Source organism: Apus apus, chromosome 2, assembly GCF_020740795.1.
Source record: "Apus apus isolate bApuApu2 chromosome 2, bApuApu2.pri.cur, whole genome shotgun sequence".
In the NCBI taxonomy this organism is placed as follows: domain Eukaryota; kingdom Metazoa; phylum Chordata; class Aves; order Apodiformes; family Apodidae; genus Apus; species Apus apus.
Window position 1 is genome coordinate 103,549,701 of NC_067283.1, and position 288,358 is coordinate 103,838,058.

At 40.1% G+C, this 288,358-nt stretch overlaps 5 protein-coding genes and 2 long non-coding RNA genes across 17 annotated transcripts; 3 read left to right on the forward strand and 4 right to left on the reverse strand.

Moving 5' to 3' along the window:
* The first annotated feature begins 11,293 nt into the window (after positions 1–11,293).
* PPP4R1 (protein phosphatase 4 regulatory subunit 1) lies at positions 11,294–72,565 on the forward strand. Of its 6 annotated transcripts, none has more exons than XM_051610647.1 (20): positions 11,294–11,449; positions 11,805–11,849; positions 25,064–25,199; positions 33,879–33,985; positions 42,201–42,343; positions 43,493–43,639; positions 45,222–45,329; positions 46,079–46,144; positions 48,411–48,569; positions 49,670–49,800; positions 51,130–51,647; positions 59,247–59,422; positions 63,059–63,154; positions 64,440–64,625; positions 66,101–66,262; positions 66,726–66,826; positions 68,305–68,425; positions 68,524–68,658; positions 69,675–69,816; positions 71,481–72,565. In XM_051610647.1, the coding sequence occupies exons 1-20, from the start codon at positions 11,443–11,445 to the stop codon at positions 71,642–71,644; spliced, it is 2,850 nt and encodes a 949-aa protein (XP_051466607.1). In that variant the 5' UTR covers positions 11,294–11,442; the 3' UTR covers positions 71,645–72,565. The 6 variants fall into 6 exon arrangements, with proteins under 6 accessions (XP_051466607.1, XP_051466608.1, XP_051466609.1 ...); XM_051610648.1 differs by having other exon boundaries at positions 25,115–25,199; XM_051610649.1 differs by lacking the exon at positions 48,411–48,569.
* A 6,110-nt stretch (positions 72,566–78,675) lies between these two features.
* RALBP1 (ralA binding protein 1) lies at positions 78,676–113,128 on the reverse strand. 3 transcript variants are annotated; one of them, XM_051610653.1, is made up of 10 exons: positions 112,993–113,128; positions 93,923–94,216; positions 86,637–87,095; positions 84,761–85,110; positions 83,267–83,428; positions 82,782–82,913; positions 82,166–82,273; positions 81,296–81,417; positions 80,784–80,907; positions 78,676–80,523 (listed from the first exon to the last, which is right to left on the reverse strand). In XM_051610653.1, the coding sequence occupies exons 2-10, from the start codon at positions 94,164–94,166 to the stop codon at positions 80,260–80,262; spliced, it is 1,965 nt and encodes a 654-aa protein (XP_051466613.1). In that variant the 5' UTR covers positions 94,167–94,216; positions 112,993–113,128; the 3' UTR covers positions 78,676–80,259. The 3 variants fall into 3 exon arrangements, with proteins under 3 accessions (XP_051466613.1, XP_051466614.1, XP_051466616.1); XM_051610654.1 differs by lacking the exon at positions 112,993–113,128 and adding an exon at positions 112,586–112,823; XM_051610656.1 differs by lacking the exon at positions 112,993–113,128 and adding an exon at positions 112,428–112,484.
* A 291-nt stretch (positions 113,129–113,419) lies between these two features.
* On the forward strand, positions 113,420–134,266 carry LOC127380968 (uncharacterized). 3 transcript variants are annotated; one of them, XR_007888618.1, is made up of 5 exons: positions 113,420–114,007; positions 114,519–114,645; positions 116,637–116,709; positions 117,270–117,384; positions 126,920–134,266. It is a non-coding gene; the product is annotated as an uncharacterized LOC127380968 (long non-coding RNA). The 3 variants fall into 3 exon arrangements; XR_007888620.1 differs by lacking the exon at positions 117,270–117,384; XR_007888619.1 differs by lacking the exons at positions 113,420–114,007; positions 114,519–114,645; positions 116,637–116,709; positions 117,270–117,384 and adding an exon at positions 119,504–125,375.
* On the reverse strand, positions 119,174–141,120 carry TWSG1 (twisted gastrulation BMP signaling modulator 1). The gene is made up of 5 exons (XM_051610659.1): positions 141,038–141,120; positions 138,810–138,975; positions 131,365–131,464; positions 127,021–127,287; positions 119,174–119,508 (listed from the first exon to the last, which is right to left on the reverse strand). Exons 2-5 carry the CDS (start codon positions 138,930–138,932, stop codon positions 119,327–119,329), a joined length of 672 nt encoding a protein of 223 aa, XP_051466619.1. The 5' UTR covers positions 138,933–138,975; positions 141,038–141,120; the 3' UTR covers positions 119,174–119,326.
* A 2,262-nt stretch (positions 141,121–143,382) lies between these two features.
* On the reverse strand, positions 143,383–208,121 carry ANKRD12 (ankyrin repeat domain 12). The gene is made up of 12 exons (XM_051609552.1): positions 208,030–208,121; positions 186,455–186,592; positions 178,465–178,612; positions 168,067–168,213; positions 166,874–167,074; positions 162,792–162,934; positions 161,129–161,276; positions 155,604–160,276; positions 148,913–149,011; positions 147,908–148,051; positions 144,915–145,010; positions 143,383–144,646 (listed from the first exon to the last, which is right to left on the reverse strand). The coding sequence occupies exons 2-12, from the start codon at positions 186,539–186,541 to the stop codon at positions 144,461–144,463; spliced, it is 6,072 nt and encodes a 2,023-aa protein (XP_051465512.1). The 5' UTR covers positions 186,542–186,592; positions 208,030–208,121; the 3' UTR covers positions 143,383–144,460.
* A 492-nt stretch (positions 208,122–208,613) lies between these two features.
* LOC127380656 (uncharacterized) lies at positions 208,614–216,159 on the forward strand. Of its 2 annotated transcripts, XR_007888549.1 has the most exons (3): positions 208,614–211,940; positions 214,005–214,085; positions 215,551–216,159. It is a non-coding gene; the product is annotated as an uncharacterized LOC127380656 (long non-coding RNA). The 2 variants fall into 2 exon arrangements; XR_007888548.1 differs by lacking the exon at positions 215,551–216,159 and having other exon boundaries at positions 214,005–214,612.
* Positions 215,146–228,300, reverse strand: NDUFV2 (NADH:ubiquinone oxidoreductase core subunit V2). Its single transcript, XM_051609986.1, has 8 exons — positions 228,146–228,300; positions 226,067–226,132; positions 221,249–221,311; positions 221,045–221,161; positions 219,459–219,627; positions 217,133–217,242; positions 216,154–216,230; positions 215,146–215,301 (listed from the first exon to the last, which is right to left on the reverse strand). The coding sequence occupies exons 1-8, from the start codon at positions 228,185–228,187 to the stop codon at positions 215,208–215,210; spliced, it is 738 nt and encodes a 245-aa protein (XP_051465946.1). The 5' UTR covers positions 228,188–228,300; the 3' UTR covers positions 215,146–215,207.
* Positions 228,301–288,358: the final 60,058 nt, after the last annotated feature.

Below are 288,358 nucleotides of genomic sequence, written 5' to 3' on the forward strand. Positions count from 1 at the left end.
AAATATCTTGGTTGAACTCTTTAACTCTTGGTTGAATTCTGAGTTCCAGATAGTCCAGCTGAAGGCAAATAAATCCTTTCAATCAGTTGGCTGGAACGGAGATGTCCTTACCCCCTGGTTCCAGTGGTCATACAGTTAGTATCAAAGGAGGAGCTTAGCCCCTGAACAATTTGGACTTTGTTCGAGCTGCTGTCATTTCCGGAACGTCTGGACATGTGAGTTGACTGTAAGCCCTCTTTTAAAAAGAACTCATATGAAGTGCACATCGATAGGAACATCCCCTTTGGCTCCTACTCAGAGAGTGGGAGCAGTAGGGCAACTGGCTGACCTAGGTGGTAGCGCTTGCTTGTGGCTGCAGAACAAACAGCAGCCTGGCAAGGAAAGAAATCACACCTCTGGAAATAACAGAGGACCTGGGGAGCTGAGTCCCGAATGGTTTGCATAGAGGATGCAGAAAAACTGAACTCCTGGCTGGCTTTATCCTGCAGGAAGGGGAGGTAAAGCAGCGCTGTGGGAGTTCAAAGGCTTATATCCAAATGCAGAGCTGCCTGAGGGTGTTATCCCATAGCAACAGCAGGTCCATTATGTCTTACTTATCCTGCCACAGGAGTGAGGATATGCACATCTCTTTGAGGGGACATCTATTCTACACCTGCTCTTGGACTGGTCACTCAAAAAAATAAGCTCAAACTGAGGAGTGGTTGTTTTGGTTTTGCTAGAAAAAGTAAAATAGGCAAGGAATCAGGCTCAATGTACATATGCTGCATTAGAGGCATTTAAGGAGCTACAGGTGGAAGAAGAAAGGATGCAGAGATTTTTGAGGATAAGAACAAATAAAGCCTATCTTAAAGCAAGACGTGCTGCTCCCAGCTGTATCTTTATGAGAGCTCTATCTCTGGATGAAAGAAAGTCACTCTAACATCTTGGTTTTTTTCAAGATAAGCCAAATTTTCACTGTCTCTCCTCTAACTTATGCTGGCATGCTGTATGCTACATGCTTTTCTACCTTTGCTTACGAAATGATATCATGAGGTAACTAATGCATATAAACTAGAGCTTTCCAAGAGAAAGAATTTTCCTTTATTTTCAAGTTCCTAGTATCCTGAAATTTTGTTTTCTAACCATTTTGAGAGCTGTACAGATTAACTTCTAATGGGCAGGTGAAGGACACCACAGCAAGCACAGCCTTCTATTTCATCTGTTACTTGCTGAGGCAAGTTACAAACTAAAATCTTCCCTGTACATTTAATCTAATTTAAATCTTGAAGTACATTGAGTGAAAGGATGTAATATATTATTTAAAGCTAATCCATTAACCTATGGGTTAATAGCACTTGTACCTTTAAAAAAATACAGTTGGCAGGAAATTTTGATAACTAATTAGGATCTGTGGAATATTAATTCTTTATGCACAGGTCTTGAAAAACAGCAGACTACCTTTCAATGTCAAAGGTAGAAAGCGCTCTGAAAATAAGATATCTGCAGTGTTTGCTATGCTGAGCCATTTCCAGCACAAGCGCCAGAGTTGGAGTCTTTCTTTTAGCTCCTGTTAGCAGGAGAGTACACTGTGTCCCACCTGTCCCTGTTTTGTGGGAATATGAGTCTTGCAACTCCCTCTCCTCCATACAACTCTTCTCTGTGAAACAGAGTACCCACAGTCTTCCTTTTGCTAGTTTTCTTTTTATTCCAGAAAGCTCTGCTGCCTCATAAATGCATGGATTTCGCCAAAAAGGCAGTTAGAACCACTGTAATAACATCATTTAGCCACTGAACCATACCAAGGCATTAAAATGTGGCACTGGTACCATTAATCGAGGAGAAAGCCTATCTCCTCTGGCCCCCTGATGTGCAGTGCACGTGCACTGCATGGTACAGCACCTGCTGAGCCATCCCCCATGTCTGCCCAAAAGCAGAGGTGTTCTGCTGATCAGACCACAATGCCCCTCAGAGCTGAGAGGCTGGGGGAAAGCACAGCTGAGCTTCAAAGGGGGTTATGCCCTCCAAGTGCATCAAAGTGGAGAAAGCAGGGATAAGGGCAAACTACTCTTTTCCTATTGACTAGGAAGCAGCATAAAAAAGAGATATAATTATTGATCAGGAGCCAAAGCAAAATCAAGTATAATACAATGAAACTGATGGTTTATACATGTAACAGCTTGCTTTTTGATAATTGAACTCAGGACAACATTATCACTCATACCAGTGTGAAACTCTCACGGGACTCAGTTTCTCAGTGTTAGGGCTCCTTGTTCTCTATATGAGTGGCTTCTTAGTCTCAGAAACAAAGTCAACGCCATGGTTTTCAAAATGCTGCCTGGAAAGAGATGTGAACAGGAAGAGTGCAGAGAGTGAGGTATATGCATACAAATGTGCAATCACAACAAACCCAGCTCAGCAGGCTTATGGATGCTCAATTAGTAGCAAAATTGTACTTAAATAAAAATGTTGCAGCCACTCTGTTAGACAACAGATAGAATTTTCTTCTGTATTGGAGCTATAGACAGTGTCACCTTAAATCAATATTCTTTTTATTAATTTTATTAATTTTTCTGCCTTTTACTTCCAACAAGTCTGACTGTAGTCTCACTGCTGATGGCATACCTAAGGGTGAATGATGCAGCTTTCTCAGTTTGCTCTGATATTTTTGCTGGGGTCCACTGGAATAAATGACACTTGGAAATATATTGAGGTTCTTATGGGCTAAATCCACCTTTATTCAGAAAGAAGATTTTCTTTATGCTGTGCTTGACAAACATATTCCACTAAATAATTACCTTGATCCCACTCACATTCCAATAACACTGTGCATACTTTGTCTGACTTCCTTTATGAATCACCCAATAAAACACACCCAGTTTAAGATATTATTGGCAATGCTACAGTCTATGTACATTATATCTCTTTTTAAATAAAATCCTTTGAACCTGAAATGTTGCCAGTGCTTGAATCCAAGAAGTCAAAATGCAGTAATGTAAATCTTCTTAATATACATGACACTTTTGAGCTGTTCCCAAAGCTAAAAAATACTACAGTCTACATGTATACCACAACCAGGCACCCAGTAGTTGGAGCCCTATATGAAAACAAACAAGCAAACAAATAAATAATAAAAAAGGCAATTTATATATCAAGTAAAGAAAACTGGTCTGGAAATTATTGAGACAATGAGCCTAGCCAGAAGTAGCTTTAGGATTCTAATTGCTTTGCCATACCTTAGATAATTTAATTAAACAAAGGAACTATTTTTGGACCAGGCAGCTCTTTATACTTTTGATATTTGCTATAACAAACCATCTGGCCCTATATACTGTCAGATTTAATAACTCATACCATTTTCCTCAGAGACTATACTTGGATTTTTATGTTCATTTGTATTGCCTCTAATTTTGTATACATTTATTTCAGATAAAACACTTAGCTCTTTGGATTCCCTCCCAGCTCAACAGCTGAAAAGCTCTAGGTAGAAACTGCCACATTTCAAGAACCATTGCTCAGTTGTCCTCCTTGGGGATTGTTTTTCTCTGTTATATAATCCTTCCTCATAGTCTGTAGATTCCACACATTTTCTAACACTGTAAATAGCACACACATTGAGTCTTTTAAACATTCTCAGCCTCCACTTTTAGGGGAACAACAATTTTTATTTCAATCATTTCTTCAGTGAATGGACCTCTGCTATATTTTGCATCTATTTGACTGGTTCCAAATGTCATGTCACTGTCTGCCCATAGGTCTGTGGGCTCAATGCTACATGAACTGTAATCACATAGTTGCTGATTGAATTGGACCTTAAGCAGTATGAGTTCACATCTGCCCTCAAAAGACAGTACAAATACAGACATCTAAAGACTGACCTCTCCAAAGGTTTAAAATACACGTGTAACTGACCCTAAAATTCAGTGTGCTTCCCACAAGAGCCAGGGTTATCTAAACAAAGAGTTATTAGGATGCCACCCTTTGACTTTACCCCTCCAATTGTTTGGGACTGACAGGTCCCAGCAATCTCACAGCATGTCCCAAAGCAAATACTCTCCCAAAGTACATCCCACTGGCACCTACTACCCTTCAGATCAGCAAAAAAAAGAGCTTAGCTGCCTGCATAGGCATGTGCCCAGTGCTCCCTTACTAAATGGATTACACTGTTGTCTGATTAAGGTGGCCAAGTAGACTTCCAGCCAACTAGTATTCACATGGGTTGTGAAACAGTGTTACTCTTTAATCTGACCTAAACCCAGTTCAAAGGGTTTGTAGAGACGTTGCCAGACCCCACTTCTGCCAGAGCTTGGGTTTTGTTTATTTTACTTTGGAAATATGCAATGTCAGTATAAGAAAACAGCAAGGAGGTTCAAAAACTGTCAATGAGAACAGAATTAAAAGTGCTGTACACAGCAACTTGCTGAGAGATGTTGGGTATGGAGGAGCAAGAGGGTGGGGAGAGCTGGTGCCATAGTAAGAAGAGAAAGGATCATAGGAAGGGACCAGTTGGAAGGATGTAAAACTGATGTGGGAAGACAATTGCCAAAAGGCAAAGCAGGTTTTAGAGTAGTGGTAATTCTGTCCCATTTGTCCTTCTAATATGTGTTCTGGGATCTGAATAACTCATGTCTGATTCAGAGGAAGAAGAGTGTGGGCTGATTGTACATGTCAATATGTAATCAGACCTAGAGCAATGCAAATTTAAACTCGGTAGACCAGGAAATGAAGTACTGGATAAATGCAGATGTGTTACTCTGAAAATCAGGTCAGGTATTGCCAGGTAGGGACTGGCTGGGTGGGGAAGGGAGACAGTGTGGGCTGAGGAAAAGCTGGGAAGCCTGGCTGGCTCAAGGGCAAGTCTAATAAGGAGGCAGGGTCTGGGCTGGCATAAAACTGAATGTGGGCACATTAGGAACCCAGCATTAGGGTCATTGCTACCTGTCATATATGTAATAGCATTAGATAGCAAAAAATAGCACATAGTTCTTCCTTTGGCTGTGTTTTATTTTATGCTTCTCTTTAACATCTTCATTGATGACTTGGATGAAGGGATAGAGGGCACCCTCAGTAAGTTTGCAGATGACACTAAGCTGGGTGGAAGTGTTGATCTGCTGGAGGGCAGGGAGGCTTTGCAGAGGGATCTAGAGGGGCTCGACCATTGGGCCAAGGCCAATGGCATGAGTTTCAATAAGGCCAAATGTCAGGTCCCGCACTTTGGCCACAACAACCTTCAGCAGCACTACAGGCTTGGGGAGAGTGGCTGGAAAGCTGCCCAGCAGAGAGGGACCTGGGGGTGCTGGTTGACAGGTGTCTGAACATGAGCCAGCAGTGTGCCCAGGTGGACAAGAAGGCCAACAGCATCTTGGCCTGCATCAGGAATAGAGTGGCTAGCAGGAGTAAAGAAGTGATACTGCCCCTGTACTCACCTTGGTGAGGCCTCACCTCAAGCACTGTGTGCAGTTTTGGGCACCACAGTATAGGAAGGACATTGAGTTGCTGGAGAGGGTGCAGAGAAGGGCATCTGGGCTGATTACGGATCTGGAGAACAGATCAGGGGAGGCTGAGGGAGCTGGGGCTGTTCAGCCTGGAGAAGAGGAGGCTGAGGGGAGACTTCATTGCTGCCTACAACTGCCTGAGAGGAGGCTGTGGTGAGGAGGGTTTTGGCCTCTCCTCCCTAGTGACTAGAGATAGGACAAGAGGAATGGGGTCAAGTTGTGACAGGGAAGGTTCAGATTGGATATTAGGAAAAATTTCTACACTGAATGAGTGGTGAGGCATTGGAACAGGCTGCCCAGGGAGGTGATGGAGGCACCGTCCCTGGAGGTGTTAAAAAAATGGGTAGACGTGATGTTTCGGGAGATGGTTTAGTGGTTAGGGGTTGTAGGATGGATGGTTGGACCTGATGATCTTGAAGGTCTTTTCCAACCTTGATGATTCTATGATTCTATTCACTGCTTTCCATCTCAGGCCTCAAGCAGTATCAGGCACATCACTTTGCTTCTTTTGTTCTCTGATTCTTTATCTGTAAGACAAGAATAACAACATTTAGTTCCTTTCAAAATTATTTGGAGATCCAGGATGAAGGGTAGGCAGATATTGGTATCTACTACTATACCATCGCAGCTGGTGGTATATGTGATTGTTGTAATTTCTTAAAATAGCCAAAATTCAGAATTTTTTCTTATCTCTGCTAAAAAAAAATAAATATATATATATATCAACAGGCAATTCAGTGAGGAAAAGATTCAGTTGCTTCTAGTTGCCTAATCTTCTTTCATTCTGGTATGTTGGTGAGACACAAACCTCTGAGAACCAGGAAATCCAGAGTGAAGGTACATTGGTGTAACCTTAACTCTGCCTTGTTTGATCAGTGATTCAGTCTTTCTGCAGCATACATGTGCATGACAAATGACTCCTGAAGCATCTCAGAGCTTTGCACAGATCTTTAGAAGGAAAATCTGTGTCCAGGCAAGTACTATGAAATGAGGAATCCTGTACCTACGCCGCACTTATACACTGAGACCCAACTCCCTGAAACAGCATCTGCTAGATGAATTTTTTGTCCCCTTTCACAGTGAGCTTAATCACCTATTGAATTAGATACATAGACTTTCACATGCCTGCTGTAAAGATCACAAACCACCACCACGCAGTGTCTATAGGCAAAGGAGTTGCGGATGTCACCAGTCGCAGTGGCCTTATTTGCAAAATGAGGGATCAAGACCTGTCTCCTGATTTATATGCCTCTCTGCCTTTTGCCCACTCAGCTACCATCTTCATGCCACTGGCACAATAGATTTCCTTGCAAATTAACACCAAGGGCGATTGCAAGCTCCAGGTGCAGCCATGCTGATGCATTAAGAATGTACCTCAGGTGGATATTTCCTAGTTTTCAGAGGTTCAAGCATAACTTGAACTTGCCACTGAGTTTGTTGCTGTCCTGGAATGACATGAGGAACCCACAAGGCAAATTTAGCTTTGTATTAACCAGGTTATTTGTCAGCAAATTTAGGTGTTAATTGATTCATGGTTGGCATACTAACGTGCTTATCATCCTTCTGTGAGGCCTTCACTGGAAGCAGTGGAAGCTGGACTCTGACGTTAAGGTTGGCAGGTAGCCACCAGCTCAAGCTCTTACTCAGGAAACAGAAAATTAAATAAAACTGAGTGGTGCACAGTCAAAAACTTTCACAACCACAAGGGATGGATCAAAAAAATCCCCCAGTTTTTTTATCAGAGGGGAAAAAACACAAACAGGAATAGGGAGGAGGAAGGGGAGGACAGAAGGAAGGAAAAGGGAAAGGAGAAGAGAGAAGAAAGGAAAGGTTTTATGATGAACATGACTTTTTAGCAGAAATGCTTTACTATATTTTCAGATACAGTATTTCAAATCAATCGTGTCCCAGGCTTCAGCCATCAGGTTTTCATGGTTTTCATATCAGGTACTCATACCACGTATTTCATAGGCACCCCTGTGCTTACTTGTGTACGTGTATCTTAATGCATATATTTAGTCATGGGCCAATTTTGGTTAAGCCCTCTCATAAAGAAGAAAAGGATGGTCTAAAAAGTAGAGTGTACTGTTTAACCATAAAGCACAACATATGCGTGCAGACAGAATCCTGGGGGTGGACAAGAAAACTATGAGTCAGTATTACTCAAGAGATAAGCAGTTGCTTGGTGCACCAGCAGTCTAACCCCAATACATTTTTTGCTAGGCTTTACAGGAAAAGAGATTTTTGCAGAGGAATCCGAAGGAGCATAGTGAGATGGCTGTGCAGATATTTATGGGAAGCTCTTCCCACACACAAAGGGTAGCCTGGGAGAAGTGCAAAGCTAGTTAATACATGAACCTTGAAAGCTGGTATTGTTCCCTAATCAGACTCCTTCACAGCAAATGTGAAAAAATAGGTAACAATATGCTAGATAGTAATGTGATAATATGAGTTCTTTGGGCTGCAGGGTTTTTGAGCCTGAGGTTCTTATAACTGGAACAGTTTTGACTATCAGTAATCCAACTACATAATGACGTGTTGCAAATATGTCTAGATGGATGTTGGAGATCTTGTGTCTAACTTGGTCCCTTGTATAGGTTTGAAAGGATTTTTGTAGTACTTTATGTATATACTCTAATGTCTTGATGATTGCTATGGACTTTTTTGAGATACATGACATAGATAGCAATACAGGTGTCTCTTATCAGATGCAAAGGAGTCTCCATTTGCATACTTCTATTCATGGCATTAGCCTCCACCCTTTTGTAGCATGTTCTACCGGGAGATGCATGCAAATGTGAATGTATCTATTTCTTATTTCACTTCCCAGTGCCCATAGCTGTACTCAAACTGACTATAAGAGCTCCAGCACAAAATCTGCTAGAAAGTTTTGGCAGATACTCTATTGTTTGCTCCTTAACACACCTCATCTAATAAAACAAGTCTGTTGTGAAAACTTTCTTTCATAACCAGGCATGTTATTTTAGATCAGCCGTTCCACATGCTGTCTGAAAGAGTCAGCATCTGTCCTACGCATGCAGGGTCTCTGCCTGCCTTGCTTGTGACCAGTGGCAGGGAATTTTACCATCAACTTGAACTTTGGATCAGGTCTTTAAGGGATTTAATGAGGCTGAGAAGTTCAGAAATACCCAGTTACTTAATCATTGAGTGGGATTTTGCATTGTGTGTTTGCATGAAGGCAAATAAGTTACTTTATTTCTTCTCCACACCCCCCTGCCCCCTCCTACCCCCATCCCTGTGCATGTCATTGTATAAGCAAAGGTTTTGCCACAGAGTTTCTAATCACAGAAAACTTTCCACTAGGGATGCTGCTGGGACCAACTGTGCCTGAGGAATGCAGTTTGATGTTTCAACGGGTAACATGTAGCAAAAAAATTGCAATTCCTGAACAATTACAACTTGTCCTGCAAGGCTAAATCACTCTGCTCCTTATTATCTTGTCTCCTGGTTCCACTGGGACAGATTCATAGGCCAGCGACGGTGGGCAGGCCATTAGCAGTTTCTTGAGTCAGCTGGGAGCTTCAGCCAGGGCTGCTAACCCAAGATGACCAATAGGTGTATCCCATGCCATTAATGTCACACTCACCACAAAGAGGAAGGCTTGCTCCTTCTTCTCCTGCAGGCTGGGCTGACTATAACTGTATACTTAATGTTGGCATTAGTGTTAAGTCTTGCTATTTCATTAAATCCATTTTCATTTAAATGCATGAGTCTCCTCTCCTTTTCCTGATTCCCCTTCTTGGCTGCAGAAGGGTTATTGGGCGATAGAGTAACTGATTTAGTTTAGCCCCAGACATGAACTAAACATAGACACTGTGCTGTTTAAATACAACACAGGTCTGCCTACTGAGAAAGAACTAACTCCACTTAAGATGATCTCATGCACCTAGGAAGATCCAACATTTATTTATATGAATTTATGTTAAGTATGATCGCTTGCAATTATCATTTTACCTCATTTTACTGCAAAAATTGTACTTACCTTTAAACAAATATGCACATAGAAATTAAAAAAAAAAAAAACTAAATACTCGGGAGACCATTACATATGGGGCAATAATTAATTGATGATAATTAACACTACTCATACACTTTTAAAGGCAGTAACTCCGGTGCATTCCAAAATCTAAACCCACTTGTCATAAACATATCTCATGAAGTTCCATTTCTCTGTCCAAACATAAACATGGTGAAGGCAGTTTTCATGCTCAGACCATAGTAATGTATGGTTAGTGTGCATTAGTGCCTCTCCATAAAGAGCTGAAAAATGGAACCAAATCCTTTATTTCCTGCAGTAAAACTAAGCACCATCACAGTTTTGGCTGTTGCTATGTTGAATTCAGAGGAAGTGGTGAGATGAGAGAAAACTTCCTGGAAATAACTTGTGGTAATAGATATAATAAAAATGAGATCTTCAAGTACACTTCATTTTTCTGTTCTAGGTCACCCTGCACTGCCAGCTATTTGTGATGCTGAATGCTTCCCCTGAAATTACACTGGCAGAGAACCGCATGGTTCATAGAACTTTGTCATGATGAATTTACTTGATTTACTCAGATTTTGAGGTTGTGTATCTGAATAAAAGCAAGCACTGGATAATCAGTATCCAGTAGGCCCTAGTAACTTGTATGCAGTTTCAAAGATTACAGATTTTCAGCTACTACGGCAGAGAGAATGAATTACTATAGCGATTTAATCCTTGTCCAACTCGCAAAACAAAAACAAATGTAGGATGTTAGAAAGCCGCTTACAAGACATGCTGCCAAACATTCAGTTAAAAACAGAGCTACTGAAATTGCATCCTGTTTCGGAAAACTGAGCAAAAATAACTTGTTTCGCTTGTCTGCGTATCAATTACTGTATCAAGTTATTACTGAGATAAAAATAAGACTGTGGAAGATGTAGATAAAATTCCCAGGTAGCACGAGTACCATTAATGGTCCTTTCTTTTATCGAGTCCTCTGGGGATTAACTTATTAGAATGTTTTCGCCAACACTTTCCATCTTCCAATGTACAGTGGAAAAATCTACCAGGGCAGTTAAAATGACCACCAGCAGCAGCACTGACCGCAAGGCACAGCCAACAAAAGCAGACAGCGGTGGATACCTTTGCACACACGTACAGCCAAACTGCGTCTTTTTAAAACCGAGTCAGAAGGCGCTGCCGCGGAGAACATCCCCTGCGGTCAAGCCAGGGGTTCCCGGCGGCTGCGCCCCGGCACTCGAGCCCAGCAGGGTGCTCGGGGGGGCTGCGCTGCCCCTCCCAGGGCACCCTTCCCCCCTGGCAGCCCCGCTGCCTCCCCGGGACTCCTCTCCCCTGGAGAGAGGCCCCAAGCAGCACAAGGTGAGAACCTTCGCGGCGCGGCCACCCGGAGGGTCCTTTCTCTCCGGGGGGAAACACCACACCCGAAGCGGGGCCTTCCCGGGCAGGGCGAGGGCGCGGCGCGGCCTCACCTCACCTCAGCCCACTGCCCTCCCCGCCCCTCGGCGGGCGGCGGGAGCGGCCCGAGCCCCGGGCTGGCGGCGGGGGGGCAGCGGCGGGGCCAGGTGAGCGGGCTGGGGCGGCCACGCCGTGACAGCCGCCAGCCCCGCCGCCCGTCGGTGAGGCCGGGCCGGGCCGGGCCGGACGGCTCCGGGCGTGAGTCAGAACGCGGGGCGGGGAGGCGCGGCCGCCCCTGCGAGGCAGCGAGCGCGGCTCCGCCGGGCGGAGGCGGGGGCAGCGTGTCCGGCCCAGACCCCTCCTCCCGCCTTCCTCCGCCCGCCCGCTCGTTCCCTCCTCCCTCCCTCCCTCCCTGCGCGACTGACTCTCCCGGGGACGTGGGGAGACGCCGCCGGGCCCCGGGCCTGGACAGCGCAGGGCCTGCCCCTTCCCGCCGCCCGCCCCGCCGCCCCCGCCGCTGCTCGGCCGCGGGTCCAATGTAGCCCGGCGCCCCGCGGGGGCTGCAGCAAGATGGCGGGTAGGTAGCGCCCCCCTCCCCCTTCCCGCACACGCCGCCTCCCCGCCGAGGCGCCAGCCCTCCTCTTTCTCCCCCTCTCTCTCTCTCGCTCTCTCCCCCGCCCCGGCTTCCGAAGCGCTTCCCTCCGCGGTCCGGCTTGGGGCGCGGGGGGCTGCGGGGTGGGGTCGGCACCGGGACACAGCCCGCGGCGTCCGCCGGTGGCGGGGGGCGGCCCCACGGGAGGTGTGTGTGTGGGGGGGGGGGGTAGGGGCGGGTCCGGCGTGGCGAGGGGCGGTGGCGGCGGCGGCGGGTCGGGGGGGGGGGGAAGGCACAGCCGGCCGGGAATGTTGGTTGGTACATGGCGTGTCTCCCGCAGATCTGTCGCTGCTCCAGGAGGACCTGCAGGAGGAGATCGACGGATGTGAGTGGGGCTGGGGAGGGCGGCGGCGGCGGCGCGGGGCGGCTTTGGGGCGAGGAAGTGGCTGCGGAGGGGGAGCGCCCACGGTGCATTGTGGGAGGCGGCGGGGAGGAGGAGGCGGCGGCGGAGGAGGAGGAGGAGGCCGCGGTCCGCGCTCCTCGGCGTCCATGACCCGCGCCCGGGCGCGCCTGCGGCAGGCCGGGCTCCGCCGGGCTTCCCCGCGGGGCGGCGGCGCGCAGCGGGGTGCGTTGGGCCGCGCGCGGGGGGCGGGGGTTCCGTTAACGGCCGCCCTGCCGGGAGGTGTGGCAGCCCGTGGGCCCCTGATGGCCCGGCCGCGGGGGGACGCCCCTGGGGAGGAGGAGGAGGAACCTGCTGGGTCGGAGGCTGCAGCGTGTGGGTTGCTCTTTCCTTTTCTATGTAATTGTGTGTGTGTATATATGTATATATATGTATGTATATGTATGTGTGTATGTCCTCCCCCTCCCTTCCTCATCCCCTCCCTCCCTCAGGGCCCCCCCTTCCTGACCCTGCCGGAGAGAGGTGTGTGGAACAGAGTCAGTGTCAGGGTGCAAACTGCAGAATTGTGGCTCTGGTGAAAAACTGCTGCTAACTCGGGGGGGTATGAAACCTGGCTGGGCAGACTGTGAAGTGTTGTTAGCTCAGGTGAGAAGGCGTCTGTTGGTAATGTCAGTGCCGAGGGAGCTGCTTGGAAGCAGAGGAGGATACATTTTGGGTGGAAAGTGAAAATGGAGGCAGAGGAGGCTGGGAACGCTGGCGTCTTCCGTGGGTGTGTGGACCCTAGTCGCTTTCTGAAGGTATTTTGTCTGGCATGCAGTCTGCATAGCAATCCACCGAGATTGTAGGAGACAAACTCTTGATTTTATGGCTTACATTTTTAAAGGAGAGTTATTTTAACTTTTCAGAATTTAACCGTTAGCTCTTCTTTCTCAGCTTTGTCACCTGATGTTTTAAAGGCTGTTACCATGTGTTGCCTTGCACAAAGAGGGAGCTTTTCTCAGGCTTTACTTACTTTTTTTCAATTTTCCTTGCTTGACATTCAGATTGATAGCACAGCTGTTTGAAAACTTGGTGTGTTTGCAAAAGGACTTTTTCAGAAGTGTCACACTTTAAGAAAGGAAGTGTGGTCTTAAATTTCCACTTAGTATTATGATTTTTTTTTTCTTGGCTTAAGTTGAAGTAAGGTATGAGAGTAGTCATTTGAGGTGTGATTCTGAACCCCTGGGTTTCTAGTGATTGTTTGAACATTATGGTCTTGTCTTTTAAAACATATGCGTGGAGATATGACTCAGTGCAGATGAGAGCATCCTGAAGGCAGGAGCCATAGAAATCTAAAAATTTGAAACTTCTTTAAAAATTACTGAGGTTTCGATGGAAGTAGATGGAAGTGAACAGCTCAATACTGGTGTTTATTTTTAAAGAGAAAAAACAGGGATCTGTATGAATCAGTGTGTGCTGTCTGGATGTAATTCGGTCATATGATGTCTTTTAGAATTCTAAATTTTATGTGGTTTTGTTCTTGTGGGTTTGAGCTAAAGAAAAATAATACGGACTGGGGAGTCTGTACATATCTAGTCAAAAGCACTGTGTCTTGTGTAGTGGTATTTCTTTGAAATAGCCATATTTTGTACCCACGTACAACTGATCTTACGCTGTTTATGAAAGCATTCCCAATTAATGGGATTACATTTCATGTTTGCACATATGAAACAGACAATGTCAAAATAAAAAAGACCAAAAGCCACAGTTTTTGCCTGGCTGTGCCAAGCCTGAACCCCACCTTACACTGCCTCTCTATTGTAAATTTTTAAAATATTTACAGCTCTTTTGAGCAGTAGAGTTAAATGCTGGTTTAGAGGTGTATTCCTGAAGTAGTAGAATGCAATTCTGAGAAACCTGACAGTGCTGGCAGCTTTTATGCATGAGTGATTCTGCCAGCTGTGATCTTGCTGTTAAATGTACTAAGGTATCACTAAGGACAAACGAGGAAAAAGACATTTAAACATACTTGTAGCACTGGTGATAGAATTTAGGAGTAGAAATTAGCTAAATCTAAAATAATATTAATTAAAAGACTGAGTTGGAATCAACTGTTTGGCTATTTTGAAAAGTGAACTATGTAGTTTTCAGTATTTCTTTGGACTTTTAATTGATCTGGTATCAAGCAATAGCAAAACATCTGTGAGGTACACTGGAGAAACCAGGAGTGATTAAGACTAAGTAGATGCATGTGCACAGATCTGGATTGGACACTGGAAGCTTGGTCTCTACATACGGCTTGAAACATTTTACTAGATAAGGTACTTTTTGGAACTCATCAGTGAGTCTAGGTTTGATTCTGAATCACAAAATGGTTTTCTTTTTTTAATAATGATAATTTACAAAGTGATTCATTGTTTTCTAATACAATGAAAGTACAAAAGAAAATGAAAGAATCATTAGGGTGACTAATAGGTACCCCTTATTGGTCATGTTCTGAAGCAGTAGGAGAAAGTCCTGGAGTCAAGTAAAGAACACACATTTGCTGCTAAAAGTAATGAACCCAGGGGTCTAGTATATCTTTTTAGATGGGCAGAGTTAAGAACAGCTGTTTTTTGATAGCTCTCTCTAAGGTCTCTGGAAAGTTGGAGTTTAATCAACAATTGGTACAACTGTACAATTGGTGCCTCCCCTCTTTTATTGTGCCAATGCATTGGATGCTAATTAATCTGAAATATAAAACAGTAAATGGTTATCTCTTGGGAGTATTGTTTTAATAGTTGCTTGTAAAATGAAGTATACCTTTTCCCCAAAGAGAACTTGATAAATATTTAGGTTACATGAAACATTCCTAGATTTCAACAGAGAGTAGTTCATCTGCTTTTGGTCTAGTGGGAGACCTTCAAAATATATGCTGTGGAAAGGATCCATTTTAAAATTGCCTTTTGTTTATTTGTTTAAGAGGTCAGAGATTAAACAGGAGTTATTATAAGAAAGGCTTTTAGGGAGGGGTTGATAAAGCAGCTGGATTGACTTTTAAATAATTAATCTTGGCTTTTGTTTGTACTTCTACTTTGAAAGCTTCATATTATTTTCTGCTCTTGGTTGCTTGGTAACCAGTGGAAAGCTCAGATTTATATTTTTTTTCCAGGTGAATGCATACTTTACACCTGATGGCACATTACACAGAAGATTGCTTTAAGAGTTACATAGCTTGGCATGTAGCATTTCAGTACTTTGTTTTTAGCTAATATTTTGTTTGTGTTGAGGTAGTTTCTGATGTCAGAGGCTTTAATAATTAAAGAATTTCTGGTCCTCCCATATTCAGCCAGTGGCTTTTCCTTGTTTGGTAGCTTGAAGGGGGGGAAAAAAATAGTCGGTGACTGAGTCCTGGCTGAGTATACCGAAGGTTATAAAATAAATGTAATTAACAAATGTAAGTTTTTTTTTTTTTTGTGAAAAACAACTTTGTTTTTGATTCTAACCCCCCCAAATAAGTAACATATAATTGCATTTAATTTGTGTGAAGATGAACCTAACAAAAAGCCTTGTATGATACACATCAAGGCAAAAAAAATCCAAACCAACACAAACACCGTAGAGGCAATAGGGTGAAATTTAGAAGACTGAGCCTGCAGAAGACTGCCTATCTGACCTGGCCACTCTAAGGTGACAAAATTAAGGTAGTTGTTCAGTGTCAGCTGAACTGTTACCTGTAATGCTACTTGGACTATGGTTGTCTTTGATCTTTTGTCTAAAATCTTGCACAGTATATGAAAAGAAGTGAGGGGAAAATTTACATTTGTTCAGATCTTGGTTTTGTGCATACAAAACAGAAATGGAATAAGGGAACTGTATAAGCCAAGTATAGAACCGAAAATAAGCAACAAAAATGGTTGAAAAGCAAACAAGGCGAATGGTATAAGTATATATTTCTGATTATATGTAAAATATTCTTTATGACTTTTCCTAGATAGTTTGTGTTCTGCACCCTGTCTTCTTCCCTCTGGATGTTTCTGAAGGTTGAACTGATCAATGCAGATAGATGCAGTCAGAAGTACCATGATTCTGACTTCTTTCCATCTGTCCAGGGCTGTGTGCAGGATGTGTATTCTGAAAAATAGAGCCTGGTAGTCTCCTTCTCCTTTTCTCTTCCGCTTGGAGGAAAAAATCAAAAAGGGGAAGGCATGAATGAGTCGGGAAAGAGATGGGAATTTTCAAAATCATAGGATAGAGTGAAACGTTGTTCATGCAGTTGTTTCTGACTGCTGACCTATTGTGGAGGTTGCAGACAGCAACATTTTGAAGATAAAATGCCTCTTTCCAGCGTGTGTCTTTTGCTGCTGAGACTTTTCTCTTTGTGTGGGCAGGAAGTCTTCACTGTAGGAGTAGTAGCTGCAAGAGATGACTAGTAACAGAAGCATAACTAGATGAAAGGATGGCTCCTGCTTTGAGAGCCTGAGTAACAATTCTCTTTGGAAGAGCGGGGCAGGGACAGCTGCCCCTAAAAGAACTGGGAACATCAGGGCTTCTCTGCCTGCTTTAGAAGGTGTAGCATAAGAAGAATCAATGTAGCTTTTTCTTGGTTTGGGTGGGATGCTGCAGTTCTCTGACAACAGGGTGTTAAAATCCCATCCAATGTGTAAATTGAATTAATCGTCAGAATATATTTCTGAAGGGTATTAATTTGCAAGAGCAGGATAACAGCACTGAAAGTTGAGAATAGTGGTTTAATGGAGGGGTTTTTTTACTATTTTAAAAGTAAAAATGAAAGGCAAATAGTACAATAAATATGCATTATTCTGAGATACAGTTTCTGTAAAAGCTAAATATATTAATGTATAAAAGTGACATTTTATATGAGCACTAATTCAGACTGGTGGAACATTTTCCTCTGATAAACAAGTCTGCTTATGTATTTTTGTGTCTTGTTGCCAAAGTGTACAGTTCCCAAATACTTGAATGGAAGAGACCACCTTTTCCTTCCTCTCTAGGCAGCAAGGAGGAATAGCTTGATTAGTCTGTAGGGATACTTGCATGTGCAAATTTGCTTGTATGTATGTTTTATCAGAGGAAATTCTATTTTAAATAACATTGACAGTAATAACAATGTCTGCTCTTACTTTTTCAAAAAGTGAATCTGCTGCATCTGTACCACTCAGTCTTCTTCCATATACCAGTTTTATGCCTTGTACTGAGCACAGGCAGGAAAAGTGTGGAGAGTTGCAGAAAGAATTTCCGCCTCTGAACGTGCAGGAAACACGAAGGCTTATCCCACCAAGTTTTGAATGCTGTCAATCAGTGTTTCGAGCATGGAGAGAGGAAAAGTACAGTTAGGAATTTCAAAGTGATTTATGCTGCAAAGCCATGTTTTATAGATTATAAAGGTACTAGTCATAGAACTTGCCTTCTCTGCAGCATTTAGCCCAATAAAGTGTATTTCAGTTATTGTGACTGAAGCAGTCAAAGTAACTCCACAGTTACAACAAGCAACACTTGGTTCAACTGGAGCTGTTGGGTTAGTAGCTGATGTGTCACATCAGTATTGCAAAGCTAGCACAAGACATTGGAGCATTTGAGCTTCAACTTCTTCCTTCATAATGCTCTCCCTTCCACTTAGTCCACAGCTAAAGCATACGTACTTTGAACTTGATGGCTTTGTGTTTACCAGATACCCAGTTAGGGGCAGAATTTAAGCACAGACCCAAGCAGAGTGAATGCATGTGTAGGACTAGGGAGACCATGTTGGTTGAAGATGGAAGCAGAATTGTCTTTGCAGCGCTACAAAACTCTCGGTCAGTCATGGAGGTAAACAAAACCCCCACAAGAGTAGCACTCTGCAGAGAGAGGATGGATACCTTTCTTTGTCTGTAAGAGGCCTTGTAGAGGAGAGAAAGTACCTTAAAGAAACTTCCTGCTTGCACTAGCTGACTTTTGCCTCACTCCAGCCTCATTCCATGATTCTTAATTGTATGCAGTTGTTTGGAAGGGGTAGAAGAGAGGGACTTAAATAGCAGGGGACTTGAGTACCATGGTGATGGGCATGACATGCTCCAAACAGGAAATCAGTGGACAGAATATAAACTGTTAACTGTTTTAACTGGTAGCTTGGATGTCCTTCTCGTTTCAATTTCTTCTGGAACAGCTTTTGTTGCAGGTCACATTGTTAACCGGTAGAAGGTACATTCTGCTGTTGTGCAAATACATGGCTAGTGAGCAATTTGAGATAGAACTTTTTCCTTTGTTTCAGAGCAAATCGGAATCTTCAGTGCTGCTTATGTATGCCTTAAAGAGATGGCCTGTCCGTGTCGCTTAAGGAATTTTGTATCACCCCTTGTTTCCTGTGATGCTTGTTGAGAAATGCAACTCATTTGGCATGCTTGATAACTGTATCTTTTTTTGAAGGCCTTTGCTAAATGAAAATATTCTCTTAGCCTGTTATATTTAGTCTAGTGGGACTTCTAAATTTGCTATGCCATACTTGCCTAAATTCTGTATGGAAATAGCTGCTGATTTTGATTTATGCGTCTTTCATTCTTCTAAAACCCCCCTCCTCCTTAAGCCTGTACCAAAGCTTTATTTTAAAGGGTTTGCTCTGTTAGCAAGCTCTGCTATGAAAGTGCTACACAGGAGCTAATGCGGTAAGCCTTGCTGTTAGCACAGTAGCTTTGTGTCAGAGCTGTTTTGCATTTCCTCCTTCATATCTTCTTCCTTGCTCCTACCTCTCTCCCCCTCCATCACCTCGAAGCCCCATCCCACCAAGCTTGTGTTGTGTGCAGACAGCAAAGTCTGTGCAATGAGATGTGGTGACTTCACCCCCTTCATAAGAGGTTCAAGGTGGTTAGTGCTCCATGTTTGAAGGGGAAATTTGGGGGAGAGACGGTGAAAGGAAGCATGACTTTTGTTTCTGCTAATACGGTAGACAGACTGGAATCTAAGATTATTGCATACCCCTTTTTTACTTCTGTTCACCTCTTCTGTAATTTTGCTCAGTAAAATCACACACAGTTGAAACTTTTAAATTTTTTTTTCTGAAAGCATTTGCAATATCAGGGTAATCTTGTGGCATCTCATCTGCATTTTCAGCCTTAGACTACAGCAGGAGAATAGGCTCCTAGGAGACCTTGTAGTGGCCTTCCAGTATTTGAGGGGGGCTTACAGGAAAGCTGGGGATGGACTTTTTACAAGGAAGTGTAGTGATGGGACAAGGGGTAATGGTTTTAAGCTGGAAGAGGGGAGATTTAGGTTAGAGATTAGGAAGAAATTATTTAGTGTAAGGGTGGTGAGACACTGCAACAGGTTGCCCAGGGAGGTTATGGATGCCCCCTTCCCGGATGTGTTAAGGCCAGGTTGGATGAGGCTTTGAGCAACTTGGTCTAATGGGAGGTGTCCCTTCTCATGCAGGAGGGTTGGAACTAGATGAACTTTAAGGTCTCTTCCAGCCCAAATCATTCTATGACTCTGATTTTAAGTGTCTCTTGGAAAAATCAGCTCCTGCTTTCTGACAGTGGGATCTATAATCACCAGTGTGTGATCCCTGGACCAGGCAGCCAAGATGGTGGAGCAAGCGCACTTTGTAATATTTGTGTAACTGTCATTGCAATAGCTCTTGGTTAATACTACTGAAGCAGTGCAGTAAATTTGTGGTAGCAAATGAAGCTGAAGTAGTGTGACTGATGCTTTGGTCTATGATGTCACTGTTGAACTGGAACTGGAATATACTGCATTATGAAAGGGTAAGAGTAATGGGATTCCAACTGTGGACAAATATAAATGTTTAGCTTCCCTGCTCACTCTGAGGTGGATTTCTCTTTGCAGAAACATTGCAAAATGATATCATTACAGAAAATGAGATTGGAAGGCATGTATTTGCAGCATTGGAGGGCTGAGAACACTGCTTGGGTTCTGCAGAAATCTGAGTGTAAGGTGAATGTATTCTTTCATAGCATAGAGTATGGTGACTTAGAACAAAACTTGCTGGTATTTTGTTACGTCAAATGTTTGGACTTGCAGGGCTACTATTTCTGCTTAACAGTTAAACAGAAAAATTTCTTGAACAGCAGAACGGAACAAAGTCCTTTTTGCACACAAGTGCTGTCTTAACCTGAACATGCTTATTGCAACAATTGATGTAGAGCACAGCAAATAGCCTGTACTATAGTTGAAGAAAAATTAGTCCATTTTAATAGATTTATCTGTGGTAGCTGCCATAGAGACTTCTTCAAAGGTTTTGAGAATGCTTTGGGAAAGCAGACGATAAAATGAGGGAACTGTAATATTAGTTGGAAATCTCAAATCCTTAAAATTGTTTATTGCTCATCTTTGAGAAATGAAAATGGCTCATTTTTAGAACACCTGTCAACTTGTTACTGAGTTTCCATGCCAAAATGAGGGTGAATATGTTTCTGTCCTGGAGCCCATAGCTGATACAGAATAACAAAAAGAATACATGTAGATCTTGCTATTGAACAGTGTATGGCAAACAGTTAATGCATTAATTAATAATTAAATAAATAAAATTAAAAAAAGAAAAATACTAATTATCAAGATCTTTGTGAAAGAACCTATGAAGATGAGAGATGTAGTAGAAAAATCAGCTCACTTGGAAGTTGGCCTATAGGCTGTGGTTTTATAGGGGCTGAGTTGTAAATGAATGTCTGTTTGTTGTATGCTCAACCAAGCTTGTCAGTGGTTGACTAAGCACGTCTTAGCATTGTCTCAGCAGGATTGCTGTATGGTTCATGTTAGTTAATAATTGTGGTAAGTTGTGGTTGTATCCTTCCCATAAAACAAAGGAGATCTTAAAGTGGGGGTGTTAATATGTTCTTGGTATGGTGTGGACCAGATGCAAGATAGACAAGCTTGAACAACTTCCACAAAAAATAGTCAAATGATTGGACAGGAAAAAAAAGTAAAGAGAGGGAGAATAATTTGGCTTGTGCAATACAACAGGTCAGTGATACATACTGAAAGAAAATCGGGTGCTTATCTTGTTATGCAATGCTGCCTTGTATTTGGTGGTAGTAGTGTAGAGTTTTGAAGAGAAGTTTGGAAATTACTTAGTCTAGATAAATTAATGCATTTATTAATTTTGCTGTGCTTTGGTGCTTATGTGGACAAAAAATAGTGGCACTGTGGTTGCTTTTCACACTCATGTCCAGTTATTGTTCCTCCTCCTTCACCACCAGTGACTTAAAACTGCTGGGATAGGGCATTTTTATAGAAACTCCTAATTTCTTAGTTGTAATTCTTTTGCATGTTGATGTGAGCATGTAAGACATTAAAGGTACTTAGATTAAAAAGTACTTAGGCTCTGAACTTGGATTGGTTTTCAGTGGCTTCTGAGCATTTGGTCCAGACTTAATGGTACTGGTTTTAAAAAGTGGAGAAAATAAGGAAAGTGACCTATAATTTTTCTGCAGTAGGAGAGTAACATGTAGCCCTGTTGCCTAGTCTATGTTCTGCATTTGAACTAGCCAAGACTTGTTCTGGTTTTGGGTGGGATAGAGTTAAATTTCTTCATATGTGCTATGTTTTGGATTTATGCTGAAACTGGTATTGATAACACAAGGGGTGTTTTAGTTACTGCTGAGCAGTGCTTACACAGTTCAAGGCCTGTTCTACTCTTCACACTGCCCTGCCAATGAGTAGGCTGGTGGTGCACAAAATAGTCTCTTACAAGCTACTGTGAGAAATTTTAACTGTTATCTCAGCCAAAACCAGTACACTTATGTTCAAGGTTGTTTTTTGCATTTGTAAAATTTGCAAAAGGGTCTGTGGTGCTTGAGGAAGTGCTCAAAGTTGGGTGGAAACAGAGGAGGGCTGAAGAGGCAATATTAACAGGTTTTTTATAGTTTTTTTGGAATAACCTTCCAAGTGTAGAGAATATCAAAGTTATTTGATTTATTGAATAATGCAAAGTAGGCTCTTTATGCGTTTTAGGTGAGCAGTTGTTAAATTGTTGGTGAATTGTCTTTGGGGCAAGTTAAAGACAAACACCCACTGAGGATCCCTGTTAGAGTGAGAATTCTACTGAACTAATGTCTGGCTTAATATGGATTGGGGTCTTGATCGTGAAAGTGAAAATGAATATGTAAGGTAACTGTAACAGTAGTTTAAAAAAAACTTTAAACTGTTCAGGTACTGACTGATTTATTTTTATCACCTCTCCCTTCCCTGTTGGTATTAGTGTTGTGTTTATTGGGATGCTGCCATGTGAATGATCTCTTTTGTGACCACAAGCTGAGATATTGGAACTATTTAAATAATCAGTGTTGCTCAGCATCGGAAGCAGAGGCACGTTAAGCCCAGTGTAGTGCTAAACTTCATTTTGTCATGCACAAACACATCAGAGTCAAATCCACACACATCGCTTTCTGTTTGAACTAGCAGGAGACATCAAACAGAAAAACAGTAAGCAGCTGCTTATATATTTATCATTGATATTTGCATCTGATATAGAGTGGATTTAGCAGTTTGCTTGACTTAACTGGTTTCACAAGGCAAAAATTATCAGAACACATTCAGTTCATTAAATCAAGGCGTCAGACACCTATGTCAACTTTGCTGTATGTTTATGTGTTAAGACATACAGTGAGCAGTTGCCATATTCTGCACTATCTAGTATGGCATCTACATAGGACCACTCACTATAGGAGTTTCAGGGGAGAATAAATTAAGAGGGGAAAGGGAGGAATGTGGAACATAAAGTTGAAGTTGAGAGGAGATATACAGAGGAAGTAAAACTAGAACAATAAGAACCTGTAATAGAATTAATATAACTGAATATTAGAGTGATGTTTTCTCCTACAACTTAACTATTAATTTCAGTTCTGTAGTTTAGAAATTGATCTGAGGGCAGAGATTTAGCTCCTTAGTGAAGGGCTCAGTTATAAGAATAGAAAAAAAAATTAATGTAATTAATTAACTTAATGTGTGGATGCTGCAGAATATGTTTGTTGCTTTGAAGTATGTCTTGAGTCAGTCTTCTGACAGCACAAGCTGGCATACAATGAAATGTTCTATGAGGAGCTCCTGTGAGGAGTGGCTGAGGTCTCTGGGTTTGACCAGTTTGGAGAAAAGGAGGTTGAGGGGCAATGTCATTGCTCTCTACAGCTTCTCGAGGTGGGGATGTGGAGAAATAGGTGCTGATCTCTACTCCCTGGGATCCAGTGACAAGACATTTGGAAATGGTTCACAGCTGCACTGAGAGGGTTTAGACTGGACATTAGGAAGCATTTCTTTACCAAGAGGATGGTCAGACCCTGAAAAAGGTTTCCTGGAGAGGTGGTTGGTGTCCCAAGGCTGGCAGTGTTTGAGAGGCATTTGGACAATACTCTTAATAATTTGCTGTAGCTTTTGATCAGCCCTGAACTGGTCAGGCGGTTGGACTACATGCTTGTTGTAGGTCCCTTCCAACTGAAAGATTGTGTTCTAAAAAGATCAGTCTGTATAAGAAGAGTGCATGGCATGACTATAAACACAGGAAAACCTCTGGCTTCTGGTGAATCGATGGGTTGGATTAAAGGCCTGTGAGCCTGTCAAAGCGTGTAGCCTGTCCCTTATTAACTTAACCTGGCATAAAATCCTTTCATTATGAGTGCATTTTTACCTCGCCCCGCTTTTCTTGTGAAAATAAAATTGATTCTTGCAAAAAAAACCAACTCAAACCAAACAAAAATCCCAACTAAACCCACAAACCCAAACCAAACACAGGTTCAAACAGTTGTGTAAACCTGGGGTTGCTAAGTGCTTTTCCTTTCTGCTGCAATAGCTTTCTGCAGCTGACCTTTTTTATTTGAGCCTTCTCTTCCTCCCCCTGCAGTTTGTTACCCTTTACCTTAGGCATGTGCTAGAACACCAGTTCCTCTCCCCAAATTGCTCTTTCATCTACTTTGCTTTGCAGCTTCTAGCACACTATCTCCTTGTCCTTTTATCCCAGATTCTTCTTACACCCTTGCTCTTTTCCCATCATTTCTTCATTTGATTTCTGGCAAGGATTTCATGTCCAATCAGCAAATAAGAATTTGGACCCTCCTCCAGGGGTGGAATTTATTTATGACCAATTAAACAACGCCCATTGAATGGGAGAATAATTTTGTTGGTGAAGGGGTGCCATTAATTCAGTTCAGGCCTAAGAATGTTACTCATATGGAAAGTTTGGTGTTAAGTCTTTTGACATTTGAACTGTGTCAAGGAAGATGTTCAGGAAATGGTAGCTGCTTGCGTGTTCTGAATTTTGAAGATAATGGTACAATGTCTAATTACCAGTTTACATAACATAGTATAATTGGTTGGAAGGTAAGATGACAATCTCTTCTTTCTTCTGTAGAGTTCACTTAAAAAAAATAATCCAAACTTCTAGATCTGTCTTTGTCTTCTATCCATCTCTATTTGCTAGTTTTCAAAAGGCTTTTCAGAGAAACTTGGCTAGACTGAAGAATAGTTGTAGTGTACTGTAATATTGTATTTTCAGGAGTAAAGCAGGTGACCTAGGATAGTTCTTGCAAATGAGTGAATGCATTTGTGATACTAGCAAATAAGGGATTGAAATTACAGAGTAAGATGTTTGTTATGGGATGGAGTTTTTGAGCAGTTTAGAGAGTATGTGGAAGACAGGATTTTAACTACCACCTTTTTCTAATTTTTCAAGCAGCTCAGCAGAGTAGGGAAGGAGCCCTTTTCTATTTCATTGTAGTTCCATGTTGATAAAGATGTCTTTATATTACGTTCCCTATTGATGTGTTTGTCAATAATTATGCAATAGGTGAATTGCGTGAACTTTTAAACACAATTTAGATTTCTCTTTTTTAAAAAACCTTCTTTTTTGTTCTGTTAGATGATGCTATGTTATTTTTTTATCTCTGGTCTAATTGCTGTCATGATTTTTAGTCTGTGTGTCTTTGGAAAGCTGACTTTAGAATTAGCTAATAGTAATTTGCTTAATAGAAAGATAAACTATAAAGATAGGAAACTTTGACATTTAGTGAAACATGATATTTGGGAATTTAGAGAAAATTACTTAAAAATCCATTTAGTCCAATTTATATGTAATCAATCAAATGGAGGCTGGGGAAAGCTAGGGGTAATGGTGCAGTGCAGTTACTAATTACATTGTCAGTGGGAACTTGTCTAGACTTCTGTATTTCAGACCAACAACAGGCATCATTTTAGTGTTAAACTACTGTGATTATAAGGAATATTTCTGATGTCTCTGATAGTTGGTGTGGATGACTACAGCTCAGAGTCTGATGTCATTATTATACCTTCAGCCCTGGACTTTGTCTCACAAGATGAAATGTTGACGCCTTTGGGAAGACTGGACAAGTACGCTGCAAGTGAGAACATATTTAACAGGTATGCTTTTTAAATATCCTGTCTAACACTATGCAAACTATTAATCTTGTTCACATCTGACTGAAGTTAATTTGCATGAAATACAAATAATTTTTAAAAAATTGACAACTGTACAAAATTCTTTAGTTTCCACTCCTAAATCTGTTTGTTGATACTCTTACTTACAGAGAGCAAAAGATTAATGTTAACAGAAAAAAGTTTGCTTACCTTTTAAGCAATTGTAGTTCAGGACTTCTTGAATTTTTTTCTTTAATTGGACCACATCCTCTTGGGCTTTTTGTTGATGTGAACATTCCTGTTGAAACAGGCCTAAATTATAATAGTAAATTTTATCCATAGCTCTGTAACTTTAAGAAAATTTTTCATTGAAGGTCAGGAGAGGATAATGGATAGTACTGTAGATTGCCAGGGGAACCCAGGAAGTGTTCTGCAGGGTCATCCTTGTTTGTGGTTTACAGTTTGAATATTATTGCTTCTGGTTATTGAAAATGAAAAACTGCTGAAAAGGTTTTACCTTACCCAGTTAGTACTGTTCTCTGTATTTTCCCCTTTTTATTTCTGTAATGCCATTGAGCTAGTTGTTCCATTTAAAAGTACAGATACTGTAGCATACTAGAGACAGAGACACCTCTCACCCCATTCCCTGTGCACAGATGCTCTGCAATGGAATGAAGAAATTCAAAGCCATCATTTATTTTAATTGTAACTGCAAACAGTTACAAGATCATGGACATGTATAAAATATGTTGAGGTTTTATGGTGTTTTATTTTAACATAGTTTAGTTTGGGCTTCAAGTAAATCTTTAATAAAGTATGTTTGCTTTGATGTTGAATTCTTAGTTCAGTACTATGTGCAAGACAAGTCTATGATCAACCACACTGTAGGTTAGCCTCTATTTTATTGTTTGTGGCCTGAGTTCTGTAAGGGTTTAGCCCTGTGCTTAACTTCAGTCATGTGAAGTGTACTTAAAATTCCATACTACATGTAGGGACATACCCTGCTTGAAAGGTTTTCATTCTGATGGAACTGAAGCTAACAATTATAGAATGGTTTCACTTATGATAACCTGCATAAATCTTTATGCATTAATTAGTTCTGAAATATCTGATTTTAAAGTTTTGTGTTTTCCTGAAATACAAAGCTTGTGGTATTTTGCAGTTTGAAATGATATCAGCAATTTGCCAACCAGGAGAGAGTTTTTGGTTTACTTCTCATGGGGAGGAAGGGAAGAGGAGCCTTTAGGGCCATAGGTGACAATTCTGTAATAAAAGCCAGTACAGAGGAGAACAAACTCAGAAGCTCAAGTTGTGTGACTTGAATATTAAATAACAGTGTTCCTTATATTTTCCTTACCCATTCAAGAAAAAAATTGTCTTTCTGAGTCTCTCAGTGTGGATTGCATGGGGTATGCATAAGCTTGAAATGTTTTTGATGGTGGTGCCCACCTTTATGCATCCTATGCTTGCCTTCTGCAGGGGAAGATGGATGGAATAAGGATAGTTTTCCTTGGGGTTTTCTTGTGTTTGCTTGTTTAGTGTTTTGGGTTGTTTGTTTCTTTCTTTTTTTCCTCTGGTGTAAACATGTTGTTTAATCCTAGCTCTCTTTGTAGGTTTACTGTGTTATGTAGCATAAGAAATTAGAGGAAAGAGTGATATAACTGCTACTCACTATCATACGGTATAAGTGAGTAGCTAGTGCAGACAGTTTATGGTGATTGAGCATTAGTCAGTCTTGGGAGAAATACGAATGATTTTTGCTACGTGGATGAAGTGGAGCTTTTCATAGGGAAAAGATAAGAATAAATTACTTATCTGTAATGTAATTTATGTCTCTTAGTATGGGACTTATTCTCATAAGCAATTGGTATCGCATCCAATTGCTTATGTGTAGTTTAGCATAATTTTTTATTATGAGTAAGTTAATGATGTTTCAGTTGTTTCTGTGACCTTGAACCTGCATTGGTGTGGAAGCTTCAAATTACAGGTGCCCAAGGCCTTGAAACATAACACTGAACCTAGATAAATTAGGCTATTTTTTTTTTTCTTTGAATGGATAAATTTGCTTTTCGTGTGTGTGTTTTGTTTTGTTTTTTAGGGAAAAAAACCGCAAACCTAACAAAAACCTTTAAGTGTTATTTCTCTTTGCATTTGTTTTTATTATAATTTTCGATTTGGTTAGTCATCTACGTATGTATAATAATTGCAGTGTGTGATTATATTGAATTATTCAAGTGAAGTGATTTTTGACAGTAACTACAAAAGCTTAGTTTCCTTTGAGTGGACTCCTTGAGGTCTTAAGATTTCTCACATGGTGTCTGAAGGCCAAAGCCATTTGCTCTCAAATGGAAATGGATCTATGTCTGCAACCTAAGAAATTTTAGAAGATAGGACTTGGAACTTGCGAATAGGAATTGCTTCTTCATTTAAATGATTTTTGATATGGTGAACTAAAAAAAAAAGTGAGGTAGGAAATCCTTCAACAGCTTCCCAAATGGTGGAAGGAGTTGCAGTGTGACAGTTTTTGACATGTTATAGTGTATGTCCTTACTGTTGCAAGTGTTGCTGGTCAGCACCACAGACCTTGTCATAGTCTCCAAGAATTGAGGGGAACCTGACAAATATGACCTCTCTTGTTTCCGAAAGCCAAGGCAAGTAGAATTCTGGTTATGGTTTTATTACTAAAGAGGCAGCCTCCAGACCAGAGTTGAGAAGCATCTCTAGCATAAACTTTAAAAATCCAAATGTCATGTTGCAGCAAGTACAGATGCTGAACAGAAAGCCAAGACCACCATCCTGAAACACAGCATCCTCTTGTGTCTGGTAGCACTGGTGTGTGCGCATGCACGCATGGATGAGTATTCCATTTTGCTGTTTACTTTAAAAACCAACTGCTGCTGCAGATTGAAGCATAGCTTTTGTCTCTTCTCACTTTAAAAATCCTTTGTGGGTTTTCCCAAGCTTCATTGCCATTGACTTGCTTCCATTCTTCATTAAGAAGGCTCAGAAGTATACAATATTCACCAACAGATCTTTTTGAATAGCGAGGCAGTTCCTGAACAACAGACCTTTCCCTTCTATCAGCCTACTATTTGAGGAATTGTTGTTGCCCTTTCTCTTCAAACTGAAGCAGATCTTGGCAGCAGACTCTCGTTCCCCAGTATGATCTGTCTTGGCTATCAGACCATGTCTACAAATCATTGTAGGTACTTTTCAGCTATCCTCTTGCCATGCTTCTTTGTGTTTTGAAGTACTTCTTTGCTTTTCCCATGGGAGAATCCATCTGATGTCTCTGGAAATATTTTTTCTGAAATAGTTTAACTTAAAAATACTTGCAGAGCTTCACTCATCAGTAGCTGAGGATATACTGGGTCTCAAAGAGGGATTAAGCATAGCTGGGTGTGTGTTTTTGTATGGTCTATCAGTAGCACTTTTGCTGTCTACAGTGTAGGTGAAGATTTGGCCTAAAGCATTCTGGGTAACGTGTCTTTTTTGGCTAAAAGGTATGCTTCTGTAATTTCACAACACAGACATGAGGGTTTCTCATGGTTGGTAGAAGGTAGCCTTCTTGCTTTCTAGGCTCCAAAAGAGCGATTTGGATCAGAAAAGAGGCTGTACCACATGTGGCAATGAATTCTTTTAATGTGGTTTTCTGATTGCTGACTCCAACAGTCACAATATAAACTCTGCTAATTATCCTCCACTTTTGCCCATAACAGCTGAAGTGCCTGTACTGCATGCTACATTCCAGCCTTGGACCTCTGCCCTTTCTTTGGCCTATAAGCTATTTAATGGATAAATAGATACACTGCTGCTTAGGTGTCAGTCATATACCAAAAACATGTAAGGTTAATAAATAATTTTCTTCAGGTGTTCACAGCTGTAGTGTTATTGATTTAAAGCTTCACTTGTCAGAGCAGCTAGCAAAAATCTCTTTGGAGCTGGAGGAACTGGGTATGAGATCTGACCAAATGGGCAAGAAGATGCAATGCTGTTAGTTGTGGCACTGAAGACAACTGTGCTGGCAGAGAATGTGTAAGGTAGAAGTTCTCAGTGGAGTTTGGTATTTCATTAGAGGCAAGCACTGCACAAACCCAAGCAAGTGGCAGGAGAGATATGGCAATAAACCATTAATCCTAGTCCCAGATTTTGCCCTAATAACCAGAAGTAATGCATAGGAACAGATGTATGCCATTGAAATCACTTACATTATCATTGTTAATGTTGGTGGAGTAATTTGACACAAAAGTACTTGAATGAGTCTGATCCCCTATTACAATGCAGTTTATGGGAACATTTTGCAATTATCATTAGAGGAAACCTGTTCCTTCTCTTTTTCCCTGTTACAGGAGGTATCTCCTTGTTTCTTGAGCATGAATCATGTCCACTGATTTTTGTTAGGTTTTTTTGTGTCTAGGCCACACAGGTCATCCTTGGGAGCTCTGTTACAATTCCGCAAATGCTCATGTGGTACTCACCTGTCAAGTTGCTGGGCAAGCTACTTCTTGCCTTATGCTATGCTACTAGGCCTTGATAGTTCATTGCAGTCCTCTGTTGTAGGCTTTTTGTAGCTTGACTGCCAATGTTTGCCTGAGAAGGAAGATCAGACTGCTAGAGAGGGCACTAGGGACCCTTGCTTATTCTCCACTCTCCAGTAAGTGGAGCATGCTGAAGTGTGAGCTTGCAGGGCTGGAGTCATTCCACTTTAGTTGCCTATATGCTAGCTCTCAGGCTATGGCAGATGTGGGGTAGGTTTAGCTCTGTGTCCTAAGTTTGCATCTTGGAGGCACAACAAGAATTTTGGCAGATTGTTGGGGATACTGGCAGAACAAGGCCACAGCAGGTGAAAGCAGAGACTGGGACAACAAAGCACCCCCCACTGTACGACAAGAACAGGTTCATGACCATCTAAAGAACCTGAAGACACACAAGTCTATGGGACATGATGGGGTCCATCCATGGGTCCTGAGGGGGCTGGTGGATGCAGTTGCTAAACATCTGTCCATCATCTTTGAGAGGTCATTGCGGTCTGCTGAGGTTACCGCTGACTGGAAAAAAGGTCACATAGCCCCTGTTTTTTAAAAAGGGGAAAAAGGAAGACCTGGGGAACTGCAGGCTGGTCAGGCTCACCTCTGTGCCTGGCAAGATCATGGAACAGATCCTCCTGGAAAATCTGCTAAGGCACATGGAGAATAAGGAGGTGATTGATGACAGCCAACATGGCTTCACTGAGGGTGAATCATGCCTGACCAATTTGCTGGCCTTCTATGACAAGGCTATAGAGATGGTGGATAGTGGCAGAGCAACTGATGTAATCTACCTAGTTTTGTGCAAGGAATTTGACTCTGTCCCACAAAACATCCAGGTCTCCAAACTGACAAGACATGGATTTAACAGAGGGACCACTTGGTGGATAAGTAATTGGCTGGATGGCCGCACCCAGAGAGTTGTGGTCAATGGTTCAGTGTCCAAATGGTGGAAAGTGACAAGTGGCATTCCTCAGGGGTCAGTACTGGGATCAGTGCTGTTTAACATCTTTGTTGGGGACATGGACAGTGGGATTGAGTGTATCCTCAGCAAGCTTGCTGATGATGCCAAACTCTGTGGAGTAGTTGACACCCTAGAGGGAAGGGATGCTACCCAGAGGGACCTTGACAGGCTGGAGAGGTGGGCCCATGCCAACCTCATGAAGTTCAACAAGGCCAAGTGCAAGGTCCTGCACCTGGGTCGGTGCAACCCCAGGCACAAATACAGGCTGGGGGGAGAATGGCTAGAGAGCAGTCCCAAGGAGAAGGACTTGGGGGCAGTGGTAGATGAAAAACTTGACATGAGCCACCAGTGTGCACTGGAGCCCAGAGAGCAACTGCATCCTGGGCTGCATCAAAAGAAGTGTGGCCAGCAGGGCCAGGGAGGTGCTGCTCTGGTGAGGCTGCACCTGGAGTACTGCATACATGTCTGGAGCCCTCATCACAGGAAAGACATGGAGCTGTTGGAGAGCTTCCAGAGAAGGGCAGTGGAGATGGTAAGACAGGCTGAGAGAGTTGAGGCTATTAAGCCTGGAGAAGAGAAAGCTCTGAGGAAACCTTATGGTGGCCTTCCAGTACCTGAATGGGGCCTACAGGAAAGCTGGGCAGGGGCTTTTCCCCAGAAAGGGTAGTGATAGGATGTGGGTTTTAAACTGAAAGAGGGTAGATTTAGGTTAGACATCAGGAAGAAATTCTTCACTGTGAGGGTAGTGAGGTACGACAGTAGGTTGCTCAGGGGGGTTGTGGAAGCCCACTCCCTGGAGGTGGTTAAGGCCAGGTTGGATAAGGCTTTGTGCAGCCTGGTCTAGGCTGAGGTGTCCCTGCTCTTAGCAGGGAGCTTGGAATCTCATGATATTTAAGGTCCCTTCCAACCTTAACCATTCTGTGATTCTGTGACATGAGTGGACATCATCTCCCGGAACACTGGATGAAGGGAGTTAAGAGACTACCTTGTCGTTACTGGCTGCCGACCCAGTTAGGTTTTCTAGGGTAAGCTTAGCTTTCCCTGTTGCCTTTGTTGTAATGATTTTTACCAGAATCTGCTAATTGTACCACCTGGATGCACTTAGGGGCCATCTTCTAGCTTTAGTCCAGGGAAGAAGTTGAACATTCCTTCTTAGCTTTGAGTGGGTTTAATAAATAAGTGATACCTACTTCAGGTTAGGATTTGTTTTTTCATCTCCTCCTCTTGAGCAGAAGGTTTGTGGCCTTCACCTTACAGGGTGGCTACTTCTGTGTAGCCATCTGTCTAATTCATAGGAACTAGCAAAGACATACTGTGAGATCCAGCCATCACAGTTCAGGAGCTAACAAAGCTGTATGAGATTAGTCTTCTCAAAACTCACAGCATAGTAGGGGGCCATTTCATAGTCCTCAGTAGCCAGATGGGATGTAGTGTTGTTTATTGTGGTTCCTTACTTGCTGAAACCAGCTCAGTCAGTTGACTGGCCTCTTGCATTCCAAGATTATGTTTAGTATGTTGGAGACACATGCATCCAGGCAGACTGGTTTATGAAATATACTTCGTCTGTTCCTCTTATCTTTTCAGAAGTGTCCAGCCCTTTAAAAGACCAAGTCAACTCTGCTTCTAGGTTAGTGTGTCATGTAGTCTGTTTCCCTCCTTTAGAATTTTGATCATTGAACTTTGAACTGCATATCAATATCCCTGCTCAGAGATTTTGGTTTTTTACCAGGTTGAAAAGATTGAGTGAGAGGAAAATGGTTAAAGGAACAGTTTTCTGCAGTTCATTTTTTAGAGGATTTTTTTTCATCTGTACATCAAACCAGTTTAGTTTAAGATAGTTTTGCAAGTGTCCAATGTCAAATATTTAAATTACTGATTTTCAGTTAGAGAAAATGAGAATGTCTGCTTAGCTTTGGGAATTCATGAAAACCTACTGTATTTCTCGAATTGCATGGAATTGTCAAGTTCTCAAGTTTCCCCTCTAAACTAGGAATGTCACCATCTATTTCTTGCCAGTTTGTGACCAGCACCTTCATTCACCATTTTTAGTACACATGATCAAGTTTAGCTATGCTTCTGCTCTTGTCTGCAGTACTGCTGTTTGTCAACAGTCCTTGTATCTAGGCTACCCCCTAACAGTGTTTCCGGCAGTCAGTTCTGGAAGTATCTGGTGCTTGACCCTTGCTGCTTCAGCATTTTGATAAATTGGTCCAGGGCAGTACAAGAGCTAAGGGTGTGTTGACTGCTGTTCCTTGGCCCATTTTGCTGTCAGGAGAATCCTGCTAGCTCTCTGAACTGATATTCAATCCATGTTGTCCAAAAGGGTGAAAAAAAGTAACACCACCATTGCAGGCTGTTGTTGAGGAGAATGGTTCATTGCCACACATTGCCAACTGCGTTGTTTAAAAACTTAGTGTTTAGGGCTGTCTAGGTAACTGGTAGGTATGACTGTGTAACATAACGCTGCAACAGAACCTTAGAGGACAAAACCCCAAATTTGACTGTATCTTGTCATTGCTAAATTTAACCCTTAGGAAAGTTTCTTGTTTATTAAAAGTAACAACTGAGTTGATTCTGATTTGTTTTATATTTTCGTAGTGTTTCATTTCTACTTTTCTTAATGTACATCTCGGGCACATATAGGATATTTTATTTTCACAATATATACCCATTGGTCTGTATAGCATTTGAATGAAGTTTAGCTTCTAAATGTTGGTGCCATTATGAAAACCTTCAGCTTGAACATTCATACTTTTGTTTGTGAGATAAGTTCATTAATTGGTTTAAAACTGTTCTGACAATAGTGGTGGTGTTGTCTTGCTTTGCATGAACAAGTTAGGGAATTCAGAGGTGAGGATGGAAGGCTAACACTGACTTCACAGCATTCAGTTCCTGTTTGCTAACCTAGCAGACGGTTACTATTTTTTATCTTTGTGGCTGTTTTCCTTTATTCTTGTAAACCACAGGGATACTTATCATGTTACATTTAATGTTAACAGTTCTTTAGGATTACTCCAGGTATCAGAATTAAGAATTCCCAAAGCAGGACTAACTAAATTTATTGAGTTAAAAGTGAATCTATGTAAAATTTCACTGTTTGGTTTTAAAAAAGCTTGTATGATTTCGAAACTTTGATTTGGCTGTATTTCTGGACACGAATAATGCTGATTTTCAATCTTTCTTGTAAACTAGGCAAATGGTGGCTCGAAGTTTGCTGGACACTTTGAAGGAAGTGAGTGATGATGAGAGAGATTGTATTGCTGTGTTGGAGAGAATCAGCAGATTAGCTGATGATTCAGGTAGGTAGCATTGAACATTTTATTGGGTTAATGAGGGAAAGTCAGAACTGCTGAACCTGTGTTCAGCACAGACCAGTATGTTCTTTCTTGTCAATATTCAAACTAGGCTTCTGCAACTGCAATAAAATACTGTAGTTTTTCATTTTGCTAAATCATCCCCCCAAAGGTAACTCTGTTCCTTACTTTTGTCCGCAACAAAATCAAGCCCCTTTAGAATGTAGGACAACACTTTCCTTTAGTACATTTTAAAATAACTTTTATTATGTACTTCGGCTACTCAGCAAATCTACATGATTATTTTAAATTTTTTAGATAAAGATTAATTTCTTGCCTTGAAAAGAATCTTTCAAAATATCTGTGCAGAACTCCCATTAGTTTTTATAAAATGTAAATGCTGAAGTTGTTCCCTTGCTCCCTTTTGTGCAATCAGTTGTGAAGAGAACCAGCAGGAACTGGTAAGCAAGGTGCAGATACAAGTAATGATTAGGGGGGCTCTGTAGATAGAGAGGGGCTTTTGCTTGTGAGTATATTGAGACTACTGGCAAAAACAGGAGAATACTGAAAAACAACTGTGAAAGAAAAGCAGTGGGGGAGGGAGATGAAGGGAAAAATAGAGCTGCAGAAAATTCCAGGTTGATGATGCTCTAGAAAGAATTAAGGGCTTGATTTCAACATAGCTGGTACAGTTGAAGTACCAGAAGGAAGAAGGAAGGCTTTAGTGGCAAAATACTAGAGAAGATCTGAAGTTAATTTTTTTTTTGTCATTGTAGGAGTGCTGTGGAGAGAAACTTGTATTAAAACTTGTATGGAAGAAAGTGTTTCTTCTGTTTAATGTCTGTTAGTTTTTCTCCCTTCTTCTGGAATTGTAGGACATAATGCTTTCCGTGGGTAAAAAGGTATTCTGATAATTTCTGTTATTCTGCTCTTTTCTGTTACTCTGTCATTGCTGTCTTCATCTAATATGCACGTTTTTATTTTTCTGAGGGAATATCCTTGTTTAGCTAGGAAAAATAGCCTATTGTAAGCATTATGTAATTGTCTTGAGTACCTCGCCAAGGATTCTTTAAGAGGAAAAAGAAAAGTCACTATTCATTTAGGTTTAAATGTCTTTAATTGAAAATGGTGACATGCTACTGTTTCTAGAGTGCTTTTCTAGCAAAGCTTTGCATCTGGAATCTGCAAATACACTGTTTGTGTGTTCATGTTAACAGATTTGAGCATCAAAAACGTTCTGAAGCTTCATTTCAAGTTTGGAAAACAGGACAGATGTGTTCAGGGGCCTTGTGCAGCAACCTTGCAGTCTTAGGCTTTTAATTGGTGATAAACTAACTGTGTCAAATTGAAGTTTGTTTAGGTATAATGTAATTAAAGCCAAGAGTTGAGCTCAAATGAATTTGTTTCCTTTAACAAGGGTGGAGTACATTTTTAGTCAGTGTTGATATTTTCTCAGCATCAGTAAAAGCAGCATTTCAGGCTTTTCCTGTGTTGTAGAAGTTGTCTCGGATCTGCCAAACTAGTAGCACTGGATTCTGCAGCTGCCCCACAAATTAAATTTCTGCAAACTTAACTGAGTTTTATGCCTCGAGCAGTTGCAATATTGGACTTAACCTGTTTCTGTGAGACAGGTAATTAGAATATCCATGTGTCTTAAAGCATGTGAAAATTCGTTAGGGAAATAGATCTTCTTTGTGTCGTCTTAATATATACATGCTTGACTATTATTCAAACTGCAGCACAGTGGTTTTTGTTGTTTTGTTTTGTTTTGTTTTTTGTTCTTTGCTATTACAAGACTTTTTTCTTTTTCTCTTATCTGATGCTTTTTTTCTGTTCATTATATTTCTTCCAACTTGTTCTGTGAAACAAACAAACAAAAATAATTAATTTGGAATAAGAAGACATTATAAATGCATCTGTGCATTTTGACTTGCTTTGACTATAACCCTAAAGCCAGATGTCTTTAGGGTTATAGCCATCCTGGAGTCAAGCCTTCATGTTTAAATGCATAAATAAATAAAAATAAAACCACACTAGAGCAGTCAAACTAAAGTATATATGGGAGTTCTCATTTCTAATAGGTGATATTTGTTAGTATCATGCCTGGTTTTTAATATTTGGAGGTATTTGTATTCTCCTGTCAAATCAAGTCTCAGAAAGCAAGGTACTTTTTTTGCGGTAGTTGGTGCAGTTTGCTTTGAATTGAAGAATGTACCCTGGTTCCACAAAATCCCTGCTGTCTTTGTGCTACTTTTGCCTTTATCTAAAATACAGGTACAGCAGTGAGCTAGAAATAGCCACTGCCTTAATGTTGCCTAAGCAGTCCTCTGTCCTGTTAATGTCTTGCAACTTCAGAAGTCCTGCAGTCAGGCTAATGTTTTTCAGACACTGTCTTTGCTTGAAAAAGAAACACGTTTAGGGCTGTATTTTTGGTTGGGCCTGGCTTTATTTTTAGTGTTTTTTTTAGGGTGTTTTTGCCTTTTTTTTTTTTTCCTTTTTAAACTGAAGCTACGATGAAACAGCCATTTCTGTGTTTGAAAGTAAGAGACATTAAAAAGAAGAATTATTCTTATTCTTCTTTATTGGTATGACTTCCAACTTCGATGTGTTTATGGTGTCTTTGAACCTATAGAAGCCAAGAAGCAGCTTGGCATAGAAGCTTAGTGTGTGGCAAATGTTTATTTATACCCCATAAACCCTCATTAGTGATGAAGTGCTTATCTTTGTCTTAAAACAGCTGGGCCTTCTTTCGCAAATGTAGAGTAGCTGCAGACTTAGTGAGCTTGAACAAGGTCCTTATGTCTCTCTTTTTCACTTGAGTAAATCTGTATTATTCAAACTTTTTTTTTTTTGGTACCAGCTTGTGAATGACTTATACTACGCACACAAGTAAAACTAACTGGCTTTGACAGTTGGCCTCAGCCAGAATTATTGCATTATTGGCATCTTGCTGAGTATGCTTGCAAAACTGGACATTAGAAACTTTAAATGTTATTTTCTGAGGGTTCTTTTAGATGAGAGTCTGTATCTTTGTTTCTAAAATATGTGTTATTTTAGGGTACTATTTAAGATGCATATATGTATCTTTCTAAAGAAATGATGGGGGGAAAGGGAGTGAGTTCCTGGAGGACTGATGCTAATTTGGTTGAATATAACAAACTAGAATTTTTTTTTCTTCTAAATGAAAAGTAATCTCATTATTGCATAGAATCAGTTGTGAATGCAGTTTGCAAAACAAACTGATTTTAAGAAGACAATTATTATACTATTTGGTCATTAAGTTTTGAAGCTGTATAACCAGGCTTAAGGTCAGTGGCCTCACAACTTTAATTATTTAATAGTGTGCTTAACCTGTGTAAGACCATTTCCACTACTGCCATTGATGTAGTGAGAGATGCCAACATTACCTGTCAAATAATGTGTATCATAGAATTTAATTTAACAAAACCTTCAGATGTAAGCAATATTAATGGGAAGACTAATATTTGTCTTTTCCAGCTGTCAATAGCTCCACCTGTTTTTTTTTCTGCCTCCCCCATCTTCATATTTCTGGAATTTCTATACCTTTTCTCTCATCTCCTGCTACACTAAGAATTTTTTCCTTTGCTTGATGTGATGCATCCATGCATCTGATGGATGACTGAAGGGTGACTTTACCCTCTCTCATTAGTCTGACTTTCACTCATCGTTCTGCCAGTCAGTAATGAAGTCCATTTTTGGGTTAGTAAGAGAAAAGAACTTGACTACCAAAGCAGCACATACGTCAGACACATCAGTCTTTCTGATGGACTCCTAAGCCCTAAGGGACAGGTTCTGATTATGTTCACTTGTCTAGATTTTTTTTTTTCATCTGAAGAAGATAGGTAAGTTGGAAGAACAGATGAAACTGGGGAGAAATTGAAAGGGAAAATATGGATGACACTAGAAGGAACAAAAGAGGGGAAGTTAAAGTTATCTATCCCCTTCTTTCCCAAATATAAGGTCTAGTTGATAAACTATATAATATATTTAAACTTTGTCTTTGATCACACAAATGTTGTTCAGTTTGAGTATAGACATATATACAAATCCAGCACCATTACCATGTCATGGGCAGATTGGCATCTTAGTATGCTGTGTACCTTATACTCAAGCTGAACACAGAAATGGGAATCTATACAGGTGGAAGGGCATGAAGGTGTTTTCTGTGCAGCTAGCTTCTCTCTAGTACATACAAATCAGTATTTTCATTTTCCTTTCACCAAGATATTTTTTTTAAGAATGAAAGTGTAAATGCATAGCTATGCACTTAAGCCTTTAGTTCTTACTCACAACTCTTAATAAGAACAAATCTTCAGGTGTACATAAAATATTCATCAAAATAGTCAGTTAAAGTGGTGTTAACATCACCAGTAGTAGTTGTTCATACACACTGTATATACACATTTACAACACAAAAGTCTTACAGCCCCTTACAAACCTAGGGGAAATTGACTGCTGTTTGTTTTCCAGAATGGTAATTTTTTAATAATGAAGGCTTTGCAGAATTTCTTCTAAATACTGTACATTGTCACAAAATAAGTTATTGTGACATAAATCTAGTTGAGAGCTGGCTCTGGAATTATTACTTCATTTACAAATAACTGTAATGGAGCAATTAGTTGGTATTACACTGTGCAGCTTTGCAATAATCCCTTTTTAATTTCCAGTATACAGCTAACCATTGTACTTTACTTCCTTATACCTGAAGTGGAATACAGAGTGAACTGAAGCCACTGCAGGGATGAAATAAACATTGCAAATTTACAAAGCAAAAGCTAAGTGTGTGTGCTAGAAGTAGCTAGATGAGTATATTGGCACTTTGCTTACATCAGAGATGCTGTCAAATTCTAAGGGAAATGTAAATGTGTTTTCATAGATGGGGAAGAAACAGTTTATTTTTTTAGTCACTTTGGGATATTGATTTAAATTATGATTTGTCAAACAGCTAAAACTAAAGGTTGGTGTGTACAGATCAAAGTGCCCAAATTCTGGAGATGTCGGTTGCAATATATTGCTGGCTTCATGTGGTCTGGAAATTGAGAGAGGTAGAGCTGCGTCATCTTACTCTGGCAACTTTTCAAAGTTATTTCACAAGCAGAAGAAATGGAAGTCCATTTTCACTTTCTTCTGTTGTTCTTTTAGTTTTGCTTCATTCCTAAAACACAATTCAGTATAATTCTGTCCAGAGAATACACAAGACCTCATAGAATGAAATAAAGTGATAATGAATGAGAAAAACAAGTATGAGTTTGTTTCTGAGGTATACTTTTTATATTAATACTTAGTTAATTTATTTTTCATTGTGGTGGTTTTGTTTGTTTGACTATTTGTTTTGACAAGTTGCAGCACTTTTTCTAGTATCCTCCTACTTTCAAGTACAGAGTTGTACCTTCAAGAGATAGTTTGAAAAGAGCAGCTTTTTAAATACCTGGTCTGCCAAACAGAAAAACCGTTTTCCAACCAAATGTTATGGAGAATCTAATTGGACACAGTATTTTCCAAAGTACCTAAAATAGAAACTTTCAGTCTTGATGTGACACAAAATTCTCTGCCCAGTTTTTGTTTATACGTGTGGAAGATCTGGTCCTGACTATATTGTACAGTGCAAAAAATGTGTAATACAGATGTATTCCCCAGCTGGATAAGCTTATGCTTTAAGAAGCTGTGTGTAATGGTTTTAACTGATACTGCCATGCTCTGTTCACTGTGTTAATGACCAAACCATAAATTTGGTTATAAACAACAGAAGAGTTTAAACAGAAATGACAGACACTGTCATGTATTGAAGCCTGCTGGAATGCGTATTTGAAGCTGCCACCCGTCTAAGCTACAGACAAAGCTGAGGAATGGGTAGAGGGAATGAGAAAGTGCTGGATCTTTAGTGGAAATTTTTTGCATTGTTGCTTGGGTCTTTAGGAAGCTTAGTGCAAAAACTTAATGCTCTACTGTAACTGCATCGGCAAGATTAGGCTCAATTCGGTATACACTGGAGCATGCGCTTCAGCATTTAGAAGAATTGAGCTCTTATCTAAATTGGTAAGCTTAAGGTTCAGTCTTGCATAGCAGCAGTAATTCCCCTGGAAAGTACAAAAGCCTTTTTGATGGTGAATTATGGTGTTGCATTACAGAGCCAGTTACACACACAGTACTGGTTTGTTTATTGGTTTGAATTGATCTTACTAAGATCACAGAGCCATGTACTTAAAAGTTAGGGAATGTAAGAACTAAGGTGACTTTACAGTTTGAATTCATTCCTGGGCATGAATTTTTCAAATCTTTAATTGCATCATCTCATCTGTCTGTATCCTCACAAAGCCAGAGCCTACCGAGTAGCTCAGGAAGAAGGGGGCTCACTTTACGTGAGCAGGTCTTCAATATTTTCAGCCAGTGTGGCCACTCTTAAATGTTGCACAATAGATCAGCCTTGTCCTGAAAAGCACCTTATGTTTTTGGTACTCATTGTTGTCTTTCTGTAGTGCTTCATAAATAAATTTATGAACTCAATTTCACAGCAGACCTAGTCAGTCTGGGGAAAGGGATTGTGTTGCCGTTATTTCGCCAGTGGGTGGGCAAATTGTTGAGCTATCAGAATCGCCTATTTTGAGTGCCTAGTGTCCAAAGCTTTATACATAGCTCTTGATATGCTTAATACAGAGCTCTTGTTGGCTTTGATTGCAACGGTGGTATTTCCTCAGCAGTGAAGACACAGAGTTTGTACTGCAATTAAATAAGTAGTGTGCTATTACCCTGTGAGGAGTTTGGCTTGAACGTTTTGCACAGCTTCATGCTAAGAAAAGGAACAAATCAGGTTTCTCAGCGTTTTACTTCTTTCACTCTGTTTGGATGGTAATATCACAGTCAGCAGTTCTGTGCTCTCTTACTATTGCTTGCTTCCATCATTAGATGGTTCTGCTACTGGAAGGAGATGTGTGATTGCACAGGGAGACCAATCTAAGTGCTAGTCCTTGCTGTTTAGTCATGCTGCTGTGATGGGGCAAAAGCTGTGTCAGCCAGATCAGTTCATCGATGCTGGCTGCACAAACAGTTGCATTGGCATAATAGAAAGGCCAGCAGCAAGTTTTGGGTTTGGGAGGGTGGGAACTGCCTGAAGCAAATTTAGTAACAGTTTAAGAAGCACTGCTGCCAAACATGTGGCCTAGCCAAATTTCTCTTCCTCTCTCCCCCTCCTCTCTGCCCTTCCCACACCAGTCATCTTCTGTCTGTTGCAAGGAATGAGGCAGGGGTCTTAAGAAGGGAGAAAGACATCCCAGTGATAATTGTTGTGAGATAAGCCTCTTGTATCCTTAGATCAAGTCCTGGGCATGTTTTGAAATAGCAGCCTTATGGGATAGGAGCGAACAAGTCCCTCCAGGGCTGACATTAGACCCTAGTTCCAGTTTCTTGTCCAGCAAGTTGCAGTCTCCCTTCACTTTAGTCACTAGTTTTATCTCCCTGTTTCTCACCTCTCAACGCTCCTTACCCCACATGGTAGTTTCTCATTCTGCTTTGTTTCCCATCTGCAGCCTTTTCCAATGAGTAGCTCCTGAGAGTGGGGCTGTGTACAGTCTGTCTGCAGTGATGATGGCATTCTCCATCTCAAAAAGTGCTCTTCAATTTGTAGTTGCTGTGCTCTCTGTCAGCTACTGGGCAGGTGCAAATGGAGCGTGTTTTCAAGCTCAGCCACTCAGTTTTTCACACAGGTGGAAAAAACATGTTAAGATATAAAAGGACTCCTTTCTCTGCCATATTTCAAGCTACTCTTCCAGAAGTTAAGAAACTAGGCCTTATCAGACAAAGATAAGGTGACCAGGATTCAACGTGGGAAGAAAATAGATTGTTTTACCAACTTTAATTTTGAAGACAGCTGATTAGATTTGGTTGATTCTTTTTTCATATCTGTGTGTCTGAGAAAACCTCCTCCTAATGAATAATTGCAGCTTATGCTATTGCACATTCTAAGGACTGCTTTGGCAAATTTTCATAAGGAAGTGAAAGATGCGCATATAGTAGTGCAGAGTGTAGTTGTACCTGGTTTTGCAAAAAGACGGTGCTTGTTAAGCTTGATGTAAACATGCTGACACGAACACTTGAGAATGTAGTTTGTGTGTACAGGACTGTAAAAAGCTTATTCTGGCACTATCTGGCAGTATGCTTGTAAACATTTATTTGGCCTTGTTTGGTTTTATTTTAACCCTGACAGAGCCAACAGTGCGGGCAGAACTGATGGAACAGGTGCCTCATATTGCTATGTTCTGTCAAGAAAACAGACCTTCAATCCCATATGCTTTTTCCAAATATTTACTGCCTATTGTGGTACGATACCTTGCAGACCAGAATAACCAGGTAAGTGTGTTTTACGAACAGTTAATTAGCTAGTTGAATATATCTGGTGTTGAGGTTTGCCAGTTTAAATAGTCATACAAGTGTGCAATATTTTTGGGTAAAAATGTTTTGAATGACATGAAATATGTGGCACTATGAACTTTTAATGAAAGAAAATGTCAAAGATTTTTTTGATCTTGTGTCATCTGATTTGGGGCCGTTAGTATTGTATTCTTCTGGACAAAATCAGTCATTTTGATAAGCTTACATAATTCAAATTCTGGCAAAGAGGACCAGTAGTTATGGAAAGCTGACTCTCTGGTATAATTCAATTTTTTAACACCATTGTGTACCTTCAAAACCAGTTATTTATATATTGATCCAATAAAACTTTTGGATTGGATGTATGTGGTTTGTTTCTCTGCATGTATGAGTTAGCTTGTCTAAAGCTTTCTCTAGTCTTCTCCACATCATTTCAGAGTAGACTAATCCTAGGTGAGATATTATTTTAAGCGTTTTAGGCCTTTGAGTTTATCACCTTTTTTCTTAGCCTTCCCAGACTTTACATAATTAAAAATAGGTACGAAAACCTATTTTTCTTAATTGTTAGTTTGCTAATTTGTGTATAATACAACTACCATACTTCCGCTTGATACCCTCTTGCTAGCAGACCAGTGGTTGTATTAATAGTCTTAACTTCTGTTAATATTCCATAGTTCATTTGGTTGGTTTGCTCTGAAACAAAGATCTTGAAGGCGTTTTCAATTGCTGCATTGCAGTATATAGGCTCGTTTTATGTAATGTTTTCTGATGAATACTTTTTGAGAGGCAAGGGTTAGCCACATACAAAATCAGTTATTAATGGTCATCTTATTCTTACGCAGGTTTGTTTTTTTTTTTGTTAGATAGAACTAAGCAAAATTGTCTCTCAGAACTTGAAACACATTTGAAATAAATGCAGTTACTGATTTTCAGCCAAACTTGTTAATCTCAGAAAAAGGATTTGTTTAATAAAATGCATGCTCCTTAGAACTTTGTTACTCGCAGTTACTTGTGCTGCTTTTCTTGCATGAGCTTTGCCATGACTATGCAGGACACACATTTAAACAAAAATAACCAAATAAACCTGTCTTTGAATTCCTTGGTTCAATTTTTGTCTGTTTATGATAGGTCAGAAAAACAAGCCAGGCAGCACTGTTAGTCCTGTTGGAGCAAGAACTCATAGAGAGATATGATGTGGAGACCAAAGTGTGCCCTGTTCTGATAGATCTGACAGCTCCAGACAGCAATGACGATGTGAAGACTGAAGCTGTGGCTGTAAGTAACAGCAATACCAAATCGCACAGTATAAAGTTTGCTTGAATGTTTCGTGTTGCAGTGATGGTAGTATGTTACCAGAATGCACATCCTTGTGGTATTAAAAAGAAAAAAATTACATTGCTTTCCATAACTAATCTGTAACTTTTCACATGCTGTGGTACACTCAAGTCAGGGTTAGATTTAAATTCAGTAGCTTATATATGCTGTAAAGAATAGTCCAGCTGGACAAGACAGAACAGGGGATTCATTTTATTGACTCCTAAAGCATCTGCTGTTTTAGGATTTTTAAATTTTTTTTACATCGGTTTGTGCTATGGAATTTTAAATTGCACAGGTGGAAAATTTCCTTCAGTGAAAAATCTTTAGTGCTTGAGTGCTTTTGGTCTTTGCTGTATGTCTGTTTCTTTATTGATTTTGTTTTGTTTGGTTGGATGAAATAATAAGCATCTGAGTTGATTAACTCTTAGTTTGTTGGTGGGGCTTTCGCATTAATAATTATTATTAATAATAAAATTATTATGTGTTGAACTAAAATAAGAAGGAAATAAGATTTATAAAGGAGAAGTGGCTGAAGAGGTAGGTCCTTATATTTCCCTTGAAGTTTTGCAATGTGTGCTTATGCTTTTTGCTGGGTGTGGGTTTTTTCGTTTTTTTCTTAAATTTTTTTTTGTTGAGACCTCATTATATTTTACTTTTGTAATGTGGCTGGACTTGTAAACAATAAGCAGGCTGGGCATTATTGTATTTGGCATCAAATTTCTAGTACTTCCTTGAAGAAGCTTAGAAATGCACAAGGGAGTGAAATTTAAAACAATTATTTTACGCATCTTTGTTGTTTTGAAGATGTTGAAACTTGAAAAAGGTTTTTGAAGCTCACTTAGCCCCTAGAGATTAGAAAAATATTAATTAGTAATTAGAGGAAAATGAATTAAATTAGTTCTGCTCACACAATTAGGAAAGTTAAACATAAAATTCTTTTAAATTACCTTCTTTTTAAAAAAAATGAAGTAAAAATCAGAATGAAAGAGCAGTTTGAGGGAAGAGCTGTCTCTGTTATAATATGCTTTTTCAGTAAATTTATGTAAAGGAGTTGCATATGTGCTATATGGAGTAGTGTTGTAATTGGTTTTTAAATCACACAGAAGTTGTAGAATTCACCTAGGCATATTGCCAGTAATTTTGTGTTAATTGTAAATATTAGTTATTGGGATAGTGGAAGAATCTTGTACATTTTTTTATTTTTTTTAAGTCTGTTTGGTAAGGTAGAAGAGTAGTTTCTGAGGGTTCAGGTATCTCCATTAGTTAGGAATTTGATTTAGTTTGGTGAAAGACCCGTGTCTTGTATGGCTGTGTTACATCATGATAGGAGAGGGGAATAAGATAAATTAAAAACAAATGCTTTTTGCACAAGTGACCAAACGTTTTCAATTAAAAATATGTATTTTTTCCAATATTTTTCACAATTTACAATAAAATTATGTACATCAGAATGAAAAGTAAATGTAAAAAGCCTGTACTTGACTGACATGGAATTGTGTGTTGTGCAAGCATCTCTGATGAGTGTCTGTCTTGCCATTAGATAATGTGCAAAATGGCCTCCATGGTGGGAAAGGACATCACGGAAAGACTTGTTCTCCCCAGGTTTTGTGAGATGTGCTGTGACTGCAGAATGTTTCATGTTCGTAAGGTATGAATTATCAGCATCTAGTCTGGGTTATCTGTGAAAAGGGTGTCATCAACTTGGAACCTGCATTTGTCTAAGTGACTCTTTCCTGCTAGATCTTATCTGTGACATGTATAAATGAAAGCTATGGAGTTTCTTTTGTAGATTGCATTTCTACAGATTTTATATTTGACACTGAGGTTTTTCCAGAGTCCCTACCTTTATTATCAGAAACAATGAAAGAATCTGCTTGTTCTTATGATTGTGTAGGTATCCACAAACATGTGAACCAGCTGTAACTGATACATCATCAGCCACCTGAGCTCATATCTCTGTGCATAGATGTAATTGAAGATGCTCATTAAGATGAAATAAGCCAGTATGCCATCATGGTATTTAGGTGTTGAGGCTGTGTTTTGGTTTCACCTTTCCATTGCACAGCTCATTTTCCTTGATAACTGCTTGTATTCTTTCACTTGATAGCACTTTGAATGCTTTTTATCCTCCCTCCCTTTCATTTAAATTCTAGGCTGCTTCTTTCCTGATAGAAAAAAATCTGACTGAGCTTGAAATTAAGAGAACCATTTTTAATTTTTTAATTATTGGTTTTTTTAAACCATGAGAACTGATGGGATGGGGAAGTGGCTGATACTGAATTTGTACTGAAACATGTTTTTTATGGTTTTAAAAGCTTTTTACGGTTTTACCTTTGATTTTGTTTGCTGTATTAAAGCTATGGTCTTAGTGGTTATTTCTTCCATTTTGTCTGTAAGGTGTGTGCAGCCAATTTTGGAGATATCTGCAGTGTGGTTGGGCAGCAAGCCACTGAAGAAATGCTGGTAAGCCATTTCTTAAAGGATTTTTCTTTTTAATACAAGTCAATAGTGGAGTTAGACAAGGTACCGAGAAGGGCAACTAAAATTGTTAAGACAACCACTACGTTCGCTTAGTAAGGAGAGAGTAAAAAAGCTCTTCAGTTTTCCTGACATGAGGTTATTATTGACATTACAAAATCTTGAAGACAGTTATTGTGGATACAGAAATCTTACTTGCCAAGTCACACAGTCTAGAGCTAAGGGGTGCTTTCAATTCTGGAGCCAGGACGAGGGTTTAAACAAGACTGAATAAAACACTTGGGGCTGTAGAGACTATTTGCAAGTTCAGAAATACAGTAGGCAAGAAGTAAGCAGGACTATGTCTTCTAATGTCCATAAATGCAATGAAAGATTGCAGATACAGGAGCAGCATGGTGAATATAGGCTGCTAGAAGTGGCTAGGCTTGTGTGGTCTCTTTAACCAGCATCACTTAATGCTGCTGTTCATTGATTTAATCTTTTAAAGTTAGTTTTCCTGACAATACAAAAGCCTCACAACCCTACTGGGAAGGAGTGAAAGAGAAGGAAAGGCAGAGAAAATAAGTGAATCTGGGCAATAAAAAAATGAAGTAAAGGGAAGAGATACAAATGAACTGTGGAAAAAACGTGGAACTGGATGGAGCAGTGAGCAGAGGACAGTGCCCCTCCCTCCCCGCATTCATTTGGCAGGTCCAAATAGCTGGCTTGCAGACATGGGAGGGCAGAAATCAGCTTGACACTCTCTGGGATCCTTTTTCAAACTTTCACCTTTTGGGTATGATGGGCAGTGATCTCACAGGGCCAGAGGAGGTTGATAAGTCGTGTCATGAATTAGCAAGGGATTTATACAGAGCGAGTATAAATGCAGGCATGACTTCAACAAGAAGCTCTGCAGCCTTTTGCAGATTTGATGTTGGAACATACTGGTATGCCTAGTTTGACCCTCAGGGCATTTCTCATGGTCTTACAGCAGTTGCTGCATTTTCCCCTACATTCTGTGTGATTCAACCCATTTGATAATGAAGTATTATTGTGCAGATTTGCATCCCTTATGTTTCTTGATTGGAGGTATAATCAATTTCTCATACAAATGCCCTGTTGTTGATACATGTAATGAATTTGGATTAAGAATTTGTAGAGTTGCAACTAGATTATGAAATTAAAAAGTGGTAGTTATTTTATGTGAAGGCAGTAACATGTGGCTGGGTGGTTGAGGATCTCTTTCCATAACAGAAAATACTGTTTTTTTATCTTTTTGGATTATTAAAGAAAAAAACAATATAGGTGAAAAGCTGAATGGCTGTAGATAAAGCTTTGTTTTGTAACATAAATGCTTTTTAAAATCAGAACCAAAGTCCAGAAAACTTTGGTGCAGAAAGTAGGAGCAGCTGAACATCAATATTTGAGAACAGCAGTAGCAACAGTCATCATATTACTTGCACCTTGCTACTCTGCCTGTTGCAAGCGAAGGCAGCCATATGATAACCTAAATGTCTTTGCCTCACATGCCCTCTCTCCACTATTTCATCCTTAACATTATTGTTTCCAGAAAAACCCAGGCACTGGAGCAACTTCAAAATGCTTCAGTTTTATTAGTAAAACCACTACTCTGTTCAAACCTGTTTTCTCTTGCACCCAAATGCAATCTTTCTCTTATTCCTCTATTCTGCAGCTCAGGACCTAATTGTAGGGTAGGTGGTGACAGAGATTGGTAAATCTAACAATGAGAAGTTTAGGTGGAAAAGAAAGATTTATTTTTTTTCCTTCTTTCTGAAGACGCTTTTCCTTCACGTTTCAATGAGAATCTTACAAAAATCTGAAGTGATCTGTGATAGGTAAAATGTTAATGCACCAGTATTCTTTGGTTCTGTTCCTTTCAGTTCTAAGTGCTTTAAAAGAATGGTATAGAGAGATGAGGTTGTGTCTTATGATGGGTTTTCTGACCTTGGGGCTATTTTTGGAGTTGGGTTTTTTGGGATTTATTATGCGATATAAATCAGGTTAGAAAGTTAGTACTTTCTTGCTATTCTTCAGGCAGGTGAATTTTCCTTTATCCATAAGTAACAGGAGAGCAACTGATCAGAAGGTGGTGCTACTGAATGTGTGTTCTTTGTCTTGCAAATGTTAAACTGATGCGTCTGAGCATGAGGGCAAAGAACAAGATGAAGGAAATTAATGTGAAAAAATAACTTGCTTTGAAACAAGTACTGCCTGTAAAGACTTGCAGACTTACTCACTATGTTTCTAACAGCTGCCGAGGTTTTTCCAGCTCTGCTCTGATAATGTATGGGGAGTTAGGAAAGCCTGTGCTGAATGCTTCATGGCAGTTTCTTGTGCAACATCACAGGAAGTCCGGAGGACAAAATTGTCAACCCTTTTTATTAATTTGATTAGCGATCCTTCACGATGGGTAAGAATTGCTTTTTATTTCTTGAATAGCTGTCATATTTAAAGGATTTTACTGTGATACTCCATGTAGAACTTCTCTCCGTATGTGTGGGTAACATATCTCGTTTCACACACCTCAAACAACATTCTTCTTATAAGGCTTAGTTTGTCAGCGGCTGTAGAGTCCCTTACATTTTCACAGAAAAACTGTGTCTGTAGGATAGCTGTGTTCTTAGCTACAGAGCAGTCTGTGACTTAAAATTGCTGAAAATCATTAACAACACGGGATGTTGTTAATGTGATTAATTTGTGATTGATAATGTGATTAAGATGTGATTAATTTGTATTTCTTCAAGTTCCCTACCACCACCTCCTTTTTGGGTGGGAAGTGGAGTGATTGTTTTTGGCTTGGGGTTTATTTGGTTGTGGTTTGGATGGGGTTTATTGTGGGGTTTCTGTTTGATTGTTTTGGTTTTTGTCTTGCAAATCTACTTTTCAAACCTTGTTAAGTTTGTTACTGAGCAGACTACTTCGGAGAGCCAAAAGCAGTTCTTTTGCACAGGAACATGAACTGTTGGATTCTGGAAAGTGATGCAAGTTGTAGCCCAGTAGAATTAATCAAATAATAAAAATTGAGGTAGATAAATGCTGAGAAGGGGAGAATAAATAGTAGGAGAAAGGAGGAGCAAGTGAACAACATAGATAAATAGGAAAGGGAAAGAAATGCAAAGCTTATAATCAGTCAAATGTACAGTAGTGAAATGTCTATTTACTGCACTAATTTTTATCCTTTGAAGTTGTTAAATTTTCAGCTAAGCTTTCAAATTTACCTGCTTATACTATCTAAATAATTATGACTTTGTTGATTGTGGGGAGGGTATAGGCCTGTTAACTTATTTACCTGTGATTTAACTCTTTTTACCCTGCTTTTTCTTAACTTTTTTTTTTACTTAACACTTTATGTGTACAGCTGACTGACTTTCCAGACAAGAGCCTCTGCTGTTGCTTTCCTCAGTAGGCTTACGACCCTTCCATTTCCTAGTAACAGGCATTTATGGTTTTTAGGACAGCAAGCTTTATACATATAATTTTTTTTTTTTCACCTTGGACACTTTCTACTAGGTCCGCCAAGCTGCTTTTCAGTCTCTGGGGCCTTTCATATCAACTTTTGCTAATCCATCCAGCAGTGGTCAGTACTTTAAAGAAGAAGATTGTAAAAACACAGAAGATTGTAGTTCTGCGCAGGAAGACAGGTAAACAACTTCCTAAATCTACAAATTATTTTTTCCTCATTGTTTTTCTTCTGTATGAGCTATAAGTTAAGAAAATAAACTTCCCTGTATAAGTTGAGTATCTGTCTTGGTAAATTGAAAGATCTGGAACTTCTCCTATTACTTAACAGACTACCAGCATTTTCAGTTATTGCCTAAAAATCGTGAATATTCAGTAACCTAGGATACCTTATGGAGGCCGATAGCTGGTCATATACTTGAGGGATCAATATTGGGTCCAATCCTGTTTAACATCTTCATTAATGATCTGGATGGTGGGGCAGGATGTACCCTCAACAAATTTGCTGGTGACACAGAACTGGGTGGAGTGGCTGATGTGCCAGAAGGTGGTGATGCCATCCAGAGGGGCATCAATAGGCTGGAGAAATGGGCTGGCAGGAACCTCTTGAAGTTCAACAAGAAGTGCAAAGTCCTGCACCCAGGAAGGAGCAGCACCAGGCACCAGTACGTTCTGGTTATCTGATGGCATGGAGTGTGGCTTTGCAGAAAAGGCCCTAACACTTGTGGTGAAGATCAGGTTGATTGTGGGGTAGCAATGTGCCCTTGCAGTAAAGGCAAATGGTATCCTGGGCTGCATGAAGAGGAGTGTTGTCAGCAGGTCAGGGGAGGTTATCTCAGCTGAGTGCTGGTGAGGCCACAGCTGGAGTTCTGGGTCCAGTTCTAGGTTCATTATGAGAGACAGACTGGACATTCTGAAAAATGGGGCACAAAGATGCTGATGGAGTATCTCTTCTACAAGGAGGAAAAGCTGAGAGGGCTGGGGCTGCTCAGCCTGGAGAAGCAAAGGCTTGGCGGGATCTTAACAATGTGTACAACTACTTGAAGGGGAGGATGGAAAGAGGATGGAGTCAAACTTCTTCCGTTGATGCCCAGTGACAGGAGCAGAAGCAGTGGGCACAAACTGAAACACAGGAGGTTCCTTCTGATCATCAGGAAACACTTTTTTCTTTTACTGTGAGGATGACTAAACACTAGCACAGGTTGTCCAGGGAGGCTATGGTGTCTCCATCCTTGGAGATATTAAAAAGCCATCTGGACATGGTCCTGGGTAACTGGTTCTAGGTGACCCTGCTTGAGCAAGGGTGTTGCCCCAGATTACTTCCAGAGGTCCCTTCCAATCTCAGTAATTCTGTGATTATGTATTAATTTATTTATTTATTTTGCTAGGCTGTAATTAAATGTAGTTTGCTAAATAGCAAGCTGATAGCATATGTGTGAATTTTCAAGAGCATCTGTTTGCAACAAGCATATTTTGGTTTTTAAATGTTCATTTGCTTTGGCACTCAACAGTGAACAAGTCAGGACTACAGAAGGTGTAATAACAGAAGATGAGCACAACAGGACAGAGGATCTGTCTTCACATGCTGATAACGAGGATTTTGCAACAAAGCTTGAAAATGCCATGGAAGATCAAAATACAGTGTCAAATAACTCCCAGAGGGAAAGTGATTTCCAGACTGAGTCATCCTTCCATTGCACTTTGTCTTCAGAATCTTGTGGGAAAAGGGTTGATGAGAACGAGCGAAGTTCTCATTGCTGTACAGCAGGTCTACGTAAGACTGGGCTGAATTCACAGGAAACCTCTCTTTCAGAGCAGGAATTGTACAACTCTTTCCATTTCTGGAGGACTCCACTTCCTGAAATAGATATTGACTTCGAGCTTCAGCAGACTTCTGAGATATTACTTGATAGAGAAATTCAGGAACTCACTATGCCAGCGTCTCCAAACATTCCTATGGCAACAAGGAAAGAGTTGGAAGAAATGATAGAAAATTTGGAACCCCATATAGACGATCCCGATGTAAAAGGTAAAGATCCTGAAGTATTTTTAGTGTTTGGAGATTATGCATATGTTGTTTTAGCAGTTTCGGCTTGAACTTTTCAGTGATTTTAAAAGTCAGAAGTACTGCTTTCTCCTAGTCTTCAAAGAGATTGTATCTCTTTTTATTTAATTGTGAAGACTGACGACGAACTGAAAGGGAACTTACATTTGTGTAAAGATGTTTAAAGGTAGTATGATTGCTTCCGTAAACTGAATACACATACAGTTAGGAGCACAAACTTCTGACTGTCTGTTTTTACAGTATAATCAAGGGCATAAGCAGTTGGTCAGGAAATTAATTTTTAATAAGCATACATGCAAAATAAGAAGGCAGATTAGGGTGGGGGTTTTTAAATATTGGAGTTTGATAAGTGGCATTTTTTTATGCATTATCCATTTTATTTTTAACAAATCAGTCTTACCAATTTTTCTGCAAGGTCTTTACTATTGCTGTCTCATGTTGTCTACTTGCGTGAAGTTTGTTGGGTCAAACAGAATTTATCCAAACTGAATTCTTGAAGTGTGAATCCACATCCTCCATTTTAAAAGCTCTTGAAGGGTGGAGAAGTGTTTCATAAGTATGACCAGTTGGTGGAGCAGCACCTCAGAGATACCTCCTGGGCTAAAATGACTTGGCTATTTCAAACATACCTACTGGAGGTACATTTCTCTTTGTATTCACATGCTGAATATATTCTAAGGCACATCAAGCTTGAGCATTACAGGGAGAAAGTTCAGAGCTACCAGTAAGAAGGAGGCCATGCTGTTCTGGGGCTGAAGAATCCCTAGGGCAAAGCATGCCTCTGGACCAGAAAAAAATAGGAAGGAAAAAGATGGGGATTTTGGGAGGGGGAAAAGCATCTTGGAATAAACTGGTACTGCTTTCAACTTATTTTGTTATTAATGGATTTATATGCTAATAAATTTTCTTTAATCCTTTTTGGGCTGCTTCCATTTAGTCTATTATGAAGTCAGCAGATGAAAATTAGTTGCTTTAAGAGTGCTTTGGGAAGACAAAAAATCTCAGCCTTGCTAATGATCTCAGTCTTCACATAACGCATCTCTGAAGCCAACTGTTAAAACTTGCACTGCTGTTTGTTTTATAAAACCTTAAACACTTTCAATGAAGACTTATGTAGGCATGTATTTGTGCATCCAGAATTGTCCTCTGCTATGGAGTTGTTTGTCATGTGTGTTCATGTCTTGTTTTAGATCAGGGTTTTTTTTGTAGCTCTCATGACTGGCTGTCAAGAGGTTTTCTGTGCAGTTGATGAATAGTGCTTGTGCACTACAGTAGAATAAAGCAGTTGCTAGGTTCTCAACACCATGGATTCCTAGTGCCTACAAGCTAAGAAAGATTTGAACCAGGGTTATTGAGGTGTGGGGGGAGTGGGTGGTCTTAATTACTCAGTCACTTCTATGTTCCATTCAGTACCTCTGACATGGTTAAGGCTGTGTAGTGAAGCCCTGTGAAACACACCTTCTAAGCCTTGTACTCCTTTTTCATCTTGCCTATACTCTCGTTATTTGGTCTAAATACTTCAGAATCTGAAATTTGACAACATACCTGTTGATTTGGTAATGTTGTTATTTCAATTTTACACAAAATGCATTGAGGCTTAAGGAAATTGAGACCAAAACTGATGGAATGGTATTAATTTTGCATGCTTGTCTCAAACACTAAAGTGCACATAGAAGTGGTGGGTATCCAAGCTTCAGTCTCTGAGTAGCTGACTTATGCCTATATTTTGGACCTTACACTCCATAAACTGTGACAAGAGGGAGGTAGACTCCCTTTGGAATCCAAAAGATCAGAGCCCTGATGGCCTTGCAGTGGCAATACCAGGAATAATGCTTTCCTCTTTACTGTCTAAAATTGTTGCAAACTGATGCTACAAACATGGGGTAAAAAGGTTGTCTTAATTTGTTATTTCCATAGAAATTTTATGAAACTTCTTAATTTCACAGAAAATTTTGTCTCCAGTAAATGTGGCTTACAAATGTCAAAACAACCCTGGTCTCAAAGTGATGGCTGTGGTCTTTCCTCCTGCCCTGCAAAACTGGCCATTATGTTCTTAAGGGTCTTGTACTGTGAGTGGGCTGGTTCTTGACAGCAAAGACTGAGCAAACTAGGAGTTAGTTTTTTTCCTCTTTCATTTTAAATCCCTGTCATCTTTTCTTGCACTTATTTTCTTCATTGGTTTGCTTTCATCCCAGTCCTGGATTCCTTCTTCCATGCTGTCCTCCTGTCTTTATAGCTGCGTTCTTAATCAAGAGATGGGAGTGGAAGACACTGTTCTCTCCGGTGGGTAAGCAGAGGCCTGCCATACTGGAGCACTCCCATAGGTACACATCTTCTGGTTTCTATAGCAAATGGAGAAAGCATCCTAGAGACATCACAAGATGAAGCAGGGATGAGTTAGCAACATTGTACTTTGGGAATGAGGCTGTAGTGTATGATGTTACACATATGGCAATAAGGTTAGGTTGTTCAGATGATCCTAATTCTGGCTGTGTCTTACCTCTGAGTGCTTGACTGTGCAACTTCAGCATTTTTCTCTTAACGTGTTTTGCTTTGGAGGATATTTCCCAACCTTAAAAAAAAAAGGCAATAAATAAATACATAAATAAAATTAATACCTGTTGTGTGGAACCATATCGGTCATTGGCACAGGGTTTTTTTGAAATTAAGATCACACTTAATTTTTATTATTTGACTCTGCAGAATAACAGAATAGTCAGTGGAGGTTTATGATTCCCATTTTGCTAGTTAGTTTCAGCTGTCCCTTACAGATGAGGCAGGTGTGGAGAGCTGGTCCTGGAGTTCAACTGGCAATTATTCTTTCTGAGCTAGAAGAGTTACAGTTGTTCTGTTTGTGGAAGGTTTATTTGTGTCTTTGTGGGTGTTTTTCCCCCCTGTGCTTTCCACTTTATGTGCATGCATAGCAACTACTATACCTTTGTACCCATATCCCTTCCCTCCAGATATATTTCCCGTTATATTTCCTTTATTGATTTCATTTCTCTTCCTTTCTGGATTCTGCATTACTCTACTTTACATGTCTCACCTCACCCTTCTATATTGTGTTCTTCCTTTACCTGCTTGCATCATTACAGCAGAAGTATTGAGAACAGAATAACTTGGCTTTTATCCAAGGGGTACATCAGCATTACTACATAAAGGGGAAGGATCAACTGAAAGGAAAGGCATTGCCAGCTTGTTCAGCCCAGAGTACAGTATGTTAAGTGCATACCCCAATCTTCCTGATGTCTTGGCTGCCAAGCACTAACAGGTTACTGTTCACATACACAGAACTAACTTTTTGTGGTTGTGTGGGTGTTTTGGGTGTTTTTGTTTGTTTTGGAGGATTTTAGGTTGGTAACTTGATTGTGTTTTCTGTGTTTCTGTAGTGGACCTTCCTGTCATCAGAGCAGTTTCCATTTCAAACTTCAAATCCTTGCTTCAAGGCATGGAGGCTGATGAGGTCTCTAGCAAATACAATTTTTTAACAGTGATCAGCAACCACCATAGAACATTTTTTTTTCGTAATCTCATTCTCAGAAAGGGGTAAACTGCTTTAACTGAATCTCACTCCCAAAAGTCTTTACCTTGAGGCTTTCTTTCCAGAATTAGCTTCTTGCCAAAGTGATAAATCTGAGTAATAGGTAGTTGAGCCATCAGCAACTAAGATAAAAACAGCCTGCCTTCTCACAGACAAACTGTACTGGCTAGCAGAGCTACACAAGCTATTAAAAGTTAAGCGGTGGTGTGTAATCCCTGTTAATAGGACCTTTCCAGTCCACTGGCCAGACATCCTGAGGGTCTCAAATTGAGAGATAGAAACATGTACCTTCCTCTTGTAAAATTATCATAGGGTCTTTATTCAGGTCACCTTTTTCCAGCTCCCTGAGGCTGCTGCTGTCTTCAGTCACTTCAGAGATTACTTTTCTTTCTGCAGATGTTTTTATTTATTTATTTTTCTTTCCAGGGACACTTTGTTCAGCTTTATTTATTTCCTTATGTTCTACATAGAAAGTGTTAAGTAACCTAACATCAGCTTTTCTTAATATTATTTGAAGAAGGAGAGAAAGCCAGACTTGCAGGTTACTGGGGGTAACTGTGGCTTATGCCAGTTACAGGCTACTTTGCCAAATGGAAACCTAATAGGGATAAACCAGCCCAAATGTGGGACCAATTGATTTCATTCACTTGTAAAATGTCTAAGGTAGGCTACTTGTGCTGCTTGCAGTAGAAGTCTAAAATATTGTTAATGGAACAGGAGGTGAGGAGGAAGTGGAGAAGAAACTCCTCTTATTTTTAAGTTTTAGTAACTTTCATCTCTGTACCAATTAATGCAGCCCATAGCTTTTGCTTCTGAGTAAGGGTGAGGAAGGCAGGTTCTTCAGAAGAAGGAAGAATTGTGTTCCACTTTATAAATACCAATGTCTTCTAGTGAAACATTAGGAGAAACAGAAAACACCAATAAAGCATTTTGTAAGGACAGAAACTCTTGAGGACCAGGAAATTTAATAAGGCTAGGTAAAATGTGGTTTTGAATTTAAAGGTTGTGCCAGTAGGATGCAGGTAAAGTAGCCAACAGTAAGTAATTCCTTACTGAAAAATACTTCTCACCTGAAGTGAGAAGCAGAAGTCAAAGGAAAAAAGAGTTAATTAGCAGATGGTTTAAGATCCTGTGAACGTTGACTTTATTTTACCAACATGTTATGCACACAACTGAGCTTTACACTCCAATTTTTACTGAAGGTAGTTGTGAAAGCAAACTAGCCAGGAGATTCCCTTTCAGTCTTCCTTCCAAAACCTTGCTTCTCAAGAGCTCTAAGACATTTATTTCTCTGTCATGTGTTAAGGGGAACCTTTTTCTTTGCTTGTACCTGTAATGGTTTTCTGAAAAATGTTGCCTGTCGTATGACTGTAGGAAAGATCTTTGTGGGAGATGGGAAGGAGCGGCAGCCACCTGAGTCAGGAGGGTATCATCACAGATCTTGGGCTGTGTCTGTGTGTGATGGTATTAGGAGGGGATGTACCTTGCACCTGAGCCCTAGGGTGGTGAAGACAGCTCATTAGCATGCTGTCTCAAGTTTCAGTATCTTCAAGGCAGCCACCTAGAGCTGTGCATATGCAGGCGCACACTCACGCATGCACTCTCTTTTTCCTTTACTAAGCACTCCACCATTCTGGAGCCTTCCATAGTGACTATGCTTGACTCTTTTTTAGGCTAGGGCCTTAAGATGACTATGGACTTCAGATCATTCACCTTTCAGTGAGTGACAGTGCTGGAGTTGCTCTTTGTGACAAGACCTACAGAAAAGCACTTGAAGAAGAAAGCAAGCACTTGCCAATCAATTAAATCCTTGGAGTTTGGCCTTTCCTACCCTTCATCCCCAGGTCTTGGGATTGTAGAATTGACAAGAAGCTGAGAAGATGCACATTTGTGCCTTATCTCCTCTGGGGCAGGCAGAGGAAAGGGGGATATGTGTGGTCTCCACCCTGTTAAGCCCCTAATCATGGGTGGTCCAAGTGTGCAGGCTGAGAGTGGGGCATGGTTACAGACTATGTATTGAAATATTTCCAATTAGTACTGTAGATATCTTCACTCTTGTTATTAGAAGTAATCTTTGGAGCTCAGTGTGGGTATTTCAGTAAATTCATATTCAGTGTTAAAGCAGCACTTGTTGCCCAGTCAAGGGTAGGCTTTCTTAACTTCTAAGTGAAAAAGACAGGAGAGCTCATTTTTCATGAAGTTGTCCTTCATGCAAGAAGTCTTAATAAAAATGTCTCCTTGATGTGCGGCAGAATATAATTATTTTTAATTTTCTTGTTTGATTAAATGAGAATAAACTGGAAACCAGGCAGGCATTTCTTGCCCTAGCAGGTGCTCTGAAATGGCCACCTATTTTCCATTATTTTGGATTGATTTGTTTAACTTTAAAGTATTGAAGGAATTTACTAGCCTTGATCTTGTTTATTCTCATGGACCTTAAAGTACAGAGGTTTATTGTCAGTGAGCTAACACTTGAAGAGTGGAGTCTTAACAAGCTTTTGTTAATCTTACAAGTTGTAAAGTTCATAATTTTTATGTATTTATGTATCAATTATATACTATAGATACATATTGAAACTATACTTTCTAACACAGTGTGTTTTATAGTTGGTTTTGGTTTTAAGTTTCTAACTTGCTGTGTTTTTTCCAGTTGAGGTGAATTGCAGGAGTGCATCAAGAATATCTTTCAGTTATTCTACCAGAAATTTAACTCAGTTAGGAAGCTAGAATTGCATATTGTAAACAATTGTCTTTACTCCTGCTCATCAGACTCCACCAGGAGTGAACCAGTGAACCTGTAGTGTGTTTTTCCAATTTTTGCTGGCCAAGATTGAACCGTTATAATTTTGCTTCTTTTAACAGATCTGTTTTTTCTATCTATAAAGTAGTCCAACTTTATTTTTTGAATTCTTGTTGTTAACCCTTTCAAAAAAAGCTATAGGGAGAAATTAAGATTCTGTAACTTAGTATAGCGACGTGGGATTAAAAACAAACGTGGTTTGTCATTTAGTTTGACAATGAACATATAAGAAACCTTAGAAAAGTCACAGTTCATGAGGAACTGAGCTTCTGGATGGCTGGGTAAATTTAATGGGTCAGGAAATTCTTCCCCCTTATGTTCTTGGAAAATGGAAAAGGAGAAAGGTAAGGTAGATCAGTCTTGTTGAATTCTGTGTCGCTTGCAGCTAAGATTGCCTCTGATACCTGATCTGCTTAGGTCAGCCTATATCCAAGGTTTATTGCTCCACAAAGCTCTTTTTAATTATCAGTAAGCAGAGAGGTGGAAAGCAAAGCAGTCTCAGAACTGCTGTTTTTTCAGAAGAGTGGATGGCAGAGTGTGAAGTGCTAATGCTTTCTTTTGATGAGTAACAGGACATCAAATGGTGCAACCTTCATTATTTGTTTGTAGGCTGCAAGGAGGCTACAGTGTCCTGCTCAGAAAAGATTTACTGGTGTCTAGAATCTTCCTATATAGATCTTGCTTCAGAGTTGCAATAAAAACATAAAAATTTAAGGACCATGTATAGAGGAGAGAGCCAGCTTCTCAGAACCAAAATCCTTTCTCTATGAATAAACCTATTCTCAACCTTTATTTGAATTACTTTTCCCTTCTTAGTTCCATCTTCCACTAAAGACCTAGTCAGTAAGTTAGTATTCATGTGGTGTTCTGACTCAAAAGACCGTTTGCACCATTAAATGTACTGAGATTCTTAGAGAACTGATCCTGCCATAACAGCAGGCTCTTACTCCTGGGTGTCTTTGCTAGAAAGGCAAGCTTTACTGAGCTTATAGGGTGGTTAAGCACCCCAGGAAAAGAGTGGAGTGTAAATCTGCCTTACATTTGATAGCAGATTTCCCCAGTTTGGGATTTACTAACAGTCAATAATCTTACATTTGTACCTCCTCCATAGTTCTTCTGCCATCCTTCTAGTAATTAGTCACTGTCTGAAAGCTGATTTATGGACTTGCTAAAAGTTTATTGCAGTTCAGTCTCTTATGCATTTTTCCTTCATATGCTGCAGCACAAGTGGAGGTGTTGTCTGCTGCACTCAGAGCATCCAATTTGGATCCTCAAGAAGAGACAATGGCTAGCATCAGCAAGGGAACAGACTCACCGACTGAACTAACCATCACTGACCAACAAAGTTTTAAACCTATACTGGGTGATATTGTGCCTTTAATTGGTGACACTGTTGAGGTAAGAAGCAAGTTTTGTACTCTCTTTTTTTTAATTTTTTTTTTCTTCTCCTTTCCCATTAGGATTTCTAGGGCTCCATAAATAGAGCTATATTTTCTGTTTTGTAGTAATTGAAGCCAAATGCCTCCTACTTTTGGCTAGCGTGGTGTTCAGTTTTGTTGGCTGATACTGAAGTGCTAGCTACTAAAATAGAGTTATGTTGGGTGCCTTTGTTTTTGCCAGTTCTGTACTTGTCCATGTGAATTCTTGAAATTGTTTCCACTCGAATCTGTTGAGTCTATCACATTTTAAGCTGTTTTAATGCTACTGCAGTTTATTACTGTGAAATTGCCTTCCTTAAAATAGAGCCCCACTGATAATAAATGAATCCACTTCTTCAGTTCCCCCATCCCCCCACCCTCCAATCTGGAGAAAGGGGAGCTTAGTTTCCTGTTCTCCCTAAGTGTTTTATAGTAGTTCACTGGCCTGCATAAGACAAGTTCAGGACCTGCATTCTAGGATGTTGTGTGGACTGCTGAAAGAGGAAGTGGATTCTAGCAGTTACTAAAAAGTTAAAGGTTTTTCGGCTTACTTCTTCAGCACTTGATACTATTTTCTGTTCTGTACTGTGTATTAGGCCAAACCCAGTATATTCACTGCATATAGTGCTACAGGGTCTGGTGGTATTTAAAGCTATAGCTGTATAGAAAAATATGCTCCATAAAACCATAGCAAGTGATTTGTTTCAATCACAGTATGTAAGTAGTATTTTCAGGTGAAATTTTTTCAAAGACATGTAAATGTCTTTGAAAAGTCTAGGAGTTGAGTTGAGTGCAAAGATTTTCAGCCTTCTTTAATTAGAGCAGTGTTTCTAGATGACATTTAATTAACTTTGCACCTAAGCTGCTGGACTATCCTATAGCCTGAAAACATTTGGGGAGAGGAAAAATGTGACACTTACTTGGATGCTGCTGTTTATACGCATTTATAACGTAACAATACAGATCTGCTTGGTTTGCTTCGAAAAAACAACATGCGCCCTATTCATGATGTCAGAATCAATATGTCACTTCTTTCTCATACTAACCTGTAAAATGACAGTGTAAATGTATCCTCTGTCCTAATTTTTGGGGTTGATGAGGGTGGCATTTATTCAGAGGGACCTGTCCTGCATTTTATTTCTTTACAGTGTATTGCTGACAGAGTTTTAAGAACTTGTCACATTGCTGGTGTATGTTGGTTTTGCATGTTTCAATTTTACTCTTTAGAAGGATGCTCTTAAATCTAGCACTTCCTTGTTTGTTACTGGCACTGAATCAAGTCCTCATTTTACAAGTTAAAGGGTATTATAAAGGTGACCTAAAATTTGGCAATCAAGCTGTGATCTGTTGAGCAAGTGGAGTGTTGCCCCTAGCAGTGAAGAATCTCTGATTTTCACAGGTGGTTTTTTGTTGTGTTGGGGTTTTTCATTTGTTTGTTTTGGGTTTGTTGTGTTTTTAAGTCTCAGCATAGCACTCACTGTGTCAGCAGGATACTGGACGCTTCAGAAAAATCAAGCTACAGCATTTTGTATTTGAAAGCAGCTTTCACAGTTCTGCACACACATTGCAAAGCAAAGTAACACTTTGCTTGTTCTGCACCTGTATTAGCTCCTGAAGGAGGTTTTTTTTTTGTTGGAGGTAGAGGTAGAAGGGAAGGAAAAGAGAGAAAGGAAACCAGAGTAAAAACAGCTCATCCCTGCCTGGCACTTCTCTCTAAGAAGAGGATGGATGCCTGGAGGAGACTGGACCCTTGGTACTGCCTCTGCATGTCAGAAAATGCCAGCACCACTTGCCCTGTGCTGTGGGCTTTGTGTGCAAGCCGTGACACAGCGTGGGGGTCTATGGAGCACAACCACAGAGCTCTTGTTACATTGTAGCTAAAGGAAACCTCATGTAAGAGATTTGTAAGGCCATGACAAAGATTTTGCATCTCGGAGACACTGGTTCACTAGTTTGGTACACAAGAAACTTTCAGGCTAAACTCTGGTGATGTGTCCTGGCTCTCTGTAATATTCAGATCAGCGTGTGCATGTTACATGGCAAACATACAGATAGAACTTGATCTGCAGGAATAGAGATACTATATTGACTTTAATACTGACTGCTGCTGTGGTTCTTCTGTACTGCATCTCTTCCTTTATGGAATGCATATTTGACTCTAAAAGTGGCTGGGTAAAAATGTTCCCATCTGTGGCACCCTTCAGTATATTTAGTTGTTCAACTTAGTTCAGTCAATAAAGTATTCATTTTTTTTATATATATATATATATATATATTTTTTTTTTTTTTTAACTTAGCCTTTTAGAGCTGAGGTAGCAGACATTGTGAGGAGGCTTTTTGTTTTTATTCTCAGAAGCCCTGGAGGCTTTATAGTTGGAGTTGTGTGCTGCTGCACACATTTAGTGGTGGGAGTCACTTACAGATTTGTTCTTCCCTTGGTCTTTGACACCTTCATGCTGCTGCTTGATAAGCCTGACTAGTCACTTGGGCTGCTGTGCTGGTGATGTGCAATTGCCTTGCAGCTCTGCCTGTTCTTTATCACCTGTAATTATACCTCAGCAACTAAAATTACAACCCAATGCTTACATGAATGCAAATCATGGAAAAGGAAAAAAGTGATTGTCTGAAGTCAAACCAAGGAAGGCAGATGGTATCCTGGAGGCTTTTTAAAAGAAGTTTATAGTTTTCTTGAAAATTCTCATTGTCAAACTGTCTACTGAGATGGTAGAATAGGCATTTTCTTGGTGCTTCTGTTAACCCTGAGAGCTTACCCTGCAGGGTCTGTGAATAGATAGCTTAGCTCATATCTAGCAAAAACGCCTTTGTCCTGTTCTACCACACAGCAGCCTGATGTACTTTTCGAATATTCATCATCTACCTCTTGATCCATGGTTGATTAATTATGCAAAGTCCATTGTATTTGGGGAACTCCACTGTTATTGAAAATGACAGTGCATCCCCACTGCAGCACAGTTTATCAAACCTCTGCTGCCCAGTAGAGTTCTGAAACAAAGTCTCAGTCCTTGCATTCAAGACCCAGAAATGTAGCCAGGATGGTTGCTAAAAATGATGATGACAGCGTCAGCAGCTGTGGTCCACTAGGGCTCTGTATTACAAGGTGGAGCTCATCTGTAGATAAGATTAGAGAATAATCACCTCTAGAAAAGGAGCAACAACATAAGCATTATCAGTTTGTGTTCTAGGGTGTGAGGGTGGCTTTGTTTTGACCTTTTTCCAGCACAAACTCATAGCAACAGATCCAACTAAATCTGCTCAAGGTGTTTTCTCATTCTCCCTTCAGGGGAGAAGCAGTGTGATCCATGTTAGTTAGGTTTTCCTTAATGCAATCTCAAATGTACTCCTGTCCTGTGATTTTCATTCCATAAGAAACAAAATGGAGCAGAATAAGAGGACCTTGTGTTTGAAATTGAAAGCAGATTTATCTTAAAGAGCTTTTGATTTGCGGCTGTAGCAAAATTGTATTTGATATTAAAACATGTAGTCCTTTAATCTAAGAAAAAGACCCTGAGGTGAAGACAGTATTTCTTCATGTTGATGTTTGTTTTTTGTTTAATCTTGGAGTGTATTTTGTGTGACCTTTTTTCTTTTTTCATAGAGTATGGATTCTACACTTCACTATATTCATAATGATTCAGATTTGAGCACCAACAGTAGTTTCAGCCCTGAAGAAGAAAGAAAATCCAAAGTACAGGTAAATGACATGACTTCTGTTTTTTGTGCATACATCAGATAAGTGAAATTTTTTAATGTATATGAGAATTTCTTTTAAGTGTTTAATTCAGAAATTTCTCGTGTAATGTAGTTTCTATTAAGTATGGCCAACTTCTTAAATAAAGTAGTTTTAAAATATTCCATGTTTGCAGAGATAATGGTTTAATTCAGCAGTTGCTTCTGTTTTAATTGTGTATAGGAGATGACAGTATTTTTTTACATGAGAACAGTTGCCATAGACTTCCAGGCTTGATGTCATTTGGTTTCATTCTCTATGGAAACTATCCTGTAGTGGAAATTAGGTTTTTGAGGAAACACAATTTTTCCTTAAATGTTTTGATTAGAACTGTCCCCACCTCATTACAGCTTTTTGCAGAAAAGTTGTGGAAGTGTTTCATTAAGCTCTGTCTCTTTTTAATTTTTTCTCAAAAGGAATCAAACATTTGTTGTTATATATTTCAGTATTAAGTGTGCTGCCCTGCACCAGCTTGATTCCTTGAGTGGGAGCATCAGGCCCTCTTGTTGCTTACATGAGCCGAGCTATTCAGCAGCTGTGTTAAGGAAGTGCTCTTGTGCACCCGCTTGAGTAGAGTCAGTGCCTGAGATGAACTGACAACAGCTGAAGCAAAGATAGTGTTGAAGTCAACGCAAGGAGATTTTCCCATAGTTTTAGTTTAGATGCTGTCATATCTCAGAGTGAAGGACTGCTCGTCACCAGAGTCTTGGTCACTGGAGAAGCCTTTTCCTTCATGCAAACTGTGGAATTCAGAAGCAACATTGAACACAGTGTACTCTGCCTGCTCCTCTTCCTCACCTCCTCAAGGCATTTTAATTTAGTTTTCTTCTCTTCTTTGAGAGGAATAGGAAAATAATTTTTGAGCAAGTCTTGTCATTTGCTGTTCTGCCTGTTTTTATGGATGAGTTAAAAGGGTTAATTTGCACAGCCTACAAGTCTGAATGCTTGTACAAAAGTAGAATGTAGTCTTTTAAGTTCCTGCTATGCCTAAGCAGACAGTGATCCATCCACTCCTCTGTAATGTTGGTGTGTGTTTTCAAATAACCCCAGTCATGTCATTGTTTCTTTGGAACTTTTTGATGGCACTGAAATGCAAAACCTTTGCATTCGTATAAAGTGATTGTAATTAAATAATATTGTATAGTTGTTGGGGAAAAAATGTTCTTCTGATGGTGTGCCCTGGAGTTTTAGTAAGCCTTAGAGGATTTATTGAAAATAGTGTAAACACTCTACATTTTTCTTGCTGTAGGATGTTGTACCTCAAGCCTTGCTGGATCAGTATTTATCAATGACTGATCCATCCCGCGCACAAACAGTTGATACCGAGATTGCCAAGCACTGTGCCTACAGCCTACCAGGTGTGGCACTTACATTAGGCAGGCAGAATTGGCACTGTTTGAAAGATACCTATGAGACACTGGCATCGGACATGCAGGTAAGCTCAGGAACCTCTGACACCAGGTGATCTGAACCTTCATGATGTGACAATGAATAGTCTGAATTTCTCTGATGGTTTCTCTTGCTTACTGGGTGTTGGGTTGCTCTGCTTTTTCCATGGAGCCTTATGTTGCTGATATTAGTTATTCGTACAATGAATGGAAATGTAATTTTTGTCTCAGAGTGTCTGGTGCTCAGATAAAAGGGAGATGGGGCAATTTGAATGGGAAGTGAATCTCCAGTGGGAATGTGAGTGAGAAAGGGGTCATAAGATCTCGCCTGAGATCTTATGGCAGTGCTTGGATTCTCATAGGTATGAGAATCTGGGCTGTGCTGCTGTGCGTGAGCAGACATGTGCCCCTGCAGGCTATGTCTGGAACTCGGTGAGTCAGTCTCACACCAGGCCTTCTAGTGGCCTTTTGGTCCTGCATCCAGCTACTCATAAAGGAATAACATCACTATTGCCATGCAGCATTGCCATTTTAAAAACAAATACTGGGAATAGCAGCATTTTCCATGTCAGGTGGTAAGGAGATGACTTTTTTTTTGCATTTTACTGTTGGTTTAAAGTTGTCTCCCAGTCCTCCCATGTTTCCTTTTCTGGAGATGCTATTTTTATTTTTTTTAAAACATTCTCAGACTACTTCTCTCTTGCATTTACTGCTTGCTCTGTCAGAGCAGCAGTTCTCAGTGATATGTAGGGAGTAATTTTATACATGGCTATTGCTCATATTTTCCAGACTCTCTTGCATCCATTGAAAACAACCAGCTAATAAATTTAAAACATAAGTAAAAAGAAATTACCCTGTATTCAAAACCTTCTGGAGGTTATTGCCAGTCTAATCTGAATAAAGATGAACCACCAAACCAGGGCAAAAAAACAGTACACATGCTAATTGGAAAGTGCTGGCTAAAGAGCAGATGCCATTTGATCTTTAAAAATACTAATTTGAAATAGTTACTCTGTTAAACAGTGCCCCCTCAATTTAGCGTGAGTAAAAGCTCTACTGGTTCTTGGACTGCTGGGCATTTGATGTGGGTGAAACTTTACCTATTATGGAAGGTAAAATAGGCCAGCTGAAATGTTGTGGGGTATATATCTTACTCTATTTTGTAACTCGAACAAATGAGAGGGTAGTAGTATGGAACTTATTTACCCAAAAGAATTCAAAGGAAAGAGTAATATGTGGAAGAGTACTGATGTCAGGAATACTGTTTTCTTTCCCAAAACTTGGAAGATTATGCCTAGTTCCTTGATATTCAGGTAGAAGAAATGTTACCTTGTCATTTGTCCTCTCCTTTTTTTCCCCAAAAAATTTCCAGTTTTGTTTTCAATTGTTACATGAGACAGCACTGAATGTATTTTGAAGTACTGTAGCTTGACAGGAGTCCAGCTTGGATACCAACCCTCAAGTTAAATAGAGCACTTCAGATGATACATCAACAAAATTAATTTTTAAATTTATTTTTCAGTGGAAGGTTCGACGGACACTAGCATTTTCCATACATGAACTTGCCGTCATCCTTGGAGACCAGCTTACAGCTGGAGATTTAGTTCCTGTCTTCAATGGCTTTTTAAAAGATCTAGATGAAGTCAGGATAGGTGTGCTTAAACACTTGCATGACTTTCTGAAGGTATGTCTGTGTTCAACTCCGGTCAAGTGCAATTGCATATTTTGCACTTGCTTTTTAGCCTAACACTGGTGTGACTCTTTGTGGAAAGTCTTACAGGTGTCTGTTGAATATGAGTATATTTTGCAGGAGATCTGTGTTGCTGATACTTTCTTCTCTCTGAAGAGCCTGGTTTCTGCATATTCATTCAATATATAGGTGCTAGTGGATGATAGTAAGGGTAAGGGGTTTTTTGATGGCTCTAACCTCTCTATGCAGCTTCTCAAATTTCTTTAGATCAGATTTTGCTTTCAGTAGTGCCCCATGTGTGATTTTGCAGACTTAAGCATGATGAAGTTTAGCTCAGGAAAGCTACACTATTCCTAAAGTTTGTTTTATTTTAATAAAAGGAAACATTTCATTAGTTGTATTTTAAAGCTCTTGTTCTATCTGCTGATTGTTTATTTAAGTTTGTTTACTGTTACAGCTTCTTCATCTTGACAAAAGACGAGAGTATCTTTATCAGCTTCAGGAATTCTTAGTGACTGATAACAGCAGGAACTGGCGTTTCCGTGCTGAGCTGGCTGAGTATGTTGTTTTCTGGATGTTTGTTTTTATTGTAATGAATATTATAAAATCACAGAATAGATGATTTACAGTGACATTCTTAATTTCATTTTTAATTACTGGATAGTTCTTATCCTCCTTCACTTGTCTCCCTTGCTTAAAAATCCACAGTAGTTGTATATCATTTATATAATAGTTGGAACTTGAATGTCTTTTTCCATCGCCATATGTTGGAAACAGTACTCTTCCATAAAAAAAAGAAGCTGCCAAAAGAGAAGACTATATCTGGTTGCTCTTGAAGTCTATAGAAGTGTTCTGGCAATTTTACTTCAAGTTGCTGTATTCAATGAGTAGACTGAATTCATGACCATTAAAGAGAGGAGATGAGGGGAGTAGAGTGAGTAGCAGAGTAGTGACTTTGGACTTCATCTGGGCAGACTTAGGCTTTTTAATGGAATTGGTAGGTGGGTTTCTGTAGAAGGCAGCTATGAAGGGTCAAGTTGCTCAGGAAAGCTAGCGGAGGAAGGGGCTTATGAAATTCAACAAGGGACAGATGCCAAGTGGGGAAGGAAGAGCCTCTGACAGTGAGACAGACGGGGGACTGGCTGCCCTGGGGGCAGTTCTGCTGGAAGATCAAACCATCACAGAGGATGGTGATCTGAACAGGAGCAAGCAGCGTGTCCTGGCAGCACAGTCCTGGGCTGTGTCAACAAGTACACAGTCGATACACTGAGGGAAAAGATTAGCCTCCCCCTAGTCAGAACTCGTTAGATCTCATCTGGAGTGATGCACCTATACCAATACAGGAAAGATGCTTGATAAACTGGAACAGGTTCACCAGAGGGCCACCAAGTTGATCAAGGCTGCAGCACTTACCTTATGAGGAGACACTGATATCAGGGCTTCTCTAGCAGGAGTGATGGAAGAACATACAGTATGACTAATTACAATGTATCTTTTGAATTAAATTTTGAGAGACCTACTTTAACAACTGATGATTATGTTTTTGCTACATTTAAGTGTTTTGATTTAGTAACTACAAATCACTTACCTGTGACTGCTGGTAATGAGATGTTCAATGAGCTGTTCCTAACATGTCATGCCACTTCTTTTGACATACTTTGTACATGTCATGTACATATGTCATGACATATATCAGTGTCTGAATCCAGATGAAGTATTAATCAACTAATTAGAAATTGTAGCTGGTGTTAGGATCCCTGCCTTGTAAATACAACTTTGATTTCCTTGCCTCTCCCCTAGTTTTTCCTAGTTGGAGCTTGTGCAGCATTTTGCCATTATTGTGAGTAAGCTGCAATTTAAAATTCCCAAGTGACCCATAATCAAACTGATGGCATTGAAAACCAGACCATTTTACTTTTTAGTAACTGTATTATGGTCACATTGCATATTTGGCAAGTGTTGTCATATAAATGATCATATTCACAGTTAAAGCTACCTTTCTTCTTATTTTAATATACCCTGTTTGGTTCTTGTAGGCAACTGATCTTGCTTCTAGATCTGTACAGTGCCAGAGACATCTATGACTACTTGCGACCTATCGCTTTCAGCCTCTGTGCAGACAAGGTGTCTTCTGTCCGTTGGATTTCTTACAAGCTGGTAAAGCAGTCTTAAGTAAATTTCAGATTTCAAACTTCCAAGGGTTGGTGGTCAGAAGTAATTTTTGTACTTTTTTTTTTTTTCCTCATTTCTTCAAGGTTAGTGAAATGGTAAAGAAGCTGTACATGGCTTCAACATCAACTTTCGTGGTAGACCTCATGAATGAACTTGTTGAAAAGTTCTGTAAATGTCCCAAATGGTCTGGTCGGCAAACTTTTGTCTTTATTTGCCAGGTAAAATATTTTCTTTTACATCTTCTTGGTTTTGGGAGGGTGGTGGAATGAAGAGGGGATGAGCAGCTGGAACTCTTTAGCTGTCTATTGACACTATTTTAATGAATATTTGAGAACGTTGTTTCCAAGGGAATAGGTTTCATGGCTGTTTTCTTCAGTGTTGCTCCACAGATGAACCTGAATGCATCTTTAGCTTAGCTTATTAGCATCAGGTTGTCAAATTGGAAGTTTGATATCAAACAGATGCGTAGTTAAATAGTCCCTAAGCTGGGAAGCTGCTTGGTTACTTAGCACGATGTGAGATTTTTGTAGTATGCTGCAGTAGTCTGCCAATTGGTGTGGTGACCCTTTAGAAACCAAGTGCTAGGAGTTGCCTATACCTCCTCAGCCAGCTAGTGCAGCTTGGTCAAAACCAATGTATTTGCAGCAAAGTAAGCAGAAGAGTTCCAACTAGCTGAGGTGCCAAGAAAATAGTCACATTTGGAGCCTGTAGCAGAGGTGCACACTGGGAGCCAACATGACAGCTGCCCAAGGGAGACAGTTCTTTGCAGTATTTGGAGAAATGTGAGCTTTAAGCTTATATAGAGAAACATGTTTGGGTACAGCTAATGTTGTACCCAATAAACATCTCAATGTTTATCGAGATGGACCATTCTCATCTTAATATAGTACCTAGTTAAAACAAAGACTAAATCAATCTTTAAAAGATTTGGGAATGTCTTTTACTTTTCTTCCCTGTTTTCAAATGATACAGTGATTAATGAAAATAAGGAAGTTGCCAGACTTTATATTAATCAAGTGGGCTTCTAACTGAGCCTGAATTTCCTCAACCCTAACTTGCTTGATTGTTTATGACTTTGTGCTAGAATGCATTGTACCTTATTTTAAAGCTTTGTGGATACTACCTGCTGGATTTGTGCTATGAAGGTAATAAGATCTGTTAGCTCTGATTATGTGTTGGGAATTTATCCTCACTGTGCTGAAATATGATGAAACTGCTTCTGTCTTCTTGCCAGACTATCAGTGAAGATGACTGCCTGCCCATGGACCAGTTCGCTGTGCATCTGTTGCCACACTTATTACACTTGGCATCTGACAGGGTTCCAAATGTTCGAGTCCTGCTTGCAAAAACGTTAAAGCAAACTCTTTTAGAGAAAGGTTAGTGGTCAGAAAGCATTGCAATGGACTGACTGCATATTCCTCTGTCCCTCCACTTTCCTATGGTCAGCTGGGAAAGAAGGAATGACTTCAGATGAGGGTTGCTCTGGCTTTTACATTCTCATTGGTGTGGAATGTTACTTTGGCTGAGATAAAACCAGGAACCTTGTTGTAGTATCAGAGCCACTACTGTTGTGTAATGGGGAAAAAAGAGTTCTTGCTTATATGCCATCCTGTTCTTTTGGTACCATTTTCCCTGAATGAGCTAGTTTCTAGAGGTATCATCAGGTCTTAATAAAGAACTAGCAACTGTGAAGTTGTTGAGCAGTGCCTTTTGTTTGGTTTAAAAAAACCCCACAACTGTTCATCTTCAGTGCAATAAGGATAAAAATGAAAAATCCCTCCATACAAATCCACTATCTGTTTTCTCACTGGGGAAGAAGAGACGGCTGCTGTTTTGTTTTTTATGGTAACAGTGGGAAGAAAGTTTCTCTGGAGTCACTTCAGGGAAATTAGACATGCAACTTTCATATTGCAGACTTTGCTTAGGAAAGCATCCCCAGTGCATAGCAGAGTCAGCAGTGCTGAGATTCCAAAGCACTGTAAAGGAAAACAGCATTAGAAATATTATGGTATTTTATAAACAAGCAGAGTGTCCACACTTGACATATGTCATCAAGTTCTGGTCAGGGTCTTCCTCAAAACTGTACACTGGGTGCTGTTGCTGGCATAGAAAGAGTGAAGAAAACACTGGACAACACCAAGGATGCCAACACAGTGAGAACTGTTTCTAGCTGCCTTGCACTGCTGGAGACACTGAGTAAGCACGTGTGGGCAGTTAAGATGGATTGATCAGCTGATGTGCAGTAATTTATCTTCTGTTAACTGTGCCAGGGGCTGTCACTGTTCTTCCTGTTATCATATAGGTATTGGTATTCACTTTTCTGTTGTCCTTGTTATTTTTGTGTTCCCTGCCAGGATGGTAAACCTCCATTCTGCATTGTCACTATGTAAGCTTATAATACAGGCAGTCTTCACCTCAAAGATGCATATATGATTAGAGATGGTGGATAGATTAGGAAAGGCAGATTTAAAAAATACTTTCAGATGTTTTAAACCTCAGATCTAAATTGCCTTCCTCTGAGCTGTCTGTACACTGTTCCTATGCAACTTGTGTAGTTCATGAAAACTGTTGGAATAGTTCTGATGGATGCTGGAACTTCTTCCACTCTTACTTGATTTTATCTTACTTTTATTGTTTGATAACTAATGGGCAAGCCTGCCAGTGAAATGGAGTGCCATGGCCATCCCTCCATCAGAAATGTAAGACACCCTGGAGTCTCATGCAAGTTTTTTCTTCCTCTTTGGTCATGGAGTCTGTCGTGCTGACTTCAGTACTGAAGGCACATATCAATCCTCTGCTCTTACCAGCACTGTTGGAGAAACTATGCTCTGGAACATGGAATGATTTTATTTTTTTTTTTCAAGGTGAATTCATAAGTATATTCAGAACTGTATTGTGTGCCTGCTCAGATATTCCAGTTTGACTACACGTGTGCACTGTCTCATGGGAGTCTTGAACCTTGTGATAGTATGCTGAGGTTTGCATTGGAGTATCTGCCATATTTTCCTCAAATAAGTCTTGTGCATTTTTGTCTCTACAGAATATTTTCTGAATTCTGCCAACTCTCATCAAGAAGCTGTGGAACAAACAATTATGGCTCTTCAAATGGATGACGACAATGATGTCAAATACTTTGCAAGCATACACCCTGCCAGCACCAGAATTGCAGATGATGCCATGAGCACTGCTTCATCAACTTACTAAGAAGTTCTGAATGTTGCTATAATTAAAAAAAAAAAATTAAACAAACTATCCTCAAATGCTTCTAAAATGGTTGATTTAGGACAGCCTCTTTGGAAGGAGAGATTTCTTGCCAGATTTAATAGGTGGATGTTATCTAAACCAGGGATTTTAAGTCAAGAAAAAGTAAACATACCTGTGTCAGCTTGACTTTAGAAAAACATTGCTCAGAGGATTATTTTTGCCACCGAAGCCTTAAATCTTCTGTCTTCCTGAACAAATGAAACTTGAATTGGCAGATCATTTTCATGGTAAAAAGGATGTGATTTCCAGAGACCTGCATTGTTTCTCCTGAGGAGTTAACTTAGCAAGTATTTTCTGTAGCAACTGATAGATGAAATGGCCAGAAAGGCACATTTATACCGGGATGTAAGACCTCCAGTATTAGCGCTAAAAGTTTTTATCATTCAAGGACTTAATCTGTGTGCAGCTGGGCACACCCTTAAGTGGGAATAGCTTTCATGTTTGTAAATGGGGAAAAGTAGAAATTTGGATTTCTCTTAAGGGCTCAGTGCTAACACTAAACTAGAATTTGATTTTAATCCTTAAATGCAGCATATTGCTGTACTCATTAGTAGAAAACTTTGCTGAGTACCTGTGTCCTAATTATTTTCATGCTGGTCATGACCTAAAGGAAATTTATTAGCACATGTACTTTAAGTCAGGTATTTTTAACTTGATCATGATCAGCTCAGAGGTGCAACTTTTTTCTTCATATACTGTACATATCTGTGAGCCTCCTTGGAGTGCTGCAGTCTTTAATCATGTTGTTTAAAGCTGTTGTGATACAAGTTGTTCTCTACTTGTCCAAATAAAATTTATTAATAAGATTGAAAACAATCTTGTGACCTTTTAAGACATTAAATGAATAAGTTTGAAATTTAAGTGGCTTTTTTTTTTTTTTCTGGTTCTATATGCTTGACAGCTGTTGCAGGTGAAAGGGCTTTGCTTCATGATTGTGAAGAGTTTTGCATTTCGAGGTGTACTTTGGCTGTGTAATTGAGGTTTTGCTAGATTCTCTTTCAAACATCCCTGTTGTGCTTGGGAACCTGTCACTCTGGTGTGAAATGTTATCTTTGCTGAAGAGAGTCTGAATATCCACCTTGGTCCAGCTTTACAGGAAACTGTGAGCTCAGACTGCCCTTTATCTACCTTCAGTCCATTAACTGCTTTCATTTCCTCTCATTTAAAATGGCTGATACATTATCTTCTGTGTCTTCCAGAAGCTTAAATCACCTTTTCTCCAGCCTGCTGAACCTGAAGTATGTGAAGCTTATTTTCCTGACTAGGAAGAAATGGCTATAGGAGCTTATCTTTGATGTATTTTAGCAGAACATTTTAATTTATCAGTCAGGCTCCTGGTACCCTGGCAGGTCAGCCTCATGCAGGCGTCTTTTTTGACTCCATTTTCTTGGGAAAACTGATTTTTCTGCACTTTTTTCTCTATTAATTAGAAAGTTGCTGTTTACTCCCCAAAGGCCTGCTTTTCTACTCCCGAGCATGGCCTTGGAAGGTGATTAAGATAGAGAGCCATCTCTGCCTTGAAGCTTGGTGGGTTTGGGTTTTGGTGGGGCTTTTTGGGGGGTTTTTTTGCTTGTTTGCTGGGAGTTGTTTGGTTGCTTTTTAAATTATTCTGGGGGGGACTTGGTTTGTTTTGGTTTTGGGGTTTTTAAAAAAGATTTTTCCTTGTCCCTTTCCAAAATCAGTTCAAAATTTGAGAAGGCAACTATATGCCCAGGGCAGAAGTTCCTGTTGTATAAGTAATATTCTCATTAAGTTTTTTGTTCCTCATGTTCTCTGATAGTTGTTCAGAAATCACGTGCAAGTTCCTAGAGGACTAGGCAGTGTGACAGCACTGTGTCTGGGTGACAGCAGCTTGTCAGAAAGCAGTGAGCTCTTCAGGCAGAATTTCTGAGCTCTCTCCCTCTCCCAGGCCATATGATTCCTGTTGTATAAATACACATTGAAGTCCAGACAATTTCTGCATTTTGTTCAGGTACATAAATCATTTTGGTTTTAGCCTCAGTGTAACAACAGTTGTGTTTTAGTTGGGTCAAGTGTGTGACCCCTGAGGTGGATGGGATCAGCTTTTTTTCAGATCAGAGGATGCTTCAGGTCATGTTCCAACTGTGAATGGAGTGCAGTATTCACTAGAGGAGTACTGGGTGTTGGAGTCCTAGTGTTTGGAGTCCAGAATGAATGTCCCAACACAATTCCTTCCTGTACTAATGTACTGTTCCATTAGGCCAGTAAAATGAAGCATTATCTCTGATCCCTTTAGGTATTTTCTATTAGTTAAAGGTAAGACACCTGTAAGTTGAAAAATGAGACAGATCTTCTGGTTGCTTTATTTCTTTCTGCTCTGTATTTCTTCAATACTGGGGTACAGGCCTGTGAATTTGAGGGAGAGTTTGAAGCTTTTCCAAAGCAAGACTGAATGGTTACAGTTGCAGAGTGCTGAAATTCCCCTGGCCTGTAACAAATAAAGATCATCTTCAGGGAAGAGGATCCCTTCCTTTTTTTTTTTTTTTTTTTTTCTTCACCCAACACATCGTGGATCTGCCAGCCTCTTTTCTGCTTCATTTGGTGATTCCCAAGAAGTGAAAGGGAAGGAAAGACTTGCTTTATTCTTAGCATTGCCCATGAGCATCTGCAGCCTAAGGGATGTGGTCTCTATTGCTTAACTCTGATAGAGATTTTTCTCATGCTAGCAGTGCTAGCAGTGTCAGTAATTCAAGCTTCAACTTGTCGCTAAGGATATGGGGTTTGGTGAAATGTGCATCTCAGTTCTGAGTGGTGAAAAAAGGAGCTAGTTTTTCTGTGGGGCAGTGTCTGGGAACACTGCCAAAGATCCTGGTGAATTCCCTTGTGTGTGTCTTCCCTGAAGAAAGACTCGAGTTTTGTATCTCAATTAATTTATCTTTTGGTTAGAATTTCTTGAGCAGAAAGTGAGGTGGCTCTTGTATCATCGAATCATCATCTGTTGTTCCATGGTTTCCCAAGACCAATATCAGCTCTACCCCTGCCTTTTTGGTAGAATACCAAATCAGCCCTTCACGAGCTATTTTTGACATTTTCCATTTAATCTCTTGGCTTCCTCATCTTAGAGCTTCTTCATGGGAAATCCCTTTTTTCCTATGTCCTGGTTACAGCACTGCCTGCCTTTCTGGTGCTGTTCTTCACAGCAGTTTCTCTGTCTTTGGTTGTTCCTCCCCAGAGACCTGTCAGGATTTGGTAGGGCTGTTTCCTCACCACGCTTCATGCAGATTTTATGCCAATAAAACTGGCAAATGTCTGGAAACCTCTAGAGGTTGGTTTGCTTTTAAGCAAGACATGATTAATGCTTAGAATTCAGTTTGCTGTTTGACATGTTACAGACAGGTGTCGCACAAATTCCTGGCCCTGTGGACAAGACCCTGTATCTATTAGGCATGCAGAACAGCAGGATAAATTCAGCCCAGCTGAAATGAATGTTTGCATGGGCTTGGCAGCCCTGCTGTGCAGGCTTAGGTCTGGCCATGATGGCTTTCGTGTTGGGTCAATGGATGGTGCCTCCTCTGTTGTTATGTACTTGTTAGTGCTCACCCATTGGGGTTCCGAGATGGCTGATTGGAATTGGTAGCGGATGGGCAGAGAGGGGAGAAAGGTGAAGTCTGTCTGTGGCTCTGGCATGCTGTTGTGCTGTGGCTGGGTTCCTTCCCATTGGCAAGGTCTCCTTTTGTTCCCTTGTTCTTTGGTGTGGAAACTTGGGTGCAGAGCTCGTGTTTTCTGACCTGGTTTCAGCCTGGGGATGTCTGTCTTGTTAGGATGGGAAGAGGAGTCTGAAACAGGCACATGGGCCATTCTTCTCTCATGTCAGTTCTTCTGATACTGATGGGAAAGGCTCATCTTCCTATCTGTGCTGACATTCAGACAGCATTGAAAATACATTTGAAGTAATTAATCTTTATATGCAGAGTTAGAACATACTAATAAACTGCTTTAAAAATGTTGGACTATGACAGGAAACATTTAATATGTCCGTGATCTTTACCTCACAGCTGCACCCTCCCATTCCCTGGTGCTTTCTAACTCCATCTTTTAGTTTTACTTAATTTTTACTTTTTACTTACATCAGAAAAATTAAAGAGCCCAAGGCAATGGGATTGGTTTTGGGATCAGTTGCTATAGAGTATGGACTACATCTAGCAGATTTAAAATGCACTGTGACTTAGCAACAATGTTTAAACTTCTTACAGCCCTCTGATCATGGTCTGCTCGAAATACCGTTTCTGCAGAGGTGTAGCAGTGTTTCTGTATGGGAAATGTTGTAAAAGGATCACCTGCAGGTGGTTTTGAATCCTAACTGTAAAAAGCGAAGGTACTGAGCACACTCTGCATGTTTTTTTAACAAGAGTGCTGAGAGTAGAGAGTCACTGTTGGAACATGAAAATAAATTTCAGTTATTTTTTAGCCAGCCCCAGTGTCCTGTGTAAGAACACAGATAAACTTGTTGAGTAAGGTGGCAACAACCAAAAGCTCAAATGGGGGCTGGGCCATTTCTCTTACTGGTCCTTTATTTCACAGTTGTTTCTTCTGGTCTCTTGACTGAGGGGTTTTATGTTTTGTTTTGTTTTCCATCCCCTTCTGGATTTTTGTGCCTTGTTGTTTCCTCCAAACAGCACTGCCAGCAGAGATGTTCTACCCCTGTCTGCCTCAAGGCCCCACACCATGATGAAACAGCCAGTGGCTCACAGGACTGGGGTGAGTTCTGTGTGAGGGAGGGTGCAGCAACAGGAGCTGATCAGGAATCCCAGGCAGATGTCTTCCTTGTGGGCAAATGGTGTTCTTTGATGCAGAAATCTCAGGTGCAGTATCCCCATCTGTCAAATCAAAATGCTTAGGCTGTTGACATGCCCAGTCTTCTGCTAAGCAAGGCTGTGCTGCCAGCTCCCTTCCCCCTCTGGAGGAGAGCGGTAGGCTGTGGGCAAGGGGGCAGTGCTGTGGTTCCTCTCCTGAACTGGGGAGCCCAGCAGAGAAGAGGGGTTTGGGAAGGGAAAGATCCATGCTGTCAAGTCCCAGCTTGCAGGGGGTTGGTTTCCCTCTAGTGGCCTCACTGCATTCCTCTGGAGGATGCAGCAGCCCTGATGGGGACATGTGGAAGAGCATCTAAGAATATCTAGGGAGGAGTCAGCTGACAAGTCAAAATCATAGAATCACAGAATGGTTTGTGTTGAAAGGGACCTCAAAGATCATCTAGTTCGAAAACCCCTGCCACTAGACCAGATGGCTCGAGGAACAGCATTAAAAGTTTTAGGATGCATCAACCTTTTATCTTGGCCTTTTTCCTGATGTCTGCCCTCCTCCTCCGTTCCCCACAGGTCTCCCTCTCAGAGTTAGCAGACGTTGCAGCAAGGGCTGTGAGCTGCTGTTAGGGCTCTCATTGAGTGGGAGGATAGGGCCAGGGCAGGTCTCGGGGCATGCAAGGGCTGCTCTCACTGCCCTGAGCCATCACTTCTCTCTACTGAGAACTCTGGTGTTTTGCAGTTCAGATGGGGATTAATGGTGCACAGTTTTCAGTGAAGGTAAGTCAGTCTGGCATTTTGTCCAAGGGGTCTGACCCAGAGGTTCAGCTGCTGCACTCAGCACATACAAGGTGTGCATTGTTGGAAAGGGTCTTATTTTGTCCATTTTGCTTTAGGTTATAGGTGATTCAAGATACACGTGGACTTCACAAAGGTGGCTGCTGTGCAGGGGTTGTTGGTACCATGGGTGGCCATCGGCTGCGTGCTTAGATTGCATTGTAGGGCCCTGGGGACGGATAAGGCAGCTTATAAACTGACGCACTCAGATTATTGCATTGTGATTCTTCTCCTCTTTCTTTGAGATTGGTTTTGGCTTTTTATTTGCAACTGGCAAATTATTTGCAGCTGCTGCAGGCAGGCTCTGAAATCACTACAGCTAGTGTGGTTTCTTTCCACCACAAGCACTTCAAGTGCTGCTGTTGGGGGGGCATGGCTGCTACTGGACTTGCGGGGCTGCCAGACCCTTTTGTGGTTATTGGGCCAGGAAACACTGCTGCCTCTGGGCAGTGGCAGGGCGAGAAGCTGAGGCCTCCCCAGCTGCTCTTGCAAGGCATTTTTTTTGCCCAGGGCTGAGGTGGTGGCTGCCTGAGCTGCCTGCCCCTGGGGCCTCCCTGGGACTATCAGGCCTCACTGCACTCCATGTGTGTTTGATTTGGCCAGCATTGACTCAGACTCATGATTCTAACTGCAGGAGTTGTATCAGTAACTGTTTATCATTGGACATATCACTTGAAAGAACATGAAGGAAAATTTCAAAGAAACAGCCTTCAGGTGTTTTGAAACTAAATTTTTGGTTACAGTTGTGTTACTGCAGGAGCAGCAGTTCCACTACCATTTCAGTGACAACACAGTTGAAGTGCGCTGCAGGAGAAAGAACAGTGCTTGTGTGTTGGATGTAATTATGTGAATAAAGAGGATGGATTTTACCTTCGCAGCTGAAATAGCTAGTAGTGATAGAAACAAAGTCTTAACTTAGAATCATAGAATGGTCAAGGTTGGAAGGGATCTTAAAGATCATCAGGTTCCAACCTCCCTGCTATGAGCAGGGACAGCTCACCCTAGACCAGGCTGCACAAGCCTCATCCAGCCTGCCCTTTAACACCTCCAGGGACTGGGCTTCCACAACCTCCCTGGGCAACCTATTCCACTGCCTCACTACCCTCATGGTGAAGAATTTCTTCCTGATGTCTAACGTAAATCTACCCTCTTTCAGTTTAAAACCATTACCCCTTGTCCTACATGTTTCATTTGATTAAATTAAGCTTAATCGTCAGCTGGGTTATGGAAGCTTTCTGTCCTATATGATTGTAGACAATGTTCTTTCAGAAGAGAGCTCTTTAGAGAGCCTGGTTTCATTTTTCATATGCACTTCTCACATGCAGGTGGCTACCACAGAGGATCTACATTATGACGTAAATAAATTAGAAACTATTTTCAAATGGCTGTTGAATTTATTTGCTTGATAAATACAATCCTAACAAAATAAAAGTTAACCGATATTAAGAGATTTGTCTGAAGAACATTAGAAAAATCCATGACAATTCAATAGGAATTAGTGTGAATTAAACAAACAAAAAAGGTTTAAATATTGCCAGCAAATATAAAATGTATGTAACGAAGGCAAGGGAGAATGCTTTAGTTTACATTTGTCATCTGACCACATTTTCTGTTTATAAACTTTTTTCCAAATTTTAAAAAAATACTATGCTGTTTTCTATAACATATCAAAGCATTATTTGTACAAAATCAAATAATGGCCAATGATTCACAACAGTGCAATAGATAAAGAACACAACCAAGTCCAACAGGTGCTGAAAATAAATATCCAGATTAAAAAATAAGCTAGGCTATATGCACGCTGTGGAGTTTGCTGTCAATAAAGGAACTGATGGATGAGGCTTGTGAGTGTATCTGCCTGAAACATTAAATGGCCCTTAAGTGCCAGGGGGGCTGGAGGCTTCTGAGGGGTACAAGCAGTAAAACAGCTAAACCAAAAGCAAGTCGCAGGTAGGGGGTGTTTTGTTGGTTTGGGTTGTTTTTTAAAAAAAAAAACAAGAAAAGAGGCTATTGCTGAACCCCCAGTGCCCCCCCCCCCCGGCCTCTCTCTTCACCTTACTTGGAAAGCATGTGTGACTTGCATTTCTGCAGAGGGGAAATGCGATATTGCTTGGTCAGGCAGAACTGTCTTAAGTGATATAACCCATCCCCATCCCTGCCTAAAGCATTCATCAGTGGCTTTCTCCAAAGGACTGGAACATTTGAAATGGCTGAAGAAAAAGCTCTTGGCTATATGGCAGCAGTGTGAAAGCCTGTCTTAGGTAAGATGAAGGTGAGCTACCAATGAGCAAGTGGGTTACCTAAATCACTAAAGGATATAAACAGCTCTTGATGAACATTTCCATCATACAGGGACATAAATAACATCTCAGGTTTTTACATTTATTCAGTACATCTCAGAACAAAAATGAAGCTTAAGGGCATGTTAGGTCAACATGATACCTGGCAGTCTCCCACCTTCTCAGCCAACCCAGAGTAAATTTAAAGCTCCCTTGTATATAATCTGCATCAGAAAGGTATCAAAGGCACAAGCACAAGTGGCAAGGTTAATAAGCAGAAATAATGGTGAATGAGGATGAACAGATTCACAAGGCAAATCATTAGTAAGTGTGGGTGCGTTTCTTTTTATTTACTGAAAATGAGACCTTCCGATTCTGCTCCAATGAATGTAAATAATGATTTTGGTCTAAAATAAAACTGTTATTGAATTATTTTAAATCACCTGAAGGAAACCAGTCTTGAAATACTCTGATACTAACTGGAAAACTCTTCTGGCCTCTCCAAACTCACCTGAGTCTGATGAGCAGAAGCCACAAGTATTAGAGACAAAAGTCTCCAGGGCTTAAAAGAAAAGTTTCTTTACAGAATGTACACAGCCAGCGATAATTTGTGCAGCTTGACTCAAATTACAGTAATTTGCACAGTTCAGTTGTTTTTCTGCAAATCCAAGGAGCCAGATCAAATTGGAGTTTCTTTCCTGTCTTTACTTGGCGATGGCTTGACTTGCTGCTCCTTGCTTGCTTTTGGCTGCTCTTTGGCTGCTTTTGTCTCCAGGACACTGTCTCTTTGCTGCTGAGAAACATTCCCACGTTTTTCTGGCTCCTCTTCTTCCTGCACCTGCTGCTCTGACTTTGCCCGCTGCAGCAGCCGGAGCTGCACTCGCAGCTCTATGATGGCCTCTCGCTCCTCGTGAATCGCTTGGTTCAGGTGATTGTTCTTTATCTTTTAAGGAAGGAAAATAAACATCAGGGCTCCTTCTGACAAAGCAGCACTGCAGTGAGGGGGGCAGTCAGCACTGCACAGCCAGGCTTTGCTGGTAACCCAGACACAACAGTGATGGCAAACAGAGCACGTGGGTTTCACGCCTGGGCAAAAACTGATGCAAAATACCCCTTTGCACATATGCAAACATCTCTGCACAGACTAAATCAAGTCACCACCAAGGAGCAAAGTACCAACTAATATTAGAACTGAAATCTTACCTCCAGTTCCTCATTCTGCCTCTGCAAATCTTCCAGGATGACCTGCAGTTCCTCCTCATCTTCACTCTCACTTTCACTCTCAGAAGAGTATTCCTCAGTTTCACTTCGGCCATGCTGCTGGCGACTGAAAGAGCAAGGACAAATCAGTTTAAACACCCCAGTCTGCTACAGCTCGAGCAGCATCAACAAGTTACTTACATCCACTGAGCAATCTGAAACTGTTTTAAGAACAAAATCAGTAATTTCCTTTCAAAGTTGAATCTAACAAACATATCCTTTCCTAGGGGGATTTTTTTAGTGCACAGGGTCCTTTAGGCCCTAATTCCATTATCATACAAACAGAAAACATCCTGAAAGGCCCAAAGCTGCTGACATTTCAATAAAAAGAGGCAGATTTCAAATGTGAACTTTTACGTGTAGTTTACAGTATTATTTCAGAAGAGCATGTATGTACTGTGAATCAGAGGGGGCTCGCCTGCCAGGGGCCCTGGTGTAGGCAGTGTCCCTTTTACCTTTGTATTTCAGCTATTTCTGCTCGGAGCCGATCTATTTCTTCCTTCTCTGAGGCAATCTGTCTCCTCAGAAACTGCTCCATGGCCAGCAGCTCTTCTTGTTCTGTTAAAATCTCGTTCTCCTGCAATGATCAGTTAGTTCACTTCAAGCCCTGACTTCATTTTCTATAGGAACATATGAAAAATATAAGATGATGCTGTTCTCTGAAATACATTCATCCAAGTGGTAAGGATGCCTGCTTTGAACTCCGATTCATCAAAGACCTCAAAGCAAATGTAGTTCAAAACCAACAATGTCTGTTTGGAATCCTCAAGACGATTGCTGTACTGAATAATTGTGGAGATGACACCAAATTCTGGCATATTTGGCTGACTATTCCCTTAAATCACAGGGGAAAGATCTGGCTAACCAGTAAAATAACTCCAAAAATGGAATTATAAAATATGTCTTTGAAGGTAAATATAAGGAGGAAAGTGCAGTGGAGAGATCAAGCTACTGAGGGAAGCAAAGGAAAGGAAAAAAGCCAAAATAGTTGCCTTACTTCCTTTGATCAGCAATAAAACAGTTAATGGTATTAAAAACTGTTAGATTTATAAGTGCTTTCTAAGTAACCAGAAAGGCTACCTTTATTTTGCTGCCCAGTGTCTCCTTTCTGCTGTGAACAAGGGTTACTCAGCTTTGGGTTCACTCTTGCAGTCAGCATTCCTTCCCTGTTTTATTTGCCATTAAAGTCTTGGATTTTAATAGAGACCCCTTTAAGCCTTCAATTTCCCCATTGCATTGGAAGCAACAAAAGAGTGTTTAATATTTCTGAAAGATATGGAACAAGAAAGTATCAGCAGACAAACAGGTAAGTGCCTGCCATCTACCTGAGCCAGCAGAATATTTATAACTTCTTCGTTCTCATTCATTTCTTCTTTGGAGACATCCTCCTTTGAAAGGCTAGCAATTTCTTGTGCAATTTTTGTTTCACACTCCTGCCAGAGAAAGAGAACAACTTCTAAAAGGACAGCTTTCCCAGTCACTCTATTTACTGTAAGAGATTTTTTTAAGCCTATTATTTTCAGAATCTAGAATCATGTTTTCAGCAAGAAAATGTTATGTGAGACTCATGACAGTTTAAACAAAACAACAAAAATCTTCTGAAGTTTGTTAACCTTCAGTTTTCCAGTAATTCCTCTTGGTACTCCAGGACACACTGTTTTAAACATAGAATGAGTTACAGGCTACATCAAACACTAAGTTTTTAATAATAATTTCTTTTTTTCTGTAACAGCTGTGAAGGACTGTGAAGCTCTTGCTGTCCCTGGGGCAAGCAAGCTAATCAGAAAATGCAATTGCTTGTCAAGCCATGCACAGCTAAGATGAAAAAAATCTGCAATGAGAAGATGAAGAGTGGTTTGACCTACCTGGGTGCCTCTACATTGTCACTGATTAGAGAGCCATGATTTAGATGTCTGGCCAACAAGTAGAAAAGTTACCCACCTGTCTCTTAGCTTCTCTTAGTTTCCTCTTAAGAGCCGTTAAAATTCTTTGCACCTCCCAGAGTCTTTCTTCTTTGGATAAGTCTTTTATCCCTGCCTGCAAGTCTCTGTGTAAACAGTTCAGTAGGAACTCCTGGAAATATTGGCAAAGAAATTAGAGTCTTTAAGATATCTTAGCGGAACAGACTGAAAAGAAAAATATTTTTGGCTTCATAGCAACAGGCCTAGAGTTCTGCTTTTCAAAGCCTGACATGTTGACCAACAACATGTGTTAACATACACTCCAGGCATGATCTAGAACTAGTTGAAGAACAATATTAAAGGGACCACACTCTTAACATGTTTTCCTAACCTTCCTCACATGATAGGAGTATTGAACTCTTGTCATATACTAAAAGAGTGCGTTACAAGCTTATGAGAATTTACGACCGAATGTATAAAAGCCAGGGCACAGAAAAACAGAAAAACACTAAAGTAATTGCCAACCTGCCGCCTGATTTCTTCTTTGATGCTTTCTTGTGTTTCTGGAAGTGCTGGCATTGTTGCCATATTTGACCAACGAAGAGGTTTTGTCACCTGCTTTAGGGTCACATTCCCAAAGAACTCTTGAACATGTGTAAAAAATACATACAGGACACGGTTGCTGATCTGCAAAAAAACCAGCACAGCCTTTACTATGCCTTTCTGTGAGTCCTAGTTGTGTTTGTCCAAAGAGACTCAATTCTGGATTAAAAACGGCAATTAAACGACCCAGTGCTGACCTCAAGGAACCACTTCGCAGTCTCTCTCACCTGTGTATCCAAGGCATTTTCATGCCAAACTCAAAATTTTCACAGGCCTTAATGCACCACAACTATTTCCATCTCTGGTGGACACAGAAATGTATTATATCTTTCTTTTTACTCATGTAAAGGTAGTGCCAGCAATAGGCAACTACTTTCCCTCTCCTCCCCCAAACTGTAAATATTTTCTACAACTTCTCTGTCACAATTTAATACAGTAGAAACAGTAGTTTGAAAGAAGCTGCTACTGCATTCCTTGTTTCGACATGAGACAGAAGCAAGTATTTGTTTTTATATTTTATCTTCCCTTAAAATTCAAAAGTTTATCCTGAAAGAAAGATTGGAGTTTTGTCACCACCTGCATTTTAATTGCTAAAAATCTACTTCACAAAACATGATTTGGCCTGTATTGTTTTACATTGTTACTTCTTTTGTTAGAATGTGTCTGGAACAGCCAAACAGAAGAGAACACCCAGCCCTTTTGCTACTGGGCCTCCACCAAGACTTCATTATAAAGCCAAGCAGTTCTAAAGTGTGGGTTTTCTTCTAGAAGTCCCACACCCAATGATGCCATGTTTCCATTATGCACAGGACTAATTCTGAGCTGTATTTAAATTACATATTGCCAAAATGTTTATTAAGGCATTAATTAATCCAGAAACCACAAAATCTTACTGGAAAACTAAGTCAGTTGTTTTTGCCCAGCCATTTGACTGCAGACACCAAAGCCATTATCCTCAAGTCATGACTGCACCAGGAACATCTCTTTGCAGGACAGTGTTCACTAGCTTGATATTAAAATTAAGCAACAATACAGCCTTCACTAAAATCACTGAATCACAAGCCCACAAAAATTGTGTATCTGCATGAATTACTAGGTGAATTAAATACTGAATTACCGGGTGAATTAAATTACTTCACAATTAGATCAGTTCAGAATTAAAGCACTGAGAGGGGTCTTTGTAATATTCTCATAATAATAACCCAAATATCAGACCCATAGCATGCAAGCTTACATTTAGAAAATATTTTGTTCTCTCTCTCCCAGCATTTTAGGGTTCCCAAAGTATAAAGAGAAGCTGCACTTGAACTTAACTGTATCAGACAACACACGATTCCTGCCTGCAAGAGAATTCCTACAAAAAAGTCTTTCTTGGGCTGAAGCTCTGCTCCAAGACTTGCTGTGTGGTGCACATACCTGGACAGTAGGACTGAGCACTATAGAAATATTCTGGATGTTCATTTTTGTTTCCAGTTCCTTTGCAATAACATGGTCCATATGCACAATCAGCCAAGAAATTAGGAGATGGTTACACTCTGGCAGCTCTTTCAGCAACCTCTGGCACTCCTGCACTTTCTCAGCTTCTGTGCTCTTTCCACAAGCATCTTCAAAGCGGGGCATGAGCTCTTTGGTAAGCAAATTTTCAGGCAGTTCTCGTAGGTACTGTTTCAGCAAGCTGGCTACTGTATTGGGCTCATATTCTTCCAGGTTGGGAGATTCTTCTCGATCGTAGGCTGCTTTTAGCTCATCAACTTTCGATTTTATTCCTTAAAATATTTAGACCAAGAATTAAAGAGAAATCTTCAACTGTACATCTATAATAGTTAAAACTTTTCTTAGATTAATTTATTTCACCTCTCCTTACAATTTAAGCTAATTTGAGGAACACCTTTCAAAGGATCTCCACATGTAAGAAAGTTAAAATCATGACTCAAAAATTACGTGATCAGTGCTTCTAAGAGCACTGACTACTACTATGAAGCGAAAACACAGCACTGCTGAAGTTCTGAATCAGACCTGGCGCCAGCATTCCCTTTCATCAAGGAACATGAAATAAGGTGAGGAAGGGTAGGGGAACCTAAGATCAATTGTGTATTTGCATTCTGAGCCTTTCAGGCTGTTCAGCCCTAAGCCAAGCAGCAAATATGTTATCAGCTGAAATACTGTGCAACAAGTTCTACCTATAACAGCTTTCCTCTGTCCAAACAAACCCCACATTTTTTAGTTTCCAGATTTCCAGCTGGCCCTCCTCAGTGGAGAAATCTCACACAGGATTCTTGATTTGACACACTGCATGAATAGAAGTGTGTTCATGTAATTAATCAACTCAGCCAAGCTTTTCTGTATGGTGATTTTATAACTCGGTGACGTTCCCATCTTCCCAAACTCAGGGAAATTTCATTCTTCAAGCTCAAACACCTCTCAGTTACACTGACTTAATGCACTGCCATGGCTTGGCTCATGCACAGTAAAGCAACCCTGGGTGCACTCAGCCCATGGTTCATGCCAAGCAAAATATGCTCAGTTTCATGTCCAGGTTAGTCATCACAAAGGCTGGCAGATTGTTAAACCAATGCAATTGTCTCTCTGAGTGCTCTTAACAATCTTAACACACACAAGAGGGTGCTATTGCACTGTAGAACACCTAGAACTTACACCAAGAATAGTTTATGGAAAACATACACCTGCTTTTGTGAAAATTCCCAACACATCATGTCTTGGAAAAAAAAATGCAACCAGAATGTTTCAATAGGCAAGACAAAGAAACTGCTTAAGCTGCTGCAGGATTTACAAATGCCTACCCAATACCATGCAGACTGACAGCATGAAGACAGCTTCAGTGAAGCCTTTGAAACAGTATGATTACTGTTTTATAGTGCTAGGCAACTTGTTTCAGATGCTTTCCCTAAATTCCTCATCTCACTTGTTCTTGCTCCCTTAAACATGCCCACAGAAGTACTTACACAAATTATATTGCAGGTGCAGTTCACAAATAAAGGGGCTACAACTGATGCTTCACTTATGTAAGCTGGTGTTACACAACTACCGTGGTTAATTAACCTGCTGTTGCTAAGCTTAAGTAGCGAAACTTCTGTTTTCTGCTTATTAATGTATTTGCTCAAAGAATACACATTTTAAAGAAAAAAAAAACAAACATGCAATGGAAGTAACTGGAAGAAGCTTAAGTAACAAATACAGCTAGCACTGTATTTCTAATGCAGAAGTAAAAAAATACAGGCTGGCCATACTAACACATTTAATTAATCAGGACCACCCTGTCACAGAAGAGTACCTGAAACTCTGTAGATGCCTTCACATTTCATGCCATACTTCTCTACGTAATCTATACATTCACGGAAAACTGCTGGCAGGCGGATGCCATCATACATCATGGTCCTATCTACTGCATCAGACAAAGGAATACCAAACACGGGTCTATGACTTGGAACATCCACTTGAGGTATCTCTGTCTCCTGAATTGGCTTTTTCTTTTTCTTCTTCTCTTTCCACTGTTTCACAACATCTGCTGCAGTTAAGTCTTTTGACTTCTTCTCCTTATGTTTCTCTTCCTTATGTTTCTCTTCCTTGTGTTTTTCATCTTTGGGTTTCTCTTTTATTTTAAAATCCTTCTCCTTTTTTTTGGAAAAGCTGGGTTTCTTGAAGACATGTATTCCCTTGGACCTCTTCAACTTGGAAGGACTTTCAGCTTCATCACCGGAACTGTCCTCTTGAAACGCAGCGTAACCTTCCGCTGTTGGGCAAAGGAGGAGAAGGCAAGAGGACAGCTGTGAGTCTGTTCAGTTTCTAGATACTACCACAGGGAGAGAGCAATAAGTAATATGTAAGGAGGAGAGAGAAGAACCAACATGAATTAAGACAGAGTGCCTGCTTGACTCTTCAGAAGGTTTTCTTTAGTTGTTACGCAATTAAGTGGACAAGGATTAGATAGATGAAGGTTGCATAATCACATCAAAGATAAGCCACACAGCTCCTGAACAATCTAAACAGTTAATACGTTATATACTTACTCATAATGGCAATGTCCATCTTATGGGCTAGTTTCCCATCTAATAGTCAAGGAAATGAAAATAAAAACAACTGTCTGGCAACTTCTCTATGTTCCTGTAATCAACAGTATAAGAGTTGCTGTTAAGGATCATCTACTACAAACATGTAAGTATTTGTCTTCTATTAAAAACTTCTATTAAGAACAAACTAAACATCAGCCACTTAACTCCCCCATCACTTTCCAGAATATTATGAATGTTAAGATAAGTATAAAATTAATGAAGTTGCAGTCTCAAATAAAATACCAAAAAAGTAAAAAAACCACAAAACAACCAACCCATCTGAAGCACACTTCTTTTCCCACAAGACAAATAAAACTACTCCAATAACAGTAGCACAATACCTCAATACCTTTCAGTGAAGTTGTGTATTTGCCTTAAAAAGTCTATGTGAGAGCTTCAAACAAGTCCCTGGGTGGAGTGCACTGTTTCAGCAGCAAAACACTGAGTGCTGTCTAAAACGTGCACCCGAGCTATTACTACCTACGCCTCTGCAGTCAGCCCTGCCTATCCTTCAGGCAAGATCAAGCAAACCTTTAAAGGTGGATTGCAGAAAAAAACAGCCAACCAACTCAAAAAAAACCCAACCCACAACCAAACCCAAAAACATACAAACCAACACAACTTCCAAGTCAATTAATTGTCATTTTACATGCGCAGTACCCCATACAAGAAAAGGAAGCCTGAAATCTGGCCAAGAAAGACATTTCACATGCCATTTGCACCAGCTGGGTCCCTCCAGGCAGTGGGCAGGAAGCTCCTGCTTCAATGTGAAGCCCCCATTATGCAGATCCTTCGAGGCTCTTCCACTGCCCACAGGCAGTGTCTCTGCCCAAGTGATGAAGCACACAGCCAAGTGCTCTTCCTGAATGAACAGTTTTGGGTGGTGAGAAATTACCCCCTTTAGATTATGAGAGAGCAGCAGAGACAAGATTATAGGCTGTAATTTTTACAGGTGAAGTATCTTGTGCAAAAGAACCAGGAGACATGCAGTCTTCTATTCTTCCAATGCTAAGCTATATCCAACTGCAGAGTTTCTCAGCATTATTTTTCAGCACATGCAAGCGGTTGTCTATATTTTGAAGCCTCCTTGGCTGCTCTGCAGAAGCAGACTCAAATAAATCTAAGAAATGTATTAAAGACATAAAATAATTACAATTGTTTGACCCCTCCTGGAGTCTTCTCTAGGACTACCAAACATGCACTGTCATAAAAGATGGAGCAAGACTGTAGCACTGCTCCTGTCCAAGTGAATTTTAATATAAAAACTCAAGTGTTAACTGGAAGACAACCAGAAAACAGGTCTTGTCCTCCCAGTAGAATGGCTATAGCATCACTCACTCTTTTTGTAAACTGAACCCAGAGAGGGGTAAGGAAACCTTCAGTGCATGAACTAAGGATTCAAATCTCACTCTGATATGGAATGAGCTGCCATGCATCAGCTACGGGGCAAAGGAGCAGAACACCTCACCGTTAACAGGATGGAGCTGGCACCTAAGATGAGGTTCACAGGTGTAACTTCCAAGCAGAAAGCCAAATCTTCACCAGGTCCCAGAACAACCTGCCCTCAACCTTTCCTGCTGGGCAGCTGCAACAGCTCCCAGCCGACTGACATAGGTTTCCCACACTCGGACTAGGAACAGCGTCAGCACGTCCCCTGGGTCAGCACCGGGGACTCAAGCTTGGAGGCTGCCAACGCTGAGAGCACCTGCCTTAATGTTTCAACACCCCATGTTGCAAAACAAACCCTGGTGCTTTTCAACATCTGGGGTAATGTAACACCAGCAACAGCACATTACTGAAACTGGTATTTCTTGACTTCGTGAGAAGACATGAAGGAGCAAGTTAAACGTAAAACCAGCCTATTTTAATTTGTCTCAGTAACATAAGTCAACAAAGTTTTGGAATATATACCAATTACAGATTCACAGAGAATCTCCCACCCATACCAAGAAGGGTTTTCTGTATGTCTCTTAGAGTAGTCAAATTTTCTTTACCATACTTCTGGTAATAAAATCACTGTATTCCTTTCACTAGTGATACAACATATTGAAAACTAAACAACCTAAATTTATAGAGGAAAATTACTGACAGCCCTTGACAAATCATGTAATTTTAAATATGGAGAGAAATATTACCTACTGTTAGTAAAATGCTGTTTCTGTTCCCTGTCTCCTCAATACTTCAAGTATCACTAGTTTGCATTTTCCCATCACTAACACATGCCATTTCCCTGCACCTACAGGAGAACTACTGAAGGAAAAAAAAAAACAACAAACAGTAAAATGAAAAGTGTCTTCATCCTGGCTCAAACCTGGGCAGTACTAATTTAATAAATACCCCAATTCTGCCAGCATAATGACTGCACTACCTGCCAGTTCCTTGCTCAGCAGACCTTCCCCAAGCATGCATTATTGAATGCCTTTGTTGCAGTTACTTTAAATGTAATGTTGCAAATATAGTTCTTATCTTACTGAAAATTATCAGAACTCCTTTCAAAAATCAAAATAAAAATCCAGTGTTACACTGGAAAGAGCTAACTTAGAGGTTTAAAAGCTTTGTCATGCAGTAAGGCCACTGTCTCTATCAGCCCACGTACTTGGGAATACTTCTCATTTTCTTCTCACAAAGAAGCTATAAATTCAAGCTATAGCATTTATTGTTATCCCAACAGGCTGCATTACGTAGAACTGCAAACTTATCAAACCTACCTACCACAACACATTTTGTGAACCAGATCCCTGATGAGTTCTAAGGTCATTTATACCTCTACATCTGATTTTTGCTCCCTGGGGAAATTTGCATGCATCGGTAATCAGTGCACTAAAAGAAAACATGGATCACTTTTATATATGGAACAATCACTAGGTCAAATATTACTATACAGACTGATGTGCAATGCTACCATTAGTTACCTTCAAAATCCCTTAAGATGAGAGAACAAACTGGAATCTTCCACCTGGTAGTACCTAGCAGAAAGTTACAGATCACTAGAACCCTATGCAAGGCAAGTAATTCAGGGAGAGAAGATAACACTCAACTGGGGACCAAAGATTGTTTGGAGTAGGTCCCCAAATTAATACTAGGAATATTTCAGCTCTCATCTACATCCCAAAAAACCGTATGTGAACCACATGCCTGCCAAACACATTACAGATTCAGTCTTTGAAAATATTAACTGAAAAATTACGAAGAATTCATACCAATAATGCTGTCCTTCCACAGGATAGCTTAGTTTACAACTCAATCAATCCTCCATTTTCTCAAGAATTATATGAAGAAAATGAAAATCATTATACACATAAAATGCTACCTATATACTGAACCCATCCTGTCTAATGGTATCAATCTCAGACATAAAACGAATCAGCAGAGCAAAATCTACTACATACAGACTATCTGAAGAGATTCTGATGGGTAGAATAGCTTTTTCTTTGTAACCATTTCTTAAAACCTTTTTCTTTTGCAGGGAACTGTATATTTTATGACTTCATCAACACGTGATTAATGACAGGTGGTTCAACATTCATTTTTAAAAATCAATTACACTGGTCACTGTCTCAGATAAACCATCACTGTTTAAAAAAGATCTATTTTTGCTGCCAAATTCTTGCACGGACAAGGGATGTTCTGAGTAAAGAAACAGATCCAAGTTGAAACTATCCAAGTAGAAAGAAAATTTATTTTAATCCCTAATAAATCCCCTAATCTACCCAGAGCTAACTAACACTTAAGTCTATCACAAAGGAGTGGAGAACAGAAAGCAGTGGCTCAAACATTTTTCCAGCAGCTGACAGTCAACAGAAAAAACATTTAATTTTCTATCATTTCCAAATAATTTGTAGGATTTTTTTCCCCTGGACATTTGCGGTGTATTATTAGATTATTGCCACTAACATGAAAATTAAACCATTGTATTAACTACATAGGAAAAAAGATCCCTTGCTAGGACACAAAAATGCTTTTTTGATATAGGTAATAATACTGAAGCTACGACCACATCACTCCCACAAACAGAATTTACCTGAAAAACAGAGTAACCTTGAGACATTTAAACTTCCCTCTCTAGATACCCTCCTCCAATCTGAGTCCTATCAAAACACCTTGAAATCTTTGTAGGAATTAAGTTACACACAGTTTCAGGAGTTGGGATTACTTTACAATCAATTCACTAATATTCTAAGTTCAACAAACATTCACTCTGTCAGAATTTAATGTCAACACTTGTCTTATTGAAAAGTTCAACCATATTTTTCTGAACCCCAAACTACATGACCATAGCACGCTCTGTTTTATCCAGTATCAGGGCAGGTAGACTGAAGAATGAAAAGAAAAACAATCTGAATATATGCACCAGAATGGAAGAAACTGAAGATTCAAGAGAATGGAAGGAGGAACCTCCAAAAGCATGGAAAGCAGAGCTGGAAGAGGAACTCTTAAAATCAACCATGTTAAGCAACTGTAAAGAAACCCTGCCATTTACTTAAGTAACATGCCTGTTCAGAGTGTATTTACAATAATGACCATTTTTAGACCGTACAAGATGCACTGAAAGCTTTGTATGTAACTTACTCTTACATCTGCCTGGCAATTATATAACTACATTAGGGCTACATTACAGTTGCAAGAGATAATTTGATTCTTCCTACATTTTGCTTTTTCGCATTTTTGAGGATTTTTCATAGCTTTAAAGCTTTTTTTTAAGTAACAAAAAATTGCTTTACATCAGCTCTAAAATGTGTTGTAATGTCTTACAGAAGAAAGCAGTTACGGTACTAATGTGCACAGACCTGCATGTATTTGCTGAAGAAGCAGTTTTCCTCTTCAGTTAAAACTATCATCATGAGACATCCTGAATTACACCACAAAGAAACCCACGCCATCTACTATCCTGACCTCTTAACAATTCCAAATTTAGACATGTCGAATGCAGAGTTATAACTGAAAGCTGATTTGCAAAGAATAAAACACCAACTACTAACAGCCTGAATTTGGACCTGTGCAATCAATACCGAATTTTCATCATCAATCCAATACTCTGTATTAGGTTAATGTTGTTTACATTTGAGAAAACCCTAAGGAATCACTCTTCTTAGAATCTGTAGGAATTTAAGCAGTTGGTTTTACCTTGAGTATCTTATATTTTTGAGTTACAGTATTCTTTAGGCACACAGCCTTTTGTTAAAGTAACAATAGTCCTTCTAAACTGGGGCAGAAATAACTCCTGCATTCAAGGAAACTGGTCTAATTAAAAGCAGTGCAGTGGCAGCAAATTCTTAAAAGAGTAATTATTTAAATGTGTGCATGCATTTGTGCATACAAATAGTCCCCATACTCATTCTAACAAAATACTGGGTGCTGTCTCATTGGTTTTGATCTTCCAAATTTCACTTGTAGGTAGTAGCAAGGTACACTGGCATCCAGAACTTCCAGGCATCAGATCTACTGGCACTGTAGAATAGGAACACTATTTCGAAATTTTGCTAAAACAAATGTCAGTTAAAAAAATACTAGAATTTGGGCTGTGATATTTAGGTTTCAGAGTCCTGGTCAGTAAGGATGTTTCTGGTAATTAGAGTCCTCAGTATCAGCTTAGTATTTCCAAGTGCTTTATTCTTTCAGAATATGTACAAAAACTACTGAATAAGAACTATTTCATGTTTCCAACATCTTCTAAAGGCAGGAACTAAGAATTCTCTTCTGTTGTTCTGGAGAAGGGGTATGATTTTTAAATTAAAACTTCCATTCTGGACACTGATACACTGAGAAGAATAGGTTAAACAGTCAGAACTTTCTTACAACCTTTATTCTGTTAGTTCTAGTAAATTCAGATCTCAGTGCTGGCTTGCACATTTTTGAACTCTGCAATTATACTTTGGCACTGCTGGAGGAAACTGCATGATGAGACTGAACTGTGAAGCTAGAGAAAAATAGGACACAGATTTTATTACTCCTCAAATGATGGTGTAGTGTGCACACAAAAACTTGAGATGGGACACAGCAGCGAGAGAATACCGAAGACAGAAGGGAAAAAGGTTAAAGTTGTTGAAACTGACTCTTCAAATTAAAAAGAATAAAATTCAGGTCAAGCTTAAAAGAGTTTTCTTTTAGCTAGCACTTCAACTACAATTTCAAAAAGCATCTAAAATACACTTGGAAACCTCCACCTAGAATGTGAACAGATATGAAGATTAGAGGAAACCCCATGCCAGGCAATTACCAATGCATTGTTAAAGGTTTTGGATAAATATGTTTATTAGCAATTCTGGGCATGTGCTTGGCACCTGTATCTGTGCAAAAAAACCAACTCAACAACAATCCATTTTCTGGTTAAGGTGTGGGGCTTTTTTGGAAGAGAAAGAACTATTGCAGAAAGCGTGTTTGTACCAGTTAACTTCCTTTGCACCTAAACAAGTAAAAAAAAACACTGGGAATACTAAGCAATTTTGAGAGAGAAAGTAAGAGAGAAAGAGAAATTATAAGCATGAAATAAGAGAAGTTGCCTACTCACTTCTTTTTTCTTTCTTCTTGAATTTTCCTTTCTTCTTCCCGTGCTCCTTTTCATCATCAGATACTATGTCTGGAGGCTCGTGCAAGCTGTCATGAGGCGGTGAAGGCTCACCAGTGCGGTACAATCCAGGGAATTTTGTAGGACTGATTTCTTCAGAGCTGGGAGTACGAGCAAGACCCCCACTGTGTTCTACCCGACGGTGTTCACTGGGGCTGCTAGTGGGAGGCAGGAAGCACTCGGTCATTCTGATTCCCTGATATCAAAGTGAAATCTTCTGCTACCTGTCCATCACACCTGCAGCAGGGAAAAGAAAAAGAAATCCCACACAACCTTAAGCAATGGGTTTCAGAACACCTTGTTTGGAGCTCTCTCCTGAAAACACAAACAGCAATACCTTCTACAATGAATGTTCCAACTTATGTCAAGACACAGTAATATATCAGGTCCTAAGCTCACTGTTTGCAAAATCTGTCCATTAACTCATAAGCCATATTAACATAATGAGAGCTGTTATTTTAGCCATGCCTACTTTCTAATATATGTAACATTATATATTATGTACCTGAATATTTTAACATTTGAAATAATTCTTACAAATTTCATAGGCAGCTTCCATACTGATTTGTAATACTATAAAATAGTTAGCTAACATTAAAGTTTTGACAGAAAATATAGATTTGTCTAGAAGCTCAGAGTATTTGTCAGGACTGTACCTAAGGCAAAGATAATTTTCATCTTTCCCAAGCATATTTTATAGATGTAAATAAGAACTTGCCTAGCCTGTTGAAGTAAGGGGAAAAAAAAACAACCCAGAGCTAAAGCAAATCCAGCTTCTAATTATGCTAATGCAAATTAAAGAAGGTAGAAAGTTTTTCTGGAGTACAACAATAACTTCACATTTGAAGAGGCTATATCAGGTCATCAGCACACAGGTGCTGGTATGTTTTTTGCTTTAGAGCTATAGCCAAGCAAAAGTCAATATAAAAACTGCTGAAGGAAGACAATACATAAATTCTCAGCAGTGGAACTTGTAAGCAGAAACTTCTTCCTAGCACAGATAGATTTCAGAGATAGACTCTCTGGGACATTACACCTCTGGAGTCCACTTTGCTGAATATGGCTCTTTGAGTCTAAATGGTCACCCTCAGATATGAGTCCTTCTTTCAATGGAAGAAAGCAAAAGAGAAATGGAGCAAACCCTAGAAAAATAAAAAACTATTTTCCACACCCACTGGCATACTTGGATGACAGGTCAAGTCATGGTTACACGCTAACTTTAATCCAACTTTAACCTGTGCTGCTGTTGCTGCTGAAAGGAAACTAATCTATTTGAAGACAAACAAAAGAAAGATTTTTTTAAAGCTACATTAGTTCCACAGCCTGGCTCTCTATGCAGGGCAAGCACAAGGAAGGGTGAGAGCTGAGGGAAGGTGCTCTGCACTGCAAACTTTAAGTGATTTAGGTGGCTCTGTAGCAATGGCCTCAAAAAAACAGAATTAAAACATGTTATAAGATTACACAAAAAAAACATATTATAACTTTTTCCATTAATATTTTAGCTATGATGAGAGTATATCCAGATATAATAGCTGTGGCTTCTGCACAATATTTTATAAGATCTCGTTCAGAGAATTAAACTATATATACTTGCTAAGCAGGAACTCCTGATACAGGGATCAGCACTGGGCCCAGTCATATTCAGTGTCTTTACGGACAACCTGGATGAGGGGATCGAGTCTACCCTTAGTAAATTCACAGATGATGCCACGTTCGGGTGGAGTGTCCATCTGCTGGAGGGTAGGAAGATGCTGCAGAGGGATCTGGACAGACTGGATTGACTGACCAAGGCCAATGGTATGAGGTTCAACAAGACAAAGTGCCAGGTCCCACACTTTGGCCACAACAACCCCAGGCAGCGCTACAGGCTGGGGGAAGAGTGGCTGGAGAGTGGCCCAGCAGAGAGACACCTGGGAGTACTGGTTGACAACTGATTGAACACAAGCCAGCAGTGTGCCCAGGTGGCTCGGAAGGCCAATGGCATCCTGGTTTGTATCAGAAATAGTGTGGAGTAGGGATGTGATTCTTCCCCTCTACGTAGCACCGGTGAGGCCTCACCTCGAGTACTGTGTGCAGTTCTGAGCCCCTCAATTCAAGAAGGATATTGAGGTGCCGGAGCAAGTCCAGAGGAGAATAAAAAGGTCAGTGAAAGGACTAGAGGGCAAGTCTTATAGGGATAGGCTGAGGGAGTTGGGGTTGTTTAGCATGGAGGAGACTCAGGGGGGACCTTATCACTCTCTACAACTACCTGAAGGGAGGCTGCAGTCAGGTGGGGGCTGGGCTCTTCTCCCAGGCAACCAGCAACAGGACAACAGGGCACGGCCTGAACCTGGATGTGGTTGTGTTAGGTCATAGGTTGGACTTGATGATTTTTCAGCCTCAATAATTCTGTGATTCTGTGATCATATGAACCAGACTTAACTTCATTTGCAAAAGCAGATAGCCTCTTTTAAAGAGAACAGCACTAACATGAGGCAAAGCCATTTTATTTTTTTTTTGTCATACCTGTTGTGTTTTGTTATATTTTTTACATTTATACCAAACACTCCACTGCTATGCTAATTTGATACTGTGTTTAAACAAGTAAATGGCATGCTCAAGCAAGACATTTTAGGAGAAATGTACAGGTATCTAAAGCTTCAGACTTGTGATACCAAAAAAGGTCAAAGTTTTCAATTAGACAGATATTCTCAATATTTAATGACACAGACTGGCAATACTATTGCATCTCATGCAAGTATTAGAATGATCTGCAAAATTCCTGCAGAGCATGTTTGTATTTCATTCAGCAAACACTCCCCTCCACCCAAAACCAGAACCTGAAACACTCCACCAAAAGCTACTCAACAATAGATAGTATTTCAACAGTAAGTCTTGGGATGAAATTAGAAATATTATATATATATATTTCTTTTAAACAGACAGGACAGGCCACATCTACAAAGCAGTCCATGTCTAGAGTGGGAAAGGTGGACATGTGCACAGAGGGAAAGAACAATGTCATTGCAAAGGCACACGAACACCACTCTTGAAAATGAGGATGCACGTGCTTTGCCTCTGGAATCCAGCAAAGCTCCCAGGATGAAGCCAGACTTTGCCCATACATTCCCAGTGTTACTCAGCTCCTGGGGTCCTACTTACAGATTGGCAAAATACAGAAAAAACATAATATGGAATTGTTTTTTTGCCAGGTTAGTAATTATAAACCTGTCCAGCTAAGTGGATTTTGGGGAGGGTTAGAATTTTTTATTTTTTTTTTTTAACTCAAGCTTCAGTTGTCTATGTGCAGAACACAGAGAAAACTTAATGTATATATGAAACAAAGCATCTCACTACAGGAGATCACTCACAAGAGTGCTTATGTAAATTAACAGCTACTCACATCAGAATTTGAATATTGCACAGTAAGACAGAACTATGAGGAGAAACAAAATGTTAATGAGTTCTTTTAATACTGTTCATTCTTTATTCTGGCTAAAGCAGAGAGACTGACTGAAAATAAAGACAATGGTGCATATTTGTAGCTCAAACAAATTGAGACTGCACTTGTACTTCATATTTTCTGTTTTACAGCTTTGAGAAAGCATTACCTTCCTATATAATCAATTTCTTAGACCTTTAAAGAAGGGAGAAATGCCTCTGTCCTCAAATTATATTGAGACTTATCAGCAGAATTAGAGCCTTTAGGCTCTACCACAAAAAGCTCTTCCACTTTTACTAATGGATGCTGATGTATTATTGCCATATAAACCTGCACCTTTCCTCTGGCTTTTACAAACTTTTGCTGACAACAATAAATGGTGAGACTGAAAAAAATAATGAATCCTCTCAGTGTTTTGAGAAGAAACGTTTCTAACAGACCAATTCTTCTGCCAACCTTTCCCTCTCAAACTGGACCCCTTCTTCCCAATCTGTTGCTGCTTCAGTTCTGCCTCTCCTCTGCAGCAGGCTCCTTGCTTCAAAATCCTCTTCACCTATGCAGTTCTCAGGAGATTTAACAGCTCTCTGCTGACATGCAGGGAAGGTCATACTACTCTCTCCACTAACACACACCCCCAATTCCAGTAGTTTGCTCACCCAAGACCCCTTTGTGACATGATTCCATTTGCTCCAACCGGCTTCTGATGCTGAGCTGGCTGGTGGAAGAGCTCAACAAGCACTAGAGATGGAAAAGCAGAGGAGTGACAGAACCATGATGAAAGGAGTGCAACCTGCCTCACTGTTTTGTGATACTGCATGCACAGCTTCATCTCCCCAGATTTCACTTCACTCTTAGTATTTTCCCCGTAACTTCAAGCTTTGATTTCTTTACCACCCAGTGCCGGTACTCCCACAGTTTAGTCCTGACTGACTGCTCTCTTTCACCCTCAGTGTATCACACAAACATGTTTTTCATCTGCTTTGGTCTCTGTGAGCCAAGCTCATTCTCCTACTTTTCTCTCCCTTGGTGCTTTATTCAGCTGGTTCAGATCCTCCTGCTGCACACCACTTCTTTGCAGATAAAGTTCTCCCTCTTCTTCCTCTGTCTGGTTAGTTATCAGTTCCCATTTCTACCTGGCTGATCTTCTCTATTACTGTCTTTTGTTTACTCATTATTATCTACCTTATCTTCTCAGCTTGTCCACATTTCTCCCACTGGCTCTCAGTTTCTCATTAGTATCACAAGTAGTAATTTTCTTCCTTACTTCCCTCCCTACCACAGGCTCTCTGACTCCCACCAGTTCTCATTCAACATTTGATTCTTCTTCCACAGGATCCACAAACGCTACTGCATGAGAGCACTGGAGAGCTTCTCACAGTTCAAACTCCTCCACAGACCTAGATACTCTTTTCAGTACTCCCAAAATCCAGTTTCCTGAACATAGTCAAACATGGAGTCAAACCTTCAGAATAACTGAGTGTCACAACCAAACAGACTTCACTCAATATGTGTGGAATTGTGACCTTTGCTCTATTCTCCAAGGAATAACTACATTAAAAGAGACTTTAAGCATGGAAAGCAGAAGGTTGTCCTTAACACAAAAACTCCTAGCCATCACATCAGTACCGTCTTTCAAGACCATCATACACCAAGCACAGGAATGTGGGCTGGGGAGAGGAAGCAAGATGCCTGCATAGTTAAATTATGTGTTTTTCCTAGCTTCATTTTTGAAAAAAACTGAACTCTTCCCTAAAAAATTCAACCTGAGCTATGTATCTAGTAAATAAAAATTAATATTAAACAGCTGAGGTTTGAAAAAAAAAACATACCAAAACCAACAAAACAGAAGACTGAAGACAGAGAGACATGACAGCCAACTTTAATAGATTTCACTTATTACAGTGTGTCATCTAAGTCAGGATGAACACATTAAAGAGAGGCACAGTCTGGAAGACCAAACTCACAGCTCTTTCATTCAGTACAGAAGGCTCCATTATTTCTGTTTTGCACTGAGTCTGTATTATGACTTTGTGCTTTGTAACCAATTGCAACAGCAGAAGCAAAGCAGAGCAGATGATTGCGTGCACAGCTGTTGTTTTGTAAAGCCGTTGGGTGGAATGAAGGACACAGGGAATTTTTCTGCAACCAGTGTTATGCAAGACCACATCTGAAGCATGGTGGGTGTCCCCAGCTCATACCATTTTGCCACAAACAGACACACTCTGAAAATCTGGGTGTTACACTGGAAACAGTCCCAAGAAGTTAGCAATCAAAGGACGGAGGCAGAGTGGGAACACTCACTCAGGTACGAGAGCCTGCTCTATCATAACACAAAAGCAAGACGTGGAACACAACAGTGCTTCATCATTGTAGGCCTTCAGTCCAAAAGATCTGGACATTTGTGAAGAAATTGATGTTACTTAAATAAATGAGGCACACCACTTTTGGACAAAAATTATCCTATTAACAAGCACACCTCCATTTTGGACAGTAATAAACCACAAAAGGAAAGAATAAAAACTATCACTTGGGGGCCTAACATATCAAAGCACTTCAGAAACTGAGCGGGACTCAAATGCGTAACTGGTAAGGTGGCTGAAAGGGATGACTGCGAGATGAGGAGATGGAGTAAGAAATAAGTTATTTACCAAGACTATACAATGTTTGAGACACAACTAAGTTCTCTATCTTGCTTAGACTACCACAAAGTGTGGGAGGCCATTAAAACCATGGGCCTTCCAAGAGTGGAAAATATTGTTAAGTATGCCTTAAATCAATCATCTTGTAACTACTGATGGTTGTCAGCTACAACAACGGCAAAGAACGAAGTTTTTACTAGCTTAAAGCTAATAAATAATTTATGTCTCACTCAAATTGTTCTGAGGTTTTATTACTGCAATAAAACGTAATAGCTTCAGCTGTGTTTTGAAATAAAAAGATGCATCTTTTACAATGTACTGAAAAGCTTAATACAAAACACTGCTTTCACTCACTTAGACTGAAACGTTGCCATGCAGTCAAATCAACAAAATGACATCAGAGGCCATCTATTTTATTTAACAAGCAGTACCCAGGTATATAAACAGTGCCCTTTCCTTTCTTGACTAAGGCAATGTGGCCATGAAAGAAAAAAGAAAAGTGAAGTGCTTAATGTAGACAGGTAAAGCGAGTTTAAAATTTCACAAGTCACAAGTAATCACATAAACACAGCATTAACTCACTCCCTTATGAGTCATGTACTCTTCATAACTGGCAAGAATTAAAGCCTCAAGAAAGGCCTCCACAATTATTATTTTTTTTTTAATAAAGAGAATAAAATACTAATTGCTTATCAGCATTCAGCTCCTAAAACTAAGATTACTTTACAGAATCACAGAATATCAGGGGTTGGAAGGGACCTCCGAAGATCACAAAGTCCAACTCCCCTGTCAGAGCAGGACCAAAAAAAACTAGGACAGATCACTCAGAAAGGCATCCAGATAGGTCTTGAAAGTCTCCAGAGAAGGAGACTCCACAACCTCTCTGGGGAGCCTCTTCCAGTGCTCAAGATATGTGGATATGATACAGGATATGTGATGCTATAAGAATGCTAGAAAATTTACTTTGAAGGAGACTGTGCAATCATACAACTCAAGTCTCATAGGAGCAAGCTATACATTTTTAAAAAGCACCAGAAACAGATCAGCTCTAAAAGTAACATAAACAGGTTTCTGTGTTCTCTCTTTACCTGGAAGCAGATAAAGTCTGCTGCAATTACAGTAGCATCCAAAGTATTTCAAGTTCTGCTCTGAGAGCCCATGCCAGCACAGAAGTACTGATATACAAATACACAAAACTACTTAGCTCTCAGCAATCAGCGAGCTATAGACCACACTCATATTTAAGTGGACTGTTCAGAGGAGCCAGCTCACATTCAAAATATGTAGCAGTATCCAGGTTATTCCCTAATTATTTAGTGTATTCCAGCTTTTCATTAATCCATTCAGTAGATAGTCAACCTTAAAATAATTAATACCCTAGACTCTTTAGAAATACCAGAAACAAGGTTTCTGATCACATTATAATCAAGTCTCATAATCACATAAAGCAAGAATCTCCAGATGTGTGGTAGCATACGCTTTTCAGTTTAGTTCACTTCAGGGAAAACAGTATCACAGCCTCTAGTCTACAAGTTTTGTAGAACTTCATCAGGATACAATTCACAGGTGTCCAATAGATGTCTTAGGGAAAACAAAACTCAGATTCCCTGGGGAGAGTTAAGTGCTTTGCTCCAGAGACAGCACACCTGAAAAGAGACCAACCATAACTGAAAAGGAAAAGCCCCTGTCCTACCACTCTGCCTCCTGCACCGGTTATGCTGCCACGCTGCCTGTACTGCCCTTACATCATACTTCCCCGGTGGGGGACACGCTGTGTCAGTTTACATCTCCATCTGTTCCAGAGCAAGCTAAAGCAGGTAGTGTAACAGAAAAGCCTAGGCATGACTCTTTGTTACAGGGTACCAACCAAAGCTGTACATAGAGGTTATGCAAACTGTGCCACATGTGGCTCCTATGCTTGTTCCCATCCTTCAGGGCTATCTCGGCAAACCTTTCCACGTCTTTCCCCAGGTGAATCAACTGCCACAGATGCAGTTTCAAGGTAGTGCATTACATTGTGGTCACAACCAGATATGTAAGAGGCATTCCTGGAAATAACTGGCCATCTAACAACTGGAAAGACTGCTGTTTAATTGTTTTAATCGTTTCTGAAGTAATAAGCACAAGCTCTGGGACTCAGCATCATGAGGCAGACGGGCACTGTTACCAGGCTCGACTTCTGGCAGGTGTATCTTGACTAATCAGCAACCTGTATCGCAACTCCTGCTGCCCACTCTGAGAGTTATTTCCCATTCTTCAAAATTCTTGGGAAAGTGCTGACCCACTGTTTGGCATTCTCTAGCCTGACTGCCTGTGAATCCTACTCCTGGTTCACAAGGTCTTGTCGCCACAAAGTAACACAAATCCTCCCCTAATCATATTGCAGCCCAGGAGACTCATTTCCCATTCTTTGGCCTAGTCCCACTGCTTCTGAGACTCAAGTCTCTCTCCATTATTTCTTTTATTCCCCTCTCCTGCAGTCCAGTTCCTCCATTGTCAGGACTGTAACTCTTCTGTCACAACCTCCTTCTCACCATGCAAGTGCTCAGCACCTAGACATGTATAACTTCAGTTTCATCATTCCTCTTCTCCACACCCACTGCCTTATCTAATCTCTTCTTTTGGCTGCTGTTTCCCAGGTTTTCCCTTGCCATGCTTCATTTCTCTCACATTCAATTCTAATTAAGGCTTATGAAAAATACAGTCCACTCATAAGCAAAGAAAGTTGGGAGGTCATCTGCAGCTAAATTTAGGTTCCCCTGTAAAATACAAATAGCATTAAAGAGGTTTGCCTGATTAACAAAATACTTTTAATTACAGTAAAGTGATTATTTTTATTTGTTTTGTTATAGAATGGTTTGGGCTGGAAGGGACCTTAAAGACAATCTATTTTCTTTCCTGCTAGTTTAATTATCAGAAATAGTTTAAAAGAATTTGGTTGTTGGGTTTTGTTTAAATCATTAAATTCCAGCCTAAGAAAACCAACCAAGCAATTTTCAGCCCAAATAAAAGTGTGGAAACTTCTGACAGGGCTTAACTGTTGAAAGCGGAACTGAACAATACAAACTGTTGTGCAAATGTATCAAACCCTCCTAAACCTCTGAAAAACAAAACATTGTACAACATATACAATACCTATTATTGCTTATATTTGCCTTAGAATTACTCCTGGTGTAATAACCTCAGTCTCTTTTCTCCCATTCACCTCTCCAAATTCCCACTTGTGCCAGCACTAATGCTTATAAAACAGAACTCAAAGTTTGACCTTTTAGCACTTCACAGAGGAAGGGAGGAAAATGCAATAAAAGGTGTGCAGTTTACTTTTTTAATAATTGCTATAAACATAGCATCACCTCAAGTTTTGTTTGCCCTCAGGACAGTACCCAAGTTTTATACAATTCATGTTTTCTGCAGCAAGTCATACAGCAACTGATGACCTAGTGAAGTAAGGCCAATTTTTATAGTTTTGGCTGGGTTTACTTAGTGACAAATTTCCCTTATCAGAGATTTCAACTACAGCATCGTTCAGTCACCCTCCAGTACCTGAACTCAGCCAACTTGCGACCAACTGTCTCAGCTGTCTACTTAGTGAAGTCAGTTAAAAAAAAACACAAGCCACCCCAAAATCTTGACCAGTTTGGCTGAATACACTACAAATGCTTTTAAAAAAGAAGTGCTTATCATGAGAGTTAAAAAAAAAAAAACAACACAAAAATTAAGCAGAAAATAAAGCTGATGGATTTAATATGGAGATTTAAGTGTTTCTGCTATTCGTTCAAGAGCATCTAGAGACTAATCATGATAGATCACACAACACAGAAAGGCACTGAGTTTTTCAGAGAGACCAGAGCTCTGCACACTCAGTTCCATTACCCAATGAAAAATATCCGAAGCTATATATAGTCTAGCTTTGTGTTTGTTTTGTCTTTTGTTTTTAAGACTGCATTAGCCAGCACATGCTAAAATACTAGACAAGAGTTAACAGCAAGTATTAAAGACACTTTGCTTTGGATCAGACACTGATAACAAAGTTGGGACATGCCTACACACTAGAAACGCTGGCATTTCTGTAACACAAATGATTCACCCGGTAAAAGCAACAGCAGCAGTAGAGATGCAGTAACCCATCATGAGGCTCCTGCAGGGAGGTAGAGTTCAAACTCTATGGAAACCTTGGGAACGTACTCAGTTGACATGTACAGGCAGACAACAATGCTGCTGCCTTATAATTCTTATTCATGCCAGTTACAATAAAACCACAACCGGTATGTTCCCCTTCAGACTTAACTTGCTGCTTTGTCCTTTAAAAGCCACTTGCTATCACCTACTAGCACACCGACTTCAGTCCAGATGAAGCCTAGCTATGCTGTGTCAACTCCATATGCCTGCTTAATATGTAGAAGGAACAATGACAAGCATATGCTGCACAAAGTACTGCATGCCGAATCTTGACATTGAGATACTGTCTTTTAAACTGGATGTAGAAAAATCAATTAGAAGTACAGTGCTTCTTCACTGAATTGGATGAACTGTGATCACTGTTTTATTCATAGAATTTTCAAACAGTATTAATTTCTTCTTAGAGAAGTTACTTCACAACCTTTCAACTGGGAGGTCAGAATAGAGAGTCTAGTTTACCTCAACAAAGGCAAAGAATATTCACTTCTAAGGCTTTAACATTCCCAGAAATGAGCACTTTCTGAAAATATATTAATGACATACAAGTTTTTTAAGTTAAAATTGTGACAATTAAGTTTCTTGTGCTTTACCTTGAATTTTTGCCAAAATGTATTGAACAGATGAAGAGATCTACACATTACAGACTGTCACTTGAACTGACAACTCTCTAAGGGGAAACTAAGAACAGCTTTGCTTGGATCTCTTCATAATGTGATTCATGACCTAGATGATCTGTTTCCATGTATAATTTTTTTTCATGTTTAAAACTTTGCATGTTCCAATGTAACACAGGCAAATAGCATGTTAAAACAGAACTGCAATGTTTGAGATAAAACCTATTCCACTGTAACAACAAAAAGGAAAAGACTTTTATATAGAAAAAAAATCTTTATATAACAGCTTTTCTGATTATTTTTTAGCAATTATTTAATAAGTATGTCTATCTGCTGATTATTCTGCCTTATTATTTGATACCTCTGTCTATCTGCACCTTTGGTTTTGGTTTAACATGTTCTATATATTATCAAGCTAAAATGAGTGAAAGTTAGCCAAAGTAAACACAAAGTCTCCCCTTCTGCCTTCACTGGTTGTTTTATTAGGCTCATATTGGGTAAAATCAACAGGAGATTGGGTTACATGTAAATGTTTTCCCACCTTAACTCTTATGCAAAGGAGTATAATATTTCAGTGCTCCCAGCACAGCAGTTTTTAGCAAAGTTGTACTGTAGATACAGTTTTACCCACCAAAAGATTTTTTTCTGATGTAACTTACTTGATTTGGAGAACTGTTTTGACCCATACCAACAAAATAATAGTTTTACTGATCTATGTTACATCTACAGCTGTGCAGCTTGATAGAACAGATGCCGATGTCTGTCAAGCTCATGTTGTATCTGAAAGAAAATGATCTTCTGTTTTTTTCATTGTTTTATTATTACCATGGTAAGTTTCCACACAAGAACAAGGACTAAATAATCTTATTTTTGTAGACATATCCTCATCAATGCAACTGACAACTCTTCATCAAGACCACATGAAGTATTTAGTCTCACTGCAAATTTCTAAATTTTTAGGTGGTTTTTTTTTCAGCACCATATGTAGAGTTGGGATTAACAAGTTCTGTTTTCACCCCTGCCCCAGATTCACTCAATACCCAAGGGGAAAGTAAATTTAAATATTTATAAGCTCAGTAGATTATTAATTATGATTAACATCACCACCTCCAGGGCTGAGATGTTGCAAAACATCACGCATGCGAACACTGAAAATGTTCACAAACACATTCACGGCAAGGTGTGGCACCATCCAGCTTGGGGCAGCAGCTGGTGCCCATGGCTTCTCCTTGCAGGACTCTGCCTCCACAGCCAGCAGAGACTTCTCCAGAGGCAGCTACAGGGAAGACTGATCAGTTAAGTTACTGATTACTGAAACAGCAGTAGGACCCACAAATTCACAATATTTGTCTTCTAGCCAATTTACATAGCCAAACAGCCTTACAAGAAAACTTCCATGAAACACCAGCTTTCTAGAAAAATGTATTAACATCCTTACATTTTAAAATTAAAATCACATATATTTTCTAAAACCAACTCCAGTTTAGTCCCTAGCAGTTAATACAGAAATTTTTGGCAATCCTATGGCTTCAGAGTATCGTAAAAATACCTTATGAAATACACACTGAATACTCTTTTAAATTAACTTGCCAAACATAATAAAATATGTACCAAATGATAATACAAATAGACACTAAAAATCCGTATGCTTCACAGCTGGTGAAAAAGCTCAGTATCTGATAGCACAGGAGCAAACAAGTTCTCACTGCCATTCCCAGATTTATTGTGTAGCTTAGTCTACACCAGAAAAATCAAGCTGCTTTAAAAGTGTCATTGTCCTCCCCTTGTCCCCAAAAAGGTAATAAAATGTCTCTGTTGATATAAGACATTTTTGAGAGTGGTGAAATCCTTACTCCTAAGTACTAAAAAATACCAAATGTAATTTACCTGTCAAAAATATGCATCTGTTAACTGACTGTTCTAATGATACACACTACCTGCCAAATTCTGCTACATACATTTGAGTACCTTTTACATGTCTTCAAAGTCTGACTGAAAGAGCAAATTAAAAACTTATTTACAAAAGGATTTAAAAAAACTAGCAACCAAAAGAAACCAATGACAATAGAAAAACTGTAAGCCAGTTTTATTCTAAAATAAATAAAACATCCTACAATTTTAGCACACAAAAGGAGTGCTGCAGATAACAACCAATGCAACTTCTTCATTGTTTTCTGGCAGGGTATACAGATTTTGCATATTCCAAGATATGTTTGTGAGAGTCATCACTAGAAAACTAATTCTTCTTCATTATCTTTGCCACAAAACTTGGATTTGAATCTACATCTTAGTATGACAGTCAACCACCCAGACAACAAAGCAAGAACTCCACATATTCATCACTTCCTCTTTCAGCTGGGAAATTGCATTTTGTTTCCTTCAACAATTTCTGAAATCCTTTTCAGAAGATGACTGATGAAAACCCATGATCACCACTGGTTCAAGTCATGTACATTTTGCAAAACTGCAACCCCAAATTTCAGGATTAAAACTTCAGAAGCAAAACCTATGAAAGATTTCTGCACCGACAAGTATGTTGCAAGTGGCCAGCACAAAGAAAACTTACAGAATTTGCAGACATTAAAACATCTAAAGAATAAGAAAAGCTAAAACCACTAGACTAAAATAATCCAAGGAGTTTCTGGGTAAATCTAATAATCAGTTGTTTTTTTGTTTTTCTTCCCAAACTCTTGTATTTTTAGTTCATCCAATCAATTAAAAAAAAATCCCATCAAATATTGAAAAGCTCTTTAGGTAATCTTAAAAGAACAGCATCTCCTTTGAAGTAATCACAATTGAAAATTAAAAGTCAAGGGTGTCAGATGGTACTTTTCTTCAAATCCAATTAAAAAAAAAAAGGTATTTCACGTTTTGTACAGATGAGCACTATGCTTTTATATAGCATTTCATTCACAGTATTAATACGTACGGGAGTTAGATTATTGCAAATATAGTACAATATCTGCCAATTAAATCATCTTACACAAAGTGATATTAAATTAACACACTCAATATTAAGCATGTGGAGGCTGTGTGTTGGACAGAAGAAAACAATAACCAAGAATTAGGGACTTCCATATTAACACAATAGAAAAACACCACTAATACCCTGAAATGAGATAGTTTCATTACTGGTATGTTTAACTTTAAAATTTACACTTAGTATTCAATAAAATTCATGCTAATAAAAATAAGTGAAAAATTATTTTCATTGCAACCTCTGAAAAAAACTCTGCACCTCAACTGGTGATGCTCATACTTAAAAAACACACCTGGACAGACTAGAAATGTTAAAGTAGCAATAAGCCTAATTGCCAGGGTAATTTAAATGTCAATTTTGAAAAAGTTTTTATAGAAAAAAAAATTACAGCTTCTAACTCAGCTGTAATTTCTATTTTCAAAAGCCAGATATGGTTTTAAAGAGAAGCAAAGTTCTTGCAGAATTCTTACTACATTTTTGGTGAAAAAGAGAAGCTGCAGCTTTCATCACTGTGATGGCTCTTTTGCCACAAGGGTCAAGTATTACCATCATACATTGTGTTTTTAAAACCCACGTATCCAGCTCAAGCTCTGGTAATACCAGAGATCTATGTTCACTCCCAACAGTTTGTTTCTGCCAGATGTCTGTGTTCTAGCATAAAAGCTCAGCTACTTGTGATACAAAAGCCCAGTAACTAAAACTATAAAACAGGAAGTAAACCTCATGTGCTGACAGGCTAGACTACAGAAACATGTGACGTGTTCATAATACAGAGGACAAAAATGAAACAAAAATACATTTAATCTATACATATCTATATGAACTGATGTGAGTGAAAAGTTACTCACTGCTGGCAAATGTACAAAACAACCAACGTGAAACTAAATTTATTTTCCTTAAAATAATCTTAACTTTGGTCCAAACTTACATTCTGATTTGGAATGTCAAACCTTATCACCAAGCACTCCTCACTCTTCCTCTACAGCAGCCATTGGTCCCCTTCCCACCTGATGCAAGCAGTCATTACCTGTCCCTTTTCTTCCTCGTGTGCCTGCACAGACCAAAATAGCCAGCCTAAAAAAACTCAGTTCTCTGTGAGCAAGAAGGCAGTGTGGAAAAAATAAATCAGCTCCTACTAGTTGCAAAGCTGCTCCTTCCATTGCACTGAAGAAGAGGGCAGCACCTACTCCCATGAAAAAGTTTATCGTTCAGAAGTTGAAACCTCTGCACAATTAGGCAAGGCCTTCTCCAGCGCTGTGCTTCGTGTTGGGCTGTAGCTGGCCCCAGTCATTAAGCCATTCCTTCCTTTCCTGCAGGAAAGACAGTAGCCCAGATAGAAGCAAGCCAGAGATTGCCTACAAGGTCATAAGGATCGCAGATCCTCTTTTAAATAAATTTTATGGTTGCACTGATTGCTCAAGGTTTATATTTCTACATATCTTCCCAGCACTGGAAACAAATGGACATATGATAAAGTAGTAACAATTAAGGGCACAACAATGAAGTGACTTACATTATGCTCTTCAGTTATATCAGAACTACTGCATTATTTAATTCTGCACATAGAAAACAATACTATATTTAATTTTTTGAAAACTAAACATAACCCCTTCTCTCCTAATCTTTTTTAAACTGGGCTACATACCACATTAATTCACACTATCAAACCACTCGCTATACTTACACATATTCATGCAGTTACTGTTTTAGTAACTGCTGAGCATCATCACCATCATCATTATTATTATCATTATTATTAAATTCCATGTTCAGTAAATAACTAGTTGCTGTTTTTTAGTCAGGATGTTATGCCAAGCTGCTTCTGGAGGAAACTGGGACATGTTCATTATCTGTACTTTTGTTTACTTAGTATTAAAGAAGCTACACTAGAAAAATACCAAACCATGTTCTCTATTTAAATACATCTTATTTACTTAACAAAGGAAATACAATTTGTAGGCGGTGAACTGATAGCTCCTAAACGTTGTGATCTCATGTTTTCAAATTGCTAAATTTCAATCTCCCACACACACACTTGGAATTCATCGATTAGACAAGAAAAAAACCACCTTCTGCTTTTTCAGTGCACAACTAAGAAAAAACAGCACTAAGGATCCCCATTATATTTTCCAAATGTTTTTGTTTAGATATATTTTGCTTAACTTTGGTTTTTTGCCTTCTTAACAAACTACTCCATCCACTGAAGCCACCGTACTTCGTATTTACGTTTTTCACAAATTCTTTCACAAAATTGTCACTGCATCTTACTGATGAAACCTAAATAAAATATTTGTTTCTAGTGCATTATCTTCTAGTAACAGGGCAGAATTAAACTATTATCTCTCTGGATATACTCGAGCTGAGTGTTGCTTGAGCCAGCTTACAGGATCACAACTCTCTGCTTGGGCAACTACATATCCCTACCCATCCCAGGTCCCAGCAGCTGCCCCAGGTAAGCATTCACTTTCTACTGCAGCCTAAAGAAAAACTGGAAGCAGGGAGGACAGGATCCCTGCTGTTACCTCCAGAGATGAAGGGTTGTTGTTGCTGCTGCCAACATCAAAGGATCTTTCACTCTACTACACCTCCACAGCTTCAACCCTGTTTGTATTCCCTGATGTCAAGCCCAAAAGGTGAGGGATGGCAAGGACGGAAAGCATAAGTATGGTCAGGAAAGGAGTCACACCGTTCCTTATTCTAAAATCAACATGCATCCTTACCTTTCTGGTTTTGGCCACGGCAGGCAGAAAACGTAACTGTTATTCGGACAGCAATCACCTCTCAACACCACTGTGTCTGGGGACGCTGCCTAAGTGCAAGCCTCCCACAGGCTACTTCCAGCCCAACTATGCACTCATCAGAGAGATTTTATCTTTCTGAGCAACCGGTTGAAAACTATGGTCCAAGAGGCTCAGGTAGACAGCAGAAAGAGTTTATGAATTCTTTAGGTGAAAGTCTGAAGCAGGCACCTGCCAAACCATGATTAGTTTTAAGGGTAGTGAATCATTCACAGACTGAAAAGAAACAGATGCCTTAACTCAGAGAAAAGCTTAGCAGATTATACTAGACATACAAAGATAAAAGTAATACTATATTTTGGCATTTTGAGGCCAGCTGCATGACACCAAGCTTTAAAGAAGCAAAGGAGGTTTGCATTTGTTAGTATTCATTGCCAAAGAGCAGCATCTTCCATATTAGTACAAAAAATAGCTCCTAAGAAAAAGCAGTGTTTACACAGAAAATATTCAAATCCTTTCTGTAAGAAAATACAGATAAAACATGTTAGGGTCATGCCTAAAGGGTACAACTGAAATCAGAACCCCAAAGTGTTCGATATAGTGCATATCCACATCCATTTTGCTTTAAGTACATCTGCAGAATTAAACCATGTAGCTCTGAAGCAAAAACGCAGTTATTGCAAAACCAAGACAGCAATTCTGGTATAGATGTGCACATACAGAAATTTAAACAAGCTACCCCACAAAAAACCCCAAAATTTTCTTGCCTGTATAACTACAATCACACCAGGGGTTTAACAGTGAAATCCTTACTTTTGGGAAAAAAAACCCAAATCAAATCAAAACACACCCTCCCACCCCTGAACACACCTTAGCTGAGACAGAATAATGCCAGAGTTGCACCTGAAGTAAAAACATTTTCAGGCAGCTATTCCTATCTTCTCTTTCAGATACGGGAAGATGAAAGAACACAACTTGTTTTCTAAAACTTAGAAATGAGACCCCTAGAACAGGAAACGTCAAGTTCCCCGCTTTTCCGTAATAAACACCAAATTTTTGTCCTAGCTCCCTAGAACATGACAGCAGTGGGTTTAGTAAATTTCAAACACTTAGAAATAGTAAACACTCAAAAGCACAACAGTTTGGAAGGTTGTGGTTTTTTCATTCCTATTTTACTTAATCAGTAGAAAAGAGCCCCTCAAGAATATGAGTCACACTGACTGTACAATAACTACACTATAATTATACTTTATACAGACTGCAGAAACTGTATGGTACCATTAATTAGAAGCTGTATGCAACACCTCAAATGACGAGGAAAACCGGCTTTAACCTGGCTCAAACCAGGACAACCCCGAACCCCAAATCTAAGGGATCTCTCTCCCGACCTTCAGCTAACAAATCCACATCCTTTACAGTCTTGCATCACATCCAACAGAGCTTTAGCATCGCCCTTGAACGGGTGCATTTGCATGGTAAGTGCTTCAAGCACTTTCCAGATAAGAAATAGGTATAAGAATGCAATTATGGGTGTTGTGCCAGTGCTGGAACAACAGACTTACACAAATCCATCTGGTTTATGCAACTGTTAAAAAGGGCTTAAGCCTATTATTTTTTATCATTATTCCTCATTAAGGATGACCATTTACTTCAGGGGCGCCGGGGGGTGAGGGGGAAATCCAAACCACACCATTATCATGAGAATTAACAGTGTTGGCTGCTGGCATTTTCCCTGTCATTTGTTTAAACATACATCAGCACTTAAAAGCGAGATCTGCTGATTTACTCGTGCATCATACCTTGACATACGATCACAAACACTTTCTAATCCACAGCATAAGATAGAAAACAGCGTCCTTAGAACCTGTCACACTTACTAGATGAAGAAAAACGACAATAGAGGCAAGACTTTTCTGGTTTTTGAGGTGTGATCTCTAGGAGAAAGCAAATGCATGAAGACCCCCTCGATCTCTCGCCCCCTCAAAAGCCGACCCCAGAGCACCCTCAGTGCGGACCAGCCCCCAGCCCGGCAGACCTGCCCTCGGAGTCGGGAGGGGCCGGCGGTAGCGGGGGCTCCGAGGGCACCGAACGCTGACGGAACACGGGAGCGCAGGGGACCCGGCGACCCCGCGCTGGGGACGGGAGGGACGCGCAGGCCAGGCAGCGGGCAGCCAAGCACCGGGGCCAGGCCCCCCCCGTCCCGAGCGCCCCGGCGAGGAAGTCACAGCGGGGCCGCGAGGCGCGGCCTGTAGCCCGGCCGGGCCGCCCCGAGGGGCAGCGGGCCCGGGCGCGGGGCAAGGAGGCGGAGAAGCCCGGCGGCCCCTCCCCCCCCCCCGCCCGCGGGCAGCCGGGGCCGGCCCCTCCCCCCCCCCCAGCAGCGGGGGCTCCAGGCGCCCGTTACCCCCCGCCCCGCCCCGCCCCCCCCCGCGCCCCCTCACGCACCCGCCGCCGGGTCCCGCCGCCGCCTCACGCGCGCGGCCCCGCCTCGCGCCCCATGGCGCCTCCGCCGCCCGCCTCGCGAGGACGGCCGGGCCGCGGCGCGAGCTCGCCACCGCGCAGGCGCCGCCCCCCCCCCCTCCTCGCGCCGCGGCTCGTGGCGGCCGGGGGCGGGGGGGCGCGTGCGCCGACGGCTCCCCCCCCAGCCGCGACCCCCTCCCGGAGGAGAGGCACTCTGCGCATGCGCGGCGCCGCGGCGGGGGGGGGGCCGGGGAGCGGCCCCGTGCGCAAGGCATGACGGGCAGTGTAGTTCCCCCGGTGGCGCCGGCCCGCAGCGCTGGGCAGCCAGCTGCCGGCCTCCGGACTACAACTCCCAGCGCCGGGACGGCCGGAGGCGCCTCTGGCTTGTGCCCTCGCCCCGTTCACGGGGAAGGCGCAGGGTGAGGGCGGCGGGCTCCCGGAGCCGGCAGGAGGCGGGAAGAGGCCTGGCGCCAGGAGAGCCGGCGGGAGCTGGGCCCGGCGAGGGGCTGCCCGAGGGGGGCCCGGCTTGGGGCGCCCCGGCCCCTCCTGCTTCAGGGAGAGGCCTCTCGGCAGGGACAGAACCGGCCCCAAAGCAGCGTCAGGCTTCCTGACGCCGCGAGGGCCGGCGGGCAGCGCCCCGGCTGCTCTGCTGGGCGGATTTGCAAGGAGGCGTGAGCGCCAGCCGTGGCTGCAGCAGCGAGCGGGGCGCTGAGCCCGCCCTGAGGTAGAACCCGTCGCGGCGGGAGGGCCGGAGACGCCACGGGCCCCGAGCGGCAGCGCCGGGAGCTGGCACAGCCCCAGGGGAGCCGGCGTCGGGGCTGCCTTCCGGCCACCTCGCTCCCGAGCCCGGCTTCGGCTTCGTCCTGTGCGAGGAGTCGGACCTTGAAGCGTGACCCGCTCGTCTCTGCCACTCTCTGGAGTAGGAGAAACGCTCTGGATGCGATTCCAGGCGACCTGCGCCAAGAAACACATCTCCATCTCAACGTGCTTCCTGTTTACGGTGATGTTAAAAGGAATTTTGTATTCCTTGTCTCTTACAGAGCAAGTTTCTGTTATGTCAAGCACCTGCATAATTTGAATCCTTTTCAGGATTCCTCATCAAGAAGGGAATTTGTTTCAGTAAGCGGCAGACTGATTCATTCCCACAGCCTCAAACATAATCCCTGGGCTATTGGACACATGAATAGTGTGGCAGCGTGCCACCTGCTTCATTTATTCACTTGAGATTCAAGGCTGCTTAGTCCCTGTCAAATGGGCTCTTTGTGCAGCCTCCTGCGGTAATGTGAAAGGTCCCCCACAGGAATTCGTGCTATTCAGTAGAAAATACAAAAGGGAGGGTTGTAAACACTCTGATTAGCGTTGGAGCACAGAGCTAGTGTCTCCACAGCCTATTACATAACCACACAACTTCCAATTTACCTCCTCCCCTCCAGAAGAAACAGCTGAACAGCAAGGGCTCACTGGTTTATTTAACTTAACATGGCAGCTCATGTTTTTTTTGTTACACAAAGGCTGTGTTACTTCTGGCAAAAGAAGAGAGAGAGGTTACTTCAGTAACATCCCATAGTCATTTGAGATTATTGCCTGTGAGGATCTCCACTTGAAGTGACAGTCACCAGACCCTCTCAACTCTGAAGAGTAAGTATTATCAGAGGCTGTTGCCAACACAAGTTCACACACAATGGGCCCATCAGCTAATGAACCCAGAATGAATCTTAACCCATTTTTTGAAGACTAACAAGTGATTGTGTGCAGTGCTATTACCAATTTACTGCCATGTGAAATACATTTGGATGACTTCTGACTTAAAACTCATTGTGGCCTGAGGCCTACTTAGATGGAGGCACTTTCTTACTATTCCCTCTGTCAATTCTTACTCCTTTAAGAACCAAGTCAAGCAAGGATTCTGAGTTCGAGAGCTCTGCTTTGAAATTTAGTCCTGCTGATGCACCTGAGCCTCATAAATGTAACAAAATAATAATAGAGAGAAGCTTTAGAAAACATTTTGTAAGAAAAAAATAATAATAAAAAGCAGAGCTGTGTTAATGACCAATTCTAGATGGGCTGTAATACTCTGGGATAGCTGCAAACACACTGTCATTCTCATTAGCAATAAAGGAATTCACACAAAGAGGTGTAGCTTATGGAAGAAACTGGTTGGCCACATATGGAAACCCAAGCATGACACAATGTACAAAGAAAAGTCAAGTTAATGCCTTCAGGGGGGAAAAGTATGTTATTTTTTAAGACAGTCCCAGACAGCAGAAGAGAGCCCCATGAGCTTTATGACACTCTACTCTGCCGATACAACTCTCAAGAGCACTACTATGGAGTCACCCTTCCAGGATCTTTGCAGTAAGAAGAAAATTTCAAAAGACTCCAGCAATGAAGAGGATATAAGAAAACTTAGGGTTTGTCAGCCTTACGTCTTAGATAGATTGGTCTGAAAGGGATTTGCTTTGTTCCTTGCAACATTTTGTCTCTAAGAACATTTTGCTGTGTCAGTAGCACAGAGTTTAATGATGTACCACTTGGTGAAAGACCTCATGCCAAGAGCACATGGCAAATCTTGATGCAGGTGTTTCATTTGCAAAACCCAACAGACATGATCAGCAAAACGTTGGTTTTGTGATCAGTGCTCCTCCCTGTGAGCACAGAGGAGCACAGCGGCACAACGGCAGGTGCGGGAACCCCAGTACAGTACCCAGAGAAATGAGCCCCTCCAAGGGACCTGTCCCATGACAGGCATCACTTTGAGTTAGGAGGGTTACTGCCTATAGGAGTGTGGGGACTCCTGGGACACAGGGGAGGAGCATTTCAGGATGGCACAAGGCCTGTTACACAATTTGTAGCAGAAGAACCAAGGGCAGGAAAGGGAAGGATTGAGTTTATTTGGGGAGGAAGAAAGGGGTGAAAAAGAGGGATAAGAAGATAAAAAGGGCTGGTCAGCTGCAAAGAGGTACACTTGTCCTGCAGGTACCTCATCACCACAGTCTGTCCTGTTTTCTCCTGGGTGAGAGGTCTCCATGCTGTGTATATAGAGGTGTAAGTGCCAGCCACTGGAGAGGGGACTGTGAGTCACAGGGGCCTTCATGTCTTAGGTGCCCCTGGCTGTGGAGACTGGAGCATGTGAATGCTGTGTGGGTCTGTGTGTGTCAGTGTATGACCACCTGCAAATGTCCAAGCTAGCCCAGCAGCCAGCAGGATGTCACACTTGGGAGCCAGGGATGGATATGGCAGAGACCATAGCTATGTTATTAGGGATACAAGCAGCTGTTCTTATATTCATTTTAGAAGCATTAGGTGTGAAATGCATTAAATGTGCTAAAAGCATGCCAGGGACCCTAAGAAATTAATGGAAAGCAACGTCATGTTAAGGCGATTGTACTCACTCTCTTTGCACAGTGGCAATGCTTCTGAAATTTAGGACCAACACATACCTGTGGGGAGAAGTAAGCAAAAAACCTCCCAAAACAAAAATCAAAGCATCTGAACAAAAACTTTATCTGCTTTTAGAGAAAGAATAACAAAAAGCCTTCAACCCCTTCTCAGTCAGAACCCCAACAGACTAGGGAGTTGTATAATTATTTATTATATTAATTGCCTTTTTTGCTTCCTTTTAAATTCAGTGTTTTACAATTTTATGCTGAAGGACAGTGATAAAACTGGCTGATGCTTTACCTGGAGAAGATTCCTAGCCAGGTAAGTTTTTAAAACATGTTCTTCAGTATTCCATAGCACTTATGTAGGTGATGGTTTGCTGCTATGCAGATGTAGGTGAACTATGAGCCACCAAAATAAATTACAATTTTTCTTGCAAAATGACTAAACAAACAACTTTCCAAAATGGTTAGATTTGTCAGAAATAACATTCTGAGTATTAATGAAATTCTATTGTATTCATTTATGTAAAGAAAAAAACACTCAAAACTACAATTTTAGATTTGGAAAGAAACTGCTGAAGAGATAATCCTCTGTATTATTCTGTCCATCTAGATCAGTAGTATTTCCCTGAACAAATCTTTAGAAAGAAAACACAAGAACCAGTAATGTCTTTTTATTAAAATACCTCTTAAAACACTCACTGTAATAAAATACACTGGCTGTTGCTGTAGGACATCTGCATACACACGATGCTTACAGCAAACTCTAGACAGCATCAGGAATTACAAAAAGGCAAGCCCCAGAAAGTGTGCACCCTCACTGCCCGCTCTCTGGCCATTACACAGATAACTGTGTTTACATTTTTATTTTCTCCCCAGTGTTTGCTGGTTACTTGTTAGGCCAGTCCCCATCCCTCCTGCTCCCTGCCCTCGACCTCACAGTGAAATTCTGATGATGTAAATGGAGATGGTGTCACTGATCATGGGTCAGCAGGTGCGTAACCAAAAACATTAGTCCTTTTTTTTTTACCCCAAGAAGATTCTGAACTACCATAATGTTTCCAGTAATTTAACACTGCAAGAATCCAAAGCATGCTAATGGCCTGTAGCAATGCTTACTGTACGTCTCCTACCAAGAACGATGATGCATCATCCTCCAGCTAAAAACAGACACAGCTACTCTAACATACTCTTTCTTTCCATTCATTTTAAGAAACTCAAGAAGAAAAGATAATGAATTGTCAAATACAGGACAAACGATTCCTTCATGATAAGCTAAGTTTTTCTATTCACATCTATGATTTTCAATCACTTAATTGCAAGTTTAAAGTATGAAAGTATTCCATTACCCACTAGTTCACAACAATAAACATTCATCTTTCAAGTACTTCTTTATAGCTGAGACTGAAAAAGTAACATTATTTCACAAGAGTAGATTTTTAAATTATTATTCTTTCATCTTACTGAAATAACTGTATCCTAAGCAAACAATGAAAAAACACTCAGGCAAACTTTTCAACAGAAGAAATTTAAAATTACCGCTTTCATTTGTACATGGTACAGATAGACAGGTGTGACTAGAAAACAGTTTCATACCTCTAGACTGAAGTTAGTGAGAGAAACATGAATAATCAAAACCTTTTCTGTGTGTGCATATGCATATATGCGCAGTAAAAGAAAAAATTCAAGGAGTTAAAGCCCACATCATTATAAATACCAAAAGCTGACCATTAACTACTCATACACTTTATTTTTGTACTTAGTACCATTACCAGTGGAGACCTAACTGGGTCATAGTAACTGATATGTTACTGGCAACATATTAAAATTCATACTTAGAAAAAAGGATAGAATGTTCTAAAGTCACAACATCCTGATTTTGCCTTTGTGGACACGTCTTCCCTTCTTCAGTGACAATTCATGGGAAAAAAATACACGTTTTTGAATAAATATTCACAGCAAACTAGTAAATGGGAACATGCCTGTTGCCAGCTGCTCAGCTGGTAACCCTGTGCAACTTGCTGGTTCATGTCGTTTTATTCCTCTTTATTCATTTAGCCATTAAATCCATAATAACTTTTCATGTTCCTTTACTGGACTGAATATTCAGGGAGTAAGCAACTCTAGAAAACTGTGCAAAAGGAGGGAGATGCAACTGCACTTAACAGCTTTGATATCTAAGAGAAGACTGAAAAAAAAAAATATATTTTAATGTATAAATTATGCAATACTAGCCCCAATGTACTTATGAAAGCAGGGCAAATGGAATTTGGAATGTAAGTGTTTTGTTGGGCAGCCCTTCTATGAAGTTTGGATTTTATCCATAACAGCCCATGCGTTGAACTTGAAGAGAAAGCATGAATGTTTCTACTTCCTCAAAGCCCATTTTCACAATAGAAGGCTAAGCTCAAATACTGAAAGGTAATGAAGTAAAAAAGGCAAAACCGGAAACTAAACCCCACAAAAAACAGCCCCTAAAGACCAACCGCCCCCACCCTCCAACCTAGCAGTTATTCAACTATTTGTTGAACTGAGATTATGGAAATCTCATTACCATATTCTTAAGGTTTCCATACTCTAAACTACTAGATATAGTACTACATTCTGAAAACCAGTATACTCAACAATTTCAAATCAGAGGAAACAGTCAGAAGGGAAAGGATAAGCACAGCTGTACCATTTGATCAGAAATAAAGAAAAATAAACTTATAACATAATGTTGAAACTATTTAGCCTTGCTTACATGAACAACAGCAAGAACAAAAAAAAAAAACAACCCAAAAAACTTTTCAGATTTTATACATCTTTTTTTCAACCAGGTACATTTAATTGCAACCAGTAGGCACTCCACCGAAACCCGGTATTTGCAATCCTCATCTCTTTAACTGAGAGAGACTACTTTGGCCTCAGTATTGCTGTATTACAAATTTCCTGCTTCAAAACATGCAGTTCATACATTTGACAGTTTTACTGCCATAGTCGATGCATTCTGGCCCGATGCACTCACAGCAGGCGTTGTGGAACCATCGGTACTTGGATGCTCCCATGGACTCGCACGAGATCTTGCACTGATGTATCGACATGCAGTCATCAAAATACACCACCGTACACATGTGCTCTAAACCAAGAGGGGGGAGGAGGGGAACTGGTTTAAAACATCGTAATCTGGTTTTAAAGGTTGGTTAAATATTAATTAAATGTGCAGGTTTTGAAGTAGGATTGCAAATCATCACGACAATGAGGAGTAAAGAAAAAACAGGTGATAGTGAAAGCAGACAGAAGAGACAGAAACACAAGGTGCAATCTATCAACTTTCAGTTTTCAGTGTCTATAACTCAACATGTTGTCTGCTCTGCCTCTGGATTAATTTATTTCTATTATAACAGGCAAGAATGTTTTTGTTGGGGTTTTTTTTGGTCCCACAGTTATGAGGGATACTTTTTAAAGTGTAAGGATAGGCTACACCAAAATAAGAAGGTAATACCTTTATCTCCCTTTACCTTTTCCTTATCTTTCTTTATACCTTTACCTTCCTCTGAAGGTAATACCTTTATCACCAAGATACCACTTTCACAGTTGCCAGCATTTACTTTATGCTATCATTTAAAAGTTCCATTTTAGAGGAGTTTTTTAAAAAACACCAAAACCCACTTATTTAAGTATAAACATTTCCTCCCCCCTAACTCAACTATATTCTTAAACTACATTACATCACAGAGTTAGAGAATCCCATTTTCCTCAACTTGGAAACTGCACACTTTTTTCTTCTTTTTATAGCAACAACGCCAGCTTTACTACCAAGGTTAAGAAACCCTCTCTGCCTAAGTGTTGACTTAGTTCTTCTAACATCCATGCAATTACTAGAAATGTCATGAAGTTTGGTATTGCAACCTCATACTGGAACAGAGGCATTCACCACAACCATAAAACAAAAACATCTGTCCCCAGTCTACTTCCAGTTCTCCGAGCTGACAGATTCTATCAACTTTCTTCTGTGCTGACCAGGTTATTCTTTGTACATCCTCCAAAGGATCTGGGTTGCATCACATTTACCTTCAGCATAACTTGGCACATTTTGGGGAAAAGGACAACAAAAAGCTGTCTGCAAACATGTATGTCTCACCTGCACACACCAAACAGATTTGTGAGTGGGAGATGCCAGGGACTTTCTAGTTTATTACTGCTTATGGTGTGTGGATCCAGGAGAAACATACTGACCTACATTCCAATGTGGATTAGAAAAATAATCCAAATGTAAATGGTTAATCAAGACAGTGGGGTTGTTTTTTTTTTATGATTATGGAGATATTGAGAAGGGGGAGTAACCGAAGGACTCTCGGAGCAGTGTAGTTGTTAACCATAGCGTTTATTTAGTCTCTTTATCCGTGAGCAAGCCTTGGAAGGCTGAAGTGCTCCAGAATCTTCCCTTCAAAATATTGGTGCCCCATGGATTAGCAGCCTCAGCAGTGTATCTCATGGCAAGCGCCTAAAGTGAGGTCCAAAGGTTAGTTGAGTCCAGTAAGAGTCTCCATCACCCTGCAAGCCATCAGATCTATGCAGTTTTCCCCAAACCAACACTAGATTATTTCTGTGGGCATGTGGCAAGGGACAGCACAATGTAGAGGAGAGCACAATGTACCTGCCAGCTCTTCTGTGGACACGTCCTCCTCCTTGACATCTGGAAACCTACCTACCCTTTTAAGAATTATCACCTGTGAAAACACATGTGAAGGAACCCTGATGCCTGTCAAACTATTTTACTACTACTTCAACAGCTCAAAAACGTCACAGGACATGTTGCCAGCCCACTGAAAGCAACTATTAACCACCTTGTTTGGGCTGTGAACTGATGTACAAGTCTTGCAGACACCATTTAGAGTGCCACAGGCCATAAGGACCTTGGGGAAGAAATGCAGACCCACAACTGAAGCACTTTTCTGTTCCGAGGAAAGCTGTGCTGTAAGTAAAGCCATAGTTGTTTAAGAAATCTTGGAGTACCTGAAGTAGTGCTGGGAATGTCAACAAAACACACTGTGGCTGTGCAAGTCCTGTTCCATTTTTAGCACTTTTATTTCTGTGACCCTTTATAATAAAGCCTGAGGCACAGTAGCCAGAGGGAGAGTTCTCAGAGAGTAAAACCTCTGTTTAAGACCAACCAACATATCTAAGGCTTCGTTAATGATACTTCATTCACAGAAGAGGAAATAGAGCAAAAAGTGTGTGCTATGTCAGCACAAGCAAAGAGTGACCAGCCAGGTTTACACCTGCCTGAGAGTTGTCAGCTGGAGGCAAAGAGCCTCTGCCCCAAAACAGGCAATCCTGGCTAATCCAGAAAGCCTTCTTGCTGCAATATTTGCTTGTGAGATGCCATGTCCACCTGACTGACCTAGTCTCTGGATCAGCTTGAGAAGGCAAAATGACTCATGGCTGTCTCTAGATAGTACTGGAACAGCTCGTTAAAGAAACCAGAGTCCTCTCCAAAGGTAGCCAAAGTACTCACAGCTGTCATGTTGATCACTGCACTCCTACTTGCAACATGCAAAGTCAGGAAAGCTTCTTGGGAAAGTTGTGCACACTCTGAGGAGCATTAGCCACTCTCAGCACTTGCAAGCTCTCTTCACACCAGAGAATGACCAGTCCTCTCTGTTAGAAAACATCTGCGTTTAACTCATCTGTGTCAGTAGCAGTTCAGAAATCCTGGAGAAACTCAGTCCACGAGCTAATGCCTGCTGAAACTTGAAATAAACCTCTTCTGGAAGAAAAGCTAGTGATTTCTAGGATGTAAGGATCAATGATGCTGAACTGAGAGACTGAAGACATCTCTTGGGGGGGAGGAGACCAGAGTATGAGCAGCAACAGGCCCGTAACCTTAGCAAAACCAGATTACGGCTGTCAGGGCCTGTGAGACTGGTCTCCTCAACCTCTTTCCCATGACGAAAATGGGAAGCCGATCCAGACCTCAACCTTATTAAGGTGGCAGCAACAACCAAGGATGTTAATCTTGACTGACTGGAGAATGAAGATGAAATTTTATTTTCACCTGCACACAAGCCAAGAGGATTAGGTCGTAGAGGACCAGTCCAAAAATGCTATGAAGTGGAGAGGACAGACCATACATGGCAGGTCAGAGCCAGGAACAGATCTGGCTGGTTACCAGCAGCAATCATAAGCAGCTGGAGGACGTGCTCCATGTGTGTGCTACCAAACTGTTTCTGAAGTCTAGCTCACTCAGAGACTTGCCAGGTCTGAACAAGTTAGATTGGCCAGGGTGCACTTTGTTCATCACGGAACACTCTTGATCTCCTCCTCAGCAGCATCCATGTGCCCGTGTAGAGGCTGAAATACTGAAAGCAGGGAAGTTCCTCGCCTCAAACATTAAATCCTTCTTTGTAAGCTGCAGAAACAGAATTACACTGGGGAAAAAAAAATACATACCTACAGGCTCAGCTGGGATTCGAAAGAGTATTTAAATTATTTCACAAACCTAATTACATAGTCATCATGTGGCTCCCTCAGTATAGATAAAAAGAATGTTACTGAGTGCAGTAAAAGCTCTTCCAGTTGTATTTTACCAATTTTCACATAATAAGGACTACGAACATGAGCCTACAATGCGCACTTGCAGCCCAGAGAGCCAACTGTGTCCTGGGCTGCATCTAAAGAAGCGTGACCAAGCAGGGCAAGAGAGGGTGATCCTGCCCCTATGCTCGGCTCTCGTGAAACCCCAGCTGGAGTACTGTGTTCAGTTTGGAGCCTCCAACATAAGAAAGACATGGAGCTCCTAAAGTGAGTCCAGAGGAGGGCCCAAACATGATCAGAGGGCTGGAGCACCTCTGCTATGAAGACAGGCTGCGACAGTTGGGGCTGTTCAGCCTGGAGAACAGAAGGCTCTGGGGAGACCTTATAGTGGCCTTCCAGTACCTGAAGGGGGCCTATAGGAAAGCTCGGGAGGAACTTTTTAGAAGGGCTTGTAGTGAGAGGACAAGGGCTAATGGATCAAAACTTAAAGAAGGGAAATTAAGACTAGACATTAGGAGGAAATTATTCACTATGTGTGGTGAGACACTTAAAAAAAGTACTTTAGAAAGGTAGTTGCCTATCCAGTAGCGATGCCATTTTATGCCAATCAGAACTTAAAAAAAAACATGAATAAATTAAAATCTTCCTAGAGTACCTACAGAGGTAGATGCCACTTTACTGGGTTTCTAGCTCTCCTCCACTTAGATGGTATTGGAGAGGAGCGGAAGTGCAGAGCAGACGCCATCCCCTGTGTTACCACGCAGCTTAAGTCAGAAACCCTTAACTACAACATAGATTTTGTTTCATCAGTTGCCAAAAGATTATCTAGTTTCCCTCCCTCTCTGGCCAACATCCTGTCATCATCTGAAACAATTAAGCTCACTTGATCATCTGAGCTTGCAGTTCAGAGCTCTGAGGGTATCAGCTAAACGTAAAGCAAAAAGTATAAATGTAGCTCTAGATTAATAATCATTGCAAACTTCTCTGAAGAAGTGGCTCCAATGCCAGAAACTGCTGATACGAAGAACTACAGCAGTGCCAGTAGTGCACTCTTACTTTGGCAGCTGAAACGTTAAAAGTCAATTCACAGGAGGAAAGGGAAGACACTCATTAAGATAATAATGGGGAAGTTCAAGGTCTGGCAGCTGGGCTCACAGTAGGCTGGGGTGAGAAAGGAATGCTTTATATCCCACCACACCCCACCTCCTCCCGGATCTGCAGCCGCCCTCCCAGGGCCAGTGGCTCAAGCTCGCCGGATCCCGCGGCTGGTGCTGCTTTTCCTGGCACTCACCCAGAACTGCATCAAGCAAGTCCGGCACCCTGGACTCGGTGGTGATCCCTGCATGAACACACGTTGAAATTAAAATCAGAACTGTGCTACGTGAAGTGACAAGGGGTATTTGTAGGCAGAGCCCTAGCAAATTCGGGGATTGATTCCAGAAGACAGCACAGAGACTACTGCTGCCTTACCAAAATCTACCTCTCCTTAGCCTCTCTCCCTTTACAGGCAACGCAACAGGCTGCTGCCAGCACACCATGTTGGAGTGAGCATGCAAGGAGCCACAGGAGAACCACAAAATGGAGGAGGCACAGCACTGTAAAGAAAACACAAAGCATCTGTTCCAGCTCACAGGAATATTATTTCGAATCCTTGAATGTCACAGCCTTGAAGACAACTGCTTAGTGAGTCACATTAAGGACACCTCCATTTACAAGATCTACCCTTAAGCCTAACAGCATGTCTGGAGAGAAGGAAAGGGTATAGTGATGGTCTTTGGTTTCCTCTACTGCAGGCTAAGCTTGTATTTACTGCAACTGAGCATGCACACATACACACACTCACCCTCTTTCAGTGGTTCTTCTAACATATCCTAGCTTGTAAAACCACAGCGGGACTGAACTTTTCATGGTCAGAACCTGTCAGACTCTAGCGACTTCCTAGGCTCCTTCTCCGTGTCCATGCTCACAATGCTCTTCAGCCCTTGACCTTCGAAGCCCTCCTCCTTTTGGTTACTGCTTCACCAATTAACTAACTCATCAAGAATGTATTAGAAACAATGCCATCCCATGCCTCACACGACATCCAGCACAACAGGTACAATTCCCCAGTTGTCTTTGCTTCCATCATAATGAACACCAACTGACTGAGGCCAACTAACAACTGTTCTTTCCAGCTTCTCCTGTTATCAATGCTCAAATCATCCATGTTTTTATAGACAATTTTTAATATGACCTCTGAAAAAGCAGAGCACTACAAAGTCATCTACATTGTGACCAAGAAGAGGGACTCCTAAACAGGCTTACGTATTTAGATACTTAAAAGTATGGGATGTTGAAAGCCATTTTCTACCTTTTCCAGTTCTTCACTGATCACTAAGATGAAGGAGGCATAGCCAATGATTACAAGAACAGCTCTGACCTTTACTTCTTTTCTGCCTACTGAAGTCTGAAAACCAGTGGCATTTGGTAACTACTTCCAAATATAACTGTTGTTTTTGGACTGTCATAATTCCAGTGAAAGCTCTCTCAACCTAATCTCTAATACATTCATAGTAAATGAAATGAAGGAGACTTTTGACTAAGAAAGAATTGCAACGTTATATATTTGTCTGCGTTGTTAAACTAAAAACTCCTCCACACCCTTGAGATGCAATTCAAATTCCAAGTTTAATCCAAAACTATCATTAGCCCATCCTGTTGGTATGGTAGTAAAGGACTGTCAGGGAACAGCCATCTGGGCTGCAGTACCAAAGTACAGTGGGATATATTCAAGCTTGTTCTAAGCATAACTTTTTTTTCCCCCAGTATAATTTACATCTTTAAATACTGTAGCATTTGCACACAGGGCCTTTTGTGGCTTGCCATTTAAAACGGCTTTCAGCATCACTCTCATGATGCCGAGCAAGCGTTTTAATAATGTCAAAGACTTATGAATGAGATGCCTTCTGACCATCTGGTTTCCCAGTTCTGGAATTCATTTATTTTTCTAACGTGCCTTAACCAAAGGAAATTAGAAAAGTTGCCATTACAGTCCCATTTAATCAACAGCAGTCCTACTCAGAAACTAGGTCAAAGGTTCACAGTGGCATAGTATGGGCCATCAATTAGAGTATCTTTCACTTGTAAGATAAAAGAGCCATCACAACAGCAATGTATGAGGCACAAGTACTTAAAAGTGTGTGTTGGGAAGGAAGCACTTACTAATTACACTAATAAAACAAATCAGATGCTCTTTTTTCCCCGTTCAGCAGTAATTTCACTATGAACTCTTTATGAGATTCTTTTAAGACTGATGTAATGATTTGTAGGGAAAAGTACTCCAGGTTTAGTATGGAAACCAAGAAGCAGAGAGTGTTTTCCTATGACACTGTTGTTAGTACCTCAAATGTCTCTTCTGTCTCCTCAACAGCAAACAATATCCTGAAGTCTGTTCCTTAAACTGATGGTGAGAATACAAAAAATTTGATTTAAAATAAGAGCAATGAGTCCATACATTGAACCCTAGCCCCCAAATTGCTTATTTTTAAGATTGTCTGTCATATATTCCATCTTCAACATATAGAGTTATCTTGCTAATCTTACTCAGGTTTACTGTTAATCCTGGGTTTCCTACAAACCATCCTTCTAAAGAGCTCAAATTATGCCAGCTCAGACCAAGGAAATAAACACCTACTCCAGACACAATGGCTTATGGCACGTGGCTTTCTCATACCTTTGAAGCCATGTGTTTCAGTTGCCTACTTCTGCACTGATACAATTTGGATGCAGTTTTTGGTCTGTCTGGACTGCTAAGCTACAGGTAACTGCTTCAAAGTCTGGTGCACACAAAATAATATGAACAAACTGCCTCATGCTACAGAAGGAATTATAGAGATGTCAAAGTCATGTGGTTTAGTGTCTCCTAAGATCATCAGACAGTTTTATACTCTTCTATACTCCTTAACACTTTTGTTTCACTCCTTTAGTTACATCAGGTTCAAAATTAGACTGAATGTTTCATGGTTTTACAGGAAAAGAAGAAGCAAGCACAGAAAAGCACAAAAGATGCATTGAGAAGGCTCCTGGAAAAGACAAGAAGAAACAGAAGGAATTTAGACATTATGCTCGTTACCTTTGTCGCTAGAGTAAGGTGCGTGGACATTGTTGCTTGGAACAGAGACATTCTGATGCTGTGGCTGGTTCACTGTTTCTAAAAAGGAAACGAGGTTCTCGTGGTGCGACAGTTCTTCTGCCACAGGGAAGGAAACGATATTCCAGTTCAGCTGAGTATCCCCTTCTGTCAGTGCCCGGAAAAGGGAAGGAATTGGTTCATGCAACTCCTCGACAGTACTCTTGGATGTTGGAGGTGTGTCGCTGTAATTGCGAGGATTGCACATACCTGCAGAGGAATGAAACAATAAGTTACACTACACTCCCTAAACTACTCTTCTTGAAACAAGCAGGACTATCTAGAAAATTAAAACGGTGTTGTTGTTTTTTTTTCCTTTTTTAAATATTTTTTTTTGTGCTAAGCACAACAGAGCCCTCATGTACCTATCCCACTCTTCACTCAAGGGCAAAAGCACCAGGGACAAGCTTTCCATAATGGTAAGTTTCTGATCTCTATGCTGACTTCAACAAAAGGCACCTGCAACTTTTGAGATCCAAATCAAAAGAAAAAAAAAATCTACTTGGCACTTTCCTTCCCTTTTTATGCTATCATTAGAGTTTAGAATATGAAGAGTTCAACAAAAGGTTTGTTTCCCCTGGGCAAAGAGACAAAGCACAGTATAATCCATACTAGCATTCACCTGGATTGGAAGTTTACCACCGAAGGCAGATAGTATCTTGACAAGTCCTGAGGTTCATGAAACTTTTGCTCACAATTCAAGTATCTGATCTCATCCACTGCAGCAGTGCACTAGAGCTTATCAGCTGTCTGCCGGACGTGCAAAGATAAGTATCAGGAGGGAGCAAGAGTCTGAATTACTTTACCTACTCAGAGACAGTTGAGATGAACGTTTGTTACTTAGTTGGAGGGGTCACTACAGGCAAAATGCTTATTTCCAGGTTACCTCTTCTTTGTTTTTCCCCCTCTTTTATGCTATGTGTTTTGAAACCTTATAAATCTCTTTGCCACTTCCTACAAAATGCTCTTCTGATGTGCAATGCAGGCGCAGATTTTTCATTAGCCATTTAAACACTCCCATTTATTACCAGCCATGAAACTGCAAGGTACTTTGATTTAATCCAAATATTGAAACAACCAAGATAAAAGAAAAGTTGTACCTGCATAGGTATTTAAACTCAGAAGCCCTAAAATACTATTAGAAGTCACCTGGCCAGAGACAGACAGATCCCTTTTCCTCATGTACATCTGGATATCCCTTTGGGTATTTTCACAGATGGTGTTTCAGACAGCTACAGCTGCAAAGCACACCAATCCTTAAAGTCCCTTCTATCAAAGTGGTATGGGACACAAATGTCCAAAGTGCATCTGCCCCACTTAACCAGGAAAGCATTTCCTGCCCTGCAGATACATCAGGACTCCTGCTTTAGAAAACGTGTTTAACTAGAGCCTTAAACAAACCCACAATCTTTTCAATCTAAGTAGATGGGTTTCCATAATGAACAAAACAGAGTGAAGTTCATCCACGATGATTAACATGCAATCTGGCAAGTCTTAAGCAAGCAGTTAGCATTACCAGTATTTAATAAAAGGAGTAACACGAGACAGTATACTCCTATTAAAAAGGTAACCCAAATATCGGGTAGAAAAAAATAAGCCTCTCCTCCAAACAAGATCAGGTCACACTAAAAAATAATTCCACTTACACAAACTTCCTACCATAAACTATTATTTTCCAAGTCCTCTCAGCTATGTTTGTTCTTTACAGACAGTCCTGGGCTCAGTGCTTTAATAAAAAATGTCTGTCTTTGCATTATCTTTTAGTAAGCACTTTGAATATTCACCCTACCACCGTAATAAAGGATGTGCACTTAAAATTCAATTAGGAAGATATCAGACCAGGTTAAGAATTTTGTACAGAGACACTGAGAGATGTATACTTCAATTATTGTATTGATGTTGTGAAATTAAAACCAGTAAGCCTTTTTAGAGCCTCTCTGCAAGGCTGCATTCACAAAACAGATTTCCCTGGAGAATATATATAAAAAAAAATACCATCAACATTGTTTATAAAATGATTCCAAAATATGCAGAGTTTGTGTGCATATAAATCTAATATGAAAATATTGTCTTAAGATGGTACTAAGAAATCATTGCTCATAGTTTAATGGGTAACTGCTCATTCCAAAGATCCTTCCCTCTTACTATTTTTAAAGTATTTTAACTACAAAATTTATATATAATAGTAATAATTAAAATACAGTAGCTTTGGTTAAAATAAAAACATTTAACTTATGAGCAACTGGTAAGGAAGAAATACATATACATTACTGCTTTGGAATAGATGAGAAGATGCAGAAATTGGCTATTGAAAGGACAGAACTGGAAAAGCCTTTACATGAGGGTCTACAAGAGCCTAACCCACAAAGTGTAGAAAAGTAGAGGGAATAGGGACCTGTTTTTGTTCTCCCTCCTCCAGTGTCTCTGTCCTACTAAGGAAGGGAGAGAACATCCACGCAAAACACAGGGCATCAACTGACTAGAGGTCAACCTAATGGTGGAGGGTAAGAAGGTAATTCCTGGCCTCCAAGTAGAAGTGCCCTGAAAGACATGACAACCTATCTGCTTTTACATTACTTGATCCATTTACAAAGAGACTTAAATATCAGCTCAAGTATTAGCAAAGAACCATCTCTGGGAAGCTGGGTATGACATACACTCCTGTTTGCTCATTTAAATAAGGCTACAGCAAGATGATGGGAATGAAGAAGAACTACTTCTGAACAGGACCAGACCATAGAACCAACAAGGTCTAAGGCTCCCACAGAACCACCAGGAGATGGTTTAGTTTGCTCAGTACTGGAAAACTGATCCAAAGACATTTTTTACTTCTCTCCTGGATAACACCATGGGAAACAGCAGCAGAACAGTGGATAATCTACAGATTTAGGAAAAAATGTGTGTGGACTTAGCTTTATTTTTTTCCCCCCCTCACAATCCCAAGAGGCAGGTTCTTTGTTTCCCTAGAGGATATAAGCACAGTACACTTTGCTTTCTACAGCAGATAATGGTTCTGAACTAGGGAAAAAACCTACTATCCTGTTCCCCATCCTTATGACTGAAAATGACAACAGTGCATTTTAGCACATTACAAAAATCAAGGGCAAAGGAGTAGGGAAAAAATAACATACATACATACATATATATATATATAAAAATTTTCAAGGACTGCACTAAAAGATTTCAGATCAAGCAGTGGAAAAAAAAATAGATCAAGCTCTAAGGCCTATTTCTAAATGTATATCTTACACAGGGGCTGAAAACACTTTCTGCCTTTGGGAAGAATAACACACATGCTGGACCATGCCACTTCACTGCTTACTGAAAGACAGTAAAGCAAAGGTAAGCTAGCCAGAACACACACACACAAAAAGCAGGATATAAGCATTTTGCCTGTAGTGACCCCTCCAACTAATAAAGCATATTCACATCATGATGGAACAGGAGGAGCAACGGACTGCACTGAAAAGGAGCATTTTGAAGCTATATAATCTTCATTAATTCAGAGAAGCCCCAGTCAGCCAGAGAAGCTGCAAGCAGGTACACCACTCAAGACACATCCCTTTCATGGAAGCCAGGTGGATTTTCAATGGCAGCAGCAGGAGGCTTCCAGCAACCACAGGAGGATGAAACTTTCAATACATTTTAAACTAGAAATGGAACTAGGATATGTCCTCTGTAAACAGGGGCAGCATTCACATGCAGAGATCTGGAATCTCTGAGCACTACCTGTTAGTAGTAATGCTGCTCTTGTTAAGACTGTCATCTAATCCTACAGTAAGAGCTTGTATGCCTCTTTCTTAACCCTTCACAGAGAGCTCTTTGTTCAAGTAAAAGAACGAGGAAAATGCTGGGCCATGCACTTTACTACTAGTGCCAAGGATTCAAAGGGAACTCAGAATTGTCCCTGTGCTCTATCTGTCCATCACTTTCCAGTTAGAAACCTCCATACAGCATCCAACCCTATGAAGCAGGTGCTGCATAGTTTCCTCAAGATGACAATTCGAAAAGGAGTTTTTTGTTTTAGAGACAAAATTAAGTCAGTTATGATGACATTAACCAAGTAAAATCTGGACTACAGCCACTCCCCACTCCATAGAGCAGATACAACTTCCAAATATTTGTTTCCCCACAGTAGTTTATTCAATGCCCACAGAACGAGCCGTAAGATGTTTCCAGCACAGATTATGTCCAGCATTTTACTTCTATAATAAGACCATGAGCTCAGCATGTGGCAGGAGGAAGCAATTTAAAAAAAGAAGAAAAACCCAAAGAATACAAACTTACCAACACAGTCACAGCACTCATCCCAAAGTGTGCCCAGGCAGAGCATGCACTCCTTACAGCAGGAGCAGTTCCCTTCCCCGGGGCGGCACTGACACAGCTCCTGAAAACAACATAAACTCATTACACCTCAGCAACCCCAGATGTAAAATGCTACCAGGGCAGAGCAGTTCTGCCTCAAGCCACAACTCAAACTGCAGCATTAAAAAAAGCTTGGTACACTAATACAGTGAGTAAGTGATAAAACAGTTCCAGCCAAAGAACCAAACTTAAGTTTGCAAAAGGATCTTTTGCAAGCTTTTTTTTTAAAGGTAAAACTCTAAAGACAAATCTGAAGTCAAGAAGCATTTAAAAGAGAGAAAGTGTTATTCATGGGAAAGGTGTGTGCACTTCTATGTATACCTGAATATAAAAGTTCTTTGAAGGTCTTTCCCATCACAACAGGAAGTTCAAATAAGGATGTTTCTTTATATATAAATAGTGTGCGTATGTTATAATTTAGCTAAAAAAGGAAGTTACTATAAGCAGCATGTGCATACTCAAGAAGATACACATAGACCATCACACCTATTCAAGGATTTTAAAAGGAACTTACTCCATTAAGTCACCTGACCACAGGATGTTGTACATCTCTGAATTGTTACACATCGCTTTCTCCATTTGCAATATTAGTGACCAGATCATTCCCCCTGCTGCCCCACCCCTGCCCCCAGTCCAGGCGATTCATTTTTGCTATAATAAAAACAACCCTCCGCCTCCTCCCTGCCCCCCACTCAACACCTTGGAATACTTCCAAGACTTCTGGAGCCTCTATAAAGTGAAGTGATATGCACACACATTTTTCTTTAACCAGTATGAAACAAAAAAGATGGAAAAGACATGGAAGCAAGAAGACAATCCTTTCTCTTCATGTTACCTAAACCTGAAGGCATTGGTTTAGCAGTCCTGGTAGAGATGTACACTTGTGGACCTCAAAGTATGCCAAAGCCTACATGGATGAAGGAAATCTAAAAAACAGGCAGCCTCCTTCCCTCTAGCTCAAATCCATACTAGTAATTCCAGTTTGGCCAAAAGACTGTGGCTCCTTGACAATAACATATGGGCTTGAATTACACCACAGTGCAAAATGCTGACAGCCAAGAAGTCACATTTGGTTGTCCTGTCTAAGAATTGAGTTTTGATGACGTCTGTCTAACTATCATGTTATGCACAACTGATGAGAAACCAAAATCCCATTACTGGAAACACTGACAACGGGATCCTTCCCACCCCTGGCTTTACTGGAAGAGCCATTGGCAAATCTCTGCTACACACCAGGCTGCAAAGAAGATGACGCCCATCCCGGCTCTTTGATCCCACTCTCCAGAGGCAGGGGAGGGACACTCCATGGTGTGGTTGGGAGACGCACTGGGACAGGAGGGAAGGGCAGGAAGATGGTTTGGTGTGAAATTCTCCTAACCTGGAGTCACTACCCAAGGTCCTACCACCCTTAGGTAACCACAGCTATGTCAGGGACACCACTCCTTACAGGCAGACACAAACATCACCTGCAAAGTCTTGCTGTAACATATTGGGAAGAAGCCGAGGGGCGAAAATTCCACTTTTTAACTTATTTGCTTGCTATTATTACGAAGCATCAGGCAGGGGAGAAAGGAGGTATTTTTATACCCAGTGTCAGGAGCACATTTGCTAGGCAAGCCAAGGCACAGAGATGCACCTGATGGTGTAGGACCTCTGTTCTCTATTCTGCAACACTGGCAACTGCAAATACCTGCAGCCAGTGGAGTTGCACGGGGATCATCCCGCTCTTGTGGGCTCACAGAAGAGCAAAGGGTGCACTTCAGAGGGCAAGATCTGGCTGGGGATGGGGCTTAAGAACCCAGTGGATGTAGCTTCAGGGCTTCCCATTCTGGACTATAACTGAACAAACTCTCAAACCTGGTGCAGATGTGCTAAAATTTGATAACGCAGTAAAAATTAATTGATCTCTTATTTTTCCATTCACTTGATCCCAGATCACAAATCTCCTTGAAGCCAGCAAAGAAACCAGGTTAACAAATTATTGTGTGTTCTACTTAATGCTGAGAAATGCAGCTGCTTGCACAGTTTATCGTGAACTGTTTGCCCTGCTGCGTGGTTGAGCACGAACTCCTCTTCTACATGCATTTCTGCAATAAGCAGTCTTAGTAAGTCTTAAATTTTCATTTACAGAGTGGAAAACTATCAAGATTTTTTTACTTTTCCTTCCTCAAAGTGTATTCATGTCACCTATTACTACGCTGTTTCCAAGTGAAAATGAAAAACAGGCTCATTAATAAAATATACAATTTTTTCCACAAGAGGAGACACCACAAACTTAGTAAGATGACTTATGTGAATAAATGACTCATTTCTAAAATATTTATCTTACTGTTTGATAAACAGATTGTGTCAGCCTTGAGAATAAAAAGTCTGAATAAAACAGCTTTAAAAACAACCATAAGCTAAGTACCGTTGCCTTGGCCAGAGAATAGTATTAATACATATTAGCATTAAACATAGCCTATATATTTGTTCTTCAACAGTAAAACTGGGCAAACAACTTCATACTTACTAAAGATATTTCAACACTAACAAACCAGTATGTGGGAGGAGGTGACTCTCCATAAACCATTAAATGTAATGTATGAATCAAAGCCAGAAAATTCAATAAGTTGTTTCAGTTTTGTAGATTGCACTGTGTGAATGTAAGAGAAGAGGATTCTCACTGAACTAAACATAACCTTCAATTATAACATTTGCAACTTAAAAAAAAATTCCTGCTTAGCTTTGGTATGTGTAAGCACTAGCCTCATTGTACCTACCAGTATTTTAACAACTTTATTTTTATAGGAGGGGCCTATGAGCAATACAATTTTTTACTTTATTTTCTATTTTAATGTTTTAATTTATTTTTTTTCTTTTAATAACTTGGAGGGTGAGGAAGGAAGAAAGAGCAACCTAATTAGTCCTCTGCACAGTTCTCCTACTCCCTCCTTCTCACAGTTTGACTGTCACTTCAGTGAAATAACTATGTTTTTCCATGTATGTGTTTGCACATACATGGTTTCCTTAACCACTCTTGAGTCCTTCTGCCTGACTAATCCACATTGGATACTTTTACGGGATACATCTTTTAAAAAGAATGCTTACATGAGATGTGGGTGAAGCAAGGCAGAATGAGAAACGTTCCTTGTTGATAGCTGGGGGTGGTAAGGCGTCAGTGGAAGAAAATATTACTCATAAGTCAACCTGGCAACTTCCCAAGCCCAACTACTAAAGGTGCATCAGCGAATATATTTTGCTAAGCAAGAAATAAGCCTCTTGGTCTAAAAATACAACATTGAATAGGAAGTAGGCATGTTCGTACAATAAAGATACTTCTGCTCCAGAGAGCAAATAAAGATTTTTTACAAGGTATTTAACATTTGCATGTTTTCAAAGCTTTCTTGAAATGACAGTGAGGAACAGGACCTGAAGGCATTGGCAACATCTCTGCAAACTGGAAGGGGGAGTAAAAGAACTAATGTTTCTTCCTAGAACAGTTTAATAACAGAAAATCTCCTGGAAGCAAACCAGCCAGAAAGCTTTGTTAACCCAACTGTGTTACATCCTACAGCTACAATATAGACACTAAAAGTCATTTTTAGATGCCTAAGCCCTGAAGTTAAGGAGTGGTGTTTATTTCATACCAGAGGAATAAAAAGTCTTGTAAATCCTTTCAGGCTGACAAGTTTGTACGTAAGATCAGCAGGAGGTAAAGACAAGGAGAAAGAGAGATTTTAACCAGAATGATACTGCACCAGCCAAGGTGACCGAAGGCATGTGGTATTTGGGAAAGAAAACTGTATTCTCAGCAAAAAAACGCCACTTTTAGAAACATGTGAGATCCATGCCTGAATTATAGCACTGTTTGCCTCCTACATAGAGCAGCAGTTTAATGAGCTGTTGCAGAGGAGCCAGCCAAGCTTGGCTTCCAGCACAACACGGACATACTGCCCAAGCCTGACTACTGCAGGTAGCTCTGCACTGCAAGAGCCAGCCTGGGACCTCCCTCAAACCTGCTTGCTACGAACAATGGTGGGAACATCCCATTCTAGAGGTTTCTGCCTTCAAGGATTTCCTCCATGTTGCAAGGACACAATACACGCCCACACTCCACCCAGAGAGCGTAACTGGCCTTCTCATCTCCTCCACATGTGGAAACATCAAAACAACCCATGCATCCAAGTCAACAACAGATGTGCTACGATAAATACTGCAACATGCACATTGCGTGCCACCAGGGCTTGGTAGCCTACCTGGAAAGCAAGGTAACAGTCAGTTCCTGACTTCAGTGCCCCAATCCCAGAGTATGTCCAAAGCCTCAAGGGAACTAATGTTGTAGTCCCATTTTGCCTGCACTCGTAAGTCTTACCTACACTCCAAAGTCTTACCTACAACTTCTTCAGCAACTACAGAAGTCACAAAGGGTTGTTTTGCTTTTTTTTGTGAAGGCTGAGCTTATGCAGAGAGATGCCTCAAGCTATTTTCTTAAAGGTCTTGGCTTACAGAAAAAGAAGTAGACTATGAGAGCACCAATGAAGCCAGAGCCTCAAGACGTAAAAGGAAAGCTGAATGCATTTGAGTTGTTGATCTCATGTGCTATTCTGGATCTAGCAAAATAAATATTTATGCAGGGACCACCCTTAAGCAGAGCAGCTCCTAAGGAGTGGCAGTAATGACTGTACTGACTTCTAGCAGTGCTGGCAAAAATATTTATGTTAGCCATATGCTTTTCGAGAGAGCAGGTCTTTTGTCTCATTATATCTGTAAATCAACCAGCCTAATTTTCTGCACACAGATGCAGATGACAAACATTCACATTCTGTTTGCTCCCCCAGTTGTCTCTGAGTGACATTATCTTGGTTTCAAGCCACGGATTTTGTCAAACTGGAACAGTTATAAAAATAGGTTAGGGAAAAATGTCATATGATAACCAAGCAAACTCACTCAACACAGTATTTTACTTTTAAGCATAGATTTAGAATAGTTTAGAGGTGAAGAAAAAAATCCACAAGTATACTCTACTTGTATACCTACCCAAGAAGTAAGATACGCTTCACACACCAGTGCAGCACTTCTGCCACAACAGTGCATGAGATTTTAAAAAACAAAACAAAAGCCAAGAAGAAAGATGACAACTGCTTTAAGTCAAAGCTTTAGGAGTCTTCATATCCACAATCAGACTAGTCTGACCTGATCTGTTCTCCTATAAAGAATGAATGCTGACTGGTATGTCAGGCCTGTTTGCAGGAAGAGGGCAGCCAGATGGTGAAATGAAGAGCGGCGTTCCCCCTCAATTGTCCACAACTCACATGGCCTGGGTTACTTTAGGGTCTTTGAAAATTTTGATTTTAGGAAAACGCAGTAAAAAGAGATTCCACATGACCTGCACAACTTAAGAAAGAATGCACAAGTAAAGCAGTTACATGGGTCTCTCTGTATGTACAGGGCTGTGTCACTACAGAGATGCCAACATACTCCAAGACAAGCACAGTCGTGTGAGCCAACTCCATGCAGCGCTGAACCGCAGCTCTTACTCTCAGCTGAGGAAGGACTCCAAGTAGCATTAGCTCCACTTCTCCTGGGCTGTACTCTGTTCAGGCTCATAAAAATAAAGTTTAAATGGTAGGTGACTCAAGCTTGACACGATAAAAGGTAAGTAATTCCTTGGGAAAGAGATGTTTGCCCTTTCATGGATGGTGGACTCCATCAGTGGCATGGGAAAAGGAGACAATATATCTTCCCTGTTTTCCCCTTCATCTGGACCAACACCTTTCCCCTGTACTGCTGCATTTGCTATTTAAATGCCTCAACTAGCACCTTACTTTTTAAAGGTTCCAAGCCTAGAGACTATTTGAAAAAATGCAACATAAGGAACTTCTGTTTGTCACAATGCGCAACATATCAGCAAAAAACGCTGCATTGTCTTTGAAAAGGCAAAAGTTAAAACCCTCTTTCTTGCTCTCATATTTAACAACTCCACAAAGCATACTGGGGCCAGAAGAAGCAGCAATTTCTTTTCCTCATTTTTCTTTTTATTATTATTTTTTAAAAGCAATGGCAGGGCAGAAGCCAGAAAGAAGTCAGTTCAGCCTACAGTCAGTCTTCATTCCACAGAACAGATCTGTGAATCTGCCAAGTGTTTTTATTTGTATACCAGACAAATTTTATATGGAAGTCAATGAAATGAAGTAAATACGGAAATGCTTCATGCCACTTCTGCATCACTTTCCAGACTGTGATCATACACTTAAGAGTAAGCACACTAGCACATTCCTGGCATATGACAATTGTGCTCTCTGCTATTCCATTTCCAACCTACAAAGAGGCAGTAAGAAACCACTTCTTTTAAAGAAAATGCAACAGACCACATGAAGGCTCTTTTTTTCAATACAGAGTCAAGAAGCATGCTCAGCACACATTAGTAAACACATACTTGGTAGTTACTGGAAATGCTTGCAATTTTGCTAAACAAGACACTTTTGTTCTGCTGCACACCATACCTCTCAACTACTGGAAGAACAACCACCTGATCCCAGACTGTTCCTTTCACTGCAGACAGATGTACAGTGAGTCAAAAGCAGTGTCTGGATTTGAGTTTAAGATCCATTACCTAACAGTTCAGATAGAAAGTATTTGGTTTGATGATTTTTTTTTTCAGGTAGGCCCTGCATGCTTTCAGAGCTTGCTCACTACCACTAGCAGCCACAGGTCCTTCCTGATCAAAAAGCTTTTCCAAACACACCTCAAGACTAAGATAAGTTAGGTCCCTACTGATGTTAGCTCTCTTATGGGAGTTTTTAGGCATTTTTCAAATCTACTGTACAAACCTGGTGCTATGAAGAATGTAAGGCATCAACTATTGACCCTCTGCCTCGGCTGGCAGGTTTAAGAAAGTGGACTTATTACAAGTGGGTAAGGGGAACATCTCAGACAGATATGCAAACATCGTAAGCACATTTTAACTTCTGGTATTGCAGATATCTTAAAAAAAAAACCTACCATTGTTGCCCACATAAATCTTTCTGTGTCTGTTAAAATATCTGTTTCAAATTGCTGCTTATTCATAACATCACTAATAAAAAGACTGAAAACCAACAGCGTGACTGGTACAGTCTTCTAACAGTAACCCGTGACCATAATCCTCGACTTGAAAATGTTGCTATTAAAAAAAGAAACACGTCCATATACACATCCACTTCATGTTATCTATAAAACTATTGTTAATCTGAATTTATATGTGCAGAAGAACAAACCAGCTTTTTTTAAAAAAGACACTATTTAACATAAAGCAACATTTATTTGTATCACCGGATGTTTTCAAGACACAGATTCAGGCTTGTTTCTTAAATGCTTGAAAGCAAATCAAAGAGACAGACTCGTACCTGTATCAGGCATTTACTGACATCACTAGCACAGAGAGCCTTGTTGCAGCCTGTTGAAGACTGGATCCACAGCAGGAACAGAAGGAGAGTGACTGTGGGCACTGTGACGTACTGCGACTTCATGTTTCCTGCAGGCGAGCAATTTTCACAAGTACTGCAACACGCACTGAAACAAAAACCAACCGAAAAGGCTATTGGGAAACAAGGTAAATCCTATTTCCCTTCCCCCTACATTTGAAAAAAATGTAAAATAAAATCAACTTGGGGTGTTTAACAACAAACCCAACCCTCTCCTCCCAGCTAACTTGTTTATTTGAAGGTTTCTGCTATTGTGCCTTTGGATTAAAACTGCAATAAACTTCAGGTGACCAATGTTGAGTTTGTGAAATCAAATACAATACCCTATAAGCAGTGACAACCAACAAAATGCCTCAGAAGAGAAAACCCACCAATGAAGACCCAATTCTGTAAATGCATAAAGCAGACATAGTTTTCATGCAGTATCTCCTCAGGCTAAAGCTACACACAGGTGTCCAGGTCTAAAGCTATACAGCAACCTTTCAGGACACGTAAGGTAAGTTGCCATGTCATCTTTGATGCAGACAGGCAGTTGTTTTCATACCAACAGTTAGATGTTACATTCAATCACAACGTTGTTAAGCTCTTTTTGGAAAAAACACAGACTCCAACATTGTAAAAAAACCCCAAACTACTTAAGACTTTGAACAACAGAACTTTCAGGAGCCACCTAAGTGACTGAAGTCAACCTGAGACAAGCATCTGCTACTTCAAACAGGGGAACTGGGTTTGTTCAAAGCATTCCACCCTTCTCCCTTTCTGAAAGCCTAGCTTCTCGGCAGGTGGTATTTGTTCCAAACATAGCATGATTAGCGATTTGCCAGTGAGTTCTTGTACTTAGCCTACCAACCCAGTGAAAAGAGGACCCTGCTGCACTAGGCACCGTACCAATACATAATGAAAGGCAGCCCATGTTTGGGCAAGCTTACAGTGAGCCTGTATTGTTCTCATAAGAGGGAAAAAATGCTAATGGGGCACTGTTGGTTTGTGTGGTTTTTTTTTTTTCTTTCTGTATCTAGAAATGTTTTTCTGCTTTATGAACTCAAAAAACCCCAACCCTCAATCAGCAATATCCGATCGTAAAAAAGGAGAAAAACAAGCCAACATGTAAATACGGCACGATCTCGACATTTCAAGCCTGTGTCAGATCAGCCCTTCTCTTACAGTGGTTATTAAAGGCTCCTGAGCCTCGCTGTGCTGGGCACCCCGCCCTCTGCACCCATGCGGGACTGGGAGAGGGGCCCCCCTGGAAGACCCGGGGGCACGCACGGAGAACATGGGATCCCTCTCCTCAGGAGGGGGGTGGGGGGTCACCGCTTGCTTTCCCTCCCACCCAGCGGGAATAAAGTTCCCCTTCGCCAAGAGACGGTCCCAACCCGCGGGCGCTGCGTCCCGGCGGGCCCGGCGCCGAGGCCCGCACGATGCTCGCTGGGCTGGACGGGCCATCCCGGCGCGCTCGGGCACCGCATCGTGCCCGCAGCGGCTCCAGCTCGGCTCGCCCGTGCTGGAAGAGGCTCCCGAGGAGCGGACCCGGGAGCGACGCCGTTTCCAAGAGCACCCTGGTGGGATGACCGCCCCCCCCCCCCCACCCATTTCCCTTCACCGACCGCTGAGACTTTTACCCCACATCTCCCCCAGCCCCAAGCCCACCCCGCCGGCACCAGCTGCCCCCCCCCCCCCGGCTCAGCATCGCTCCCCCTCACCGGCCGGCTCTCCCCAGCGGCGGAAAAGTCCTCCAACAAACCCCCCGGCCGATCAACCCGCGCTCGGCGCCCCCTCCTCGCCCAGCTCCCCCCGCCGCCTCCCGAGAGGCCCGGGCCCCACGGAAGGCGCTGCCAGGGGCCCGGAGGCCGGTGACAGGGAGCGCACCCCTTTCCGAAACGGCCCGGGGCAGGCGGGGCCCCGCGCGGGGAGCGGCTCCGGGCTGGGGGCCTCCTCCTCCTCCTCCTCCTCCTCCAGGCAGCGGGGCGGCTGCGCCGAGCCGCGACCAAAACTTTCTTTCCACAAAGAAGCAGCCGCGGCCACGGCCCCGCCGCCTCCTCCTCCTCCCCGGCCACCAGCTCCATCCCGCTGGCACCCCCACCCGCACCTCTCCCTCCGCACCTTCCCCCCCGCACCTTCCCCCCCGCTCCGCCGGCGGCTGGGCTCACCGGACGGCGCCGCGGGCCGGGCACCCTCCGTTCCGCCGGCTCCTCTCGCTGCTCCGGAGGCGGCGGCGGCAGCAGCACCCGCACGCCTCGGCCCGCTGCTCCCCCCTCGGCCGCAGGCAGCGCGGGGGCGGCGGCGCGGCCTCGCATCGCCCCGCCTCGGGGCACCGTCAGCGCCAGGACCCTCCCCCCGCCCCGCCAGCAGCAGCGCCCCGGGACCCCGGGGCGAAGGGCTGCAGCGAGCCGAGTGCCAGCAGGGGGAACGCGGGGCTGTTGCGGGGAGCGAGGTCGGCCCAGGGGAGCTGGGGAGGGAGGTGAAGGGCTTTCGCCGAGCGGCTGCTGCGGGGTGGGCGCCGGCGGGAGCACCCCCGCCCCCGGGGGCTGCGGGCGGGGCGTGAGGAGGAGGAGGAGGAGGAGGGGGCGCCGGGGGCAAGCGGCGGTAGGAGCCCGCGGGCTCTGCAGCCAGGGGCAGCCGGCCGAAGGCCTGGAGGGGAACGCAGCCTTGTTTTGTCCTGAGACAGAATCGGCGACGGAGGGGTGCGGAACTCGCCGAGCAGGTGGTGCGGAAAGCGGGCAGGGGCAGCCGTCGATGAGGAAGGGACCAGGGGCATTCAAGACAGCCTCGCCCAGGATCTTCAAACCATGGATGTTGGGATGGTTTGTCCTCCTACGTGCCAAGCTCCAAGGGACCAAGGTAACAAGTTTGGTCCCTAGAAGAAAAGCCCAGGAGGAACCTGACTAGGAACGTAAGGAGACGGCCAGACCCTCAGGGGGCAAATACGGCCATCTCCCCAACCAGTCATTGCTTTATCTACTGTCCTCCCACCTTCTCCCCTCCCAGTCCACAACCCGTTGTTGAAGGAAATCCATAGCAGGGTTTCCTTCAACGACACGCTAGGGATCATCCCACAGAGTATACCTGAAAAAAAAAATACATGACTGGAGCAGACCCTGGATTCAAATCAGAGAAGCCAGGAATCAGGCTTCAGGAAGATCAGCCAGGAAGATCATTGTCTAATGAACTGAAACATTTGGGTCGTCTCCTTTCTTTGAGTAACCAAGTCTTCGCTAAGTAGTTGCAACTGAAAGAGCAAAAATCTGTTTCACAGACTCCGGTAAGAGGGAATCATCTCTCCTTGTAAAGAAAACACAGGCTTAGAAACATCTGTCTTCAGATCTCCTTACAAGATAGGATACTGCCAAAATATTTTCAGATTATCACAAAAATGTTTCTGCAGATACGTCCAGAGGATGAATTTTGTTTGTTTTACAGTTAACACACTTGAACCCCCACCATCCTCCCAGCGCTGCAAGACCCACGAGGCTGTTCCTGCTGCCATGCAGTGGCCAGAACTGCCGAGGCCCCCAGCACTGTCTATACATCTGCTCGGTTTTGTCACCAGCTTCCTGCCTAACACAGCCAACATTCCTGCAGCCCAGTTTATCTTTCCCACTCTTTACAAAATATTCTTAATTATTCATATCCCATACTTTAAAAAGTCCATTTTAGGTTCTCCTATTTCCAGATATGTTAGCTTCTATTACTCTTAAGTACCTTACGGAAGTAAACTCATACCCCCTTGCTGGTCATTAACACCTTGCAGCTTTAACCATTTTTACCTTGTCTTTTTCAGCAGATAATACAGATTTCTGTATTATTTTAAAATTTTACAGCTACTTTCAGAAGAATATCACATTTGCATTTCCCTCAGTACATAATCTATTTTGAATTACATCAAGAAGATATGCCTATATAGAAAGAAGCAGGAACAACTTCTTCCACAGGTGCCTAACAAAAGTGGGGAAAAAAAAAGTTACAGGGCCGGAACTATGTATTAATTGGTTTTACTATGCTTGAGTTGCTATTGCTTTACTCTTGATTGGAACTTGATGTGCACATAGGAAGGAGCTTACTGTCCATGCAGTCTCTTGTTCAATGCCAGCTTGCTCTCCATCACATTACCCTGGGCATTCATACCAGTAACTACTCTGTAGCAGCCCCCCTAGTAATTAAAAATCAGTTCGAACCAAGTACTTTAAATCTCTCTTCCAGGTAATGTGGTCTCTTCCTAAGCCCCATTTTTTCAGAAGTAATTTCACAGTCATCAGATCCCAAGCATTCTTGAATAATTCATGGACTAGAGGGTAACAAATCTTTTTCATGAATATCTGTAACCTCCTACTAATAAATAATTAACTGTCTGCTCATTAACAGCACTAAAAATAAAAAAGCGTTGCAATTGGCAGCGTGAGATTTTTGTTAGTTTTTCACTGAGCCTCCTTGCAATACTTCAGGAATGCCAAGATTTGATACAACAAGTGTCACAATATTAAGAAAGACGAACTAATAACATGACCAATAAAATTTATTAAACATTATATTTACAACTATTTACATATCCTTCCATAGATTAATATTAAAATAGACAATATACAATTTAAGAAGTTTCATTCAAAGGCATTTTGTTGCAAAAAAATAGGCTCTATTACGAGACCACCATATAAGAGCAAAAGGTTTTGTTTTACACAAAAATATTTTCAGTATAGTAAGTCATAGGTATGGCATTACAACAGCAGACTAATATGAAATATGATTTTGCATATATCACAATTGTATCAGATATTGACATAAAGGAGTTAAGGGTTCTGTGAAGCATGCAATACAGTTCAGTTTCAATTCTTTTACAGTTAATGGTGATGAAACAAGCAGCTAAATCAAACACATGCCATACAAAAGAGACCTGCCAACCAGGAACACACTACACTTAATAAAAACTACAACTTTGGTCCAATAGAACATTAGACAAAAACAGTTTTACAGTTAAAATATCTATTTTTTTACAGTTTTGAACATTAATTACAAGTTTATTTACATTTGCACAATATGTATAAAATAAATTATTTAAAAATGAAGACAATATTACATCTTTTTCCAAAAAGAAAACTGTACAGTAATTTACAAAATATAATAAGAACAATAGACTATTTTCCTCCAAGTCTTATATTTTCTTCCACAGGCTTTCAAATAATTTTTCTGTGGGAGTTCAACTGTTACTGAAGTTTCATAATACAAAGCTTTATAGCATATTTTAAGTATTTGGTGGCTGTTTTAGTTATTAACAGCTTCCAGCGCTGTTAACTCACCATGTGTCGGCATCTTTTTCAGCAATAAGCTCTAAAGCTACAGACAATTTTAAAATACAGATAATGGCATTTATTAGGAAACTGACTTCAAAATTAGGATCCATCTTCTGTGTTTGAACAAGAGCCCATGCCACACTTTCTCTGAAGAACACCTGAATTATTGAGAAACATAGTATTCCACAGAATTAAGTGCTCTGTCTTCAAATAAAAATACCTTTGTGTATCACTGCAGCTCAGTCTCTACTTGTCTAAGAGAAAGGGTGAGCCAGAAGATGCTAATTGTCATATTGGTGTCAATTCAAAGTCATCATTAACATCAACAAGAGGAACATAAAACTCCTGAATGTCATAAATGCTGATTGATTTATAGGTAGCAGGATCAAGTTCTTGTAGTTTCAGCTGCCACTCCAGTCTCTGTACCGCATTTAAAGCCGCTGCTTCATGCTGCTGCCTCATCAAAAGGCACGTCTATTTTAGAATTGAAAAAGAAGTTATTTCAATATTGGAAAAATATCCCAGGGGCCTCTCTGGTGGAAATTAATTTCCCCACTATGCATTTAGAAATTTGCGGATTATTCCATTAAACTATGTAGCAACAAAGGTTAGTTTTTTCATACTGCTAGGCCCACCTTTGGTTGCCCTTAAAACCTCTACAATAGCCTATGATATTGCATAAAATCTTCATAGCGACATGAGAGGTTTGGGAATTTTTGAGTGGAAAGAGCAAGAAGTGTACCTTTAATTTGTCAAACTTATCATCAACGTCCTGTAACCATGACATAAACTGTCGCGCGTTGAATCGATCCCTCACTGATGTTTTGCTGTCATCAGCCTGCAAAAAAAATTTTATCCAAACTCTTCAGTTATTCGATGATTCAGTTTTAAACACACTTTAAAACATAAACCCTGCTTTGTGGGACTTTCCTAAACAATGCTTTAGATGGAAACAGAAACTCTTGAGTCAAAGCATCAAGGTGTATATGAGCATGTATGTTGACCACCACTTCCACTGTGAGCCAGCTGCTCACCGGAAATAAGTATTTTCAGATTCCCTCAAGCTCTTTACTGTACTCTATTTTTGAAATTTAGAGTAGGAGGCTTAAAGATTTATGCCTTAAAGTCTTAATCAGTACAAGGTAGATCCTTCCACAAAAATTGCTATCTCTTTAAACTTCAGAAACAAATTAAATTAGTATTCCCTTTGGAAAAGCAAAAACATCAATAAAGAAAAACCTAAGCAGCTTGACTTAACTGGCTACACAAGTACTCAAAAAGCAATAATAAAAAGATATTTTTACCATCGAAATCCCCAGAAGGAGATTAAAAAAAAAAAAGGGGAACAGACGTGATTTAATGTTCTGTTCAACAAAATAATTATTTTTTAAAAACCAAAAACTTTTTAATAAGAATCTGGACTGACACATCTGCCCATCATGAAAAACTAGATACTCTATAGATAGTTCTAAAGCCAGACTATTCCAATTTGACATTTAAATACATAAATACCACTACATAGAACAAGCTGCTCTTTTTTTTTTTTTAAAAAAAAAAAAACAAACAGACACTGTAGGAATTTGTATACTGTAGCAAGGGGCAAGAACAGGAAAAATCCTGCAATGACTGAAATCTCTAGAAAACAGCTAAGATTTCAAATATTAAGCACAACTGAACAAGATGGTTCTAGAAAGAGCTCTCAACAACACTGATCTTGTTTCCCTGAACTGTAGGCATTTAGGTGAGCTGTGAGCAGCTAACAGTCTGTTCATCAGAAACTTGTGCCTTTTTCCTCTCCCATCTTTAGTTTGGCCTGTTCGGACTGCAAAGAACAGTTCTCAAGGTCTGGCCAACATGTGCAGCCGTAAAGGCAAGCCTCCCAAGACCCAGACCTCCCATGAAAACAGTTCTAAGGTGGTCACTTTCCTGCAAAATAAACCCGATTTTTGCTTACAAAATCTTTCCCAGGTATTTTGCTCAAATACAAGAAAAATTTCATCAGAAATGCTTCTTCACTGTAGAACAGAATTAAAGAGTTGTGAGCAGGGTAACAGGGAAGTGGCAGAATGCATTACAAGAGAACGATTTCTTAAGCATCTACATTCTTCCCACAAAGCAAATTTAAATCAAAGTTTCAAGTTGGTAGTTTAAAACATCGATTTAAATAACAATACAAACTATATTTAATACTTTGCTGAACATTATGTGCAGTGTTACAATTTTCTAAAGAAAAATTACCACAGACTGAAACCAAACCTGCTGAGGTAGTGAGGGGGAAGGAGAGGCATTTTACTACTGCTATTGTTATTATACAGACGGTTAAGAAAGCTACAATACTTGAGAGGGGGAACCACAAAAACTTCTCCCCCCATAAAGATTCCTATTGTTTCACAGAATGCAAACAGAGGAAAAGCTTATTTAAAATACATTGTAAAATGTTAACTATAAAAATGCAGCTACATGCATAACTCAGATGTATCTCAAATTTCTAAATTTGGGCACAAAAAAAGCAAAGGACATTTTGAACTTCAGAACTAACAATGATGATACTTGGTCTGTTCACAGAGGAGAAAAATCTCATTTTCGCCCTATCAGTTAAATTTGCTAAGGAAATTATTATTTAAAAAATTGTTGGTACAAAGCTTAAAATGGGAGAATGATAACGGTCTCCATAAAGCCACTATCTCCTGCTGAATCACCTCATTATGCATAGCTCTAGTTCTTTAAAGATGGGGAAAAATGTATTAACAGACTGAGGACTAACACTGGAAGCTGTAATAATTCTAAAAGGGGCTCCAGGGCTAAAGTAGAATTCCACATATGTCTGAAATGTAGGTGTTTCATTTTAAAATGCCCAGTATCCAATGCATCAACACTTTTATTACATCTGTAACATCAAATCTCTTGCTTGCATTATGTGCTCCTCACAGTCACTAGAACAGGTTCTGAACACAGTTTCTATTGTTGTTGGTTAGCAGACCTGTTCACAAATTACTGATGCTGTGAAATTATAGAGATAGAGCTGCAGCAAACCTCTGAGCAGTTGTCTATGGAAGGCATGCAGGTTATAAAGCATACTGCTTATTTTATGTTTTACTCAGGAACTAAAGACCAACACTGAACTTGTGAATAACACAATGCACGTAAATAATTTGGAGCTTCTGGTGATTTTTTTAAAAAGTACAATTTAATGTGGCAGCACTCAACACTTCATTGTTGGTCACGTTTTTTATGGAAAGATTCTGATGACTGCCCTATATAGAGCGGAAAAATGTTATGTATCTCCACAAAACATTTCCAAATGAATCAGAATTCCAACCTATCTCATCACTTCACACACTACTGCATTCTGATTCCCCAGATTAATGGCAAAAATTATCTTCTATTCTGATAACTGATGTTGTTTGAGCTACTCTGAAAACATTCTGTTTATGAATGAAATTTGATTTAATAAAAACCAGCACACTAATGTTTTTTATTCTTCTCATAATTTCTGGAAGTGAAAGGAAACCAGACATGGCACAAACCAGAAAACCAGCACACGTACCCATATCCTCTTGTTATTGGTACACCCGAATGAAGCCTAATCAAATTAACAATCTATAATACGCAAAATCTTAATTCCACACAAATCAATGGCAATTTCAGCATGGAAATACAATTTTATTCAAACACTTCTTCTGAGTCAGGCTAGAAAGACCTTTTTATCTGAAATTCCACAATACTTTTATTTACCTGAGCATCCAGAGGCACATTATAAACCTCAGCATCCAGCAAAACAGTGCAGGCACTAAAGGGTAGTGTTTGATTAGCTAGTGTTCTTGCTGCTCGATAGTGAACACGTAGAACTTCTTGCTCGTTAGAAACAATAAGCTTTTCCTAATTGAATAAGATATTGACATATAAATACACATTGGGTAAGTTAAGTATTTCAGTTTGATTAATAAATCTGCATTAGTTTAAACATTTTTTTTTAGGGCTTAGACTTTTGAATAGCCTGAAATACGGGCTGGTGGAGGGGAGGGGTGGTTGGTTGTTCATCTAATCAAATGCAAAACTTCAATTTAAGGATGCAAAGATTGTTCCCTAAATGTCAGAACTGAAAACATCTCTCACCCCTCCTTCCCACTATTGGCTCAATGCCTTTCCCAGATTTTCCACTTAGTGCTGAGAGGAGCACAAAAGGTTTAGGCAACCTAAAAATAAAGAATATTCTTAAACCAGGGATATTTGCTTAATGTCTGTGAGAAACTGAGAAGTCAAGACTAACAGATGTAGCTCTAACATACTTTTAGACAGTTTTTGCAAGCAGAATGTTGTAAATATTATTGTAAATTTTAGTCTTAAAAGTCTTGTACCAATAGAGAGTTTACCCTTGCTTCAATTCTTTTAACTCAGTAACTTATGTCCTCAAGTCTATAACCACCACTAGATTTCAAAACTAGTCTGTGGAATTTCTTCCCACTCGCCAGTGCCCCTGGGAAAATTCTGGGCCACATCTTAGGGCAATTAACAGGAAAAAGCTGCTATCTTACTGACTTAAGTATCCTGCTAACTGTTGTCCAAACCGTTTGTTTGTAATTACAAGTTTCTGCAATTCATAAATTTGAATAGAAGGCGCATTGCTTCTAAAGCATTGTTAAATCAGGAAAATATATAGTCTATCCATTGAAAAAAAACAACACAAAACCCCTAAAGCTTAAAGTTGAGAAATAAAGAAATAAATTACTTTAGTCTTACCCTTTCAATACTGTGCTGTAAACGTAGTTTCATCCTTACAACCTCCTGTTGTTTAAATAGTTCCTTAAGTGGGTCTGACAGTGAGGGAGGTGGTGTAATCTGTGGAAAAAGTTTTAAGTACTCTAGTGAATACTCTAGTGAATATGTATTTAGCATATTTTAACATTGCCTGATGATTTGAGCATTTATTAAAAAGAAAAAACAAACAACAAAAAAACAACAACAAAAAAGCCCCAAACAACAAAAAACCCAAACAACAACAACCCCAACAACATCCCTCCCCGAAAAAAAAAAAATCATGTAACTTTAATCCATTTGCAACAAAAGGTTTTAAGATTCTTTACCAAAAAAGTAATACACCTGACTGAAATGGCATTTCAAACTGTTTAGTGCATTTAGCGTCAGTCACTGTGAGCATGTTACAGCTGTTCTTTAAAAGGGTTATATATTAGAAGATAGTAAAAATACAACTTGCTTTAAATTTTAAAGGCTCTTTAAAGCACAACTGTTCATTCTGAGAAGTTAAAAAATGCCAAGGCAAACAGAAGAGGAAAGTAAGAAAAAATTGAAAAAAAAAATAAATTACACAATATATCTCTACAGTGTCACTGGCATTTTATATGGCACAAAATGTAACCAACCATATTCCTAATCTTACAATGATGCAGAACACAGGCAAGCACAAAAAGTACACTAAAACCCCAGGCAGGGGCTTGGAAAAGTGTTTCCTCCTGTCAGTTATTGAATTAAGTTCTTTTAAAAGGTCACACCTATAACAAAACCAAACAAACAAAACCAACCAACCAACCAAATCAAATAGACTTGAGTGAGCTAACAACACTGTTATTAAATTTGCTGTACTCTAAACATTTTGTGGTTTTTAGTAAATTATAGCAAGCATCCAGTATTACTATCTTGAGTGATCTGTATGATAAACACTGAAAAGGCACCTGGAGCCCTCATGGCAACTACAGAAATCAGTTGTTTCTTGAGAACTAACTCATTTTAAACATCTTGGACTTTTAAGGCTCTATCCAAAGTTCACTTTTCTCTATGCAAGTTCTGTCTGACTGTTCTGTCTGACAGTTCAGCACAGTTTTTAACAGCTGCTAGATGTAAGAGCATTGATACTGCTTTGGAAAGAGACATCAAAACTAAATGAAATACTGCTTGCTACCACTGATACTTAGAAACCAGAGCTGAAATACATACCTACAGGTATTATAGTCTACCTTGTGCCTAACACAAATACACTGACATAAATAATCTATTCAATAATATGGATCTTGCCAACTGTCAAGAAATAACAAATACCTTATAAAAAGATGAACACATTGCGTTACTAGTGCCAATCTTGCATCTATACACTCCAGTAACAAAGTGATTTATCTACCAAAAATGATTCAGTCATTGTTATTTTGGAAAATTATTTCAGGACAATTTTTTCCCCAACTGGAAGCTAGCCAATGTCTTTGGAATTAAAGAACATACAACTAAATGCAGTGCATTCCTTACGTTATCGTTTGGTATAAAATTACATTCAACACCTTCACATTTCAAACTACTAAGCAAGACCTCTCAATGAAAACAGTTTGGGTCTCAAGCCAGCAAGTAACGTTTACGGCATATGCCTTTTTTGAATATATAAGTAATCAGCATTAAAAACAAACACACAACAAAAAGCAAAACCACAAAACACCTAATGGAATAATGTGTCTTAATCACAACGGATTTCAGCATGTTTAAGACGGAAACTTTGCAGTCAGGACACAGTACCATGGTGCTGTCAGTCTTTCAGTAAAATGTGGTAACACCAAGCTTTTAATTACTTTTACTAAGGCCGAAAAGATCTCTCAAAAATCTCAGTGCTTTTGCTAACAGAGAAGCACACAGCATAAGAAACAAGGCAAACACCCTGACTGTCAATACTCTGAGTTCATGCAGCTGAGTTATCCAGGAAGAAGGATTTAAGAGCAGGCGAGCATCCGTACCACCTGCTCCATCTCAGAGGTCACCGTCCCCCCGGAGCGCGCCCGTCGCGCCCCCGGGCGGCAGGGGGAGCCCTAGTGCCGCGGCCGCCGCCCGCGCCGCTCGGGACAGCCCCGCCGGGACCGGCGCTCCCGGCGGCAGCACCCGCGGCCTCCCAGGCACGGCGGGGCCCCGCTTATCCCTGCAGGAAATGCAGCGTGTTGTGAATCGTTTTGGGTGGAAAAGACCTTTAGGATTACCGAGTCCAGCCGTTACCCTGGCACTGCCAAGGCCACAACTAAACCATGCTCCTAAGCGCCACATCCACACGTCTTTGAATCCTTCCAGGGACGGTGACTCTATCGCTTCCCTGGGCAGCCTGTTACAGGGCCTGACAGCCCTTTCAGGTTAATACATTTTTCCTAATATCCAATCTAACTCCCTCAGCACATCTCCTCTTGTCCTGTAATTTGTTACTCGGCTGAAGAGACTGAGGCCCACCTCACTACATCCTCCCTTCAGGTGGTCGCAGGCAGCTGATAAGGTCTCTCCCCTCACCCACGTTTTCTCCAGACTGAACAATCCCCGTTCCCTCAGATGCTCCTTGTGAGACTTCTTCTCCAGACCCTTCACCTTCTTGTAAGTGGGGGCTCAAAACTGAGCACAGTGTTCAAGGTGCAGCCTCACGGGTGCCAAGTACAGGGAGGGAGACAATCACCTCCCTACTCCTGGCCACACTGCTTCTGATACTAGCCAGGATGTTGTTTGCCTTCTCAGCCACCTAAGCATGCTGCTCACTAGATCCTCTGTAATTTACGAAATTAGCAATTTTTTTCCTCGGGAAGAGTGAGTCTTAGATCCTTAAAGCCTGCAAACAGGATTTGAGCAGCTTCACTCCACCTGCTGGAAAACCCTGCCTCTGAACCAGTGATGGATTTGGACTATGGAAGGAAGCCACCTGGTCTCAAAGGAAACAAGTTAAAGGCTTCAAGGCAACAAGAAGAGGAGCATTTCAAGGAGTGGGTTAGTAAAGGGACCACAAATCATAGGGAAAATATGAATACAGATGCTGGACCTGCAAGGACAGAGCATGAAACCGAATGCCACAAGGAAAAGGTGACCTCAGTTTCTTGTATAAACAAAGTAAGTTTGGTAAATACTTAGGGGCCCAGATTCCATACAGAAGAGAGGGAAACAAAGGTGTCCTGCCTTCCCAAGTGTTCTCCAATCCATCTGAGAAACTACCCAAAAGCTAGACAAAGCTCATTAACCGTTCACCTCTTTGCTCTGCTTCACTGCAAGGCAGCCATCTGAGCAGGTTTGTCGGGTAACAGCTAAGGTTCAAGACATACCCTCACTATCTCCAACACATGCAGATCAATTAAGAAAGTTTCTTGCATCCTTCATAACAACTACAAGAACACCAACTCTTCACTCTATAAACATTAAAACTTCATTTGTGCCTGTTACAAAAACTGTTACACATACACCTACACAAAATTTCCACAATTTTCACAAATCCCTATCTATCTTGCCTCACCCATGCCATCCAAATCCATTGGGCTACACAATTGCTGTAATATTTAATGCATTTACAAAGCAAGTTTCTGGTAACACCACTAAAATAACCTTTTACCACTTAAGTTTCTACAGCAGTGCCAGAGTGACTGGATATGATCCCTTTTTCTAGAAACACATCTGCTAGACAGCCAGTGGAAGCTGGAAATGCATATTCCTGATATCTCTTCTCAGGAGGCAGTACAGATAAAGATGACTGAACCTCAAAGAATTTTCTGATGTAGCAATCTGAAAGGCAACATAGCTAAGCACAATAGAAATTTACTCCAAAGATTCATATTTGTTTCCTTCTGGTTTGAAATGACCTGATATCTCTTATGCTTTGTGTTTGCATTGGTGAGAGGGAAGCCACAATTCATATGTGACTATCCTTACAGCCTTAGATGACATGGGTCATAAATGACAGCATATAAACAAGGCTGTGGAAATCAAACTTCAGTACACCATCTCCTGCTTCCCACCTACAGGATGTTTGAAGTTCATCAGATAAACTATAGTGCATCTTAAAATTCCAGTGCAGAGAACAGCATGTTACACAAACTATTCCGAGCCTCAGTGTCAGAGCTAAATATATTGTCTTCATGTAGACCATCACAGTGATAGCCTAAAATACAGGAACAATTTAAGAAAAAGTATCTACTTTCCCATAGCCTGTGTAGATTAATGAGGCAAAAATCAAGTTATCAGAAACTCATTAAAGAACCATCAAAGGAAAAGTTTCAAAATAAATTCCAATAAAAAGGTAATTTTACAGTTGCATATTAAATTACACATTGTATGCATAACAACACATACATGTTATTAATATTCTACAACTTGCACAGCCCTTATTTTCACATTATTTGACCACGTGTACAATAACCTAACACTAATTTCTGAGCATGAAATGATCTCTAGTTTAGCAATACTCATTTTGATGGTATTTAATGGGAATTATGATGATTATGATTTTTAATCATGAAAACCTAAAATTATTACACTGTATACACGAGCAAGCTTGGCAGAGAAGCTAAATCTAAACCACTAGTAATTTTTAATAGTAACTTTTTTTCTGGAAAGAACCATGAGAAATTCTATCAGAATTGTGTATTTACACAAACGATGGGAATTAAAGCATTTAGCTGCACTGTAGATGATTTTTCAGACAAAACTAAAAAGCTTAAAATATCTCCCTCTTTAGATTAAAACTCACGCTGCTTTTTTACACTTTAGTCCTAATGGAATTAAACACCAATTTCCAATAATTAATTTTGGCTTCTCAACATTTTTTTTTCTGCCCTTTTCCTCCTAACAGCCTGGAATAAAAAACTCCACCTGTTCTTTCTACAGCTGTTGAAGATTAACAATGCCATGAAAGCACATACAAAACAATTACGTTTAAACATCAGTATCACCAGAACATGTATATGCAAGGAAGTGACCCAGAAATCTAAAAGAGATAAAAATCAATAACTGTAATACTTCAACTACATATTAACATTTCAATCAACTTTTTAAAGAGGTTAGAAGCCATGAGAACAGGGAGCTCGCATTAATCTCTGATATTTTCTGAACTGAATTTAGTCAGAACTTGCACTACCTCTCTCCCTAAATTTCTTTTCATGAACTGCAGAGTCCCTGTTACACACAGCAAGAGAGACAGAAAGGAAGTTATGAGGCAATGCTTCAATACCAAGGTCAAGAGCCCTCCCTTTATTACACTGCCTACACACACTGCCATTTATGACAGGGTAACAAATTATACTGCCCAGGTAGAAGATGAACCATGGAAAAATATATGCCATACTTTTCCACTTTCTGCTTACCCCAAACTAAACTCTGAAGTGTGATTCCAAAGCAGTAAGTTGTAGCTTGGAAACAGTATATACTTGACTAGGAGCTGCTATAAAATAAGTAATTCTCTGCTTCTGGTGATAAAGATACATCACAGAAGCTGCAACAGTGACTAAGGAGGATTTCTAGACTGGGGAAGGCTGACAGCAAAGATCACCATACATTCTAGTTCATTTACAGACCAAGTGAAAGGGTTCTCTTATCCACATCTTTACTCAGACTATAACAGAACTACTAATTTCACAGAACTCTGGTCACCATCAAAAAAGAGATAATTTACTTAACATGAGAGGATACAGGTATTAATTCTCTTGGGCAGACATAGCAGGCATAGTGGAAAAATGAGACAAAACACTTGATACAGGGTTTATCACCACCTCTGGAATGAAGCAAACATTTTTAAATTTACTTTTTATACATTGAATCTGTGTTCATTGCCCAAGACTCATCAACTCTAGTGAAAAAAGCTAAGGGAACATCACAAGCAGGGCCAAGTTATTTCAAATGAGCTGACATAATAACTAGTCCATTCAGAAATACAGAGGTCAGCAGTGACCCATGTTACCATGACACCTCGAGGGGCACCTCCACAGCAAACAGTACTACTGACTGAACTGCAGCCAATTATGTTCTGCATTGCACAGACCTCTTTCACTGCTGTCATCAGGAATATGCCTGTGGCTGAACTATGGAAAGCTTAGAGCCGAACAACTGTCCCTGAACTATGGGATGTTCTTCAGTGAAACGGATAATAACTTCAAGTTATTAAATAAAATTTGTAACACTTTAACTTGATGGATTACAAAAGCCAGGACACAGCATATTACATCTGCTGCTCTTGAGAGTACTAAGGACAAACTGAGATAGCTAGCAGACACTCTCCTGCTTAAAACCTTTGGTGAGGGACTTACTATTTTGAAGCACTGCACATCCACCTTCTCTCTAAAGGAGACAGCCTTGAATAGTTAGTTTTAATCAAATTATTGCCAACAGAAATTCAGACAAGCTGTCAAAAGCTGACTTCACTTTTGAAAGGGTAGATTTTACAGTAGTAAATACTTTGAAATACAGTAATTGTGTGTGTGCCTTTTACTGGTGTCATACATGATGGTTTATCTTGTAATGACTGTGAAGCCAGTGTTTATACTTCCACCGAATGGGGATTTTAAATGTGACATTACTAGGCAACAGCAATTTGTTGTGTTTTCAGCATACGTAAGAGAGAATCAAGTTAGGAAGAATATTAAAGTCACAAAAATAAAACAGAACATGTCTTTCATTGTACTGCATATTTAAAGACCATGTTACTTACAGTTGGGATGCATATCTTGCTCAAGGGATTGCCATCCAGAAGGTATGAGCCATTGAAGGTCACATACTCATCATAATATTGAGGTGCCTGAGGAATAACACTGCACAGTAATTTACGCTTCTCTTCTATTTTTTTTCTTATGTGCAAGTATTCAAAATATGGGTTTGCTCTCTCTGAACTGTATGGCTGAATCTCTTCAAGTTTCAGAGAATCAACAATGGCTGCCAGTGACTGCTGGGTTTTCTCCTTCGCTTGCAGTAAAGAAGGGTTCACTTGCACAGGCTGAGGCACACGCGACACCTTTCTTTTACGTGGATGATGTATCTGAGCATCATCCTCTTCAGTTAACCTAATCTTGGCTTTCATAGATGCTGATGATTCAGACTCCTTTTCTGCTGTCTGCGTGCAGCCAACAGGATTCAGCTTACCCTGGTTAGCAAGTATATTTGCTCTGTTCCTCGTAATTCTTTGAGGTACTTCTTGCTGTTCCACTTTCTGATCCTCAGCAATTTCTTCTTCTAGTTTAAATATCTGGCTGTATTTATGCACCTCTTCCTGCGTAATCTGTTGTGAACTGCTTTCCAAATTAGATAAAGAGGAGTATTGTGGTGGATCATCTGTCAACATGTTTTCTCTGTCTGCAGCAGAGGGGTTTTTATTAGCTGATTCATTCATAATTCCCTTTGACATTCCTGAACTTAGTTCACAGAGATCAACGTTGGCTTTACTATCAACATGTATTGAAACCAACTTTTCTTGTTGGGCTCTTTCATTTCTAACGTCTGAAGCATCTGCTGTGTTACTATCCACTTCACTCTGACCATTCTTACAAAGAAGTTTATTGAATGTGTATAAATTTAGATTTAATTGTGAACTGCTATCACTTTCAGGAGTATCTTTTTCTAATGGTACTATAGGTAAATCATTCACCCTTTCATAGTTCTGTGAAATGTCCTTTGTAGAGGTCTCAGAATATGCAGCAATGGGTGCATCAGCCTTCTTCATATTTGAAGAGAAAACAGCATTTTCCAGCTCTCTGGTACTAGTAGCATCTGTATCCAAAGTAGAAGTTGTAGTTTGAATTAGATTTTGTTGTTGTACAAATGATGAATCTTGACTGCTAATGCCTAGTAAAGAAATGTGTTTAGACATATCTGGGAGTGGCTGGACAGGTAAAGAAGAAGGCGACTGTGAAGGCAAAACCAATGCAGATTCTTGAGAACTGGAACTTCCCTTAATTTCAGCATACTGAGGCAAAAATTCAGATACTTGTTGCTCTTTTAATGTCCTGTTTTCAGAATTATGCATTGCTATAACACTGTTAGTATCTTGCTCTGACACACCATAACCTGAGCTGTTAAACTCATTGTTTAATGATTTAAGTCTGTCAAAAGGCACATTCCACGGTTTGGTTTGCTGAGTCACACCACTTTGACCACATGGCTCTAAATGTATGTTATAGTCTTCTGAAGGGCTCATCTGAGCAGTATTTTTAACAGCACTTGTACCCATTGTTGCCTGTTTGTCGCTAGCAGCTCCAGTCAGAGTAGGTGTGAAGTTTGACTGTAAACCAGGCATACTACTTTGAAAATCTCTTTCAAGCACGCTACACGGTAGTTCTGGTTTAGGAGAAGTGCTAGTGTAAGTCTGAACCGACAGCAAAGCATTCTGCTTACTTTCTTCCGCTACTTGAGGCAGTTTGCTGTGTTCAGAAACAGCAGCAGACATGCTGCATCTTCGAACTTCCACAACAGGTCTACACTCATTTAAAACCAGTTTAACATCTTCAACAGATGCTGATCTGATGTATGCTGATGGAGGCCTGTTTGCAAAAGGTGGCTTCATGCGATCTGGCAACTTGGAAAGACTATCAGTTTCTTTTTCAAGAAGGGCTGGTGATTTGGTACTTGCCAAAAACAATGATTGTGAAAGAGACATCTGGGAGTCAGAGCCTTCTAGCATAAAGTCTGAGTCATATTCAACTGCAGGCCTTGGAGTAGTTACTGCCGTATGGCAAGAATCCTCGGAGCTTGCAACTGAAACCATGGACACTGATCTGGAGCTCAGACCTGTCTTCTCACTTTCGGGTTTGGGGGATCTATTTAAATTATCTAAAACCAAAGAAGGCTTTGTAACATTGACACTTCTTGTATCTACTGATTGTGATCTATTACTTGTAGCATCTTTCTGCTGTTTTTCCTTCATGCAAACATCGGGCAAGTCGGAGCTCTTTGAACGAATCAGTTCTTTGCTTTTTACTTCAGATAATGAGTGTTGAGGTTTTTCTTTCATCTTGTTAAGTTCTAAACAAGTGCGGTTTCTTAAACGTTCTTTCTCTTTCTGTTTTATTTTTTCTTTATGTTTTCTGTGCCACTGCTCTATTTCCAGATCTTTAAGGCTGAGCATTCTTTCAAAACTAGTTTGCATTAAATCATCGTTGACTAATCTTTTTTCTTTAGGCCGAGCATCCTTCGGTGCAGGAGCTGGTTTAGGTTTCAGTTTCTCATGTTCAAGCTTCAGTTTAAGTAAACTACTTTGATGCAGTTTATCTTTATGCTTGTCTCTCTCTTTGTATCGGTCTATATCTTTATCTTTTTTATCTTTCTCTCTACCATCTGGAGTTCTCAACAAATCATCTTTTGTTTTTTCTTTCAAAGATGACAGTTTGTCATGCACCGTTTTATTACTTTCTGTAATACTGAATTTCCTTTCCTCCTGCATGTGCTTTGAGTTTGCTATTGTTGAGGTGTCCTTGTCTTTGGATTTGTCTTTTTTTTCAAGTTCCTTTTCTTTAGTTCTGCTTTTTTCTGATTTCGTATATTCAGATTCTTTTTCAGACTGTTTGGCTTTTCTTTCAGTACTGTGCTTTTCTTTGCCTTCAGCCCAGTGTCTGTCTTTATCAGCCTTTTCTTTATCGTGCTTCTTATCAGTTCTTTCTTTATTTCTTTCTTTGTCATCAAGTTTTTTAAGCGCACCTGTGCTTTTTATTTTATCATTTTCCTTATGGCATTTTTCTGCTTGCTGGAAATTTGGCTTGTCCTTTACTTTCTCTGTATTTTCAATTACTTCTGCTTTTTCTTTCTCTTTCTCTGTCTTGTATTCATGTTTTACCTTTTTCTCTTTTTCTCCACTTTTTTTTTCTATCTTGTCAACATCTTTTTCTTTGGCTGAGGTTCGCCTTTCAGCCTTTTCTTTATTTTCCCTTAAATTCTTTTCTTGCTTTTCATTATCTGTTTCTTTTTCTATTAAATGCATGCTGGCTGCCTCATCTTTAACACCAAAGAACAACTCAATTTCTTTATCTGCTAGAATAATTTCTTTTTCTTCTTTCGGATCTTTTGTTTTTTCATCCTTGAGAAACTTCTCATTTTCTTTTTTGTTCTTCTCTTTCTCTCTCTCCTCTTTAGCATTTCTCTCTTTCTGGAACTGTCTCTCCTTAACTAACTTATCTTCTTTTGCTATAGCTTTTTCTAGTTTTGATTTTCTGTCTGAAGAAAGAGATTCATGTTCTGTGTTTAACAATGTATCTTCATTTTCATCACTTTTGAAAAAGTTCTCTTTCCAAAATTCTCTGTCAAACTCAATACTTCTTTGAACCTCTTTAACATGTTTATGCTTTTCCTTTTCCCCATCCTGTTCCTTTTTGTGCCTGTCTTTTTCTCTTTCTTTGTGCCTTACTTTATGCTTTTTAAGTGTTTTACCTTCCTTGTCAATCTTTCTCAGAGTATACTCTGAATTCTCAAACACTGAGCTGTTCTCTTCCTCTTTAATTTTAGGACTAGATTTTTCACCAAATTCTAAGTGAAAATCTTTCTGATGGTGCTTGCTTTTTTCTTTGTGCTTGCAAGATTTACCACTGGAACTTTCTACTAGATACTCAGAATCAGTGTTGTGATCATACCGAGCTACTTCAGATTGCACTGTTATTTCAGAACCTCCTGGTGATAAGCAAGTTTTGGTGTTTTCTTGCTTTAATGGTGTTGACTGCTTTTCACTTAATCCACAGGAATGCTTTGGAGATTTGCCAGCAGTGATATGAAACAGATGTAAAGAAGAATCTTCTTTTGGAGTGAAAGACTTCTTAAAGGTTTCTTCCTCTCTAGTTTTATCTAAAGAATCTAACCCAGAAGTAGCTATATTTGTTACTCTAGCATTTTCTTTCTCTTGCTTTAGTTCCTGATTCTCTTTATTTTTGCTCTGATTTTTTACTTTTTTTTTAACTTTGCCTTTTTGCTTGTGCTCATTTGTAACCATATATTCTCTTTTCACTCTTACATCAGAATTTGATGTCTCTGAAATAGAGCAAGGAGAGACTATCTTCTTGTCCTGAAGTTTTTCTTCATCTGAACTTTCAGAACTTGAATACAGCACCCTAGATGGCTTCTGCTTTTTGCTTTTAAATGGTTTTGAGAATACAACTTTCTCTTGTTTCACAAATAAGCTGTTCTTTTCAACTTCAGTCTCATCCTCTTTCCTTAGGTCTTTTCTAAGAATATGTCTGTCATCAATCATCTTTTTCATTTCATCTTCATCATCATCTTTAAACTCATACTCATCAAGAGCAGATGGAAGTGGTGCCTTACTAGGGACCATTTGTTTGCTGTCCTTTTCTGCTTCTGAATCAACATTCCCCTCTACACTGGAAGGATTTACGGATTGAGGTTCTTCAGATTCTAGAGTAAGAAAACAAAATATTAGTTAAACACTGAAGGGACATTCATCACACATTAGCTCAGGAGAAAATAGTTCCGTTCAGTAGTCATCCTGCTTTACAAATGAAAGAAAAAAACCACTCAAGACAATAAACCTCGTCACTAGAATTAAGCTTTTTAAGAGAAAACAAAAGGTTGTGAAGACAAAGTGCTACCCACACTTTATAGCTGTCACTCAGGTATGTAAAAAATAGTAATTAGCATTTATATCCCAATCTAATAAAAGCAATGCATTTTTAATTTTGTAAACCTCATCTACTGCGCATAATTCCTGCATAACCTGACTCTCAAGGACATCTTATTGTGACAACTAATTCCTCTAGGAATTCATCAGCTCTCATGCTCTCTAACAACTAAGCTACATCCCTCCCTGTGAACTATTTTGTCATGTAGAACTGATCGTGTAAGAAATTCCCTCATGAATCTTCATGCACCTGACATGGACAGCCTAAAGTAGACTATGCTGTAATTCACTGCAATTGGTCTCTTCCCACAAGAAGACATCTCAGAGGCCACTCATAATAAATATGGTATTTTTCTCTGTATCTTTCTTTGGGAAAACCACCATTCGAGGGCAGGGTTGAAAAGGGGAAAGATCTTATTAAAGAGGGGGAGAGAGGGGGAGGGAGTCAGAATTAACACTTCAAATAATTCAAATATTTGAAAACTCTCTCTACAAGTAAAAAATTACTTTAGCAATATCAATTGCTACTTCCAGCAACTCTTAATAGCTAACATTATGCATTAGATTAAACCCACCTAACTTCAGGTGAATTGATGCGCTTTAAGTATGCAATTAAATGGCTGCTTTACCTGAGCAACTGTCCTCATCATCAGAGATGGGTACCTCCCTTTTCAGTAGCATTTCCAACTCTTCAGTTTCAGCAACATCAACAGGTCTCTCCCCATGCTTATTTGCTTGAAATGGATTTCCACCATGTCGAAGCAACAGCTTCACAATCTGCAGCATTAAATAAATGAACTTTTATCTTCTCCACAACATGTTACTTGACCAGCATAAAAATCTTCCATTGCACACAAAATGTGGATAACATGATACACAATTCTACACTCCTACCTGTGAAACTGAGACCCCAAAGCAAGGCTTCAGCAACTAGAATGCCAAGTCCAGGTATACGTAATCTGCTTGTTAAAAAAGGTCATGGGGAAGACTAAAGAAAGTTGTCCTCTGTTACATAGACATAGTATCATCACCACAAAGAAAAGCAAGAGTGACCTTTTTCTTGCTGTTCTAACATTTCCTCACACAATCCCTCTGGTTCCTCACCTACCAAGCTCGCTACTCGTCTGCACTCAATTCACCTCCTTGCTCCAAATATTAGAGCACCTAAATCTAAGGGACAGGAAAAGTTTTTCAAGTAACAGTACTATTGGCTTCCAAAGCATTTCAGAAAAGCCCTGACAGAGATTCTATTGGAGGAAAAGCTACACTCGTTCCCAATTTACAGGAAAATCATCAGTTTCTCTAACATCAAGGAGAACAAACTGTTAAAAGTTACAGTGCTATCAAGGCCACTTCATTTTCAGCACAGTATCCAGTACAAGTTTCTTTTATTTGGGTCCTACAAGCTAAGAAAGGGGAAATTCAGCAAATAAATTTCCAATACATGTCAGTGAAATGGTCACAGATAACTGTACTCAGACCAGACAAGCAACAGGTCCTGTTCTCCAAAGCTCTACTGGAATCTTATGCAAGTTCAATCTAAAGACTCACTTTTGTTTAGATACCCATAAGAAACAGTTACTAAACAGTTCATAAAAATTTCACGGACTATCATAACTCAATTCTTTAGCCTTTTCAGAATATCCTTCCAAACTGATTACGACTGTTTTATATTTTTTGCTTTATACAACAGAATCACACACATACTAATGAAATAAAAGAGATACAAAGAGAGAGCAGAGGTATTTCTGCATCTAGTTTGCAGAAAACAAGAAGAAATTAAGAAATTAATGTAAAATACCTACAGTGCTCCATTTATCTTCCCCACTAAGTCATTACTGATAATTAAAACAAATATATTAAATATATACATATACACACATCAGTGCTCTATTTCCATATCCATAAACAAACACATAAAATAAATGTGGGATATATACCTTTAAATATTTTTAGATATATCTACAAACCCACAGTATACTGTTTGAAAACATTTTTCTTTTGAGAACTCTACACAGTAAAAGTCTCTCAATAAAAAAGGCTATTGAAGAAGTAAAAGTGAAATTTAAAAATATTTAAGAAAACAGTTACTGGTAGAAAATATCTGGCAACAGAAGTAGGATGAAAAGCAAGAAGAAACAAAGAAAACCAAAACAATTTTAGGATCCCCCAGAACAGCGTAAGCGGAATTATAAAACCGTGTGACAACATCCAGGACAGTTAGGATTTGTTCTAAAGACCAAACATTTCAAGCCACTTATTATTCCCCTCCCACTCTCCCAGTACACTTACATTTCTATGCCCACTACTAGCAGAATCATGAAGTGGTGTATCATCATCCAAGCCCTGTGTGTTCACATCAGCTCCAGCTGCTATCAGGACTTTCGCAACATCATAGTAACCAACATTACAAGCTTCATGCAGTGGTGTCCAACCTATAGTGGAGTGGTGCCAGTTTGAAAGGTCAAAGATTTAAGTTTGTTGGGTTTTTTTTCTCCTATGTTATATATCTCCATTGCCTTGAAACATTTCAAAATACACTCACACACAATAGTGTGTGGCAGACAGGTAATGCCATTCATCTTATAAACAGCACACGCTTTATCAACTGTAAATCTCATGCCAAATTTCAAATTTTACTGAGATTAAATCAAACACAGAAATAACTAACCAAATAGTGAAAGACAAAATCTGTTACAAAATCCCCAGGCTAAACATGTTAGAAATTCTTTGACTAGGGAGAGTTTGAACACAGTGCTAGGTGTATATATAAATCACATTATTCTATATGGAAACAGTTTGAAAATCACACTATTGAAAAGAGTAAGTATTGCGAATTATTATAACCAGTGCTCCTTTAGAGTCACTAACACGTACCAGGAATCTCTAATAACATTCAGCAGTTATTGGTCTAGATAACAAGCCATTAATAAATATTGGCAGAGAATTTATTACTGATATTTCCAAGAACATTGGTAATTTTTAGAAATGCTGATTTCCACGCTGACAATATGAAGTTCAATGCTCGTTTTTTTTGTAGCAGAGCCTCAACTGAAGATGATGATCTACTCACACATGCTATATTCCTTACCTCAATTTCCTCTCGCCAACTTGATGCCTTCCACTTCCTAGCTGCCCTGAACTTCTACCCCACTGCTGCTGCCTTCTCAAAGCCCAGTTCTAGGAAGGCATTCAACTTTTGTTTCCAACATAACCAATGCAAATCTGGAAGAGTTTACTCACTTGAACTCTGCATGTTACCAGTAATGGTATATTACATCCATGAAGAGGAGGTATAAGAAACCCCCAACTTATCTAATCCCTCAGAAAGATAATTTCTCACTTTACCTCTGACTCAACTTCTCACCTGATACTTATGTAAATTAAAAAAAAAAAAAAGGTAAAAAAAGAAAAAAATTTCTATCTTATTCTGCAGCAAAATACTTCTTCTGGATCTTTGTACACTAAATTTGCTCTCAAAATTTTGGGTAACTCACTTCCAACACTGCCCAGCTATCATCTCCTTTCCATTTCCTTGTGATTTGCCCTTTTCCCACTCACCCACAATGATGGCACTTCTCTACTCTCAGCCCTCTCATGCCTGTCTTCTTTTCCTTATTAATTCTCTCCGTAATTTGTTCTTCTCCATGTTTTACTGCCTTGTCTCTCTACCCTATCATAACGTCTTGACTGCTAACTCTTGCCCTGGCTTGCTCTCAACATCTGTTTCCTTTACTCTTTTTCTCACACTGCAGTATCATTCTGGCAGATATCCCATGAGCAGGGTTACTTCCTCCATTACTAATTCATTTTCTGCTTCTTTAGTTCTGCCAAATTCTTAGCTAAAAAACTCAAATTCTCTAAACTTCACTGCATCCTAAATTCTTATTTTTCTCCACTCATGACTTATTGCTCAAATCCTCCCCCTCTTCTTGACTTCTTCGTCTGCACAGGATTTTGATGCTCAGCCACCTCTGCTTCTCACTTTGCATTACCAATGGAAAAGCACCTCACTTGATCCCAAACACCTCCTCCAGAGTTCTGAATGAAGTCTCAAACAACTTGCTCCAAATTGATTCTCAGAACCAGCTCTCAGCCATTCTCCTCACCCTTTCATCTGCCTTTAGAATTAACTAAATATCTGTACTAGGTCAGGCTGGGATGAGGCTATGAAGTTAACTTCCTTCATAGCAGCCCATACAGTGCTAGGGCTGAAACTGTTCATAACACACCCATTTTTTGGCTACTGCTGAACAGTGCTTCTATGGTGTTGAGGCTTTCTCTTTCCCTCCCCCCAGGGAAGAGCTTGGGAGGGGACCCAGCCAAGACAGCTGACCCAAACTGACCAAAAGCATATTCTATACCATATGATGTCATGGTCAGCAGTAAAAGCTCAGGGAAAGAAGAAGGAAGGAGGTATGTTCATAGTTACAGCCTTTGTCTTCCAAAACAACCATTACACCTATTGAGGCTCCACTTCTGGGAAGTGCCTGGACATTTGCCTGCTGATTAGAAGTAGTGAACAAATTCCCCTTTTTCTTTTGCTTGCATGGACAGCTTTTGCTTTTCTTATTTAACAGTCTTTACCTCAACCCATGAGGACTTTTTTCCATCTTATTTTCTCCTTCTGCCATGTTGAGAAGGGGAAATAGGAGAGAAGCTGGGTAGGCATTTGGCAGCCAGCCAAGGCTACCCCACCACAGTATCTCTTTCTTGAAGTGTTTCTGTTCTCCCTGTGATTTCTACGGGTCTGTCTTCTCCTGAACCTCTCCCCATTTTTCTAAAATTTCTCTTGTGTTGCTCTTGATCTCACAGGCTTCTACTGCCTCCTTTTTCTTCTCCCTCTACATGCCAGTCCAAGGCAGCCTCGCCTTCAAATACAAATCCATCTGCCCTCTGTAAACCAAGAAATTACTGATCTGTTTCTTATCTAAAATATTGGTCCATCTCATTAATACCTTCTCTTGATGTCAAGTGTGAGATGACAATTAATCGTACCATATAGTTCTTCATTTCTCCCACTTGAGCCTGCTACCTCAGCTCATCTCACATATTTCTTTTGAGAATATAAATCTCATTCAGACCCATAAACAGAGTATCTTTGGTAGGCTTTGCTGTAGTTAAAATTCTCATTCAGACCTTCATTATATTTTTGCTTCTATTCTATGATGTTTCTAAAAACTTTAAACTGCTTGTGCTGCCACTTAATTATGCTACAGAGAATTCTCAATAATATCTTTATTCCCTTGGGATGCTAGCAGCTCCCCACAAATTCTGTCATCTTTTCTTCAGCATTACCCTTCACAATGGGAGCACAGTCTTTTTGAACAAAACAAAGAGTAACACAGGCCTTTCTTATATTTATCACTTTCCCATGATCCACTTCTTCTGTGGATGCAAAAAAGCCAGTGTTTAGAACCAATGTTGAGAGGCAGAGCATTAGGAGCAGTTAGTTATGCTGTTCATATAATGTGCACTTGTATTATTTTTTAGATTTGTCCTTGCTTAAGAGAGGAACATCTACTGAATATTATCTTTTTTATAGATGTCTCTTAGACACCAACCCCACAACAACCTCTGCATATCACCCAACACTCTAACCTCTGATTTAGCCTTCCTTTCACTCTGTTCCATTCCTCTTCGTTACCCCAACCTCCTTCTATGTCCTAAATCTCTGCTGGACATTTTTCACTAAAATATGCAAAAATATAACTAGAGTTAGAGTATCAAAAGGAAAACAGGCAAAAGTTTGCCAGCAGGTTAAAAAAAAATATTTAGGAGGTCTTGCAGACAAACAGACTGTATAGAAAGATGCCAAATAAAGGATACTAAAAATTTAGGTTACAAGTTGAAATTTACCTTAAAGTTCATCAATCAGTCAGTGCTGAAATCACAGCAAATACTGACATCTCAAAACTATCATTAACCTCACAGGACTAGATGACAAGTGCAAGCTACACTACACTCATCTGCTTTGATGCATATTAGCTGGCCCAGTAGGAACTCAATGTACAGTACATTACCATTTTCACTGTTACTGAACTCTGCATCTCCTCAACATAGCCTATAACCCCATTGTAAATTACTGACTTCATCTAGTATAATTATACAAAGTTCAGCAAGCATGAACACATTTTTGTAGATGCCAAGTATGAAGAGGCCCTGGTCACAACTGAAACCTCCAAGTACTCATATACTGTCTTAAAATATACTATGTACTATAGGGACCCAGTACTACTATTGCCATCAGAAACGAAAAAACATTATTTGAGAATTTCTTTTTTTTTTTTTTTTTTACTTGCATATAGCATGAACTGAAATTAAACCTCTGCTAACAAGAATTTGTACATTTAAGAGAACATGTATCAACTTACCTGCAAAATCTTTTACATTCACATTTGCACCTAAACTGATTAGCTCCTTAACCTGTTTAACATCCCCTCGAATTGCTGCCATATGTAGAGGAGTTTCTCCTCGTTCATTTCTCTTGTTAACTTTGTCTTTTTGTCTTGAAGAAGAGGTTGGAGTTTTCTTCTGTGCTGGTGTTGTTTGTAAAGAATGATTTAAGGTGGAATCTACAAAATAATTTTTGAAATGATCAATGTAAGTTCTTTAACCCTGTATTTACTTCACCTCATTTTAACACTTGCATTCAAAGATTATGATAATCAGTGAATAGTTATATTTAAAGAAAGGATGTTTTGACACTTCCCATGTATCAACACAATACCTATTTGCAATGGCTAAAAGGGTGTTTTGCAAAATCTCTCAATTTTTAAAGTAGGTTTCCAGGACAGATTAACTACAAGGTTCACATAATCTGGTGTAAATTCTGCTGAAACAAGACAAACCATGACCATGCAGATCAGTAGCTCTCCTGCTTCCCCTTCCTCCAGCACAATTCCACTATGTTTTTACAGAGTGGGATGCCAGTTTAAGAATGACTGTTTGGGTATTGTACTCCATGAACTTCCTCAGCTGTGCCAACACAGATGTTTATGGGTTGGCTGGGTAGTTTCTTAAGGAAAAGCAGTTATTCACTTTTAAATGCCAATTTTCTAAATACATTACACCTGAAGAACATTATATAATTTTTTTTTTTATACAACTGGACCAAGGATAGTTTGAAGTTCTGAAATAAAAACAAGATGCCTCCCCTCTCCCATTAAATCCTAAGGAATCAATCCAGTTTCCTTCTAAATTAAAATCCTGCTCCAAATTGGACAATAATACAGTAGTTAAACTTCATTAAAAAACAGGTAACATTTTTCAATAATGCATATGGAACAGTGAGAGGCAAAAATAATCAATGGAAGAAAAGAGATCTTCAGATTTTACAGCTATCATAATGCAAAGCTTTGCACATAAATACAAAAGGTCAAGAATCTTTTGATGATATTACTTGTCAGTGCAAAATAGAGTTTTAACAGAATAATGAATATTTTTTAAATTTTTTAAAAAAAACAATAAAAATCACAGATTGTTGAAAAACGTCAGGGCTGAGAATATCCTGATTGGGACAAATAAACAGGCAGGAGGAAGAAAACTGTTAACTTTTTAAGATCACCTGGACTGTTGTCTCTTGCTGTCATCTGCATGAGAAGTGCCATCTGTTTGCGCTCTGACAGAGGATAACCAAAAAGAATGCTAACTGGTGTTGATTTCTTATTTGCAGCATCCTTCTTCATTTTCTTTTTCTCCGGACCTTCCTTCTCTGGAAACATTAACAGTTAAAAATTCAAACTGCTGTTTTATTAGAACATTTTTCTAGAAAAAAAACCCACAACTTTTTAAGGTATGTCAAGTGGCAACTGGTGATAGGAAACGAAAAACAGAAAATTGCATCTCTAATTTGCTAGATTTGCATTAGTTTTGGTTACCTGTTCTAATCATATGGGAATGTTAAGCACTACAAGTTGTAAGGAGGATTAAAAAAAAATTCTAAAATATTAATAATATGTTTCACATCAGGAAGACTGCATATGTCACAACTTAAATTTTTAGAGAATCAAGTCAGGCACTTAAATTCCGTAAGATCAGCCAGCCAATTTTCAGACCTGAATATAGATCTGAGACTGTGCTCTATTCTACTTCTCTCAAGAGATCATGTTAAAAATTAAGTAAAGACTTCTTAATACTGATATTTGTTAGATAATTGGATAAATTATTGTTTTTCTCAAAGTTATCCTGTTACTTCACCTTAGAGCAATTTCTTCTCCAAAATTCATATCCTTCAAAAACATACAGCTATTTTATATATATATCTTCTTTCCTTTTTGCAATATTTATGGAAGTTGTTGTATGTCGAAGTTTTAAACCAGTAGCTAAAGTTACACATCTGAATAAACAGGTAATTTCTAAAGCTATGCAGTACCTACAAATTCTCAAGATCTTCACACTGGTTAACTGTGCACCAAAATCAGACTACTTTTTAATACCTAGTGAATTTCAAAGCTAGAATTTTATTTGTGCAATTTGGTAACTTTGGTGTATGCCTTCCACCCTGTTCAGAAGTTCTTCCTTCATTTTTCTGCATAACAGTCTTGTAAACCAAACACACAGGCCTTTAGATTAAAGTATGATAGAAAACTACTGATTTGTGATACTGATTTGACTAAATCACTTTTAACTGGAGCAGTATTTAATGATCTTAACATCAAACAAGAACAAGCTCTAAATGCATCAAATTTTTTCATTACAAATATTTTCCACAGATCTGTCTACCTGGTTTCATTTATATTTTCTAGAGACCTGTGTTTGCTTTTATGCGTAGTGAAGATAATTAATTTTCTCTAGTTATCTTTTCAGGCAACTGCTCTTTTTCTGTTTTAACAATTTTGTATAAAACCCAGTATTTTATATTTATTTATATTGTAAGTGGGTTATACTACAGGTTAGGTCTATAACGTCTACCTTTTTCTTCAGAGCCCCCAGGATTACTACCTGAATATAAATGCACTGCATGTAAAAGATAGCTCAAGGAACCTCAGTCACAAATTCAGTGAATTTAAATCAAATTTTTTGAGACTTAAAAAACTTTTTTCTAACTACCATGGTCAAGAAAGAATGGTCTGAAGAATATTCTAAGAGACTCGAACAAAAGAAACAACACCTCCAAATGCTGAGCAAATAATTTCCTTGGTTTCCTTCCCTCAAAGCCTGGCTTCAGTATAAGCTTATCCAGAGATCCTGCTCGCTCTACTGCACCTTCTCCTTTTGGAAGCCTCCCTACCGACCACCTTTCCACTGGGCCTATAACAGCCAGACAGGATTCTGCATCTTGCAGTCAAGGGTTATTCCAGTTCATCCTCCAGGCTACACTACTGACCATAAAGACAGGAACAGAATTCACTAAGGATGTTGACTGTCTGCTTTTTCTCCTCTGTGGTTGGCTGATGTACTAATTCCCATAAACCAAGCAAGAACATGAAAAGAAGCTGGAATATAAAAATTACAATGGGGAATATGTAATAAATGAAAGGAGAGCAGGGGAGAAAGATGTTGGACTGACTTACTGGACTTGGCCACACTAAAATGCTAGAACTTGGCTGGGAAGTGGTTGAGGCTTGGTTGGGGATTGCTAGTATTAGCTAAAAAAGCCTGGTTGCCACACTGATCTTTGTAGCTCTTTGTGTAATAAGTTCTTTCTTTCTTACTGTGACTGATTACAATCTAATGAGACACTGCTAATCCAGTGAATCTTAGTATTTTGGGCCATACTAAAAAAACTGTAGAAATGCAATTAAGCTAAGTCAAAGTAGGGGGCAGGGATTTTGTTTTTATTACTTTCCTCATGATTACATTGGTATCCCAGTTTCCTTTCCTAAATGCTCTGGCAGTGGGGTTGGACTCGATCTTCAGAGGTCCCTTCCAACCCCTAATATTCTGCGATGTCAACTCAAACACCTGTATGATAAAAACTTCACTAAAAAAACCCCAATAAAACAACAAACCTCATCTGCAAAAGCAGAAAATCTTAAAACTCCACTGATCTTCTGTAGAGATACAAAAATTAATAGAAATTGCAAATTAGAAGCTTAAGTTCCTTCAAGGTTCCTAACCATGCCATTCCATGTTTCATTAACTCCAAACTGCCTCTTTTTTAATCTTTTTATTTTCTCCACTTGTGCATTAGGCCCTCTCTGTGGTCCTCCTTGTTTCATTCAGTTTCCTCTCAACTCATTTTCTGCCTTCTCTAAAATCTCATCTTCCAGGCTTGATTACAGAGACAAACTCTAGTAATGCAATGCTCCTGAGGCGGAGGAAGGCACGCAAACAGTGCACATCTTGGATTCCATAGTAACCAAACAAGATATATATTATTTTTACGGACTAAACAATTATGATCAAGACTATTTTAAGACTGGAGAGCTACAGAACCATGTATAATACCAAAAAACCCTACAAAAGTATCGATCATGTTTAAAAATCAAACAATATCCCTTTTTACAGAAGTAATTGGTGAGATTTTTCTAAACTGCATGCATTTCATACTCCTGAATATCTAAAAATTCATCCTATATCCAAATCAACACTGTTGTCCTATTCGTAGAATGTCTGCATGGGAAAATGTAAAGAAAACTTACAAAGGAATTGTGCTTTCAACTCTTCATTGCAAACATGCCATTCTCTCTCCAAGGATAATGTACAGCATACCTTTCACTGAGTAATTTAGTATTTCAATTAAAAAAAACAAATTGAGTTTGCCTGGAATAATATCCTGTTTCTTAGCTTACGTTATTTACTGCTCATGAATCTTTTCTTGAAAAACAGATTTATTTTCATTCTGAATTATTCCTTACAATTTTATAGCTATACTCAGTTTGAGAAAATAATACATCAAAGTAAATGAAATAAATATTTTAATTATCCAGCTTTTACTTTTTTATTATACACTGTGCTTTTCCGAGTATTTTTATCTGATGGTATTTGGGGTTTTAAAAATTATTTTGTTAGAAAAGCCTACGGAGTAAATGAGTGTAATTTACTTATGTCTCACGTTTAGTGTTGTCAAGCACACATGAAGATTCCCCCCTACATATTCCACTGCATTTCAACGGTGGAGCAAATTATCCTTCTCTTACTCCTGGCTAACACAGTGTGTGAAAACCATTTCTAAAGCGTGCCAATTAAAATTACTGAATGAGAATATAATTTCTCTCACCAAGTTAATGCTGTAATTATATCCTTAGCCCTCAAGAAAATGATACAATTTTATTTAAGCTTATGTGAGACTTTATATGAGTTTTCAGTAAATCTAAACAGTTCAATACAAAAAATTAATATATTCAAAAACAAACCTAAAAAAAGTGTCAGCAGGTGAACTTGATCATACATCTACTGGAGTATCTTCTTTAAGAGGCAATTGCTTTTTCCCCCCCAGTATCTCATGCATATGCCCTGCTTCTTATGCATGTACAAGATTGAACAAGATGGGACCAAAGGGGCAGAAGAAAGCAAAATGAAGGGAGTAGGACATAGAAAAATAAATTTTTACACCAACAAATACATAAAATAGTAATGAACTACCTTTAAAAAAAAAACACAAACAAACAAAAAAACCAAACCAACAAACAAACACAAAGGAAAACAACAATGCAACTGTTAATAAGCTACAGAAATCCAGAGATTTTTTTGATAATAAATTATTGGGAACTCCATTATGCTTATTGCATAATTATAGTAATTGTTTTCACTGCTCCAAGAATATCATTATGAAGTAAACTATACTTTATTTAGCAGAAGACCAACTTAATACTCAGGAACTTTGACTTTTTAGATATTTTTTATCTTGTGTTAACGGAAAGAGTTTCACAGCTGTGTACTTCATGTTTATGGAATTTCAACAGTAGTAACTTCCCTAATAGAAGAATAATATCAGTTCAAGAAATAAGGTAACAGTAGAATTTAATGTACAAAATTGACTGTTAAAGTCAATTACAGAATCACAGAATCTTAGGGGTTGGAAGGGACCTCGAAAGATCATCTAGTCCAACCCCCCTGCCAGAGCAGGATCACCTAGAGCACATCACACAGGAACATGTCCAGGCGGGTTTTGAATGTCTCCAGTGAAGGAGACTCCACAACCTCTCTGGGCAGCCTGTTCCAGGGCTCTGTCACTCTTACAGTAAAGAAGTTCTTCCTGATATTCACATGGAACCTCCTACACTTCAGTTTGCACCCACTGCCCCTTGTCCTATCACTGGTCACCACTGAAAAAAGCCTGGCTCCATCGTCCTGACACTCACCCTTAACATATTTGTAAACTTTGATGAGGTCACCCCTCAGTCTCCTCCAAGCTAAAGAGACCCAGCTCCCTCAGCCTTTCCTCATAAGGGAGATGTTCCACTCCCTTAATCATCTTTGTGGCTCTGCGCTGGACTCTTTCAAGCAGTTCCCTGTCCTTCTTGAACTGTGAGGCCCAGAACTGGACACAATATTCCAGATGTGGCCTCACCAAGGCAGAATAGAGGGGGAGGAGAACCTCTCTTGACCTACTAACCACACCTTTTCTAATGCACCCCAATATGCCCTTGGCCTTCTTGGCCACAAGGGCACATTGCTGGCTCATAGCCATCCTCCTGTCTACCAGGACCCACAGGTCCCTTTCCCCTACCCTGCTCTCCAGCAGGTCAGCCCCCAACCTGTACTGGTACTGTTGGGGCTGTTCTTCCCCAGATGCAAGACTCTACCCTTGTTGAATTTCATCAAGTTTCTCCCTGCCCAACTCTCCAGCCTGTCCAGGTCTCACTGAATGGCAACACAGCCTTCCCATGTGTCAGCCACTCCTCCCAGTTTAGTGTCATCAGCAAACTTGCTGAGGGTACATTCTGTACCCGCATCCAGGTCGTTGATGAAGATATTGAACAACACCGGTCCCAGTATGGACCCCTAAGGGACTCCACTAATCACAGACCTCCAACTAGATTCTGTCCCATTGGCTACAGCTCTCTGACTTCTTCCCTTCAAACCATTTATGATCCACCTCACTACCTGATCTCCAAGCCCATACTTTATCAGCTTATCTACGAGGATGCTGTTGGAGTGTCAAATGCTTTACTGAAATCAAGATAAACCACATCTACTGCATTACCATCATCTATCCACCTAGTTGTTTCCTCATAAAAGGCTATAAGGTTGGTCAAACATAACTTACCCTTGGTAAAACCATGTTGACTGCTCTTAATGACCTCCTGATCCTTGATATGCCTAGAAATAATGCCAAGAACAAGTTGTTCCATCACCTTTTCCAGGGATGGAGGTGAGGCTGACCAGTCTGTAGTTACCTGGGTCCTCCTTCTTGCCCTTCTTGTAGACTGAAGTGACATTTGCTGTCCTCCAGTCCTCAGGCATCTCTCCTGTTGCCCACGACTTACCAAAGGTGATGGAGAGTGGCCTAGCGATGACCTCTGCAGACTGTCTGAGGAGGTCATTTATTTGCTCACACCGCACACACACGGTGTCACTGGCTCCCTCCAGTACCGGTGCCAGGCTCAGTTAGGTTTGGGTTTTTTTTTTTGTCTTCTTTTGAGCATTTTTTTTTTAAGTCTATGGAATACAATTATCTTTTATATTCACTTCCTTGTTACTTTTTGGTTCTTCAGCAATTAGAAACAGAACATCAGGTAATTTATTACTTGTTATTAAAAAAATAAAAACTCTTCAGGTGGCTTCAATTATTCAATTATTGTTATTATCCAACCTTCATATTATGCAGACAAATCTATCTGGACAACACTCCTTTTAAGATTTTCCTTTTGCAACATAAGCTTTTTACCTAACACCTCAAAAAAAAGGATTTAAAAGTAGCCAAGTTATGTGAAACAGTGATTTAGGTGCATTTGAGCACTTGTAGAAGACCTTCATGAAATTCATACACAGTATTTAAATGTACTGGCAAAGAAACATCAGAATCAACAGCTATTACTTTAGAAGGACTTACACATGACAGATTATGTCCCAAGGCAACCAGTAATGCATCTGGGTTTGTTTGGTTTTTGTTGTTGGTTTTGGTTTTTTTTGGTGTGTTTTATTTTCTTTGCTTGCTTTTTTTTTAAAAAAAAATTACAGATCTCCAATCAAATAGCTTCTAAATGTTTTAGGAAAATAAACTACTAAATAAAGCAACATGTGGATTTCTCAAAATAGATAATGCCAAACTAATCAAATACTCCACTTGGTAAAATAACCACCTTAGTGGAAAAAGGAAATAAAGCAAAAAGACCAAATTCAAACTTCAGGGCTTGTGATAGTCTGGTTTCATGTTTCAATTCCCATCATAGTATAAATTGTAAGGAGTAACAGGATTAAGAATTAGGACCATGCAAAGTTACAATATGAACCACTTTAAATAAATGCTTCCTGAGGAAGTTACAAGATTGAGTGATACACATCAAAAGACTAATACGCTTATTGCTAACGACTGTAGAAGACAGGTCAAGATGATGAATTCTGCAGATGACGAAGTTAAGGGAGACAGAGTTACTGAGATATGTGTGATTGTGGTAACTGAAGTTGTTTTAAAGATAAAACACAATGATTGACTGCTGCTTCCTATCGTCAGTGAAAGAGAATGATTAGAATGTGGTGACCTCACTGTACACTGTACAGGTATCAAGATACAATTGTGATACCTAATTAATCATGTTTATAGCGTACTTATTTAACCAACCCAACACACACAGACACACAAAACCAAACACCTCCACTTTCCTGTCTCTAGCCCAAGCAACAGTTAAAGAAACCGTTTATCAACAAGATGTGAATGTGATTAACAAATCAGCACATTCATTCGTAACTCTTGTTCTTCCTGAATAATCAACTATGTAAAAAGACTGTCAAAGTAAAAACCAATCTACGTGTATCCTCACAATGAAAAGATTTTTCTGATCTGCAGTTATATTTAATTACTATGAAAAATTCAAATTTCTCTACTCATACTAATAAGGTAGAGAAAGCAAGCAAACTTGCCTGCTGTTCTTGCTTTGAAAACCACATCAGTGGTTATTTAAAAATAACCAGATCAATTAAATAAGTTAATAAAATTTAAATAATGCTATTTAAGTAGTCTAAATAAGTGATAGCTTTTCAAAAAAGTTATGGTTTTGGATTGGGAGACTTTAAAATCAGAGACCTTACTTTAAAGAAGTACTTACTTTTTAAAAGTAAGATCTCTGATTTTAAAGTATGAAAAATGCTTCTTCCACTATCAATCCTACCAGTCTTAAGGAAAGCTTGCATGTAGAATCCTTCGTAAGATTAACTCAAGGGTTGAAGTTATACTGCAACATTTTTAGTATAAATAAATTTGACAGTAGTATGTATACATCATGCTAGCTTTTTGTGGTTGCTTTGATCAAAGAATGGGGATGTGACAACAGATCTCTCAGCTGGATTGTCATCCAAACCAGGACAGTATACCCAAAAAACCTAATGGGACACCGCAGCTTAAACAGAAGTAAGCTGTGCAATCTCAGCTGCTATCATTGTCCCAACGGCCTCTTCAGAAGGTCTGTTGTGACTCACATTATCCTTCAGACCTGTGCAAACTTCTCAGCTAGGGCAGACATCTCAACTGGCATGGCATGATCGCACCTAGGCAAATGGACTCAGTTCTAACCAGTACAAAAATATTTTAAAAGTCCTGTAAAGGCTAAATCTGAAAATACTTAATACTAATTAAACAGTTGGGTTATCAACCAACAGAACAGGCTGCCCAGGGAAGTGGTGGAATCACCATCCCTGGAGGTATTTAGAAGTTATGTATATGTGGCACCTGGGGACAGTTTAATGGTGGACTTAGCAGTGTTAGTTTTATGGATGGACTCAATGGTCTTAAGGGATTTTTCCAACCTAAATGATTCTATTCTGCTCTGATTTATGGCAGCAGTTTCTTCGGCAAAAGCACTTACTTAATTCTAAGCTTAGAAATACATGAGGCCTAGAATTGTTCTAGACTCTTATGGAACGCTTTATATGCTGTTTCAGTCTTGCCAAAACTGATGGGGTGTAAAATTTACTTTACATATAGTTTTGTAGGAATCAAATTAGAAAAAAATATTTACAAATTAAGTTAATGGATACAAACAGCAAAACTGAATGTTATCGCTTATAGTTTCTAGACAACACCTGAACCCAAAGAATTTCAGCACAAAAAGGAACAAGAGGTGGAATTGTAGGGGGCAGTTTTTATAGAAATAAATCAAAAAGAAAATCTTACTTCATGAATGAATACTCTGGAGAAAGAAACAAGACATCTCTAATGATGCCAAAATTGGCACCAGTCTAAGTGGTTAATTCCCACTCATCTAATCTAACTGGTTACACACAGAATCAATATTGTAAGGACAGTTTTTTCATCCTAGCAATGCTTCTGCCTCTAAAGTTTGTGGAAAGCTTAGCAACCAGGTTCCTCGTCATCTTTGAGACAGGGTAATTGCTCTTACTTACCTCAGCAGTAATGGACAGGACAACAAGCTGTGTTTGCTATGCAGTAGTTACAAGCTAAGTGACTTCTATTGTTACATTAAGTATTTCTTGACATTGCTTGAACTGTTTACTTCATCTCCCTGCTACAACTTGTAAAAACAAAGATTTTGTAGTGTGTGCATTGTTTTTTGGTGCTTGTCTACATGCCTACAGTTATCCATCTTGCTTGTGGCACCTGTGACAACAGATGCTATAGCAAGAGAAAAAATTACCTTACAAGATGCTGTGACAATGAATTATTTAAAGTTGATAGGGGTGGGAAGAGATGACAAAAGATTTACAACACAGAAAATACTAGATAACTGCTAAATATTACTCTTAAATATATTTATTTCCATTATGAAAAACAGAATCTAATACCAAGCACTAAATTTAATAAAGCAGATGCTGGGAGCATACTTCTAATTTATACATGGTCTTTTCAGAATCAAGTGGTAGAGTATTGTTTTATAATGTGACTATTTCAAATTTCATGTTCATACTATAATATTTTTACAGTAACAAAAATACGTCTGTAATACGCAGGAGCCAAATCTTCTGCACTATATCAATCTTAGAAAAAAAATTAAACATGTATGGAGGTATATACTTCTATCTTGCATTTAGAACTAAGGATATTAAAGGAATTACATGTTTATTAATATATTCAAATGTACAGTGAGCACTGTGTAAGAAACTGTAGTACTGAGCCTCATAGAAATTTGAGGAACATGCCTTCTGGTATCCTTCCAGAGTGCATGGATACTGCCTTGCTACCAACAGAACGATTACTGAACTACGACACAGATAACTAATTGCCTAAACTCAGAGTTAACTCTACTCTTGGAATACATCCAGATCCCTCCATCTTGATTTGAAAAGAGCCATGTTAAGAATAGGATTTTAAAGTCTTTTTAAACTGATTTTAAAATCAGTTCTAACAGAACATGCTTAAGTTACAAAGAACTACCAGCCAGTGCAGAAAATGTCTCCTGAATATGGGAGCTTAGCCTGAAGGAGAAGTTCTCCCTCCATGGCTACTTTGGTTAGTTCCATAACCTCAGGAATTTCTTCTCTTATATGGAGGACAGTACATCTACAAATCTTTCCCACTCTCCCTGCCCAAAAGTCTGTGAAAGGCTGACAGCTGAGTCTCACATCAAGGCGTGTATTTTTCTTTTAATCAGTTTACTTGATTTAGCAAATGGATCTCTAGAAATGACAATGACAAGGAAGATTTATTACTAAAACAGAAGCAAAAGAATGAGGTTAGGAAACAACTGGAAACGTAAACTATGCTGGCAAGCTATCTCTTGCTAATGATAGGATGAAAGCCTATCAGACTGAGAAGAAACATCAGAAGCAAGCAAGCAACTTTAATACTTAGTATCTTTTTTACAGGGAAAAATAATCAATATAAAGAACATAATATACAATTAATTAAGTTAGGATGTATTTTATCAACAAATCGTTAGTTAAGGAAATAAAAAGGTTCTACCTGTGTCTGAATTGCGATCTTCATTTCTGGATGGACTAATAGTAAAAGGAAGTTTACGTTTCATGGAAGACTTTTCTTTCATCTCCTTCCCCACATCACTCCTATCCACTTTTGGAGTTTTGCTGTAGGATGCAATCTTGTCCTTGCTCTAATATAAATAAAAAGTATACTAAGTAATTTTTGCATAAAGCAGAATAGTCTTATAACGTATACAGACTGAAAAGACTGCTATGCAACAATGTGTGTCTATGTATGTATGTGTATTACACAGCTTATTAAAAACTTTAAAAGTAATCTTACTAAAAATAATCAATGGCATTTCTCTCTTTACAAAATTAGTAGCTTTTGTATTATTTGTACCTCCACATAGATCACTGTGGAACTGCTGTTCACTATTAGAGGCTTAATTAATATGCAAAGGAACAAAAACTGGACAAGAATTTGCTAAGTCTTAACGACATCCCAATTTTCTTCCCTCAGCATAACACAATAACCACATTAGAAACCCACACAGCAATTCAGACTCTGGATAGTAATACAGTAACAACAAATCAACCACTAACAACCCTCCCCTGTCTCCACCCCCATCCCATAATGCATCCAGACAATACACCCTCTCTATTTCAACAAGAATAATAGTGTTTCATTTTCTAAAGCAAAATTTAATAAGAACTAAGAAAATCTATGAAGATACTTTTCAACCGGTATCAAATTTATATAAAAAAATAAGTATAAGCTATTTGGAATTTTTAGTTGTGTAAATCTCGGCTTTTTGGCTTATAAAGTGTGTTTCAGGATAAACAGAGAAAAACCTGGATGGGCACACTATTAACTTCTGTTTGATTACTTTGATAATAAAGGAGGTCAAAGCATATAAGATAGCAGGTTAGTGAGAAGACTGATTAAGAGAACCCCTGGCAACCCCCAACATTTTGGCCTACTGATCAAGATGCCATGTAGAGACATAACATCTTCTCGTTCGTTACATACTGCAAAAACACCTACTCCAGCTATGTCAGTTATCACAACTCCACAGTTTTGTATCATTCTTAACAATCAGATGAAACCACTAACATTCATTTTACCTAAAGCTAAAAGAGGCATATACACCTACTTGCCAATCAGTGAAAAACAAAAGACTGGTACTTTTGAAGCACAAAGTTAAAATATTTATTCTGATTACAGTACCTTTCCTTTAATTAAACACAAACATGCGTAAGAAGAGTAGTTTGATTATACCATCTGACACTCTTTGAGTTTAAATTGTCGCCAATAGGGTTGTCAGAAGTGATTACAAGAAGAATCTGCCAACAAACTCTACAATCTTCACATGATAAAGGTCTGTATCAAGAAAGTAACATAGAAGGATTAAGTCTGTGTCTGGGGAATTCCTAAAGTAAAAAGTTGATGCCCCTAGAGAAAACTTCTGAGTTTGGAAATCTGAAAAAAAAAATAATAAAAGCCACAAAAAACCCAAAAAAACCAGAACTTCAAACAAGCCAACATAATAAAACCCACACACCAAAACCATCCCTCTTCCAAAACCCCAAAAGAGAAACAAACACCCCCTGCAGCCTTTCTCTTACATACTAGAACAAGAAAATCTAAACCCCATTAAGACTCCTAAAGACTCTAAGAGATGGCACCTGTAGCTATTACTTTTGAAAAAAATCAATCACAAGTGATAATTTGCAAATGCATCTGTAAGTTGACAAGAGCAGATCCAAACTCCACTAAGCCCATTCTGATCTGTTCCATTATACATACAAGTTTCCCATCTGAGCCCAATCTCACTAAGAGCCCTCTCATCCCTTGTTGCAAACAATCCAATTACTTATCATATGTACATATGTACATATTGTACATATACATGTACAATAAGATAAAGCAGAATTAAAATTTTACTTCTTTATCTAGACTACTATCTTATGTTAGGTACTATGGAATAGAAAAGATCAACTAAAAATAATTCAAAATTCGAAAGCAGAAAAAAAATCATTTTAACTTGTTCAGCAGTTGGTAACATTGAATCACTTTTTTGGTACTAATCAGGAACATACATTGGTAGTTGCTTACAAAGAAACACAAGCTGCTCAAATAATCGGATAGCTTTAAGCTTTTTCTTAAACTGCATATATGAATTATGTTAAATACTATGACTGATGTACTATTTTTAAAACTATCACTGAATATTAATTTTGTGATGATCTCATTAGAGGATTCAAAATGCATACATTCAGATAAACAAACGTATATTGAAAATGAAAGAACAGGCTATACACAGAATCCATAGAAGAGTGTTTTGTTTCTGAGCTGTTGTGGAAATAAACATTTAGCCACCACCAACTTTCCAACCCAAATGATGCAACGAAGAGGATGTTGTCTCTACAAAGTCAATGCTGTTTAGTATTTTCAGTGACAATGCTGAAATAGAGGTGCAATTAGGTATCCAGTCACTATCGCTACCTGGAGAGAGGAGAAGCAAAGAGCATTGGCAAAGACAAAATAAAATGACTGACATATTTGAAAAACAGTCTAAATAAAAAATAAAAACAACAAACAAACAAAAACCCCACAAAAAAAAAAACAAAACCAAAAACATAAAAGCCAGGATGAAACCAAGGTTCTACAAAATTATAAAAATAATTAACTGTACAATCACAAGACCCCATATCAAGAGCCACAAAGCTCTCAACAGCCTCCTGGATTCAACTTCACATAAAGGAAGACAAGAGGAGGTAGCAAGCCCTGCAGGTTAGAACAGGTATTTAGATTTAAAGAGTGAGCATTCCCTGTTCCAACTACTCCTGGTCACTGCACCAGCATGAATATCTCTTTTTTAGGGTCCAAAGCAAGGTTAAAAAATTGAGCATTAATAGGTCTATGTATTATTTTAATGTGATCCCTGGAAGCAATCCAAAATGAAGTTGACATCTTTTATAGAGCAACCTGTAACTTACAATATCTGTGGACTTTCTAAAAAGGTTCACTAACCTGAAGTGAAAACTGCTAATCAAATAAAACACTGAGGACATTATAATGTTCAGATACATAAACTACTGCTGCAAAGATAAAGGCATTACATACCCTCCATGTCCACCACAGTTAGAAAATGCTTAACGGCTTTATATTGGAACAGCAGACAAGCAAAAGTTATTTGTCCGTCTGCTAAGTATCTAACTCTATGCCAGTCAGTGTAATTAAGATCTGAATAAATTGCCCAAAGAGACTGGAATTTCCATCAGTCAAGGCTTTAAAGAAAAGGTCTGGAAAATATCTGTCATGAACTGAGTACAGCTTATTCTACTCTGGGGCAAATGGATGAACTGGATCTGCACGTCTCAACACTTAATGCATGCCTCACTGGAGGATGTAGTAACAAGGAAGAATTTCCTGTGTCAACAAAACCATACCAGTGTGTTATGATGAGGAACACATTTTTAATCTGTTCTATAGAAACTGTCTCAAAAGGCTCACAAACAGCAGCCTGGACAATCTCTTGGTATCCCATTCCAGCTCTATTGTCTGATAGCACTACAATCAATGAGAACACACAAAAGGAGACAACAGAGTGCAACATAATCTAGCAACCCTGGGAGAATAAGCGTTCTTTTTCTGACTATCAAAGATAATGACATATCAAAGTGTGTTCTGCATGGTACTAAAATGGGTTTGGGCACTCCTGATGGACTCATCTAAGAGTTAATTCTTGCAAACCCCAAATGTGTTTCTCCTTTGGACCACGTATCTATCATTTACTTCCTGAGTTTTGGCCATGTAAGTTCTAAAATTAAAATTTGGAGAAATTAAAATTTCATTATGTTCTTACCATTATAAAATGTCTCATGTGAGTATTAAATGGTCTATCCACCCTACAGACTGTTACAATTTTTTATTTATTTTATGCTCCCAAGATGAGTAACTGAAATAAAAATATACATAACGTACAGCAAATATGATATAAACTCAGTTTATTAACAGGAATATTATTCCTAATGATTTTTAAGCTCTCGGAAGACTGGAACACACAGCTGATTCACATAGCTATTTACTGGTTGGTAGAAAAGCATAATAGGCATTAACTTCCACTGGACAAATATGAAAGATTAAGCCTCATAACAACGGTAACTTTACTATATTCCTCAGTCAACAGCTAACAGTGCACAATAAGTAAGTGCTAAATATTGCCTCAACTATGAAAAGAAAAACAAATCCTATGAGCATTTTTTCTTAATATATTAGCCATTGAAAGAGTCTTACACCATATATTTAGACCATCACAAAAGAAGAATGAGGACTTTTTTTATAGAATGGGGTCCTTTAACTTTACTCTTCATTTGTAAGGTGCACTGTTTTGTATTAACATTATTTCACATTAGGCCTCCTCTGCTTGCAATGATCTATGAACCTACAAAGGAACATCAAGAATTAAACTACCCATCTTCTGTTCATTTACAGAGTAGTTCAAAAACATTTCTGCTTCAATCTTGCAAGTAAAAACAAGTTTACACAGTAAAGTGCAGAAGTTGTTGGTATTTTTTTTTACACAAAAAATAAAAAGCCAAACCTATACGAAAAACACAGAGTGCATGTTTCATACTAAGGACCACTGCCATTATGCAAATGTTGAACACCTCAGGACAGAGGCATCTCTGATGGCACAGCTAATAGTCACTCACTGGTCACAAAACACTGAGAAAACTGTGGACAAAAAGTATTCTCCAGATTAATCAAGACACTTCTATATCAAAATGCCACTAAAGCAAAAATTTTACTTCAGTATGCCTTTCACCTGCACATCAGTACTTCCCTACATCAATTGCATTAAGTTAACAAGCACTAACTTTTTCACAGAAAAGTTCTAATGCTTCAAAGGCTATTGGATTTAAATTCATTGTTCCAAAAGTATATGTATCAAGAAAAACACCCTATTTGCTTTACAAAAATTTTCACTCTTTCCTGAAGATATTAAACTTAGCACTGTTGATTTGGCCTGGTCAGTCTTTTTACTTCAGAGTATTAGTTCTGTGTATGCAATATAGATCTGCCTTCATGGTTTATGTTGTTCAGATTTTATTCTTACCATGTTGTCTGTTGTATTTTAAATAATTTTTCAGGCTGAATTAAAATTATTGTATTTTGGCAAGATTTTGTCTATTTTTCTTTTAATACAGGGGAAAAGACTGCAGATTACTCAAGGGCCAGATAAACACTGCTGACAATTAAGTGTTCCTGTGTTAGAGAACAGTTTGTGTGACTGTTTAAGTGGGTATTTAACATCTTAACCATGCATTTAATTTTCACAAAATACAACAAAAGTAACCAAATTGTATTATGCTAAAACCCTGAATATAGGAATATTAATTGCAGCCCTTAAATAATTCAATAATTTTATTTAGAATCTCACATTTCAATGTTACATATATCAATTTATATCATACAATCCACAAACCAAGCCTTAATCTCACATTATACATTATGCTAAGGTGGCTAACAAGCAAGACTGAATGTTAAGAGTGGAACTAGTTTATCAGTTTACTGTTTGGTGTCAATACTCCACTATTGTGTCTCCATACATATGTCCCTGATGAAACTTCCATCTGTCCCTGGATTTTAATTTTCTAAGTAATCCCGTTTTCACTGGCATCTTAATCTCAAATACCAGACAAGGTAGAATCTGAATCTAGCACATTTGTCCATGTTCCTAATTCCTGTACTGGTGATCAGTCTCAACAAGCGTTTCCTTGTTAGAGCAGCTAGCAAAGGACAAACCTTCCCCCAAACTGATCTGACAAAGAAAGGGTTTATATGCAACCATTAAAAATAGAATGTTAATTTACTCCTTTCTAAATTAAATAAAAATCTGTTGTGTTTCCTGCTGGTTAAGTAAATGACATCATGTTCACTGCTCATAAAGTTATTCATACTTTCATATGGATTCATATCTTCTCTTGGTGAAAGAGAGCTGCACATACCTGCTTCAGAAGATTGCTTAACTTTGCAGATATTGCAGTGTTTGGGGGTTACGTGGCTCAGCAGACATAACTGCTACTTTTATTAGCAGAAAGGGAACATTTTATGGGAACCAGAGGCAGGAGACTACTGGAGATGAAGGTGTCAAAACAACTAAATACTGAACTGGGCACAAGGATCCCTGCTAAGGCAGTTCCTTCGTCAATGTTTGCAGATTCAACAGCCACTCTAGAAACTAGCACCATTTTTCTGCTATGGCAGCAAGAAAAAGGGAGATGAGGTGAGAGAGTCAAGGGGCCTAAGAAGAAATATATTTTTATTTATTTATTTTAAACTCAGATTGCAAAGTAATTTGTATGTAAAATTCAAAGCCTACAAAAGAAGAAAATAATCTGCACCATAAAAACATTATAAACTATTTCTATTTGTTCAAACCTACAACCAAATGCATTCCAAGCAATTCAAGCCACACCTTTAACAGCAAAACAAAGAAAGCTTAAGAATTGACACATTTCAGCAAATCCACTATTTTTGCTGTGATGAAGGTGAACAAAAAATGCCAGTGCATTTTAACCTCCGAGTTGGATTCTTGTAAGTTAAAAACAATAATAAACCTTGAAAAAAAAAAAAATTACATAAGACAGCTTTCCTAGCATGAGCAGCTGTTGCCTTCAAGATTTTCCTGTGTCAAAGGACTTTTTTCAAAAATAGTGACATTCAAGATAACAAGGCTCTATAAAGCCATAAAATATCTTTAGTTAAAGAAATAACCTAAAGTCTTAAAAAAATGTAACTTATTTCCAAGTGTGTAAATGAAAAGGCAGTACTCAATACCACTAAACTTCATTGCAATAGCCTTCCTGTTCCTGCTGCTTGTAGACTCCAGAGTTTCTCTCCCTTGTTCCCAGTGCTAAAGGACACTTCAGGTAACTTGACCATATTCAAAACAAGGACCAGAACAAAGTAACAAAAAACCTCACCCCAACATTTGTTCACCCCTTTACTAGTAAGCCAGTTTCCTTTCTCCATTCTACTCTGTTATCTTCCTATCCTACTACCTTTGCATCCCTTTACAGGGACCCATAAAACAAACTGGGAAGAGACTAGAACTCTAAAATGTTCTATGAATGTTTTCAGAAGAGAAACAGTTTGAAGTATGATCACACAGACAAACTCCTTTTCCAGAGAAAACAGTTTAAACAGATTTGGGAGATAAAGCAATTCTCTCTCCTTAGGGCAACATATAACTCATCATCCACAAAACAGAATATTATTCTATATTTTGTTATTGACTAGTACTACAGATAAATTTGACTGTGGTACAGTTGTATTAGGCAGACAAAACAGAGAACTGGGTTATTTGCAACTTGGCTCCAGAAATTTGAAAATTATGGGATACTTCACATTTATAAACAACAAACCACCCTTCAGAATTACTGAATCTTGCATACTCCTTCACTCTCCATCATAAAAAAAAAATGCATTGTACAGATTTTTGAAGTGGACTCCCTTGTACAGAAGTACCTCTTAACCCTTCTGCAGCACTTGGCTTTCAAGTCCTCCTGACAGAGGGAACAAGTCCCTGTGTTACAAAGGAACCTAAGAAACTTTGGTTTGTTCATTGGTCTGTGCTCTGGTCACAGGCCTTCAGAAATACTTCATGTGTTTGTTACAGAGAGTGAGACACTGTAAAATTAAATATTAATCATTATTCTTGTGAGTGTATAAAGACTTCACACAAGAAGATATGGAAACCATGCACTAACTTCCATTAAATAAACACAACACATCCAGCTTCCTTTTGAATTAAGTTGCTAGTTACAATAAAAGGCATAAATTCTGTTCCCTGACTTAATTTGCTGTTGAAGCCATGTAAAAACTTACTTCCCTTTTTCTGCACTCAAGACATCAGAATAAAGATTCATATTAATTTCTCCCCACTGAAGTAACAAAAGCTATATAACGCATGTTCTTTGTTTCAGTGAAATTAAATGGACACGAGTATGATTTCTTTTACCTTTCTTGCAGTTGTTTTCTCCACCATGGTGCTATCACTGTCAGAATTTTCAACTTGAACTGTTTTTGTAGACCCAAATTTGGGCATTTTATAACTGTTTAGCTAGCTGTATCTTGTATCAGTGGGTTCATCGTGTGTCTGAAAAACAAACAACATTGTATAAATATACACACTGCAGTGTAATTTCAGGACAAATTTGCAGATTGTAGCAAAGCTGAACAGTATCCCCGGAAAGATGACTAACAATGACACTTGACTTCAAGTATCACACTCATCTGCAGCTCAGACTTTGGGGTGAAAACCCAAAAGGTCTGACACAGCTACTTCTGGGGAGAGTGTCATCAGAAAACCACCAAGTCAGCTGTTGAACTGCCTCATCCCTCTAATTTACCCCTTTGGTAGACTTAACACTTTCAGGTGTTTGATGGCTTATTGGTTCAATATATCACTTAATTTTACAGGTAATAAGGCTGGGAGAATGCATTTCTAGCAATGATCTTCTAGTGCGAAGACAAATTAAGATTTCTAGCCTGGGAAACAAAATTAGTCTACCCAAAATATTATTCAAAGAAGGTCTAATCTCACACAGAATCACACAGAATCTTAGGGGTTGGAAGGGACCTCGAAAGATCATCTAGTCCAACCCCCAGAGCAGGATCACCTACAGTACATCACACAGGAACATGTCCAGGCGGGTTTTGAATGTCTCCAGTGAAGGAGACTCCACAACCTCCCTGGGCAGCCTGTTCCAGGGCTCTGTCACTCTCACAGTAAAGAAGTTCTTCCTGATATTCACATGGAACCTCCTACACTTCAGTTTGCACCCATTGCCCCTTGTCCTATCACTGGTCACCACTGAAAAAAGCCTGGCTCCATCGTCCTGACACTCACCCTTAACATATTTGTAAACTTTGATGAGGTCGCCCCTCAGTCTCATCTTCTCCAAGCTAAAGAGACCCAGCTCCCTCAGCCTTTCCTCATAAGGGAGATGTTCCACTCCCTTAATCATCTTTGTGGCTCTGCACCAGACTCTTTCAAGCAGTTCTCTGTCCTCCTTGAACTGTGGGTCCCAGAAATGGACACAATATTCCAGATGTGGCCTCACCAAGGCAGAATAGAGGGGGAGGAGAACCTCTCTTGACCTACTAACCACACCCTTTCTAATGCACCCCAGAATGCCATTGGCCTTCTTGGCCACAAGGGCACATTGCTGGCTCATGGCCAACCTCCTGTCTACCAGGACCCACAGGTCCCTTTCTCCTACACTGCTCTCCAGCAGGTCAGCCCGCAACCTGTACTGGTCCATGGGGTTGTTATTCCTCAGATGCAAGACTCTACACTTGCCCTTGTTGAATTTCATCAAGTTTCTCCCTGCCCAACTCTCCAGCCTGTCCAGGTCTCGCTGAATGGCAGCACAGCCTTCTGGTGTGTTTAGTGTCATCAGCAAACTTGCTGAGGCACACTGTTCCCTCATCCAGGTCACTGATGAAAATACTGAACAGTACCGGTCCCAGTACCAACCCCTGAGGGAGTCCAGACCCTCCAACTAGATTCTGTCCTACTGACCACAACTTTCTGACTTCTTCCTTTCAACCAGTTCACAATCCATCTCACTACCTGATCATCAAGACCACACTTCCTTAGCGTATCTACGAGGATGCTGTGGGAGACAGTGTCAAATGCTTTACTGAAATTAAGATAAACCACAGCTACCGCTCTACCATCATCTATCCACCTAGTTATTTCCTCATAGAAGGATCTCAGTGATTTGTTATCCTATTTGCTGGAACAAGAGCTGTATGTGAGAAGAAAAATCTTCTAAAGCTTAGAGATGGAACTAGAAACCTTATTTGCACTGTCTAACAAATTAATTACATAAGCAATTGGTGTGTGTATACATATATATATAAAGCTCTAAGAGGTTCAAAGTGTTTCATCTCCAGAGTACACACCAAGTAAGTATCATTCCAAAGTTACATAATGGAATTTAGGTTCTGTCATGTTACTTTTGATTCTGAAGCAACATATTTTTAATACAAAGAATCACTGAGGTTGGGAAAGACCTTGAAGATCATTGAGTCCAGCTGCAATACCTACCAACTTGAGAACATCAGGTTGTTCTAAAAACTTACATCAGGAGCACGGCAGAAGACCATTCCACACTTTCAACGCTGCCAGCAGCACAGCCTAGTGCTTTTTAGCATTATTTATTTAGCATCTTGTTAAGAACTACAAAGTTCCTACTACAAAGAAAAAAAGATGAACAGGCCAAGATATCTTGCCAGGACACTGTAATTTTTGCTACACAAACCATTAAGTACTATGGTAAGTGAGTTTAGTAACAAAAGACTACAAACAGTAACAATTCTGAATAACAAACAAGGAACAGAGAACTAACACTTCTCTCCATATTCTATGGTTTAGGCAACTGCCAAGACAGGAGCTATAATGAGATGGGAATCACCAGTGCAAACTCAGCTTGCTGCAGTGTTTAAGTAAAAGACCATAGAAGAAAACATGGCAAATAATATACGAGAGCTAACTTAAAGAAATTTGTACTAAGAGCTCTCATTTGACTTGGAGACATCACTGGCACACCTCCAAAGGTGCACTGGAGATTCTCATTCACTCTGCTCAGGCTTGTTAACAGACAAATGTATTGTTAGGCCACTACAGACCATGCCTCATATATACTAAAGTGTATTAAGAGATTTGTGGTTTAGCCAAGACTCAGAGGCCAATTCCAGCTGTGGGTAAAAACCAAGAAAAGTAACACAAAAACAGGGCTTACAGCAGGAATAGTGTCATGACCACAAATTCCAAAAAAGAAATGTGCTGAATTCACTCATTCACCTCACTTGCCACCTCCACAGAATGAAGAGCAGCTCTCCCTGCAAGAGTGCCCAAGAGGAGAGGTCATGTGAAAAGTAAAATTGCATTTGGCATTACTTGGAAGCTGGTGACATTTTATCGATCTTTCTGAACAGATGTGATCAGTGTCTTATTCAGTCTTGTAGTAATTTTATGCCTCAGCTAGACACTGTTTCAGGTGTGACATTTCTATTGTTCCTTTAAAGTTAAGATTTTGAGGCCTCCACGTAGCATATCTATTGCTGTTATAGGACCAGGGTTTGACACAGGTAACTGGCAACAGAGACTGGCACTTTCTCTTCGGTTGATGACTGAGAAAACTGTTTTTTGCACATTAGACCTAACTCACAAAACTGCCATATTACAGATAAATTTCTACACCTCACCCCCAAGACCTATAATATGCAAAATTCCCTTACAGAATACTTGGCTGAGATTAATCATAGAATCACAGGGGTTGGAAGGGAGCTCTGAAGATCATCAAGTCCAACCCCCCCTGCTGCAGCAGGAACACGTAGGGCAGATCACACAGGAACGTGCCCAGATGGGTCTTGAGAGTCTCCAGAGAAGGAGACTCCACAACCTCTCTGGGCAGCCTGTTTCAGTGCTTGGTCATCCTCACAGCAAATAATTTTTTCCTAATGTTGAGGTGGAACTTCCTATGTTGTAACTTTGTGTATCATTATATGCAACACAGTAAGAACTAACTTTCTTACTCTTCTAGAACAGGAGGGAAAGAACAAGAGAGGAATAAAAGTTCAAAACGCTTAATCCTAAAGTCAGAAAATTACATAATGCTGCACTGAGATCTGCTCTTTTCCTTCCTCCCCACACCACTTGAATTTATGTGTTTTGTTTTTTTTTAACATTAACCACAGGCAGATGAAAAACAGGAAAAGCTTAATTACAAACTGTCTGATGTACAATAACCTGAATCTGTCTCCACTATGATACAATATTGGGAAATTCCTCCTGTTCTACTCTTACCCAAGACAAAAGAAACATTAGTGTATTCCCTTCACTGATGTACTATCAATAGGATTTATGCAGCCATACTGATAGGGAAAGCAAACTTTAATTTTAATGGACATCAAAGCACTTGATTGTTTTTGGTTTTGAACAGTTGCATAAAGAAAAAAGGTTATTGATGCAATGGAGAGTAATCAAGAATGAGTTTCTTGTGGTTTACAAAAACATTTCTTAATCCTAAAAGAAGCAACGAGTTAGTATCTTCACAGACAATGACTACTGTGCTGATTACACCATACACAGAGTATTACCATAGCAGCAAATAACTGTTTTCATGGGTTTAAAAAGACACAAGTCATAAATCTGCTTTTGCTCAGTTAGCCTCTCAACTCCCCTCTTTTAAGTTTTATTTGCAACAATTCCCATTGTATATAACATCATGATTACAACTATTTTAAAACATATCAACATCTGGAAGTTAACTTTATTATTTTAATAAAACTGTTTCTCATTGCATATGCTGCTGTTTTCTTGCCTTCCGATTTTTTGTTCGTTTTTTTTTTTTCCCTGCCACTTGATTCCCTGAAATTATCACCACTCCTTCTTTGCTTCTCTTCTTTTCCTGGTTTGATACGCCATTCTCTATAACCATCTGGTGCTGACAGTAAGGAGTTCAGCTTCGTGAACTTAGTAAAATTTATTAGCTTAGGCTTGGCTCCATTCCTTTTATTTGCCTCACCAGTAGGGGCTAAACCGTATTAACTGAAGAAGAGTTCCTCCACAAAAGGCACAGCTTCACTGCATGTCCTCTCAAGTCTTCCTAAACAGAAAGAATTTCTTTTAACCAATTGCAGACTAAACCAAATTCAACCTGTACGTATCATAAGGGTGCAAGAGAATGATAAAAACGGTTTCAAAATAAAGGTATTTTTTAAAAAAACCAAACACTGTTAGCACAAATAACACACAAATCTAAGTAAATAAAAATGGAAAGCATAGTGTTTCAATTTTCTTCATTGCATGATAAAAATTAAATGCGAATTCAGACAATTCTTGTTTTCAAGAGAAAACTGCTTTGGAAGATGATTAAAACTGATCATCACATACTGGATTACTCAAGCAAAACATCTCAACTATCACACTGACATCATGGCAGTATTTCCATTAAATGTTTTATGTACATGGTTGCTATCTCACAATCTCTTTGTGAAATGCTTTTGAAACACAAATGCTTCAACGACTTGAGAAAAAATACTTTTCATAAAAGGTAGATTTTTATTTCATGGGATATCACTATGGTTCAGAAATGTAAGCAAACTATTCAACCAATTATCACCTAACGTATATTACAATAAAATTCTGACCTGAAGAAGCGATTTTAGTGACATTTTAACTTTATTTCCATTTGCCTGCAGTTCAGTGCCATTTCAACTCACGTTGTGAACACAGGTAACTAACATTTACATTCATTCTGAAAATGTGGAACATTAGCAGGTTCTTCCAGGGAAATCTAGATCTGTCTGCTTCGAGTTTCCTTCACAGCTGTTTCTTAATGCAATTGTTGGTTTATCACGCAGTCTTGATGGCATATTTCATATCACCAGAACTCTAAATTAAAAATTAAGCTTTTTCCATTCAAATTATTCTCCTCTGTCACAACAAGCAGAGCTATCGCTTTTGATCTGACAAACAGGCACAACTGTGCTTTTCCTGTAACAAACTAACCTATTTCATGCTTTTCAATAAAACATGGAATCTGCTTTCTACTAAGGAAACTTCTTCACATGTAACAAAATCAGATATTCTGATTCTGTGCTTGGACATCTTTCCTGTATGTTTATTATCAGTTATCAATACCCTATTATTTGAAATACGGTTGAACTTTTGCTTCAATTGTTTTCCACCTAAAGGAACTGAAAAATTCTATTTTCTCCTTAAAGTTCTCCAGATCTACAGGCTATGATATTAAGAACAAGGATTATTTAATGAAAAAAAAAAACAACACCAAAAGAAAAACCCCAACACCTCAAAAACCAAAAACTCCTCACCAACCACTAGAATTTTAGATATAACTAGCTACAGAAAATTAAACATATAATAAATCTCTAATACCACAAATATTAATTTATATGAGCCTATATCTAGCACTAATGAGAGGGCAGGCCTTCACCCATGCTAAAAAAAAACAGCGAATTCATGCAGTTCTCCAACAACACTGCTATCACTCTTGTTCAGTCACTTTATGTGAGTTTTTGCTTTCAGCCCAGTCTCCTGAGAAACTGAGAAGCGTGTTTGTGTTACACGCATATGCATGATTCCCTGATGCCTTTCAAGCCTATAGATGGATTTTCTTAAAAATCTGACAGCAGAGAAAAGCCTTCAAATAATTAAGCACTCACAAATTGCATGGAAGAAGGTGGTGGCTAGTAGATAATAATATTAATAATTAGATACCTTTTTCCTGTGGGAAAATTTCAATATGAAATTCATGCCATATTGCATGTAAGAAAACTCCACATAAGATGGCCTTCATAAACTGCTTTCCTTCTTTTACCCTAGTGACAGAGGAAGTTTCCACCGAGACCTGCATGTTACCAGAATCAATCAACCATAAGACATAAATCTGAAAGAAATTAAGCATCACTAGTTCTGGTGGTTCCTGAACTACTTGTTTCCTTTATGATTTACAATGCATGCTTACATTCTCAGCCCCGCATGTCTTCCTCACAACACATACAGCAAAAAGTTACATGATGCTTAAGGGAGGTTTTCTTTGGTAGCTCTGTTGTACAGTTACCTTGAAAGATACCTGACTGCTATTACAACAAACAAGTGGGGCACAGGACCGAAGTTCTATGAGAATATTAATAGCAGATAGGCTAATTTCCAAGATACTGCATTTATCCTTGAGCTCTAGAATACATTTGCATTTAAAAAGCAGATCTAGCAGAAGACCACTTTCTCAACTACCTTCATTCTTCTATATTTCTCATATCTTGTTTCAACTTCAGAGGAAAAAAAATAATAAAAATAAATCAATCAATCCCTCTCTTCTGAGGGATTTACTCCAGACTGGGAAAGTCAATCAACTCTACTAAATTTCTGCTACAAATATTTGACAGGAGTGCTTCAGAATGTTTTGCTAAAACTAAATTTATGAAAATGACAGCTACGACTACATCTACATCAGCAAGAAATACAAAATTATGAAGAGTGGATCTCTAGGATAAAACAGCTCGTAACAAAAATGCAGAATTTATACTAGTCACATTTAGCAGTTTTGTTCTGGACTACTTCTAGCACAGACCCATGTAGTAAACACACAAAACGTAGGAGCACACTCCTGAACACACCCCTTGGCTTAAAACAGGAGGAAGACAAGCTCTGAAGTCACTCTATACAGCAAACTAAATGACAACAAGGTGAGATGAAAGACAAGGATAGTCACTGTAAAGGTGTATTCCTAATTCAAACATAGACACTGTAGTTTTTCTCTTAAAAATCTCCTCCCTCCCACCTCCACAACTTTATCTCTTTCAAGTTTATTTAGAAAAGACTGGTATGATCTAGATCTCAGAGCTATTAAGAGTCTATTATGGGTGAGTATAAGAGACAGACATTTAAGAACAGCTGAACTGAGAGAAAGGCAGGCAAAAGCCAACATTACATATTCTGTTCAGAGAAAGCCAGCTGGCCAACCCGTATGTACATATAGGCTAATTAAGAAGCATGTAGGTAGCTCCTGCCTAGCCACACCAAGTGTTATCTGTATTCTGGTGGGAGTGTCACAGGCAGCTGATGTGAATGCACTGGGAGAAAGGGAACAGATATAGTACAAAGGACTAAAATCCACAGAAAAATGGGGTTTTTTAATACTGTAAGTAGCGGAGTTTAAGCAAAAAGATATTAGCAAAAAAGATGTTAATTGAACTAAGTTAAACAATCTTTGGGTTCTTTTTGATTCTTATCAGGAAAATGCAAATTATTTTATTTCACAATTCAAAGCATCCTTCAGCAAACAAGGTAGAGAACTGACTTCTTTCCAAAAGTGAGGTTAACAAACTCTAGCATTACTAGCGATACATGAAGCATAATTTTCCCTGCTCATGGCAGGGGGGTTGGAACTTGACGATCTTTAAGGTCCCTTCCAACCTTAATGATTTTGAGATGGGGTATGTAGCAGCACTGTCATTTTTTTTGCTTCTTGCAGAAGTCAGTGCCTCTATACAGATAGTTACTCAACCATAACCTACTGCTATGCAATGAAACAGCTCCTGGTCAGACTACAATGCTATCAGATCAGCATCTACCTTTTCACCTACAGTTCAGTAAGAAAAAAGGGCTTAAGATGGAACAAGGGATTATTTGGGTTATTTTGGTTAGGGGCTGGGGACATGCTAAGAGGCACAAGAATTAAGGAAAAGGTGACCATTCAGATCCAAGTATGCAAAGGTAAAACATGCAGTAGAAGGGTAAGAAAGTCCAGCAGTACAGGCTTGGGCTTTTCTGACTTAGGAAGTTAAATGCCACATGAAAAAAACATGCTGTATTTTTACCTACTATTTCCTACACAACAGTATGCCCAATGAGGTCTAATGCTTCAGATTAGCTACATGAGAGAATATGACACTGATGAGAAAACAGCAGAGTGAGAAAATTGAGAAGGCAGGTAAGAAGGGATCGTGCTTGGGAGGAAAGCACAGGAGCCTCCATGATAAACACACAATTTTTTTTCTCAGAACATGAAACACATATCAAAATCCTTGAGTCTTCCTATTTCTATGGCCTGAAAAAAAACCACAAGCACCTTTTAGTTTTAATGGAGAACAACAAGCTTACTGCTGTGGTCATTTTTCCACCAACTTCTTGGACAGACATATTTGTAGGAATGAAGTCTTAAATACTGCTGTCTCATGAGAATGTCAAAATGAAGGTAAAGGGTAGGACATTGCCCGGGGCATGTAACATATCTGCCATGAAGAGAAGAGCTGGACTATGGAATCCTACATCCTTGGAGCTTAAGGAGAGAAGGGAGGTATGGTTCAGTGTTTCAACCCTAGTAAGCTCAATCAGGTTTATTATAACCAGACTTCACATCAGAATCAATAAATACAGCTAGCAAGAGGCAAATGCTGTAAGAAACATTATTTGAGCAAGCGCTGTCAGGAGACAGCAACAGTATCAAAAATAAAGCCAGGAAGAATGTCAAGAGGAGAGAAAAGGTACAAAAAATGATGATGGACGTCAGATCCACTTCAAAGAAGTGCCAGAAGGGTAGCTTTAGACCCAGACACAGTGCTCTGCTGGTTCCACTTAACCTTTTCTGTCTCTTCCCCCTCCATCCCTCTGTCCATTTTCTTCACATTGCAACTTACACCTCCCACTCCTACCCTACCCTGTTTATTTCTTTGACTTAATAGAGAAGGCTCAGATACCAAAACAAGGTACATAAAAGAACATCGTCCAGATAAAAGTTATAATTTCACATAAAGGCATACTGTGACATTCCCAAAATTTATGTATTCTCTGATCACCTAAAAGTTAGCAAGTTTTGGGGAGGGAGGGTAGAAATCAAGATCCATGTGTCAAGAAATATTTCCTTAAACTATGCTTTAATATAGAGCTCACTTCAGTAATGTGAAAGAAGATTCCTCCAAAAGATGGTCAAGCATTTTTTTTCCCTCAATAGAAAAAGATGCAAGCCTGTCAGTAAAAACCAGCGCTCTGAATAGTAAGCAGAGCCTGGTTACAAAAATCTCATTAGAACTTTATACAAAATACTATTGTGAAATGTCAAAATTTCAGAGTGACTGTAGCCACAAAAATATTAAAATACTAGTCTTTGTGCCAAGGTCTTCATTGCAGAGGACTATATAAAAAACAGCTATTCTAGAATGATCGCAGCAGCTTATTTTTTTCTCTGCAATGCAGACAATGAAAGGGCTATTAAAGGCTTGATTTCAGCAAAAACAGTCTTAGGTTTTGGATGTGAAGTCCTGTGAAAACAAAGTCACGTGGATCACGAAAAAAAACCCACAAAACAATGAAGAAAAAAAAACCAAACAACAAAAAAACCCCAACAACTTCCTCCAGAACTTGTAGCAAGCTAGGGTGCTGCTAGAGTCCAGCACCCCAGAAAGTATCCTGTGTGCTACTGCTAAGTAGGATTACTGAACAATTTAACTCCCAAGGTGCTAAGGTCAAAACTGAGCAGGTATGCAATTTATACAGTAAGACCTTTTTTCCAAAAGCTGATAATACATTAGACATATGCAGCTATAATGGACTAAACATACATTGAAGTACATCCCTACTGGCAAGCCTGCCTCCTGCTGCAGACTAGAAGCATACCAGCCTTTTTACAAGCTTGAAGGAAAACACATTTTGGATAAGAAACGACTGAATAAAAGGCTATTGGATATATTATAATATTTAAGAGTAAATTTTTTTACCATCACTTCTTCCTGTATGTGGTATGAACTAAAATACCATTATATACAACTAACAGAACAACTTACCAGGCACTTTTTGCCCTGCTCTCCATGATGTCTCATGGTACCTGCAATTCATTTCTCTAGCAGTAATCAGCAAGCAAAGTACTAAACACTATGGGCTTTAGGCAGCACACCAATTTAGTATGTTGAATAGAACAGTGGCTGAATGATCCATGCAGTGGCTTTTACAGATGAAAGGTGACAAGAACATTTTTATTTGGAAAATATTCACAAGCTCTTTTCACACATGATTGCAACAGTTCAGTCCACACAGATTCCAGTGTCAGAGTTACAATGAAAAAACTCAGCTCTAACACAGTCTCAAACTAACGGTGCCTAAGGCAACAGTCTGTTGTGGTATTAAATACAAATGTAGTACCCAGCATGGACATGAGTCACAAATTTGGCAGATTCTACAGCATTTGACAATAAAATATGACAAAAGTGGACTTTTGCTCCAGAAGTGAGGAATTCTTTACTACAATTTTCCTTTAAGATTTGTACAATACTTGAGATGACTCTGTGACCAGAACATTTAATGCTGCGATCAGCTCTACTCCTTTCTTTGCTATACCTGTTGCACAACCTCAGGAAATGCACCTTACCCCTTCCCTGCAGAAATTCTCCCTACCAGATTTTAGATGATGCACAAAGAATCAGGGAAAACAACACATCAGCCCAACATAAACACACCTTTCAGAAATATCTGTCATGAGGTGACTTGGATATGTGTATTTCAGAGACTCCTCAGATCCTAGCTAATATATGGAATGGACTACTAGACTCACTGCCCTATCAGATGGTATTTCTACATTTTCATTTGAAATGTTTAGATAACTGAGATCCAAACATATAAGGATTACACAAATCTTTCTGCAATAAAAATAAAATATTTGAACCTCATTGTATAAAGGTGTCTTTGAACAGTAAAACAGGAATGGGCAGTGACTACTCAATCTCCAGAACATCTTTTAATGTACTCTGAAGTACCTACTCATTGCATGCCAGACTACACTACACAGGGCTAGCACGAAGTCCCTAAAAAACAGCCAACACTCAGGCGTCAAGACAGATTTTCCAATACTTCAGCTGGAACTCACCACTACTTCCTACCAAAATAAAGAATGTATCTCATAGTCTAGGAATTTCTACTAGGAAGAGCAAAAAATGAGGACATACAACTCTTTTCCTATGCAGAAAACAAATGAGACTCTTTGCAGGGGTTTTGTTGCACTTGCTTATATAGGACCTTGAGCTCCTACCCAGAACGCCTTTGAATCCTATTTTGAGTCTGAGTTTACCTGTGCTTGGTTTCAAGTGTGAAGTTCCACAGATTTCACAAGACTCTTCAATTTATTTTCCATGCTGACAGCAACACCTAGACTCATCAACCTCTTTCTAACAAATACACTCTATTACAGAGCATGACTGAATCTGTAGTTTTCTGATTCAGTTTTATAAGGCTTTTTTTTTTTTTTAACTGAACACATGCTTACCAAGGAGCACAAGAATTTAATTGCTCATAGAGTCAAAGAATAGTTGAGGTTAAGGGAAATCTGGAGGTCATCTAAGTCCCTCAGTTATCTACACAGTCAGACATATTTAGCTGTCTTTGTACCTTAGATAAATCAGGTCAAGTTTGTCACTTCAGCAGGAAGTAGATGGTAAAAGAAACCATGGAAAATACAAGCATTAGTATTCTTGACTAACTGTAAGCATCTACAAATCATGCAGCAGAGTTTTACAAGCAACACATCATGGAACTAGAAGAAACTTTGGCCCAAAATGTAATGTACAGAATCTTGTTCAGTGATTGAGAATACCACACCCCTATATGCCTTTGATATTTGTTGCATAGATTGACTTGAATTTTAAAGGTACCATGGGTTTACAAACTACAGATAGATTGTGCTTCAGTAACAGCTGTATTTGAGCAGTAGATTGCTCCTTTCTCACATCACAGCTCATTGTTAGAAATACATCTGCACTTCTTTCTGCAGTTTTGTCTTGCAGCTACGCTAATTATAAATGCCAACCAAGTAAGGAGTGAAATTCCTACTGAAACAGCTATAGACATATCTCATCTCACACACTTAACTAAAACTCAACTATCTACCTGTCAAAATGAAACCAACACACTGGCACTGCTCTGATTCTGAAAGTAAAAGAAGACCCAAAAACCCATATATTTTTAGTTACCTTGCAACTCTGACTTTATATATACTTCCTTGGACACGATCAAGCAATATACTAATTTGCTGAACATTCCTTTAAAACTAGTTTAGCCCTTAATGCTCCTGCTTAAACACTGAAGTAGCACTAAAAGATAAGAAGTGGACTTGAATTTTCTGTGATCATTCTTACTACACGCAAAGGCAAATTCTCTTAGCAATTGAAGAAACTTGCTTGTTGCTGTGTGAAATTTTTTTGACAACCTGGTGAAGTTCTGAGGAACCACTGACCAGAAACACTTGTATCAAGTGGTTTCACTTGATTCCAGAAAATCTATTTGTTACTCAGACCACTACTCCCAGTATTTCAGCTTCCCTTCATTTCTACCTTCTTAAAGAGAAGCAATTATCTACAATACTACTTTTTTTTTTTTTTTTTTAAACATCCTAATTAAAAAGGAGGACCTACGCTGGACGATAACACAGAACTTACTATCCATAAATCAAAACTGGGAATAATAAGGGTTAGGCTCCTCCTCCCTTCACAGACACCAACTTGTTTCCATGATATTGCTGGAAGATGATAATGCATTATTTCCTTCACTTTACAGATGACAACTTAAGTTCACAGAAATAGTGAAGTCAAGAGTTAGACCATAAGACATTAAAGACACTATTTTTCAGATTATTTTACTTTGCTGGTATCAAACTTCTAAACTCATTTGGAAATTATTCACTGTTAGTGTCTTGCCAAGGCACTAAAAAAATCATTAAAACTAATATTTTGTTAAAATATCCTTGCAGGTACTATGCCAATCTAGTCTTGCTTGGCATATAAAAGCCAAAACTTATTAATAAAACATGACAGAGAAAAAGAAACAAAAGTATCCCACCTATCTACAAATTATGTCTAATGTTCTTCCATGTAGATAACTGAACATGGAAGAAGAAAATGAGTGTGCCAGGATCTACTTCTACTGTAACATCTCAGAGCAGTATATTAGTATTAAAGTCCAAGTACCCAAAAAATGTCATTTTCAAAGGCTGGGACAGAATCAGTTAGATTCACGGTCCCAAAACCTGTGTAAACTCATCTGCATCAAGCTGCATCCAAAAGACAACACCAAGTAAATGCTTCCAAAGACCCTGTAAGGTGCTGAGAAAAGGTATGAAACAGAAGAAGCAGAGAGAGGATTAATTTTTTCCCAGTTGTCTCTTGTCCTAGTACACTGAACTCATTCCTGACAGTAAAGAAAAAAGAAAAGAAAAAAAAAAAAAGATGCTATAGGAATTTTTTTACATAACGTCATTTAGGGTGAAAAATGACGTTGACAAACATGGCCTAAACTGACAGGGTGGCACAACCCAGAAAACAGACAAGTGGAGAAGATGCTGCTTTGCAACAGGGATCCAAAAATAAATGTTCATATAAACAGATAACTGAAACAGGGAAGCAATGAATAAGAAGGAACAAAAAAGTAAAATAAAATACTACTTTTTTTACCATAAGTACTCTTGGATTTACACCTCAATTGTACAGATATTTATATCCAGGATAAACTTTCAGAACAGACGTCCTACTGACTTAAGATTAAAAACCTATGCATTATCTCAGAGAAGCCTGTGAAGGGCTGTAGGTTTGCTTAATAGAGAAGCATGTGGGCTGGCTACATGTTACAAAGGAACTTGCAAAACCATGGTCTAAATTTTCACAGCAGGGTTGGAAAAATGCTAGTTTTCCTAGAAAACCATAAAACAGTAAGACATTTTATATCATAATGGCATTCCAGGTTGTTCAAGAACAGCAGAATCTTCATCAATAAGTCAGTATTATCTTGCAAAAAAAGGCAGATCATTCTATCACCACTATTTCTTGATTTTCTCATATAATTTCCTCTTAATGCTGAAGAGGAGAGCTGCATTCAAAGCATTTAAACTAGTATTTTATGACAAAACTCTTTTTAAACTAAACAGTTTAAATTACCAGAGCTTGTGGAACTTCCATAATGTAAACCAGACAACACTTTTATCATGGAACAGTTAGGAACCATTTAAAAGCAGAAAATCCTTCCGGATTTTGAGACACTTGTGTTGAAGCTTCTTTTTATGCATATAGATACACATCCCCTGCCCCAAACTGGTAGGGACCAGATGTAAAAAACATATGTTTAAGAATAAGGTTATCTCCTGGCATTATCAATAAATAAAAATGAACAAAAAAAGGTTTCCCTCCTGCCTCTTCCCAAAGAGACTATAAACCTGCCTTCCAGAAGTCAGACACTGACTCCCAGTTCAGTTGGGCAGGACACAGTGACAGAAGGCATCAGTCCTTCTGAACCTCATACACTATTTCTACAGCATTCCTCCATGTGGCCAGTAAGGAACCACAACCAGTGCCAGAATTCAACATGCATCTGAAGGACATTTGTCAGCATTGTCTTATTCTCAAGTGTATGTCTCTACCCTCAGATTAACCTTTTGTCTTTTCACTGAAAATACTAGCAGTATTGTTTTTACATGCAGCTGGCTGTTCTGCAAGGAAGCACTGGAAACAAACAGAAGGACAAGGGCACAAACACAATTGGTTGAATAAATAATTGTTTTTCTCCTTGAAAGGAATTCTGCAAGATCAAAAATACCCTACGTTTCTTTTCAGATGTTACCAACACTTAAATGATAATTTCTGAAAAAAATGTTCATATTAATATTTATGCTTTAGCTACTTTTCGTATTTCTTCTTCGGCAGTAGAAAAGAAGGTAGTTTCACTTTCATTTTCTCACTCACGAGCTTACTCTGAGTTGCAAGCACTGAAAGAGACTCTTGAAGTTAGTTCTAGCACAAACAAGGTAGAGAAGACATACATGTATTTGCCTTTTCTTAAAAAAAAAACACCAAATATGAGAAACTGCACTTGTAGTAAGATAAAGTGCAAATAAGTTTTATATATGCAACCAGTTAATTAGTCTGTCTAGCAGAACTTAGCAGAATGCACCACAGCTTTACAAGACTACCACACACAGGCAGTACAGGAAGAATGCATCCTTTGACTATTAAAAATCAAATTAATCAAGAAAAAACATTATCTAAACAGCTGAAAAAAAATCATGTTCCACATTTGAAAGAAAAAAAAAAAAGTTTGACAGTTTTACAGTTTTTCAAGCCTTCAGTAACAGGTTCAGCAAGGAATCCCAAAAGACTACCTAAAAATATAACTTAGTAATATTTTACTCACACTATTGGGGTGAATTCCAGGCTCAACTGGTCCTATCTATAAGCAGTCTGCTCCAGTTGACCTTGCTCTGAGCAGGGGGGTGGACTAGATAAGGTGCCTTCTGATTTCAACTAGTCTATGATTTTGTTCCATGAATTAGAAATGCAGATGTTCTTTACCTCAGCGCCAGCATGTCTACTGGCTGCTTGCTCCTCCAGCTGATACATTCAGTATATGAAAAGGTTTAAGTCCTCTATATGCTCCAGCAATTTATGCTATGTAGTCAGGACAGCATTTATTCCAACAAAGACTTACACAGGTGGCTAGATGAATCTGTGTAGCTTGTGAGTACTGATGTCATACTTAAGTTGAATTGTAACATTAAGACAGCTGCATAGAATACAACAACATCATATGCCTACTGAGGGACATACCTAGCTGTTGAAATAAACATTTACATGGAAAAACAATCTCACCTCTTTATTCTGAGAATCACACATGCCAAGCTTCCAGAGTGCCTGAAGGGATTCCCTTTTATTATAGATAGACTCTCCCAAATAAAGGAGGTTCTTGATCCTATGAAGAAAAAGCCTATTCTGAGAATGAAAAGAAAGAGTCATGCTTGCCCAAGACCTTTGGCTCTCAGGAGTCAGACACTTACTGCAAAATCCATTAGTCTTCCCTTTTAATCTACAAGTCTAAAATATTTGTATGGTCACAGGTGCTTCCTCTTGAGTCTTTTTTAGGATGAGCTATGGGTTCAAAGGAAGCACCTGCACAGATGTTTAGCATAATATGATAGTCCCATTAAGCTAAATGGAGAAGCGGAGTTGTAAGGTTCAGTTTTGATGTAACTAATCTTTGTCAACTAAGAAAGTCTATTCCATTAACACAATGTCTACCAAAGAAAAACTTAAAAGCTTTTCTATCAGTACTTTGCCAAACTTAAGATAAGCAAGCCTATTGCCCATTATGTTTAAATTTCCTGTACAGGAATCTACATCTCACCCGGAAATCTTCTAAAGATCTGCAAAACAAGAGATTTCAAATTACTCTTATATCATTACTAGAACTTCAGTGATTTCTATTTAAATCTTAACGTTAAGTTAATGATAACTTGCCGAGCTAAAAACAAGAAAACCCACACCTTACCTACAGCATTGCCAAACTGAACGTAACCTATAAGCATGCAAAGGCCCTAAACTGGCTAAAAGCAGATGGAACTGCAAATACCTACTTCAGTCTTTCAATTTCAGCAGGATTCACCATGGGTAGAAAACAGTGTGACTTGAGTGTTACTGTTCATGAGTAAGACCTAAACAGTAGATGCAGGGAGAAAAAAGCAAGCTTCTGACTCTGATTAGGCTTACAGGTTACCAACTAGGTTACTGGGAGTTTTTTTCTGGCTAAATTGTGAAAACATGCAAAATATCCAACAGTCTTTATTGCCACCTCTTGGCCATCACCACATACCAACGAAGTAACAGAACAAAATCATGTGCCAGTTCCTTTATAGAAATACTTTTACTCTGAGGGAAAGAGATAGTAAGGGAACAGTTAGAGCAGAAACAGAGAATAACCTGAATAATGTTTGATTACAAGTATAATTATTCAGAGGTGTAAACTACAGTGAGTACTGCATTTAATCCTCATTAATGTTTTACTTTGTCATCTGGAGAATCAAAAGGACTGGAAAGCAAAGAATCAGTTATTTCCAAGACAAAAGGCAGTATTTTAAAACGTATTTAAAAAGTTAACACATTACAATACACCTGTCCTTTTATGCCAGAAGATGAATGGATTAGATTAGATAAAAGAACTTTCCATTTTCCCTTTATCAGTAAACTAGTAGTAAGAATGCAGATTAATGGATTGCTGAACAGCGTAGAGCACCATAGAAAGCTGATTTCTCTCAACATGCTTTGTTGCACACAATCTTGAAATGAAAACGAACAAGAGGAAGCTTTTTCCAAGAATCAGCTAAGGAAGCTATCTGTCAGAGCTTAAAAGGTTTTAAAAGCTGGACACCTATTATACAAAAGGTTTTGAATGACAAAGGAAACTATAGGAAAAGTCTTAACTTAGTAAGCTCATTTCTGCCATCATCAAACAATGGAACTTTTTAAGGTTTCTACCACAACAATACTGGAAATATAAACTCTTATTTGGTGTCTGTTGTATTTAATACATTTTGAAGCTCAGAGGAAGGGGGAAAGTACTTTGTGTCTTTGTTGTTTTCCAGCCTCTTGAATGCAAGACATCAGGCAAGAAAAAAGTTGTTCTGATACTCTCTATCTCCACCAGACTACCAGCAAGTGGAAAGCAGATGACAGGGGCAGGGAAGTATGTCAAGTCATCTTCCTCCTCAGCTCGCATTTTTACTTTCACCTCTAATATAGCTCATAATTGTGTATCTAACATTGCTAAAGGTGTTTCTTCACATGAGGCAGTGTCAAACCAATTGTCTTATAACATTATCACAACCTAGAACACTCCAAGCAGCATCCATGAAACTGGGGAGATTTTATTCATTTGTTGCATGCTAAAGATAAAAGCAGCTGCAGCAGATGTAAGCACACTTCCTCAGATCCAGGGAGATAACTCAAAATAAACCAAGGCAAAGGCATACTCTCAAAGGCGCAGTCCCTCTCTCCAGGAACGTTTACATTTTATGCAAGGTGGTGATAAAAGTCCTCAGCTGCATTGATAAGCTACAAAGTATGGCTCCATAAGCTCATGGAGGAAATTTCTGCAATAATAATGAACTAATAAGGAAAAAACTAAGATGTTTGCAGGGCTCTGACTACTGTTATTCTGCTAATAAAATTATTCAGCATCATAACACATAATGCAAGATAGAGTTTGTGTTAGTATTTATTCCACACCATCTGCCACTAACATCTAAGTAGAGTCTAATGATGTAGTTAAAAAAATACAGTCTGATCTGGAGACTAAATGACCAATCAACATCTATCCTACTCCAACTGCAATAGAATACAGAAAAGAAGAAATACCAAATATTCATGCCCAGCCCACTTCTTCATAAGATCAAATTTGTCAAAAGTAAGTTGTTCTGATTGTGTATATTAACAGTGTGGTAGCAGGTTAATCATTACACAATTTGTGATCAATAGTTTTCTCCAGTTTTAAAGAGGACCAACTAAGTGTACTAGTCTTCCAACAATTTCATCAGCCTAAGATTGTCTAACATGGCAAATCAGTTCAACAAACAGAATTTATTTTCGTAAGTCTGTATGACCAATATAAAGGAAAAAATTCTAGCTCAGCCACTTCTAGGTGCCTATATTTTGACAAAAAGGATATGCAGCAGTTCTCCACCTAATTGAGGCACAGTTCAACAGTTTATGGGTTTTGCAGCAATTTAAACAGACACCTAATGCTGCAAAGAAGCTGCTGCTTGAGACTATGATTGATGACCTCCAATTTAATAAACACAGGTATTCAATTTACAGTTTCTGCTTTTAATCCAAAAGTAAGTGCTAATGTCATTGTATCTGCTGCAACTAATGCTAAATAAACATTAAAGCTTCAAACACGCACTCACTCAGCCTGCTTATAAAAAGACTTTTCCTCAAAGAAGGTACTGCTTGCTTTCTTACACAACATCTGTCCTAAGCTTTGCTGTCTGTAGTATTCAGAGTTCACAAATTATTTTGATTAATTCTCTGGGTGGGAAAAGAACACAAAAAGAGACAGCAATGGAAAGGCAGAAATTCTTATAGCTGAAAGACTGAGCTGTGATCTTTGTGAAAGAACCAAAGGCTCCCTGATCAATCGTCTACGCTCAGCCAGGAAATCAGAAGAGGGACTCACAGACCACGTGCAAAAAAACCTGACAACACCACAAGAACGCCACCATAGTCCTCTACGTGCAAAGAAAAACATTGGCACTTCTTGACGCTGTAGCTTAAAAGACAAGTAAAGGAAAAGTATTAGAGGGGAAAAAGAAAAAAAAAAAAAAAGACACAGTCAATGGGTTTACCGCTACCTTCCCAATGAAGTACTCTGCTATACCTCAAACCCTGCAATTTTCTTTCAACAGTTTCTTGAGCTTGCACAGAAACCTACTGAACTCACACAAGGTGAGATTAAAGTTCCCAGCTGATCAAGCCACAAGGTTAGATGAGTCTGAGTTTCCATCTAAAGAACTAAAAAAAGTGAGTGATACTCAACGTCTGCTCAAGCCTCTGATAATGAGAACAAGTGAAATGCCCTGACGTGTCTCATCATTCTTAAGATCTATTACTCTGAGGATTCTTACCCACTGAACTACAGCAGAAGATTACAGGGGAAGAAAATAAAGGATGGGATATTTAGCTCTTTGCAGCTGCACAGGACCTGTGAATAGCTCACCATGGCTGTAGAGTAACCTAGATGTGAGGTTCTAGAGCTACTAAGACGTAAGGACAACCAAGCTGCCATCAACTTGCACACTGAGAAACACTTAAACCCTTGCTTTTTCAAAACTAGAGAGCAGGAGTGTCCCCCACCTCCAAATCATGACATGTCAATAACACTGAATTATTTTAATAGAAGTTAATGATTTCTTATAGACATGATGATCTCACCCTTCCCTAGTGTTCCAAGACTAATCATTTCTTTCCTGGAATATAAGTACTTTTGGGCTGTTCCACATCTGTCCAATAGCTTTTTGGTTCTATAAGCATCACAACTTACTTGTCTTCAGTAAAGCACTGTTTAATCCCTTAAACTATCTTGTAATTCAGAGCTATAAAATTCAGGTTTTTCTCTGCATCATATGGCCCATAGAGGAAAGACACAGAACATAGCAACAGTGTCCAGGCAATTTCCACAAGACCTCTAGCTGATACTACTGATATGAAACTACTCATTTTATTTCTGAGCTGGAATATAAAAAAAAAAAATTACTCCTTTCATTCCTTATCAGCCACACAGTCGTTAAAAAACGTAACAAAAAAGGAGACTGGATATTAGCAATGGTACCTAGAGCCAGGCTAGAACTAGCAAGAACTGTGCAAGTAAGCCTGGCATTTTCTCAGTTCTTGCCCTTCCTTTGTTGCCGAGTGTCACCTGTGCCGTGCGAGGGACCGCGCTCCACCTCAGCAGCGGCTGCGGTGCGCGGCCAGACCCGCCAGCCCGACGCGTTATTCCGCCCAACAACCGGGCACCCTTCGGCATTCCACGGAAGACGCCAGAAACACCTGACGCTCTCGCTCCGGGTCTCGATTTGACGAGGGCAGATTATCCCTGCGGGGCGGCACGGCTGAAATCGGATGAGCAACTCCCGAGGCTGCAGGGAGCTACCGAAATTCCCGAAACGGGAGGCGGGGCGGCGGGGCGTGCGTGTGTGTGTGTGTGTGTGTGTGTGTCTGTGTACACCGCCATGCAGCGCTTGGCACCCGCGCCCCAGCCGCCTAGGCAACCCCCTCCCCGCCGCCTCCGTCCCCCGGCCGCCAGCGGGGACCCCCGCCGGGCAGCGGGGCAGGGGCTGGGCTTGGCGGGCGAAAGGCGCGGCCGCCATACGGTGACAGCGGCGGCCATGGCTCCCGCCGCGGCGCTGACAGGCTGACAGCGGAGCCGCCGCTCGCCGCCGCCGCGCTGCCCCGCGCTGGGACGGGCCCCGCGCCCCGCCGGGCCGGGCGGGCGAGGCCAAGGTGCCCAGAGCCCGGGAGGGCAGGGCAGCGGTGACACCCCCTGAGGCGGGCAGCGGGTGCGGGGTCCCCGGACGCCCCGCTGCCCGCCGCTGGGAGACAGGGCGACGGCACCCCGCGGCCGCGAGCACCGGGCGGGCGGGGGGGATCGGGGGTCCCCGCCGCGCACCGTTAAGGGGCGGGGAGGTGCGCTCCGCTTCTTACCTTCTCCCGGGAGCCGGCGGCGGGACGCGTCCTCCTCCTGCTCCTCCCGCCGCTTCCCTCTGCCTCTCTCCCTGTGGCGGCGCGGCCGCGGGGATCTGTCAGAGGAGCGGGTGCCGCCCGTCGCCACCGGCGGTGCACGGGGGCTCGGGAGCAGCCCCGGCTCCGACCGCGGTGCCAGTCGGGTTTGAAAACACCCCTCCCCCGCCCGCCCGCCCGCCCGCTCCCTCCCTGCGCAGCCTGCGCTGCCGTTGCCGCTCCCCTCCCCCTTCCGACACCCCCCTTCGCCCCCCCCCCCCCTCCCCGCCGCCTTCCTAACGTCGCTACTGGAGCAGAGCTCCGCGGAGCTCCCATTGGCCGCGCCCCGCCCACGTGACCCTCACCCGGGGCACGGGGTGCCGCGAACGTTACACCGGTCGGGGAGCGGGGGGGGGGTGTTCGGGAGGGGTTCGGCGAGGGCAGCGGCAGCGCGCGGGTCCTCTCCCTGTCCCCGGGGAGACGGGCGCGGCCCGCGCCCCCGCGCTCACGAGCGGAGAGGGATAACGGGCTCGCCGTGTGCCGGGAGGGAGGGCGGCAACGGGGGGACGCGAGCAGTGCGCACGCGCCGGGGGCGGCCACGCTCCTGGCCGCGGCCGCTGGAACTTTCTGGAAATGGCGGCGGCCCGGCTGCGCGGCGCCTGGTGGCGGGGCAGGGGCGGGAGCGGGCAGGTGAGAGCTCTCCAGCTCCCGCACGGCTGGAACGGGACTGAAGCCCCGGGCGCGATGCCCCCTTCCCTAGTCGCGCCGGCGGCCGCCCCCTCCCCGGGGAGGGGTTTTCCGGCGGCGATGGCGCAGTGAGTTTTAAGAGCCAGCGCACTGCGCTTGCGCGGTAGGCGCAGCCCGGTGGCGGCTGCGCACCCAGGTGAGGCGGGTGCGGCGGGGACCGGGCAGAGGCGGTCACGGAGGGGCGGTCACGGAGGGGCGGCTGGCCGCGCTGCGGTGGCTGCCGCCTCTGTTGCCCGGGCACGTACGCCGGGGCTGAGTGTTGCGTGCCGGCAGTCAGAGGGTCCGTAGCTTTTGGGAGACGCCGCTGGACGCAGGTGCGTGTGGCGCGGTGCCGGAGAGCCCGGTGGACGTTCGGGGCACCCGCGTAGAGAGGCTGGGGGAGGAGGAGTCCGGCGCGTCTGGTGGCCCGGTCAGCGAGCTCTGCCTCCCGCGCTTCGCTGCGGCCGGAGGCAGAGTCGCCGTCGGCGCCCTCCCGCCGCTCTCCCGGAGGTTCCCGTCCCGGCGGGCGCCGCCAATGCAGGCGGAGAGCGGCAGGGCACGGCCCGCCCTTTGAATCTTGGGGCTGCTTATAGTTACTAAAGAAACAACCACAAAACCTATACGTTTTAAGGGTGTCTTACCTGTACCAGTAAGCCAGGTGCCATATATATGCATCAAACGGGGTTACAGAAGCAGACTGATGTTAGTGCTAGTTGCAGTGCTAAACACTAGTCATTTGTGAAAGGCTGTGCATCTATTTATTAAAATGGTATGTGGTAAGACTTTTAAGAATCTGTGTGGTTTTGTACTCGTGGGTTCTCAAGTAATACAGATTGCCTCAGTAAGGTGTTGGGGATAGTAGTATTGTGGCTATCGCATGTAGCATTTTGAGAGGGCAGCAAAACAAAAACCTGCTGTTTGAGGTAGTATGATTGCCAGCCACGCTAAGTCTGTTTTTGGATGAGTTTCATCTGCTATTATGTAGAAAGCAAGAACTCCTAATATTTACTATGCAAGTCAGAAATGTGAATTTTTCAGAACTAAAAAATTAGTTTGATTAAGGCCATCTAATTGTGTGGATTTCCCCAGTATTCTGATCTCCACGCACCACGTTTCAGCATGTGTAGAGGATAGCATGGCAAATCTCAAATATTCCCATGCTGCACAGCAGCTTATTGTTTAGGCAGAGTTCTCTCACTTGCTTTCAAAATCTTACTGTACAAATGCTGGTACAGATAATTCATGCTGTAAAGCAACTGCCCTTGTTCTTACTTGGTTCTGTTAGGATACCTTGAGTACTGTCAGCTGCCCAGGAGCAGGTATGGTGGCACCCATCACTACATAACAAAGGGAGTTGTATTCACTTAATGTTCTTTCAGGTCAGGTTGATTACAGAGGACATCACTTGACATGGCAAGCAGACTGAAGAGTAGACAGGCTATAGACTGCCAGCATAAGTGGAGTAAGAACTATTTCCCAAGGCAGTGTTAATTTTTTTCTCACAATTTCATATAGGGACATTAGGGATTATTTGAAAGGTTGCAGGTGCAGTGCAGCAGTGTAATACTACATTCTGATCCTAGTGCATCAGCACCAGCAGCATGCAGTTCCAGGATTTCAGTGTGTGCTGGCAGACACTCTAAACCAGCAGCTGAGATAATGGAAGGAAGCTCATGAGCAACACACCTTCTGCAGCAGATGTTAAGATTTGATGATAATTATTTGTTGGGAACAAAAAAATAGGGTTCCTTAAGCCTTTTTTAAGAACTGCTGTTTGGACTAGTAAAAAACATCAGTCAGTTGATCGCTAATTGCTACCCCTACATTAGTTTCTTCCTCTTGTCTCCAGATGCCGCTCTCTTTTACATAGCACAGCTGCAGAAAGCCTTTGTGCTGCATTGGTGTCCATAGTATTTTCCTTGATCTGCCTTCCCTAGTGAAACACTGTGTGTTACCAGCTGTGTGAACTGCTGATCTTGCTGGAGACAAACATGGACAGCATCTGGTTGAACTGTGTCACTGCTGAATTTAGTCTAGTGATTGAATGACAAAAAATCTGCAAAATGTCACGCTGGTGAAAGCACAAGTGTCCTCAGGTAATCAGCAGGTCAGCCTATGAATGCAGCCAACGTACTGCACAGGTGGAGTTGAATTTCATTGTTTTTCCCTTTTTAATGACACAACACAGGTCCAGATAACATTTTTCTAGTGGTGTGAAGGTAATGGAAATCCTTGCTGTTATCCAACATTATCCAAATGCGTAATTCTATCTAGGAGAGTTTCCTATTACTCCAAGCTTTCTCCATCTTTACCAAAGGAAAGAACAACCACCACCACTCCCAGTCCAGTGGATTCTTTGTGTGTCCCCTGCTTGTGTGTTCTAAATGGTATTTCTTTTCCCAAGATTGTGTCTATTTTTCTTAAAACCTCTACTAGGTTGTTTGTTTTTCCCCAGTTAAAGGGCATTTTTTTTTCTTTTTTCCACTTGGTAACCCTTTGCTATTGAGGATTGAGAATAATGGAAATTATATCCTGTTAATACTTGCTACTTGAAGCTATTAAAGAATACAAGAGAGGACTTGGATATATTAATAAGTCTTTTAACACTATTCTAGAACTCTTCCATAGTGATCACTTTGTTAATCCTAACAGTCCCACATAAACTAGCATTGTGAAAATAATTCTGTATTTTGTAAACAACTACACGTAATAATTACTGCAGAATATGTATTTCTAGTTGAGGTGTTTGGTTTGAAATATTCAACTTTAAACCCTAAAACAACACAAGATGTGATTTTTTCTTTAATAATTTATCTTAATACAGCAATTGCCAATTTTTTTAATGTAGAAACTGGGATCATAAAGCCTAGTGTAATTGATTAATAAAACAGGGAAGATGATAGAGTAATGGTTATTTGCTAATTTCTCTTCAAATATTTGTCCTATAGCTGCCCTACAATACGCAATTTAATTGTAAACAGTGGTGTGTTGCAATAAGGATAATGTAAATTACCCTTTTCTAGTGAAGTGATTGGTAAGACTGTTACATCAGAATGACTGACATACTTGTCTGTGGAACATCACTAACATGATCGCCAACTGTTGAGCTCCATCTTCTGCTCAAAAGACAGACATCAGGAACTACCTGAAAGAACATTGGAAAGAGGCAGGTGCTGGTCTCTTCTCAACAAACAACTGGGAGTAGAATGAGGGAATGACCTCAAGCTGCACCAGGGGAGGTTTAGATGAGACATTAGGAAGCACTTCACTGCCAAGGGTTGTCAGATACTGGAATATGCTGCCCAGGGAGGTGGTTGAGTTACCATCCCTGGATATGTTTAAAGGTTGTCTAGATGTGGTGCTTTGGGATATGGCTCAGTGCTGGACTTGGCAGAGTAGGGTTAATGTTTGAACTTGATCTTAAAGGTCTTTTCCAACCTAACTGATTCCTAACTGGTCCCATCCAACCTGGCCTTGGAACACTTCTAGGGAGGGGGCTTCCACAACTTCTCTGCGTGCTCTGTGCCAGTGTTTCACCACCCTCACACTGAAGAATTTCTTCCTAATGTCTAACCTAAACCTCCCCTCTACCAGTTTGAATCCATTACCCCTTGTCCTCTTGCTACATCCCTAGTAAAAAGTCCCTCCCCCAGGAATAAAATTGGCCTAAAATGGGAGGGACATAAGAAGCACAGCAGCACAAATACTGGGACAAGCAGGTTGGTACTGGCAGTAGAGTGAGGAAACATGGACAAGGCAAAGAGCAAAGCAGGAGGAAGAAATTGATACAACGAAGCTGGGAATGAGATAATACCAGTAAGTGAAACAGGGACAAGATGAATCTGGGAAGAAAGCGGGGGGAGGAGGGGGTGGGGAAAGAAGCTACTGAAAAATCAGCTGGGAATGTAGGAGCAGATGGGGAGCTAGTAAACACAAACCAAGCCATGTTTGGACAGGAAAAGGAAAACAAAATGGGAAATGGATGGATAAAGAAATAGGAACTCAAATGAGCCTCAGAAGGCTTGGATGGTCTAGGTCTGGTGAACAGAAGAACTAAACTGAGATAAAGGGAGCTTCCCAGTGACCAGGAAAACCACAACTGTTGCACTTCTATTTAAGGCATATAGAGACAAAAAGGCAAGGAAATAAAGGCTGCTCAACCTCACCTAGCCTCAGTTCCTGGAAAGACAGTAAGAGTGCATCCTCTTGGAATCTATAACCAAATATACAGGCAGTCAAAGGAATCAGGAAGAGTCAGTGTGGGTTTTGCAACAGACAAATCATTCTCTAGTGTTCAGAATGCACTCTGATGAAACAGCTGCCTTTTTGGGTGAGGACAGAATGATGAATGCAGCATACGTTGAAATTATCACAGCTTCTGACACCATCCCTTACTCAGTAACAAGCAGAGTACAGTGGGACCAGTTTTTTCAATCTTCAGTTGACCAATCTTCATCATTAACCTGGATGATGAGGCAGAAAACTTGTCGTTGACATCAAATCTGTAGCAATGCCCAACATACCAAACACTGGCACTTCTATCCAGAGGACACTGATAAACTTGAGCACCAGGCTAAGCAGAAGATCATGAAGCTCAAGTTTCAAGCTTTATAGGTCTAAAACTTTTTCCCTTCAACACAATTATGGAGTCCCATAACTTTCACAGTTGCCTACAAAACCATAAATAATTTTGGCACAATAGTTCCATAATGCATACAAAATCCTCATTTATATTCAATGTATACTTCAAAAAAAGTTGCCTGATGTCATCCTAGGTTAGAATGAGGTAATCCTATATGGACTACAATACAACTTTGTTGTTACAGTAGATCAAACAGCTCAGTTACAGACTGGTGTATTAAAATGAATCAAAATGTAATGTGCTCATTTTATGTCTCTAGGTAAGTGCCACATAGTGCCAGATGTCTGGCCTGCTACAAGGTGTGTGACTATGACAAACAGTGGAGTGACCTTTCAGAAGAGCATTCAGCAACTTGAAATGACAACTAATACTTCAATCCATGTACTGTTTTCTCATTAGCAGTGTTCTGTGCCACTTATATACAATGTATTTTTTTTTTTAATGGGTGACTGCTTCACTCATGACTTGTATGTATTTATCAAATTTACTTTTCCATATGTAAGCAATGCACTGATTTGGTTTTATAAATTTAGTAATGTAGAAGGGATAGCAAGTTTTACATACAAATGACAGCCATATCTTTTGCTTTCAGAAATACCAACATCAACATCACTTATTCAGCTTATTCATCACTTATTCATCAAGGAACTTCACAGACCCTACTGAAATAAAGGTGGGGCACAAACAGACTATATGAAATAATCATGATGCAGGGAGATCTGTAGATACAAGATTTGACTCAGAAGAGGGAGAATATTTTAGGGAAGAACTGTAAACCAGAATATAAAAACTAAATATAAAAAAATAATATTAATCTCCATCTACCACATTAATTGTAGTAAGAATGGCAGATTTTATAAGAGGTAGACACAATATGGTCTCAGGTGACCAACATTCCCTTTTGCTAATTTATGTTCAAATATATGTGTACATATATAAAGCATTTGCCAGACTGTATAAGCGTGTTAGTGTCAATATGCATTAAAACTTTTTAAAAGTTGTGAGAACTTTTTTATATCAGGAGAAACACCTCAATTTCACACAGTTCTTAAAAGTAGTTGATACGCAGCAGTGAGGTCAAAAAAGCATCTGTAAATCAAGTAACTAGTTTCATATATTACACTTGGCCATATATTAAACTGTTCTGGTATATTCTGTCTTACTCTTGTCTTCCCCCAACTGAATAAATTTGTATAGGAAGTGGTTTCTTGTTGCTGTTCATTCTTTTAGTAGAGTGCTGCTGCTGGGGGGGGGAGAGTTGTAACATTAATTTTTACATTCTTTGTGGTCATTGAAGAATAGCAAGAAGAATCAGGCTCAAGAAGAATCTTCTGATTGATTCTATCATATTTTTAAATTTTATTTTATTTATTTTACACAAAAATACTTGGATCACCTTTCCTGTTTGGTTTGTTGGGTTTTTTTATTGCAATTAAAAGTAATATGGAATGAAGTTTTGTTAGATAATCTCAGTTTGTTTACTTGTGCATTTGCCAGTTCAGTCAGCTTTTTTCCTATTTCAAAGAATCTTAGAAAAAACTGAAAAGAGTTTTCAATGAAAAATCAAAAGATGCAGCTTCAACTTTCAGTAATTTTAAGTGGACTCTTTCAGTGAGTCACTTTACAGAACCACTTATAATCTAGAATTGATTTGCAGTAGGTAAAACCACGGTAAATTAGGTATTCTAATTGCTGCTACTTTCTTAATTAAAAAAATATTACAGTGTACATCATTTTACTGAGATTAAAGTTACTTTATTATATTCAGACAGTTCATCTTATATTACAAAAATCCTTAGAGGTCAGGGCGAACTCCAAAACCTGGTCCTTTGGGTGGTTCAGTCAGAGAAGTAAGGCCACCAGCTGGCTCACAAGAAAAACGTCCACTCCTGAAAAATGAAAACAGTTTTATTCATTGCTGGTTCTGTTATAACCTCAGATACTGTTTAATCAGTGCATAAAACAGTTACAACCTGACCTAAGGCTGCAGCCAGTTACTTTTCTTTCATTCTTCCTATTCATCCTTCAGAAATGTGTGATGCTACTCTTAAAAGGATTCCAAATTCCAGTAGTGACAAATAGTTTCATAACTGAAATGCAAGATAGGACCACTAATTTTCTTTCTTATTTATTTATAGGTTGGCCAGACAAAAGTGATGTTGATCCCAGTCATACCAAAGGCAGTATCCAATTTTATCAGTCACATTTTTGTTAAAGATACTTCCTTGTGTTTAGAAACTGTTTTAAGATTTTAGAAACAGTATTTAAGAAACAATAAGAACAGGTAACACCCAAGTCAAACAAATTCTTCCATTCACACAAACATAGCTGTAGTTGAGATAACAAAGAACAGTGGGAAATCACAAACAGGAACAGTTCAGAAATAACAACCCTTTCACAAACTCACAACCTTTCTGTTTTTTACCAGAAATTGAAAAAATCCAAAAAGCCAATGGGCACTTTTTGATTGACATGATCTAGACACTAATCTTAACAGGGGGTATCATTCCCCTATTAGGTACTAAGCCAAATCAGAAGAGATGTTTCATGTTTCATGCTCCTCCCTAGTCAATCATCAAGAACATGAAAGTTCTTCCCAGCCCCTTTTGTCTTTGAATATATAGAAAGGCATTGAATATATGCCATTCTGTTAAGAAAATTAATGTTTTTAGCTGTAGGTTGGGAACTCAAATAATGGGAACAGGAATTTAGTTGGCCATTGTTATGCAAATATAGCATACCGTGGGCCAGGTTTGGGAACTTTTCCAGCCTTTAGCTCATCAATTATGTCTTCAATATCTTTGGGTGTCAAATCTTCCTGTAAAAAAACCCAAAACAACAAATCATCAACAAAACAGAAAAAGTCAGCAATAATGCTATTAGCAACATGTAAAATTCATCAGATAAAGGCTCTCTTAGGTGTGATTTTAGCATACGTAGTAGTTTGATCCTGTCCATTAACACATATACTGGTCCAAAGAATTAGAAAAAAAGCATCCTGTCATTTTAATGTTAAAATTGGTTTTACATACAGTTGCAGAAATTATGATAAAAATAACAATGCTGATGCAGGTCAACTGTAATACGGGGTTGTGTTTCCAGCTTCCTTGGTGTATTAGTGAGCTGGATTACTGCCTACTTGCTATATGTGTGTCAGTGCACATACTGCAAAATGGTGTCAGCTGTTACAAAAAAAAAATGTGGGTACAATTCAGGAGAACAGCTCTGGAAAAAAATTAATTAGGTGGTGATAACAAAATAAAATATTTAAAACCACATTTTTTAAAAAACCTGGACTTGGTCAATAAATTAATTCCCTTGGTCTTCATGGCATCCAAGTGAGCCATCATTCAAAAGGCTAAAAGTTCAAAAAGTGTCAAACCTGCCTGTGCTTTCCAACAGGCTATTTAAAGTGTTTTGAGAAGCTCATCAAATACCTATTTAAAAATGCCAGATTTATGGGTAGACCACTAACAAAAACACATCACCCCCCTTGTGTAAATCTAGACAGTAACTGAAAAGAAAAATATACAGACACACTGTGATACAGATGAAGCATTCTAGGAATAGGCAAAGAAACCAAGATGCTCTAGGTTATACGTTGTCCCTGCCAATATGGAGGCAGAAGTAACTGACCAAAACTTCCAAATCTGAAACAAGTGAAAATACAGGTAACCCAGCAAAGAAGTTTAGTATTTTGAAAGGGAATGTAATACTTACATAGTAGTTGTCATTTATTTGTACCATCGGTGCATTTACACAAGCACCTAAGCATTCCACTTCTATCAGCGTGAAGAGTTTATCAGGTGTTGTCTCCCCAACTTTTATACCTAAACCAATAAAGAATATTAGTTTCAGTAGTGGTTAAACAGGATCAAGGAAGCCTAAGTACTCCATAGCCTTCTCAATTATTTGTATTTTGTCTTTAAGAAACATTTGCACAGTTAAATTCACTTAAATGAGTCCAAAATGTTTCCATTAAACACAAGATTCTAATAAATTGTGTAGTCAGTTTTCACATACATTTTTGAGACCTCATTTTCAGTTTTACAGGTGTGCTTTACTGAAAAAGAACAATGAAATGACAATTCTAAGAACAGCTCTACGCAGGAACATTTTTTAGTAAGCAATACATAGTGTCTAATATAAAATTCCGAAATTAACCAAGATCCAAGCATTAGCACTGTTAGCCACAAGTACATAAACAACTTTCAAGTTTACACACGAAGATATATTTCCTCAACATCTCTGCACACATACTTAGCTTCAATGGCACATTATTGTTCTAGTGATATAAATACAGACCTTCCCCAGAGGGCAGGTTAGCCAAAAATAACATCTCGGAGTCTGATCTCAACAAAAGACTCTATGGGAAGAGAATGCTGAAAAGCAGTTTTCCTCCATAGTTATTAAAAGTGAGGGAGAACTCATAAAAAGTCTAATTAAGGCCTGTGTCTCAGTAAGAGCTACACAATCATCCTTAATGCTTTCATTTATCAAGCTAAGTGTTTCATTTAAAATTAAGCTATTTTGCATTAACAAAATAATTGAATGTAAATATGCCTTTCCCAGACAACAGAATATATTAAATGCAAGACAATAAGCAGCTGTTCTGCAGCTCTTATCACAGTGGTTCTTAGGAAATTTTAGCACAGCTTGTGGCTTCATAGAAGGGGAAGAGCTGTTGGTTGCTGATCTCTCTTCTCCCCATAACCAGCCAACAAGGAGGGAAAAACCAAAACCAGTGCACACACAAAATCCGTGAGTTCTCCCTTACATCTCATATGATGCAGCTCTCTTGATTGACTTTTTTCATGGAAAATTCCATAAAAATGTTAATAAATTTGCCATCTAGAGGGACCCCAACAGGCAAGAAAGGTAGGACCATGCAAACCTCATGAAATTCAACAAGGCCAAGTACAAAGCCTTGCACCTGGGTAAGGACAGTAAGTGGACTGAGAGCAGCCCTGAGGAGAAGGGCTTGTGGGCACTGGTTGATGAAAAACTGAGTATGAGCTGTAAAAGTGCACCTGCAGCCCAGAAAGCCAGTTGCATCCTGGACTGCATCAAAAGAAGCATGACCAGCAGGTTGAGGGATGAGATTCTACCCCTCTGCTCTATTCTCATGAAACCCAACCTGGAGTACTGTGTCCAGTTCTGGGGTACCCAACATAAAAAAAGACATGGACCTCCTCAAGTGGGCCCAGAGGAGGACCACAAAGATGATCAGAGGGCCACAGCACCTATGTTCAGCCTGGAGAAGAGAAGGCTCCAGGGAGACCTTACAGCCTCCCAGTACCTGAAAGTGTTCTACAGAAAAGCTGGGGGGGACACAGACTTTTTACAACGGCTAGTAATGACAGGACAAGGGGGAACAATTTCAAACTGAGAGTACATTTAGATTAGATATTAGGAAGAAATTACTTCCTGTGAGGATGGTGAGACACTGGAACATGTTGCCCAGGGAAGTTGTGGATGCCCCATCCCTGGAAGTGTTCAAGGCCAGGCTGGATGACGCTTTGAGCAACCTGGTCTAGTGGGAGGTGTCCCTGCCCAAGCAGGGGGTTGGAACAAGATGATCTTTAAGGTCCCTTCCAACCCAAACCGTTCTATCACCTTCCTTAAGTAAAAAAAAACACAACCAACCAACAAACCCTCACAAACAACTTTCATATAGTATACACCTTAAAAATGTGATTTTGCATATTAAAAAGGGCCACAGCCTTCAGAGTCCTCTCCTGTATATGGGATTGGGCCTACTTTCTCAGTCCAAGGGTCATATTAGAATGTTGAATTTCCTGCCAAATTGCCTTCAAAAACACTTTAAGTCCACTAAATGGCACTCTGGACAATGACTTTTTCTGCTCTACTGAAATCTTTAAAGAATAAATGCCAAATCTGAAATTTGAAGTGGTTAGTGGCTATTCTCCACAGATTATATTTTCAATACTATTGCTTTGTCCCCACTACATGAAAAACTTTACTTCAGTATCACTGAACAACAGTAAAAAAATTACAAGAAGTGTATTACAAATTTGTGTCATACCAAGTTTCTTCTTAATGGCTTCTAAAATACTATCAGAGTCTCGCAGCATGCAAGGCGTGGTAGTGCAGACCTGAATATGGTATTTCCCAACAGGTTTGCGATTATACATTGTATAGAAGGTTGCTACTTCATACACTCTCATGGGAGGCATTTCTAAAATTTCAGCAACCTGTAATACAGGGAAAAAAGACACTATATTGAATCCTCACAGGGCATCCATAAAGCCATTTAACAAACCATTTAAATGAAGTTACCTGTCCTCTGTCTACAGTAAAGGGTAAGAAAGAAGGAGGGGATCGGCATCAAAGCACAACTGCATTAAAGTGCCAAGAAAAGACACCCGAATTACTCCGATTGAAGTTACCCTGTTTGAGCATGAACTGCACGAAGCCATGGGGTGATTAGCACAGCAAGGAGCTCCAGTCCATTCCCTCCAGCATCTAGCATCACACACAAGCAGATGGGAGGAGTCAGCTGGGTTCCAACTTTCATTGTCAGCTGCAGCTCATACTGCACTTGTGCTCGTTTGCTGTATGAATGCACAAACTTGAACGCCTGCCCACACCCATGTAAGCTTTTGGTAAGGGAATCCTTATAGGCTGGTACTATGCTTGTTTAATTCAGATACAGCAGGTCTGTCTCAGGTTCTGTGACACACCAGGGCTGGCCTTAGAAACACCACCTATACATCTGCAGATTGACATCACAGCTAAGAAATAGAGAGTGATACAGGTTCTCCATGGAGCCAGTTCTGGTGCAAGTATCCCTGACCTCATTAATCTGGAACCCTGGCAAACTGCTCAGATTGAATACTGGCTCCATTTTCAAAAGCGTAACTGTTTCATGCTCCAGTCTCTATAGCAGGCAAATAACAAACCACAGAAAATGTCTGTTCACTTAAAAATCTTAAGATAATTTAAAATATAAATCCAAAACTCAGGAGTAGATAAACAAAAATTCTTTTCCCATTCAGTATTAATGAAAGTTTAAGGCTTTATGCTACACTGTAGAAACAGTCAGATAAAATTTGCCCTTCTCTAAATACGTGCTTAACTCCTTCAGTAATTTCCGTAATGCTCACCATCCTCACTTAACATATCTTGATTTAATTTAAAACTATTCACTTTAAAGCTGATGATGTCAGATTCTAATTAAAAATATGATAGATTTACTCATATTAATATAAACCACAATTTTTTATTTCTTGGTATTTGATTACTGTTATGCAGCCTATCACTTTGAAGCAGTGTAGTTGCTTGCTTCCTTATTTTGAAACTATTTTAAGAAATAATTTGGTAAGTTTTCCAGGTACTTGCTGTGAGGCATTATAAAATGCTAATAACACATACTCACTAACGCTGCTTTGCAGAAGGCTTTACAGGCCTAGAGATTCAGTACAATCTTGGCAAGGTGTTTAATGCCACTAATCTGAGAGGAGGAAAAAACCCACCAACTCTGTAGCACAATTCTGTGCTACATGCAAATTTCCATGTTAGTAAGCCTTGATATATAACTGCTAATATTCTAGTGAGATATTTAAAGAAAACAGTAAAATCATGCCTGAAAGAGAATTAAGTACTAAATACCTTGTTCATAGCTGAGATGGGCAACCATCCATGCTGTCTTTGAGCCAAATCTAGTACTGCCATGACAGCTGCAGACTTGTGTCCCCCTGGGTAGTTGTTTATGATCGCTTCTATTCGCTTTTTAAAGGGAAAGAGGATACAAAATATCAGTACTGATCTAAAGACAATGTCTTAAAGTGTATTTAACATTTTTTGCCTGCATACCTTCTGGTTTTCAGGTGTGAACTCAAATGGAGTATTTGGATTATTTTCTGGACTATCTCTGTGCTTCAGGAAAAGAAAAAGATAACATGTAAAAATAGGGTTGTCAGAAAATAATTGAGGACAGATTTACTGTAATAAAGTTTCTTCTCATTAGACAGTGACAGTTGAGTTGCTTGAATAAAACATATATTCTAGATAAAAATGTCATAGTACTCAATAATACATTATTAAATATCTCTGGAAAAGTTATAAAAATATTGATAATTAATCACTCCTAAAAATAATGACTTGTTCCTGTTATTTCCTAATAAAAATTATTTCTTGATGACTATGCTGTTGTTATAAAATATACTTTTTAACACTGTTAATACATTTTGGCAATTATGTTCAAACTCATCACAGGCATATTAATAATCTTCTGGTTAACACCTTAATAACCAACAAGGGACTAAAACAGCCACCCTTTTTTTTTTTCTTCTTTTTCCCATGAGACATTAACTATAAAAACTTTAAAATTCAGCAAGAAGGTTGCTACATAAACTAAAATGTTTACACATTCAAACACAGATTAACCTGTCTTAATGTATTCTTTTGATTTGTAATGGATTTCAACATTTTAATTGTAGATACAAATCTGAATCAGAATCAAAGAACCAAAATTCTTAACATTTCCAAAGTAAGTTTTTCTATAGTATTTTTAAGGTAGTCTTCTAGAGAAACATCACATTTAAATTAGTACTTCTGTTTTCAGAAAATATAAATTTGGAAGTCTTGAAGAAAGTGACATTTTCCTGTAATAAAATCTTAGTTCTAACAAAAATCGCTATCCACCAGAAAAACTTCCTGCACAAAATTTTCAGTTACCTCTGAGCAGTTCAGTACGGTATCCTCGAAATACTCGATAGCTAGATTTCATTCCAAACTTCATACAGTTATCAAATTGAGAAAGTTTCAAATTAAATTGAGAGTTCAAGGGAAAATGCAAGTTATCCCTCGAGGCTTGATATTAAACGTAATCCACAACCAGTTAATAATAAAAGCTTTTAAAGTATATTTAGGAGAAAGAACCCCATTCCACTGACTTTCACCTTGATAATTTTCTCAAGTAACCTAGGGTGATTTTGCAGTTTCCACTCTGCATTCTTCTTAAGCACTAAAGGATTTAATGAAAAATCTTAATACTGCAGGACACTTACATACTAAAAGACTGTAATCAGTGCAGACCTTAAAATATGTATGGTCCATAGCTATTTCTGGATGTAGACATTTTTATACAGAAATATCAAAAGGTCAAATACTTAAATTCAATTACACCTATTGGTTTAGTGAGAGATTCCCCTTCGTTATCATATCCATAACCTGGAGCAGACAGTACTAGTGCCATCAATTTGAAAGCATGTAGCCCTACCATTCCATTTCAAATACAAAACTAGTCAATATATACTTCACCACCATGGATGACTTTGCCCTAATAACAGGAATTACAGAAAAAGAAGCAATTCCCTTTGAACACACTAATATTTTATAAAGTATGAATTTATTCATACTGTGTGGGCTACAAGATAACATAAAACAGCTTTTAGGAACACAACTGCTACAATTTCAGGCTGACCATTCCACATATAGGATTTGACTCTTCATATGTAGTGCTGGTGAGGGTTTTGTACCAGTTTAATGGGAGTTCTCAGAGGCTGATGGAGGAAAAACTGATTGGAAATACTGAGAAACTTTTTTTTCCCTTACAGACTTCTATGTCTTAGCTGCACAGATCAAATCCATGAATCATGAAAAATATTTCCAAACCTTAACTTTTCCTTCCCAGATGTGACTGCCTGTTTTATTTCAGGCTGCTATTTTGGCTTCCACAGCTATTTTATACAGTTAAAATCATACTTGATCTCAATTTCTTTTGCAAATAAGTATATTTATTAAAATCTCTCTATCTAAAACAGCTGTCTTTTTCAGTGTACCATCTCTATGCTGTTATCCTTAAATACCCTACATGTGAAGAGGAATAATAAAGACTTTCTATCTGAAATTACAGTTTGCCCCACCATCAATTCTGTGCAGCAAGGCTCCAAGATACGATGTAGAAGCTACTGCACAGGTGAACACTAAATAAGATAATGTCACCTTTTTCAAGTTTTCCATTTTCCTAATGGAAAACTTTATCTAAGCTTTATCTAATTCTGTTCTGTGGAGACTTTGATGGTTTTCATCGCAACCTTACAGAGTTCTAGGCCTACTGAGCTGTTAGGAATTTGTCCATCACATGTTTCCTAATCTTCCATTTATCTGATCATGCACCATTTATCTGAATCTTAATGATCTCATTTGCTCCTATATTATATGGGTACATTTCTGCCTTTTTTGTAGGATACAGATTCTGCAGAGCACGATCAGAATTAAAGACACAGTACTGTTAAAATGCATAGTGGCAAAGGTTGGAAGGGTCCTTTGAAGGGAGGTCATCTGGGCTGAACCCCTCTCAAGCAGAGCCACACAAATGGCTGCCTAAGACCATGTCCAGATGGCATTTTCTGAGTATCTGCAGGGTGGGAGACTCCACAACCTCTCCGGGCAACTTATGCTAGTCTTTGGTCACCCACACAGTCAGGAAATGTTTCCTGATGTTCTCTGAGGCCATTCCCTCTGCTCCTGTCACCACACACAACTAAAAAGACACACAACTCCATCCTCTTTGCACCCTCCCTTCAGGTATTTATAGACATTGGCAAGATCCCTCCCTCCCCAGCCTTCTCTTCTCAACAGTCCCAGCTCTCTCAGCCTTTCTTCATAAAAAGCAACCAGTATACTAAGGCTTCCTCCATACGCAAACCAAGTACAATTATGTCTATACTAACTATCCCAATTTGTTGAAAGGCAAGGTCAAAAACTTCAGCCATGCTTTTTCTTCCCCAATCCCCTTCTCATGCTTCCCAGTTTCCCGAAGTTTTACACAATATGTTTTCATTCCATGCATAGCCTGACTGTACCATGTTTTCTATTGCAGCACTCAGCATTCAGCTTAACCTACTTGCAGTGTGAAGGCCTACCCAAGCCCCACTATCTCCACAGATTATGGTACTCTCCCATGGAAGGTTTCTACTGCAAAAAAGTTGTATCTAGGATACAAGGGCATGCAATTGGCACTGCCTTTTAATACCACACGTAAGACAACCAGATCCCCTGCCAGCATGTCCCCTGCTATTACAAAACAAATGTGATGTTTGCATTTCTCATCCTCACATACAGATTTCCTATATGGAAAGTGCAACAAGAAGTGGCAATATGCTTTGCAAAACAAAACCCAGACACTTGAATGTAAACTGACACATGAAGAGGATGACCACAACAGGTTAACCCCAGATAAGCCTACTATTCCTCCACAGTTTTTAGTAAACCTTGACACTTCATCTGCTTGTAATATTCCAGAAATACTTCAGAAAACTTGTGTCTTGTTTTTTTTTTTTAAATGTTGGGGGTTTTTTCTGCTACAGATATCTGGTGGAGAAAGTCTCATTTTCTGATTGTAAACAAACACTTAGTGTTGTTTAAAATGCCTTCAGCTCAATTCAGTGCAAGAGTTTCCCTTGAAATCTGCTGTGTTCAATATCTGAAATTTGCTCTGAATGTTTTTAGTTGTAGTTAAGAGCAATCACACGCACAATGACATCCAACTACCTTCTTCCTGTTGCATTTTACTTCATAAAAGAACAAATATTACCCTATTAAAAAAAACAAACAAAACCTCCCCAAAAAAACAACCCCATAAAACAAACTCCCATGCAAACAGTGTCCTATGCTCTGCTAGCAAAAAATTGTGCTTTGGAATAAAAATAAAAGGAACGAATTACACTATTAAATAAAACAGCTGGATACCTTGAGTAGTTAACTAAAACACGAAATTTATTTTCTGCTTCCCTCTATTTTCAGGCTTCTCCCTCCAGCATATAATTTAAGCAGTTACATAAAAACACCTACAGATTTTACAAAGCTATCTAACTTTCATGCCAGATACCAACATCCACTAGAGTGCCAAAGGCACCTTTTGCCTGTCTTCACCAACCTCAAACTACGCTTGAAGTTTCCTAAGCTTTCTGCCTACACCACTTCCTCTATTCCTTGAACACCAGCTCTCACTTCATAAACCATCAATGACTGCTCAGGTTTCTGGAATAGCATACTAAGCATGTACTGAAACCCCATTAACTTCACCTTATGAGAAAAGCTATAGAGACAACTGCAGAAAGACAACAACAACAAAAAATCAGTCAAAAAATGCTGAGCACTTGATTTCAACAAAGTGGTCAATTCTCTAGTGAACCATTATGCAATGTGCTATATGACATATAATATGAACAACTGCATTTTCAGCTCCTACTGAACAGGATTTGACCTGGATCTGAGGGTAATTCTGTGGCAAATTTTAGAAATCAAGAAATTGTGCCTGCAGAAAGTTTCATGAGCTTCAATTACAAATTCAATTAACTTTAATTAAAAAAACGATAAATGTTTTATAATGAAGTTTGAAGAAAGTCTCATCTGCAGTCACACACAAATGGTGCTAGCATCACCATTACTATTAATAAACAAGAGTTTTCATTATATAAGAAACACCAAGCCAAAAATCAAAATAAAACCTTTTGATACTCCATTACCATTTTAATATAAAGTTCTACTGAAAAAACACTTTTTACATTCAAGCAAGCTTCTATACCAAGTACTGCCCATACGAATCTTTTAGGGAGACTAAAAGAAGTCTATGCCAAACTCTTCCTACACATCCCCCTTCCAGTAAGGTAGAAAATTACTTACCACAAATAAGGCTCCTCCACTGGCATTGCGCACTGCTGTTCTATGTAAGTATTGGATTTGCCTTATCTACAAACAAAATTAAGTAGATAGCATTAATAGTTAATAATCTATGTAACTGCTAGAGACTGCTTTCAGAATCAGCTCTATTTCTACTCTAATTGTAAGCCATTAATTCTAATGTCATCACTAACAGTTTTAATTAAGTCAAAAGACTATAAAGGGCTCTCCTGTACTATTGAGAGAGCACATATCTTAACTCTTCTTGACCATTTCAGACAATATAGAAGTTAACGGATTTAACTTCAAACTTGTAATACTCTCCCTCAGCTTAATCTGTCTTGAATACAAATTTAATAAAATTTTTAATGAAGAATATTGCTTTGTTGCACATCCTTTAAACTTTGCAGAAACTACCATTTCTGCAAGAAAGAACAGAGATTCTTCTCTAGTGAGCATTTACATGCTGCTTCAGTTTTTACCTAACTTAACACTGAGATCAGACATAAGACAACAAAGTTAAGAGCCTGAAATATCAACTTGACATAAAATCTGTATTCAAGTTGTGTTCATATGTTCTCTGTAATCTCTGTCAGGATCCATCATGCCAAGACAGATCAAGATTGCTAGATTCCAGCCAGTATTACTAAAATCATTATACTGTCATAAGCATTTATTTAAAATTATTTTTCTATCAATTTAATATTATTTTTTAAATTGAAATCTACACCTATTTTAAAACTTCTTAAAGTATAGTATATTTAAAAAACAAAATCCCTCCCTTAACTACTTGTTACTGTATAAAATTTGTGATATTTGAAGTGGATTGGCATCAAACTAGCAAAAATACAGGCATGAGGTCAGATCTAAAAATCCAATATTAATTAGCAAGAAACTACAGTCCCTGCTCTTCTGTAAGAACAACGCTCAATCTTTTCAGGAGCAGATCATGTAGTTTCACCTGCAATGTAGTTTGACACTCTGGCTGCAGTCTTTCCCTGTCATGTTATCAGTCCTTACAGGAAGCACTGGATTTACTATGCAGTTGTGTGTATTATGTATTATGCACCCATTTCCTCTTTGCTCTCCACTTCTGGCTCATCTGAAAGCAGCAGCCAGGAAAGGAAGTACCTCCTGCTGTTCTGTGTCAGAGGCCAAAATGAAGATCACTCTGTGGACTGCAGATCATTCCCGAGTGCCACCTTTTCCATGTCAGTCTTTATCAACTGACCCGAAGCAAATCAAACGAAATGCACTTTGAGTACCCTCTGGGAACCAGACATGTAAAATTCAGAAAAAAGACTAAAAAGTCTAAGTAGAGCAATCAAATACAACTTGAATTCTGCACACAATGCTGAAAGGAGTGTAGAAATAAGGATCTGATACTCTGGTGTAAACGCTACGTAAATACAGCAGGTACGCAGTCTGGGCTCGGAAAGAACCACCACCACGCTGCAAGCCTCAGGCAGGTTTCAGACTGCAAGAGGCAGTCTCCTACAAAACCAAGCACTTCACACACGGAAACCCTGTATTCTATCCAAAGATACTGTACCGTTTCCAAGAACCAAACCCTGTAAATTTCAAACTTTAAGATGAAATAGGATGCGAACCCATTTTTTTTGCACTGTCCTGTAAGATTTCAGTTAGTGCAAAGAGTTGACTCAGGACTGAAAAACTAAGGGGCGTCCTTTCAGAGGTTAGCGTAGCATCCACGGGCAAGTCAGAAACAGTCTTTCCCCTTGAGCTTTCCAATAACCTACGATAACCACCAAGCAGTTACCACGGGAGCCTTTTTCACTCGACGCAGGCAATACAGCTCCAGAGCCGGTCAGGCAACCGCGGCAGGCCCCGAGGGCGAGACACCCGGGAGAGACGCCCTTCCCCCGGCTGTACCAGCCCGTTCTTCCCCGAGGCCCGGCCCTGCCCCGCCGCGGGCACCCGCCGCCTGCCCCCTGCGCCGGCAGCACCGACCTCCCACCCCCGCTCCTCGCCGCAGCGGCGGCCCTCGGCCTCCTCTCCCGCGGCCTCCTGCAGCCGAGCGGGCGGCGGGGAACAGACGTGTCGCCGCAGCCTCCCCCTTACCGAGCGTGCGGCGGCGGCCCGCAGGGGAGCGCACAGCAACATGGCGGCGGCGGCAGAAGCGGCGACCCCCGCCCCTCCTTCCTTCCCTCCCTTCCCTTCTCCTTCAGGCCGACGCTCGCCCTCCGCGCAGCGCCAAGGAGACCCGCCCCGCGCATGCGCCAGCGTGGGGGCCCGGGCGGGGGCGCGGCGGCCGTTGGGCGCGCGGCCGCCGGGCCGTTGGGCCGTTGGGCCGGCCGCCCGGCCGGAGTGGGTGGCTGCTGGCTCGGCTCGGCTCGGCTCGGCTCTGCAAGGGGGGGCGTGAGGCCCGCCCGCCCTGCAAGGGGAAGGTATCCGGGCCGCCCCTCCTGCCGGTGTGGAATTCCTGCCCTGTCAGACGTGGAAGGTTTGTGTCGAATAAGGGAAGCGAGCCGGTAGATTTGTGGGGGAGCATTCAGTGACCCGCATCAGTGTGGAGAAGCAAATTCGTTTAGAAGCAAGGATGTGTAACAAACTGAAGGAAATTACAGAAACGGGTGAGGGTTTTGCTGGTCCTCTGTTTTCCTCCTTTCCGCCCAGTTTTGTTGATAGGGGCATTTAATACCTGAACTGCTTACACCTATTATTTTGACCTCCATTGGTTAGAAAAAGCAAGACTTGTCTTGGCTTTTGATAAACATTCTTGTTTTACAGTGTAATTCAATCAATACAGTACAAATATTGGAACTGAAGAAAATCTAAGTAATGGGCTCTTCCTTGGATGCAACAGGTAGTTAGAAACAGGTCCTCCTTGGGCATTCCCCTTATCATTCAGGTTCTGTGAGGAATGCAAATGTATCCTTTTCACTAGAATAAATCCACATTTTTCAGATGACAACTAAGAAGGAAATATTTTATAACACCGAGTACTCAGCATTGCTTTTGCATCATCTCATCAGCTTTGCAAAGCATCAGCTGATGTTCAAGTGATGAGTGGTGTCCCCCAGCGGTCAGTATTTGGACCAGTGCTGTTCAACATCTTTGTTGGAGACATGGACAGTGGGATTGAGTGTATCCTCATCAAGTTTGCTGACAATACCAAGCTATGTGTAGCAGTTGACACCTTAGAGGAAGGGGATGCCAGCCAGAGAGACCTTGACAGGCGGAAGAGGTGGGCCCATGCAAATTTCATGAAGTTCAACAAGGCCAAGTGCAAGGTCCTGCACCTGGGTTGGCGCAACCCCAGGCACAAATACAGGCTGGGGGGAGAATGGCTAGAGAGCAGTCCCAAGGAGAAGGACTCGGGGGTGGTAGTAGATGAGAAGCTGTCAGAGCAGACCTGTCAGGACAGGCAAGTCAGACACAACCACAGTGGCTGCACAGGTGTAGTTTAGGGGTCCTGTAAGGACACCTGCATGTATGGTGAGACAACAGCCCCAGTACATCTCAACAGATAGCTCTAGACAAAGCCCAAAACACTAAGTAATGCACATTTAAAACAATTCAAGTTACTCACTGCTCTTTCAGATAATTGCATATATACATACACATATATCTATATGTGCATCCTTATATTTGGCAATGGTTACTGTAATTAATGTCCTTTTAACGGAATACTTTTCATTTGCACAGGTCAACTAGAATGTGGTGCTAGCTCTCTGGTTAGATAATTGCCTTTTACAAATGAGTTTACTGCAGTCACTGGTTGTCTTCCTCCTCCTTATTCTTTATTTCCTCGGTGCTGGGAGCTGCTATTGGCATTTGTAATTTAAGTGCTGCTACCACTATTTTATAGTTTCATTGATTTGTTTTCACTAATTATTTGGTCACTTACAAATCTCATTGCTGTACTCATATGCTACCTTGAGAAGAGTTCTTGAAACACTTAAAAAACTACCTACAGCAGAGCAAGTATAATGGTGCAGTGATATTCAAGCACAGATTACAGATTCCATTGCTAAACCAGATTTTTTATCCTGTTGAGTATCTGCCCAAGGCATACAGTCTAAGAATAGCAAAGGCCATGTATAATTAGATTTAGGGGCCATTGCTGTGCAGATAAATTAATAAACATTCATTTGAATGTTGTAAAATACATAATAATGGTAATTTATTAATTAGCTAATTTAACCCAATACGCTTTTTTCAGTTGGACTTTATAAATGTTCTACCAGACAAGGGGAAAAAGAACATTTGGGAGCATTTGTAATTTAAATTCAGTCTGTGTATCAAATGACAATACTGAAAAAATAAATTGGAAACAGTGTAGCCCTGAACAGGAGTCCAGTATCAGCAGAGATCCACAGACCTGCCTATTGCTTTGTGCTTTCTGTTTTCTGCACACACTAAACTGAAGTGCCAAAGCCCTGCCCATGCAGGGCCTGGTGTTGCACCGCAAAGAGAGGGTGTACACCTGCTCCAACACCCAGTGATACCTAAAAAGGGTTCTTATGGACCACAGTGATTTCAGACAATTCCTTTTCCAGTGTAACCCATCATTAAAGGAAGCTGCATTAAGGACAGTAAGATTCCCTGTGTTTACTCTTTTGATGGAGCAGGTGATTTGTCTTAATGATCCTTTCCAATCATGACGATTCTGGGATTTTGTGTGATCCTGTGATATGTCCTCATGCCTATGTCTCCCATAGGGCAGGTGTGCAAGGACAGGAGAGGAGTGGCCAGACCACCTCTTTCTGTAACTTTGCACCCTGTCCCCATCAGCCTCACAAGCTCTAATGGTATGGGCTAGTAAGGGAGAGCTGGAGAATATTACTGTTTTCTGCAAATGTAGGCTAGAGAATTGTTCTTGCAATCAAATAATTATTTACTGTGTCATTGGATTTCTTTATTAGTATGCATTATGCCAAATAATTGCTTTCAGGCTTTTCTTTTAAATGGAAGCATGCTAAGAATATTTAATGACTGTTACATTACTCTCCACCTTGAATACAAAAGTAAACAAATGAGCTTTCATTAATCTTCAATCTCTTATTCATGTATATTAATTCACTGTGTGTTTTCTGACATTCAAAAGTAGTACTTCCAGTCATAGCAGTATGAGGACTATTAACCAATCATACTTGAAAATGTTCAATTTTAATTGTCTTATGATACATGCTCTAACATTAAGTAATATAAATGGTAATTTGCAATGCAGGAGCTGTGAATATTGGAAAGCCACTCAAAGAGATTCTTCTCAAAACAGGTGATCTGGAGAGAACTTAAATACTATCTACTGGTATTGAAGGCTTCTTATCACATTAGAACACCTTTAGTCAGTTCTGCTGTCCACAATTTTTAAAAAAGAGAAAAAGAAAAAGCTATTAAGATCTTTTTGAAACCTCAGCATTATACATTATTATGTTCATATTCAACCAGTACAGTGATCTATTTTAGGAAGTGTGAAGGGGGCAAAGAGAGGAGATCATATTCAATAATTAAGACCTGAAAACATTCTCAGTTGCAATCTTCATATTGCAACACCATGCAAAAAAAAACAAAACACTTTTATACCAGGAGTGTTTCAGATGAAAAAATGTTGCTATCCTTGTGATAGATTTTATTTAATTCATCAACAATTTAATGTGCTATAAACCAGAATTAGTGAGAAGTATGATCTGAGACTCATTTCTGTAAGCAAAGCAGAGACAAAACAGGCAATGAACTGTCTATTCATTCTATTAGAATGGCTATTTATTAGCATTATAGAAGGTATTCTTCCAAGAAAAGATGATTGCATGAGTAGTGTGGAGGTTGTATATGGAGCCACTTCTGAATAATATTTTTCTTCAAAGAAATAATTGCAGGATAGAGACTGGAAAGAAAATTAAAAAGAATATGGAACATGGAAAAAAATCCTGCCACAAATGCTTAGCCACAGTGCTGAATAACAATTAAAATGCAAACCGGAAGTGAATACCAGGGAATACAGCTCCAGGAGGAGGCTGACAGGGATAACAATAAACCTTACTATTCCAGAGAGCCCTGGAAGGTGTAGTCGGCACTATAGCATCTGGAAAGATATTGCTAAAGAAGGAGCCACCAGGACACTGCCACAGGCTACTGGCCAGATCTTCTGGGCTGGTGGATAGCTCCACCAAAGGAGAGAGAACTGAACTGATTTTCCTCATTAGAGGACCAGGCTTACTGGTTTGTGAGATAGGAGCTTTCACAGCCCATAGTATACAACAGATATATTTCAATTCTTTTATTGATGATCACTTTGCCTTCATAGCTTGAGTGCTACAGACAATAAATTTGCATCTCTCTTCTACAGTTTGCATGAAGTAAATTACAGCAGTACCAGTAAATGATGGAGAAAGACAATGAAAATCAGCTCAGGCAGTATTTGTGTTATGCACCTAATGCAGATGAAAGGCATGCAACCTCTGCATCCTTTATACAACACCCACTGCATAAGAAGAAATTTTTCATTAGCTATGGAGACATGAACTCAGTAAAATATTGATACATGCTTTAGCCAGTTATTTAATCTTATATCGTGAAGTATGATAAATATTTAAATATAAAGTAATCTGTGCTTAAATTCAACGATAACTAGTTGGCATCCCTTCATGATACAGTCTGTTCTGTTTACAGATGGTGTTACAGATTAGCAACACATTATGTTTTTTCTATACAATGTTCTTCTTTTATGAAACACTGCATTTCATTCAACATGCCCTCACATTGCTCGTGTTCCTACATGTTGCTTGAGTGTTGCTGAGGTCTAACAAGGAAACCTACACAGTAATATGAAACATTCTTCCACTGATAGAATAAGGGATAATGAAAAACACCTTAATGATGTTTAAAATTTGCACAAAGGCATTGTACAATTTTGTAAGTAGCTTGATTAGATTTGTACTCTCTACAAATGCAGTTGTTTCAATATGCTATAGCAACTTAAATTTCATCTCTTGGTGAAAGTATATTTCATATTAGATATGAAAATGGAAATGCACTTAAAGTTTCAAAATAATCTTAATTTAAACTGTCCTATTTTTTCTAGTACTCACATTATTTAGAAATATGTAACAATAACTTTAATCTTCCCCTATGGATGGATATTTGGGCTGGGAATGAAATAATGGTAGTTGTTATATAATTAAGACTTGGTTATCCAAAATGAAGATGTATTTTAGAACGTGATTATAAATTATTATATTTATTTTACAGATAGAAAAAGTGAGGCAAGTGTGTACTGAGCACCAGTCATATACAACAAATCACCAAGAGGGAAAAGAACACACCACCACTGACTTATATTCCATGGACCATGTTTTTCCCCTAGTCTGAGAGAAATTCCTTTCCCAGTGATCAGGCATTCATAATCCCTGGTTTGTGGCATGGAAGGGGCACAAGGAACAACTTCTTGTCAATTAAACTATTAATAGAGAGGGATGAGGAGGTAAATACATTCACACACTTAACATTAGTCACTTAAATGCCCAGGTTAGGAACTTGCACTTCTTCTGTAGTTAACTGACTGTCTCATGACTACGTACAGAGCCTGAAGAGCTACTTTCCTTAGTCAGTCTTCCAAGTCAGGAGGGAATCTATAAGGAAGAACAGATTTCAAATAGTCTACACAATTTAATTTTACTTCCTACATTACTTCTGCATTCAAGCTAAATGTTAATTTAGGCTTACATATATTTTGATGTGTAAATAAAGTGTTGTAAGATACACTGTTTCTCAATAAGGCTATGAAAGGCTGATGTGACTTCCATTGGCGTTGCCAGACTTTCCTAAGATAATAATCTGTGAAGTTATAACACCATTCAAAAAAGGGATCAGCATCTTTTTGCAGCAGCTTTGAACTTTCTTTATTCAAAAGGGCAGCTAGAACTATAATTAGGTACAGCTAGGCTTCATTATTTAGCTCATTTACTGTTTATGTCTTCCTTCCCCAGTGCCTGTGAACCTTACATCTTGTGCTGGCAGGGGTGGAAGTCTGAATGTTGCTCTGCTTGCTTTCACAAACTCCAAAGTAACACAACAGTCCCTGTGGCTTGACGCTTGATTCATAAGCTGGATCTCAGGGTGCTGACCAAATGCAACTAGTGATGTTACAGCCCTTAGCATCCTAAGCGAAAAAAAAATTACCAATGCATTCCCTCTACCTTTCAGGCAAACAATCAGAGATTAACCTCCCCATACACAGTTACCGCCTGGAATGTACTCTAATTCCCTCCGTCACTGTACAGTATCTCTGCACTTCATGCTGGGGAAATTATTATGTTTTTACATTTATGGCTTATTGTATTTTGAAGGTCTGCAAGTCTTCTGTGGGGGTGGAAGGAGAGGCAACTGTAATTTTCAATGGAGAGAAATGCAGGAAGGACATCACAGAATGGCACTTTAGACTGTTTTAAGCTTTTGGTGGTCAGCATGTTACTGTTTTTTTTACAAAGATCATGCATGATCAGAATGGTTGGCAGCTCTAGTAACAAGCTGCATTGCTTTGTCATGCTCTTTCAGAACAAACTTTCTCTTTTATGCAGTATGCAGCTTTCATCTTTCTGGAATACCTTCCTCCCTGAATCCTTATCTATGAAGGACTAGCAGATGGAAAGGCAAGAACTTGAGAACAGCCTGGTGGGTATTGAGTGGGTGAGGTTAAAGTGGAATACAGTAGAATTGCTAAAGCAGACTTGAAATTTCTGCAGAGCTTTTTTTGTTCTAGTCTAAAGAGAATAAATAAAGGTTTAGGCTACTAGCTGCAGTGCAGAAAAGGAAAACCATTGACCTACTTAAAAAGAAATTAAAATGCATTAAACCTCTTGGGTTTGAGCTTACAAAAAATAGTAACAAAAAAAACGCAACACAATGAATGTGTGCATGAAAGGAGACAACATCTTCATTTCTTCCTAGAGGCAACAAAATTCTACTGGGAATGAATTTGACTCCTGGTCAAATTACTGTTATGCAGTTGTTATTATGTAGTTGCAATTGTCAGGGATATTTTTACTTTGCCTAGTAAGACTTCTGGGGTGCTGACTTTCTGGTGTGTTGGTATCTTGTCTAAAAACAAATGCTTCTCACCCTGTCTGGTATCATAGGGCACAAATACATTTCTGTAATCCTTGTCTCTTGTCCTGTTTATTATAGCAGTTATACTATATTTCAGTAACTTTTATTTTTCTCCTTTTTTCTCCTCCCTCACCTCCCCCACCTATTACATAGACATGATCCTGGAAGACCAGAAGCTGTTTTTTTATTTTTCTGTTAACCTTTGATCTGTTCACCTTGGATGGTGTTTCCAGGACGCAATGTTTCTGTTAGCATGGCTCTTGCTATCACTAGGTCATGTCAGCCTTTCCATTGCTTCAAAGTGAGTCCCCAGGGAAGGAATTTATTTTACCTTGGGTATATCACAACATGCTGACCTAGTCAGAGCTACCTTCACAGCTCCGTGGATAATAATTACAATCACAGGAAATACACTTGCCTTATATCCAAAGTTTTGTGAGTAATTTAGACTATTTGGAACAGACAGGCTAATTTGATACCTTTGTGGATTACTAGGATCCAGCTGTTTCCACAGTTTGATGCCCATGGTGAAACAAATCGCTGCCAAGTTGACAGGAGTATCATGTTGACAGGTTGACAGGTCTTGGTTACAACACAAGAGCTTCCTACAGCTGTGTCCCCTGCACACCCATACCTTTCCAGGACCCAGAGCCAAGCCTGTGTGCCAACAGCATGACTGTGCCAGAGCCTGGGCCAATCTTGTACCACCAAAGCTGACACAATGATTTATGATTGCCACACTGGAACAGGAGACAGAGGAATCATGCACCATATCCAAAAAACATAAAAGCCCTTACTCATCTGCATCTTGCTATTCCTGCCATGATGGATGCTGAGGTTTCAAATTTTCATTTGTTCTTTTCTGACCATGTTCCTAAGGAGACATAATCTTATCCAGTCTTTGTCTTTCTGTTTCCCACTCTTTAGTCATCTTCAGTCTTCACCCTCACTTTTCCTTGGTTTATCCTCTTCACAGGCATGATTTAACCTGTCCCGTCTTAAAATAGTGCCCTTGAATTCACCTGCCTTTCCTCTTTATTGCCTCATCATCCTTTCTCTTTCCGGCTCTCATCTTAACAGGCAGTTTACAATTGCTATCTGGGGTTTCATCAAAAATACCATTTTAATGCAGATTCTGCCCTTGTACTTTGCTGACACCAAGGTCTATTATTTATTTCAGTAACTGTCACATTTTTTTCTCTGAGTAAACATTCTAGTGATTTTAATCTTTGCCCACTCACTGCAATTCAGAATATTGCTGAAAATACTGTTTCTCTAAATTTGGCCACAAAATAAGGGAAAGTTCTGTCTTTCTTTTATTCTCCAAAGGTTTACTTTCAGTTTCAAGGTCTCTCTCCCCCTTCTAAAGATGCATTCATAACCTTTTTTATTTCTTCCCATAATTATTTTGATTCAATTATACAACAGCTATTTCTATGTCAGAAACTGCATGACAACAGGGACTATGGGAACAACAAACACACTAGGTAGCATACTGTGGCATAGACCCTGCCTGACAAAATCCATGGTCTGTTCTGCACTGCATTGCTGTAACTCCTTAGAGGTAAACAAGGACCTACCTTGACACAAACTCAATAACAGAAATGCCTGACTCCACTGCAGGTGCTGTTGTGCACAACAGCGCTCTCTATCCTGGACGTTGTCCTCATACAGAGTGATGAGAGATTGCCTGGCTTGGAATTGCCAGCTCATCTTTGGCATTAATTCAGCCATCTGGGCTGCAGGATGGTGAGCTATGCACCAAAACCAAACACATGGAAGCTCCTGGGCAGGCCCATGTGTAGGTATGTTGCCTTCAAGGTGGTAGTTTTGTGGAAAATCTTCTATTTTATGCTGGTTAGCTGGCCTGCATTGCACATTTTTTTCTTGCTCTCCCTGTGCTGCCCTCTGGGGAGAAACTTCCTGTATGTACAAATATCTAAAATAACCTTTCAACTTCTTGTTAAAGTTCTCCTTTGCTCTGATATAAAAACAACCAATGACAACAGTTAAGACTGCTGGCTCTGATACCAGTCACACTGACAGGTACTGTTGTGTTGTTTCCTTGCACTTCTCCATCTGTCCCATAAGTACTTCTGTCTTCTCCTGTTTAATGCTTTGATTTAAGCTCCTGGAGACAAGGATAGGTTGTAAGAGGGCTGTACTCAGAGGACTTATTCCAGTGACAAAACTAGTTCTAACATGGGGCCCTGCAGAAAAAGTTGTATTGGAAATTACTGTAAAGGCTTGAGTGGAAGACTGATGTAAACGAAAGGGGAACCAAATCCCAGTCCTATTTCAGATTCATTCAGTTTTTCATCCGTTTGTGCTGTGGATGACTCTAAACTGCCAAATGTAATATTTATAATCTCAAAATCTGCTCAAATCTGTAGATGTTCAGTGCTTAGATTGCTGTCTTTCCTATTTTGCATGATCTAACTGCAATTGGTGTTAAGTTATTCTGGACATACAAAATGTGTTACTTTGCTCTTAATCTGCATAGACTGAAACCATCTGCTGTAGTTCACAGTTGAAGAACAAGAGATAATAAATTCCATCCTATATTTATATCCAGCCCTCGTTAAACAAGTAATCACTGCAGCTACCAAGTTGTAAGTCAGAGAAGCGTACAATCATAATCTGAACATTTAAGCACATGAATGACCCATTCCCATTTTAAAAAACCCTGACATTTAAATGCACATTTATCTTTTGCTTCTATCTGATGGTGAGAAGGCAGCTTTTAAGTGGCTCAGGTAGAGGAGGAATGGAGGCTGTTCTTAGGTGGCTTGGTGACTCTAACTTCATGCTGAGTAAAAGGTGATTTGACAAAAGGTGAAAAATCATTCTGTACTCAGTTGCAGGATCAGCTTGTTTGTCTCCAGAATGGCAGGAAGCAAGAGCCAACAGGGATGCCTTTACAGTGAGAAGACGTATCTGAGAAATAGATTTTGTTTGCATTTTACCCTGATAGACTACAAGCCTGCTTGACTTAACGCAGAAACATGAGGCATCCAGTTTGCCCTGCACCCGGATGTACCACAAGACTATTTAGGATAGGAAGTGAAATATTGTGTAATATCTGTTTGCTTGGCATAGTTGAACAAAATTGTAGAGCTAAAATAACTTTATCCAGTCTGCAAAAACATGAAGGAATTAGATGGCCAGCATGAAATCTACAAACAAGTAGCAACCACCTGAAGAGGCTGGGCTGGAACTGCATGCAGAAGAATGTAAAATCTAACAATCCAGAACAGACTCTGAGTTCTGATCTAGGAAAAGAGGAGGTAAAACTTTGGACCGGACTAGTCTTGATCCATGGGTAAGCTGTATGTAAACACAGGTGACAGACAGTGGAGTTTGGGAAAGGGAGGATATGCCCCTTTGGTTCTAGCCTCCCCTGCCCCTCTCAAACAGCCACCTCAACCTTGGAGGCTAAGAACTGTCAAGTGATGTAGCCATCAGAAACCACAATGCAGCATCAGTCTCACAGTACTGCAGACTTAAGGCTTCATGATTAGGTTTTTATGCTTAATTGATGGATCGCCTAAAAGCTGAGCATAACTAGATGCCTGCTTGACTGGCTTATCCTCTCAGAACTCTCCCATTACAGTGGTCCCCAGGTCCCAGCTGCAACAGTTGGTAAAAAGCAGTTTCTGCTACACACATCAGTTTATGAGGCTTTGCAGGGCCTGAGAAGAAACTCCTGCTGGATCAATTCAATCTTAGTCTTAGATGCAGCTAAATTACACCAGAGGAGAATTTGGTCCTGATTGGTAAGTGGATTTTGCTTCTGTCCTAAATAAACTAGAAAAAGAAGTAAGAGCAGGAAGGTTAAATGTATTAGAGCAGATTTTTTTCCTTATTTAGCTTTTTTTCCATGGTGCAAGTCTTCAGCTCACCATCTACCCTTGTGTCTCCTAGAACATATTTTGACTGATGACGATGCACTCTTTCTGGAACTGTTTACTCAAATAATTTGTTATATTTGCATATTTTACAAACAAGATAGGTCAAATTTTTTCCTGTTGACATAATTCAACAGGCTTCACTTAGGCTTGGCTAGAAGGAATTTGGTCCACTTGCTCTTTGTTTACAGATCTGTTCAAAATTAGGAAATGCTTTTAAACTCTATGCCCGCACCTAGCTTTCTGGCTCACCTTAGGACTGGAAAATGCCAAGGCTGATTTTTGCTTGTGAAAAATGCCACTTATGAATAAATGTAGGAAACTTCCAGCTCCTTATCTTGACATTTTTACCGTATTTTCTGGATCAAATCTTTCAATCACCCATCTTCAGGCTGTTTTCCAGGGAAAAGTTCTTTTTCGCATCCTTTTAAGAGAACAGATTTCCCCATAATTACCCTGGTTTGACTTCTGGGGAAGTAATACACTAAGATGTAAACTGTTGAAAGGAGGAACCAAAGAGCTTATTGATGGACTTCATCTATAGCTGGTTTAAAGAGACTGAAACTTTTCCTGTCTTTTTAAATATACAGCATGTATTTCATGTCATATAAAAGATTTTAGCAGAAGGGGATGATGCAAAGCAGTGCCCCTCTGAGTCCCCCGAAGAAATTTAAAGGTTGTAAGTTATAGGGAGAGCTCCTCATTCACAGACATCCTCAGAAATAGGCAGGTGTAAAGCTATCTTAACATCTAAAGATCTTGTAGGATGATTCAAGCACAGTACAGAATGTCCCCTTGGTGCTTTTTATCACTGTACTTCCCATATGTTGTTATGAATATAACACTTCTCCCTCAATCTGGAAAGGCATGAAATAACGAGCTTTATCCTCATAGCCTCTTTATGCCTGGATAAACATTATGCTAGTTTGGTTCTAAAGGTCTTAGCTTTTATAGATGAGCCTTATAGCTGCTGTAATTGCCTGATTTTGGAGAGGATATAAAAAATTTCAGCTCCTTTTACCATATATGATGGAAATAACATACGTAAGTCTGTCTGCTTAGGGAGCCCTCCTATAGTATTTTAAAGTGTAAAACTTCTCCACTTGTGTGTAATACTGCAACATCATACTTGCATCCAGCAGTACTCTTTTGCTTCAAAACAAACAAAAAGAGATACCTTTTCAAGCAATGCCTACTACAATGTGGAATTAACTGCCATGCAGGGTCATCAATGCCAAACCACACGCATGTTGAGAAAATGGAAATAAGACGAATTCATTAATAAAACAAAAACACACACACACAAAAAAATCACCAAGGGCTACTAAGCACAAATATCACCTCTGGGCTGGCAAATGCTTGAGCTTCAGGCTGTTAGGAGCTGGAAGAAATTGCCATCAATATTTGCCCTGTCACCATGTGTCCCATGCTCTAATATTGGCCACTGCTGGACTGGATGGATCAACAGTATAACCTTCTGCAGCCATTTACATGTTCAAATATTATGTTTTTAACATAAAGGTGCTAAACAGAGGCCTGTGCTGATACCATGTTTTAGCAGGCAAAATCATAAACACCAAGTCCCTGTGAAGATTTTTTTCAGGTGTTCTGTTCACTTCAAACAACACAAGAGAGAAACTTTTTAAAGCTCTAAGGTTAGTGTTTGTTAAAAGACTAGGTTTAAGTCCTAGTCCTGAGAAGTGTACATATGCTTGAGAGGTTGCTATTTGTGAGACTGCACTATTGGCCTGCTAATGGATATTTCCTCTTACAAACCTTGCCTTTTTTTTTTTTTTCTTTATGGGGAACACTATTTAAAACAAGGTTTAATCAACAACTACGTTAGAGCTTCTTTGCAAAGCTTTGGCAGATCGATTTAGTCTCACTTGTTACCATGAAACAAAAGGCTGAAGGGCAGGCTTTAATGTAGGAGATGGATAGTCACTGAGGAAACTGCTCATCTCTTAGAGGCAATCCCGTGTTTTGCCACAGCTTCTGTCCCCATCCTCTAATTCTTTTGCATTGCAACGAAAGAAGTACAGCGCTGCATTTGTGAGTTTTAAAGGCCAACTTGATAGAAAACCTGCTAAAATTCAGAATATTTGAGGAATATGCGCAGCTGTGCCGGCAGCATCCTGTGACCTTTTAGGCGAAGGCAGCTAGTTCCATCGCCGATAGAGGATACACGGCAATACCCCTGCCCAGGCTTGTTATTTAGTGCCACCCAGTGGGCGTTTGTGCCCATTGCTCAGGCCTCTGGTTAGCGGGACAAGACGCGACATCTGAGCAGACCAGACAGGATCCGAGCTGGTGCCTTAGCTGAAACCCATCTTCAGTGTGCACTGTGGAGGAACTGGCACTGGTTTTATTTAGTTGTGGGGTAATAACTTCTCCAGCTACTGCTGTTTCCTAAGTAAACGTGAGCCTTTACACTTTAAAGTTGTAGAGAAAGAACAGGCCCAATATAAATACCTATAGAGTAAAAATATACTGGGTAGATAGAGTTGACTTCAGTGAATTTTTGATAGCTTCATTTTTCATGTGTGGTCTGTCTACTGCGGGAAGAAAACTAAGGACTACTTAATTTAATCTCAAATACATTAAATAGAGTGTGTGGTAGCTGGTACCATGCAAAAATTCTGTTCATATTCACCTATGATTTTCATAGAATCATAGAACCATTCAGGTTGGAAAAGACCCTTGGGATCACTGAGTCCAACCATCATCCCTGCTCTACAAAGTTCTCCCCTAAATCATATCCACCAACACCACATGCAAATGACCCTTAAACACATCCAGGGATGGTGACTCAACCACCTCCCTGGGCAGCCTATTCCACTGTCTAACCACTCTTTCTGTGAAAAAAAAATTTCCTAATGTCCAGTCTAAACCTCCCCTGTTGCAGCTTGAAGCCCTTCCCTCTTGTTCTGCCGCTAATTACCTGTGAAAAGAGACCAGCACCAACCTCTCTACAATGACCTTTCAGGTAGTTGTAGAGACTGATGAGTCCTCTCAGCCTCCTCTTCCTCAAACTAAACATTCCCAGCTCCTTCAAGCATTCTTCCTAAGATTTATTCTCTAGGCCCTTCACCAGCTTTGTTGCCCTCCTCTGTACTCGCTCCAGCACCTCGATATCTCTCTTGAATTGAGGTGCCCAAAACTGGACGCAATACTCCAGGTGTGGTCTCACCAGTGCTGAGTACAGGGGCACAATCACCTCTCTACTTCTGCTGGTCACACTATTTCTAATACAAGCCAGGATGTCATTGGCTTTCTTGGCCACCTGGGCACACTGCTGGCTCATATTCAGCTTCTTGTCAATTAGAACCCCCAGGTCCTTTTGTGCCAGACACTTTCCAGCCACACTTCCCCAAGCCTGTAGCATTGCATGGGGTTGTTGTGGCCCAAGTGCAGGACCTGGTACTTGGCCTTGTTGAAGCCCAGACCATTAACATTAGCCCAAGGATCCAGTCTATCCAAGTCTCTCTGTAGAGCCTCCCTATTTTCTTCATCTCTTTCTACTTTTGGGTTCATCATGTATACACCCATTTACACCCTTATATACACCCATTTTAAACTATTGGTAATAAAGTATTTCCACTTTAACCACAGTAGCATAAAGTCTCCAAACATGTATAAGAGGTATTGTTTGTATATTATTAATAAAGACAATGTGGTGGAGCAGATAAATTGTGTGTGTGTGGTATGCTATTTATTATAGACATCTACGTTTTCATTAGATAGCTACGAAGTTAAATACTAGAGAGAACCTCAGTCAAATATTAGGAAGAAAACAATGCACAGCCTTTTATTGTTAACTGTGCCATGTTCTAGATTGCAAAGCTTAATAGCTAAAAGAATCACACTTTTGGGCTGTGGGGGTTAGGGCTTTTCCTTCTCAAGAATATATCTCAGAAGCATGACACTTTTGACAACAAAAAACTTGTGAATCATGCTGGTCTTTTGAAGGCACTTAAACTCCCAAACCTATGTGAATGTCAGAAGGGAGACATTATTGTACCACCCAATCCATAGATGACCCTGCTCTCTCCTGCTGTGAAGGGTGCTCTAAGAAGGGCCTCCTTTCAGCTGGGTAAGAGTGGCTCCTCTGCCTCTAGGAAAGCCTTGTAAAAGGTGAGAAGACATACTGAAGTAGACAATGTGGAGTATTCCCAAGCTACAGAACATAAGACAAAAGGAGGCTGGAGACTAGGGAGATAATGTGTTTATAAAATCATCCTATGATGACAATCTGCAAGATAAAATGGAGCAGGCACCAGATGGTTTTCACCTGATGCTGTGGTTCCCTTCTTTGTCAGAATAATTTTACTTTGAATGGTTCCCTTAAGGAAAAATGTTAGAAAAAACTACTGTATGAATTAAGGGCTACTCACACAGATTAAATTTAACCAGAGAAATTAACCTCCTTTTGCTTATCTTATAGCCAATGTGATAACTTTTTCTACAATCCAGAACAGCTGAATACTGTGTAAAAGAACTATTAAAAGAATCTTGGAAATCAGTGCCCTGGGAAGGAGATGACTGTTGTGACCAAATTTCATAACTTTCAAGAAAAAAGTGTGCACATTGCTCTGACCCTGCAGAGCTCTGGCAAGAGATTTTATGCTTAGGAAAAATTTTGAGCAAAAAGTAAACCGGGGTACACAAACTTTTCTACTTAAAGGAGTGCTGTGCTTCAAATGCATGCCTATTTGCAAAGCATGTTCTTTCCTTATTGACAATTTATGACCAGGAAGATAATTTATAGCAGTTCTTCGAGAAGAGCATGCACTTCTTTGCACTACTTTGACAACAAAACAGTTTTCTGAGATTTTATGGGACAATTCCACTCTAGTTGGAGTGTCCCTGCAACAAAGCTGCCTGAAACAACCCAACATGCCTTTGGTGATTCAGAGAGTGCAATAGCACCAGAATGTTTTGAGCCAGCATATGATATTTGGGTGTCTTACCATTCAAATAATAAGTAGTTTCCTAAATATGGAGCTGATTTCTCCCACTTGAATGAGCCCAAAAGGAGATGACATGTCAGTTGATATATTATTCATATTTATATGTATTCATATGCTCAAGTCTTTCCAGGAAGTTGAGGCCTATAATTTGATACAAAACATATTTTTACCCTTTTTTGATAATATTTTTCGTGCAAATAACAGATATTAAAACATTCAGCTGCAAGCACATCTTTGGGATTTGCACATGTAAGCACAGATGTGTGCATATGGAGCTCCACTTACTGAAAATATAGCCCAGTTAATGCTCTGGTTCATATGGGAGGAAGAATTAAGAGGCACCAACTTGCATGTAAAATTCCAGGAATGTGCAGATCCACATAATAAAATGTTGAAGCCAACTAAATAATAGGAACATACTGGCATCATTTTTAATCTATGTTTCAAAAGAACAAATCCTAGGCATTTTCTTTATTGTTGTAACATATTAACGACTCCCCTAATATCTGAATGGATCCGTAAGACTACAGATCACTTAATAATTTATAAATGTTCTTCTCTATATCATTTTTATGTCTTGAAAAGGAAAGTGCTGTCAGAAAACTGTAAAACCTGGTTGAGTGATAACCTCAATGTTAGGTTTTCTCAGCTTGCTTTTCCTCCTTCTATTCTGTAGGTAATGAAATAGATGCCTTATGTCAGAGGTTGAGTACTGAGCTCCAGCATCGCTTTTACTTGCCAGGCTCATGAAACTCTCTTTCCCTGCTATCACAATCCTTTGTCATGCTTACTCCTAGGAAGAACAGTCACTGACAGGCCAAGCTTTTTACATAGATCTTGGGTACCTGATTTTTCCAAAATTTTTGTCAAGCAAGACTGGCACTTAACTTACTTCTTCGATGCTGTGTCCTGACTACCCTTGGAATATGCCTCTGATGAAAGTACTGGCTCTGTATTCCACTGCTCACTGAAAAGTGACTTTCCTTATGACAAATTTAAGTATTTTAGTATCTTTTTGTATCTTCAAAGTCTTTAGAGTTTCCTAAAAATCTCCAAGCAAAGCTAAGTGATTTATTTTCAGAGCTCACCAGTTCCTCTTATTTCTATATGTGTGAGGACACTCCTGGGTGTGTAAGAAATCTTAATATAACCAAATCTTCATCCCCAAAATGGCAATGAAGAGTACTGCCTAAGTCAGCAGACATTTTTATAAGTTAAGCTTCAGAAGGCAGTAGCTTGTGAATAGCGATTTCTCATCTCCCTTGCTATGCTGCAATTTATTCCTCTGGAAAGACATTCTAGGCAAATTTACCGAAGGCAAATGTAATGATGATGATACATTAAAATCTACCAAGCTGATTAACCTTTAGATGCTATGGAGCATTTATTGAGAGCAATGAAACAGCCTGTGCTAGCCTTCAGTCACAAGATGTAAATGTATTTATTTTTGAAAACCTGAGTGAGGGTTGAGCTTCACAATCTGTTTTCCGCATTGTTGCACTGAGGTCAAGGAACCTGTGGTGCTAGACAGGGAAAACACAGCAGCCTAGATACCCTGTGCTCCCCAGATGCCAACAGGGTCTCAGAACTGAAATGCGAATCTCCAGTAAGGTAAGCTAGGGGGTAACTGTTCCTCTGAGATGCCTTTATTCAGAACTGTCATGACAACATATGTAAATGCAACACCCCCTCTCTAGCCATCTCATTCTGTGGGGCATCATGAAATGTAACAGCTTATGTGACAGTGAGTTTGTGTTTTACACCCTTTTTTATTATTGGGGATGAAAGAACCTCTAATGCAGAACTGATCAGCTTCAAGGATGCCTTTCTCTGGGGAAGTCAGTAATCTCTGTTGGTTTTAATTACATTATTGAGAGTATGTTAATTTCAGTCCCCTTGTGAAGCTTGTTTTCATTTTGGCTTAAAGTGCTTTTGAAGGGACATATATTACATTGAAAAAACACATTGCAAATCCTGAGAAAAACTACCTACAGAAGTTGTTGCACTGCCTTGGTAAGAGCAGGGTAACTATATTCCTGTAGCTGTATGGATAATTTCCCTTCACAGGCAAGTTACTGCTTTGTTCCAGACACTCCATATTCAAAAATATTCCCATTTTATTTCTCTGGGGTAGCAGTGGTCAGAAGCTCTGCTATGACTTGTGAGCCAGTTATGAGGTGGGGAGGGAGAGGAATGTTGATCCAGCACTTAGCAGATAGGTATGTTGGCTATATAAATAATTTCACTAATGGAAATTTCACTGATGGAACATTAATTTTCACTAATGGATTCTCACCAGAAATATTTTAATAGGCAGCAGCTCTTTCATAATACATCATTTTGACTGTAATCAATTGCAAATTACAGAGGGGTGCAAAACATATCCAGAACACCTGATTCTCTTTAACTTGAAGATACACAGCCACAGTTACTGTCCATTGAAAGACCTGAAAATAGATGAAAATATAGCTTTAGATAGAGCCTTTACTCCACTGGAGTGGAGTGGCCTGAGAGCAGGAAGTTTAGAGTAGCAACAGCTGTAGATAGAGAAAATATGGTATTACTTGAGAAAATGCTAACAGTTGAGAAATTAAAAGATTTAAAGCAGGATCTGTAGCCAATACATTAAAATTATTCAAACTGATATCTGTTCTTCATATTGTTGCAATAGTATTTGTTCACAAAATCAGTAACTGCAGTTGCTGTAAAAACTGAGCGTATGAAAAAGATCAGTGTTTGAAAAGATAATTAGTGCCTTAAGAAGTGTAAGAACAAATGAGCTTATGAAGCATGATATTGCAAAAAATAGTTTAATGCCAGAAAAGGCAGAAATTTAAAATATCTCATCTGTAAGTTTTCAAGCATTATGATGTCCAAGCAGAGAGGCAACCTCCTAAACCAGACCTCTGCTAAGCCCAGGAAGCAAAGAAGCATGTATCTGGCAGTAGTTTATTTTACTGCCTGTGGTTTGGGATTGAGTGTGCAATATATACATCTAAATATATAAAATCAGCTGCAAAAAATGTGTCTATGTTTATTTGTAAGTCCAGTGACTATACTTTACAATGAAATAATAGCAACACCAAGACAACGTTACTATTGAAATATCTAATTTCAGTTACAGCTTTGGTGTGGATGTATGTCAATGCAGACAGATTCATGGAGCTCTATCTTCTGAAAATTTGATATTGACAAAATTCTTGGTCAGGTGGGTGGAAAGACTATGGACGAATCAGTCTGCATGTAAAAATCCTAGAGAAATACAGCCCCTAATAACAGAAATATGGAACATACTGCAGACAAATGTAGTTGCAAAAATGGCAGTGACTGGAGGCTAGTGATACAGCTGTATTCTATCACAACAGGGAGTTTAACTGCAGTGGTTTCAAAATTAAACAATCCAGAGATTTTGTTGCTATGGCAGCATTAGCCCTCCACTGCAGAAGTCCACACACATGCGATACCATTCAGGTCCTTCCACATGTGCCATTTAATTTAATAACAAAACCTTGGAGAGCTAGCATTTAACCATGCTAACACAACCACCGTTATGAGTAAATTTAAGCGCATTGCTTCTAGGAAATACATTTCATGGCATTTAGCTTGATGACAAGAACCATGACTCATAACACTGAAGAATGTTTTCATGGCTAATAATAGACTGCAATTAATATTTTTCTTGAAAAACAGTTTCTACTGTTACATAAGTCTGCAGCTAATGATCTCAGGGACTACATGATATTTTTATTTCAGTCAGTCAGATGGTAGAATATTCTGTAAAAATTGAACTGGGTTTTATTTATACATATGTGAGTCCTGCTATTAGCAGAGCACCTTGCAGCTTCAGTGTATTCATCCTCTCACTGTCCCTGTCAGGCAGGATGATCTTAATTAAAAGCTTTTCTAAATCTGTGGATCTTGCTTGCCAACATTTCAAATATTTCTGCAAAGCGTGGCATTGATAGGTGTGACACACTTATGTAAGTTGGCTTAGCCAAGAAAAATAGCCCTTCTCTTTTTTTCAACTCACCACACTATTAACCTGTTTTCTGCAACAAGGAATTCACAGATGGAGACTGAAAGAGATTTTTGCATGGTCACAGTGGTCTGTGAGCAGGAAGATTGTTCTGTGGTTTCTCAGCTTCCCGCTTTGTGCCCTAACACAAGGCTGGTCTGTTCAAAAAGTGCAGCTGGGTCCTGCTGCACTGTCTTTCCACTTTACAAGGAAACCAGCAGAGCTACACCACTTTTTTGTCATGTTGAATTCCATGCAACTTCAGGAAGCCATTTGCACCAGCTGATTTGTTTTGCTTGGTGGACTGAATGAGTTACTACTGTGAGCTGTAACCTTTCCTCTGCCTACCCTGAATACAAAAATCAAAGGGTTTCTGCATGCAAAAATCTTACTTCTGACAAATTTCTCAAGATATTGAATGAGATGCAACAGCTTGAGCTGGAGGCAAAGCATTGCATAATGTGGGTGAAGAGATTTTCAAAATAATGTAAATAAAATAATAAATAATAATAAATAATTAAAAAAATAATGTGATGACCAGTGATAGGACAAGGAGTAATGGATACAAATTGGAGCATAGGAGGTTTCAGGTGAATATCAGAAATTTTTTTTTTACTGGGAGAGTGACAGAGCACTGGAACAGGCTGCCCAGAGAGGTTGTGGAGTCTTCTTCACTGGAGACATTCAAGACCCATCTGGACGCATTCCTGTGTGATGTACTCTAGGTGACCCTGCTCTGGCAGGGGGGTTGGACTAGATGATCTTTCGAGGTCCCTTCCAACCCCTAGAATTCTATGATTCTATGAATATATGGAAATTCTGTACAATATCTCAAGCTTAGAGACTCCTGTGTATGTTTTCCTCTGAATAAGGACTGCAGGGTAACAATAAATAATTTGTGCATATGTATGAGTAGCCTGGAAGCATCTCTGAATTCCTCAATAAGTCACCAGATCATTTACTTTTAGAATGAGTTTCTAGTGTATGTTTGGCTTTTTTTCCTTTTCATGGCGAATTTTATTGTCAGGACTTGGCAGGTTTTTGTAAATGCAGCAATGAAGACATGGGCACCTTGGTATATTCATGTTAAGATGACACCACATTTATTCCTGTCCATTTCCATAAGAGAAAAATGACATTTACCTTCAGGTTCTGGTGGAAAGGATGACTTGCAACCCTCCCTCCAAGACTAGAATTACTCAAGCTAAAAGGAAAAAAAGTCTCCATATGCAGCCATAATTGAATGGAGATAGTATTTTTGTATCAAGTATAAGGTCTGAGATCTTAGTCAAAGGCAAGTAAGTGAAAAGGGAAGAATCGATAGATGACTAAAAGTCATTACTTGAGAAGTGTCAATCACCCTTTTTTCCAGAAATAAAGTACATAGTACTTTACTTGTTAAGTAATTATTTATATCCTTACATCTAGACATTTATTTAAATGAATATCAATTTTGAGGCAGTTGCAACCAGAATACTGAAGGTCTTCTTATACATTAAAAAGAAAAGCATATTCTGCACCATTCTTCAAAAGAGCTACAGATGTTGTTACGAGGATCTGACTTTCATACCCCACAAATCTGTAACTGAGGAAAAAAAAAAAGTCAGTGCGTGAAGTGTAAATACAACATAAAGGGAAAAATCACCACAGATTCTTTTTAATTGCAAGTTCTTTACAGTCTTTAGAAGGTGTCACTGAGCAGGTGATTACAGTTGTTCATACAGATGGATTTTCAAAAATCTTTCAAAAAGATTCCTTACCAAAGATGTGTTAAACTGTCATGGCCTAAGACAGAAGATCTCTTAGGGATTAATATTGTGTTGAGCAATGGGAAACGAACAGTAAGAATTAATGCTCTGTTTTCACAAATAAATTTCACATTTCATTACATTCTTGCCATTCATCTCAAAAGGATTGTACTCGAGCTGGGAAGGATGCAGAGGACAATGGCAACACTGATTATTTGCAAAACAACAACTTCCACAGAAAAAGAGTAAGTAATCTAGAGCCGATCAATTTAGGAAACAAACTGTGGGAGGGAAGGGGGGAATGTGATAAATTTTATAATACCATGAGTGGTACAGAAAAGGTGATTGAAGAGTGGCTGTTCATGATTTCTCAAAGTATGAAAGCTACTGAATACTCAGTGAAATGATGTGGTATCAGGTCTTAAGAGCAAACAAAAGCAAGTTCTTTTTCCATAGGGTGCATGATTAAATGACTAAACTCAATACCATTGAGTCCAAAGCGTAAGGGTGTTCAAAAAGGATTTGGAGACCCTCTAGGTCATGACATCTATAATCAGGTAGTTGCAAAATGAAGCAGGTAATGAATGACTTGGAAAACATTGAGGATTTTACTTCTGACATTTATATCCTGGTAGTCCGTAACTGAGATCTAAACGTAACATATTAATTCTGTAATAGTTTCCCAAGGAGATCTCTTAAGTGTTGTAAGTGAAAAACAACTGCAGTAAGACACTATCACCTTAGTGAACTACTAGAAGCAAGCACACTCCAGAGAACTGCATGGCTTGAGAAATGTGAATGCTCTTATGGACATGATGAATCATCATTTGCATTTTACTGCTGTCAAGAAATAAATACATGCCTCTTGTTCAGCTCAATTCTGCAATGCCATCTTTCCACACAACTACCTATGAGACATGGGATTGATTCCTGCTTTTGTTTGGTTGTGTGCATGAAACACTACATACCATCCTAATCTTCTTGGAAAAGAAGACTGGCTCATTCACCACTTCTTCAGTTAACTAAGAAAAAACATCAGGAAGTTTTAAAGTACAGTGTCTTTTTAGGCACATTAGCAACAGTCCCCTTTTAGAGACTCATAGCAGACGTTTTTATACTGCTGGAGAGCAAAACGGAGCACAAAATACCACTCTGAAAGGCTGAAGCTAGATAGGGGGGTTAAAAGAAATACAGGCTTCTTTCTTCCACTGTGGCTCTGCACTCTTTCCTAATCCAGTCCACAAAGATACTTTTGCAGTTTATGCATTTGCAAGAACTATTAGTTCCTAATGTGGAAAAAAGCTGCTAGTTTGAAGGCATTTAGATTCCTGATGCATCCAGCTGAGCCGCTAATGTGATGAATAACCTGCAGTACATGGTGCTGAGCTCAGCATTGCTTTGCATGCAGCCTCATCAGCTTGCTGAAGTTTGGTCCCTCATACAAGCCCATGGGGTACAGGTATCTTCTTATATGGGCAACATTCCCTCCTGTGAAGTGGGTCATGTCTAAATAAATCCAAACACACCATCTGGCATTTGAGTTAGCAGCAGGTATTGGCTTCCTCTGAAGAGTAAGAATTCAGCTTAAAAACAGCAAGCACTTTCCTGCTTTTGAGGCAAAACTCAGGGAAGTCCACAGATTCATTAACTACTTAAGGACCAAACTAGCTTTGAAGAATGAAAGAAGAGATCAATGCTAAGAGTAAGATTACTTTATCATGTGCCGTACATACACTAGGACTTTAGGACAATCTTTACACAGAGTATTTTCTTTGTATGTGTGTGAAAAACAGATAGCTCACTGTTTTTGACTCTTTCATCTGAACTCAGGCTTTCTTACTTGTCTCCCTACTTTTATGGTTCAGTCTGAATTTCCTCCCTTGCAGCAGAATCCTGGTTTACTCTTTCCCATCTCAAACATCTATTCTTGACCTTATTTGTTTCTCTAACTCCTTCACCATCCTATTTCACCTCACTAAAAGTTATTCCACATCCCTGATCTTATTCATTATTTTCACTTTCATTTGCAAGTCCTGGCTCACAGAGGTTTTGTCCAACCCACTGCCTTCCTTCTTCCAAGTCACATCTCACAATCAGCACTCCTTCATTTTCCTCAGCCTGATCTAGGGAGGTAGGCTAAATTTCTTAATGGTTGGGATGTACATGTGTACATCCACCTTCAGATCATAGCCCCTGCTCCAGAACCAGGCAGCATGATGTTGCTTGCAGCCACAACCTCCTGAAGTACTAGCATCCTGCAGTGAGTCAGGATGAAAAGCCCTAACACTTCAGGGTCCTAGCATGGTGTGATTTGCTGGAGGTCAGAGATGGAGTTTATGGTGCGGAACTGCAGGCTACTCAGGTAAGAGTTTTAATCACTGGGACAATTTTCATCTTGCTGTCACACTCTACAATTGCTTAGCATAGAAAATGTAAGAAATCCACAGTGAGAGGCTGATGGCTTGGAGAGGAGGATTGGTAACCCTTTAAATTTTTGCTCTGCTCAGGTAACTGCGAGTGGTATCAGTAAATGAGGAAGCTTTTGTGAAGGCTGCTACCCCATCTCTGAAACGTTCAGATGAATAACTGACACCTGGGGAAAGGGAGGGTCTGTAATCTTATTTTGCTTTGCAAATCAGAGTACATGCAGAACTAATTATAGAATCATAAAATCACTTAGTCTGGAAAAGACCTTCAAGATCAAGTCCAAACACTAGCCCTGCTCTGCCAAGTTCAGCACTGAACCATATTCCCATGTGCCACATCTAGACAACTTTTAAACACATCCAGGGATGGTGACTCCACCACCTCCCTGGGCAGCCTGTTCAAATGTCTGACAACCCTTTCAGTGAAAAAAGCTCTTCCTAATATCTACTTTTAACCCCCCCTGGTGCAGATTGAGACCATTTCCTCTTGTTCTACCACCAGTTACTTGTCAGAAGAGACTAGCGCCTGCCTCTTTACAAGGTCCTTTCAGGTAGTTGTAGAGAGCAATGACATCTCCCCTCAGCCTCCTTTTCTTCAGACCAAACAGCCCCAGTTCCCTCAGCTGCTCCTCATAAGACTTGTTCTCAAGGCCCTTCACCAGCTTTGTTGCCCTTCTTTGGACACGCTCCAGCACCTCAATTTCCTTCTTGTATTGAGGTGCCCCAAACTGGACGCAGTATTTGAGGTGTGGCCTCACCAAGGCTGAGTACAGAGGGACAATCACCTCCCTGGTCCTGCTTTCCAAACTATTTTTAATACAGGCCAGGATGCCATTGGCTTTGGCCTCCTGGGCACACTGCTGGCTCATATATGGCCCCTTGTAAATCAGAACCCCTAGGTCCCTTTCTGTCAGGCAGCTTTACAGCCACTCTTCCCCGAGCCTGTAGCATTCCATGGGGTTGCTGTGGCCCAAGTGCAGGACCCTTACTGAACTTATTGAAGAATTTCTGCTGGAAGCTTATTGAAGATGGTGTAGAACATCAATCTGTTGTTTTCAGTCACTGCTGAGGTTGTCATTGACATTTTGAAGCCCCTAAATACCACTGGTGGTTACAACAACAACTAATTAAATCTGTTTTAAATTTCAGAGAGTCATCAGTATTTTTTTAAAATGCATTCAAGAGCTCAGCACTCCATAGATGCTTTATTCTTCCTGCAGAGCAAGAGCAGATGTGGACACAAGCAGAAATATTCTGAGCTCCCTGGAGAAGAGGTGGTCATACTTGTTTATCACCTGCAACCCAGAAAGAGAGAAGCCTGCCTTCTGCACAGTTTGAAGCAAGGACAGAACTGGTCCCTGAGTGACTAGCAAATGCAGCTGTAATGTGCTACTGCAATGCAGAGTTTATGGTTCTGCAGCTTGAATAACCAACATGACAACTTGAGACAGGATTGGGAATGAGAGACCTGGCAGAGGATGAAGAGGGCAGGTGTTGTCCTTGCTTAGGGGATTTCCATCTCCCCCTGCTCCCCCATTCTCCCCCACCCCCATCACTTCTAACTCTTTCACCGCTTTTCTTCTCAAGGGGTTCTCAATGTGGAATTTTATGTAGCTATTAAGGCTGAGAAATTAGCAAAAGTGGTTGAACAAGCATTCTGTCCTGTTAGGTATTAGCTTAATTTGCCCAGAAGATTTTAAAGCAAAATTCCTTAGATTTTCTTCTTGAATAAAGGTGACTCAGATGAGATCTTTACCTTTGGGCTGCAGGTTACAACTCAGGCTGACAGCATGCAGGGAACATAAGAATTGATTATTCCCTCTGCCTGCACAATAAAGACTGATGTGCAAGGGAAGAGCTGAAGTGCCAGTCTAAAAGCAAGGCTAGAAGCTCCTTCCCCTTGAGTTATTAACCCACAAGTCAGATGCCCAGCTAATCCTTTGGGTATGGCAATCTCAGACACAGATGTCTGATTAGCCACCTATTTCTTCTGCTATGACAGTAAAAGACTACCAAATAACACAGGTGTAAAATACATATGTCTGAGAAGAAAATTAGGATATAAGCCCAGAAAACAAAAAGGAAGTGTTCTGGCTCCCCTTGGAAATAGGTACATAGATAAAAATGTGACCAAGGGGCTGAATTAATGAGTTGCTCCCATAGCTCTCACAACTTATTTCCCTAATTCATTTCAAAATAATTCTCCTTGACCTGTGGTGCACAAATCTTACAGGACTGCCACAGAACTCAGTGGGGCTTCCAGATCCCTCTGCCTCCTTTTGCTTCCTTTCACTGCTGTATTCAGAAATTCGTTTGGAAATTATCTGAGCAGGAATCTTGGACTGAGAGATATCTAGCATTCTTTCTGAGCCCCTTGAAGCCTAAGTAAAATACCTGACATCCTAGACTTGCCTTGAACCTGCTATTTTCAAAAAAACTAAACCACTTATGGTAATATAAAGGTGAAAAGATGAACTGAGCATAATGGATGAAATCTTGCTCTCAGTTTCATCTGTATAACTTCATTTGCTTCACTAAAAAAGCGTAAATGTACCTTTGGTCATACTTGTTTCACAGTGAGGAAAGAAGAGGAGCAGGAATGTTAAAGGTCATTGGGAGTTAATGAAGTCCTGGAAAGAAGGGAGATGGATGGGTGTTCACTCTGTAACTTTCAGGCTACAGTCAGTTTTTTAAGCTAGTCTACACCTCCTCCTTCAAATTGAAATATGGCCATCAAAATATATTATGCCTTTAAAAAACAATTAAGAGGCTCATCACTTAGCAGAAGGGAGAAAAATTAAAACCAGATTAGGTCACTTGAGAGAGGGCAGAAAATGTGACCTGCTGTGTCTTTTTTTTGCTCTTCTTTCATTAAAAGGTTATGGCTGTAATCTAAGCCAACAAAAGCAGAAAAGAAAAAGTAACTGCTGAACATAATTTTTTCATGTTAAAACCCAGCTTCATTGGAGGAAACACCTAAAAACTTGAATATTGTTTTCAGAGTCTATACCCAGGGATGAATAGGCCAGACAGGAAAGCTATGGTGACCTTTTGTCTGCTAGCACAAGATGTTGCCTGTGGTGTGCCCGAAGTGCACTGATTTCACTTTGAGCGCCTCACGCAATGGGCTTTCACCAGGAAACTGAACACTTGAATTAAGTGTATGGTTGGTTTATAACTCTTGTGCGATAAAAATGGGTATTTTTACCATTTAAGTTTTTCTTCCTCAGTGCATTTTTAAGTACTTTCCAAACAGCTCTTCTTTCCTTGGTATTTTTATCCTTTCTAGCTGAGACTGTAAAAAACTCTCAAACTTGTCTTATTGCTGTTCTTACCAGAGTCAATAGCTAAAGCACTTGGTGTTGCAGCTTTTCATCTGTTGAAGTCAGTGGATGTAACTACCTGCCTCACAGGTGCAATGGAAAATCTGCACTGTCCTTTTTGGATTGAACTTTGTGTGGAAATTTACAATTGCTTGCACTTCTGGCAACCGCTGCAGCAAAAAAAAAAAAAGAAACTCTCACTTGGATGCAGAAAATTTGCTGTGACATTATTTTGGAATTTAAAACAGAATGACACAAGATTGGCCAAAAAAACCCCCCCAAACACCCTGCATTTGCATTCCTTCCATACAGTTTCACAAACAGCAAATGCAGTCTTTCCCACTGTGAGCACAAGGCAAATATATAAAAAGTTATCATTATTTTCCAGCAGGAATGCCAGTGTTGCTATTCAGTCAGCACAACCTGTCCCAACATCATGCATAATTCAGCCATTTCAAAGGTACTGAGCTCTAATTAGATTCACTTCCACATAAGTAGTTGGATTACCTCTCTACATTCTGAACTCAGCCCTCTCTGAACTCTGCCTGTGAGTAAAGTTACTAAGAATTAAGTGACAAAAATAATGATTTAGACTTCCAAGGAAAACCCCCTCTGAGACAGGGACAGTTTGCTTTCAAATGCCTTTTCACATTAGCTTCAAGGGGCTTGTTTAGCCCATTAAAAAGGAATTGTGTCTAAAATGGGGAGAATGTAGAAACTTAATACAAAATATGTAATCCAAGGGTCTCGTCCCACAGAAAAAAAAGCACAGGTTTAACCTTATTCCCAGTTTGCTATTTCGCTCAATCAATAGTTTACTTATATGAATAATACTCTGCACCTTATTCTGTATGCAACCTCAGAGCCTTCTGTTTAGAGAATCATACTAATTGAATCGATCCTTGATAACACAGGATGAAAATTCTTTGGTTCTTGTAGTTTGTATATTATTTCATTTATTGCCAAATGAAATAATACAGAATTTTATTGCTATGACTGTTACAATGGATGTCTGCCTTAGATTATTTCCTAAAATGACCAGTTTACAATCATTCAAAGAGGAACACAGATGTTGTCCAGAGACCGAGAATCCCTTTTTATACTAAGTTTTCAGGAGGGAATGAGAAATCCATTATAATTGTACAGTGGCTAAAAATCTGTATCAGTTCCTCACAGGAGTCCAGTAGGGTTCAGTATCTACGCTCTCCCAGGAACTTGATAGTACTCATTCCAGTGCTAACTTGATGACCCTCCTAAGCACTTCCATCTTCCATTAGGAATTTTATATTCAAGTTCCACTTCTGGAATGCAGGTGATCTTGAGCCTCATTTGGAAGAAAAGCATGAAGATGTAAATATCAGGGTCCTGACTTCACTAAGAGTCTTTTACAGCCTCTTACCTTGCTGCCCCAGGGATTTAGTGGCCTATGTGTTGAAGTCCAGCCCTGATACAATGCAGCTGTGTATCCTGGGACCAAGCTTCTGTGAAAAGAGCTGTGTGGAAAAGCTGTGAGAAGTCTTGTCAAGGGCCTTCCCTTCCTTGGCTTGGGAGCTTCATTAAAGTTCACACACTCACCACCTGAGTGTCATGGTGTAGGTCTAGCTGGCAAAAAAGCAGCACAGGGCTGCTTGCTCACTCCTTCCTCTATGGTGGGATGTGGAGGAGAAAATACAATGAAAAGCTCATGGGTCAGTACAAGGACAGGGATGGTTCACTCACCAATTATGGTTATGAGCAAAACAGACTCAGCTTGGGAAAAAAAATCAACTAAATTTGTCAGAAATAAAATCAGAGCAGAACAATGAGCAAAAAAAACACAGATCTTAAATGCTTTCCTCATCTCTTCCTTTTTCCCCTGCCCAAATGTCTTTACCCCCGACTTCACTATCTCCTCCCATCAGTGGCACAAGGGGGTCAGGGAATGGGGGTTATTGTCAGTTTATCACACATTGTCTCTGATGCTCTTTCCTCTTCACAAGGAGGGTTCCTCACAGTCTTTCCCTGCTGCAGTGTGAGGTCCCTCCCACAGAAGACAGTCCTCCATGGACTCCTCCAATATGAGTCCTTTCCATCAGGTGCAGTCCTCAGGAAAAGACTGCTCCAGTCTGCTTCCCCTATGTGGGGTCCTCCATGGCTCTAGGTCCATATCTGCTCCACCATGGTCCTTCATGGGCTGCTCCGCTGTGCTCTTCCATGGGCTGTCATCTCACCATGGGCTGCAGGGGAATCTCTGCTTGGGCACATCCTCCCCTGATTTCCTCACAGGACCTTGCTGTCTCTGCTCTGGCTGTCTCACGTCCTCCTCTCCTCTGCCTTGCAGGACTTTTAGCAGTTTCCTTTTTCCTTTCTTAAATACGTTATTCTCAGATGTGTTACCACAATCACTTCTGGGCTTGGCCTTGGCCAGGGGTGGGTCTGGCTTTAGAGCCAGGGATGCTCCTTGTAGCTTCTCACAGGAGCCACCCCTGTGCCCCTCTGCTGCTACCAAAGCCCTGCCACACAGACCCAACACACTGAGCTGTGTTGTAGGTACATCTGTGCCTGGGCTGGTACCTTGCTGATTCTGACCCTGCCTTCCTCACTTAGCTTTCCAGTTTGACCTTAAACCTGCCTTGTCACTACAGACCTCCCTGCCAGTCTGCACTCTGAACTGACTTGGACTAAAGTCACTGAACTTGTTCTGCTCTTTGTGTTTGAGTGCTGTGGGACTGCTCTCCTGTTGGCGAGGTCCCTGCTCCTGCCTGCCTTGCTCTCACTCTTGCCTTCCAGCTTCCCTCCCCATGTGGAGCAAGCTACTGCTGCTCCCTGACACTGAGGGCTGTAATACAGCAGCTTCATTCTCACACCATTGTTCTGAGCAGCATTGCTGCATGAAGGGACCCTTCAATAAATGAAGATGACCAAGGCAGCTGAACAGGATCCCACGGTGCAAGCAGGAACTGAACAAGACCCTTTCAAGACAGCAGTCTTCACAGGGACCCCATTCCAGTCCCTAAAGCTGTGGTCATGGCCAAAGTCTGGCAATGAAATTTGTGGCAGCTGAAGTCTTGGCTTGGCTGGAAAGAAACCTGTATTTTATACATCCATGCTAGGAAGCTGAGTCAAAGCCAACATTATTATATACAGTTGTGTCTGGAGAATGAGAGAAAGACAGATGTGCACATAAGAAGCAGGAGCCATGAGCCGAGAAAGAAGCTCCAGAATGAGTTCCAACTAGATTAAATTAAGGAATGCAGACTAATGCTTTGGAGAAAAAGGATCCTACCTATTCTTTTTCTCCAAAGCATTAGTTCACAATACTACCTATACTTAAGCAATGATGGGTTTTTAATTGCCTATTATCACTGAGGAAAGAGATCCTGCAGTCTCTGCATTTAGCTCTTTGAAAATATCAGTGGAAAGCAAAAGGGAAATCAAATTACAGGAATTATTAAGGAAGGGAGAACTAAAAAAACAGGAAGCAACATCGTGCTCTGGCATAAATCCAGGAATAGGTTGTGTGGTTTTGGTTCCCTGATCTCTAACAAGGTAAAGTAGAACTAAAAAAATATAAAATGGAAAAAGGATGTTCTTTTTTTCTTGTGTTAGCCTTGATATGGTAGCAAACAGCTCACATGCTTTTTTTTGTCAATGGCCCAGATATGCTTTTTAGCAGTTTTAATCCCTTTGAAGCTGCCTGTTAAAGCTATGAGTAGCACTTTGTGTTGAGTTTCCAGCACTTGGACTCTTTCTCTCCAGGCCATTAGATAGCAATTCTTACAGTACTCTTGAGGCAATTCTCACTAGACTGAGTTCTGATTAGTGCTAATTTTGGAGAAAGCAAGTCAAGCATATAGCTGGGAAATGGTTATAGCCATCTGTGATGTGTCAGCCACATAAATAAACTTTCCATTTTTTTATATTTTTTTTTTCACTCATGAAACACCATTGGGACACAAACCCATCCTGTTTCATGGCAAAATTTCCAAGCCCTGCTAGATAGTTGAAATTTCTCAGAGACTCTCCCAAACCAAGAAGGAAGTCAGTCTGCAAAACTCACAAATATAGAGTTGCAGCAGCTGCAAAGTTCTTGCATCAGTACAGTCTAATATTTGAAACATGAAGCAGCAGGGCTGGTTGCACACCTGGCTGCAAGCTATTGGCTCACTTGCTCCCACCTATCTGAAAACTCAGCAAAAATACAGCACCTATCTCACCAGAGATGTATCTTACAAGAAACAGTGTGACACACGGCTGGAAAGTAAGATTAGCAGGTAAAGCCGAAACTGGAATGAGGATTTCCTCTCATATGATCCCTCAGATACTCCTGATTTGACAGCATTTGGGCTATCCAAAATGCTCAGTGTTACCTACACATGCCTTTAAGTCCTACATGAACCATTTTCACGAAAAAGAGAAAAGGGAGCTGCTGAAGTTGTGGGGATGTGGAACACAACTGAAATGACAATCCTTACTCTTGTATGGATTTTCTGATTTTATTGCAAGAAAAATGTACTCAAGCTAACATAGTCACTCGCTTTATAACTATTTTAAGTAAATACAGACTAATAATAATTGTTTCTTTTTTTACTAGATGTTTTATATCCATTCAGATTAGGAAACGTGGTCTGATCTCTCCAGTTTCTAATAGGGTATGCTCTTTCTTGTAAAATTTAAGTTAATCCTGATTTATACAAGAACAAGAGACATAAGAACCAAGCCCCACATTTCCAGCGGCAGGCCTTTCTTATTAAAGTTATAATATATACTTTTCTCATTGCATTCTCATGCAACTTACCTGCAGCAGTTGTGATATTGTGATATAAGTGTTTGCACAGCATTGAGGAAGCTTCTAACAGTGAGCTACCAAGAAAAAAAGGTTGTCCTCTTTTCTGATGTGCTGCTCTCAACCTCTCCCTTAAGCAGGTCAGAGTTTTCATCAGCTGCTATGCTCCACTGTACAGCAATTCTCCAAAGAAATCTAGCAGTTAAAAATGGATATTTCGGACAGTCAAAAATCAAGTATATTTTAAAATGTTATAGGGAAAATATTTTGTGCAGCCATCCGTCTGGTATGTATGATAGCACTGCAGGTTGCAGATGGCTCTGTTACGTATCACTCTGTGAAGTGTCTGCCTACGTGGCCCTGGTGTTACAACAACCTTGCAGCAGTAATTGAAACCAGAATAACTCTGCTTGCACCAGAGATACCTGTGAGTTGGAAAGTAAAAAAGACCTTTGTTTTTGGCTTTGTCAAGTCAGTTTCGCATGGTGTATTAATATATTCCGTTATTTGCTGGTACACTTAATATATACTACAGAGAACACCCCCTTCCTTTGGGAATGTCATCACTGAGCAAGATGCTAAAAATGGCTTGAGAGAGGATCTAGCATCACTGCTGCACTATTTTTTCCTCTCTGTGTATGCGTGTGTGACACTGTTGGCAGTGGCCTTGGAAAATCTACTGTATCTTTCCTCCCTGATTATCTTCCGACTACCCTCCCCCCGATATAATATTTTTTTAAAAACATGGGCTTCAGACAAAATTATCTCCACATGGGACAATAATCTGTGAGGGTTCAGGCAACATCATATTGAGAAAGTAGGGGTTTTTCCTGCTTATTGCTGCTGGTACTGAAGGTGCCAAATTCTACTCTGCTACTCTGAGCTCACCAAGTGGCCCCAGCCATTTTCAGACATTGAAGGGGTCATTGAATTTGCCTTTGTGAATTAAAGAGATGCAAGTCTGGAAGCACACATATAAATAGCAAAGACAGAGGAGCAGAGCCCTCAGAAAGACTGATACTGCTGAACTGCTGATATTCAGATGTCAGAAACTGGTATTACTGGATATGTGGAAAAAAAATCCCAATACAAATGGTTTAGATGGGAATTCAATGGGAATTCAGCCCTCATCCTGAGGGATACTTCACACCATGAAAACAAGGTACAAATTTAGGTCCAAAATAATTATACCACAGTTTTAGAAAAATCAAAGCAGAAGGAATTTAATTGAAAATTCTTTTTATAAGCACTAAGAATATACCCCAAAATTTGAGTGAAAACCATTGCTCGTCTAAAATACTTTTTTTTTTTTTTCTCCTCCTGAAAATGGAGTTTAAATAGGAAAGATCTGAACTGAGAGAAGTACAGGAAAACTGTCTAAGAATAGCCAGTCAGTACTAGCAGTTGCCAAACATACTTTGGAACTATAATGTAATTCAGCCTGGCCTTGAACAGATCTCTTCCTGCAAATCACAGTCCCCAGGTGCCCAGGTAATAATGAGATACGTTAAAAATGGTACAAAAATAAAAAATCAGATGATAGCACAGGCACACTGAGCAGATGCAGAATTAATGACATTGGAGGACTCCTTCTGAGGATACTTACTCTCTCTACACAGCCGAGAACAACACTCTGAAACCTGTACCAGGTGAATCAGGTATTCACCACCTTTTTCCATTTTCAGGCAGATTTGCTTGAATCAGTAAGGCGGGAAAAAGTTGGGAGTTCAGGAGCTGGAGAGGCTTAAATGGGTTCTTGAATAGATCTGGAAGTCATTAAAGATATGGGAGCGGGAAAAAAAATTAAGGTTTCCTTTTCCTATGGCACTGTGATCCCGGGTGTCGTGGAGAACTTGAACTAGCAAATGGTAATTTGTTCATTGGCATTTTCTCTGAAGGAATGCTTAGCATCAAGGAGGTAGGTTTGTTATTCTTGCAATAGTGATGTGTGTTTTAGTCACTACTTTTGACTACAGTAATTGTAACTTGTAATTCTGCACCTGGGAGGGTATTCTGCACCTGGGATGGTGTAATCCTGAATGTACATGTGGTCTGGGAGACAAGAGGCTGGAGTGCTCCCTTCAGAAAGGGATCTGGGGGATTTTATTGATGGTAAGCTTGATGTGAGTCAACAGTGTGCCCTGGCAGTCAAGAGGTCCAAATATGTTCTGAGGTGCATGAGACACAGTATAGCTAACTGGTAAAAATAAGTTATTGTCCCACTATACCCAGCATTGGTGCAGCCTCTCCTCTAGTACTGTGTGCAGTTTGGGGCTCTATAATAAAAGAATAATATAAAAATATTAGAGAGTGTCCAAAAGAGAGCAACAAAGTTGGTGAACGGAATAGAGAGCATGAGGAGTGGCTGAGGATAGAAAGTTTGTTTAGCTTAAAGAAGAGAAGATTGAGGGGTGACCTCTTCCTCATCAGAGGGAGCCAAGAGGGAGGTGCTGATCTCTTCTCTCTGGTGTCTTGTGATAGGAATAATGGGAATGGCTTAAAGCTGCACCAGGAAAGTTCAGATTGGATATTCAGGAAAAGTTCTTCACTGAGAGGGTGGTCAAGCACTGGAGAAGCACTGCAAGGAAGTGGTCATGTTATTGGTATTTCAGAAGCATTTGGACAGCACTCTTAGAAATATGGTTTAAATTCTAGTTTGCCCTTTGTGGAGTCAGGAGTTGGACTCAATGATCTCGGTGGATCTTTTAACTCAGAATATTCTGTGATTTGATTCTGTGATTGAATTAATGTATTTCAGCATACCTGGGGAAGGAGCTGAAATCAGGGGCCCACGGTGTTAGTCACAAAGTAAGGGAACGGTCTGTAGTCTGAAATGTTACAGCATGGCAGTCTCTGAGCAGAGCTAGAGATGAAGATCTCAGTTTGGGCTTGTACAATAACATGTCTACATTGTGAGTGTCTATGTATGAGTTGGGTGGTAAGAGTGCCATTATAAACAATCATGAGCTACTGTAGGATTCAGTTGCCTAAAAATAAGCTCCTGGCCCTGACTGAGATGCCTTCTTGCCTCTGGGACATGTATGCAAGATTGTGTGTATGACACAGGACCCACAGGGGAAATTTACACTTCATCAACTGGACACTGAGGAAGATAAGATACTTCTAGTGCAGACACTAGAGTCAGTGTCTATGAATCCTCCCCATGTCTCCTGGGGAACCTGCCTTTGCAGTGGATGAGTCTACAGGATTATTGAACTGATGTCAGCATCTTCATTCCCAACTGTATTGACTAGAGACATGATTCAGTTGCCTAGACAAGGACATCTGCATCACTATACGGTCATGCTCTTGTATTTACCTACTGCCAGTTGAGTTGGCCAAGTTGTCTTGCCTGGACAAGCATATTTATCTGCCATTTCAGAAGGACACATATCTCACAGAGGTACTGTGCCATGTCTTCCAGACTTTTACACACCTTGAATTTCCTAGGGCATCTCAAATGGTAATAGATGCCCATGAGTGTAAGCAGAGTCTCTAGCCCAAGGACATCCTGCCTGGTTGCTAGCATGATTTTTGCCCTGCAGCAGGACACAAATTGCCTGTGAGCTCTGTGTAATAGCTGCCCTTGGGGGTTTCAAATAACACAGGACACCTATCATTTAGGAAACCAAACTGACCCTTCAATCTCCTTTATGATAATGGTGCCATACAGTGCTGCCTCATCATAGACACAGTATATGCACCTAAATTTAGGTGTCTGAATCTCATCTTATAAATGGATTCTAACCTGAGCACTAATGCTGCCTTCTTTAATTAGAGCACTTCACTGCTCCACCTTAGTTTTAGTATCTGTACAGCATCAGTTTCCAACCTAAATGACTCTATGATTCTATAAAACGTGGAGATCCAGTTTGTCTCCGTAGTCCAGCAGGCTGCGTGGGGTCTGTACATAGGCACACACTGGGTAAAAGAGAGAGTTTGGAAGCAAATCCAAGAGCCAGTCTTTAAGTGTGTGACTGGAAAGCTAGCTGCAATCAAAGAAATTCAGGAAATTCTTCTCTTGGTTAAAAAAATGCAGCCTTTTCCTGGTATTATCCCACAAAGTTCACAAAACAAATGAATAGGAAGAGCTGTATAAAACAAACTTGCAATGCAATAATGTGTTGAGATATGAGCTGTTGCATAATTTCTTCTAACTTTCAGGAAGTGTTTTGAAGGTACTTGTTATTACCTGGGTGTGAGAGAAGGATTTACCCAACCTGGCATGCTATGCTCCTTTCCCTGGAGATCTGTTGGACAGTCACATGTTGCATCTCCCAGCTGCTCTCATCAATGGGTGATTTGTGGCTGTGATGCCATATTTCAGCTTAAAGTTGTAGGTGGTGCTTTCTGGAAATTTTATTTCTGCAGCTGGATGGGAAGGGCACTTTGTCGAGGCACCAACAACTCACCTGCCACCGCTTGAGGGGAAAGTCCCCTAAACACTTTTCTGCAGTACAGGGAGCTTTAGCTGTCATAGCAGACTCCAACTAGCAGAAACACAACCTGGTGGAGAAAGGAACGACTAAATACTGCCATCACCTCCACACTACATGATCAAGTGTAGCTGCACGTAGGACTGCCCAAGTATGCAAGAATGACTCAGACACAGGCCCTGTGCTATAGGGATGTCTAGGCCCTCCTAATTCAGCAAGATGGGTCTTACTAACCCAACTGCTTCTCAGAGCAGAAGAAAAAAGTTAGTCAATCTCATTAACTTTGTCAGTGCCCAGGAGGACTCAGTCCAGCAAAGTGTCTCATTTGAGCTGCTCCTCTTCCTTTGTGTCACTCTTCAGTACTGGGTCACCAGCACTGCACCAACACAGATGCAGCTTCTGGCAACTGGTCTGACACTCCCACATGCTATTCTGACACCCAGGAATGGCTTTGGTGGTGGGTAACTGGTATCATGGTCCCTGTCTCCAGATAGTAGTGGAGAAAGCAGGAACTGTCTCCAGTCCAAAGTTGTAAGATGAGCTCTGCTATGGTGAGTTAAGGTGACCAGTGAAGTCCTTGCGGCAGCTTTGTGCTGTTGAGGAGAGCAGAGCAAAGCCTAGCTGCGGGACAGGATCTAGCCCTTTCTGTTGACTTGTCCAGATGTAAAAATAATGCTTCCCCAGTGAATGGATAGCACATTTATTCTGTCCTTAACCTGTATCACCTGTATCTCTACCCCCCTTCAGCATTCTGAAGTATTCCTCAAAGCTGAAAGACCACAAATATACAACAATAAGATATGTGAAATTCATCATATAAACCCTGAATTTGTTCCAACTGAAATTTCTGGAGTGAGTTCTGGATAAGGCAGGCTGATTTTGTTCCTCTGTTGTTCAGTGTTGAATGCAGGCAGGTCTCTGCTACAACAGTCTAAAGTAATGTAAATTTATTGAAATTCTTAGAATTATTAGAAAATGACAGGAGAAAAAAAACAACGTAAAGGAACATATTCTAGAAAATTTCTGTCACCCTGCTATGGACATCCCAGTGGGTTTAGAGAAACATAAAAGCTTTCTAGCTTAGTGAACCTCAGAAATTTTGCACATTTGTTCAGTAATTATTTCTGCTTATTAAAGGCCTTATATTGCTTTAAGACTCTAACTGCAAGTGGGGCCCTTTTTATTATAAAAGCATATAGAAAGAAAATGTCTATTCTCTTAACATCTTGAAGTTTACATTGGTGAAGAAGACAAGTGTTGTATATTTTCTGTCTATTTTATATAAATAGATGATCTGTTGCACATTTAGAATGACTCAGTAGATGGGGCTGGAATTATTTCCAGTTAAACTAAAAGCCCAGTCAGACTCCATATACTCAGTCAGCAATATGTTTTTAAAAGGATTTCCCAAGAGATATTTGGAACTCCTTACTGTGTTGTGCAGATGACTGTGTTACAGAATACTGTTGGACATGTTTTGAACACAGATTTTGAAAGATTTTTGTCAGTGCTTGGGCTCTGAGTGATTTCTGAACAACAACTGAGCTTATCTGAATAGTATGAAGAAATTACAACCTGCAGCTCTCTTGTTAATAATTACATCACAGCTCCTTCTGCTGTGCTGATTTGTCACAGGAAGTCAAATGACTTATGTGAAAGTGTAATCCTGAAAGTTTCATTGTCAAGTAAGTTTTTCAAAACTTAAAAAAACCCTTTATGAAGTAATTAACATTGTAAAAAATATTTCTAAGCAAACTGAGCTAGCCGGAGCTGGGGTTTGGAGGTGCAGTTTAATATGAAAAAATTAACAGTTTTCCCCTTTAGGAAAACAAACAAACAAACAAAAAACCAAAAAAAAAAAACCCACCAAAAAACCAAAACCTTTAAATTCCACAGTACGTTACCTGCTATATCTGTGCTAGAACCATTTAACTGTTTCTCAAACTTTAAATATCTTTGCAATTTCCCTCTGCCTCCTGTGTTTCTCAGCTGTTCCTGTGATGCAGTGTTATAGAAGGAGAGCTATGTTCTTCACACTGTAGCCAACACACCTACAGTTATTCTCATCCTTTCTCAGCTTTCTACACAGATTTTTTTGTTGGCTTGGGCTTTATTTTGAGCAGAATTGCTCGTTGTTATGCAAATATAAAAATAAGTAGGTTAATATGGTGGGTCAGATTCAGAGCTGAAGATAAAAGCCGGATACATTTCCTGACATGACATGCTGGTAAATGGTAAACCCTCAGTAAATTCCCAGGGTCTTTGGACAACTGGCTGGAGTGTGGCAGCAGTGCAGCATGGAGGGCAATGGGCACAGGAATAAAGAGAGCAGTGACAAGGTCCAGGCACTGCTGCCTCCCCAGGGAGCAGCTTTGGGCTCCCTGTGCACAAGCAGGGCCACTTTAGTCCGATAGCACAGAGCTGGGGTACAGGTTGGAGGCACAGGGGTTAGGCTGGGTCTGCTGAGCTGAGGAGACCAAAAATGAGGTGAAGGGAGGACATGACCCCTGTCTACATGAAGGTTTATGCAGCTTGTGGCATCAGGAAGCCTGAGGTGGGAGAAGACATGCTTACATTTTCTCTGTGCAGTTTGTCTATAAAACCTCAAGAAACTCACTGCAGGTTTTTAATCAGACTGCTAAAAAGTATCACACAGCAAACAAACAAAAGGCAAGTAGATTTCCCCCTCTTTGTGCATTTTCATTTATGCTGAAGTAGAAGAAATAATGGAGATCAGCTTTGACAACAATTTAGGACTTTGATTTCAGGCTCCAAAAATTTCAGCACAAACAAATTATTTGAGTCAGTATTTCAAGCCTTTCCCTCTCAGATGCACTCCTGATTTGTGAGAAAGATAGACAGACAGATGAGGCTGGGATTTACTTATTATTGCTAATGAACATTTTTAAAATTTGAATAATTTTAAAGAGGAATTTATTAGGCTTTTGGTAATAGAACTAATTTCCCTGTGTTACAATGGAGCCTATTTATCGCTCCATGAAACTTTATAAAGAAATTTAATTTTCTATATATTTCTATACTCTTCACTTTATCACAGGAATTAGCTTCCATTTTTTCTTCCAAGTTCTGTGAAGGCTTAGCCACTTTGATATTGTGAGAGTAGCCCGATTGTGTTTTTGCAGGTATTATTTACAAGTCCCATTTAAACGACAGTGTACTCAGACCTCAAATAATAAAATTATTTTAATTGGGCTGCAGCTGTTTTGAAAAGTCATGTTAAGTTTCAAAAGCCAGCAAGGCCACTGAAATTCTTTCTTTATCTCATTCAGCCCAAATTTTGGAAATTATTTTCTATGAATATATGTAAGGAACAGAGCTGGACCTGTCTCCACTAAGAAATTCCCTTCTAGGGCTCATTCTGTGTTTGCATCCCGTGACCCTGCAACCAAACACGCTCTCAAAATATGTTACAGTGTAAGTTTTAATGTGACTAATTATGAGACATGTGTAGTTAAAGCTTATATTTGCTTGTAAGTGTTTGCTTGCCAAAATCAGCAACAGTTATAAAATGCGTATACGAGTGCCAGAAATCCAAGTAGGCATGCTCATATGTACATTGAGATAAACATTGAGATAGTTATTAAAATGTGGTTTTGTCAGTTATGGTTCTAAACCACATCTTTCAATTATTACTCAAGTAAAAAACATAACAAAACAATGGTGTACCATAAATAGGACATTTGGATAAACTTCTGGCATCCAGGATTACATGATTTATGCTCTAATTTCCAACATCTGTTTTAGATTGATTAGCAGAGATAGTAAATGCTAATTATTTTGAGTTTTAGCAGCTATGTAAAACATAACTATGAATCTTGGTAATTTCATGGCTCTCAGCCTTCAGTTTCTGAGCTGTTAGCAATCACAAGGCCTTTAGGTGACACTTGGTGATTTATTAAGTTTAAAGCATATGCAAACTTCTGATTTTCCTCCTGATTTCCTCCAATTGGATTTTCATACAGTTTGTGTTACTTCAGCCACCCGCGGGTGAGATTTTTTATGTTAGTGACTTGAATGAAAACCAGCTGCAGAGAACTCTGTATGAAGTTGACATTGGTAAAAACAGCTGCACAACAACAACAACAAAAAAGGAGCAGGAGCTACTAAGTGCCTTACTCAGAAGTTTTACACCTCTTCCAAAGTTCAACACCCTTTACTTCTAGCAAGCAGGACTCCTCATTGTGGTCTGCCTACTGCTTCTCTCCACTTCAAAATTCTGAGTTCGATCCACCAGATCGCTTTGCTGTCAGGGCCCCTGCAGCTCATCAGCCCTGCTGGCAAAAGTGACAATGGGATGTACCAGGGCACAGTGGCCTTGGTGTCAACAGTGGTGTTCACCAAAGACTGGAAGCACGGTAAAACAGTAAGTTTTATGGCTTTTTGCCAGTTGGCAAATGTAGGCTTTTGTAGGACTTAACCCATATAGATGAATGTGGGCCTAAACAAAGCAAAACAACGCTCTTCCCAGGCCTCAGCTAGAGGAGAGTCAATATGTGATCAGTGATCAGTGCTAGAAGCTGAGATTGGAGGCAGAGGTAATGAAGTTCATGGGGATGTTGGAACTCTCTCTTTTAGCAAGTACTTGTCGAAGCAGAAAGAAGTGTTGCTCTGTGTGGGTCACCTCCTGGTGAGGTATGAACTGTGTGGAGCAGATCCTGCCTTTCACACCCAAGTTCAGCAACACGCCTTGTGTCTACAGACAATCTTCACACAGAAACTGCAGATCCAAACTTGTAAATCATGTTCCTCAGAGGTAGCCCTTGAATATGTAAGGGTTCTCACAACAAAATCATACTCGTGAACAAGGAGTCACATCCCTGTCCCTAGTATAGCTGGTGATGAAAGAAGCTATTTAGGACTTTCCCTGCTGCTGTTGAAAGTGCTATGAAATACAGATTCAGATTCTGCTCTCCATCTGTCCACAGAAACTGTGCTTTGGAAACTCTCTTTACCACCACTACCTTGAAAATCATCAGAGATGGGTATGACAGAGGTTGACTCCAGGTCAACAATCCCAAGAACTGAAAGAGCTCAAAGCTCCCAAGGGTAGAAAGATGCAAACCACACTCCAGGGGTATGCAGGGGAAAGCAGGTGTATGGAGCGAACCCTTATCTAGGTGAGGTAATCTATCTGTGGTGCTCTGATACAAGCATCACTACATGTGGAGAAACTGCAGCTAGAGAAAGGAATAACAGGCAGTAAAAAAATTATATTTGTAAAATATTTATATTATGTCAGAACTCCGATGTTCAGTAGAACATTAGAATTCCTTGAAGAAAAACATGTATTTTCAGCATGGTTAGAAAAAAACAAACAAACAAACAAAAAAATCAAATGAAAGCCCTCAAATGAATTTAAAACATTTTTATATGCGCCATTGCTGATTAAGATCTTGTTTTTCTCTAAAACATAGCAAAAAGGGAATGAAAGTATAATTAGTTGTCATGGAGCTGTGATTGTTCCTAATTCATTAGAAAGATTAGCTGTCAGTAAGATAAATGAATAATCCATAGATAACTCATATTGCTATATTTATGTGAGTGAGACTGAAAAAAGAAAAGCAATCAATAAAAATTAAATTGAAACTGAAAATATTGTTGTGAGACAGTTTTCCAAATGCATGCAACAAGTGAAAATAAGATGTGATAAAAAAGGGAAATGTGAAGTCTTTTTCCTATTGTTCATGTGTTATATTGTTTTATTGTTTTCTTGCCAAGCATCAGCTCAGCATGCTGGCTCATGAATTTTATCTGTTTTTTATTTAAACATGGCATGGGTACAAAATGGATACATTTTCCCAAAGAACTTTAACTAGTGCTAGAAGCAATGGAGAAACAAATTTGTTAAGTTGAAGCAAGACACATAGTCTTGGGCATTTATACCAGAAATTTTGGGGAAAAAGAAATTCCCGTCTCCTCAACAGAGGGTACATTATGTTTAACAAGTGGGAAGGTGAATAGATGATCAAAATATCTAACAAGACTAACTGAGGGATTCTGGGGAGAGAAGCGATGAGCCAACCTGGTCAGAAGGGAATAAAGTTCCCAATAGGAAGCATCCCAACTTCCCTTTCTTTCTCCTTTCACAATGATGGGAAGGAAACATAAGCAAACCTCGTGCAGCACCATACTGGGTGTACTGCATGTGTCAACTCTCTTTGACTGGATTTTATTTTTCTATTCTTAGCAATTTTGTTTTCTAGCACCAAAGCTGAAGTCTAATCTGAGAGGACTGACACGTTACACCCATAAGATAAACATTAACCAGAAATCAGAAGTTAGGGAAGAACATCTCCTGTACATGCACTGCTGAATAGATATTTGTGTTGAAGATTCAATAGGTAAGAAGTCTGGTGTGTGGGAGGGCTGTGGTGACCCACAGGGTCAGAGAAGGTGTTACATTACTTTACAGCACATGAGCTCTGGAAGAGAGGGTGTTGGATGTTAGAACACAGAACCCATCAGTCAATAGACGCTGAGACCAACATCCCTCTGTATGGATGAATCAGACAATAATAGCATTTCTAGGGGGTATTTCTAGTTGGTAGCCTTAAAAATCATCAACAGAATGCTGAATTACCTTTCTTCAAAACCATATAGCTTTTATATAAAGAGTGCTGCTTGTTCTAAACATCCGAGGCTCAAGTCTGATCCCATTCACAGCCCAGTGAATCAAGAACACTCCTGGCAAGATCCAGTTTCTTTAATGAAGAACGAGTGAGTGACAGATTGCATCCTGGGCTCATCCTGGGAGTATAACATGTGACCCATAGTTGATTTTTATTCTTTAATGGTAAAAACCTTTTTGAAATCCATTTAAGTCTATTAGTGCTCCCAGAAAATTGTGCACTCAGTCATTTTCTCAAAATAAATATCCTGGACTTAATGGAGCGTAGTGTCCTTTCACTACTAGTACCCAAGAACTCCAATTACCCATTATTAAGCTATTAAGCTGAATTGAACAAAAAGAACTGGCACTTACTGGCAAGATCACTGCTCTAAAATGCTCAGTAATAAGCTATGGAAAAATTAGCAAGTGGTTTTAAAACTGCCATTTCCTACAGGCTGCTATAATTTTGTTTTCTTTAGCAGTTAGAATATATTTATGAGCACATCTTATGCATGCACACGTATACACAGAGGAAGGCACACACACAGGACTACCTGAGCTGTCACAGCCTGAGTTGGCAAGGGATTTCAGCAAGCCAGCTCACACTTGAGCATACCATAAGCTGGTTCCTGCAGCATTTCCCTCATAAAGACAGTGTGCCCTCTGGAAACCTCTAAAATACCTTCAGAAATCAGATAGCATATAAGGCTCCACAGACTTTAAGATGTAAAGCAAAACCTTCCCTGAGAATCCAAATAGCTGACAGTGTATTTTGATTAAAAGCGAATCAACACTGGAGCTTTTTTCTATTTATTGTTCCACTTGGTGGGCTGGAAAGGTGGAAAGATGAAAAGTCAGACATTGTAAACTTTTTTGCTCTCATAAGGTGATGTGATCCAAAAACTTGGGATTTCCAAATAAAATGCTGGTGGCAACATTATAAACGGCTTCAGGGATGTCCAGACATAACAAATAATAATCTAACTCTTCACTTCCTTGAAATATCAAAGAATAATTAAGTTATTGTTGACTTCAATGCTAACCTATTTAGCCACTTGCTAGTGCCTCTTAGGGTGCTGTTCAAAATCCACAGCCAACCTTCATGATCTTTTGCTTCACAACGTAGATCTATGGTAAATCAGTGCCTTCATTGTGCTGTCTGCAATGCTGACATCCATTATTATATATTTAATTTATTTTATTACTCTTTCTATTTTTATTTTCTTTTATAGGTGACAAACATTCCCTAGAGTTATGCCCGAGTTGCCTCCTCACTCTTTCCCTAATGCATGCATTAAAAGCACATGTTTGGATCTACTTGGTGAAAATTGCCACAGCACTGAGTGAAAAGAGCAAATAAAAATGTTAATTAATTATGCAGAGCTGATGATGGAACTAAGTCAGAGCTACTACCCCTCTCTACGTTTAGCAGCACAATGCAGTTCATCCCCATGGAGTTTTATAGTCAATGGGCCCAAGAAGAAAATACAGTCTCCAGAAAGGTTACAATAAAACAGAATTTTATATCACACCATATAAAGCTGTAGGAGTTCACAACGGCTGTGCTGATTGCACCAATAAGTAGTTCCAGATTTATGACTGCAAGTACTTTTTTCTCACTCACGGATGAGCTTGGCACCCATTTAATGCAATGCTGCTATGAGCCATTGCAGCCTAGTACAACGTACCAAGGCATAATCCATTCATCTGCCTGATGGTAGGAAAACCACTGAACCCTTTCATGAACCTTCAGGCAAGGAACTGGCTGGAGCTACAATTTCCAAAACAGCATCCCTAAGATTCGATACCCGAATCCCTGTTTACAAGCTTTAAATATAAGCAACATGATCACAGATCTGCTGGGCACTTACAGTCTCTTTGCCACTCTTGAAATGGAACTGCCTTCATCAACATTTCTTTACCTACCTGGTCAGCATGTCTGGGTGCATGACTGGGGCTTCAGGGATTTATTTGGCTGGTGCCATTCTTGAATAGGGTAGGGATGCTGACTTGTGAGGGAAGCATCAGATAAAAGATCAAGCTGGACTTGACAACTTGTTCCAGCAGTTTTTCTTCTTTCCAAAACAGAACCAACAAAATACATTTGATACCTTTTTAAGTAGGAACTCATTATAAGCATAACCTGAGTATCACATAATAATGGAAATTACATGTGGCTGTTTCAAACCGGGACAACGCTAAATGCACATTCACTTATTGAGGAATGTGGATTTATTGTTCCATAAACTCAGCCATTAACATCATGAAAAGAGAAACTCTCTCCTACAGTAAAAAACATTCAGCTATTCAAGTGACCTTTGTATTTAATAGGCATTAGTTCAGCTGGGGATCAGCAGGCATTGACTTTCTACATTGGAAACTGGCAACTTCCTCATAAAAAGGCTTACGTTTTTGTTATATACTTCAGACAAGTAAGTATTGGGTATTATTTATTAAAGTCATAAATTTCCTAAATTGTCTCTCAAAGTTGTTATTAATTGGTGTTTAACAAGGTGTCCTAGATGTTTAAAAATAACATTAAGAAAAAGCTGTATGTCATGAACTGTCCTGAAAAGCTTTTAAATGCATAGGAATTAGATGCTCAGAATAATTGTATTAATGCTTTTTCCATTTCTGTTTATTTTTGTTCCTTTCCCAAGCCTTCTTTGGTCCTCCCTTGGAGGAATGTAGGAGACAAACCTATCCAAAGGTTAGTGACAGCAGACAAGTGTTTTTTGAGACAACCTGTAAAACAGAGAGATTGATACCACAACTATATTGCATTTCCAGTTGCCAGCCACGTGGCATTTGATTAGGAAGGGAAGAAACTAATAAAAAACCTCCAGATGCTAAAATAAACCTTCACCTCTTCTGCAGGGTTTCCATTTGCGCCATCCTTTTTAACTGTTTCCTTTTATAGCTATTTCTGAGCTCTTCAGTTTCTCATTTCCTCTGGTTCATTTTTCCCTGTACAGTGTTTCTCCAATTTACTGGACATACTAAGATTTTCATTTCACTTGTCTCTGAGGGTTTTTTTCTCTGTTCTTTTGGACCAGAAGTCTACATGGATCGATTAACAATGTATTTCTTGCGTCTTTGTGCCTTCCCCCCACCAAGCACTCTTCAGACTACCAAGGAGAAATGGTAAGGAGTATGAATTGGAGGACAGCTAGTTTCCTAGCTGTGTAGCTTTTGCCTCTGCTATTCCACTTCTTCCTTTCTTGCTGTCTTCATTGTACTGGCAGTAAGGAGCTCAGTTAACTGCTACCTTGAATCCTGTGCAGATGCTTAATGCTCTGGCAAAAAAATGTTTCACTCACAACAAACGAAATCTGCCACGCTAGGTGCAAGCAGTAGAAACTTGTGAAAGTGTCTCTCTTTATACTTGGTTTCTGGTATTGTTGCACTTTAGAGCTTGCCGCAGATCCTGGATTCCGCAGAGATGCCATGGAGCATTCCTGCAGGAGCATCCTAACGCTTGCTAGAGACCACAGGGAGCACGGGGAACAGCAGCCTGTGCCCTCCATGGGGTACCCACACCCGTGCCCATCTCTTGGGCCACGGGACTGGCTGCAGAGCACCAGCGAGGGCTCAGGAGGCCCAGATGACTTAGGGCTGCGTGGTGAAAAAAATGGAACAGTTTTCACAAATGCACTCACTCCTCATGGCCAAGGTGCCCTCTCCATCGCTCCTTCCCCCGGCTGCATCTTCAGCCGAGTGTTTTAGTCAGACCCCTCTCTTCGGCCAGGCCTTGGGAAGGGCAAACGTTTATTATCTGAGCCTAGCAAAACCCCCCACACCCAAGACATCTTGCTGGCGGGGGCTGCCCGCTGCTGGAGGCCGCCCAGCCCGGGCTGTCCCGCCTGCTGGGAGGCGGCTGCGTGGAGCTGGGCGGGCTGCCGACCCGGGGACGCCGGGGGGGCTTCCCTGGGCTCCGCAGGCAGCGAGCCTGTTGCTGCGCAGCCGGGCAGCTCCCTCCCCGCCCGGGCCCCTGCTCCGGGCCGCCCGCCGCTCGGTCGCGGGTCGCCGCGGCCGCATCCCCGGGTCCCCGCCCCGGCGCCGACACGAGGTGGCGCCGCAGCCGAGCCCGGGTCGCGGGGCTCCGAGGCAAGTTTTTCACAGAGGCCTGGGCTGGGAGAAGCTGTTGGAGAAACTTTGTGCCATGAGTATTATTCAGTTGGTTACCCACCTGTCCTCTTGGGACTCACCTGAGGAGTGGGAGAAAACAGAAGAGGTGGGGTAAAGCCATTTTAGCTGAAAAGCACTCCCTGGACTGATGCAGATCAAGGAGCAGTCCAGTGTTATGCATGTGCAGTATGCATATATATATGTAAGGTACTCTTAAGGACACGACTGAGATTTAAATGCAGTGGAAAAAAAAAGAAAAAAGAAAAAAAGACTGTGCTTATTTTAAATGAGCCTTTACCTTCCTATGCTGCTGTGTAGCGACACAGGCAAAGTAAGGGCTAGCAAAACCTTTTTGCTGAGAGCAAAAAACAAGAAGCACTCAGAATAAACCTCTGAGCTTCCCTGCTGCGTTTGCTTCTCTTAGCTGGGTCAGGGAAAAACTTGGTGTAGTTTGTTGTAGCGTCTGTGCTTCCAACATCTGTCACGTCTGTGGAGAGAGGGGAGAAGTGCTATAGAATGATTTGCCCGGGAGGGAGGCAGCGTGGGCAAGGTGGGGGTGAAGTTGGAAGGGAGGAAGGGGACTGTGTCTTTATGAAAAGGTGTTTGCGGTGCCCCGGTGACTGTTAGGGAGCAGGGAGCGGTGATGCCCTGGCTGTGAGCTGAGGAGGATCGACACCAGGTTTCCTGCTGCTGAGTCACTGCCCAGCCGCGCCTGGCACTGGGAGCTGGGCGCCCAGGCAGGATGTGTATAAATAAACTCACCGATGACTCCACGGATGTGCACTCCTCTGATAACAGCATGGCTGAAGCTGCTGTACCTCTGCCAGCAAAATCAGAGAATGGGAATTTGGATGTAGTCTGGAGATACAAAGAAATGTGATATTTTGGTGGGGAAAGGCCAGCATTAGCTGAAATCAGCAATAAGCAATTTATTGACATTTCCAGAAAGAGCCTGGCTGATAATAACCTTTTCTTCCCTGCCCTTCCCTGAGTACAAAAATATCTTCTTCAGCTGTGCAGATCTCCAAACTGGAGCCAAACCTGGAAGAGCTGTAGTAGTTGCAGTGATGTTCCCATTTGGCAAGGGTGGAGCGATGGCCAGAGCTGAATTATGTCAGTCAGACAGACAAAGCAGAACAAAGCTTCACCACAACAAAAAGCTCTGCCTGTCTTGGGTAAAATGTTGTTTGTTCATGACTGCTAGGCTTCTGGTGAGGAGAAAACCCCAAGTGAAGCTTAGTACTCCTTTAAGAGAGCTCTTAAGAGTTGTGGGTTTTTTCAGCCCTGCAAGTTATTTTCATTAACAGACTACTTGTAAATGTTGGAACTTGCCTAACAGTAATTTGTATGTTGTTGTTATGCTTTGCTGGAAAAGGAATATGTAGAGACCCATACCTTTAAAGGTCTGCGAAAAGGCAGCTGGATCTAGTTAAGTGGCGCAGAATTATGCTAAAAAATGTGATCAACGAGACTATGAACAGCAAATGAGGCAGGATTTCCTATGGACCCTTGTCTCTCATCTGTCACTGCACAGCCCTCTTTCAGCTCTCTCCCCCAAGAGCTTTTGTTTTAGTCACAGGCAAGAACAGGGAAGAAAATCTTGGTGTATACTTTCAATGCATCATCCAAGACTTCCACTACATTTGTCAAAGGAGGGCAGTCTCAAGCAAAGCAAAGGACTTAAAAAAAACAAACCCCTACAAACCTGAGTGTTTATGAAACATCCTGATAAAGATGCTCTGTCTGGTTGTGAAAAGTGCTTCTTGCTACCAGGCACAGTTATATTTTCCATAGATACAGGAATGAATGGGCTCTCCACCCTCTTGAGTGCTTTTTCAAGAAGAGGGTGAAAGAACAATGCAAAATCTTAATGGTTAAAGCTCGATACATAGCAAAGAACAGAGAATGAGCAGATATTCTAGTGAAAGGAACAGTAAATAATAAACAAGATTATTAAGAAACATGAAAAACTTAGACTGTTTTGTAGCTGATAGATAACAATGACAGTACCCTGAGGATAAGGTAGGAGAAAGCAACGAGTCTTTTCATAGCAGTATATCTTTTTGTAGTGTAAGAAGCAACAAAATACGGTTTAAAACCCTCAGAAGACGAGTTGCCTGTATGTGTTATTAATGCAGGAGGAAGAATTGAATATGTTTTTGGCCCCAGAGAGATATCTGTGTGCATCACCAGTCTCCTAAGAATAAGGGCAAGAAAGGGAAACTGCTGAACAGTGCAAAGAATAATGGATGAATAAAAACCTAGACATAAATCTGTTGGTAGGATGAAGTACGAGACAGTAGTTGCAACTTGCTAAAATTAAACCAGTGAATCTGAACTTTAAATGTATCTCTGGTGCCCCTTACTTGACTCACTGAGAATGTGCTTTGGATGTAGTTGACAAATGGTGTTTATTAGTGGGCTAATAGACTGGATTTTAACAGAGAGAAGGAAATAAAGCAAATCATGGACAGCACTTTGTGTTTTCTCATGGTAGTTTCTGTAGAACGTGGTGACTTAGTTTGTGCATTCCTCACATGCAGGTTGCCCACATCACTGAATGCCTCAGCGCCTCTGTGCCTGCCCTGGGGAGCTGCTGCTAGACCTGTGTCTGATTTTTGGTGCATGCTGCACTGTGCCACTCTGACTACATCAGTTTGTAGTGCAGTGACCTCTAGGACTTGAAGACCTCAAGTCATTTGGCCAGCCCCAAATAAACATAATGTTTTAGGCAAGATTTATTTTTTTGGGATAAGGCATTTGTTGAAATATATGAATTTATTTAAAATGTTTTATTTAGACTAAACGACAACACTAATTAAAAAAACCAACAACGACCAACACAAAAAACAGAGCATGGGTGAAACAGCAAGAGAGCCTGGAGAGTAGGCCAAATGCAAGATGTTAAACTCCATCACAGTAATTTAGATCTTATCTCAAATAAATTGAAGTAGTGAAAGCCTGCTGTAGGTGTATACAGATGTCATATTGCTCTGTGAGGTGCCGTGCTTCTTCTATTGTTTCTGCTAAAGCCAGCTCTCAGAGACAAGACACCAAACAAAACCAGATGTTTTAGGATGACCACAATCTTAACAACCATACCAGGTGCCTGCTTGCAGAGGCAGGCACAGTGGAACTGGCGCGGGTTGAATACAGACCCCTCACCTCCCCCCCCCTTTTTTTTTTTTTAATTTTCTTCCTAGTTTTTCTGGAAGCCTCAAGCTTTCACAGGTGGTTTATAGAGTGGGAAACCAGCTCAGCCTGGCTAGGATGCAACAGGTTTCTCCCTACAGCTGCAGCAGAGCACGAGAGAAGTGCCATAGCTGGGTGCACTTTCTGAGTAGCTGACTTCCTTGCACAACTCCCGAGTCTGTCTCTGCTCTGTACTCATGCTCAGGCACTTCCAAGGGGTTGTCAGAGCTTTCATACCTCTGGCCTGATCACTTCTAGTTTTTGACTCTGCCTTCTGGGCATCCACAACTGTTCAGGTGGGCCTAACATAAGCAGCTATTTTATCTGCAGCCTCTGCACTACTCCTTGTGTGTGATCTGATATTTGCAAGCATTTGAAAGATCAAGGAGCTTAGTGTTTCTATGATGAAAGAGAAGTGCTGAATAAAATGGGTGAAAATGTGAATCTGCCGAACACATGTATAACTTGTGTAAATTCTGTTGATAAACTTACTTTTCCTCAACAGCATAGCTTCTGAGCTCTCTCTGAATCCTTGTACATTTGTCCTCCCAAAATGCCTCTCCGTGTACTGCTACTGACCTTGTTCTATGTGGTGTTCACGAACAGAGAGATAAAGTGAATTGCTTGATGGCAACTGTGTCTTCAGAGTTCCACTCTAGTGCACTCGTTCTCTATGCCAGATAATAACAATTTTAATAAAGAGACCATGGGGTAAAATTTCAGATGTCTTGAAGCTCAATCATGAGAATGAGATTGGATAAATTTCCCTGGCCGCCTTTCCCGTTGATGGTATGCCATGGACTTTCTCCAGCTCTCAAGCTACTTCTCATTTCATCTGAAATTCCTTCTCCCACATCAAGTGTCTGAAACAGTGTTTTAATATGCTGATGAAGTTGAATCCTGAGATAAACCAAGATTTGGTTCTGCAGTTTGTGACTATTCATGTAATTGGCTATAATCTCTATTATTATGTTTTGCCCAAACTTAGATCAAATTAAACTCACTGGGGAACACACTATGAAAAATGAGTAAATGTATCTCGGGGACAACCTCTCAGGTGTTAAGATAATAAAAGCACAACAAAATACTCTTTTTAAGATTTTTTAATGATTTCTTAAAATGGTGGGCGAGAGAAGGTATGGTGCCAAACAGTAAATTTTTGAATGGTGTTGTGATACTCCCATTTCTGTGTTGTAGTGAAGTAGGAGTGGACATGTCCCTTTCCCTGTCTCAGATTAGTAGGGGACTCAGCGAACCCTCCTGCAAGTCTTTTTGTATAAGTAGCCCATGTCACTAATTTTAAAAATTTTCTTAGAGAAGATATTTCATTCTCCTTCAGGTGTGTGCAGATCTTTCTCTGCTGCTGTCTACATTGCCATTGCTTGTTTCCTTGGCAACTGGGGGAGAAATGGTGATTATTTCTGGGAAAGCTCTGTGAAATGCTCTTTTTCTGAGAACTTTCCTTTAAAGGAGAGTAGTTCCACAAAGTCCATCTTCTTGGAAGTGAGCTAACTGGAGCTGGTGAGAGAAAACTTCGGTGGAAGATGTTGGAAGTTGCCACCTGTGGATTTTCTTCTGAGGAAAGCCAACAGTGCAATTTGCAGTGCAGGACCTGTCCCCATGGTGAGAGGGAGGGGGGAATGTCTGCCTCTCCCTTTGCAAATATGGGGGTGGAATTGCTGTAGCTTATGGAGCCCTTTGAGTTGAGCAGATTCTGAGCAAGGGGAAGGAAGCTGGCTGTCAGGATACCCAAGGAACACAAGCACCTCAGTTAGGCCCGTGTAAATTGAGATCTGATCTCTGCAAGTTCAGAAGAATGTACATGTACTGAGTAGGGTCACAACAAAGAAATCTGATGGGGAAAACATTATGTTACCTTATGACAGTTACCTATTAATTAAAAAGCACCTTGCCTCCTTACCCATTCCTTGTATAAGATCTATTGATTTCCAAACAGACCTTTGTAAGAGTAATTTATGAGACTGGAAGGAAGAATTATCTAGTGGCTCCTGACAATTTATATCAGTGGATTTCAACAGGAGGGAAGACATTAAATTGTTGTGATTAGGTACAGTGCTGCAAGCAGATGGAAATTGCCAGCCCACCAATACTTCAGAGCTATTAAGTGCCAACACTTATTGATTAGTATGCGCTTCCTCCTGCTAATAGCACCAGTTTGTGAACAGCGAGGGTGTCATTCTGACATTCATTAGCCTTTCAGTGACTTGAAGGGGACTCAGCTAAATTTGCCCTTGACTTCTACAGAAATCCTTCCTGGTGTCTCCAGTGCTCCATAGACCTGAGTTACATTACAGTGACTAGAAGCTAAGATAATGGCTGGTACCAACCACCTCACTGACAACACAAAGAGCAGCTGTGTGTAATAAGCATGTTTGTGTGTAGTTAAGAGAGTTTGGTCAACAAGAAGAAAAAAGAAAGAGGAATAAAGGCTGACAAAGCTTCTTACTTCCCTTTCCACTCCCAAACCCACACAAACTTAAGTCATTTTACACTCACTTTTGTGTCTTGAAATAAGTCTTTTAGCTATTACCCTATATATTTTCTGCAAAATCCTCAAAGAAGACAGACTTCATGTTTGTGTTCCCTGAAAAAGGACAGAGTTGATCCCTTATCATTAATGATTATCAGGAGAGTGAAGACACTGAAATAGCGCCCACCCTCCAAAAAATATGTGGGCTGAGATCAGTCTTTCTGTGTCCCATCAGAAATAATTTTTTGTCCTGGGGTCAGCAACATCTCTTTGCCTGGCAGAGGATGGGCTTGCAGAAGCATGTGCTGAGAGAAAAAAAGTCCCAAAAGAAGTTTTGGCTCAGCATTCAGGTCTATTTATGCCAAGAGCTTCAGCTGGAGGGCAAGAGTCAAATAAAACAGATAAAAAACAGATTAAAAGTCAGATCAAACATTCTATGATTCTATGAAACCAACTGGGCAGAGCTGCCTCTGCAGGATGGGAGAGTGATTGAAGGGCAAGAGGTTGGTGAAGTGCAGAGAAGCTGAGCAGTTCCTCCTGACTGGTCTAATAGGATTCACCTGGGGTGCTACATACAGGAGAAAGGGATTTCTTCAGGCCATACCTGGCCATTTATGTCCAGTTGTGAAGCTGTACAAGCCTGAAATTGTTATCTGGAGAAAAAGGAATATCTGTGTTAGGAATGGAGGAGGCATACAGCACACTTGCTAAAAACAACCAATAACAGCCACAAAGTGCTAGACTGTGTGAGAAGCTGGTATCAAGACAAAACAGAAGGCAAGTGGATAACAGCTCATCTTTTAACACTCTTAACATTCTTTTATAACCATTACTTTATTTTGTGACATTAAATGGTCAAAGAGATCTTATTTTATCATTTACTTAGTGCCACCATCTCATCAAAAAGCCTTTTTTTTTTTTTTTTTTTTTTTTCACCAGAGGAAAGGATTTCCTTCTCTCTTTACAGAAGTTTAAGCAAAACTAGACGAAAAGAAAAATATTTGTTCTCACTTGTCATCACTCAAGACTTGCAAAAGCCTGAATATTTGCTGCACTCCTCACCCTCACAAATGTATAAACAGAAAGTTTTTTTGTGTTGAAAGCAAATAGACTGGAAAGAGTAGGGAAGAAAAGATTGCTTTTGGCTTTGTGGTTAAAGTGGTCACCCCTTCCCAGAAATTTGTTCCTTTAAAATATGTGGAAAGGATAAGGCTATAGAGAGAGGTCAGGGACAGCTGAACAGCAAAAGGGTGAGACAAATATCCAGAAATCCCATTTTGTCACAATATGCAGTTTCACAGGCACATCCTGCCATGTACCTAGCTGTTCTAATGGAGAGAAAATAATACAGATTTTTTTTTTTTTAATTCAGTGTCTCTGCCATAAACTTGGTAGAATGAAAACAGGAAAAAAAGGAGGAAGAGTGCAGTTACATGAGCAGATGTTACCCTTAGAGCTTATCAACTAATGGCTGATGTCAACTCACAAAGTAGCTAAGTCTCCCACAGGTGTTTGGAACTCAGCTGCATCTGCCACAAAGTACTTGGGAAGAATATTCTGTGATTTTTGAATGCACAAGGACATATCCTTAGGGAAACAATGGCCTTAATGATGAAGCTTTGAGGGAGTGAGAAAAATTCATTAGTCATACAAGAATCCTGGTGATACACCCAGTCACTAAGGAATTTGAGATCGTTTTTGTTCCCAGTAAGAACACATAAGAATTTAAAAAACATGTAAGAAGAGCAAAGTGTTGCAAGAACTGGTTATGAAGGAGGGAGTAAACAAAGGGAATTAATATTTGGATTTTTAAAGTAAATTAAATCCTCCACTGAACTAGAAATCTGACACCTGAATGGTGTGACAAATCAATGTGTCTGCCTTTCAAAGGCAGTTCTCTCATCTTCTTTTGGTTAGTCCCAAAGAAGTTGCAAACCAGCCTGTGCAAGCTACAAGGCGTAGTGTGGCCACAAGACCTGCTTGTCATGTTATGTCTGCAGGATAACACAGTCACGATGCTGTGCCTTCTCCCATGTACACATTTTGTTCACCTCTTCATTCATCTCTTCGTTCAGGGAACTTGAATTGCTCCGCACATGTATTTGGGATTGATTCCTTATTGGAATATAAATTATGGCAGTACAGTATGAGGACATTCATTTTTAGTTCACCTTAAGCAGAGCTGGCCAAACCCAGGGAAATATGCTTTAGAGAAACATGCCATGATTTTGACATTTGGGTTGTTCCAGTTTGAAATTAAATCCAATTTATCAAAATTTCTAGATTAAATTCTCTAAGAAGAATAAAAAATTACACAGCAAATACCAACAACATGGTATTTTTGCAGTGGAATATGCCCCCTTCAGACATAGGCATGCAAAGCCATTTACCAAATGTGGAGACAGTGGTGCTGCAGACCTGGTGCAGTCTCAGAAGGTGGTCTTCCATGGATCCAGAAGTTCATCTCAGCTTGAACTGGTGCTCTGAAGGATTTTGGGATTCCCAGGTTGCTGCCTTCAGGACAGAAAAATCTGGAACTGCTGGTGGTGCCGTTCTGCCCTAGGGTACCATGTGCTGCAGGGGGCTGGGCTAGCGTGCTGCTGCTGGCTCACAAGGCAGCTTCCTGATAGAAACTTGAAATCTATTGATTCAGCTAAAGTCTTAATGGAAAACATCTCCACAACGTGTTATGAGTTTTATGAAACAGGATTTTGTAGTTAAATTTTGTCCTGTGTGCTTACACAGAGAGAGCCCCTTCACTCTGAACAGAGATAGCGAATGGGTGTGTTGATTCTCCCTTCAGAGCTGAGCCAAAATTTGCATCTCTTAGTAGTTCCCTACTGTTGTGGCATTCAGTTAGTTTCCTCAACCCATGCTGATTCCATCTGCTCTGTCTAAAAGCTATCTGGGTCTGAAACACACCTCTCCATTGCACATGGCGTCCTCTCCCTGAGCCTGAGTGTCAATAGGCAGCCCTGAGCACTGGCTCTTCTGGCCTTTTGAAGGCAGGGTGGGTGCATAGCAGAGAGAAGGCTCTTGCACACTTCCTAAGACAAATAAAACAAAAATAAAAGGAAGGGAATTGAGGTAAAATTGTTGCAGGGCCAAGCAGTTCCATGAGTTTTTTGGTGTTTTTTTGTTTGTTTGTTTTGTTTTTGGCAATGACTCAAACTAAATTCTGCAGTCAGGAGGCTGCAGAAGAAGAGTGAAAAGAGCTCAGCAATGCTCTTTGCCCTGTTGGGATAATTTGTCAAACTACTGGTGGCTTGGTAGGACAGAATTAGATTAATGTAGTGTACTTTTGAAAATAATTTCATTGCTCTTTCTAGAATGTATATGTCTAGACATTTATGGAACATACAGTTATGTCTTGGCAAGTATGTTTTAGTAAGTGCTGCTGTGTTAATTCAGGAATGGGCAGACTTTTCCTGAAGTGATCTTTTACTCTGGCTTAGTAAGAAAATGTAACTTAGGAGGGTGTATTTGTGTATGTGCTGTAATTTTTGAATCCATACATAGTTTAAGTCAAAGCTTATGTAAGGTAGCCTTAAGTTCAGGATTTTTTTCTTTAGGATGGGGAGGTCTGCAGGGATAAAGATCCTTTCAGGATCCACAATCAAGAACAGAGCAGTGCCAATCCAAACCTCAGCTGGGGAAAGAGACGAAGGGAAGGAGGAAGAAAGAGTGAGGGAAAAGGTGATTTTCGGCATCCTGATTTGCACAAGGCTACAAATGGAACCTGTGCTTCATTAGTGTTGTGAGCCGATGCCAGGGGGGCTACCGGCTGTCAGGTGCTTCTGCGACTTCCCCCCCACCCAGTGTGGAGACGTTCGTGAATGCAACCGAGGGCTCACACGTGGCGTTCGCCTTTCACGGAGGAACAGCCGCTGCGGGACCGTATCTTAAGAGTATTTTAGAATACCCCTCCTCACCACGCTCACAAATTGTTACGGAGACCAATGTTTAGTTTACGAATCAACCAGTTTATTAAGGGTTAATACAAACCGAGGGACCAAGGTTCAGGAGAGGTAGACTAGGTATGTATCAGGAAAATAATTCAAGGGTACTATGGTCTTAATAAATGTACACTCCGAGGGAGAGGTGTGGAATCGACGGAGTAAAAGGGTAGGGGTTGAGCCCGGCAGGAAAGTTAGAGGGGGTGTGTGGGTGTGTTTACCCTCCCGTAGCTTGTGGTTCCTGGGATGCAGCTGGCAGGGCTCGGCAGCAGGTCCATAGGGGACCAGCTTCCCGGTGCCAGGGGCGACCCCCAGCACCAGGCAGGCAGGGGGACGCGGCTCCAATCCCGGGGCAGAGCGACAGACGGACCGGGCAGGCAGGTGCGGGCTCCGGTCCGGTGTGGCTCCGGTGTCAGGCTCGGGCAGTTCCAGCCGGGCAGGCTCCGGCGAGCAGCAATCCCTCGGGAGCGGGCTGGCTCCCCGCGGAGCGGGTCCAGGTGCCCCCTTCGGCTCCTCCGGGCAGCGGTCGCGGGGCAGCCCCCCTGCCCTCTCGGCTTCTCCGGGCAGCGGTGCCGGCGTTCCAGGCGGCTTCTGGTGCTGCTGCAGGGTCTCCTCCCAGACAGGCAGAGAGCCCCACGCCTGCAGAACTTGCCCTCTTTTATAGAGCAGAAATCACTGCTCCAGTAAAGTACCACTGTTAAAATTAGCCAATTAGCACTGGCCAGGTGCATACTCTGTCAGAGGCAGGCTTTAAACTATTGTCCATTTTTTCTGCCAGTTATCATAATCCTTATGTTCTTGTTGTGGACTTACCTGGTAGAGCAGGGGGCCTGTTCCAGTCCATCCTTGGCTAAATCATCACTCTTGCTTTGCCGGCTTGAAAGGCATTTTGTTTAGTCTAATGTGGGGGGAGAGAAGATGGACTGTTCCCCATAATTAGACATTAATGAATCCAACCAAACCTTGGTCATGTTTAAATGGCTTTCAATTTTGGAGAAAGACATGAAGGCAAAGTTGAGATTGCTATAAATATATTTGATGTTACTTTAGGTAATGGATGAAGTGAAGTGGCTGTAATGAGTCTTTCTGGTCACACTTTAAATATAGTATGATCCACAGAATGACGATCCTCTTAACCTGCATCTACATTTATGTTGTTACAAAATGTAAACATTATTATCCTACATGTATGGGAAATTGCATTGAGGGCAATCAAAGCTGGAATATTATCTACTCCATTTACCAACATTGTCAGTGTTGATGTATGTCAGTTATGCATAATATGCGATGCCTTACAAAGAGTAAAGACCACGCAGCAAGTGTTACTCAGTCCATTAGATACTTGAGTAATGAGATTTCAAAAGCTTTTCAAAAGTCTCCTATCCACTCTTTGTCTGCTAGAGACAGCACATTTCTTTTAATTCACAAAATGATTTAATGCACTGGGGCTTTCAAAGAGACAGACTAGACATCAGTAATGCCAGAGAGAACTGCAAACTGCAGATAGCAGGAACCATTGAAAGCATTTATGTTACACAACTTGCCAGGCATTTTTTTTTTCTCATTAGTGAAATATACCATGACAAATAATTTTGTACATTGACAATTTTAAGCAGCCACATGTAGAGAAGCATTCACATTTTTCGAAAGGCAAAAAGAACAAGAGTATATTGTTATGATTCTATGAAACTTGCCAGTGGCATAAGCACCAGATCATGAGGATAATGTGGTACCTCTCCATCCGTTGCTGGTAGATCACCAAAACATGCAGAAGACACTTAACTCTCTTTGCTTTGACAAATGAGCTCTGGGACCTTTCTGCAGTGTCTTAGGAGATTCAGGCACACAGCCTTGCTCTGCCTGTCCCTCCACAGCTGTCAGATAACTGAAAGCAAAATACTGCTGAGTGATACCTTCCCAGTGAGCCCAAATGGGAGCTCCAAGATCCCATGTGTTAAATTAGTGGTGTGTTGATGCATCAGTGGTTCTCGTGCTCAGAGGTGTTGTGAAGAAGTGAGAGGGCTGTGAGATGTGAAGGTCTCATTAGTCCATCATTGTTCCCAAGATAAACTGCAGTCACCTGGAGCCCTACATTATGCTCTGGATTTGGATATAGTGCTGTGGTTATTTCAAGGGGAATTGGTATATGACTTCAGAGTGGAACAGGGTCATAGGTGCACACTAAGTTACACTTCAGTCCATTTCTCTCAGGGTGATCATTCTGATGTTTCCTGTCAACAAAGCTCTAGGGTCTGTTTATCTTGGCTTATTGATCGCAATGAGATTTAAAAATGCACTTCAGTATTTTACTGGCTAAGAATTAATCTGTGCATTATTAGAACCAGAACAATGTGTTAAATCAGTCCTTGAATATTAATTCAGTGCAAATTTGGCAAATGTACTACTGCATTACAGTGAAGACCTGAGAGAGAGATGCCTTCCTCAGAACTTGGTCTGTGTACAACAGGTAACAGCCCCGACTGAAGTCCAGGGGGCAGGGACACTTCTGCAGGGGCTTCTTCTGGAGCCATGCCTTGGGTCTGCCATGCCTTACATGAGTATCCTAATTGGTGACCTGCAAGGGAAGATGATTAGCAAAGCCTGCAAATTAATTGGAGCCATTTGGGTTGTTTGTGTCTAGAGAGACTAGTAAGCAGCAATATAAGTAGTTTATGATGCAATAGACAGGGAAAACAGTGGAAATAAGGAAATCTGGTTTTCTGTATGTCTGTGTCTGATTTCCAGCCTTGACCTCACTGCAATAATCACAGCCTCCCTGGCATGTCTTTTATGAGAGCCCTGTCATTCCTGCAGTTCCTTCTCCACTTAAGCTTCTTCTCAGGATCTCCAGGTCCTTCCAGACCCACACCTACCAGTTTGAAAGGGCATGTGTGCCATCAACTGGCACTTTAAGATGATGGGTAAATGTTAAGCTTTTGGCTGTGGCCATTAACTTAGAAGGCAATGGAGTTTCACAGAACTTATAGGAATTTAGGGCAGGATTCAGATGCCTAGACATTTATGTCATTGCCTAAAGCTGGCATGTTGCCCTGGAGACTTCCATTTGGGGCTGGAGCTCAGATACAAAATATATATAAGACCTACACCTCCCTGAAACAGCAGATGGAGAATGCATGTGGACATCTGAAATAGTTCTAGTTACTTGTCTGAGCAATTGAATTTTCTCCTATTAAGAGTCTAAGTGTTAGATTTGATGGAAGTCAGCCAAGTATT

What these genes read in the sequence shown, in the direction of transcription:
- RALBP1 (XM_051610653.1), bottom strand. Translation starts at nt 94,166, where the DNA reads ATGACCGAGTGCTTCCTGCCTCCCACTAGCAGCCCCAGTGAACACCGT. An exon ending in AGGCATCTACAGAGTTTCAG is followed by an intron (nt 85,111 to 86,636) that starts GTACTCTTCTGT and finishes AAATATTTTAAG; the next exon opens with GAATAAAATCGAAAGTTGAT. An exon ending in TAAGAGAAGCTAAGAGACAG is followed by an intron (nt 82,274 to 82,781) that starts GTGGGTAACTTT and finishes TTTCTCTGGCAG; the next exon opens with GAGTGTGAAACAAAAATTGC.
- PPP4R1 (XM_051610647.1), top strand. An exon ending in AGTGAGAACATATTTAACAG is followed by an intron (nt 25,200 to 33,878) that starts GTATGCTTTTTA and finishes CTTGTAAACTAG; the next exon opens with GCAAATGGTGGCTCGAAGTT. An exon ending in AAAGAAAATCCAAAGTACAG is followed by an intron (nt 63,155 to 64,439) that starts GTAAATGACATG and finishes TTCTTGCTGTAG; the next exon opens with GATGTTGTACCTCAAGCCTT.
- NDUFV2 (XM_051609986.1), bottom strand. Translation starts at nt 228,187, where the DNA reads ATGTTGCTGTGCGCTCCCCTGCGGGCCGCCGCCGCACGCTCG. An exon ending in TCACACCTGAAAACCAGAAG is followed by an intron (nt 221,162 to 221,248) that starts GTATGCAGGCAA and finishes CCCTTTAAAAAG; the next exon opens with CGAATAGAAGCGATCATAAA. An exon ending in CCATCTCAGCTATGAACAAG is followed by an intron (nt 219,628 to 221,044) that starts GTATTTAGTACT and finishes CCTGTATTACAG; the next exon opens with GTTGCTGAAATTTTAGAAAT.
- TWSG1 (XM_051610659.1), bottom strand. Translation starts at nt 138,932, where the DNA reads ATGAAGTCGCAGTACGTCACAGTGCCCACAGTCACTCTCCTTCTGTTC. An exon ending in TGAGTGCTGTGACTGTGTTG is followed by an intron (nt 127,288 to 131,364) that starts GTAAGTTTGTAT and finishes ATTCCTCTGCAG; the next exon opens with GTATGTGCAATCCTCGCAAT. An exon ending in ACCTTACTCTAGCGACAAAG is followed by an intron (nt 119,509 to 127,020) that starts GTAACGAGCATA and finishes CTCTTGGTTTAG; the next exon opens with AGCACATGTGTACGGTGGTG.
- ANKRD12 (XM_051609552.1), bottom strand. Translation starts at nt 186,541, where the DNA reads ATGCCCAAATTTGGGTCTACAAAAACAGTTCAAGTTGAAAATTCTGAC. An exon ending in AGAAAACAACTGCAAGAAAG is followed by an intron (nt 178,613 to 186,454) that starts GTAAAAGAAATC and finishes TATTTATATTAG; the next exon opens with AGCAAGGACAAGATTGCATC. An exon ending in TACAGCACAGTATTGAAAGG is followed by an intron (nt 148,052 to 148,912) that starts GTAAGACTAAAG and finishes TTATTCAATTAG; the next exon opens with GAAAAGCTTATTGTTTCTAA.